The 288,358-nt window shown below is 38.4% G+C and overlaps 1 protein-coding gene across 2 annotated transcripts; it reads left to right on the plus strand.

The window, feature by feature from the left end:
- Positions 1-108,158: 108,158 nt before the first annotated feature.
- On the plus strand, positions 108,159-221,889 carry snap25a (synaptosome associated protein 25a). 2 transcript variants are annotated; one of them, XM_028796921.2, is made up of 8 exons: positions 108,159-108,340; positions 169,983-170,115; positions 175,345-175,386; positions 192,402-192,450; positions 207,411-207,528; positions 210,797-210,922; positions 218,975-219,119; positions 220,510-221,889. In XM_028796921.2, the coding sequence occupies exons 2-8, from the start codon at positions 170,044-170,046 to the stop codon at positions 220,576-220,578; spliced, it is 621 nt and encodes a 206-aa protein (XP_028652754.1). In that variant the 5' UTR covers positions 108,159-108,340; positions 169,983-170,043; the 3' UTR covers positions 220,579-221,889. The 2 variants fall into 2 exon arrangements, with proteins under 2 accessions (XP_028652754.1, XP_028652753.1); XM_028796920.2 differs by lacking the exon at positions 207,411-207,528 and adding an exon at positions 207,734-207,851 and having other exon boundaries at positions 108,173-108,340.
- Positions 221,890-288,358: the final 66,469 nt, after the last annotated feature.

The raw sequence follows: 288,358 nt of genomic DNA on the forward strand, positions 1-288,358 counted from the left end.
TATGGCTAACGTAAGTCATGTTGCTTACTGATTTTACCAATAATTTCACTTTCATTGTGATTGGTTATTGAAAGGACACGTGGATGTGATCCTTATGCTTTCCAGCTGATACACAAATGCATGGGTTTACACAGGTAAATAAAATTAAACTGATTAAGAAGTAATAAATAAAGTAATTCTGTCACAATTTGGGTGAAGTAATTAGTAATTGGTAACAGATTGTTTTCTTTGAGTAATCCAACTCTGATGGGTTGCTTGATTAAAAAATGTTAGACTTGTTTGCATATTATCCTCACTTAGATATGCTGACTCACAGCTCCATTTGAGACCAGTCATTTGACCATACGCTGGTCACAAAGTGTACAGATCATTGCAGTCAAGGCTCTTTGGGTCTGGTGTGGACGTACTTTAATGGTCAGTATGGAGCAGCACAATCCAAGTCTCGGTGACCACATGCCTTGTCAATGTAAGAGAAGATGGTGCTGGCCAAATGCATAATAGTTAGCCACATGGAGCAGTGCCCATCAAAACAAACCATGAAAAGCCCTCTATGAGTCACTAAACATGTGAGGCCCTCTGAAATAAAATAACAACAAAAGATTTATTACTATTTACAAGAGTTTTCTTCTTGATGGAAGCAAAAATGTAAACCATCTACATGGATTGGAAACAAGAAAGACATACCAGCTGCGTGAAGCGCGACTTCAAACAAAATACTGCATGGTGTAGCCAATCAGTGCCTGTTGTAGAAAACTTTCCTCTGTTTTCAAAGAAGTCAGTCAGGGAGACCAGATGAAAATGCAGAACAATTCTTTATTTGTACACAAATATGCACAAATGTCTCAGTCCACAGAGTGAGTAATCAATAAAACAATTCATCTCCTTTTATGCTTTTCTGTTACGGTACCTCATCTAATACATCACATCATCTCACTCTTAATATGCATAATATTTAGAGCTTTATCCAAACAATGAGGGTCACCATTATTTTCTGACTCCTTTTGACTCTCCCATTAATCTGAATATTACTTTGTAAATAGGGGTGACCTGTGGACTCTTTGATTGATTTTAGCACTGCTTCATAGGAGGTGGGTTTGGGCTTTCCCATTAATTTATCTCTACTTTCTAAAGGGGTGTTTGTTACTCACCTACTTCTTTTTACCTTTAGCAACTGTCTTGGTGGCTCCTCTAAGATGAGGCAAAAGCCTCACATGCCTAAGCTTAAAACAACATTTAGTTAACCCTTTAGTTACATTCAATCCTTATCCTTACGTTTAATAATTTATTGTTCTAACTTAATTTAAGTATATGCTTGTCTTAAATTGTAAAATTATAGAATGTATTAATTAAACATTGATTAAAATTCTATATGCCCTGAAGATTGGAACTCTGTGAGCACAATGATTTTTTCTTTAAACTTATTGCTAGATTGTGGCCGTTTATTGGTTGCAGCTTCAGCACAGGAAGGCAGACAGCCGAGAGATTGCTACGTCTTCAGCTCCTCCAGCTCTTCTCTCGCTGCTTCTGTTTAGCGTGTATCATTCTATGGCTGGCAGTGCTGCCACAAGTATGTGATAAACCAAAGCCATGCAGCCGTTTCGATTATTACCCATTTCTTTTTCTATGGCCCTTTGGCTGTATAAATGAATGGTCTAAACTATAATGAAATAAAAACATTTGGTACAGTTAGTTCAGAAGGAATGATTGACCATGAGCTAGCAAATCATAACATTTACAAAGTCATTGAAAAGTAACTACAAAAGTAATGAAACTGAAATAGAAATTTTGTCAAGTCTGAAAATCACCTCAGCCTCTTCACTGTTTGAAGATATGGCAAGTTCTCATCCATAAAAAACTATATAATGATAACCATTCCCTTTAAAACCAAACTTTTCACGATCTGTTAATTATTATTATTAATCTATTATTATCAAGATAACATAATAGCACTTATACAGGAAAAAAATACAACTGTGAACCTTAAATGAGCATTTGATTTGTCTGACCTCAGTATCCATGGCATGACCCTCAACTTCAGCAGAATTTTAGTGCTTTAGAATGACAAGATCATTTATTTTTATATAGCACTTTTCAGTAAGGGCTAGCTCAAAGCATTGTAACAAGTTCACAGGTAAAATACTGTTACAAATGTCACAAGCAAAATACACACACGTAAAAGTACAGATTGGTTTAAACATAGACAAAGCAACTTCTGTCTGATTAAAACAAAAATGGTCCTACGCTAAATGTCCACTGATGATTTTACTGAGATGTGGATAGTTGATAATGGAGGAGTAGAAACCAAAACCTGCAGTTGGCAGCCTCCATGGAAATCATACACCTGTGGAGGGTCCAGGGTTTGTTATAACACAATATGAAAGACAGAGCCAGACACAGTCGCACTACTGGGGATTTGGGCCAAATGGTCATCCGCCATCTTTTGGGTATTCAGCAGTACACATTTGTGCAGGCCAAACTAAAGAGAAGACACAATTCTTTCAACCTTGAATTCTATGACTCCCAGCATCTCTGGTGTTTTTCCATGGGCAAGAAATCATCTTAGAGTAGAGCCACAGCAGGGTACCGAGGAGAGAAACAGAATAGAGGAGGGTTAGTAACAGTTCATAATTATTGTAATTCTGTTTTTGTACAAATGTCTAACAAACGGAGATGCAATAGGAATTGCTGACTAACAGCTGTAATCAGAGTATGCTAAAGTGTCCTCAGGCTGGATTTAAAAGCCGTCACAGAAGGGACAGGCAGATCATTCCACAGCTTTGGGGAACTGTAGCTAAAGGTCGATTGCCCAACGTTGTTTTATTAACCTTTGGAATCTTCAGCAGACCACCATCTTTAGATTTTAATTGGGGCCCAACCGATACTATGTTGGGCCGATCTTTACATATCTCTACATATCTATCACTGTTAGTTAAACCTGCATTGATATTGTGTTGATACTCTTCCAAGCAAAGTACATCTATTTATTTATTTATTTTTAGATGAAAACACCTTAGTTTGAAAAGCCACTCACTCCTCTTTATTGATATGCACAATGACAGAAACTAATTGAGGATTAACAATATACAGTACATGCTAAACAATTTCATATGCTTCAGAATGCTGTACTTCACCCCAATTCATCATCCCCAGGACTGACAATAAGGCATATTCTTTAAAGAATATACATAAAACCATTAATGTACTTACTGTTATACTTAAAATTCACACTTTTCCTATTAGAAGGCTGCATTCCATGTTTTTCTGGGTGTCCCCTTTGTCTTCACCCATTTTGTACCTAACATTTTCTTTGTTTCAAAGGTCAGACTTGTACACAGTAAGAAGCAGCTGAACTTTTGCTTTCAAATGATTATATATTTGTCTCTGTATACTGCAGCGACTGCTTGATAGAGCACATAAAGTTGGCAAATGAGCATTCACCACATTTCCAGCATCTGTTTTTTTATCAGAGTGACGTGCAGTTTGTTATGCTCAGTGTGTTATCTTTCAAGATAGAAGAGGTTTGACTTTCTTAGGCATATAAGGCCTGCTTCCATAAATGGCAGTCAATAAATGCACTTTTAACTCGCTGTGTTTCTTATGGATTCTTCTCCCTGTAACTGAGATCTTTTGCTCTTGGTAGAGCTTGCACATGTTACTCTGGATCATCAGCAAATCACACTTGTTGTGCAAATAAGAAGCTTTCCCACAATACCTTGTGGGCTGTGAATTTATTTGGATTTATCAAATGAAAAGTCATTTCTTTGTGTGTGTCAAATAACTCTTCATATGTTACACATCCTTGAAAACCAGATATGTTTACTATTACACAGATCTGTAATAAAAAATGACATGTAATATTTTTTTAAGTTAAAGTTTGTGTATTAAGTGGTCCTTACCCACCGTATATAGTGTGAGAAAAGCTGTCAATTCAGTTGTGTGACTTCCCTGACTGTATGTGTCGCAAGTATAACAACATTTATACAAGCAGACAACTGCAGAAGTAAAAAAAGGAAACCTTAAACTACTGAATTACATTTTTAGTGAATCAGTTAATTATTACAAAAATAAAATAAAAAAACTTCCAAACAGCTTTGTTTTCACAATAAGTACAGCTTTAAATGTCAATAACATTTTCCAGTATTATGGCTTATGATTGGTGCCCTAACGTTGTTTATGTTATCAAAATTCTTTCAGATGCTCCTACTTGTGCAATGATCACTCTTCTTGCTATCAGGCCTCCTGCCTTAGCTTACTCTCCTCCCTGCTCTAATTGCATAAATAAAGAACGGAATGAAAAATAAATTGTTACCAAAACATGTCAACACGAATAAAAAACCTTCCCAATAAATTCTTCTTAAACAATACTACAAAATAACTCAAAATACACATATAAAACATTTTAACGTGACACAGCTACTCTTTCTTTCAGCCATCATAATATGTGTATTTAAAAGCCAAAAAAAGTAGAAATAATAAGCCATATAAGCACTGCTGCTTGTAAAGGACATCACTGGTTAAAAAAAAAAACAATTTCCAGCATTAAACAATACATTATACATGCAGATATACAAAATGCAGGAAAATATAATTCATATGAATTTCATTAATGCACGCGTCTCTCAGGGTATATACACTATATATTGTATAGGCGCACTAATTCATTTATTGATTCATTAATATAAGAAATTTGTTGTGAATGAAATTTATTTTTCATTTTTAAGTCAACATTATAAGTATCAATTTAACGATTCAATACTTGTGCACATGGCATTTAAGAGAGAGTGACAAATATCATGATTGGTGGATGAGTTTAAATACTTGGGATCAACAGTACAAAGTAATGGGGATTGTGGAAGAGAGGTGAAAAAGAGAGTGCAGGCAGGGTGGAGAAGAGTGTCAGGAGTAATTTGTGACAGACGGGTATCAACAAGAGTGAAAGGGAAGGTCTACAAGACGGTAGTGAGACCAGCTATGTTATATGGGCTGGAGACGGTGGCACTGACCAGAAAGCAGGAGACAGAGCTGGAGGTGGCAGAGTTAAAGATGCTAAGATTTGCATTGGGTGTGACGAGGATGAATAGGATTAGAAATGAGTACATTAGAGGGTCACCTCAGGTTGGACAGTTGGGAGACAAAGTCAGAGAGGCGAGATTGTGTTGGTTTGGACATGTGCAGAGGAGAGATGCTGGGTATATTGGGAGAAGGATGCTAAGGATAGAGCTGCCAGGGAAGAGAAATAATACCCAATTCTTACACACGCCAACAATGTTGGTACAATACAGTATGTGTTGTTAATTGATTATCTTTACTGCCCATATATCAAAATTATTATTGGATAAGAAATCCACACTGGTTGAGGCCAAATCTTAATGCATGCTCTGGTGTATCTATAGTGAGAAGCTCAGATAGTTAAGTAGGGCCTAGGCCAAGTCAGGCTTTGTATGGTATATAAAAAGGATTATTTTAAAATCAGCTCTAAGTTTAAATGGTGTTGCAGTCAAAGTTTGTATTTAATTTTTTGTGACAAATCCAGGCTGGATTTTAACAATATGTACATCTATTCTTGGGTTTCTGACTCAAGGATTTTAATTCTAATGGTAGTTTTTTGCTAACATACATCTGGGAAAAGTTTATAAATTGTACTCTCTTCCCACAGTACCATTTTGTTTTCCATACAAGCATTGCTATTTTGCCAAAGTTGCGTTGGCGCTTGCTATGGCAGAGCATCCACAAACCCTTGGCAGAGTATGGCATGTGGTGTCATTGGCACAACCATTTAAAGACCAGTACTTGCAGTTTCCTAAGTATCCAAGTACTGGATATCCACACTGTTAGTGTGTTGTTTTTTTTGCTTGAATGGGCAGAATGAAGCGGTCGCTCCAGTTGAGCGATCAAAGAGCTGGAGTGACCAGAAGAAGGACGGCTGGCCGCGTAAGGCCGAGAAGGCAGCGGGAGTCGTGAGGCTTGGGTGGTGAATTCCCTGACATGGGGGTCCTGGTCGCCATGGAAGCCAAGTCTCAGTCTGGAGAGTGCACAACCGAAGCCAGGGTTCGGGAGGCCTCCAGACCAGAAGGAAGAAGGAAGGACAGCTGCAGGCAGAGTGGCTCCCCTGTTGCGAAGCCTGGATAGGGAGAAGCAGGGTGTCACCAGTTAAAGAATGCACCGGGCTTGTTTTTAAAGAGACTGCGTCCAGCATTGTTTTAACCTCATTGTATTTAATGAAGACTTTTTTCTATTGGATTTTAACCTCCACTTCACTTCTGTTTTTACTAGGGGGCTCCGCCCCCTGCTCGCTTCGCTCGCCAACCCCTGGTGTTGGGAAATTACAAAGAGCGTGATGTATGAATGAGATATAGTATAGTGTGAAGGTGTAGATGACGCATATAGGAAGCAAACAATAAAGTGTTTGGTACAGTGTAAAGGTTTATTGGAAAATTTATTTGTACACAACATTAGTAGAAAAGATGGTGTCTTGTCCTTGAATGAGTATTCCTTGGCATGGAGCATTTATGACCTTAACTTTAACGTTAGATGAACGTTGAACTCGTGAAAAGGCCACATAAAGTTGCCCATGTCCAAAAACGGGCTCAGAGAGGTAGATGCTAACCTTGTCCATGGTTTGTCCTTGTGATTTGTTGATGGTCATGGCAAAGGCAGGTCTAATGGGGAACTGTCGCCGTTTAAGTGTAAAAGGTAATTCCAGGTTAGAACTTGTAAGGTCAATTCTAGGAATTAGCGTGCCTCTTCAGGAAGTAATGAAATGACCTGGTTATTAATGTGATCAACATTAATATTTTTTGGACATAATATAGTCCGTTGTGTTAAAAGGGGTATTTGGTGTAATGAGATTCCCGTTCCAAATATCTCCGTAAGTAAGTCGTTGCAGATAAAGGGTTGAGGAATTGTAATAATATCTGGGTGAAGTACATCTGTATTGGTGAGTGTACCATCTCCCAGTTGTAATAAGCAATTGTTATATTCGGGATCTGGACATCGCATGTTTTGTACTAAGTGTATCTTTTGAAAGCAATGCCAATTGTCCGGGTAACATTTTTTTGAAGCGCGTTGTAGGTGCCGACGTGAATTTTTTTTTTTTTGATGCGGGTGCGTGTTTGTGGTCCCGTTACTCGAGCCGTCTAGTTTTGTACCCGTGATCGTGAATTGATGACTTGTTTGATCTTTATCGTTAGGAATATGGATAAGTAATAAGGAGGATCGCACTCACTGTTAATATGCGGACTGTTCGTTTCTTCGTATTATCACCAATCAGGTCTTGCGTCTGTATATGTATTGTAGTTCGGTCTCGTGTTGTTTATATGACGTCGTCGCGTATTTTAAGGTGGACTGAACAATAGCTGAGCGCATTGCATGTGGAGCAATAGTTAAGCACTGTCTAAAATCTCCTCCTAATAACAGTACCTTTCCTCCAAAGGGAATATTATTATTTATCAACGTTTGTAGAAGTTTATGAATGGTGTTGGGTAAGTGACTGGATGCCATTGTAAATTCATCTATAATTAATAGTGTGGCAAGACGGATGTCACGTGCATTGTTACTGTTCATTTTCATAGTGGATACCGATGTTTCTGTGATTGGGACCGGTATTTTGAATAAGGAGTGACATGTGTTTTTGGAGCCGAGACATTTTTTCTTCCGTGGTTTCAGAAGCGCGTTGTAGGTGCCGACGTGATTTGTGCATATTTGCGTTCTTGATTTGTTTCTGGGTGCACTGTTCCAATGCGATGTAATATTTGTCCACATACGCGAAAGCAGTATGGGCCATTGCCTTTTGGTGGCCTGATATTTCCTCCGGTATATGCAAAAGCAAATGAACTATTGTAGGATCTAATGCAGTTCGTAAAGTTTTTACTTTCAGGTACGTCGTTAGTTAGAAGCTTCTGTATATATTCAGGATATGAATGTAAAGGAGGCAGTCTAATTTGACCCTTTTGACAACAACGTGTAAATTCATTACTTGTATTGCCAGTTGTTTCTTCAGGGAAGTTAAGTGAATGACAATGATTGCAAATGACATTCATTAATCCCAATGAATTTTCATGAATAGTGGACTTATTATTGAACGCGTTGTTAGCTAACTGGCGCAATCGTTTAGCAGGTGTCTGCCGTTGATGTCCTTGACATGTGTGTTTTGCTTGTGCCGTTTGAGAGGCGCGTCGTTGTATGTGCAGGATTTGGTACGTGCTATTCTGGAGCTGTAATCGATTTGCCTGTGCTGTGTGAGAAGCCCGTTGCAGTTTACGGCGTTCATTGTTTGTATTGAGCCTTGCCCGTTTTTGTATGTCGGTTAATCGAGCTTTCTCTTTTTGGAGCGTTGCCTGCTTGTTTTCCGGCATTTCAGATGCGCGTTGTAGACGTCTGCGTTTATTTATTTTGTCCCTTCGCTGCCGTTTTTGTATCTGTGAGACTCGAGGTGTTTCGTTTTGAACCCTTGCTTATTTGAGCTTTGCGTTTTTGGAGCTGAGACATTTTTTCTTGGCGCGTAGCCTGACTTTTTTTTATCTGTTAGTGGAGGGGGTGTTTGTGTGTGGTGGGTCTGAATCCTCTTTTTTGTGTGCGTACCGTTTCATGTGCTATGTGGCGCTTGCGTCTGACTCCTTTCTTTTTGGTTTTCTAGGGGCGCGTCACCTCATTTCTTATTTCAGTTACTGGAGGGGGGCTTTGTGTGTCGTGGGTCTCAATCCTCTTCTTTGTGTGTGTTCCGTTCGGCGCCTCATTTCTTATTTTACGTTGCTTTCCATCTGCTTTCCGTTGCTTGGAGGGAGAGGGGGGGGGGTTTTGTGGGGGCGCCTGCGCAGTACATCTTTTGCGTCCACGGCCCATGGCCGGATGTCCCTGCGTCCATCCGGTTTACCATTCTCGTTTAATAATATGGATGGGATTATTTATTGAAGGATTCTGAAAGCACTGCACTTTATTTAATTTGGACTTTGTTTTTGATTGTTGTTTTGTTGATTTTAATAAAAGCACTTGGCACTCTTTGCACCATCGCCTTGCTCCATTGTAGTGCCTCACTGTCGTGCTCATCGGTAACTTTACCGATGATGACGGGTTTAAGGGCTCCCGGAAACGAGATGGGAGCATGCAGTGAACCTGCATCGTCACAGACGTTACCTCACAACTATAATCTCCTCTCCACCCAGTTCCTTCTCACTTCCTTCATGCCAGAACTTGACTCATGCAAGGTTAGTTTGCTTGGTTGTTTATGGTTAGTTTTTGTATAAATTAAGGATTTTTCAAATGTTCATTTTTTTCCCTGTGCTTAAAACTCATTAAAAAAAAGTGTTTACAGCGAGCGGTTCGTAAGGCTGTAGTGTGAACTCTTGCAATGTTAGTTTTCTCTGTTCAAGGTTTTCTCAGTGTTATTCAATGTGTTTACATTTAGTTTACTTTTACACAGTGCATTCTATGGTATAATTAACTGTTTTTGTGCTTAAAAATCTCAAAAAATATATATATTTACATACAGTTCGTACGGTCCGGAATGGATTAATTGTATTTACATACAATCCTATGGGGGAAATTACTTCGGGTCACGACCAAATCGGGTTACGACTAGAGTTCTGGAATGAATTACGGTCGTGACCCGAGGTTCCACTGTATATAAAATCCAAAGCCTAAAAGTGCAATAATTTTGTGCAACGATTTTATGTGACCTCTGTTATCACACTTTATATCGGGCTTATTTTAAAACCTACATATATATGTTTGTTATCATTCTTTTCAGAATTTATCGAACTTTAATGTGATGTTGTTAGATTTTCAGATTTTTATTTCGTTTTTAAATTATAAACTAAAAGGTATCAAGAACTCATGTCCTGCGAGACAAGACTGTGCCAAAAGATTTAACCACGCTTGGGGCTGGAAATAAAAGACAAAGAGTAGGACAGCTGCTCTACAGGCTTTTAAATGTTCGAAGCGCAGTGTGAGATGCAGATCATGCGGCACGACAGCAGCAGCAGCAGCAAGCCATGGGCTGATCGTACAAACTGGAGGTAAAAAACCTATTTGTTTCCCATTGTATCACCGTTTAAGAAGAGATTTCGGGGGAGCGACCGCATCTCCTTGGAGTATGTTCAGCCCCCCTTTTCACAATGTGAGCAGCAGAACGGCTGCAACTGAGGGTTGGGTGCTAAAGGTGCCAGGGGCTTGCCCTCCTAGTTAACTAATACAACTGAAGGCTATGTAAAGAACGGTCCACACACTGTGTAAATAATACATTGCAGTAGACAATTCTACTAGAAGAAAATGCATAAACTAATTTCTCTGTATCTTCCATATTTTGAAACCGTAATTTTGTAATGTTTTAAGTTGGAAAACACAGATTTTAGCTAGTACTGCAATATATTTTTTAAAATACAGAGTATATAAGATAATCCCCCAAAAGCATTATCTTACCAAAGATGAATTTAAGAATACCAAGTTTTTTTAATGGGTTTAATGATTTCTTCATTAGAAAGATGGTTAAAGCCATTCATTTATTCACTGTTGAACATGCTGAATGCAAGTCAGGGATGCTGGGACCCCATCCTGTTCAACAGCGTCTGGGCCGTGGGAAGAAGCGGCACATACAAACGTTCATCGACAGCAGGACAGTCGCCAGTTTGCCTGACATGCATGTCTTTCAGATGTGGAAGGAAAACTTGAGTACCCAGAGAAAAATTCAAACAGGCGCAGGGAGAACATGCAAAAAGTACACTGGCAGTACCTGATCCAGAATTTGAACTCTAGACCAGGGGTAGGCAACGTCGGTCCTGGAGTGCCACAGTATGTGCAGGTTTTTGTTCCAACCTAGTTCCTTAACGAGAACTCAATTATTGCTGATGAAGCACATATTGCTTAAGTGACATTTTAATGCTTCATTTTAGTGGTCTCGCTTGTTAAGGTTCTCCAACCTTAATTGCTTATTTCAATCTTAAACTGCTGCATTCAGTGTTTTAATTGCTCCTTATTAGCAATAAGATGTAAAACAGGGGTAGGCAATGTCGGTCCTCGTGAGCCGCAGTGGCTACAGGTTTTCATTCCAACCCAATTGCTTAATTAGAAACCAATCATTGCCAATCTCAGACGTTATTTAATTTTATGGCTTGTTAGTCTGTGCAATGTAAGGCTCTTATATCGTAGATTTTTTTCCTTTCCAAGGATATCATCCAAATGATATGAAGCCTAAAACAGATCATTTTCAGTCTGTCACATTTTTCTATTAAGTGTTTTATTAAATCAAACAGTGCATGATGAACACACACAGATGTAATTGGAAAAAAGCTAGCTGGAGAACTGCTGGCTGCTTTGTCTTTTACATCTTATTGCTAATAAGGAGCAATTAAAACACTGAATGCAGCAGTTTAAGATTGAAATAAGCAATTAAGGTTGGAGAACCTTAACAAGCGAGACCACTAAAATGAAGTATTAAAATGTCACTTAAGCAATATGTGCGTCATCAGCAATAATTGAGTTCTCGTTAAGGTACTGGGTTGGAACAAAAACCTGCACATACTGTGGCACTCCAGGACCGACGTTGCCTACCCCTGCTCTAGACTATAAAAAAAAGATTTTTTTACTTACTCTTCACAAGCCACTAATGTGTCACAGACTTCATATTTTGATGATTTGAAATGCAAATATATATTGCAGGGGTCCCCAGCTCCGGTCCTGGGGGGCCCCAGTGGCTGCAGGTTTTCATTCTAACTCTTTTCTTAATTAGTGACCTGGTTTTGCTCCTAATTAACTTCTTTTGAATTAATTTTAGTTGATTTGCTTTTTAAGATTTGTTCCCCTGTATTTCTTCATTTCTTTCCTTAAATGGCACGCAAACAGAATTGAAATTAAGAAAAGGGTTAGAATGAAAACCTGCAGCCACTGGGGCCCTCCAGGACTGGAGTTGGGGACCCCTGATATATTGTATACTAAGGGTGGTCTCCTTGATATATTAGTAATGCCAAATCTCAAATTCTCACATACCTTGCTTTTTAAATTTCTGAGTCTTTGGAAATATTGACTGGTATGGACCTCAATGACTCCTTTGGTTTCCAAACATCCTTATTTTTCTACAATTTACTGTACTTGTTTGTTTTTCTCAATAAATTGAACTAGTTGCCTATCAGCTATTTATGAATGTTAGTTGATATCATGACAAAGACAATCCCACCTTCCTTCAACCAGTTATTTGTCACTTTAGGGTTAAGGTTAGGAACACGCGATGACACAGCACATTGCCGCACCCACCACATAACAAACCACCTCAAGATCCAACATTAGGACCTGAGTGCAGCCATGCAACGGGTGACACCTCAGCACCACACTAGTTCAGATGGAATGGATTTTTATGGTGGCTGGAGTGTCAATCCTGCCACAAACCCCCAGGTTTTCCCCAGCAGGTTGGAGGGCTTACTTGCAGGGCTGGATGCAGATTAACGTCATACCCAGGATGGAGCAATTGCAGGTTAACGGCCTTGCTCAACTTTGAACCTTGAAAAATTAAATACCTATTGTCAAGTGCCTTTTAAGCATTTCATTTAGAACATTCCCAGTAGAATCCTCATTTCCGTGGAAATTGCAAAATACAAAATAATGTACTTAATAGTTTCATTACCAAATTTAAAGAGTTTGCTGCTCTTGTTCTGCATGATTACTTGTTCAGACAGATAAGGCCCTGAAGCAAAACACTGCAGTAGGGAGAATGCTGTGCTGCGTGTGCCAGAACCAGTGCTGCAATGAATTGATTCTGCCACACAGCAATGATTTGTAGGAGACGGTACCGTGGAGTATAGTTTCATTGCACCAGGGCTCTGAATCTCTTTCCTCCTTAAAATGGATAATGCAGTAATGTGTGCCCCGGTACTCATCATTCAGTTTAGAGAATTGTAATTCACTGCTGATAAATTCCAATCAAAAATGAGATAAATACAGCCCGAGACATCTTAATTATGCACAGGCTTCATATAAGCAGCTGGGGTTCTGGCCCTGCAACAAGCTTTAGATGTCATGCCAAATTCCCTTTTCATGGCATTATCTCTTCTGTTTTGACATTCAGATTGATAATTGTATTTATAACTGACATATTATCAGATTGAAATAGCAACAAAGTAGGCATAATGTCCTTCTAATGTTATGTGTCTACTGTAATACCTGCTGTAACTTACTGTTTTTTATACATGTGTGTATAAAAAAAAGTATTCAGGCCTCTTCACTTCTTTCAAATTTTACTGTATCGCAGCCAATAAGATTAATTTTTTCCCTCATCAAGCAACACTCGTCACCCCAGAATGACAAAGAATTTTAGAAATTCTCACAAATTTATTAAAAATAAAAAACTAAAATATCACATTGACACAAATATTAAGCCCTTTTACCCAGAGTTCAGTTGATGCACCTTTGCCAGCCATTACAACCTGGGGTCTCCTTGGGTTTGATACAACAAGCTTTGCGCACTGAGATTTGGAGATTTTCTGCCATTCATCTCTACAGTTCCCCTCAAGCTCTGTCAGGTTGGATAGAGACTGTCGGTGGACAATTATTTTTGGGTCTCTCCAGAGATATTTGATTGGGAAGTCTGGGTTCTGGCTTGGGAACTTAAGGGGTTGTCCCCAAGTCACTCGAATGTTGTGTTTGCTTTGTGCTTAGGGTTGTGTTCCTGTTGGGAGCTGAACCTTTAGCCCAGTCTAAGGTCCAGTGTTCTCTGCAGCACATTTTCATTAAAGGTATCTTTGTACTTTGCTCGGTTCAGCTTTCTCTCAACCCTGCCTATGCTCCCAGGACCTGCCATTAAAACACAACCCTACAGTCTGATGCTGTCACCATCATGCTTCACTGTTGGAAGGTACATCACAGGTGATGAGCAGTGCCTGGTTTCCTCCAGGTATGATGCTAATCATGATTTCATTGGTCCAGAGAATCTTGTTTCTCACAGTCTTGGAGTTTGCAAAAAAGCACCTAAAGGACTCTAAGTTGGCTTCCATGTGTCTTTTACTGAGGAGAAACATTTGTCTGGGCACTGCATCATAAAGTCAAGATTGTTGGAGTTGTCCTTCTGGAGCTCAGCTAAAATGACCATCGGGTTCTTAGTTACCCCTCCTGTCAGGGCCACTCTCCCTCCATTGCTCACTTTGGCTGGGTGACTGGTCTAGGAAAAGTCGTGGTTGTTCTAACCTTCTTCCATGTAAGAATTCTGAAACTAACTACACTCTTGGGAACCTTCAATGCTGCAAAATGTTTTGTAGCCTTTCCTCAAATCTGTGCCTCGACACAATCATATCTGTAAGTTCTGCAGGCAATTCCTCCAACTTCATAGCTTGGTTTTTGTTCTGATGCACAATGTCAACTGTGGGACATTCTATAGACAGGCATGTGGATTTCCTAATCATGTGCATTTAATTGAATTGAGCAAGGTGAGCTACAAACAAGGTGCAAGAGCAACAGAATGGAATGCACCTGAGCCACAAGTATATATATTGTCACACACATGAGCATAGGGGACAGCTTAAGGGCTCTGGTGATTGTAATTCCCTGCCACCCCGGTGGTTGGCACCGTCTGCTAATGTCTTTTCAATTCCTACCTCTGCAGATCAGAAGATTGATAGCCATACCATCACTGATATCACTTCTGGTGTCCATCTACCTAGACCTGTCTGTTCTTGCTGGAAGTACCTACGTCTGAAAGATCCATCATCTTGAATTAGTTCAATTGAGAATTTGTGTCAAAGAAGATACCTCCACAGTCATTGTGTGTGATTTTCTTTGTTTTTTCAAACTTCAATTATATGGTGTCACCAGGGTGGTGCCCCAACTTGTGGTCTGTCTGATCTTTTACAATAGGTGTACAATATTTATGCATACACCTTGCTTCTTTGTAATAATTGCTGTTGATCTATATTTGTTCACTTCCTTCTGAAAAATTCTGATAGCAGAATATTTTAATTCTTTTTTACACTTATATATCTTCTTATATAATACACTACCGTGGCTGTTCGTTTGTCTGTCCAGGATTTTAAATCACCTGTAGCTCGCAAACCGTTTGAACTATTGACCTGAAATTTGGTACACATATACTACGTGATGTCTACTATCTGTTTTAGGGGTGATGATTGACCTCCAAGGTTATTCCTTCTCTTTTATTTTATTTTATATTATAGAATCAATTCTCAGCAGCTGCCAGCAGGGCGGCTGTGCAAAGCATGGATACGGGCGCCGTTCTCACCCCTACCACCTTCACCATCACTTCCCCTACCTCTTCATATCTTAAATCATTCTTGAGGCAGATTGAAGACTTAAGTGCCAGCTTAACTGAAAAATTAAGGAAAACATATTAAGTAATTGCAACACAAACATTGACTTAATCAGTTTTAATGTGAAAAAATGACGATGAAAGAAGACAAGAAGTGGGCTGCTAGGGTTGAGAAAAGAAGAGCTGCTCAACCTCTGAGCAAACGAATGCTAAACGTACAGAGAAAGAGTATAAAAACTATGAATGCTCCAGTTAAGTCTATTCACTGCACGTTATCGTGCAGTGCGCCGTTACTGGTTTGGTTTTTAATGCGGTGGCACAGTGGGTGGTGCTGCAGGCTCAAGGATCATGTTGCCTGTGTTTGAGTGCTGTGCTCAGTCATTGTCCATATCGGTTCTGCGTCTTCTCCCCATATCTGTGTGGGTTGTCTGTGGGTACACCAGTTTTCTGCCTACATGCCCAAAGATTAGCTTAATTGTTGATCAAACATTTGCCTCTCTGTGAGTGTGAACATGAGTGTGTGTGTGAGGAGGCCTTGACTGCCACCCAGTGCTCCTTCAGTCCCCCATTACCCTGAGCAGGATTAAGCGGACATGAGAGTATAATTTTGTATTTTATTGTTTAATGATAACTGCAGCTTAGGGGTTAACTATTTCAGGAAGCTGGTGACAGTTTAATCATTCTGGTTACAGTTTAATCATAGTTAAATACTTTTTTAAAACTTTCTTTTACTTTATTTGAATTTTGACAGCTGTTGATGGCCACTTATAATTGAAGCCATTTTTATTTGTGTTTCATGCTAGTGAAATATTCAGAGTATTCGGCCAAGTAGACTCATATGCTACAAATTTCATAATGTATTCCGAGAGTATTATATTGGTGACACAGTGATTGAACTGTCTTAAATTGATGATGACTTTTAAGCTGTCAGTCATTACTGGTACAGTTGGTCAATAAGAAGAGACAAGGTGGAATTCAAGCAGGAATTTGTTGGAGGGACTGTTACCGAAAGATTCCATTGTTTCTCTTTAGTGTTCTGATAAAGCTACTATTAACTATTTTGTAAAAATAAAAAGTATGATATTTCAAAATTAGACCCTTTCTGTTTGCCTAGCACAAACTAATTAATCAAAAGCAGTTCTTTGGCTGCACAATAGGTCAGTTCACAGACACGGATAGACAGATTGACACTTCGATGGGTGTTGTCCGTTATTGTTTTCTCAAAGATACTTGCTAGAATATAAAGACGATGCCACATCTTCTGAATAATACTTTTTAAAAAAGGTCACTCAGCCCCACCTGGGCTGCAGTATCTATCAGCTGTATACGAGTTGTAAGCTTTAAGTGGTGCTGCTTCATCTTGTGCACAGCATCGCCCTATTTTGCTCGTGAATCACAAGACAAGCAAGGGCCGAGACTCTCTTGCGTTTCCATGGAAACCTGCAGGTGAGAGGAGGATTCAGAATTGTGGTAGACTTTATTACAGCAACCCTCTCATGAAAGCAAGTTGCTACAGCAGGCTTTTTGGGGTTTTCATCTGTGTGTTCCTCTTTTGTGAAAGAGGTGTAACATTGGAAAGTATATTGCAGTCTTTTTCCGAGACTCTTAATGCTTCATGAAGATGGACTAAAGCACTTGAGGCATTTAACATTAATGTTTAATGTTGCAGATTCTGCATACTAGGTGGAAAAAAATCTGACACATTCCTCTAACGAGAAAATTAGAATGACTCCCGGAGTGCTGAATTATCACTAACATCTTATAACAAAACAGAGATTGCATTAAAAAAAGAATAGTTTAAAATATGTAAGCAATTTTAAAATGCCATTAATCACTCCCTAGCTGCAGCACATGAGCAATACATGGAAGGTTTTAATTAAAATTGTCCAATAATATCTGAAGTCTTGCACTTTTCTAGATCACACTGCTCTTCTCTCCCAGTTTTTTTTTTTTTTACCACATTTACATTACAGCGTTTCTCCATCAGTTTCTCCCTACTCCTTTCTCAGCCATTTTCCTCCTCTCACTTACTTAAAGCTTGGCCAATCAATAAGACAGAAAATCCACATAAAGAAAACAGCTTAAATATCAAAGTATCGACTCAACTACTTTAAGTTAATTTGGAGCTGTTTAACAGACAATAATGTTCATTGTTAACTTTGGTTTGGTTAATTAGCATTTCTGCTAGACTGTCTTTACACAGTCGTCTCAAAGTGGGATACACGAGAGACTTGCTCCCCAAACTCTAGATATATGTTGTAATCAATGATGATTTTGCTCTTAATAGCCACTGTGGCTGGTCCCCCACTTGAGAAGAGACCTGCCTATTACACTCTCGATCCCTGCTGTAGGCAGGATATACAAACAGACTACCAGGCAAAGCTAAAGACAACCTCTGAGAACTGAGCACTACCTGCTTGGGTAGTGCAATCACTGCACCGTTAGAGCACTGTAATATGTTGTTGTTCGCTGTCTAGTAGTTAAGAAAACATTGTTACTATATCAGATCATCAAATATTTTTTTTCTGTAATAATTTTCATATTGTTCATGAACAGTGACATTTTTGGTAAAGAAATTATGGTGGGGCAATACTGACCTGAGAGAGAGAAGACATGTAGAGGGCTTTAATTATTGAGAGGGAGAAAAGATAATAATATTACATTTTATTTATGTAGCACCTTTCCCATGCTCAAGGTGCTTCATGTTCAAACACTTAAACTGCAGCACCTATGAGACCCACCCTGCCCATTGTCCTATGTAAGTGGCTTCTGAGAAGGATCCTAGCTTGGATTGGCTTAGCTCTGGGAGCACAGATGGTGTTGGTGCTGAGACCCTAAGTGAATGGTGTGAGGTGAAGCTGGTGACATGAATGTTGGAGAAAACATTGTTAGCGAAAAATGAAAAGAGCTGTGAAAGATCAGCCATGTTAAGGATTGAGGGAGAGACCAAAGCACTTTACAATGTATTAGGCTACCAGAATTAATTGCCTGAAGTGATGATAAAATGTTAGCCAAATAGTGCCATAAGAAGTAACACAAAATGAAGACTTTCAACATGTTGTACACTGCGACCATCAAAGGACAGCATTAAAAGATGTCTTAACATTAACATCAAATACCGAAAGCAGAAACACAAATGAGTAAATTTCCAGTTTTTGCTCAATAACAAGTGATAAATCATGTTGTAGTTAAGTAAATGACATGATTCGTGATAACGATAACATCTACTCCAAAATAAAGAGATGTACCCTTGAAGTTGCCTCTCAAAATTCAATCTATGGATCATTTAGTAGGACTCATAGTCTTCAAGCCCCAAGGTAAAAATGCTCAGGCTGCACTTGAACACACATTAGCAAAAGTGTAGTAAAACACTGCAGGGTTGAAGGACCTGTCTTTAGTAACCAAGAAACAGCACTGCTAGGCATTAAGAAAATTTGACATATCTCTATTATAATATGCAGGAAGTCCGAGGAGCATTAGGACAGGGTGCAATTTAAGAAGGAGAAAGTCTTTTTAGTTAAAGCAAATGGAAATTAATGATTGGAGTGTTTAAAATTGTGAATGAAATCAGTGTGGTCAGTGCTTGAAGAGGACCAGCACCTCTTCAGTAATTTTTATGTGATTGGTTGTCATTGTATCACGACGACACTACAGAGTATCACTGTATTATCACCTTTTCTACTTTTCTTCTTTCTGGAATCTCCACAGGACATGAGGCACACTTCCATCAATTGTCATTGTTTTGTGATGATCAGCGTTTTACCGTACCAGCACCTTTCTTAATGTACCAGTGAGTATTGACACGTCTTCAGAAATTCCCCAGGAATTTGGTTCCACTTCAAGCATTATGATTACGCTGGACCGCGGCTGTTGTTTAAGAAACTTGCTAACTGTAAATTACTCCCAAACATTAGAACATTTTTCTTCACAAATAGAACCATAGACACATGGGATGAGTTATCAAATAAACAGCAGGACTTTGAGGACCATCAAATCTCAACTTGATGCTATTTTGGAGAAATTAGGTGAACAGGATCAGTGGACTGTTATCTGCCGTCCTAATCATGGGGCACACTAATACATGTACACACACACACACCCTCTTGCAAATGGACAAAACAGATGAAAAGATAACAAAGTACCAAAGTATCATGTAATAGTGTAAGAACATTCAGTCACAATATGAAGCACTTTCAAGAGCTGATCAGTTGTACTGTGATGCTGTTTTAAGCCCAACAAACTAGGTCTTAATCCTGCTCAGTCCCTGTCAGATCTCCTCTTGAATATGTGGGTTTCTTTCCCAGTACTCCAGCCTGCCTCGAAACACATTTATACTAACTCTAAACTAGTCCAGTGTGCCCCATGACACATACTTGCACCCTGTTCTGGTTAGTTTCTTGCATGCATCTGATGATGTCTGGATTGAAGGTGCCCGTTGTGACCCTGAATGAGCATGCAGAATCACATAATGTGGGGATAACTGCATTCATGTCTAGACATTTAAAAAAATAATGGCCCAACAGATCCTGATAAGTAAATGGTTATTATTTATGATATCATTTAATATGACAAAGCTCTAAAGCAGGGCCTGACAGGCGTGATGCTCATGTGTCACTTCTATGCTAAGGTTCAATTTCAGGATACCATGGGCCACTACAGGACACCAGGAACAAAAAGACTCAGTAAAGGCTGACAACAACAAATAGCCATAATTATAAAAAGAGCAATAGTGACCGCCTCAGTGGCAGCTCTTTCAGGAGTACGCTATGCTCTGCAGGCTGAAACCAATGGGGCATCTCTTATAATGGCAGCTGGCTCATTCCAGAGCTTGTGAGCTACAGTATATTGCTAAAGTAGTTTGTTTTTCTCCTGGGAATTTAAAGCAGGCTTTCATCTTGAAACTGCAGTTTAATCTCTGGAGTAAGACAAATATTAATAAGCTCTGTAATGTAAAGAAGCGTTAAATCATTTAGAACTTTATATGTCACAAAGATGATTGGCTGTAAATTTAGCTGGAACCCAATGCAGAATATGAGAATGAATGAACGACAGGGAAAGTAAAAACACATAAAAATAGTTGCAAATAAAAATAAAACTTTCATGATTATATGCAAAACCAAAGAGTTGAAAAAAATTAAATCTTACCATATATATAGAAAATGTCTATTTATTTCCACTCCTGACATTACATAATTAGAGCACCAAATTATTTAAAATTTCTTTACAGGGGGCAGTAATTATATAGCAGACAATTCCAACTGATATGAGTCACCGTGCAGTGTCACTACATATTAATCTTTGCTTTTTGAGAAATGGCTTCCTGGCATTGCACACAAATTAAAAAAAAAAACAGTATTAATGCCAAGTTAAGAAAAAAAAAGTCACAACTGCAGGCAAAAAAAAATCCTCTGACAGTAAAGTAAATGATGCCAGTGCTTGTTTCTGTTTAGCTGAGAGATTCTTAAGAAGAGTCGAGATTGGAAAGGAAATGTACTGATTCAGTTCAACTTGCTCCCTTGAGACACAAATTACAAATTCAGTTTTCCTTGTTATTTTCTATATATGCTGCTTTTTTTCTTGCTGTCAAGACATTTCATTTTTTCCTCTATCGATATGCATAATTATCTACAAAAGACAAATACAGAGGATTGATATATGGTGTAACTTTATTTTAAGGCGTTTCTGTTAAAACCCATAAACCCGTTACTTGTATTAGATAAAGGCACAGAAAACCTTTGACCTTACCTTACTGCCTCTTATTTAGTGTTGCAAACATTTGTGAAAACTGAGTAAACTGATGTTAGCATTTCTTCAAAGATCCACAGGCCTTGTGATGCAGCTAAAATCCCAAAGACATGTTTTTATAAACATGAGGTTATCCAAATTAATTCAATGATCATCTATCCATGTTTTATGCAGAAGAATTTCTTTATAGTTATGACAAATCAGTGCCCCTTTCAGCCCCCATATCCCGAAACACAACTGGACAAGGGTCCAAAATAAATGGGTTTATTTGAGAAAAACTAATAGTATTCACAAGATGGGTGGCCAATAGCAGAACAATATACAGGTTAAGATAAGAGAAAACAACAACACCCTGCCCCTCGGCCCCTAAACTGGCACTCGTCATTGTCCTCCACTCACCTCGAGTCTTGATTATTTAACTCTCACCTCTTCTTTCTCCTCCACATGTGTCAAACCAAGAACGTTCTTCTGCCTCAAAGCTCTTTTTATGGGTTTTGAAGGCTGGAGTACTACCAGGAGGAATGGCAGACACAGAGGAGGCAGAAAAAACAATTCCAGAAGACCTGAAGAAGCTACAGGACTGAGCAAACACTTGGACAATGGAGTTTAATGAAGAAAAGTGCTACATGTGGATAAAAGGAATGTCAGTTACCTTGTATAAATACAAGATGGGAGACACTGTCATATAGGAAGCAACTTCTGAAAAGGATTTAGGGGTTTATGTTGACAGCACCTAAAGCTAAGCAATGTGCAGAAATTATTGAAAAGGCAAATAAAATGTTAGGTTATATCATGAAAACTGTGGAATATAAACCAAGGGATGCTGTGCTCAGACTATAATATGCACGAGTGAGACCTCATCTGTTCTGAATTGAGTGTCTCAAAGCACAAGACTTGCAAAGCACAGAGTCCCAAAAATGCCCACTAGAGGGGAAAAACATCAAATCCAGCTATTAACAAGGGCAAACACAGAATTCTTAAAAAATATAAGGTTTATTCTGCACAAAAAATGTTACATTATGAAGCTCTCAAAAGCACAAAAAGTAGAAAGGAGCTACCAGCAAGGCAATCCAAGGTGAACAAAACCCCAATACAGATATAAGGCAAGGTCATAAGGTCTTAAATCACAGGCTGTTGTTTATCCCACCTGTTACTTTCCTGAAGCTGTTACCCATAATCCTTGTTGTGGAGCATCCAGTAAATTTAGTCTTGATACAAACCTTAAATTAATTTATAACCAAAAAATAAGGTGTATAATTAGACCAAGGGATAAAACCAGACCCTCCACCAGGGGCATCTGTAATAGAAATTTACTTAAAATTAAAACAAAAAATATATCACCAGTTCAGAAGGAAGCATGCAGTTTTAAATGCTGCTTATTGAACATTCACTGTTTTGGCACTAAAGTTGTTTTGGTAAATGATATTATATTAAGTACAAAATCTGCTCTGTATCTTCTCACTGAAACCTGGCTTAGTAAATGTGACACTGTCCCCCTAGCTGAGGCGTCACCAGATGGATACTCGTTCCTTCATAAGTCTAGAGATTCTGGTCGAGGAGGAGGCCTTGGAATAATTCATTGTAACAAAATGCAAATCACTTCTAAAAATTTAGGCAACTTTACATCCTTTGAGGCATTCATTTTAAATATTAAAACCGATTCCAACACAATTATAGTGCTAGTCTACAGACAGCCAGGGCCATATTCATTGTTCATGACTGAATTTAGCAACCTTTTATCTAATTTGGCTATAAATTATGATCACGTAGTACTGATGGGGGATTTTAATGTACACATTGATGTGGAAACTGACACTTTTAGCAAATGTTTTACTTATTTGTTAAATTCAGTAGGATTTTGTCAGATTGTCAAAGGTCCAACTCATAATCATAACCACACATTAGATTTAATTATAATTTACAAAGTTGAAATTCAAAATTTAAATATTACTCCATTAAATGAAGTTATTTCCGATCACTATTTAATTACATTTGATTTAGTCCTGCCCTTGCCAACACACTCCCAGATTAAAACAAAGACAGTGCGACATCTAGATTGTAATTCTGCTTCAAAATTTATAGATACTTTGAGTAAGTCGAGTGTAATTGTGGAAAACCATTAAGATCAGTTAACATCAAATGTAAACGTGGAAAACAATTTAGATCAGCTAACATCATATTATAATGTGACCTTGAGAGATGCTCTGGACACAGTGGCTCCCCTTAAAACAAAAGTGATCAAAGCACATAGAAACTCTCCCTGGTTTAATGAAAACATTTGAGCTCTTAAATCAGAGTGTCGAAAACTGGAGCGCAGATGGAGAATAACAAAGCTACATGTCTTTCAAATTGCATGGACAGAGAGAGTTAATAAATATAAAAAAAGCCCTCTTTAAAGCTCGCTCAGAATACTATTCTACATTAATAGATAGCAATAATAAAAATCATCGGGTACTGTTTAGAACAGTGGCTAAATTAACAAATGGAAATTCAGATCAACAGTGCAAAATACCAACAGATATTAGCAGTACAGACTTTATGAACTTCTTCAATGAGAAAATTAAAATTATAAGATTCCAGATCTCTGCATCACAGTACAAACCAAATACTAGCTTAGCAGACCCTGCTTCACATTGCATTCAGCACTTTAGTAATTTTAATCCTGTAACTGAGCAGGAAGTCTTAACTTTAATTTCGAAAATGAAGCCCACTACTTGTTCCCTAGATCCAGTGCCAACAAAACTAGTAAAAAGTGCAATGGATGTTCTTGCAGCGCCTATTCTAAACATTATCAGTAGTTCATTGTTGCATGGCACAGTACCTGATGCACTAAAAGTGTCAGTCATTAAACCATTACTTAAAAAGTCAGACCTAGACCCACACATACTAAATAATTATAGGCCTATTTCAAATCTACCGTTTCTCTCTAAAATACTAGAAAAAGTAGTCGCCAGTCAACTTCAGACACACCTTATGCATTACAATTTATTTGAGAAATTCCAGTCTGGTTTTTGCACTGGTCATAGTACAGAAACGGCACTAACACGGGTTGTAAACAACATTCTGATATCCTCCGATGAAGGAAACTCCACTATAATTATGTTGTTGGACTTAAGTGCAGCATTTGACACCATTGACCATTCTATTTTACTGCACAGGCTAGAAAATGATGTTGGGCTTACAGGCACTGTGCTCACCTGGTTTAGTTCTTATTTATCAAATCGATTCCAATATGTACAGAAATGTGCTGACAGTACTCCATCATTATACACAGAAGTTCAATATGGTGTCCCGCAGGGCTCAGTACTGGGACCTTTACTGTTTTCACTTTACATGCTTCCAATAGGATCTATCATTAGGAAACATAATGTTAATTTTCACTCGTATGCCGATGACACCCAGTTATACCTTTCATTCAAATCAAATGCAGTTTCTCCGATGTTGTCTTTAATTAGTTGTGTTAGCGAATTAAAGGAGTGGATGAATGAGAACTACTTGTCTTTAAATACAGATAAAACAGAGATGTTAATTGTTGGAGGGAATGACGCTGATCATAACAATATTTTGTCATCATTTAACTCAGTTGGAATCACCATTAATGTTTCTGAATCAGCCCGCAATCTAGGAGTTATCTTTGACTCTAGAATGTCATTTAAAGCGCATATTACAAAGTTGTCCAAAACATGTTTCTTCCATCTTAAAAATGTTAGGAAATTAAGGCACTTTCTAAATAAACAGGATTCTGAGAAACTAATTCATGCATTTATCTCTAGTAGGATTGACTACTGCAATGCAGTGTTCACTGGATGTTCAAACTGTTCTTTATATAGCCTCCAGTTAATCCAAAATGCAGCTGCAAGAATTATTACAAGAACAAGAAAATACAAACGCATAACTCCAGTTCTTAAATCCTTACACTGGCTCCTGGTTAAGTTTAGACAGATTTCAAAATCCTCCTTTTAACAAATAAAGCATTAAATGGCCAAGGTCCGGCTTACTTGTCTGAACTTATCATGTCTTACAAACCAGAGCACACATTAAGATCTCAAGATGCCGGTCTGCTTATGGTTCCAAGGATTAATAAAATAACAATGGGAGGTCGAGCTTTTAGTTACAGGGCCCCTAAACTGTGGAATGGTCTGCCTGCTACATTAAGAGATGCCCCTTCAGTCTCTACTTTTAAATCCCGGCTGAAGACTCACTACCTCAGTTTAGCATATCCTGTCTAGCGCTGCTGATTAACTGTACAGACTGCATCTCTGTTGTTAGTCATTAGCACTAAAACATAAGTAACATGATAGTTAGAATTGGATACTAACCCTCACCTATTCCGTTTCTCTTCTCGGTACTCAAATGTGGCACTTGGTGCCACGGCCCACCTGCCAAGTTGTTTTGCCTGCCTAAGGTAAAGTCATCCCTGATGGAGGATCGCAGGAATCGTGGTGTAGAGGGGTCCTTTTATTGGATTGCCTGGCCCAGCACTGTTTCAGCCGTGGAATGGCCAAATGGGGGAGGCAGCTTGATGGATGAGGTCTCCAGGAGTCTAAAAATATCCAAATCTTATTATGTGATATCATCTACTGTTAAATTCTGCTCCGTACTTCTAAAATTTTTATTTTTTATTTTACTTCTAAAAAATGTTTTATTTTATACTGTGTTGAGGATTTGTTCTGTTCTGTGTATTGTATTGTATTATATTGACCCCCTTCTTTTGACACCCACTGCACGCCCAACCTACCTAGAAAGAGGTCTCTCTTTGAACTGCCTTTCCCAAGGTTTCTTCCATTTTTCCCTACAAGGTTTTTTTTTTTGAGAGTTTTTCCTTGTCTTCTTAGAGAGTCAAGGTTGGGGGGCTGTCAAGAGGCAGGGCCTGCTAAAGCCCATTGCAGTACTTCCTGCGTGATTTTGGGCTATACAAAAATAAACTGTATTGTATTGTATTATATTGTCATAAAAACTGAGGAGAAGGTCATAAATTCCATAAAATAAAACACCATAGCACAAGCACAGAGAAATCAAAGTCACTCGCCAACTCCCTAGTGTGTTCAAATGAACTGCCGGGAGGCCCTCTGGTTTTAAAGGCTGGAGGACAGTTCCTGGCTGTTCCTGTGGCAGGTAGCCACACATGTTGAGTGACCACTCACAAAACACATAGAAAATAACACAGGCACAAAAAATACAACAGATAATGAACAAAAGTAACATTAACATAAATAAATCGCTCAACAAAAAGCAAATGGAGATAAAACATGGATTTCCTGTGGCTGAAATAGAAGATGTTGTGTGTAGTTCTAGTCACCACAAAAAAAAAGACGTAGCAGCACTTGAAGCTGTGCAGAGGAGAGCAACCAAGTGCATCTCTGGACTTAAGGGCATGTCATATTGTGAAAGACTCAGAGAATTAAATCTTTTTAGTCTTGAGTAGGGAAGACTGCATGGGGATCTAATGCAGGTATTTAAAAACCTCAAAGGCATTGATAAAGTAGATCCAGCAATGTTCTTTCAGCTGAAAAGTGAATCACATGGAAATTATGGCAGTGCATTTAAAACTGAAGCCAGGAAATACTTCTTTAAGCAAAAAATTGTGGGACTCTGCAACAAACTACAGAGATATGGAATTGAAGCAGAACCTTTGATAGCCTTTAATTAAACTGTACAGCAATATGAGGCAGAAAAGAAGAGATAAATGACAAATAAAGATTCATAAAAGGAGACTGTAGTAAGCTGTATTCTGAGAATTTTAGGTAAGGTAAATGTGTTTCGAGGTATGGTAGTTGTACTGACTAATCATAGCTGCAGACAGTGGTGTGTTGCATGTTCATTAGCACATGCAAGTAAGTATTTCACTGTACTCTGCTCATGAGACAATGCTATCCTCATTAACCTATAAACTTGTTATAGGAAGCATCAGTTTAAAAAAACAGCTACAGAATAACAGATTTTTATATTAATTTCTGTTTTTTGATTTTTTTTTTATATGGTTTGTATTATAGCACCACTAGCCTGCACATAACGAACAAAAGAGAAACTAAGAGGCACTAGTCAATAGATTCTTTAGGAGAGCAGGGTGAAAATGGTGTCAGAGTGCAAGGTGAATCCCAAAATGTCTAATACAAAAGGAAACAGACCTTTGTCATCTGATGTTCTGTCCATGCCTTGTAGCGAAGAAATGACTCATAATGTGCTACGAATAAGATTGGGTGTGTGTCAGCCAGCTCAGAGAGACCGAAGCCTCTGTTTGCCTCACTTGTGTACGAGATGCTACTGCTGAAGAAGAGTGGAGCGTGCCTGTATGTGATAGAAAACACATGGATTGGCATCATTCAAGGTTATGACTGGCACAGGCAATAAAGTGGATAACAATAAGGACTGCTAATGTACATTTTCTTATTTGGCTTATTTACTGGCTAGCATGAGTAATGTGTGACCCTGACCACATGGCTAGTTCAAGAATGAGGCTTCAGGCAGATTCACCAGAGGTCTTTTTTTAACCGTCTGCCTTCTCACTTTACAATATATTCTCTGGTTAGACAATATTTTACCATTTTAAAGAGTTCATTCATATTATAGATAATATTTAGACATGAGTGCAGTGTGTAGAGTTATTGTGTAAATCTTACTGTTGTTAATAAGAACAGGCTTCTGTAGCACTGCTGATCCATAGGATTTTTCTATCTATCTATCTATCTATCTATCTATCTATCTATCTATCTATCTATCTATCTATCTATCTATCTATCTATCTATCTATCTATCTATCTATCTATCTATCTATCTATCTATCTATCTATCTATCTGTGTAACCAAGAAAGAAAACATTTCAGTAATGAGTGGCACAATAGGAGCAGCCCAAGTGATTTCTTGTTACAAAGTTAAAATTTTGTCTAGGTTTGCTTCTCCTCCTCTTTAATTGATATGTGATAAGGGAGCACCTAAAAAGGGCCTCAGAATACCAAGTGTTTTATAGCCTCTTCTGCTATATTTTCAAGAAAGGACCAGACATGCATTGTACCAGACACACTCCAGAAGGGAAGTGGTTCTTCTCTAGTAGCCTATCCAGCACAGGAAGTTCAGAATCATGAATCTTTAGGTAGCAACAAAAAGGAAGGGTGGTTCATTCCTAGATATAATACATAATTCTAGATGTTATACTTCAAATCTCCGCATATATAGAGAAGCGCGAGCAGGTAAAAGGAAGAAAAAGAAGTAGAAGAGAAAAGGAAAGAAACGGAGGTTGCAGGAGGAGGCAGGAAGCAGTGGAAAGAGAAAGTCGGTGCAGGAGAGTGAGCAAGCGAGTGCAGGCTCGTGCAGCAGCTGTACAGGTAGCTTGGGTGTTAGGCCGACACCCGAGGAGTAGCAGCAGTGGTCGCTCCCGCAGCGTTGATTTTGAAGGGCGGGAGTGACCGGAAGATGGATGACTCTCCGCATAAGGCCGCAGACAGCAGCGGGAGTTAAGACTTGGGGTGTGTATTCCCCAGCGTGGGCGCCCTGGTCGCTGAGGAACCCAAGTCGCTGTCTGGAATAGCCTACCGGAGCCAGGGGTCGGTGAGGCGATCCAAACAGCTGAAGCAGGCAGAGAGAAGGTCAGCTGCATGTAGGGCAACTCTCCGGTAGAACAGCCCAGATGGGTGTAGCAGGGGAGCCGCCAGGCTAAACGGACGACATCGGGCTTTTCATTTTAACATATTGCTTCCTGTGCTATTTTACCTTGTGGTTTTTTAGAAGAGTTTTTTTTATTGGTTTTAACCTCCACGTTTCACGTTTCATTTTATTGGATTATTTATTTATTTGAAGAAGACTTTGAATGAACTGCACAGCACTTTATTATAAACACTGTTTTGATTTGTCTTTTAATAAAAGCACTTTGCACTTATACATCATCCCCTTGCTCAATGTTTATTGCCTCACTGTCTAGCTCCTCGGTGACATTACCGACAGTGTTGGGTTCAAGGGCTCCCTAACAGCCGATGGGAGCATGGAGCAGAACCCGCATCGTTACAATCACATCTTGATACTCTCTCTGTAGGCTGAGGCTATCTTAAGTTGAAGATGCCATGAACTCATCATAAAGTGGTGAGAATTTTATAAAAGATCTCTATCTATCTATCTATCTATCTATCTATCTATCTATCTATCTATCTATCTATCTATCTATCTATCTATCTATCTATCTATTTCTACTGTTGTATTGATCTTAGTTGCAATATGATAAAATATTACTGGATATCAAATGTTTTTAATATTAATTAAACCAAAAAAAAGTGTAATTGTTTGGTATAAAAGAAAATAGGAGGTGAAAGTTTCATCCCTGCGATTCCTGGCCAAAGCTGATTCAATGACTGCTGGATTGCATTTGTGAGAAGCAAACAAAAGGAAGAAAAAGATTTAATTTGTTTTCTTGTAGGTGAGGCGTCCTTTCTTAAAACTGCTTATTTTCTTCAACTTCATATAACAATAGGTAACTGAATTTTTAAGGTTCTGCTGAAGTTTTTACAGACCTGGCTTATTCTCAGCATAAAAATTTTGGTGTCGCTTTCTGCTTTCAGTGTAATTTATCTTACACTGTGCAAATAATGCACATGCACCATCTTTAATTGCTTATTGAAGCGAAAACCTTAGTTGCTCACATATAGCTTATTTAAAACTTTTCTTATAATGCCTGTCTATACAGCTCTGGAAATGCAAAAACAAATCACTCTTATTTCATTGATATGGCTGACTTCTGGGGTTTCATTCCTTTAGTTTTTCTTGATTGTCTAGACACACTTTACTAATAATCTTAATATTTGCCTGGGAACATGCCTGCTGCATGTTACATTTGCATTTACATTTATTCAATTAGCAGACATTTTTATCCAAATCATCTACAAAAGAGATCAACATTGTCGAGTAAACATCAGTCTGGAAGACTGTTTTGCAAAAAACGTTACAGGACAAGCGTACGGAACTGGTCATCACAAGTAATAGGCTAAAAACCAAACAGAACCCAAAACTGGCTGAACTCTCCTTAGTTATAAGAGTAGGGATGGGAATCGAAAACCGGTTCTTGTTGAGAACCGGTTCCCACTGTTTCAATTCCTTGGAATTGTTTGCCATTTTTGCAAACGATTCCCCTATCGATTCCAGTCGCCTCGAATGACGTCACCACGTTGCGTAGCGTCATTTACCCAGCTGGAAACATGGTGCCTAAGTGGCACAAACGGTCAAAAGTTTGGTTATACTTTACGAGAAAGGATGACAACAGGGCAACTTGCAATACTTGCAAAGTAGATATTTCATCAAAGGGAGGAAACACTACGAATATGCAAAAGCATTTGCACACAAAACACGCGATAACCTTAAATGAATGTCGTATTTTTGATCCGCTCTGGACTAGTGAATCTCAACCCAGCAGCAGCGGTAACGTTTGCACGTCCTCTCCCGTTAATACGGCAGGTAACTAATCAACTAACATTGCATATTATGTTAGCGCGATTTGCCTTATTGCAAAACCTGCTATTACTGTGCATTGCATTTAGATGACCATGACGAGAGAGACAGACAGAGTCTGGCTGTCTCAGATGCTGGCAGTTCTCGCTGCAGTCTACCGGTAGCTTCTCCTTTCACAGAGGCGGGGAAAAGTAAAATGACACAGGCCAGGATAGACGAATGTCACCGAGCAGTGACTAAGTTTGTGGTAAAAGGCTTGCACCCATTTGCCACAGTAGATGCCCCCGTTTTTCGGTAAGTGAATGTGTTTAATTGTAGGCTAAGTCAGGGAATGTCAAAGTTGCATGTTCTCCTCTTACCAGATGTTTCATCTGTTTCCATTTATATATCTTTTAGAGAAATGACAAAGACTCTGAACCCTAAGTACAAAGCCCCAAACAGAGACAGTTTAACCAACCACTTGATCCCTGGTATGGTTTGCCTGCCTAAGGAAAAGTCATCCCAGATGGAGGATCGCAGGAATCGTGGGAAAGTGGGGTCCTTTCATCAGATTGGCTGGCCCAGCACTGTTTCAGCTGTGGAATGGCCAAATGGGGGAGGCAGCTTGAAGGATGAGGTCTCCAGGACTCTATACAAATACAAATCTTATTATGGGATATATCATCTACTGTTAAATTCTGCTCTGTACTTCTAAAATTTATATTTTTTATTTCTTACTATATTGAGAAATTGTTCTGTTCTGTGTACTGCATTGTATTGTATTGACCCCCTTCTTTTGACACCCACTGCACGCCCAACCTACCTGGAAAGGGGTCTCTCTTTGAACTGCCTTTCCCAAGGTTTCTTCCATTTTTTCCCTAAAAGGTTTTTTTTGGGAGTTTTTCCTTGTCTTCATAGAGAGTCAAGGCTGGGGGGCTGTCAAGAGGCAGGGCCTGTTAAAGCCCATTGCGGCACTTCCTGTGTGATTTTGGGCTATACAAAAATAAACTGTATTGTATTGTATTTTATTGTATGCGGTCGAAAAGGCAAATCTGATTTCTGAGCTGAAACGTGTTGAAGGCAGCCGTCACTGTAGATGGATGGACAAGTTTTAGTCAAGATCATTACCTCACAGTAACGCTGCATTATGTCAGGAATGGCCAGGCTCAAGAAAAAGTCCTCAAAACCAAACCAGTGTACCAGGCACAGACAAGGACAGCTGTAGCAGAGGAGATTGATGAGATCTTGGAGGAGTATGGTATCAAAGACAAGGTTGTGGCAGCCACTGTTGATATTGCGGCCAACATGGATGTAGCTGTCAAAATAGTTGATGGTTGCAGAATTGCACTGTGCACAGTTCCATTGGACTTGAGTTGATTGTATTTGTTGCTGGCTGATGTAGTTTTATTTCTGAGTGCTCAGCTCATATATACTTTTAAAAAGGAGAGTGTAAATGTTACTGGACATTCTTGTGTAATTGCCACAGAATAATTTATGTTATACTTTGTTATTGCTACAGAAGAATATTTATTTTATTATTATTTTACATTTACAATTTTTTTTCTGGGGACCCCGTGGCACCCCATCGAGGAGCCGTAGGCTGTGGATCTCTTAAGATCTCACTGTTGGGTTTGTAAGGTCATGCTACTCCTAAATTTCTATCTTGTTCAAAGATAAGATATAAAACAAAGTTCTAAGCTAATCGACCTGTGTGTTCTCCTTTTTTAAAAATAAGAATCGATAGGAGAATCGATAAAGAATCGAATTGTTAAACAGAATCGAAAATGGAATCGGAATCGTGAAAATCTTATCAATTCCCATCCCTATATAAGAGCCTAATTAGACAAAGATTCACATAACAAGAGAGTTTTAAAATGCTTCCTAAACACATTGAGAGACTCAGTCATTCAGATGGTGGTAGACATCTCATTCCACCAGCTAGGAGCTATACATGAAAAGAGTCTGGACTAAGATTTGACACCACACAGAGGTGGAATCACCAGACACCATTTACTAACAGACTCACGTGAGTGAGAAGAAGCATAGGACCTCACAAGTGCCTCCATATATGTAGGTGCTGACCAAGTTACTGAAGGCAAATATCAAGGATTTGAACTTAATGTGTGCTGCTACAGGGAGGTAGTGTAACAAGCGGCATGTGCCCATCTCAGCTGATTGAATTCAAGATGTGGAACTGCATTTTGAATTACCTACAGCAGCTTGGTGGGACATTCAGATACTCCTGGCTGTAGAGAGTTACAGTAGTCAGTGTGCATCAAGATAGATGTCTGGACCAGACATTGTTCTGCATCCTCTGTCTGATATCGTCTCATCTTACAGATGTTATACAAAGTAAATGTGCATGAACAAAACAATGTTACAATGTCATTGATCACATCCCCAAGGTCATGTTATTGATATGAGTAAGCTGGACATAGATGGAGTGATGAATAGGCAGTTTGCCTGGGATAACAAGGAGGTCCATCTTTGCCAAACTGAGCTGGCTGGTGTTACTTCATCCAGGTTCAGATATCAGCAAGACATACCAAGATTCTTCTGGTGTAAGTGACAGGTTCAGCTGTGTATCACCAGCATAGCAATGATATAAAAATCCATGGGAATGGATATTACGGCCTAGTGAGGTGGTGTACAGGGAGAAGAGGACTTGGGGCAACAACTCCTTGCTTGCCTGATGCACCCTTGACATCTATCTTCTCCAGGACATATAGCAAGATCCACCTGAGAGGCCGGATTGAAACCATCTAACAGCAGTTCCAGTGATATCTAGGTTCAAGAGGGTGGCAAGAAGTATCTGATGGTTAACTGTGTCAAAGATTTAGTAGAAATCAAGTAGAATAAGGACAGATGACATTTTGGTAGCAGTCAACAGAGCCATGTTAGATCACGAAATCACCTAGATGACCTTACTACATTCATTTTTTATCTTGTTTGCTCATCCAGACTTTCCGAGGCATTGGCACATATGAATGATGTTAGTGAAAGTTTTGGCAGATGCTGTTATCCAATGTGACTTACAACATCTGAAATACATTTGGTTACATTTCTTTTGTTTTTCCAGTTTGAGCACAGGCAGGTGAAGTGATTTGCTAATGGTCGCACAGTGGTGTCAGCAGTGGGATCTGAACCCACAACCTCAGGGTTTGAGGTCAGACACCACTTTCTGATCTACCAATACATGTTGTCATGTGTCTATTGTGATTTGTGTTTAGTTGGTGATCTCCGGCAGAAAATTACAATAATCTTCAAAAATCAGGTTCACTTATATTGTGCAGTTAATCCTGTGTTATTTTTCATGGGTATTTAAAGTTAAAACTGTATGTTTCGAAATGTTGTGCTTTGCTCCTGAGCAGCACAGTACAAAGCTAACTATATCTCAATGTGGTCCTTTAATTTTTTACGTTTGCTGTGCTGTTGTGTTGTAGGAGATAAAATGTGGTTCCAAAGCTTAATGTAATAGTGTCTGTCTTCTGGCAGTGTTATAGATTAACCAATCCACAAGTTTGCTGAGACACAAGCCTTCATTCACTCTTGCATTTTACAACTGTTCTTCTGATGTTAAGTGTTTTATTGGTCTACACTTTCTCCAGGGTTAATGGATTTCTTGATTACCACAATGCTATTTCATGTCATTTCAAAGCCCTCCTCCAGATATTTATTTCAAGGCCACTTTCTCCACTTTCGCAGTATTGTAATCTGAATTTGCCCCGTTGGTGCATACTGTAAATGGTGCTATATTAAATAAAACGAGTTAAAAATGTTAACAAAGATTGTATTTGGATACTCGAATAGCTGGAGCTTTTTTAAACTTTCTTTTGTTTTCACAGTTTATTTATTACATATTTTTGTAGCAGTGAGTCTTATTCAAAAATAACAGTGATAACTGAATGTAATTGCATGCATTGGCAGTGTACATAAAACATGTTTTTAAACTATATTACAATACTATGTGGCTAACATTGCTTTTGTAGATAAAATATAACGCAAGTTTTTCATGTGCTACTGTCTGGAGTTGGATGTGGAGACTCTGTGGCTAACTGCACTTCAGATTTCTTTAGTAGAACAGTTTTTAAAGGAACATTGGCTGCATCAAGACATGACAGACAGCAGATTATTATGCTGATAAATTACAGTGTCAATGAAATATTGGATCATAATAATCTTTAAATAATGCTGCCGTGAAGATGTTTTTAGTGTAACAAAATACTGAGTGCACATTTAGTCATGTTAGTGTAAAATATTACTGAGCCAGCTTTCACACATTTCTACAAAAGTTAAGTTGCTTCCCTGTTTTACTTTTGCGGACACAGACATCACGCGGTCCATGCAGAGTGCCACCCAGCTTCAGATACAAGCACAGGATGGGATGAAAGCCGAAGGCTGACTGTTAGTACATAATGAGATCTACTGCTGCATTCAGGTCCATTAGGAGACCGGCCTTACCTTGTACATTGATGAATGAATAAACAATGTCATTCCTACTGTATTGAATAATAAAGAATATCATTATTCGCACATTGAATAAATACATACATATCTAATGTCATAACTTCCTCATATGGTAACAGTTGGCCATTCAGCCTTCACCTACATCTGACCCAGCACCACCCCATGTACAGCAGTGAGGTTCACTTACTTCAGCATGCATTCACCATTTTGCCAACGGGAACACATGTTGAAAAACTAAAAGAAAAAAATATTAAAAATATAAAAATTGATGTAACTATTGAGGTAAAATTGAAACAGTAAACTAATTCATAGTTGAAGTCACACAAAATGTTTCTTTGTTTTAAAAAAGACATGTTTGCAAATTCACTTATGCTTCTCAATGGAGATTTTGAAATTTCAAAAATGTGAACCGCGTACTGCATTCAAGTTATTTCAACAACAACAAAAAAAAAATGAAGTCTTGAAATTTCCTGGAAGAATAAGTGCCAAACATCAACAAAACTTGTCAACAAGACGGACAGGCAAACAGACAGACATGACTATTGTGGTTGGTGCTTTCACATTATATGGGAGCTCTCTGACTGATGAATATGGCAACATGTATTTCTCTCACCTATTTTCCTCAGATGCTTAACTTTCATCTAAGGCCTTCATTGCCTTTTGTTTCAGTCACTGCATTTTTTCCAATGAAATTATTGTATTGACCCCTCCTCTGTTTTATCTGTAGTGTTACTTGGATGTTATCTGTTACATCACCAAATGTCAGGATTTTACCAAGTCTCTTGGCTCTTCTGACCCGTGATCTTCAGGCATTATTGTTCCTTTCACACCTCCCACGAAGTCTCATTCACTCTCCTTCCGACTCTGGCCATTCATGCAGAAAACTCTGCTTCTTTTATGTTGGATCAGGGAGTATTTCTGGTGCCAAAACATTGCACACTGGAAGTCTGCCCTGAAGGTATTCATATGAAAGTACCAACATTGGGAGGCTGCCATCATGTGCACGCAGGTAGGCTTAACTCCCATGAGCAGCCACCTTCTGTCCTTCCAAGCAGGCCTCCCGTCCTGGCCAAGAATTGTCACCTATCCTGCTTGGGACGCTGGACCATTCTTGTAATGGTCTGGTGTCCATTACCACCAGGACACCAGTCCACCCAACACAGCAGTCACAATAAATATTGGAAATGAATTCTGTACACTGTGATTCAGGTACTAAAATGTTTCAAACCAAGCACTCGGTGAGATGCTGTCTGCACAGATTCCTATTGTTAACAGCAGGACACGTTTCTGCCAGAGTAACAATTCCAGAGTCTTGACTGAGGTGACTAATTTGCTGATTAAATGTATTCTCTATACAACAGGTGGGCGATGCAGCAATGGAAGGCCCTTGAACACACTCCGTTTGATGGATGACAGTCTTAAATACAAAGAGACTCTTATGAGTCACTGTTTGCCAGTGGTTTTAAAAGACACGCACCAATATTCAGTTGTACTCAGGAAATAAAGTCAGCTTGTTGTTGACTGCCTTTTTTTTTCTAATAAAATTAGAAAGACTTCTTTGGCCTCTAAATCTTATTATCTTTTTAAAGATTGCTGAAACAGGCGTAGGTGCAGCAGGAATGGCTTTTATTCTCACACTAACCTGGCTAAACTCACGGTGGGGCATAGTATTTCAAAGGTGTCTTTACGGAGCACAAGAAAATGAAAATCAATTTCAAATATATTGCAGGTATATAATACCATCACATAACAGTTCTTGAAATTTAAAGTCATTCTGTCATTGATCGTGAGGCATTTCATGTAAGATATGAATAGTGCAGCTAGCATTTATCCAGTCCACCTGCTTAATCCAACATGAGGGTCACAGATGGCTAAAGCTTACCGATTCGGTATTTGGCTCAAGGCAGGAATGAATACTGCATGCAATGCCATGTTGAAAATAGGCAAGCCAAATTAATGGTACAGCACTTCCAAGACCAAGAGAAATGCAAGCCAGAAACAAGGGCACAAAGCTGAAAAAGGTACAAAACTAAAGTAGACTATGAATGCCTAATATAAATGCCAAAATGCAAGTTTAAAAGTCTTAACAAACAAAAATGTTGTTTAAAGTTCAAAGTTTTAGACACCAGAACTAGCATGCTGTTATGTTAAAAACTCCACATGCAATGACATTGTGTGATGCAACTTCCAGTAGTCATATGATGGCAGTAGCATTGCTCCTTAAAAAATACCCAAAATGGGGCACAAAAAAAGAAAAAATTAATGGTAGAAATTATAATAAAATTACAGTAATCCCTCCTCCATCGCGGGGGTTGCGTTCCAGACCCCCCCGCGAAAGGTGAAAATCAGCGAAGTAGAAACCATATGTTTATATGGTTATTTTTAGATTGTCATGCTTGGGTCACAGATTTGCGCAGAAACACAGGAGGTTGTAGAGAGGACAGGAACGTTATTCAAACACTGCAAACAAACATTTGTCTCTTTTTCAAAAGTTTAAACTGTGCTCCATGACAAGACAGAGATGACAGTTCTGTCTCACAATTAAAAGAATGCAAACATATCTTCCTCTTCAAAGGAGTGCGCGTCAGGAGCAGATAATGTCAGAGAGATAGAGAAAAGCAAACAAATCAATAGGGCTGTTTGGCTTTTAAGTATGTGAAGCACCGCCGGTACAAAGCTGTTGAAGGCGGCAGCTCACACCCCCTCCGTCAGGAGCAGGGAGAGAGAGAGAGAGAGAGAGAGAGAGAAACAAACAATCAAAAATCAATACGTGCCCTTCGTGCTGTTAAGTATGCGAAGCACCCTGCAGCATGTCGCTTCACTAAGCAGCTGCACAGAAGGGAGCAAAGTGAAGATAATCTTTCAGCATTTTTAGACGAGCGTCCGTATCGTCTAGGTGTGCGAACAGCCCCCCTGCTCAATCCCCCTACGTCAGGATCAGAGAATGTCAGCGCAAGAGAGAGAGAGAGAAAAGTAAGTTGGGTAGCTTCTCAGCCATCTGCCAATAGCGTCCCTTGTATGAAATCAACTGGGCAAACCAACTGAGGAAGCATGTACCAGAAATTAAAAGACCCATTGTCCGCAGAAATCCGCGAACCAGCAAAAAATCTGCGATATATATTTAAATATGCTTACATATAAAATCCGCGATAGAGTGAAGCCGCGAAAGGCGAAGTGCGATATAGCGAGGGATTACTGTAATCCTACCTGGTCCAAATCACTAACAGCATGGGGTGTGTGATGGACAGCTGGCAGCTCAACCCGGCCGGGACGCCCAAAGATTGGAAAGACGGGGGAAGGCAGCTAATTTGGGACACTGCCTCCCCCAGGATGCTAAATGGCGGTTTCCCTGCAGTTTAGCGGTGCCCCGGATTCCTGCAGGGCTCCATGGGATCTGGAGTTTGGCTTCACAGCCCTGCTGGGTACCGTGGGTGCCACCAGTAGACGCTGCAGGGAGACCTGGGGGATTTTTGCTTTCCGTATAGCCTGAAAGTGCTCCCAAGTCACGGGGATGGAAGCCCTGATGTACTTCTGGGCTGAAGAAAACTCAAGCCCTCCATCTGACCTGGAAGTGCTGACAAGTCACATGGGAGGAAGAACGGAAGCACTTCCGTGTCAAGGATTATATAAAGACTGTTGGGAACCCAGCAAGTGAGCCGGAGTTGGGAGGTAGATGACCGAGCTTTCTGGGAGGTGTGGAGGAGAGGATTGAGTGTGGGTATTGTACTTATTATTATAATTATTAGAATTACTCGCCTGTGTATGGTGGTTGGGGTGCTTAGAGGCACTATTACAGAAAAGGAAAGAATTAAAACCTTTTTGTGCTTTTACCTGGTGTCCTGGACATTTGTCTATCGGGTTAGAGGAGCGACAGTGCCCCCTAGTGTCACAGGTGTCATAGGTCACAATCATTGCTCTCACAGGATAAAACGTTGCCTGTTGATGTCTTGATATTTTGGTCATGAACACCTGAACATCTCTGACCAGGAACAAACACTCATCTCCTTATCAACTTTGACTTTGGGTTTACTGTTCCATCTCAGACATAACAATAGTAAAATCTTATTTATGGAAATAACAAAACAAAAATTAAAAATACATTTAAAGGCGTAAAGATATCACAGGACTTTTGTACATATAAATAGTGATAATTAAGAAATGATATTTTCAACCATGATTACATTTATTCACTCAGCAGGTATTATATCAGAAGCGACTTACAAAAGAGATCATCATAATCAAGTAAACATCAGTCTGGGGACTATTTGCTGGTTCAAGTTCCATTACTGCCAGAAGGGACCCTACTCTGCTGGGCCCTAGAGCAAGACCCTTAAACTGAAAATTGTTCCTGGGGTGCCATACAATGGCTAACCCTGTGCTCTGACAAGCATACCCCCAACCCCCAAATGTCATGTGAAAGGACAATTTTTCCTCTGGGAATAATAAGGTATATGAAATCAAAATAAAAAAAAATTGGGAAGCAGTGGTACAGGACAATGGAACAAAATTGATCATCACAAGTGAAGAGTACAAAACAAAATGCAAGCTAGAAACACTTCCATAGGTATAAGAACCTATCAAAGCTGTGATTAAACAGTTATAATTTATCAGCTTCTCAGTGCTTACCTTCTGATGTTCCATAAGTATATTCATCCTGCATCATATCATGTAAACTGAAATAGGTTGACCAAAAGCTGTCACTATAATTTTAGAAACCCTAGTGACTCTTGGTAGTGGTGTATTGCCTGATATTAATGATGCAGTGCATGATGAGGTACAAGAGTCATATCTCTTTTGTTATGCAATAGTTTGACTTGGATAGACACTTATGGATTACTCACATGGTGGATCCTTCCCAGTGATTATGAGGTGGAGCACAAGATAAGATGGCTACCCTTCTGCATAATACCTGGAACAGTGCATAGTTTAGTGAGTCCAGGCACAGTGAGCATAGCGTCAAGAGTCACTATTTTTGCTGAGGAAATTGTAAACAGTGGAGAAAAGTGGTGGCCACGGTTAACAAGGATTATCTTGGTGGTAAACAGCATAGGTGTGAAATGAAGGGAAGGCCTCTCCAAGAGTTCAGCAAGTGGTGACAGAGTGTGTAGTTAAGCCTAACGTGATGGCTATATTTTCCATTTTTGTACATTAAAATGTCTGTGTCAGTCTCCTTCCCCCTTGCGTGTTTTGCATGTGTAACACATTTGACCTACTATACTGCTTTCTTAGACAGAACTTTATTTGTCCCCTAGGAGGAAATTTGGCTTTTTACAGAAGGTCTTTGAATAAATAAACACCTCAATAAATACACACACACACACACACTATGGTCTGAACACATCCCAGAATGATTAAAAAGAAAGGAAGCAGTGAGGCATTATGTAGACATATCACAGTGGGTATAAAGGAGCCCCAGTAGTGTTTCTTGACACACTTCTGCTGAATACTCCATTGGCTGAAAATACTGAGTGCTAGTGTATCAGAGAGAAGATGTGCAGCATTGTTCATAATGGCACTCAGTTTTGATTTATTTCTCTCCTTTCCTACAAACCTCGGGAGTCCAGAGTGTGTCCCATAACTGGGCCTATCCTTTTAATTAGCCTGTTGATTCAGAGGGCCTCTCTTGAAGTGATGTTACAGTGTAGAAAAATTGCACACAGCTCGGACATTCAAGAAATCTGAACTCCTGTGTCCTGAGAGGCTGCCATTGCGTTGTAAAGGGTTTGCATATCTGACACAGTTCTTCTCTCACCATCTTTGGTAAAAGTCATTTCAAATGAGCATGTGGGAGCTCTTAACATGCCCCGTGGCTTGTCTCAGCTTAGAATGAATCCCTGGCCCCCATGGTTACAGCCAAATTTCAGACTGGAAATTTAATATAAACCTCCTAACTGGCTGAGCCAAATAAGAACTACTGTAACATTGGAGCAGTGCAGCCACCTTATGTAAAGAGGCTCACAGATTAAGCACTGGTACATTTACTCTGCCTAACCTCACTGTCCTCTTGTTGTATTATGTGAGGGTTAGGGCTGCCTTTGTGACATAAACGATTCAAGCAATGAACACTTAAACTCTCTCCCTGCTTAAATTCACAATTAAATTCACTGATATATGTACAGGGATGGCAGTGTCATGGCCCTAAACCTGGACAATAACACTTTGAACTTTGTTTTATTATACAGTGTTCCAGAACTTAGTTTATTCAATAAATGACAAAAGTAAAAAGAAAATCTATTATTTTTCTGTTGCTTTTTGTCTAATTTTAGAGTTTGATTGATAACTAGAAAATATTATATATATATATATATATATATATAAGTGCAATAACAGATTAATTCAGAAGAAGCAGATGCTTTTCCATGGCACTATAGTATTAACAGATAACAACAGGTTCAAAATTCTGCTGCCAGTCACATTTCTCCTCAACTGCTTCGACTACACAGGGCTCTTTTCTGCTAAAAGAAACATTTCCAAAAATCTGCTCCTAACTTCTGCAACTCTTTATCTGTTCCTGCGCCACTACATATAAACCCTGACATTGTTTGTGATCTTCTGAAGCAGATTAATGCAATCTCAAAAACATTTGTTTACAACCGTCATTCATCTTTCAATTCATAGGCAGATTCAGTTGATTATTATTCTTATATGAAACAAGGACTGCACCAAAAGCCTCAATAGTTCCATGTTGTTAGGACCAGGAGTCCTAAAGCACACTTCCAAAAATTCCCACTAGAGGGAGATCAAAAACCCTGGCTAGATACAAAAAGGACCGTGTAAGATCTTTATAACACAAAAAAAATATTACCACAATAGTACATCAAACTTTGTAGAGAACACAAGACAAAAAGTAGGGGCAATCCAAATAGAGCAAGTCCCAGTACACAATCCAAAGGCAAAACCAAAAATGGAGCAAAATGGTCAGCAACCTATGCTAAATCACAAAGCACAGCAGAACACAAGAAAACTCATCAACTCCCTAGTGCATTTGAAATGAACCACCAAGGAACTCTGAGAACACTCTGGATTTATAGGGCTGAGGGCAGTTCCTAGCAGGTAGCCCTCCTCTTGGGAGACCACTCAAAAACACTCGGAACATAAGACAGGCCTAAATACACATCATAAACAAAATAAATAGTAACAAATGCAAGTCATCAAAAGTGTACAACAAAGACACTAAACAAGTATTTCGACCTGGACAGGGAAGGGACCGTGGCTGAGATATAACACATGTAAATATAATGTACCATGATACTGTAGTACTGTTTATACCTTGTTACATTATGTTTTTTCTATTATATTCTTGTTTCCTTTGTAAAGTGATGTGGTCATACATACAGTGGATCATTCGGAAAATTATCAGAACCCTTCAGTTTCTACACACTATATTGTGTTGTAGATGTAATTTTAAATGGATTTATTTTCCATTTTTGCCCATTTTACTGTACTAATGTGTCTTGTAGTTTTAAATGCTTTGATCATGTCAGCTCTCTACCTCCATTTGTTTCAGCTTCTTCAATCTCTTCTCATAGCTCTTGTCTAGTTGCTCTTCTTTGGACTTTCTCTAGCGCTGCTATGTCTTTTTTAATAATATGGAGACCAAAACTGCACACAGTACTCCAGGTGAAGGCTCACTAGTTAATTATATAACTTATAACCTCCACACATCGAGATATTCAGTATAACCTGACATTGTATTACCCTTCTTGATCGCGATTGTACGCTTGTGAAACACTCCAGCTGTCGAGCCAAGAGCTCTGAAATAGAAAAGAATTTTATACTTATTCTTGGTAGAACAGAATTTTTCCTGTTCTTCTGTTTTCACTATTGGGACAGCAGCTAAACGGCGACCGGTTTATGTAAGGGTAAAGCAGCCTTAAAAAAACAATGAGTGTTGCTTTGTCTGTTGCTCAGCTATAAGGATCTGAAGCAGCTTCAGATGGTGATCAGAAAAGCATTTTTTGTATCATAAAGGCTGTTTATTTAAAGTGAGTGAATGTTGTTTTATTAATTTTAATTTATAAGGCACATACAGGCCATGTCAGCTAACTGCAAATGCATAAGTGGCCTAACGATGCAAAGAAGGAAACAAATCACACTTACAAATGCAAAAATGCAAACTTTATCTCAATTGGTTATTATACTCTTTGTGACTTTAGCAGAAGAAAATTGAAAACAGGAAAAACAAATTCCCCCAGGTATGGCACCTTATCTAATCATGGAGAGTTAATTATGTGCTTTTGTGTCAGTTGTTGGGAAATTAGACATAGACTCCATTCAATAAATAAATCATTAGGCTCGCAGCTAATTCAGTGGACACTGTCGGGTATCAAGGGCTACTTGACTCTGGCCCTGCAACTAAGAAAGGTTCAGAATTAAAAAAAAGTTGAATAATCAATTGATTTTTTAATATGGGGAAGATTATGAAGTCAATAATTTCTGAATCTCATAATCTACGAAGTACACAGTTCAGTTTTTTAGAAATTAAAACTGCAGAAACATTTTGTTTTCTGCAAAAGTATTGTAGTTTAAAAATAATTCTCATTAAAAAGTCTATTTACTGTACATTGTATTTGTAGACAGGGCTTTGTTAGGGTTTCATTATGGAAGATGACATAACCCTCTCAACCCCACTTTGTTGGTTTTCTATTTTAGCAGAATCCAGCTCAGGACAGTCTTTGATAGACTGATTGAGGTGTACCTGTTTATAACAGCTAAATAAGTTAACGCTACTTGCCAAAATATACTACTGTCTGCTACGTGAACTCTGCTAATTATTTGAAATCCTGTTCTAATACTGGGCAGGGCTTCCTTTTGCTCTCAAAACAGCATGGATTCCATATTCCTTTGAGATCCTGTTCCATGCTGACATGACTGTATCAAGCAGTTTCTGCACATTCACGCTGCCAATCTTCTATTCAACCACATCTGAAATAAAGTTCTTTTGAATTTAGATCCAGTGACTGGGACGGCCACAGAAAAACAATGAACTCACTGTCATGTTCGTGAAACTACTTTGAGATGACTTTTGCTTTGTGACATGGTGCATTATCATGATGGATGTATCTGTTAGAAGATGGGTAAATCGTGGTCATGAAGGGATGCGATTGGTCAGCAATAATACTCAATACCAATCAATAATTGCTTGAATGCCATGGCCTATTTAACAGGCCCTCCAGTGTGCCAAGAAATTATTCCCCACATTAGACCACCACCAGCTGCTTTGGCTGTAGACACAAGGCAGTTTGGGTGTATGGATACATGCTTTTGGTGCCTACTGCTGTCCATACTATCTGTCTGCTTCTGAAGAAATCAAGATTTATCAGACCAGGCTCTGTTTGTCCAGTCTTCAATGGTCTAGTTTTGGTGAGTCTGTGTCGTCGCAGCCTCAGCTTTCTGTTCTTGGCTGTCTGGAGTACAACCTGACATGGTCTTCTGTTGTTGTAGCCCATCAACCTCAAGGTATGACATGTTGTGCATTCTGAGATGCTTTTCTGATCACCACTGTTGTACAAAGTAGTTATCTCAGTTACCGTAGCCTTTCTGTTAGCTTGAACAAGGCTGGCCATTCTCCTCTGACTTCTCTCATCAACAATTTGTTTCTGTCTGCAGAACTGCCACTCACTGGATGTCTTTTTTAGCTTTTCTGAAGTAAACTCTAGAGACTTCTGCGCATTAAAATCTCAAGAGATCAGCAGTAGTAGAAATACTCAAACAGGCCCATCTGACATCAACAATTATGCCATAGCTGCAATCATTGATATTAAATTTTTTCCTCACTCTGGTGTTTGTCGTGAAAATTAACTGAAATTCCTGACCTGCATCTTCTGGATTTTGTGAATTGTATTGCTGCCACATGATAGGCTGATTGGACAGTTTCATGGACATGCAGGTGTAGAGGTGTTCCTAATAATTTTCTCAGTGAATGTACACACTCAGGGCCAGCTTAGAACCACCATTCATCCTGACCTCCACGTCTTTGAGATGTGGGAGGAAACCAGAGGTTCTCTGCAAAAACTGAAATAGATTGCTTGATTGATTTATTTAAGACACTAAAATAACTAAGTTATAGTTTTGAGCTCAGATATCTAAAATGTATTCAGGACAGATGCTCTTCACAGAAACAAGAATCGCTCACAAAGACAGCCGTGGATGGACAGGCCAGTTTTAATATTGAAAATGTTTGACTGAGCTAGCCATCTTCTTCTTTCTTGGCACAAAATGAATTATGAGAGAAAGACGATTTCAGTGTGCAGCAGTATCTTGCATAGCATTTTACTTACTCCATTTTCAGGCTTCCTGCTGCTCTCTGTCTGTCTTTTCTCTGTCAAATGTGTTACTGTTTTTTAGGATCAGCTTATAGAATCATTTTTATAACTTTCAACACATCCTTAAAAGTTTCTGAAAAGAATTCCATACACATGTTAGTCCTTAACTTGTCTTCCAAAACCCTTTGTTCACATTAGATTTGTGACTGTTGGCTTGTATGAGAAATTCAATTTTGTTTTACGCCCAAAGCTGTGGGGATAAACTTCACTTCTCATGACCATGTACTGGAAGACGTGGGCTCACAACACATGTGACAGGATAGATGAAGTTAACAGAAGGACATTTTTATCCTGTTAAAGTAATCATCAGTTTAACATTCTCCATTTACATTGTCTGCATACATATGTACTAGGAAAAGTACAAAACCATATGATTAATCCTAGCTTGAAAGGACTGAAGTACAAGGACATACTCATAAATATTAAACTTGTGCAGTGTTCAGATCAGAGGATTAGGGAGGATTTAATCAAAACTTTGATACTCTCAGAGAATTTAACTCAGGTTAAGCATATAGGCCTTAGATCAAAAAACACAGAAAATAAAATCAAGTCACACCAATTAAATTGGAGGGAAAGCAGGGTCTCAAAGCACAAAACGTTACGTGAATGATCAACAATGCAATATACTAAGGGCCACGTGCCTTTAGCTCTGCAACAAAGATGGAGCATGAGGGGTGAATATTTTTTGCATAAGAGCAATTTAAATAGATATAGGAAGAGTTAATTAGATAGACAAACATAGCAAACCCTCATGCCATATCATAAGTGAAGAATAAAATGAACCTTTAGCCTTGGAAATCAAGTTAACCTTCTTTGAATGTTGACAGAATAACCTTGCTAGTCAACTGGGATGTATCTGTGCATAACATCTAAAGAATTTAACAAAACTTACCCAAAGATACTGCTGTCAGCTACATGAACTTTGTGGAGGCCAGAAATGATTCTAGTTGTAATCTGAGTGGAGTGCTTACTTGGGGAGAGTATTTAAATTAATTCAGAGCTGTTATAATAAGTGCATAATGTCAGTATAATTTGCTTCAAATTAAGTCATTTACTGTGATGCAGTGGTTAGCACTGCTGTTGTGTGTTTGACATCCAGTTGTTGCCTGGGTACATTATTGTCACATGTGCAGAGTATGATGAAATTCATGCTTGTGCTAATCTGGCGCCATGATTAGTGAGTATTACAACCTTACCTTAAAAACTTCTGTCTCCCTTGCCTTAAAAAGCTCAGAACATATTTGGCCATAACAGATAATCAGAGTAAAAATGAAAGGGTAGGCTAATCACTGGAGCTCTGCCATCCCCTTTCATCTTCTTCAGCAGGCCCATCTCTAGACTGTGGAACTTTCTATACTTCCTTATTTGAAGTAGGTCCCTGTAGATATAGGAAGGTGTGGTGTCAAAAGATTTTCATTGGGGATAGCTTTTCTGATTTACAGAGTTTCCATTTGTTGCATAATAGGATTTCAGACATAGTAAAATGGGGTAGGCCTTGAAAATGCGTCACAAAGCAGGCCAGGTCCTTTACTAGCCTCTCTTAATGTAGCCTTCGCCCTAGTTAGCCAGTTCCAAACTATTACCTGCAGGCTTCAGTGTAAATAGGCCCAAATATAGAGAGCTGGTTTTAAAAGTTTTAAATGTAAAGTAAGTCCTAAAAATATATCAAAAGTGTCTTACAAGGAAGAGAAAAGTATAAAGGTTTGTAGATACATTCTGCACAAGGAATTTTAATAAAATAAGGATTTATTAAAAAGAAATAGAAAAAGGCACATAAAGAGAAAACATGATTTGTCTAAAGGTTTATCCAAAGGAACCAAATCTCAACAACCTCCAATAGTAAATCCAAGAAACAAGGGCAAGAATAAATCCAATAAATCAGAAAAACCAAATGAAAAGCAATACTTACGATAACACTCCTACAAAATCAATGATCCTCTGCCAGAACCTACTCTCTGATTTCAGCATAAAGCCAGAAGGAGGACTCAGTGGCAGAGACGCCAGGGTGGACCTGCCCCCTGGGGCTCCACTCACAAAGTACAAGGAACACACAAACATTGAAAGAAAGAGGTCATAAATATTACATAATTAGCAAATGTAACATAAATTACATGAAAATATAAAATTAATAATTCAAAATTAACTAAAAGGAAAAATGCAGCAGAAAATACACATGAATCTTGGCTGTTACATACCACCATTAAGTGAATATATATTTGTTCTGCGGCTGTTCAAGCATGGGGTCATTTTCTTGTGCTTTGCATTATTCATAATTTTCACTACCACTGAAAATCAATGAGTGATATAAACATAAAGCCCATTATGGTTTTTTATAGTGCCTTATAGTCTGATTTTGAATGGGATGCAGTGTTTTCAGAAAGATTAATTTTACATTACGGGTTTAGCTAAAGGTTTATGAGTCAGAGTGATATTTTAGCTTTATTGGAATTTGTTCATTTATTAATTTTTTTTATTTTAAACATAGTTTATTACATAATCAGGCATGTTAATTGGATGACAGAGTTTGCACATTCCCATTGTTTGTTGGATTAAAAGTGTTTGAGAATATTATGTAGCCATCTGTTAACAGCAAACATTTATAAACATCCTTCAGTGGCTATGATGTTTAAGCATATTCCTATCGTTTAATTAGAATTAAGACATTATCTTCAGTAGTGCCTTCTGCATTGTATGCCCAGCAGGTCAAGTCACAGTTTTTCGTGAAGCAGAGTGTCCAGGGAAACGCTGTTCTGTCTTCTACACTGTTTATGTGTGAAGACTAATCAACAATCTTCATTAGCACTAATCTACACTGTTATCTCAGTCTAATATTTGTTTTCACATAACACAATGCAGTACTATCATTGGTTATTGTTTGATGTGATCTTAAACAGCATGCAGTCAAGTTTCTAGCTGCTCAGTTTTATTTCTCGTTCCAAGTAAGAAGGACCATCTATTCAGATTTGAAAATCACTTTTATCCTATTGTGCATTAATTATTCATTTAGAAGTACTGGTTGCAATCAATACATAATAAACCAAAAAAAGAGTAAATATCTGTTTGTTTCTAAGAGTGTTATGGATGAACTGAGTTGAAATTCACAGCAGTGAAGGCCCATTTTAATTGCTCTCATTTTGCTAATGAGCCATGTCATTTTTCATTTCTGTACTACAAACTCGCACTGCAAAATGAGATTAAAATATAATACAGACGCTAACAGAATCTGATACTAATCAAGGAGCTGAGAGCAAGGCTTGGCAAAGAATCTATTTATTGTTGTGTGGGTGAGCCACATTCTGCTGCAGCAGTGCTTGTTGAGATTCATTGCCATGCAGAATATCGTGATTGGCAAATAAGAGCAAATGCGGCGCTGCAGACCGTGGCAGATGCTCTGTGCAGTGTTATGTGCTGGAGATGAAGTGTTTCTCCTGGAATTAATATACAATTAAATAAATCAGTTGAGCAAGAACAATTAGGAAATGACTATAAAAGCAATTAAAGAAATGTAAGATGGGCCTATAAACAATCATACAGGCAGAGCTATACTTCATTATTTAATGGATGGACGGCATTCAAAGTGCTGTTTCTTAAATTGACTTTGAAGATGGCTTAGCTTGTTTCTGATGGTATGACTGAACTTTTCTGAACAATCAGCCCCCATATGTAGCACTCTGTAAATCATAACCAATGCTCCCCCAACTGTTGGAACAGAACATACCATAGTTCATAAATTCTGTGATTTTGGATGATGGAGATTTAATGCATTCAGGTGGACCCTTACCTCTTTACTCAGCAAGAAACTTTGAGGACTTGTGTTTGTTTTCTTTTTAGGTGTCATTTTTTGAATTCTAAATAGTCATTACAATTGCCCTCACAAACAGCTGTTATGAAAGGTTTTCATTGGTTACTTTGAGAAGGTGCTGGGGTCACAGCTCCAGAGTCCTAGGGTCAAATCAAGGACCCAGTAGACTAGTTAGCTTCTTTAGTGTTTAAGTGTGTTTGTGATTGCATCCAGCAGGGGGCGCTAACTCCCTTGTTGGAATAAGTTCTTTTGTACTTGTGGCGTATTACATAACCCAAAACTATACAGATATAATATAAAAAGGCGATACCCCTCCCTTAGTGATATGGCAGTAAGAAATCACATAGGAGAAATAACTTAGCTTTCTTTAATGACGGTTTACGCGGCATAACAGACAAGGAAGTCATGACAAGAACCCAGTTCGGGAGTGGGGACCCAATGTATAGAGTCATTTTCATCGTTGCGTTGGAAGGATTTTCAGGATCGGATGACATTATCTCTCATCCGTCCGTCAGCTTCAAAGGTGTGCTGGGCAATGTTCCAAGGCTTTATACTCTTTCTTCACGTGCAGGCCCCCACTTAGGTGAATCATGCAATTCCAAACAAGGCAAAGAGGATACAGTTTCATGCTGAGTTTGACACACAGAAATAGTGCACGTTGCCCATTTCGCAGTTGTCCTTAACTTGTCTTGTCTTAAAATGCTTGCCTAGCAGTTGTAAATGCTGGGCCCCTGTACTAAATCTGGCTTTGTGTTAGCTGTACATGTGAGTAGAAATTAAAGAAAAGCAGATTCAAAATATTTGCACAGAGCACAGTGACATATTAAACTTATATTCTGATTACAGTGATGGGCTGTCATCCTACTTGGATTTCTTCCATTAATACACTCATAGCTGATTGGAAAGGCGCTGGACCAACATCAACATTGAACCTGTGGATTAGAAAATTAATAAATTGTTTTGAAAGCCACAGTGTCTTTATTGTTTGAAGATCATATTGTCTCATAATAAAAGGAAATAAGCCAAATAGGCTTCTGTGTTTGCCATATTGTAACATAAAATTAAAGTTCAAGATTACTGTCATGGTTTCTTAAGCTGCAGGATGTTGTTAAACAAGTCCATTCATTAATCTCAAGCAGAACTGACCTCTACACTGTTTATAGTGAGGCTGTTTATAACATTGACTGGCTAAGCTGCAGTTAATTTAAAACACACAAGCAAGGATTGTAACTAGGATTCAAAAATATGAACACATACCTCGAGAACTTAAGTAACTTCATTGGCTTCCAATTAAGCATACAGTTGATTTCAAAAGATGTGAATTTCTTCACTTTCTCTTTACCTTACCTAAATTATTAAAGTCTATGCTATGTGAAGACATTGGCCTCCTTAATGCACTTAATAAGTTTAATGAAACATTTGTAGGAGGCAGGAGATTTAGAATAGGCCACCCAAACTCAGGCATAGTCTCCCTGCCAATATTAAGGAGGTCCCATCTATCTCAGGCTGAAGGCTCATTAGTTTACGAAAGCAAGCTTACTTGTTTCAGGTTTGAATTACTGCATGTCTTCTAGTTTCCGCTTCCACTTGGTGTCCATTCTGCCTCTTGATCTGCCTTGAAGACCAGCTTTTAAAAGTCTCTGTCCGAATTAAATTGTTGGCCTCCAGAATGATCCTTTCAGTAGGTGGCTGGCCAAGGAGAGTTAGAATTAGGACTTAAACAAAAACTTGTATAAATGTATATTTTTTGTATTTATTACCTGATGTTTCTCTGTTTACTGTATGTTGCAACATTTAGTTTTACGTTGATGATTCACCAAGTTTTTTAATCCTGATCTGGGGTTACAATAAGGTCACCATCCTTCTTGCATGTCGTAAAAAGTGACTTGAGGCAGTTGGTGTCAGGAAGAGCATTCAGCCGTGAAAATGTCTGCTCTAATACACCCTTTGAAAGGGCAACCGGCCAGTCTTGGTAAACAGAGACAATGGGCATACAATCATCAGAGGGACCGAGTTGCATTTCATTTTCATTTTAGATTTCTAATTACTGTGCAGCCTGTTGGGCTCATAATTGAACTGTGCTTAATAAGAATGAATTGAAAAACTGAAATTAAAATATGCACACAGTACAATGAGATCCATATTTAAAAGATCTGCCTCACACTGGTAACAGCAGTATAATAGCAACAGGAGACAAAGAACATAAACACAGTCTTAGTGAAAACAGCTCAAAACATCAGCTTCTTTATACCTTTAGACATTATAATGCATACATAGGAACACACAACAGGTACTCTCGTGTTGTCATGATTTTCTATTTACTGTTAATTATTCGTGGTTAAGGCACATAAGAGTGTTCAAGAATTTTTATGAGACGGAGAAAAGACCAGAAGATGATAAACACAGCTTGAACAAAGACAGGAGGTTAAAACTACAAGATCAAAAAACCAAGCAGCCAGGAACAAAAAGAGCAAAATGAGAATCGCGAGTCAGACTCAAAAAGAGAGCGTAAACCAAAACCTAATGCGGTGTCCTACTTAGAAAGAAAACTAACTGCACTATAGATTTTCAAGACATTGTTTATCCACCAAATGAGAGCACATACTAGACCACCGTCATATTTATAGCGTCATTACTTCTAATGTTATTTCAATGACAACTGAGGTCACTGAGCACATACAAAACGTATCACACAAACAACAACAAGCTAAAAATAAAATTGTCAAAATGAATCAAAACTAATATTTGTTATGTAGTAACATACAGTATTATGTATTTTATTGTCATTGTTGTTTTATATATATATATATATATATATATATGTACAGCAGAAACACGAAACGCAGTTTATAGCATTCCATGCAGTTCTTGCTCAGTGGTATACATAGGACAAACTTCAAAAAGAATCGCAACACGAATACATGAACATCGCAACGCCGTCAGAAGAAAGGACTCACGATCACTGATCTACACGCATACTAAATCAACAGGACATACATTTAACTGGGACAATGTACAAGTAAAATTTAAGGCCAGTACCAAAAGTGCCAGAGAGCTGGCCGAATCTTGGCTATCAAATGAGAATGCCATCAACAGACATTTGGACATAAATCCAGCATATGCAAACTTAAGAAGAACATGTTCATAATAAATAAAATAAAATCTTTACAACCAATAACCCCCCCCCCCTCACATAATTTTTGCTATATATTGCCTTTGATTCTTGTAAGTCTAAGCATGATCCTCTGATGAAGGCCACTGATAGGGGCTGAAAGCTCAGGAATAAAAACTACTTTATGATACATGATTCATTTTCTACCTTTTGTGGCTCTCCAGCTGCAAATATGCCAACCGTATCACAGATCTTCTCTTCCATATTATATATATATATATATATATATATATTCATTGCATTCGTAGTCTGTGTCACAATCTGATTGTATGGGTGGTTACCTACCAGGTAATGCTTGTGGTTGGTCAGCAAGTCAGCTAACATCCGCCACGGTGCCCTCATTTCAGTTGCGAGAAGCAGATCATAGAATGGTTGAAATAGTTTACTGTCAAATAATGTAAAGAGTACCCTGGTAGGTAACCACCCATACAATCAGATTGTGACACAGACTACGAATGCAATGAATGTAATTATCCCGATCTACATGCTGTCAAATGAATGAACCACACGCCGTGGTGCAACGTTAGAGGCTTCGCCTCTGGCGCTGACATCCGAAGTTCAATTACCCGAGAGGGGGGTGCAGTGAGTGTGTACGCCTGATGAGCCCAGAATTAGGGCGAAATACGTGTCGCGTACTCTTTGCATTATTTGACAGTAAACTATTTCTATATATAAACGTAAAAGTAAAATTTAAGGCCAGTACAAAAAGCGCCAGAGAGTTGGCCGAGTCTTGGCTATCAGATGAAAACGCCATCAACAGACACTTGGACATAAACCCAGCATATGCCAACTTAAGAAGGACATATGCACATTAATTAAACTATACAACCCCCCCCCCCCCCTTGATCATACTGACTTAGTCACCTCCACCCACCCCCCCCCCCATATACTGAATGTGTTGCTATATATTGCCTTTGATTCTTGTAAGTCTAAGCATTATCCTCTGATGAAGACCCCTGATAGGGGTTGAAAGCTCAGGAATAAAACTATTTTATGATACGTGATTCGTTTTTTCTCCCTTTGTGGATCTCCAACTGCAAATATATATATATAAATATATATATATGGAAGAGAAGGTCTGTGATACGGTTTGCATATTTGCAGCTGGAGATCCACGAAGGGAGAAAAAACGAATCACGTATCATAAAATAGTTTTTTATTCCTGAGCTTTCAACCCCTATCAGGGGTCTTCATCAGAGGATAATGCTTAGACTTACAAGAATCAAAGGCAATATATAGCAACACATTCAGTGGGGTGGGTGGGTGGAGGTGACTAAGTCAGTATGATCAAGGGGGGGGTTGTATAGTTTAATTATTGTGTACATGTCCTTCTTAAGTTGGCATATGCTGGATTTATGTCCAAGGGGGTATTTTTCGTACGTGGATTACTCGCTTAGCCGGATGTAATTGTTGACGATTTGGCCTGATCCTGGATCTGTCGGTTTTTTGAAACTCTTGCTGGAAGTGTTGTCATAGCAACACATCCAAATCCACAAACCTGCTCAGAGCAGGTTTGTTCTACATGAACAAGGATTAGTTTACACACGTGATCAGTGACGGTGCGTGGAAGTCATCCAGTCAGGGCTTCGCCGTTCATGAATGAGCGACCAATTGATATTGGTGCGCAAATTATACGAAGAGAATTTCATATAAAGAGGGTTTTGCGCGATCGGCAAGATCCTTTATTGCCCCCGGAGGAAATTCTGTACGAAAGATACCGCTTTAGCCGAGGGGGAATATTGTACCTCAAAGATTTATTAGCTCCGTATATTCGAAGTCAAACTCGGCGAAGTCGGGCTCTCACAACCACACAGACAGTAGGCATTGCTTTGAGGTTTCTTGCAAGCGGCACTTTTTTATATACTGTAGGCGATGTGGAACATCAATCGAAAAGTACAGTTTATTAGGCAATTTGTAAAGTCTGTTTGGCTCTGAAACATTTCCTTCAGGTTTTCATTGTGTTTCCTAGACACCTGCATGTGCAGACAATAAAAGAGGTGTTTCATGCCATTGCAGGTAGGTAATACACAGGCTAAAACACCCACAGTTCCATAAAGAATCCCGCAATCAGCCTAACATTCTCATTACCAGGATTTCCAAATGTGATTGGGGCACATGGAACTGATCAGAGTGGAGTTTGATCAAACATTATTTGGAAAATGTACCTCTCCTCCTGATGAATAATCAGACACAGTGTCTTCATCAAATATTTGACCTTCGTTAATATCTCGTTGGTCAGACACAGGTTCAAGGGATATGACATTCCCTGCAACTGACCCAACAAAAAAGAGGGCTATATGGAACATACCTATAGCACACATGGAGGACAAATATGCAATGACCATCCTTTACCTGAAATGAAGTGACCACTGCTTCCTGCCACTGGTTCTGAGGAGGAGCTTCCCCCTGGAATGCCCTCAGAAACAGGGCGATGGGCATTTTGCTGGAGAGCCAACTCTTCTGCAGGGGTTAGGTCTGGACCGCGTGGACCTCCACCTGTTTTTTGCTTGTCTGAATCCTTATTAGCTTTAACATTAATGTTTTTATATTATATATGATTCTTTATGTCAACAATACTTTAAATAGTTATATACCAATATTTACCAGTTTGAAGTATATTCTTGTACTTCACTTTAACCTGTTCCCATGTTCTCCTTGTTCTCACGTTTGATCTGGAATTATGACATATTAAATAATAATTAATCTGACACATAGGAAATGAAACGCTGCATTCAGTAAGTACAATGCACACTACTTAGCATTTAATTTTTTCGGCCACTTTTTGCCAGCCGTCTTTTCTGGTCTGGGCTGCTTTTGCAGTGTTACCCCTTGTGCATATTAAATCTTGAAATTCTTTGTGTCCTTCAAATAAAAGGACTTGCGCCGCGTGTGTGAAAAAAAATGCGCTCGTTCTTTCGTCATTTTGTTGCAGCCTATCAAAGACTTGCTGATCATGTTTTCTAGACTCAATATATATGGGCTTTTCACTCAGCGCGGGCGCGCGCATTCATCTCGTATGATTAGATCCAGCTACACTAATCTAATACACGGCTGCGTTCGAAAAACCGACTTATCTGGATGAGTTTCACTGGCATTATCTCATCCAAGATGAGGCATCTGATCTCGGATGATTTAAGCGACGTACGAAAAATACCCCCCAAGTGTCTGTTGATGGCGTTTTCATCTGATAGCCAAGACTCGGCCAACTCTCTGGCACTTTTAGTACTGGCCTTAAATTTTACTTTTACGTTGTCCCAGTTGAATGTGTGTCCTGTCGATTTAGTATGTGCATATATCAAAGGAATATACCAAAGGAATCAGCATACAATCGACTTATATCAGAACCCCCACCCCACCTGGCATTCACTCCCTTATCACCATAATGTGTCAGAAGGCACTGCACGCACCCTGACCAAGTGGGGCATCAGAATAGCACATAAACCCACGAACAATCTGCGCACGGTCCTGTTTAATGCTAAAAACAAGAAATCGACAGCCGAAACACGAAACGCAGTTTATAGTATTCCATGCAATTCTTGCTCAGCGGTACACATAGGACAAACGTCAAAAAGAATCTCAACACGTGTACAGGAACATCGCAACGCCGTCAGAAGAAAGGACACACTATCTTTGATATATGCACATACTAAATCGACAGGACACACATTCAACTGGGACAACGTAAAAGTAAAATTTAAGGCCAGTACTAAAAGTGCCAGAGAGTTGGCCGAGTCTTAGCTATCAGATGAAAACGCCATCAACAGACACTTGGACATAAATCCAGCATATGCCAACTTAAGAAGGACATGTACACAATAATTAAACTATACAACCCCCCCCACCCCCTTGATCATACTGACTTAGTCACCTCCACCCGAAACTGAATGTGTTGCTATATATTGCCTTTGATTCTTGTAAGTCTAAGCATTATCCTCTGATGAAGACCCCTGATAGGGGTTGAAAGCTCAGGAATAAAAAAACTATTTTATGATACATGATTCGTTTTTTCTCCCTTCGTGGATCTCCAGGTGCAAATATATATATATATATATATATATATATATATATATATATATATATATATATATATATATATATATATATATACAGTACATATATAGTTTTCTTTTTATATATTTTCTGTTATGTTTATGTTGTCTCTTTAAATTTACTTATGTTCCATGCTCCTTGTGTGAAGTGCCTGAAGAGGCGGAGCCACCCTGATGTCACTCCTTCTGAGCTCACCCTCAGGCTATTTAAACTGGCTGAGAAGGCTTTGGAGTGGTAATCATTCATTGTGGGGCTTTCTGTGAGTATTGATGTGTTTTTGTTGTTGATTTCCTGTTTTCTTGCTTTGTTTTTGCTTTGTATTTATGTTTATGATTACTGGACTGTAATGTGGAATGCTTCTTTAGGCTTGTGCCTTTTCTTGCTCATTTGAGGTTTATGCCTTATTTTTTATTTATTTTTTTTAATTAACCTTTGAATATAAAGATTCTTTGTTAACCACTTTGTGCACAAGGTGATGGTTGGCAGTTATCCTCCTGTTTGTGGGACTTTTGCTTTATTTTTGGGACTTTTACAGTTGTTTTGCCAGCTCCCCAATTTTGGGTCTGCCGCAGGTAGCTTTAAGAGACTGGCTAAGGTGAGCCTCTTCTGGACAGAGCAGGAAGCATTCTTGCCTGTTTTCTAGCCTGTTTCCTAGCTTCTTCTTGAGAAACCAAAATACAAAAATGTGTTATAAATATCAAATTGGTGAGCTCCTATAATTGTATTATAGGATTATTATATGGGATGAAGGTGGCCACTAGAAATGTGCTTTTTTATGGAAAAGGACACCCTGGAAATGAAATCTCCACTGGTACTTGGGTGGATAGAAGGAAAAAGAATGAAATCATCTATTCCTGCAGATGGCAACAAAGGGTTCCCAAACAGGTCAGGTCTGACCCTGCTGTCCACTAAGGACAGTTCAGGAGGGGTCTTTGGGCCCCTTCATTTTTAACAGAAAAGACAGTGTTTTCAGAGGCCTGCAGAGGACACTATGGCTTGATGCCCTTTGGGCTTTCTTTCAACTTTTCTCAAGAAGCAACTCAAAATTTGGATTAAAGGGTCCTCCTCAGCAGATCCCAATTTGGGCTAAAATAGAGAGAGAATGGAAGGTAAAAGGGGGTCTTTGCTTAGTTTTCTGAGGTGTACAAATGAATCGGTAAATCAGAAAATTGTGTGTTAATAGACTTGGACTGGGCAACAGGATTAATTTTTGTTTAATTTTGAATTTGTGTTTAGCCCCGTTTGTTAATTTTTCCTTAGAATTCTTAGTCAATTAATATAATACCTTTCAATAATCAGTCTTAGATTTTGCTCTAGATTTGGATAGTTCTCAAATATATTTTTAAAATGAAGTAATAATCATGGTATAGTCCTTGCCTCATCTGTGGCTCACTTATCAGGTTTGCTTGCATTGGCACACTTAAAGTTCTGTGCTGTATTCACATACTCACAGAGCAGTGCACTTATTTAAATTCACACATAAAGCAATGTGTTAATCATTTCTAAACATAATGTTTAATTATGTGGTGCTAAATTAAATTTTTATTTCTGTGAGTCAGCGGCTGTTTTGAATAGCTGGTTAATCTAAAAGCTTTGAATAATAATAAAATATAATAAAAATGTAATAATTCAAATGACCTTAATGATTAGGTGACGGGAGATTACGTCTCAGATGATGAAGTGACGGCTGCCTAGAGATTGCACTCACACTATATCTTAATGCAATTCTGTTTTATTGCATTTTTAGGACATGTAAAGATACACTTACAAATAAATTGAAATCTACCTTTCCCTTGTCAGGCAATCCATTAGATTTATTTGAGCAAAAAAATTGAGATTTTTTTGTATTGTGTCCAAAACAATTATTTATGAACGCATTGAAATTACTTCATTTTTTTCAGTGCCTCCTCACTCATTGGTACAAAAAAAAACTTCCACATGTGATACACTGTTTTACTCATCTTGATGTCTAGTTATGCAAGATGCTGGGCTTTTTAGGATTGTCCCCTATTTTTGTCCATCTAGACCTGAAAGTCCCAAATTTTTAGTCCATTTTTGGACCATATTTTCTGCAGAAAATTATACTGTTATGATAGAAAGTAAACCAATAGGTGTCTTGGAAAAAAACTTTCCTCTATCTTCAAAGAAGGCAGTTATGAAACTTAGATGAGAATGCAGAAAATGTCTTTATTTGCACAGAGTTATACTCAAATGTCTTGGTCCACAGAGTGAGCAATGATTAAACAATTAATTAACAATGCCTCATCTAATATATCACGTCATCTAACTCTTAATATGAAGAACTTTATTACCTCTTCCAATCAACTAACACCACCAGTAATTTTTGACTCATGTTGATTCTCACTTTATTTTGAACACCGCTTTGCTAGGAGAGTGTCCTATTGAACTTAGCACTGCTTCATAGGAGAGGTGTATGGGCTTTCCCATCAGTTTATCCTTGCTTTCTGGAGGGGTGTTCATTACTCATTAATCTTATTCTAAACCTGGAAAATTACACTGGTAGCTACTCTAAGACAAGGCAGAGACCTGCACTTTGAACGTGAAGTAACATTTAGTTAACTCTTGACTTACATTCTGTTCTTTTCCTTATGTTAATTCATTCATATATAAATATATATATATACTAGCAAAATACCCGCGCTTCGCAGCGGAGAAGTAGTGTGTTAAAGAGGTTATGAAAAAAAAAAAGGAAACATTTTAAAAATAACGTAACATGATTGTCAATGTAATTGTGTTGTTATTGTTATGAGTGTTGCTGTCTTTTATATATATAATATACACACACACACACACACATAAACATATATATACATATACATATATATATACATATCTACATATACACATATCTACATATACATACGTATATACACATATACACATCCACATAAACATATATATACATATACAAATTAACATATCTACATATATATATATATATAGACATATATACATACATACATTCACATATATATATATATATACTGTATATATATATATATATATATATATACTGTATATATATATATATATATATATATATATATATATATATATATATATATATATATATACTGTATATATACATATGTACTTATTGGCTCCTGTATTTAGGATATAGCAGGTTGGATAATGGACGGATGGACATCTGTATGCATAGCCGTATTTGCCTGTTTTCGTTTTTTTTTCTTTGTTCAGTAATATTTCAGTAAACCCGGAGCTTGTCAGTTCAAATCCTGGTACTGACACCACTGTGTGACCCTGAGGAAGTCACTTCACCTGCCTGTGCTGCAAAAAACAAAAGTAATGTAACAAATTGTACCTCAGATGTTGTAAGTTGGTGGAATAAAGGCATAAGTAAAAAAGATAAATATGTATTATACACATAGGAACTATTCATTTATTTTCAGGGGGTTTCTGATTTTTAGATAGTGCAAACTGTTTCTTCTTCATTGACGTTTTCTCTTGGAGAGCTTTTTTCATTTCATTGAAAATGAAAGCAGCAGCTGCCAAAATATGTAGCTTTCTTATTAATTTTTCAACATTGTGTAAAATAAATGTATAAAGTAACATAAAAGGTTTAAATACTGGTTATCCTTTTACAGTAAAATATTACTAAAGAGATACAAAAAAAAGTAAAATGGATATGTTCTTTTTCTTTAAGGAGATTAAATATTACTGAAGAAAGAAAAAAAAAAATTAAACAGTCAAATGGGGCTATGCATACGAACTTAAAAGGTTTAAATAAAACAGAAATATATATTTTATTTTTACTTGCTTAGCTTGTGGAGGGTGTATCCTGTAGCAAAGCCCTAACTTTTTTCGTGAAAGCCCGTTTCAGTCAATAAGTCTTAAAAAAAACGTGTAAAGATATTGACAATAAGCTACGCAAACCCAGGAAGACATGGAATCGTTTAAATCAAGTATCATTACATCTTCCTTTCGTAAAGAGAAGTAAGGCTGTACTTATAAGCTTACATATTTATATATAGACATATATATATATAGACATATATATATATATATATCCGAAGCCGTGCAAGCACACTCTTGAGAATGCAACGTATAGTTGTACAGAAGAAAAGCAATCTTGCCTCAAATGAATGGCAACCTTTTGTAGGTCTATGAACTTAATTTAAACTTTAGGTTTACACGGTGCTTTCTTTCCAAAGTACCTGCACTCATGAATATGTCTGTATGTGTCAGTCGGTCAAATCCACGCGCTTCGCACCAGCGAAGTACCGCTTTTAAATTTTTATTAAGAAGAAAATGAAACGTTTTTAAATTGAGGGAAAATATAGAAATAACAGTTTGTTAAGGATCTGTTTTTTTGTGAAGCTGCCTTTACTCGAGTGATCACTTCGACCTGACTTGGTGGCCAAGTATAAGCGTTACCTGGAAGGTAACCACCCATACAATCAGATTGTGAATCAGACTACGAATGCCGTGAATGTAATTGCACACTCACTGCACTTGCTTACGGTAATCGAACCTGGGACGTCAGCGCTAGAGGGGCTTAGCAGCAGTGAAGTATTGCTTTTAAATTTTAATTAAGAACAAAAGAAAACCGCAGAGGTTCGATTCCCGAAAGGGAGTGAAGAGAGTGTCCAGTTACCTCCCAGGTAACGCTTATGGCTGGACAGCAAGTGACGTAACATCAGCCACGGTGCCTTCAGTTGTGAGAAGCAGATCATAGAATGATTGAAAATAGTTTTGCATTTACCTTTTTAGTGAAAGGCGAGCTTTTAAGCCTGAGAAATCACCCCGTAAATGCACACGTTTAATTGCACATGTGTTAATATGTATGGTTACACAATATTAAAAGACAGTGAAGAACGTGATTTACCTTTGTTCCCGCGTTTGATAAAAGGCGAGCTTTTAAGCCTGAGAAATCACCCCGTAAATGCACACGTTTAATTGCACGTGTTAATATGTATGCTTACACAGTATTAAAAGACACTCAAAAATTAACGTCATTTACCATCAGCCACGGTGCCTTCAGTTGTGAGAAGCAGATCATAGAATGATTGAAAATAGTTTTGCATTTACCTTTTTAGTAAAAGGCGAGCTTTTAAGCCTGAGAAATCACCCCGTAAATGCACATGTTTAATTGCACGTGTTAATATGTATGCTTACACAGTATTAAAAGACACTCAAAAATTAACGTCATTTACCATCAGCCACGGTGCCTTCAGTTGTGAGAAGCAGATCATAGAATGATTGAAAATAGTTTTGCATTTACCTTTTTAGTAAAAGGCGAGCTTTTAAGCCTGAGAAATCACCCCGTAAATGCACACGTTTATTTGCACATGTGTTAATATGTATGCTTACACAGTATTAAAAGACAGTCAAAAATTAACGTCATTTACCTTCGTTCCCGCGTTTGACTCGAGCTGTAAATCTCTTCCTTGTTTTTAGTTCACGTGATTACGTAGGAGGCGTGATGACGCAACACGTGACTCCGCCTCCTCCATTAGAGTATATGGACAAAAAATATGTTCCAGTTATGACCATTACGCGTAGAATTTCGAAATGAAACCTGCCTAACTTTTGTAAGTAAGCTGTAAGGAAGGAGCCTGCCAAATTTCAGCCTTCCACCTACACGGGAAGTTCGAGAATTAGTGATGAGTGAGTCAGTCAGTCAGTCAGTCAGTGAGTCAGTGAGTCAGTGAGGGCTTTGCCTTTTATTAATATGTATAGATATATATATATATATATATATATATATATATATATATATATACTGTATACATATATATATATATATAGTGAGAGAGAGAAAGACATACTGTATATATATTGTATATATACTTGCAGTAATGTATATAATAATATTTTACAATTTAACTAAAAATTCCATATATTTGGCAAAAATGATCAGACCAACCCCAGGAGTTCACATCCTAATGAGATACAAGAGTTCAAAGTTACTCCTTTTCACAAACTTTGAAAAATGGGGATTGGTAATACAGGCATGTGGGCTGATATTTTATGCTATTTTGAGGATGCTGATCATGATATGCGATAATTTACTTTTGGTCCTAGCACTCTGTAAGCCAGTCTAATCTATTTCAATGTCAGTGACTATGAATGTGATGTTATTTTTGATCCTTTACTAGGGGCCTTGCCCACTATGGACCTCTATCAGAGCGTGAAAATGACAAATACCTATTATAGTAGAATACATTCAGACTTTCAACATTTAAATTGAAGCACACGGTTTCATATTTCAAATATTCGTGTTTATTACGTACTTCTATCTTATGAAGGACAACGTATACTAATTCAGACCTTTTTGAATTTTGGAAGCTTGTTTGTTGTATTTTTTAATCCAAGTTCACATTTATTGTCATATATACATAGTACATAGTGTTCATAGTAAAATAAATTATTGCTTTTATTGATTGAAAACTATGCTAATACTGGGTAAGGCCTCCTTTTGCTTTCATAAAACACTCATTTTTTTGTGGCATGGAATCCACAAGATGTTGGAGACATTCCTTTGAGATTCTGCTCCATGCTGACATGATTGCATGTAATTTCTGGAGATTCATTAGCTACTCATTCATGCAGCAATACACCTGTTGTACCACATCCCAAAGATGCTCTATTGGATTCAGTTCCAGGGATGAAAAAGGTCACTTAAGAACACTACACTCATTGACATGTCCATGAAATCAGTTTCAAATTGTCATGCTGGGAGTAGCCATTATTAGATGGGTAAATTGTTGGCCACGAATGGGTGCATATGAACAGAAACAGAACTCAAATTGGCTGTGACATTCAAGCAATGATTGATTCATTGATATGAATTGGCCCAAAGTGTGCCAAGAAAACATTGACATTGACCTGAACATTGTTTGGTGAACACAACCAGCTGTAGCTTCCTTTTGTGTCACTCATTTCTTGCCTTCTTGGACCAGAAGCACTCCTTTTCCCTTTATGTAAAGACATAAGGTAGGATGCCTCTGTTTCATTGTTAAAATGTTTTCTCCAGGTCCCTGAGCTTGCAGCTAACACCATAGAACCTAATCTATACAACATTCAGCTATTAATGAAAAGCATGTAATGCTTCAGAAATCTCTGCTGCCCGTGAGACTTTTTCTCTGCCGCAGACTTAATATTTTCCTAACAAAAGTGCGTAATTAAGGAACAGCAGAGCCTAGAATACGGACTACTCCGATCAGCTTCCCAGGACCATACATGGCTATCTGTCAGTCACTTGCTATTTTCTGTTTAGTCACTTATACAACCCACAGCTCCTAGCACTTCCAGTTTGACCAAAAGCATCCTGCTTGGCCTTCCAGTTAAAGAGAATCAGAGTAATTTGTGCTTGCTTTTTACAAAAATAACATGAGGGATATGTGCACAAATGACTATATTTACACCTTGTCTGTTTTATAATCTTAGAGTTCTTTTCTAAACATTGACAGAACAAGTCTACTTAAAGTGCTAAAACGTATTTGTCACAGTGCTCATCTAGAATAATTGTATTGGGACACCAAATGGAAATTTAATATGGTGATAATAAATATTTAAACAGTTCAAATATGTTTTGTCCTTTGTGTGCTGATACACTTTTTGCCCGCTGAGCTTGCATTGCATGCATTTTAGCTGAGCTGTAAATTTCTCTTTTATAAAAGTAACTGGCACAAGACTCAGTCTTCTGACATCGAGCATAATGTCATGTGAAGGCATAAAACATCCAAGAATCAGATCATCAATTAAATTTAATGTGCAAAGAATGTGAATTATTTATATTGTGTCCTTATGATATACAGTACTGTATAAAATACAGAGGATATTAAAACTAAACTAAAATGTTATATATACAGGACCTTTTAACCTAAAATTATATTTTTGTGTAATGCAGATGTGGAGAGAAAGTGCAAATTTTGCATAGACAATGACAGGACCAGGACTCAACTCAAGAGCCATTGCCATTTGTGGCAGAAGCAACAGGCATATAATGTACCACTGCATTGTATCAAATTCATTTGAGTAAACAAGTATACAGAGTGGAAAGTGTCAACTGTAAAAAACCACAACATTCAAATCCACTAATCAAACTCAGGGTTCAAGGGACTTGGACTCTATTCTAGCAGCACCGGACACAAGGAAGGAAACATCTCTGGGCAGAGCACCAGAGTGCCCACTCACACTCACACATGCAGCACTAATACAATATAACATTCTCAAATGTGTTTAACCCAATGGAGTGACTTGGGGTGGGGGAAAAGCCTTTCCTGGCCACGCTGGATGCTAGGATGGAGTAGGCGTGGATGACATACACCCACATTAACATGGAGGGCTTACAATCAGCAACTGAACTAAGAGGGAACTGTACAAGGGTGTCAAAGGAAAACTCAAGGAAGTTTTCAGAGGACAAATTAAAAAGAATACCTTTGACTGGAAGATACATATTCTAATGGTGCCTACATTATTTCAATGGAAACATTTATATTGCTTAATTAAGCAGAATATTTCATAAAGTTACAGGAAAAAAATGAAAGCTTGAAGTCATTTTATACCATATGCCACATTATTAATGCATTACCGTTTCTATTTATTATATTATGTATCCAAATGCCTAACAAAATTAAAAAATATGTATTTTACACTGTCCTTTTCAAATATCCATATGGTTGCTACTTATATTTACAAACAATTTATATATCAAACACACTCTACTGTATTTAATTGCTGCACCAATGATTCAAACATTTATGCCTCCTGTTAATCTAAAAAAGTCTGTACACAACACCCACATGTAAAATATTCCATTTTATTAAATCATATGCATTTTTGTACTTTTTAGGTTCTTAAAGTGCCTCATTTATTTAGCATTTGTTCTGCAAATTCACAGCATTTTATACCAAAATGTTATACAAAAACTAAACTACTTAACAATGTATAACTTTTCCTATTTTACAACTTGTTGATACAATAATATTTTTTGATAAATTAAAATTGTAAGCACACATAAAGACTACCAAAATATATTTATGTAAAATAAGCCATGTAATTACAATAGCTGTAACAAATTATGCTTTACGATGATATGGATAATAATTTTTAGTTCATGTAGTTTATGGAATTTCTTAATCTGCCTATGAACTTAATTATTTATGTTTTTGAAAATGTGATTGAGCAACACAAATATTTTCATTAGGACATTAGCACAAATTTGACAAGATCACACTAAACCTGTCACCTAAATCACCTAATTTCTTCATTATAACATCAATTTGAAATTTGAGGGTCATAAAGTCCCACTGAACACCGCACTACATGGTCACTTATCCCATGTGTTAGTTTAGTTCAAATGTCGCATATGGAGCCTTTGAACAATAAGTACTTGTCCTGTGGTACCAGATGTGCATTTTTTTTAAATAACATGCCTATATTTTCATTATTTTTTGTTCGAACAAACAAGATGAACTGAAAAACAGAACACTTGCAAGGCAAGTTACATCAAAGCATCTTCTCTTGCTGATTTGTACCAGTAATCAGTCACTTAAAAACATCTCTGTAAACAAGGCAGAAGCCCAGAAAATTGCTGTAATGCCTCAGCTGTATTGATTACTTTATATTCTGCGAACAGATGGACTCCATGGGACTAGGAATTGCCAAATTGGTTTACAGCTTGAGAAAGGAAGGAGTGTGGAGGTACTAAAAAGATCAAGTTTGAGCGAGGACATCCATCATATTAACAGTCAGCCAATCAAGCGTATATAATACCATATGTCCCCAAAGCTTCACGTGGAATTTTAAAATAAATATGACTTGTCTGAGGAACCAAAACAAGAGAAGACAAAGCGACAACCAAAGAGAAGTAGGTTAAGGCAATGTCAGAAAAGGAGACCAAGAAATGTCATGATCGTCAGAGAAAGCGTCTCAGAATTGACTGCTAGATCAAAAGCCACCCCAGGATTTCTAATCCATCACCTTCTTTGTAAGCTTTTCTAAAGATTATATATAGCCAGACTTTGCTATCTATATTTTCTTTTATACTTTCTTCTACCTGCGGTGGGTTGGCACCCTGCCCAGAATTGGTTCCTGCCTTGTGCCCTGTGTTGGCTGGGATTGGCTCCAGCAGACCCCCGTGACCCTGTGTTCGGATTCAGCGGGTTGGAACATGGATGATGGATGGACTTTCTTCTACTGCTATTATTATTTTTTAATAAATTCCACATTGCTTTTAAATTAGTATACTTTATCTTTATATCTAGAGTGATTGAAGTAATAAAGTAAATATTAAGAGCACCCGGAGCAGTTGAAAGATTGCTGTATGCTCTGAAGACATTATTGGCTGATAAATGGCCTATAGCTAAGGATGTTGAGCCTTAGTATGCCCAAATATATTCTTGGAGACCAAAGTAATATGTAGGTCTGAGATAGATCTAAGACATTATATGTTGTTCATGCCAATGATAAGTTAAGTCTCTTAAAGTGCTAGGGAGTGATGGGCTGTGCATGTGTTATTCATATGGCACTTAATGTGGTTATGGTCTGTGTGTATATGTATGTTAATCTTAAGGTCTGAGAATAGACCAATCTGGTAACAAACTTGGGTAGTTTGAGGATAATAGTATGATAATACTTAATGACAAAGACAGGCCTTGTGCTGTTAGTAGATAGCAAATGTGAATTTCAGAAGAGATATGTGTTTTAAGAACTTTGCACCAGTGATCAACCAAGAGGATAACCTTATGTGCACGTTAGAAGCCAATGACAAATCCTGTGTTCCTTTCTTTTAAAACATCAATAACACAGGCTGAAGCAATGGCTTTGCTTCATAGGACAACTGTGCTGGACTAGAAGGATGGAAAACTTGTCTGTATTCGAGTTTGCATGGGTTGCCATTAGTTTAACCTTGCTAAGGAACAGCAAGTACACAAGCAAGAGAGATGTACCAATACCATACATTCACCTTGCTAATGACAATAGCTGACTGATCATCAGCTGACCCAGAAGGCATGCACCTGAGGACTCAGTGTGTGTACATCCCTTGAAGAGTAACTACAGTAACCTCCCGCAACCAGAAGGTGTGACTAAAGGAAAAGAAGGAGATAAGCTCTTAAACAAAGTATAGTTTGCCTAAAACCATAAGTATTACTTTGAATCTGAGAGCAATTAATTGTTCTTCAATGGATGGGACTAATCCAGTTAATGTATTGGCATTGGTGTCACTGTAAAGTAATAACCTTGTGAAGGATAGGTTCTGACTATTATGAGTGTCTCATCCTAAATCAAGTAAGAAAGTGCCGAGCAGCATCTCACACGCACTCATTCACACACAGGGAGGGAGAGAGAGATGTCTGTGTGGTGTTGGTGGTAAGTCAGTGCAGAGACTAGCTTCTGTGAACAAACAGACGCCACATCGCAACCATGAGAAGCTTATGGCCAAAGAACTTATCCATCTTGAACAAATGGATTGAAAGATCAGAATTCATAAGCTATATAGATATTTCTAAAAGAGAGAAAAAGTTAAACTTAGCATTCATAATTTTCTGTTTATATATACTTTCATATATCCCTCTTATTATCCGTATGTTGTAAATAAATTGTATTATTTTGTTAATTTCAACAAGTGTGTCAGGGTTATTTGTGAAAGTAAGTATTTGGCCAGTTCAAACTCCAGCAGAGAGATTGAAAGTGTTAATGTAGACTTTTACAGATTTAAGAACCTTGTTCATCAACTGTATAGATCTCTTTGTATTTCTGGAGTCCCGGCCTGAAGGTAAAAGAGTCTCCTCACTCAACCTACATTTAACTGGACATCTCCTGAGGGGCATCTTGTTGATCGTTTTAATTAATTACCAGCATTGCCGAAGGTAAAATTGATAATTAACCGAGTGATCATACACCACACACTACAATAGAACCATAGTAACCAGACACACAAATTTCTGGAATCCATGAAAATCAAGAATAGAAGATGGCAGCATGCATACAAATGTATAAGGTGTCCGCACCCAAAGGAAAAATAATACACCAAATCACAGTGAAATTAACATCACTGTCAAAACAGTCAAATCTCAAACAAAACATAACAGCAAAACATTACCTGCACAGTCCTGGCCAATGCACGCAGGGGGGCATGCACAATAGCATCTAAGAACCTTCCCACAATGGATTTTCATAAATTAACTATAAGATCTATCATTTGTTGAATATTCTGTTTATTTGAAATGCCAGCTACTTCATCTTGTTGCTCTGCTGCCACACAACATGAAGACCTCTGATACAATAAAGTGTTTTTCTGATTGCCAGCAAAGACAAAACAGAAAATGAAGATTAAACTTCAAAAACAAACTTCCCTTTAATATCAGCAAAACAAACTATGTGATTGTGGATCTTAAAAAGTGTGGAGAGAGTCTAGCTCCCAACGCTAATAAGATTGATATTGAAATAGTTAGTTGCTCAAGCCTTGAGATATCCATATCTCCAAAGATTTCCATAGATCCTTGGTGAACATTTTTTTAGTCAAGAAGACTCAACAGCCTCTTCAGTTTTTGAGAAAGCTGAGCAATGTGCCAAGGAAAGTCAATTTACCTCCCTAGGTTCTCCCTAATGTCTACAGATACACAGAAGAGAGCAAACTGAATAGCTGTAGTACACTCAACTATGGTAACTGCTGCATGGTACAGCAGAACACTGATGGTTAAAAAGACCAGGGTAATTACTGGGGCCACATTGCCATCCATATCAAGGTATTTATAACATAAGATGCTTAAAGAAAACCCCTTCCATTATCTCAAGCCCCATACATTCCAATAAAAAATGGCTTTCCTTTGAACATCCAGCAAGCAAAACTTGTACCAATGAAGTATCATGAGACTTGCCAAGAGTTTTTTAATTGTTGTCTCACATACAGTCGTCTACTTGTTCTTTCACCAAAACTCAACTGTTTAAGCTCCTGCTCACCAGTCTGTTTGGACTGCCCATCTACTACTACTGTCCGTTCTGCAGCTCAGTTACTTGTGTTATTTAATTGTTACTTGGTCTGCTACATATTATAAGCTTATATGCAAATACCTTCAGAAATGTGGCTTTTTGACCGTTACTCTTATTATTTATTACCATTGCTTTGTTTAGCAATACATCTCCGCTTCACTTTGGTCATGTTTACACGAGCACTCTGATGTGACCCCATTCTGATTTTTCCATACATCTCTCACAGATCACATTTTTGTGTAAACTGATTTTCTTGCCACCAGATACAGGCTGCTTTTGTATGTGGTACTGAATTCCAGTTCAATTTCCATCGCCCATGTCAGAAGCCAATCAGATTTTTGCTCAAGGAAGTCATTTTTGTGCATCGTCTGTTGAGGAAATCACAGCTCTTCTCTGCTGACTGTTTCTAAAACACAAATGACTGAAGAGTATTAACAGATTAAAAAAATGTGGGATCCATGTTTACCTCTTACCTGTGTCACAGTGTCACAACGCATGCTAAACACATACATCCCACGTAAGATGAATGTGTATATAAACGCCCTGACCACATTTAGACCATTTAGTGTAAGCATCACAGATGGCAGATGAGATTTTCTCACCAAATCTTATTTGGTCATCAAAGTCTGGTAGTACAAACACAACCAAACTTCTTTAGTAACCTGCATTCTATTTTCATGGCATTACTGATGTTTCTCTCACCAGAAGCACTAACAACAAATATTTTTTCTTGCATTGTAAGTTATAATTTCAATGCACTGGATCAAAGTAAATTGAACTAAAGTGGGTTAAAGATTAAGTGGTCATCATTTGTAATACTGTGACTGCACACAGATGGATGTAAAAAATGGCTGAATGGTGAGTAATAACTGTGATGTTGCATATTAATTATAGCCTGAATCACTACACATATATAATGAATATTTTTTTCCCCTTTCAGGAGATATGAGTAGATGTAATGGCTGAAGACTGTACTTGCAAGTACACAAAAACTGAAAGAAATAAAATGATTGTGAATACCCATCAAGCAAAATTCAAGTTCAGATTAGGAATCACAACTAATTGAATTAACATACTAGGTTTAGGCATACACTGTATGTTAAAATGTTACTTTTAAACCCAAAACAAGATTCACTTCTAATCTGACACTTATGCAATCATTATTAACTGAGAACTGAAAAATGTTTAATTGTAAAAATGCATATACCTTAATGAATTTTAAATTTGTGGTATTCTGGGGCCTTAATGAGAAGCATAACAGCTAACCGTGATTGTCCCCGAATGTACTTCCAATAATGCAGGGCTGCAGTTACAGATAACTCACAGTGGGATGGAAATGTTGTGAAATTTGATTAGTATTTCTGCCTTCATCATTTTTTTCTGTTGGCAGAGACATGCTTATCTGTAAGCTAACAAAGCACTTAACAGTAATCTATATATATAATTCTCTAAGCCGCCACCAGAGTGGGCAAGACACCCATGAAAGCATGCAGGAAGGAGCCACGCCCATACCCATGAAAGTACGCAGGAAGGAGCCACGGCCACCAACTCTAAGACCATTGGATACGACGAAAACTCGCAGAGCCACGCCCACCAACTCGGACGTGACACCTCAGAAAACACGTTGTCATTTCTGTTTGTCTGTGCTACAGTCCACATGCAGCTCTAAGCCACGTTGACTTTTCGGTTACGACGCACGACCGCGTGCAACATCGCAAACTGTTTTACACGCTACATACAGCAATTCGCATCCGCGACAAACATGCGTCTTCTTAGATGGTCCTGCAGGAACACGGAAAACGTTTCCCCGCCCACCAACACTCTTTATTCCCCGGGCCGCATCCACCGCATCCGTGACAAACACGCGTCTTCTTAGATGGTCCTGCAGGAACATGGAAAACATTTCCCCACCCACCAAAGCAGGACCATGTAAGAAGAGGCATGTTTGTCGCGGATGTGAATTGCTGAATGCAGCGTCTAAAAACAGTTTGCGAGGGGTATCCCATGGGATCCTTAAAACAATCCTTTAAAACTGAGGTTAAAACACAATGAAGGAAGCAGTCTTTAAAAACCAATAAGCCCTGTGCCTCTTTTTCATTAGCGTGTCACCTGCTTCACCGATGCAGGCCCTGCAACAGTCGAGACGCTGTCTCAGCAGCTGACCTTCTCTGTGCCTGACTCCACTATAGGCTGCAACAAAATTATGAAAGTACGGGCGCATCTGTTTCACATAAGCTGTGTGTGTGGGTGGGTTGGTGTTAGTTAGTTAATTAGTTACTTGAAGGATTTCAAGATTTAATATGCACAAGCGGTAACACTGCAAAAGCAACCCAAACCAGAAAAGACGGCTGGCAAAAAGTGGCCGACAAATTAAACGCGTGTGCATTGTACATACTGAAAGCAGCGTTACGGATTTTCCAAATGTTCATTTTTTTCCCTCTGCTTAAAAAACATTTAAAAAGCGGCGTGATTATGCGGCATATACTACACCGCGGGTTGGTATGCAGCGTGTAAAACAGTTTGTTTGTCGCGGATAATTTGCCTTTTACTATTAGATAGATAGATATTACACAAAGACAATTTCCTGTTAACACTTCGTTACATTGATATAGCGGTGTTCTCAGTATTTAAAGCGCTATCCACACTGGGAGGAACCGGGAAGCAAAACCACAATCTTCCTCAGTCTCCTTACTGCAAAGCAGCAGCACTACTACAGCGCCACAAGGCAGTTAAAGAATACACCGGCCTCGATTTTGTTTTCACTTCTGTTTACAGAGATCGGGTCGTAGATAGCATTGTTGCAATGTTACTTTTCTTGGTGGCTTATTACATTACGGATGTTTCACATGTTCATTTTTTTTCCCTGTGCTTAAAAGACATTAAAAAAGTTTGACTCCGGAACATCTCAGTACGCAAGCTATATTAAGCGTCAACAACGAAGAGTCGCTACACTTTAATCTACAAGTACTGACACTTATCCCTACCGATGAAGTAACTTTCACCAGCATGGCCTTTTTGGTCACAGACGATCCCGCTTTCAGTCACGGACAATTATATGTTGCTCTCTCCAGAGGTCTATCTTTTCATTCACTCACAATGGTATCCACAAACCCACCCCATTTGGACAATTGTGTCGTTCAGGAAGTGTTCACTCATCAATACATAATTATGCGGTGTATGCTACCCCGCGGGTTGGCTAGTTAGAATTATTTTCTGGTAATTGCAAAGGCTGGTCACTTACACACAGTACCACAGTTTAGTAGCATTTTACACGCAGGATGTCCCAATTCCTATTTTTTAAGTTACTAGTTTCAAAGCAAATTGTGCTCATATTTCTGATATATTTTTAATGATTATGATTTATTATTGTTTGTATGTTTTTCTAAGATTTGCTGCCAATTTTAAAGGTTGCAGCCATATTCTTAGGGCTACAGTGACAAAGACATTTAAGATGGCAGCTTGGGGTTTCCAGTGTGCAAGTGTATGGATAAAAATTTAAAGAATGATCAGTTTTGACTAGAGATTTCTAGAGCAAGGTTCTCAGACAGGTATGTTGATCTCTTTTTTGTTTTGACAAAGATCTTCTTTTTGTCTTCCTGATGTTTTTCACCCATGCCTTTTCACTGATTATTTCTTTTGCATTTATACCCACATGATTGTTTTTTCTGGTGTATTTTTCAGTTCAGTGTCTTTTTTGAAAAAGTATGGTTTGTCTTTAGTGAATCCAGTATGTGTTTTTTTGTAGAAAGGTGAATTAGTTTAAACATTTGAACGTTTCTACAAACATGTGATAAGTAAAAACCAATGTCTGTCACCTGCTTGGTTTTACATATTTTAGTGTTTATGTAATCTTAAACTGGATGACACCGTTCAGATTTGCATGCACACATCTAGTATGCTGTCTTATGGGTTTCAATTAATTTGCAGCTAAATGCATGAATTAAATTGAATTTCAAAAGATTTTAATAAAACTTCTGTAAAATATTTAAGAGCTGGCTTTATGTAAAGTCTGCCCTTACACACATCTATCAGCCTTTATGTGTGAATTTTTCACTTGTTAGAAGATTATTCCCACGGGCACACAGCCCATTTGTTCTACAGTTTACGTTTCAATTAAATTTCCTTTAACCAGTCAAACATTGATCTTGTTCATAAAGGTCAGTCGCTCTGCACAATAATTTGCAGGATTGTGGCTTATGGGTGTTTCAGTGTGATCATACGAGACCTTTTATCTAACAAAGTGGTTTCTATCACATGTTCTACAACTATAATACAAGAGGAATGTGTCACTCTGCCACTGAAATGCCTCTTATGCTTTCAAAGAGATTATTTTAAAACTTGGACAAGCTATACAGTATATCAGGTGCACATGAGCTGATACATGAAGTCAATCTAGATTTAGTCTTATATTATTTTGTCTACAGCTATCAATAAATCCATTAATGCTATCATGACCTAAGGACCAAGACATACATCAAGGCTAAAAAATTAATCAAAATCTTGTTGGAGGTTTGAACCACTGCCATGACACTTTATCAGGAGCACAAATTGTTCCACGGTTTAGAGTCAACATATAATTTGCTACATAATTTGAACTGTAATAAAACAAGGTGACGTTTTGCACAGAAATGGATGTCATTTTACAAGGAAATGAGATGCCTTTACACACTGAAAAGAATTAGTGCATTCTAACTCTGACTTTTGATTTTTTTTCCCTGGTATTCTGATTTCCTTTCATATCCCTTAGTCTTGCAGAGACTGGCATCCTAGCCACCATTACTCGCTGCCTTGCACCCAGAGGTACCAGGACAAGTGTTCTGTAAGACAGGCTCTGCAAATGGAATACTGAGTGGATGATTATTTAGACAAAAATGTAATAACTGCTGCTGGACATCCACACCTTATATTAATGCTTAACAAGTTTGTTTGTTGACAGAGAAGGAAGCCTTAAGCACCTGGCATGCTAATGTTATGGGTTTTTAACTAACATTCTTTATCTTATGTCTTTTCCACATATTCTTTATTTTTGTTACTTTTACATGTAGTTTTGTATACAAGACTGGCTCTACCATATAGGCAAATTAGACAGTCTTCTAGGGCGGCAAAGTTTTTGGGGGGGCGACATTTAATCAACTGTGGATCTACCATCAGGGTGTTGTGGGTGAGCACCCATTGGCCTGTGACAGTGTACCCCATGCTCAATGAAATGGTTGAGTGTCTGTGCGCTAGAATCTCCCAAAGGGACTCCCCCATCCTGATTCTTAGATATGACATCCATATTTGACTTGCACGAAACCTGAAAATGGATTACCTGCTCCAAACTGCAATTGCCTTCAACACTCTGTGGTTTGGACGTGACATCTTCACTTTTGTCCAGGGCAGCAAAAACAGTTAGAGCCGTCCCTGGGCATATGCATCAACCACACTCTCAATGAAGGAATACAATTTTATTTTTAAAGTGGAATAATTAAAAATAATGAAATGGGTTACATCAGTGAGAATAGATAACCCCTAAACCATGCTACAAATTTATAGCATTCTTTTCTTAAATATTTAAGCTCTCATTCTTAACCACATTATGTTAAAAGAAAAATGCCTACAACTTTTTATACAAAAGCAAAATTCAAAACAGATGCTATAGAAATGTTTATCACTTCAGCCGCTAACAGTCCTTACTAGGTTAAGTTAGGTTTAGGAAGACTTTATTATCCCAGAGGGAAATCTGTTTGCAAAAGGAGTGCAACAAAACCTAAGACAGTGTTACAAGATACAAGATAAATAAGCAAAGACATAATAAGTGACAACCAGTACTATTATAAGTACACACACCCAAGGTTAGTGTAAAGAAGAATACTTGCCTTAAACAGTACACAAAATAATAATTCAGAATTCAGCAACATCTCTACAAGTAACAGGTTAGATGTATTCCATTTTTTAGGTTTTTTCCTTTTTTCTCCTCCCTACAAGTTGTTTTTAGGGAAATTTGTCTTGTCTTCTGAGGAAGTCAAGGCTGGTGGGGGGCTTGTCAAAAAAGAGGACCTGTTAAAGTCAATTGAAGCATTCCCTGTGTCGTTTTGAGCTATCTTCTTCTACTACTTCTCTTGGCTGCTCCCACTAGGGGTTGCCACAGGAGAACATCTTTTTCCATATCTTCCTGTCCATCCTCGTCACACCCAGTACAAATCTTAACATCTTTAACTCTGCTACCTCCAGCTCTGTCTCCTGCTTTCTGGTCAGTGCCACCATCTCCAACCCATATAACATAGCTGGTCTCACTACCGTCCTGTAGATTTTCCCATTCACTGTTGCTGATACCCGTCTGTCACAAATCACTCCTGACACTCTTCTCCACCCATTCCACCCTGCCTGCACTCTCTTTTTCACCTCTTTTCCACAGTCCCCCTTACTCTGTACTGTTGATCCCAAGTATTTAAACTCATCCACCTCTGCCATCTCTACTCCCTGCATCCTCACTTTTCTACTGACCTCCCTCTCATTCACACACATGTATTCTGTCTTGTTCCTACTTCATTCCTCTCCTCACTAGAGCATATCTCCACCTTTCCAGGGTCTCCTCAACCTGCTCCTTACTCTTGCTACAGATCACAATGTTATCAGCAAACAGCATAGTCCATGGGGACTCCTGTCTAATCTCATCTGTCAACCTGTCCATCACCATTGTAAATAAGAAAGGGCTCAGCAGGCCCGGCCTTAGGCATAGGCGAAGTAGGTGACCACCTAGGGCCCCGGATCAACGGCGGCCAAGCCCTCAGCCCGCCCCTCCCCTCGCATGTTTAAATCACGTGGGCCAGCGGGGGCGTGTCCGCGTGGGCGGCTGTCTATAAAAGCGGAGCGGTTTGAGTCAAGATCTCTATGGGTCGAACGTTCACAGGATTCGCAGGGTGATGACCTCGTAACATTACAAGAAAACGTCTCCTTGGTCTAATTTTCACGCATTTCGCAGAGCTTCCAGGGGGGCTCTGCCCCCCTCAGGGGGCCCCTGGACCCCCCTTTCGCCTATGGCCCCATAATACCTAAGACCGGGCCTGGGCTCAGAGCCGATCCCTAATGTAATCCCACCTCCAACTTGAATGCATCTGTCACTCCTACCGCAGACCTCACCACGGTCACATTTCCCTCGTACATATCCTGTACAACTCTTACGTACTTCTCTGCCACTCCCGACTTCCTCATACAATACCACAACTCCTCTCGAGACACCCTGTCATGTGCCTTCTCCAGGTCGGTAAAGATGCAATGCAGCTCCTTCTGGCCTTCTCTAAACTTCTCCATCAACATCCTCGGAGCAAACATTGCATCTGTTGTGCTCTTTCTTGGCATGAAACCATACTGCTGCTCACTAATCATCACCTCACTTCTTAACATAGCTTCCACTACTCTTTCCCATAACTTTGCTATGTGATAAATTAATTGTTGTTGTTGTAACAGAATTCAAAATGCTTCTAGTTTTAGGAATAAATACAATTCAGTGGAAGAGGTCTGCTGCAAATCAATAATTTAACTGCTAATTTTAATAATGTTGTTAAGATAGTTTTATATTCTTAATGCTGATCTCACAAAGCCAATATAATAAAGCAAAAACAAGAACTGATTCAATAAAAGATTTATAAAAAAAAGTGTCAGAATGATTCTGTCCAGTTTAAAACAACTGAGTTTCCTAAGAAACAATAGTACTTTCTGCCCCTTCTTACAAATTTGTTCTGTGTTGAGATCAACCAGTTATCAATGATTGTCACCAGGCATTTCAAGTGCTTCACCATCTCCATTGTTGAAGTGGGCGAGACTTTTGGCACTAGTTTCTTTAGTGGAGGGGTACATTCAATAGGGCGGTATAAGAATATATATGCTATGAACAAGCAGTGCATTGTTGTTTAGCGTAGACCAGTTTAAAAAAAATAAAAAAGAAATAAACACTGAAGGGAGAGGGGACGCAAAGAAGCCACTGTTTATGAAAATGCTAACATCAAATCTAAGCAAACTGCGAGTCATTGAAATAACACGTTATTGACTGTTGGAAGCAAGTTCATTTGAGACTGAAAAGTGGCAAAGTGTCGTAACAAGAACCTTTACCACATTTGATAACGGTATAGGGGATTGGGCAGCTTACAGGAAAGAGCAGAATTGTACTGGGAAGCTAATGGAGTAGCAGACGAAAAGAGAGTTTCTGCATTACTGAGCATGATAAAGCTTGTTAACTCCTATCAAAGGAGACTGTCGACATTTTACGAGAGTATTTAACCTTAGGGCGGCACGGTGGCGCAGTGGGTAGCGCTGCTGCCTCGCAGTTGGGAGATCTGGGGACCTGGGTTCGCTTCCCAGGTCCTCCCTGTGTGGAGTTTGCATGTTCTCCCCGTGTCTGTGTGGGTTTCCTCCGGGCGCTCCGGTTTCCTCCCACAGTCCAAAGACATGCAGGTTAGGTGGATTGGCGATTCTAAATTGGCCCTAGTGTGTGCTTGGTGTTTGAGTGTGTCCTGCGGTGGGTTGGCACCCTGCCCAGGATTGGTTCCTGCCTTGTGCCCTGTGTTGGCTGGGATTGGCTCCAGCAGACCCCCGTGACCCTGTGTTCGGATTCAGCGGGTTGGAAAATGGATGGATGGATGGATTTAAACCTTAGTCTGCTAGTAATTGCTGAAATGTTTTGGTTCCACAAACAAAATCAATCTAAAAGTGAGAGCATTACAGAATACATAGCGGAAGTTGTGCACGCTTTCCGTGGAGGCATTAAGACACAACCTTGCATGAAAAGCATAGATGAGAGAATTTTAACAGAGAAAGATTTAACATTGGAACATGCTTTAAATATTGCAGTATCAGTGGAAACTGCTACAAAAGATGCAGTTGAACTGTGACTTGGAGCAACAGAAAGTGCAATTAACAAAATGTTCATTAGGTAGAAATATTACCATTGTGGCAAGCCTGTTGACGATGCATACAATTGTCGTTTTTAGGCAGACATTCTCAAGCTCAGTCCAGGGGACCCCAGTGGCCACCTGTTTTTGTTCCAAACCAGCTGATGGGTTTAGTTGGACTATGAGCATAATTAAGCAAACTGTTATTTCAGTATTTTAAGCTCAGTGTATAAATTAAAATAAATTTGCCAAATGTTTATTAGAGTGTATCAAACACTTATGTATGCTATATGGGGATAATTTACTGCTTTTGTTTTTTTAACTTGATTTTTAAGATTTCCATCATCACCGTTCTGCTTTTCCAGGTATTTTAATCCATCATTTTCTAATGAGTGTGTTAGTGGGTCTGACACTGAAGTTGTTGTAGCCTTTTAGCATTTAGTGTTGTTTGCCAGGGCGTCTACTCTGCTTGTTGTTAATTGTAATTATTAGGATAAAATTAAGGAGTAAACTACAATGGAAAAAATTTAACAAAAATGAGTTAAGCACTTAAAGCAAAAAAATTTCGAAATGACTTATAAATGTAAAAATCGCACTACTGTGCTTGTCTGAATGTAGAACAATCAAAGAGATGACAAAATATCAGCTAATTAAATGAGATCAATTTAAGGTAAAATGTCTCACAGTTTGTGAAACTGATTAGAACAAAAACCACTTGGAGCCCTCAGGACTGACTTTGAGAACCACAGGTTTAAAGATAAGGAATGCAGATGGAGTCATCGCATTAAGAGAGAAAAAGAGGATACTTAGCAAAGACAGCGTTCGTACAGAGAAGCGTAAAGTAACTAATGTGCATCAGATAGTGGAAAACGCATACAATTCCGTTGACGTTAGTTCAGACACTGCTGGCCTCAGCTTGCCTGGAGCTGTATAGCATTAGTGGAGCAGACCACTCAGTAATTTGGATATCTCCAGAAGTTGAGGGTGTTAAATTGAAAATTAAATTAGACACTGGATCTGCTTTGTCCATTATCTCTGTAGCTGAATACTAATGATTGTTTTCACAAAAATCACTTCAAAAGACTTCAGTAATTATAAAGATATCGGTCGAGAAGATGTCTCCAAGGAGCAAAATAACTGTAAATGTGAAATAGAAAAATAAGCAGCACTTGTTAGACTTGTATGTTCTGGAGACTGGGGGTCCAGCCTTATTTGGATGTGAATGGCTCAAGAACATACAGCGAGACTGGCACACTTTAAAAGCACTACAGATGTTGTCATTTAGTACTGATAAGGACACAAATAAAAAAGCAGATACAAGATTATCGGCATCAGAAATGGCATCCTGGGACAACAGTCCATAGGACTGGACACCTTACATATGCTATGTAGTAGGCACTGGAGAACCTACCTGGAGGCGGCATGCAGACCAGATAGTGTACAGAAAAGAGTAGACCTAAATCTTGCATAGCATAGTCACCATTAGGTTTCATCTTCCAAATGCAATCAATATGTCCACCCTGTCGATGCTTTTCATTTATGTATATGGTGAAAGAATGATGAGGTTTACTGCTATATGAGCAGTAGAAAACTAACATATCAAGAGATTCTAGTGAAACTTCCATGCATGCATTATTTGATCCCCTAGCTTAATAACAAATTGTCCTTTCAGGCTTCGTGGCATGATGAGCCCCTGTGCCCAAATCTATGCATATGATGAAAGTTTTATTTAAAGTAGTCAAATTCTGTTTTATGTAAACAGGCAATCAAAGGAGCTATCCCCCCAAAAACATTTTACAGCTAGGGTGTACATTAAAAAAAAATACTACACAAAAATCAAATACACAGTAGCCCAAACCTTCCATCCATCCATCCATTTTCCAACCCGCTGAATCCGAACACAGGGTCACGGGGGTCTGCTGGAGCCAATGCCAGCCAACACAGGGCGCAAGGCAGGAAGCAATCCCAGGCAGGGTGACAGCCCACAGCAGTACACACACAAACACACCCACACACCAAGCACACACTAGGGCCAATTTAGAATCACCAATCCACCTAACCTGCATGTCTTTGGACTGTGGGAGGAAACCGGAGCGCCCGGAGAAAACCCACGCAGACACGGGGAGAACATGCAAACTCCACGCAGGGAGAACCTGGGAAGCGAACCCAGGTCCCCAGGTCTCCCAACTGCGAGGCAGCAGCGCTACCCACTGCGCCACCGTGCCGCCCTAGCCCAAACCAGTTGGTTTAAAATCTACAGCATCAATTAATATTTCATAACATAAAAAGTATTTAATCTTTATACAATGCTTATAAATATACATACATTTTTACAAATCACTGTAATCCTATTAAGCAATTTTAATAAGTATCTGGAAAAGTTTTGCCCTCCCAGTGACCCACCAAAATAAAGTGTCATGAAAAAATGGAATCAACTCTGACCTTCCCTTTCTAAACTAATTTAAGCAGAAGAGTTACTAGTACTAAGGCAGAATGGCATTGTACAGCTGAAAGTTTATTTTTCTTGCATTCAGTTATTTTAATGCACATGTTTTTCCTCCTCCAGTCAAGCTATCGCATATCGAAAAGCAGTATAAATTTTGAAATGTTTTTAGCTGTGATCATGAGATACGTTGATTGACCTCACATTAAAAGCATATAATAATAAAGTTAAAAAAGAACGTTAAAAGATGTAAAAACAACTTTACAACCAGGAGCATCCAGTAAACCATTAATGACTATGACAGGTAGCACAATCAACAGAAGCTTAATAAAATCAAACAGAGATTTAAGGGTGTCAAAGCATCTCGTGCATGTGGCCTTTGGTTCCATGACTTGGCTTACAGTGAATTTTGGTGAAAAACATTTTAATGACAGAGACAAAATCTTTTCAAGACAACAATCAATTTGCTTATTGTGCAAACAGAAGTGTGGAAGATGCTCTGCTTGTTATCTTACATCAAATCTATACCTTTCTTGATCAGTCTGGTTCATATGTCAGAGCAATATTTTTGGATTTTTCTTCAGCATTCAATACTATACAGCCTCATATACTGATTGGGAAATTAAACAGTATGAATGTAAACCCATTTATCACACTATGGATTCAGAACTTTCTTTTAAATCGTTCACAGACAGTTAAAGTTCAGGACACTTTTTCAAAAGCTCTTCATTCAAACACAGGAAGTCCACAGGGGTGTGTCTTATCACCATTACTGTTTACTCTGTACACAAGTGACCTGAGACAGAACAATGACCACTGCTCCATTATTAAGTATGCGGATGACACCATGATCATAGGATGCATATCTGGGGAGGATGAAAGCCATTATCTAAATCAAGTGGACTGTATGGTAAACTGGTGCAATAAAAACTCTCTCACTCTGAATGTAAAAAAGACCAAAGAAATGATATTTGATTTTAAGAGACAGAAATCTGTATGTTCATTTATTGTAGTTCTGGGAGAGGAGGTAGAAATAGTGAATGAATATACAGTAATCCCTCCTCCATCGCGGGGGTTGCGTTCCAGAGCCACCCGCGAAATAAGAAAATCCGCGAAGTAGAAGCCATATGTTTATATGGTTATTTTTATATTGTCATGCTTGGGTCACAGATTTGCGCAGAAACACAGGAGGTTGTAGAGAGACAGGAACGTTATTCAAACACTGCAAACAAACATTTGTCTCTTTTCCAAAAGTTTAAACTGTGCTCCATGACAAGACAGAGATGACAGTTCAGTCTCACAATTAAAAGAATGCAAACATATCTTCCTCTTCAAAGGAGCAAACAAATCAATAGTGCTGTTTGGCTTTTAAGTATGCGAAGTACCGCGGCACAAAGCTGTTGAAGGCGGCAGCTCACACCCCCTCAGTCAGGAGCAGAGATAGAGAGAGACAGATAAAAAAATCAATACGTGCCCTTCGTGCTTTTAAGTATGCGAAGCACCGTTCAGCATGTCGTTTCAGGAAGCAGCTGCAGCTGCACAAAAGATAGCAACGTGAAGATAATCTTTCAGCATTTTTAGACGAGCGTCCGTATCGTCTAGGTGTGCGAACAGCCCCCCCTGCTCACACCCCCTACGTCAGCGCAAGAGAGAGAGAGAGAGAAAGTAAGTTGGGTAGCTTCTCAGCCATCTGCCAATAGCGTCCCTTGTATGAAATCAACTGGGCAAACCAACGGAGGAAGCATGTACCAGAAATTAAAAAACCCATTGTCCGCAGAAACCCGCGAAGCAGCGAAAAATCCGCAATATATATTTAAATATGCTTACATATAAAATCCGCGATGGAGTGAAGCCGCGAAAGGCGAAGCGCGATATAGCGAGGGATTACTGTAAATACTTAGGAGCTTACCTAGATAACAATCTTAACTGGAATACAAATACAAAAAAATTATTTTCTAAATGCAACCAGCGGTTATTTCTCCTCCATAAACTCAAACTATTTAAAGTAGACAAGGACCTCATGTTGTCCTTCTATCGTAGTATGATCCAGTCTGTCATCACTTTCATTTTCATTGCCTGGTTTAATAGTCTGACAAACCAAAACTCAAAAAAGCTCCAGCAGATTACGAAGTATGCAGCTAAAGTTATTGGGGCTGATGTAGATGATTTGACTAGTGTGTGTCAGAGGGCAATGTTAAAGAAACTGGAAATCATCTCAACTGATGACAGACATCCATTACATGGAGAACTAAACTTCAGTAAATCAGGAAGGATAGTTGCTTTGAAAACCCACACAAATCGCTCCAGAAACTCCTTTCTTCCTAGTGCCATACGACTTTTCAATAAGAAATATCGGAGATAATGTTTAAGGTTTTGATATATATCCTGTTATCCATCCATCCATTTTCCAACCCGCTGAATCCGAACACAGGGTCACGGGGGTCTGCTGGAGCCAATCCCAGCCAACACAGGGCACAAGGCAGGAACCAATCCCGGGCAGGGTGCCAACCCACCGCAGTATCCTGTTACTTTTTTTTTTTTTTTTGGTATAAATATGTTTTATCTAACTGCCTTACCTTAACCTTTCTTATTTCTATTTGTCTGTTTTATTTCATTCTGTCTGTTACCTGTTATTAGATGCAACTGAGAAGGCAAATTTCATGTTTTCCTGTGTAAACATGACTAAATAAAGAAACCTAACCTAACCTAACCTAATTTTCCCAGAGTGACCTGTGCAAACATGCATATTTACTTCAGATCTGTTAGAAACCGTCAGTCAGCTCAGCAGCTTCAGCTCATGCAATCAGCTATGGAAAAAGCCCTACAGGACTGTTTATTATTGGAAAGGGCCACTGGGAGAATGTCTATTCACAACAAAAATATAAGAAGCCAAAATAAGCAATAAAATAAAAAAGATCATAAATTGTTCTTGATTTAAAAAATGCAATAATTCATATAGTTTTGAACAATCCTTATTAGAGCCTTTAACATATTATTATGAAATATTAACACAGATTATGATCCAAACCACTTTTTTACTGTGATAATTGGCCATTCACAGTGGAGGGTGGCACACGGGTGTTTCCATGATCAAGTAGTGTTTATTTTGCTCAGGTCCTCTTCCACATTCAGTAAGGTTGGCCATCAATTATTAACTCCTCCATTGTGAGTGGTTTAAGTTGTGTTTGTCATTGTGCCCCACGATTGACTAAGGTTCTGTCTGAGGACTTGTGCAAGTACTGCTGGGATGTGTGTCGGCTATACCCTATTATCGGGGAAGTAGAAAGATAAATGGAGTGATCTTCAGTAGATAGATAGATAGATAGATAGATAGATAGATAGATAGATAGATAGATAGATAGATAGATAGATAGATAGATAGATAGATAGATAGATAGATAGATAGATAGATAGATAGATTTAGTAGTGGGTTTAGTGAAAACTTGTATCTGCAAATTTTAAGTTTATTTTTACTGCAAAGCACAAATTAAATGTAACCCCCCACCTTGCACATAAATTGGGAGAATGGAGCCGAGTGTCACATGATTGTCTGTTTAGAGAAGGCTGGGCTGCTGACAAACAGCAATGGGGCACATTGCGTTTTTTTACAGTTATTTTTGTACTGATCTGGAGGAGAGAAGGTGGTAGATGCTCCTGCTTGATGGTTTGGTAATCAATGTGATTAAATGATTCAGATGTCAGCTGGCAACTCAGTTCATTGATTGAATCATTAAGTCAACGACTTGCACGCCATCATCTTCAATGTGGTGCAGATTACACAGCATTCTCTACTGAAATCTGAAGTATATTTTCAATCAATGCTGTGTAGCTCAGAGCATAAGAGCATCACTGGTCAGATAGATTCTAAAGTCAGCCAATTTAACAAAGACATAATCAAATTAAATGATCCCAATCCAGCCAGTTATTATTTGCATTACAAGCGTTACTCTACAATTAAGCTAACAGCTAGGCAGAAAAACAGATCTGTAATCTTACTCTTTTCCAGTGATTTCACCGACCAGTACAGAATGAACAGTAGATGGGGTACAGCAGCTTGCTTACACACTGACCGCATTGTCCTTCATTAATTTCATTTATTCATAAAATGTGTTGTAATGCCAGAAGCGCTGTCATTTCACTATTGACTTTTCTCTTGCATCTAGTTGCTATGCAGAGTTGCAGTGTTGGCAATTAAACGCTATGCCTCCAACACTCCCCCACCAACCCAGAATGTTTCAGTAGGTTTGCTAATCCATACCAACTTTATTTCTCTGCTCAACAAATTTGGCAAAGTGGATTTTATAAACTCACATGCAATTGATTTTGTGTTGTTTCAAAGTGATAAATCGTAATGTGCTTTCCTACAGAGGCCTATTCCTCTCAAAAAAAACTCAAAAGACTCGAACAAAAAATTCTTTATTCCTTTATTTTATTTATCTTGCACATTTGCAGCATTCAATCAAATGACAAGAACTGAAAAGGCATTGTAGATATATAATCTGCTTTTAATGAGGTTAAAGTTTAGTGCCAATGTTATAACATAGGCAGAGTGGTCTGCCTCACAGTGCCAGCAGCACAGCTTTGATTGCGAGGTTGGTTGGCTTCTGCATACAGTTTACATGTTCTCTCTGTGTACTCGTCGATTGATTAGCATTACTGAATGTGCTTAACTGTGGAAGATAACCTGTTTTAAAATTGACTGCTGGAAATCTTCTTCTATAATACACTACTGTGGCAGTCCGTTTGTCTGTCCAGGATTTTAAATCATCTGTAGCTTGCAAACCGTTTGACCTATTGACCTGAAATTTGGTACACAGATACTATGTGACATCTACTATCTGCATTTGGGGTGATGATTGACCTCCAAGGTTATTCCTCTTTTTATTTTTATTTTATATTATTGTAGAATCAACTCTGGGCAGCAGCCAGCAGGGCGGCCGTGTGGCACATGTGTACGGGCGCCGTTCTCATCCCTACCAACTTCGCCGTCACTTCCCCTACCTCTTCATATCTTAAATCAGTCTTGAGGCAGATTGAAGACTTAAGTGCCAGCTTAAGTGAAAAATTAAGGAAAACGTACTAAGTAATTGCAACACAAACACTGACTTAATCGGTTTTAACGCAAAAAGATGACGACGAAAGAAGAGAAGAAGTGGGCCGCTAGGGTGGAGAAAAGAAGAGCTGCTCAGGAAGCAGCAAGTGCATCAACCTCTGAGCAAACGAATGCTAAACAGAGAAAGAGTATAAAACTATAAGTCAAGTGTATTCACTGCACGTTATCGTGCAGTGTGCCGTTACTGGTATTTCAATAATATTTGTCATCCAAAGACCAAAACATGTTCAGTTCTTCATGTGCTGTGAAGCAAATAACATCCATTCCATTCTGGGAATACAGCTACAATCTGTATTATATCTTCCATCCATCCATCCATCCATCCATTGTCTCCCGCTTATCCGAGGTCGGGTCGCGGGGGCAGCAGCTTGAGCAGAGATGCCCAGACTTCCCTCTCCCCGGCCACTTCTTCTAGCTCTTCCGGGAGAATCCCCAAGGCGTTCCCAGGCCAGTCGAGAGACATAGTCCCTCCCAACGTGTCCTGGGTCTTCCCTGGGGCCTCCTCCCGGTTGGACGTGCCCGGAACACCTCACCAGGGAGGCGTCCAGGAGGCATCCTGATCAGATGCCCGAGCCACCTCATCTGACTCCTCTCGATGCGGAGGAGCAGCGGCTCTACTCTGAGCCCCTCCCGGATGACTGAAGCTTCTCACCCTATCTTTAAGGGGAAAGCCCAGACACCCTGCGGAGGAAACTCATTTCAGCCGCTTGTATTCGCGATCTCGTTCTTTCGGTCACTACCCATGTATTATATCTTAAGGCTTTTAAACATAATTTCACTACAAACACTTTGTTTTATGTTTCATGTTTTTTGATAAACATGACATACTTTGGATGACATACTTTGCATTTACTTTAACAAATGAGATCCATATTTAATTAAACATTTTATTAGTAGTTTGTTCTGCAGATTGTTGTAATGCATTGAAAGTTTATGAATTGGTTTTGCAAACCCACTTACCTTATCAGGTTGGCACAAGACAGGACATCCACTCACTCAGTGAGTCGACAATAAGTGTAAACTGTAAACTGTGTGGCTTTGAAATATTAGTTAGTGGGGAGAGAGTACTCTGTTAAAGCCAACATAAACATGGAGAGAACAAACAAAATTTAAAACAAATAATGACGGGACTTAGATTTGAACCCAGGAGTCTGGAAGTGTGAGGCAACACCTCTAACCGGTATCAGTTACATTGTAATTGTCAATCTTCTGAATGTATTTTTTTCTTTTAGCTATACTTACACATACAGCATGTGACAATACATTTAAACTTGAACTTAAATACATACTTAGTACAACATCAGTGTTTAATTCTCATGTAAAATATAATATTATATGTGTGACTGGGTGCAGGAATGACAGGTATGGATACAGTGAAGCCATTTTGGGGGATTAACTGTGTTATACCTTTTATTGTCCATGGACAACAAAATCAAAACAAAAATAACACTTGAAATGTAACTACAGAAGTAGGAGTTGCAGTTGCTCTGGCGTAGCTCTGTCCAGTAATGATGCCTCCTTCTGGGATTCCCAGGATTTTATGGTGGCTGGACAAGAGGGGACGAAGTTACGGCATCAGCACCAGCGTCCCCACTCACCTCGGCAGGTGATTACATACCTCGACTGAGCCTGCGAGGAGGTCCACCAATGCACATGTGTGACATATGTTAAATCGGTTCTTTTTTGTGATCAATTTTTTATTGATTCAAGGAATTTTACATACACATAAAGGTAAACTGAAAAAGAGAAAAAACTGTTAACCCCTAACAGCGCCCAGTACCCCTCCCATTAAGCAACCCCCACAGCAGAGTAAAAAAAAACAAAACACACAGATGAAGAGGAGGAAAATAATTAGGTAACAAAAGCATCAAGCGAACCTAAGTGTGCCCTAACTGGCCTCAAATCATAAAGTTTTCATTGTTGAAACTGGTGTAGACCAATTCTCAGAAGATTCTAAGGATGAAAAGGAGGTAGTGAGTTCTGGAAGAATTATATTAAAAAGGCAGATTGCCTATTATCAAAAGAAAGAAGCTTGGGAGATCTCCAATGATATTTGTTCTTTTTATTGCAGATGCTGACTATGTCATCTATATGTCCAGTTTCCAAATCTTGGAAGTGTATTTTTTCAGAAAATTTCTATGCTCAGTATTTCTTTCAAATAGCATTGAAGTCACTACATGAACTATGTTAGTACAATAATCCAGAAGAATTATACTTAGTGCATTATTACAAGCATGTTTGCATCAAACACTAGACAGTACATTGAACGCTTCTATAGCAACATTGCACAGTATTCATTCAATTAGCAGTATTCTATTAAGATTAAAGCAGACATGTCAGCATATGGTGTTTATGGTTTTGGAGAAGGCAGACTACTAGACAAGTATGTGAGGCATTATACAGGATATGTATGAGGGAGTGACGACTTGGGTTAAAAACAGTGTTGGGGTAACAGACAAGATGCTAGTCAGAGTATGTCGACACAAGGTATCTTCTTTAAGTCCTCTTTGACCTGGTTATGGATGTGTGTATAAGCTTTTTGCTGATAACATTGTTTTGTGTAGAACCAGAAAAGAGGAGGTGGAAAGGAAGTTGGAAGAAAAGAGAAGGGCTTTGGCAGATGGATAAATAAAATAAAGACATATATATATATATATATATAATATATTATATATATATATATATATATATATATATATATATCTACTCTCTATATATAAAATCTTAAGCCTAAAAGTGCAACATTTTATGTCATGTTTTTATGTCATGTTTTTTGTCACACTTTAAATCAGCTTATTTTAAAACCAATATATATATGTTTGGTATCATTCTTTTCAGAATTTATCACACTTTAATGTGATGTTGCTACATTTTCAGATTCTTATTCCATTTTTAAATTGTAAACTAAAATATCAAGTACGCATGTTCCGCGAGACGAGACTTTGTACCAAAAGATTTAACCACGCCTGGGGCTGCAAATAAAAGACAAAGAGTAGGACAGCTGCTGTACGGGCTTTTTAAATGTTTGAAGTGCTGCGCGAGATGCAAGCCAGCAGCTGATCGAGCAAAGAGGAGGCAAAAAAAAAAAACTTTTGTTTCCCATTGTATCTCCTTGGGGTGCGTTCAGCCCCCCTCTTCACAACATGAGCAGCAGAGACACAAAGTAGCTGGTGCATAGGGAGTTGGTGAGTGAAGCGAGCAGGGGGTAAGGCCCCTAGTATGTATATGTATATAATATACATATATTGTGAAAGTAAAAGACTCGACACACTTAAACAGGTTTGGGGGCAGCCACCTGTATAATTTCCCTGGCTGCAAAAGGGCTTGATGTGCATTGGTTGGAGTCCGAAACTGAACTGACTTAGTTAAGCCAAAGATGGCGGCTTTTAAAGGTCTTTGCAGGAAGTGACATCATTTAGGTCAGAACTGGAAGTGAAATCTTTCTTAATGCCAGAACCGGAAGTGACGTCTTTCTTGGTACCGGAACTGGAAGTGATGTCGGCAAGGCTTAATCAGGCAGAATTTCCCGTATTTGGTCTGCAGAAATAACAGAAAAAGGTTTGTTGCACCCCGCCACCCCCTGGCCTGCCATGGAATTACCTTCATTAGGTCCATTCAGCTTCCTCCTAAGTGCACGTTGGTGACACTATATATATAAAAAATCCAACATCTGTCTGTCTGTATGTCCACTTTTCACGAGAGAACTACTTAATGGATTTAGATTGGGTTTTTTCTATAATTTGCTTGAACATTTCGGTTGATTTTGCGACTTCTCTCATTGCGCAAAGAATCATAGTTCGCTTGCAGGAGCGATATATTCGTGCTAATCCGAGACAGAGGTTGCGGGCCGAGGTGAGGGGGGAAGCATGACATCAGGAGTGGAGGGGAGCCAGACGGGGCCCTCCTCACTGTCCTGATTCACTACTATGCGGGTGGAGCCACGGGTGATGGCTAGTATATATACTGTATATATACAGTGGAACCTCGGGTCACGAATGTCTTGGAACCACGTACAATCGGGTTACGACCAAAAAGTTTGCCAACTTTTGCATCTGTTCACGACCACAACACTTGGGTGATGAACAAGCCAGTTTCCCTTCCGGTTCGTACGCACACGATGATTTCCGCACGTGTTCAGTCTCTCCCTGTGCAGGTGAGCGAGGCGAGAGAGAGAGAGCGAGCGCTAGTGAGCGAGCGAGCGAGAGAGAGGAGAGAAGATGAGAGAGAGTGTGAGCGAGCAAGCGAGAGAGAGAGAGAGCACAAGGGAGAGAGCCCAAGCAAAAGAAGTAAATATTACAGAAGAAGTAAGTAAACGTTAAGTTTACTATTTGCACTGTGCATTGTATGGTATCATTAACTATTTTTTGTGCTTAAAAATCTTTAAAAAAAAATATTATTTACATACAGCTTGTACAGTCCGAGATTGGATTAATTGTATTTACATACAATCCTATGGGGGAAATTACTTTGGGTCACGACCAAATCAGGTTGTGACCAGAGTTTTGGAACGAATTACGGTCATGACCCGAGGTTCCACTGTGTATATATATATATATATAATATATATATATATATATATACTATATATATATATATTATATATATATTTTTTATATTTTTTTTATATATATTGTGATGGATGGCCGGCTACATATTCCGGTCCGATCACCCCCCAGGCCACCAGAGGGGAGCTACTCCCAACAGCACTGGACGTGCCCCGAATTCCAGCAGGGCCATCATTGGACTTTGTAGCTTTTTTATGCACAGCCCTGCTCCTGCTTGATACCTTGGGGACCACTGAGGAGTCACTGTAGGAGGCTCATGGACTCTTATGTGCCCTATAACCTTGGAAGTACGACCTGGTCACGGGAACAGGAGAGAAATGACGTACTTCCAGGTTGAAGAAAGGGACTTTTACCCTGACCCAGACTGTAATAAGGACTTGTGGACTGTTGGAGGCAGGAACACCTCCGGGTCAGGGGGCTATAAAAGGACTCTGGGAAAGCCCAGACACTGAGCTGAGCTGCGAGAGGGTAGGGTGGTGAAGTGTCTGGGGAGAGAGGAGATTGGTATTGTGATTATTGTATTGAGAATAGTGGTGATTGTAATGAGTAGGTGTGGAGTGGAGGGTGCTTAGTGCACATATTTATAATAAAATAAATAATAATTGTACTTTTTACCTGGTGTTTGGCGTGGTACCTGAGGGTTGAAGAGGTCGATAAACGCCTCAACTGCTACTATATATATATATATATATATATATATAACAGTATTAAGACAGAGTATATAAGGTTTAATGATGATCAGGATTCAGAAGTCAGCCTGCAGAGAGAGCTACTAAAAGGAGTGGATAAAATTTAAATATCTAGCATCAGTGGTACCCCAGAATGGAAACCTAGATGCAGAAATCACCTATAGAGTGTAGTGCAGATGGAACAATTGGATGAAGGTATCAGGAGCATTGTGTAATTGTAGAATTAAGGTGAAGGTTAAAGGTAAGATTTTAAGACAGTGGGAGGACCAGAAATAATGCAAGGCACTGAGTTCAGGGCAGTAAAGGGAGTGCAGGAGAAGAGGTTGGATGTGACAGCAATATTTACTTATTTAGCACATTTTCATGCAAAGAATGTAGGCTCAAACTGCTTTATAATATGTTAAAAGAGAAAGTTACAAGGAAAGAAAAACAAATATGATTAGGCACGAATATCAATGAATAAGTAACGAAGAAAAAACAAACAAATCTATACGATCTTATAAAACAGATATGTAACTAGTAGAAGAGTAGCATCCTTATATACAGTGTCATGATGTAAATCAGCTAAGGATGAGTCTTGGTGATAAGGACAGAAAGAAAAAAAACGAGAAAAAAACTCAAGGTTAGGCTGGAGAAGAGAAAAACAAAAATCTGCTAGGAGATCCTGAGGCGATTACTGTAAGTATTGTAATTCTAGTTTGTTTTTCTGAGAGGATTCATGCAGTGGGCGTCGTCATGGACAGCTGGGGCACCCCGCCTTCATTCCAGCATCACTGGTCGCTGCACAGTGGCTTTAGTCAGGTGGTGGTGGTGCAAAACGCCCACCATGGAAGATATGGAAAAGAAAGCAGAAAAATGTAGAGATTAGTAGAGATTGCAGACTCCTGAAGACAATATGAGAATCTATTGCTATATAGTTCTGTTCGGGAGTACTAAAATGTAGCTACAAATGAAGGCAAATTATTTCTATTGATAAAGTATTTCTAAATTTTAGTGTGCATAAGCAGCAAAAGACTGCCTCAACTACTTCTCTTTAGCTTGGATTTTGGAATTAAAAGTAGTCTCCACCATCAGAAAATGTAAGGTTACAACATGGACAGGCATTCAAAATATAAGAAGGGCAAGATTATTTAAGGGCTTTATACATCCTTTGAAAATCAATTCTAATTGACACCAATGTAACAACAATAAAGACTGATGAGATGTGCTCAGATTTTCTCTTTCTGGGTTGAGATGGATGTGTGGAGTTACAAAAAATGGACAAAATAAGAAAAGAAGACCAATCAGAGATACAACAAAAGTGGGAGAGATGTCTGTGAAAGTACAGGAAAGGAGAATTAAATAGATTTGTAATGAGGAGAGACAATGATATGTGGACAAAAGAGTGATGGTAAATGGAAGTATAAAGGGAGAGGAAAAAGATATTGTGGCCAAATTTCCATTTACTTAACCAGCTCTCTCACTTCACAGAGAGTAACATAAATTCTTAATTTAATTCAGGGTCCCAGCAGGGCCAAAGCCTATCCAGTAAGCATTGGGCACAAGACAGGAAAGAGCTCTCAACAAGGTACCAGTCCATCACAGGCCCCACTCACAACCAGACCCACACTTGAGTCAGTTAGAAACACAACCTACACATTGCTGGAAAAGTGGGAGGAAAACTAGAACACCTGAAGAAACCATGTTGAGCAGTCATTCCTAACCCCCACAGTCCTCCTTAGATATTTTGCTTCACAAACTATGTGCTCCTCAGCGATATTTGGGATCAGGACACTTGAGCAATTGTCAAGTGATAGCAGGGCATATCTTTTTCTTTACATTCAACTGTGCCAATGCTGCATATTGTCAAAGCATGTAATTAACAGCACTGCCATCCTTATTTTAGTAGTAGAAGTAGTAGTTGTGTCATGTGTACAGAATACTGCAAGTCTTATCAATGCCTATCCAACAGCCCACAACAAATTTGAACATGATAAATATGTATTGTGTGTGTGAAATGTGGGGCAGCCTGGTAACACCAGTTAGGAGAATCGGGGCTCATGTCCCAGGTATCTCCCTGCATGGAGTTTGCATGTTGCTGTGTCCCACAGTCCCAAACATATTCAGGTGAACTGATGTTGCTAAACTGGGCCCATGTGAATTGAGTGAGTTTGTGCTCAGCCTGCAACGGGCTGCCCTGGTATTGCTCCTGGCTTGTGCCCAATGCTTGCTGGGAATTTAGGTGATTGAACAGACAGATTTAAAAGTGAACGGTTGTTAGATTTAACTTTGTTGGTTCATTGCATATTGTTTTTCTTTTTATGCACTATTTCTTTCTATTCATTTGTTAATGTTTTTGGTAGCATCATTGTGTTGTCATTTTGCATGTGTTTTTGCATTCTTTTCATCATTTTGTGTTATTTTCTTTATGACTGTCACAATTTGAAGCTATGGAGTGCAACACACTGAGGGCACATGATATGTGCACTTTACCATATGTGTGATGTCATTGTTATAAAAGAGGGCTGTGCACATCAGCAGCATCCAGACTTTTATCTTTTAAAGCAAGGACCTTGCGAGGAGTCCAGCACTCAATCAATCAATAAAAACAAGCATGACCACCCTGTTGAACTCACCTGCCTGAAATCAGATTTTTACTGATTACACCTTAAACTGTGTTGTCTGGACCAAACAAACAAGTGTAAATTCTGACTCCTCGATCATTTGAACGTCACATTCACTTATAACATTTGCCCAAGATGTCAAAGACAAAGCCTTGAGTAATCATTTATTCTTCAGGGTATCAGTGGGGCAAGAAATAAATGTATAAGCAGAGCAGGGAATATGGAAATGATTACATAAACATTATTGTGTAATTCACACAAGCTCTTATGTAATGTAGAGACAAAGACAAAATGCCACAGGAATCTGTGCGGATATTCCATAAAAGAGGTGACCCCATGCACGCTATTTATCAGCGCCCATTTTAAAAGTAGTGCGCTCTACACCCGAGTCAGGTTACTACAAAATGATGCTCTGACAGACTAGAGATTACAAAATCATGCATTTTAAATCCAGAAGGCAAGTTGTTTTCCATTTTTTCAACAGGGGAAAAAGTAAATATAGCTTTCCTCCAAGAAAATTCCAAAGTCCATTTTACAAAAGCTGTTGCTGTCAATAGCCAGTTTATCATAATATAATATTATCTATTTATTTATTGAGCTTCTGTAAAAAAGCTAAATTACCTCCTGGGCACAAGTAAAGTTCTATCTATCTATCTAACTATCCTATCTATCTATCTATCTATCTATCTATCTATCTATCTATTATCTATCTATCTATCTATCTATCTATCTATCTATCTATCTATCTATCTATCTATCTATCTATCTATCTAGATATGGCCGGCCATTTCATCCCAGCCAATACCCCCAGGCCCGCTAGATGGAGCACTTCCCTGTAGCATGGAAGTGCCCGAAGACCAGCAGGGAATTATGGACAATGCGAGTTTTTATTCCCAACCCTGCTGGACACCGTGTGGGCCCCCCAGAGGATGCCTGCAGGGAGGACCTCAAGGACTCTTACACGCCCTATAACCCGGAAGTGTGTCATGATCAGATGAGAAGAAGAAACAACGTACTTTCCGGGTTTGAGGAAAAGGACTTTTACCCTGACCCGGAAGTCCTAAGGACTTGTGGATTGTTGGACAGGAACACCTCCGGGTCAGGGAGTATAAAGGGACTCTGGGAAACACCAGACGAGTGAGCTGAGCTGGGGAGGATGGGTGGCGAAGTGTCTGGGAGAGGAGGGAGGGTTTATTGTATTGATTATTGATTTATTTATGAGTATTGTGAAGAGAAGGGTGCTTGGTGCACATTATTATTATAAAACTAGTCATTTAGCCCGTTATAATAACGGGCGCTAGAACAGTAGTGCATAAACATTAGTAGGAACAGTCTATATTAAATGGCAAGGGACTTTGACCTCATTCTTTTTGTTGGTCGTATTTTTCTTTCTTTCAGCCTTTCTTTTGTTGATGTTTACTTGCTGAGCTGACTGTTCTTCGTGGGCTGCCGCCGTGTATTATGTGTCTTTAATTTTCTGTGACAGTGATACTGTCTTGTACGCCTTTATTCGCTGCGCCCAATTGAGGTCGCCCTTTTGAGGCTCGTCTTTTTGTGCGCGCCCTTATTGGAGGATACCGTCTTGTACGTCCGCTGGCTTGTACGTCCGTAATATACCTTTAATTTTCTCTGGCGGTAATACAGGCGTGCGCGTCGGTAATATGCCTTAATCTCCTCTGACAGTAATACTGGCTTGTATGTGGCTGTAATATGCGTCACTGTATGTGTTGTACCTTTTAATTTCCTCTCGCAGTAATACTAGGTTTGTATTTCCATAAAACGCCTCTAACTTTCTCTCTGACAGTAATATCGCACCTTAGCCCCGTGCATGCGTACTTCATCAGAAGACACCACATACGGACACCTGGAGCGCACATAGGGGATTTTATATACAGTATATAGAATAAATATAATTGGATTTTTATCTGGTGTCTGACGCTCTGATCTGAGGGTTCAAGGGGACGACAGTGCCTCTATCATTCACACTATCTATCTATCTATTGAGACTTCATGGTGTCATGAACATTTCAAAATAGCCATTGGTTTAAGTTTTTTTTTTTTAAGTAATTTATTCTGACTTTTTATGTGGACGTCGTAGCTCTCAGCAGACTCTTTGCTATTTATTAAGCCTGGTGCTACAAAAAACAGGCTCATGATAATCTGACTCTTTCATTTCTTCACTATTCTTCAAAGTAAAAAGTCCACATTATTGAAGAGATATTGAAACATCTAGTACTCATCAGCATCCCAACATGTAACAATATCATATTCAGCTCATGATAGCTATGGATAATTAAGACTCTTAAATACTTTTGGCTAAAGGACATTGTCTCAAATAATACTGTATATCTGCAGTGCAGTTCATCCACTGTAACTGATTTCCTGTATAAAAATAAAACTGTTACTATTTTTAGGCATAAGACTGTTTCAATGTTTTTACGACACAGAACACAATGATTTTTGATTGTATGTTTACCCACTGACCACGCAGCAGTATAATTTTCTCGTATAGCATAACCTATTGATAAACAAGATTGCTAATTGTTCTGAATAATTACTCATTACGAGTTTTATTGCTCCACATAGCAGTCAAGCAAATTCCCTAGCGAGTAAAGTACGATGTAAACATCAGAGATGCTAGTTAAACAAACCTGTTGCTATCTATTTCACATGTTCAGTATGTAAATTAAATGCAAGAGCTTTTCCACAGTTCTTTCTCATTAAACAAAGCCAGAATGAAATCCTGATAATATTAAGGGACTATAGGGAACACGTCTGTCTCACCCAAGAATTCTCATTCTAGACCTGTAATTGAAAGTCACAACAATCCTAGCTTTTTTAATTAAATAAAAAAACCCATCACAACCACTAAAAAAACATTTACAAGGTATAGTTCCTGCTAACATTAGTTTCGATGACTTTTTAGGATTTCAGTATCAAAGTGTATAAAATATTGATTGCAGGAGATGGTAATGGGACTCAGCACATTGCCCCCTGAGAAAACCAATTTAGTATCTTTCAATTAATTATTGAACTGGAATGTTTTGCACTAATCTCCAAGACAAAACCTACAACATGTCCCTTAGATCTTCTTTCAACAAAACTGTGAAAACAAAAAGCTCCCATGTGGTGCTTACTCGGCCCATGCTTAATACAAACAAATACCTCTTTATAAATAAAACATTGTCCCTTCTCCTTTGAAACCACTGATGGTGGGACCTAGTTCAGTTCAATTTTATTTTTTGTGTGTTTATACATACTACAGTAACAGTGAATTATTTAACCATACAACTTTAATTTACATAAATAAAACAATTGCATTGAGAACACAGTAAAACAGAAGAAATTGCATGTTGAAATGTTTTATAAATAAATTTGTTAATATAAAGGTCAAAAACTTAAGAAATCAAGTATTTGTCAAGTTTTCAATAATTTAACTTTGATAGCAAATGTCATTTTTTACACATACTAAATGTTTCCATCCATACATTGTGCAAATCTGTTTAATACAAAAAAAGAGACATACCTGTGCACGTCAAAATAAATTTACCAAAAGTGCCACTTCAGACCGATGCCATAGGGGACCCATTTTTGTTTCTCAAAAGGAACTATCCACATGATGGATCCAGAAAGGACTTCCATTTAGATCCATAACAGGTAACAAAATGACTAGATGATTACAGATTTGTGAAATACAAGTGAGTTAAAAGGACTCTAGCTGTATGCAATAACACATGCTCAGGTTTTCTTTATCTGTGAGAATCCTGTTAGGGCAACTCTAATGTAAATCTAATATTTCACATTTTGTCTACATATTAACCTTTTTAAAAAACAATTTCATATGTAAAGAGCACTTCACAGAAAAACATTACTCTTTGTCAAGCAATGGTTCTATGAGAAGCCACACAACCAGAGGTTTTATTACCAGTTTCATCACAAAAACACACTCACGCACACAGCCACACCTACACAACATGGGAAGATGTAGATTCTCCAGCATGTCTAACTGTGTGTTTTTACAGTTAGGTGAAATCACATGTAGCCCAGTTATTATTAATATACAGTAAAGTCATTCAGTCATTTTCTAACCGGTTAGTTCTGAACAAGGTTGAGGTGAGTGCTGGAACCTGCCCCATCTAGCATAGAGCATAAGGCAGGAAGAAAACCTGAAAAAGAGCAGCAGTCCATTGCAGGGAGAACACACACAACCCTGCCACGACAGACACACACCAAGGCCAATTTAGGATCTCCAGTTTACCTAACCTGCATATCTTTGGACTGTGGGAGGAAACTGGAGCAATCTGGAGAACTTGCAGACTCCATTGCAGACAGTGCTACCACTGCACCACCGTACAGCCCATTATTATTATTATTATTATTATTATTATTAATACTACTTGCTCACCAACCCCCCGGCCTGTGCTATGCGCCAGCCACTTCACATCTCTGCTGCTCACGTATGTGGATTTCACTTTCATCAATCAACAAATCTTCCCGCGGATACGCCTCTTCATTGGAATAAACACTACTTTTCCCTGATGGCAACACGCATTAGACGATCTACAAGTCTCCGACTTAAAATTTAGTAATAATTTCCATTTGGTTACACAAATGCGATCTTTACTATCATTTTTTGAGACTTTTGAATTTTAACACTTACATTATCTCTAACCTGCTCTGCATGTGTATTGTGCCAAGGTTTTTGAACCTCTTTATGACATTCGACTTCGTCTTCTACTCTTTGTCATTTAGTTTGGGCCCCAGGCGTGGTTAAATCTCTTGGCACAAAGTCTCGTCTCGCAGGACTTGAAAGTATCTATTTGAAAAAGTCACGTCTCTTCCCAGGCTAAAAAGTCTGGTCTTGTCCCTGGATTTTTGTATATAATAGAGAGATTATTTCCATGCTGGCAAGCAACATGTACTTATCTATTAAACCTAGTGATGCTTATCTGACTACCTCCTTAATTAATTGCCTCCATAACATTAAACAGTAAATTATTGATAACTGCACATCCTCTGATGAAAATGAAGCTGGTAGAAATTCTCCACATTGTCATGCAGTTATTTAACTATAGATGCAGATGACTTTAGGTTTTGTGGTGTTAATTAGTTTTTTAAATAGGATATTTTTAAATTCACATTAACTCACTCTCAGAGACGTTTTTTTTTCCAGATTAATCATTTGTAATTCCTCCCATTTTTAAATCTCTTCTTTGTCTTTCAGTTAACTTGAGAAGTAACATCAACCCCTTTTATAGGTGTGTTCACACATAATACATAAAGCACCTATTGTGGTAGCCATGTTTGTCTGTCTGTCCGCATGAAACAATTCGGCACACCTGTGGTATACTTACTCTTTAAGGAAATTTGTCGAAACAGTTCAATTTTAATTGAGATATCTCAAACAAAGTGCATTGTACTAAGTTTTGAAATTTCAAACTCTTCCATTGAAAAGCATTGGTGAATTTGAAAACTTGTCTATCTTAAAATGTATAAAACGCTGTGAGCGACTTCAACTACAAATTAGTTTACTGTATCAATTTTGCCTAGAGAGCAGAACTTGTATGTTTTGTATATTTTCCTCTTTTACTTTTCTGACAGCTGCTTGGATACCCTGTGCAAATGAGTAAAAACGCCAGGCAGATTGTGCGTGTTCAAAGAGCTCACATAGCAGCAGGCTTCTCCTGCTGCTTTAGGTACGTTAACTGTAGAAGTACAAAAAGGCAGTAAGTGATCTTGAAATAAATGTAAGAGGAAAACAATTATGTAAGCATGTATAAGACTGAACTGATTAAATTATCTGCAGATAATATAGATATAGAACCGATGTTATCAACTTGCAGCTAAACGATGCTTGAACTAATTAATTACACAGGAAAGGTGATAAATACATAGCATGGGTTTAGAAAGGAAACTGCATTTAATCTGCAAGCAGATGACTGGAGCTGCTGGGCATGCAACAAGGACTGGGGAGGATTACAGTTAGTACAGTTTGTCAATTATTTACCAGTGTAATATATAAAGAAGGAGCATGTCTCTCTAGTTTATTCATATAAGAAAAGCCGCTTTTGACTGGCAATAAAATCTAAAATAATTGCCACCTTTCATATCTAAATCGTCTCATTTTCAAGTTCTTACTTATTTATATAATTTTAGTAAATTGCTGGGGTTTAATATTAATATCTATATGTAGAACTTATTCCACTTGATTTCCCAATTTTCTATGGTAATATTAATAATGATTTTATGCTAGTATTAGTATATTTTCAAAAATGTTATTTTTAAGAAAATTGAGCAACAGTTAATTCCAGACCCTCCACCAATAACACACATCAGTCAATGCCATTTTACATCACTTGAAATGAAGTCAGCTGTCTATAAAAATTACTGAGGCACCACAAGCCTATTTTAGGCTACATTTGCAACTGCATGACATTATAAAGTTCTGTTAAAAAGCATGAATTTAATGTACAATTAGTCTACTAACAAATGAAATTGCATTCAGTTATCACAATTATTTGTTGAATGTGACTCATTGTAAAAAAAATATTTTTTAAAAATGTGATATGCTCCAACTTTCATATTAGTTAATGTAGTCTTCAAAAACAACTAAAGGATATACCATAAGTACATTTTCTAACTTGTTTTATTAAATATCATGCTTTACCTGTATTTCAAGTTGGCAGAGGAATGTTGATTACTGTATAAACTGAAGTGCTTGATCTGTAATTGCCAAATTCAAGTTCTTTTAAAATTTACAAGGATAACCAAAATTGATGTAAGTGGCACAGCCTTAGGTTATAAACGACCAACTCTTACAAATGATCAGCCAGCAAATGAACCTAATGCCTCCTTGATGTCTGCCATAATCATGTCTGACTTAACCTACACCAGCTAGGGCAGTCTAGTTTACCATCATAGTTAGTAAGTACCATGTTAATGGAGTTAACCTTTTCTCTTTTTCCTCTTGTTTGTCACTTCAGTCTTTAGTCAGACTTGATATGGAACATGTCTTCATAGCAGATAGGGACTGCGACATTTCGTTTTTTTCTGGAACTGTTCTATCCCTTCACATATCTCCATTCAATTGTCAGGCACTTTTGTCTGTGTACTATTAGATTATTCAATGAATGGACAGATAGCCAGCTGTCTTAGCTCCTTCAGACATTGTATTTGTTCAGACACAGTGGCTGTTCACAAATTTAGTATAATGAAGTGGTACAAACAGAAGTTTTGCTATTGTGCAAACCGCCTACTTGCTGTACTGTATATACACTATAAACCTACAAGGGGGAAAATGTGTACATGAGGGGTGCCTGTTCTGTGCATTTCCCTCTGTCATCTATATGTATTGTCCTCTACTTCTGAGTTCACTATGTGGTGATGGTCTCTGTGATACCCCTAATCTTAGGCAGTGTGCACATAATGCTATTCTGTGAGAGCTGACTGGCTAACTGCTGCTTACTGTACGTCCAAGACCTTTGCTCCAGGCATTCTGGTTGATATAAGCTTTGAAAGTGTGGTGCTGCAGCATTTGTCCTCTCCTTGCATGAATTTCATTATGTCTAATGACCAGTGGCTGATTCATACTTGGAAGGCTGAACATTGGTGCCAGCTCATCAACAGATGTGCCGAGGATTTGAAATGTGAATGAGGGAGTTGGGATTTTCTTAAGAGCTAGGATGAGGATTTCATGTTGCCCTTTTCCATAGAAGAATTTTCAACCTGGCTGTAAGCTTCCGCATGTTTTTAAGGTTATTTTGGTCTTTTTTTTTGTCTGGAGTTTTGTTTCATTGTAATGTATTTTGCTTTGATATATATATACAGTATATATATATATACTCGCTTTGCTTGCCCACCAGCCATTTATATGCATATTTTCCAGTCTTTTCATTGCATTTACAGAGTTAGCCCTCCATTATGAAGACACTCTGCCATTTTTTGATTGTCGTAGCCCATGCAGCAGTGCATAATGTAAGGGCTGCCATCTTTGGGGTGAAAGACTCCCTCCTGACCTTTAATACTTTTCAAAAAAGACTTGCATTCTCTAAAGAAAGTCTGAAAATTTTAGATTTACAACTTTCTTAGTTTCTTTTTTTATCTTTATTTATACTAATTTTCATTTGTTTAGAAATTACATAAAAATTATGATGTGTTGCAAGACTGTGAACATATACAGTTAAACATCTTAACACAACATCCCTGTCCCCACCAATCTGGAGAGCAAGTCATCAGAAATTTTAAAATAAAGTATTTTTGCAAAGCATAACAATTAGAAGTTTAAGTTTGCCCTATCAAGAATGCTTACCCTATCATTTTGATGCCAATCTGTTTAACTTCTCAAATTGAAGGTTTAGTGATTTCAGCTCTCTACTGCTTGATCTTTTGACAGCAAATATTGTTTATTTATGCATAAGTGTGTTTGCTAGTCATGACAGATAACGCAGGTTTCCTGTATACCACTTACGTTTGTTTCACATTCACTGACAAACTTTTCATTCACATGCGAGATGTTGGGGGGCTGCTCTCTTTTGTGACAGTGTTTGAAAAGCCATAACTGCTGAAAATGTGATTCAGTTTGCATATGCCAGTAGTAAGTGTAAGAAGTGGAAATTCTATGAAGTTTTAAATGTCTTTCTAGAATACTGTGTCTCATCATGGGCCCATTGGTATTTGAGGGGTGGGAATGAGATACAGTAAGTACAGCTCTTTCTGACAATATGTTTAATTTACTTATGTAATCCACATCTAAATGTAACTTCAGGCGCTCTATCTTCTTGATTCTAAAATTCAGCTATGGTCTGAGGGCATGATCACCTTTCCTTGCACAATCCTACATTAATGGTTTATTTTATTTTGGTGAGCAGTGTTTCATTCTCTGCTGCTATTCAGATTTTTTCAACTTTGCATAATCTGCAATCAGGCTGTGGTGCAAGGTTACTTCCCTTCATGCAAACAGAGGCTGATATCTTGGTATGACTGCAACAACCAGGATTTTGGCAAGAAGCAGACACACAAGGTATGCCTGCACCTAGAAAATTTCTTAGTGAATGGTAACTTTGAAATCCTACCTCAAGAGATTAAAGATTATCTTCTATGGCTTAGGCGGTGTGGCTACAAGTACTCTGAGAATTATCAACATGAGAGATTAAATGTTATTTTCCAAAACAATATGACATCTGTAAATCCAAAAGTGAAAAAATGTGGATGTGAATAAGATACATAAGTTCTTTATTAATTTGAGCATAGTTGAATTAAATGTCTGTGACCAATTTATGTGCATAGCTGTGTTCTGTTTCTTTGAGTGACCATCACTGATATAACGAAGTTGGTGCACTATATGTTAATTATCATCAAGAAAACTCAGAACCTTTAATTCTTCAGATGTCTAAGGAAAGGCTGTATATCCACAGAACATATATATTTAACACACACTGCCTTAGAAAAGACAAGCAGTATTATCAAAGAATTCAATGCTCCTGGCCAGCCAGTTTTCCCCATTCCTCCTCCCCACTCTCAGTACAGTACCAGTAGCACTGTCACAGAAGATTCATTATGAATACTGTATACTGATACACTGATTCTACATAAGTTACATTCTCTGTGTGATGTTGTATTTGTTGTTTTTGGTTGTATTGTATTATTGTCACAAGTACAAGGAAGACATTCAAGTAACAATTTCATTGTACTGTGTACACATAACAATAGATTTAAACTTTGGAGATAGACTGTAATGAATTGTTGTTATTACTTATTACTTGATGATGCTTTCATCCAACGGGACTTACAACATTTGAGATACAATTTGTTACATTTTTTTTTAACTGGTGCACAAGCAGATGAAGTGACATTCTCATGGTCACACAGTGTCACTAGCGGAATCTGAACCCATCACCAAAGGGTTTGAAGTCCAAAGCCTTAACCACTATGCCACACTGCCTGAAGTCACATTCTCTTCAGTAGGCCAAAATAAGACAGCGGTCAATCTGGTTCACTTTGAGTGGGGTCTGATATCACTTTTATTCATGAATCCAGTTTTTAACTCCATTTCCATTAAAGACACTCCCATGGCCTATCCCTCCAGCACTGGGTATAAGGTACGATATCAGCCCTGGAGAAAATCCTGAAATCACAGTACTCACCTGAAAATCCACATTTACAATGAGCCAGTTTAGAATCACCAAGTATTCTAACTTAACATGTCTTCAGGAAGCATAAGGAGACAAGGAAAAATCTTCACAAAAACACAAGAAGAATATGCAAATAGCACACAGAAAATAACTTTCCTTGAAGTCAAACCCAAACTCACCATTCTTGCTGTTCTTCATGGAACTTATATTAGCCAAAGATTATATTTGTGTTGGGCACCTGCTTCAAGCCTTTCTTGCTTTTGAATGTTCTTGTGCTTCAAATATCTCTACGTCTTGGTGTAATCCAAAGAGGTAGTCTGTTGTATTATTATCATTTTACTTTTTCAGGAAAGCAGACAGATTGGAAGGCAATGTGATGTTTGAACTTCTACTTCTTCTGTTTCTTTGGTAGATTGTTGGAGTAGTTTTTCTTGTGAAATCTCTTTAATGACATTCATCCCATCCTCAAGAAGCAATTTTTTTTTACTAATACTGTCATTTTCACTTGAACATCATGCTTTTTCCTCTCACATGTAACCCATAAATAACCCAGCACTAGACAATTACCTTCAGGTACTGAGGAATTATGAACAGAACTATTTAAAGGAACATACTTTCTATAATAGTGCAGTATATGAGTTCAGGGGTGCAATTCCTGACTGAATATGTGCACTATTGCTCTCCGCATCTTTGTGGATTTTCCTTAAGGTACTGAGATTTTCCTCCAACTTTTTTGGTTTGGTTAACTGGCAAATCTAAATTGCCCAGTGTGAGTGAGTATGGATGTGGATGTGAATGTTCAGGGTTTGTTCTGCTCCCAATGGTACTGGAAGACACACAACTGCCAGAGCCACACTAGCCCACAGAAGCAAACCTTTTTAAAAAGAGCATGAAAAAATTGAGAAGTTTGGCAGTGTTTTCTTTTTTGTTGTCTTTTTCGTTATTAGCATTGCTGATAATAAATGGGGATCTCAGAGAGACCCCAACACTTTGTCTTGTTGCATCCTGTTTATCCACACAATATATACAGTGGTGTGAAAAACTATTTGCCCCCTTCCTGATTTCTTATTCTTTTGCATGTTTGTCACACAAAATGTTTCTGATCATCAAACACATTTAACCATTAGTCAAATATAACACAAGTAAACACAAAATGCAGTTTTTAAATGATGGTTTTTATATTTAGGGAGAAAAAAAATCCAAACCTACATGGCCCTGTGTGAAAAAGTAATTGCCCCCTTGTTAAAAAAATAACCTAACTGTGGTGTATCACACCTGAGTTCAATTTCCGTAGCCACCCCCAGGCCTGATTACTGCCACACCTGTTTCAATCAAGAAATCACTTAAATAGGAGCTGCCTGACACAGAGAAGTAGACCAAAAGCACCTCAAAAGCTAGACATCATGCCAAGATCCAAAGAAATTCAGGAACAAATGAGAACAGAAGTAATTGAGATCTATCAGTCTGGTAAAGGTTATAAAGCCATTTCTAAAGCTTTGGGACTCCAGCGAACCACAGTGAGAGCCATTATCCACAAATGGCAAAAACATGGAACAGTGGTGAATCTTCCCAGGAGTGGCCGGCCGACCAAAATACCCCAAGAGTGCAGAGACGACTCATCCGAGAGGTCACAAAAGACCCCAGGACAACGTCTAAAGAACTGCAGGCCTCACTTGCCTCAATTAAGGTCAGTGTTCACGACTCCACCATAAGAAAGAGACTGGGCAAAAACGGCCTGCATGGCAGATTTCCAAGACACAAACCACTGTTAAGCAAAAAGAACATTAGGGATCGTCTCAATTTTGCTAAGAAACATCTCAATGATTGCCAAGACTTTTGGGAAAATACCTTGTGGACTGATGAGTCAAAAGTTGAACTTTTTGGAAGGCAAATGTCCCGTTACATCTGGCGTAAAAGGAACACAGCATTTCAGAAAAAGAACATCGTACCAACAGTAAAATATGGTGGTGGTAGTGTCATGGTCTGGGGTTGTTTTGCTGCTTCAGGACCTGGAAGGCTTGCTGTGATAGATGGAACCATGAATTCTACTGTCTACCCAAAAAATCCTGAAGGAGAATGTCCGGCCATCTGTTCATCAACTCAAGCTGAAGCGATCTTGGGTGCTGCAACAGGACAATGACCCAAAACACACCAGCAAATCCACCTCTGAATGGCTGAAGAAAAACAAAATGAAGACTTTGGAGTGGCCTAGTCAAAGTCCTGACCTGAATCCAATTGAGATGCTATGGCATGACCTTAAAAAGGCGGTTCATGCTAGAAAACCCTCAAATAAAGCTGAATTACAACAATTTTGCAAAGATGAGTGGGCCAAAATTCCTCCAGAGCGCTGTAAAAGACTCATTGCAAGTTATCGCAAACGCTTGATTGCAGTTATTGCTGCTAAGGGTGGCCCAACCAGTTATTAGGTTCAGGGGGCAATTACTTTTTCACACAGGGCCATGTAGGTTTGGATTTTTTTTTCTCCCTAAATAATAAAAACCACCATTTACAAACTGCATTTTGTGTTTACTTGTGTTATATTTGACTAATGGTTAAATGTGTTTGATGATCAGAAACATTTTGTGTGACAAACATGCAAAAGAATAAGAAATCAGGAAGGGGGCAAATAGTTTTTCACACCACTGTAAGGTTGGGCAAACATAGATTTACAGTTGTTTGTATAGAAAAAGACATTCAGCTTATGATTGCTACACTCAAGCACACTTTACTAATAATAATAAGAAGAAGACAAATAATACAAATAATACAATAATTAATACTGTAACTAAATAATAATGGGGCAGCACGGTAGTGCAGTGGGTAGCGCTGCTGCCTCGCAGTTAGGAGACCCGGGTTCGCTTCCTGGGTCCTCCCTGTGTGGAGTTTGCATGTTCTCCCCGTGTCTGCGTGGGTTTCCTCCGGGCGCTCCGGTTTCCTCCCACAGTCCAAAGACATGCAGGTTAGGTGGATGGGCGATTCTAAATTGGCCCTAGTGTGTGCTTGGTGTGTGGGGTGAGTTTGTGTGTGTCCTGCGGTGGGTTGGCACCCTGCCCAGGATTGTTTCCTGCCTTGTGCCCTGTGTTGGCTGGGATTGGCTCCAGCAGACCCCCGTGACCCTGTGTTCGGATTCAGCGGGTTGGGAAATGGATGGATGGATGGATGGATAAATAATAATACAACAATAAACTCTGCACTGTAAACCTACTTTTGCCCACACCTGTATATACGTATAAGACTGAACCTCAGTTTCTTCCAGGTGCATCAACTAGTCACCACAGACAAAAGGGATGGTTGCTATAAATCTAAATATCAAAACATATTTTACCCAGAAAAACAACAGATTAATAACATATGGTCATGTAAAGCCATAAAGAATACTCAAGGATACATAGACCAAGGATGCTACTGGAGATTGTGGCCCTTAGGAATCACTTATCTAATTGATTAATGGCTTTAACCATGTGTCCCATACTGTGTAAAATTAGACCCCACATTGAGAAGATGAAATTTTATATTTGTTCATCCCATCTCTGTGCATTACACTTGTGTTTGCAAAGTTATGGACTGATATCAAAGGCCAACTGTTATCACATATATTATGAGAATTTTCAATGCTTAACTTGCCACTCTATAGAGACCTCAGATAAAAATAAAATGTATCTTTTCTATTGCTAATCTTGATATTCATAAGCATATTTTACTAAACATCTGCCACTGCCTACGAGGACATTCATATGTAATCATGTTACCAAAATATTACATTAATGGGTTTGTAAGTTGATGCTTCAGTTATTGTAATTGAAGTCTGGTAACTCCTTATATAATGAAATTACAGCAAGCGTGAGAATTCATATTTCCAATAATCTGACTACTTTCATTTTCGGATAGAATTTACTTTTGAATTAGTTTCATGGAAAAACACAGTGTCAACACACACAACTTGGATGAACAATTTGTTTCTTAAAAATTGTCCTGCTTTTAAGATTATTATCCTTGAATGATTTATGGGTTTATACAATAAAGAAATCTGGAAGCTACTCTGTTCTGTTTATCTTCACTCTTAACCCATTTTAGTAATTCATATTGGTGAGAAGACATTTATGTCAGAATGTTGGATAGCACTGGCTGATGTTGATTTTATAGCTGCGTTTATCTGGTTAATTCCAGTAGAATGGAAGACAGGCAGCCACGTAGTTTTTCCATATAAGGATCAGGTGGCGTGTTGGGATACCCCTTTAGACCACCCCTTTGACGAAAACAAATCACTGCTGCATTATTGCTAAATTTGCAAGCATTATTTGTTTATGAGAAACAGGAACACAAACGTGTGCACAATTCCAAAAATGTGTGCACGTCTGCGTCTTTTGATTTAAAATCTATTAATTTACGTTTCCTACAAAGATATATCATCCTTGTTGTTGTATTTATCGTATCAGTCCCTTCGGAGGAAGGGCTGCAAAGGATTGCAGTCTAGAGCACAGCCCGATGATGACTCAAACTCTCTTTGCCGCTCCCCCCTTGATAAATTCCTATTAAAAGGTGCTGACGTCAAAAAGGGCGGCCATCTTTGATGAGGGCAGAGCTCTGTATTCCATTGAAGAAGAACCGAGGAGGTCAGAATCAGCTGCGCGCACCACCTTTGCAGCAAGCTGGTCCTGAGAAAATTCGCTTTGCTATTTAAACTCATAGAGTTTTTCGAAAGAGTGTTGATTGCCTTTCACCATACAGAGGCACAGGTAAGACAACTCTGTTTTGTGTATGCCTATGTATTTATGGAGAAAGAAAATTGCTGTGAATTCAGCACGCACAGAATGCGGAGCTAATCTGCACAGGGTAGGAGTAAAGTCAGTAGTCAGCTGCTTTACAACATTTTGCGTCGTTTCTGCAGAACATTTAAAGATTCTTGTCTTGCTTTATAAAGTTATTTTTTACATTTTCGTTTAAAAACCAATGTACGCCAGGTAAAAATAAGCAGTATTTGCGTATATGTGTGGTTATGTCCGCCTGTGAGGAGACTGCATTTTTCTTGGTGGGCGTTTTTCTCCGTTTCAGGACCTTGGAGAGCGTTTGCATTCTGGCGATTGCTTGGCAAGAGCTGACGGAAACCATACAGTAGCACTTGAAGAGTACCAACATGAGAGCATGGCTGGGATTTGAATCGTACGTTTTGACACAGCGTCGGGGTACATGCGTTTGCTTTTTTTGCGCAGGGTTTGCTAGCCTCCTAAGGGAATGATGCAGTTGCTGACAGAAGGCTATTAATCTTACCTTCCGCCGCCCCCACAGCGAGTGCACACAGAAATGCCTGAAACGCTGCCCAGGATCATTTCCAGATCTCAGCGGTTGATCAATAAATATGCCCTTGTTGTTAATTATCCTAGGGAGCAGCAGGATAGAAAAGGGAAGATGCTGACTACGTGCCCGAATTTCAAAATAAATAAATAAATAACTCCCATGAGTGAGGGGGTTGGGGGAGGGGTGTGCGCTCAGTACTGCGACACAGTGCGACTGCTTGCATGGTGGAACGAGCGAACGCGACTTTTCTTTGCAGGGAGCGCTTTCCTATGCACGAGCATGACCATCTTGACGCACTTGGGTCTGAAAGGGGCCCACGCAGGAGTACCCCTCACGCCCGTCCCCCTCCTCCTCCCCATCATACCACAGCTCGACCAACCCACGCGTCAGTAACTACCATTGCTCTGTTTGCGGCACAAAGTGGGAATGATTTTGCTGCATAACTGAAAGAAAACGACCACCATTTACCGTCTCTCGGAGCTGCCGTCACGTGACGTGCTGCGACATACAAAAGCAACCGTGATTGTGCACTTCTGTAAACGACGGTCCCTTTGATAACACTCACACACACGCCGTCTCTGTCCAATTAGCGATGTTTGGGACATCTTTTTTGTCACTTAAATTGAGAGGCGCCAGCCCACGCTGTCGTGTTTCGCATACTGCTGTTATTACCGGTATGGAAGGGGCCAACTTTTAGCGCGTATCCGTTCGTTTGAAATGCCGTACTCAAAAACGAGAGCCTTCTTCTACCTCTGCCCCCCTCATCTCCCTCGTCCTCAACACCCCCCCCCCCCCCCCCACTAGGTTTATTCCAATGACGCAAAAAACTGAAACCCAACGGTGTGTTTTTAACCGGGGCTCATTTCGAAATATTCTAATTTGCAAACTAACCTTAGAGCCCGAAAAGCTCATTGACGTCTCTTGTTAAACCTGCAGCGACACTCGCCATCAATGAACCGTAAGCTATTTCAAAGCGACATAACTTAAAAATCTTCGTTTCAAACGCCTACTGATCAGTATACAGCATTCATCAATTTGTATTTCTCAGATTACCCACGATGGACTGTGAAAGGACGTGGCATGTCATTTATTTCGTGTGAATGATGAATACAGATGATGTCCAGTCCTGGAGTGGTGCCTGCCCGATATATATTTCAGCTCTGCAGAAACATGTACAGAAAAAGAGGTTTAGAAATTGACTGGATTGGATAGTTCAGCATTGTCAACTCCATACTGACATCTGGTATTTGATGGCATGGGAAAAGAACCCATTCATCCATTATCCAACCCACTATATCCTAACTACAGGGTCACGGTAGCCAATCCCAGCCAACACAGGGCGCAAGGCAGGAAACAAACCCCGGGCAGGGTGCCAGGGACAATTTAGAATCGCCAATACACCTGGACTGTGGGAAGAAACCCACGCAGACACGGGGAGAACATGCAAGCTCCAAGCAGGGAGGACCCGGGAAGCAAACCCAGGTCTCCTAACTGTGAGACAGCAGTGCTACCACTGCGCCACCGTGCTGCCCTCGGGAAAAGAACAAACACCTTAAATTCTTTTTTTATAACTATCAGGTATTTTTGACATCTGTTATTGAAAATAGTACAGCCCATGTTGTGTGCAGGTACTGGGATCAGATATAACACATAAAACATTAATTTGATTTTCGCAGATTTGTTTATTCTGTTGCTTTTCAGTAGCACCAAGTATCATGCTTTCGTTACATAGCCAAGTCCTCTTTTCTGTCTGGATCCTGAAAGGTCACATTTAGCTTCATTCTGGGGCATTTAACTGGGTTAAATGGGTAGAAAATGGCTGGCTATTTACCATGGTAGGTGTTATTGTAATTTTCAATTTGTTTGTGCATGCATTTGAGTCATCCACTAAAATAAATGCTTATTTTAGGTCTGGGGATTTTACAAAACACAAGTATTTTTTTTTTCCAGAAAACAGCATTAAGTAAAGATGTTTCCTTCCAATAAACACACTGATGATCATTGTGATTCTTATATATATTAACAGCAATATTCTCACATTGGAAAATAAAGAGTGTTGCAAGGTAATCTCAAACCAAGTTTATTTATTTTATGATTAATTAGTTGCCTCCCTTGCTAAGAGAAAATATCTCTTTTCGAAATAAAGCTGATCAGTTCTTTGACATGTAAAGACATCTATAATCTCAAAGAACAGTTGCCTCGTCATAAAAACAGCAAGCAGTTGAAGTTGCTCACTGCAGCAGTGATACAGAAGTGAGTTGTTGCTCCTAGCTGCGCAGTAAAACAACACGCTTCCTCCCACACAGGTGTAAATCTGAATTGTCTTTTTGATAGCTTTTGCTGAGGAGGCTGCTTGAACATTGTACTTTAAAGTTGCGGTTAACCATCTCATGAGTGTTGGCTATTTGATTTTGGGGCCCACTCTAGATATAATAGGCATGGCTGTGTTTGTTTGCCAAGGTTTCTTTTAACATACTTTGGTGGGGAATTAAAAAAGAGTTAATGGTGCATGTGTTGCGGACAGTAAAAAAGTCTATCCTCTGCATTCAGCCCAGAGAGTTTCATCCTTGTTTCTCTTTCTGTAGGCTCTAGTCCTTTAGTGCTTGACTCATTTCCACCGGGGTACACTGGCGATTAATGCAGTTTCCTTGAACCAAAAAATACTGCAGTGTGTTTGTGAAGTAGTTGCCAGGACACAAATATCTGATTAAAAAATGCATTCTGATTGCATAGCAAGTTTTATAAAAATGACTTCTCTAGCAGCATTGCTGTTATTTAAAGTGCACTTGCTGCAGCGTTGCTTGGTGGAAATTAGCCAAGTGGTATTGCGGAGGACGTATGGAGTTACTTTGATCTACATTTTATGGACAGTTAACAGCTTACATTTTTAATGAATCCTGAAGCAAAGTGGAGCATGGGGCTTGCTAAGGCAGTTGCTGAGCTCATCAGAGATGCAAATTCTATTGATTCATGTTAAATGTTGACAACAATGCACCATCCATCATTGCCATCATTCTTACTAATCCATGTTATGGCAAAACACAGGCTTAGTTTTATGCTCAGGAGACAAAATGGATACAGTAGGATAATACTGGACTATCACCATCTTATAGCAATAAAAACCAAGTGATTACATTTATGTATATTTAAGTGTGGGTGGCACAGTGACGCAGTGGGTAGCACTGCTACCTTCTGGACCCAGCGCCCTGGACTTGAATCCTGGACCCTGTCATTCTCACTGTAATGTCTGCATATTCTTTCTGAGTTTTCCTCCGTCTTTCCTGCCCCACGCTCTTAGACATACTGGTTAGGTTATTTTGAGTGGGGATGTGGGTGGGCCGTTCAGTGGACTGATGTCCGGTCCTTAGCTGTTTGGTGCCTTGCACCCAGTGCTGGCAGCATAGGCTATGGCCACCTGTGGGTCTGCATTGGATTCAGTTGCTTTGGAAATGTGATGTTAGGCTATTTATTAGTGAGGCGAAATGCTGATATTGTAGGGTTTGATTCAGTTTAATCTACGTAATATTATTCTTTTTGAACAGTCTTCAAGTAATGTTTATTTATTGAATGGAAAGGTGCCATACTTTTTAATTGTCAAAAATATACATTTTCCTGTGCTTCATTAGTCTAACTTATTTAGTAGCCTTATTTAATGATTATAAATGACCATACATTTAATTTCCATTTAATAAACAGGAATATTTGGTAGATTAGATTAAAGAAAAGTAAGCACAGACCGGAAAATCAATGTGCTTAAAGAAATTTTTTATCTCAGCACTCACTGCTGTCGTAGCACTCGGTAAAATCCCACAGTTTCTGAAGTAGGCATTCCCAGTGCCATTCTGCCAGTTTTTCACACATTTGCTGCTATGTGATACTTACTTTGCGTTTTCAAGTGTTCACTCACTGCGGAATAATCCGCTCCCATTTTCTGCGTGTACAGTAGTATTCCCTGAAAACCTCACCATTCAGCCTTTGAGCTGCCCTGCTTAGCCAGGCTTAACTTTTCAGCTGGACGAAATGAGGCAGCGGGTCAGAAACAAGTGTCATGTATGCAGAGTGTAAGATCATGCTATGGTACACAAGAAGGAAGTGCAGTCAAAAGTCAGCTGCAATCCTCTTGTTTATGGAAGGAGTCACATTCTGTTTTGTAGCAGTTAGGGGGTGCTATTGACACAGTCATCTAATGTCTTTAATGGCTGCTTTGGATTTGCACTTGTTTTCCTTTGCTCATTAGACTGTGGCTTGTCCTACGCACATTTATGTTATCTTCCAATGATTTTGTAGGGGTTTCTTTATTTCCTCCCAGCTGTTTAAGCTATGCTTGTGAACGGTTCTTTGCTAAATGTAACTGTTTGATGCTTATCAGTCTTTTACAGCTTTATGGTGTAATAAATTATAATGTGTTAAGTATGCTCGCTTCTTCTATGTTTTCTTCCTCATTTGAAGCATACCAAATTGAAAACTATACAAAGAATCCAAAGACCCAGAGGTAGAATTTTAATAAACCATATTTTTTAAACGATCCTCTATATGCTCTTGTACATTACTTCAAGATTATTTTGGCTAAGAAGTCACTGTTGCTCCATTTTCAGTTTACCCTTAGTAAATGAAAAACATACTTCTTTTTGATTCAGGTTGTAAATGTTTGTGCGGTTCAATAGTTTAGATTGTTTTTGGCTTCTTCTTTGTGGATTGTTGACCTGATCTGTTCATTCAGAGTCATTGCCACAAATATAAAATGGAAAAATGTGATGGCAGATGTGGAGAATTATTGAAGTTAAGCACGCTGATTTTCTGTGTTAATTATACTGCATTCTGGCATACGCCTTTAGAAATGTTTAGTCCTTGGGGGCATTGAATGTGCAAATACTTTGATTCCTTGAGGCTTCAGGCTAAGTGTTCCATGTATAGTTTTACTATATTTGAAAAAATGTGGTTTTATTTTTAACTAATCACAATGTTTTTTCTTAAATGCAGTAATACAGGTTCTAAAGTGTGAATGCATTTTGCCATGATTAGAATGTCTTGAGCTACATTGGAGCTGATGATGGCAAATACACATTTTGTTCTTTTCAAAGAGAAAAAATATTTGAAGATATAAAAGAGTTATTACAGTGGTTTAGATAATCTAAACACACAACAACTTTAAGGTTGTTCATTCCTGGAGGAGCACAGTGGTGCAGTCGCTATCCCTACTATTTTTCAGATGTGGGTTCAGTTCCTGATCATATGTGAGGTTTGCATTTTGTTCCCATGGACATGTGGGTTTTCCTCAGGTATTTTGATCTTTTTCATGTCATGTTAGCTTCATTGGTGGGTGCAGTTTAGCTTAGTAGGATTGAATAAGGGCCTGTGCATTAGTATACTCTGTGAGACACTGTCATCCAATCTGGGGTTGGTTCCTGCTTTCTACCCAATGCCATCCTTTAATGGAAGAAGCTAGTTCAAATAAATTATAGAATGCTCCAAACTTGATTTTTTTTTTACAATCTGCATCAAGAAAATAATAATAATACGTTTTATTTATGTAGCGCCTTTCATATACTCAAGGACACTATACAATTCAATAAACACATTAACAAGACAATAGAAATTCCATACAAGAAAATGAGTAATACTCATTGAAGAGATGTGTTTTTAACAGGAGTTTGAAATGAAAAATAGATTCCTCCTCACGAAGGCTGAGAGGAAGAGCATTCCAAATTTTATGGGCCATCACACTGAAAGCTCGATCACCCATAGTTACTAACCTGCATTTAGGTACAATGAGTAAGTTAGCGTCCGATGATCTTAATGCACAGGCAGGAGTGTAAGGAAGCAGACGGATAATGAGGGGCTAAACCATGAAGGGCTTTAAAGGTGAAAAGAATAATTTTATATTTGATTCTGCAAATCTTAAAGGACAGGAGTGATGTGAGCAGATTTTTTAGTGTGTGTAAGTAGACGAGCAGCAGAATAAAATAAATCCATAAGTGTAGTTTGTCCCACACTTCATATACTTCCCATTAAAAAAAGTGTTTTCAGATTTCTGTCTTGAATTAACTTCAGAATGCAGCTTGCTATTTAGTGGTAAGAATTTTGTAGATGATGCTTTCTGCAGTTTTTACCTGCACTCTGCCCTCTCAAAGACATTTATTTTCCACAGTCTGTAAGAGTAAGAATAACATTATTAGCTGATAGAAAGCGAGAGCTGCTTTGGGAAAGTGAACAAAGGGAATTATACATGTTATATCAGATCAATGTCATTATCAAGCAAGTTGCCATACATTACAGTGCGATATAATATAAAGGATCGGCAGAAAAGATGATACCCATTGTGTACCATTCTGATTGAAGCTTTCTTATTCATCGTTGGGATGACTGCATTGTATTTGTGTCAAGAGGGTGGCTTCGTTAGATAATTTTCTAGCATGTCGGCCTGGCCGTAATTCAGCATTTCATGCAGACACCTGTTGCTGGCCTTGGCAGGTGCTCATAAAACACGGGGTGCAAATGAACTGCTCAAATGACACGTGTGACAAGTAATATTGCTATGTTTGAAATTCTGCTGTTAACAATGAATTCATCTGCAAAAGATGTAAAATCCACAAATCTTCAATAAGTTAAAGGTGACATCAAAATGTAGTTTATTTAAAATGACAATTTATTTTATACTGGAAGAGTCTATTTTCTGTCAAGTGTGTCAAGTGATTCTATAGTTGAATTAATGCTTTGACATGTTAAGGACCTGCTTATTATATTTGCACATTAAGCCAGATATATTTGTGCATTCCATATCATATGGTGCTCATAAAATACGGGTGCAGGGGTAGTAACAGTGATGCATTGCTTAGAGCTTTTTTCTCACAGCCCCAGTGTTTGTTTCTTCATGCTGCTCATGGTGACACTAAATTGGATCAGTATGGGTAGGTGTGTGAGCATAGTGGATTACACCTCATCACGGGCTGGTTCCTGCTATCCACCCAGTACTACCAGAATAGGCTCTGGTCTCCCATGACCTTTGGTGGGTTCAGAAAATGGATGAGAGGAGGGAAAAATGTCATAATCACTTGCATGTTTATTAAAATGGTATATTTTCAACTTTTGTCTGACTCAGAAATGCATCATTGTAGATGACATACTTAAATAGAAGTTATCTGGCTTTTATAAGTTAAGTGGGTCCCTACAGCGAATGATCAGCTTTCAGGTAAACTTAGCTAAAGCTCACATGGAAGACCCCAAAATTGCTTAACTCCATTTGGGCATGGACTCTATGAGGTGTCAAAAGTGTGCTAAAGCAATGTGATTGAGATGCCGTTGTATCCTAAAACATAACTGAAGTGAAAGTTGATAGCTAAATATGACTCATATCACACATTCTCACTTGGGTTGTGATCCAGTGTCTAAAAAGCCATTGCCCAGTTCCATTACCCTACTGTACACTAAATCAGCACATTACAAGTGTGTATGGACATGAATGGTATCATTCACGGGGTATCCACTTTACACCCCACATTGGACAGAATAGGTTCTGGCTAATGGCAAGTCTACAGCTGGAAAAACAGGCCAAAGAAAATGGATAGATGGTTCTCAGAAATAGATGTAAACAATCCCTGCATTGTGCTGTTATCCTGCTTGAAGTAATAAATAGTAGTTGAGCAGACAATAGCTGTCAAGAGGTGCACCTGGTTAGCAACAATATGATAGTATGTGAATAACAAAATTATATGCAAACAAGTCATAATCCCTTTTGGTACCACTTTTGCCTTGTGAAAGTTTGTTCTTCTCACACATCATCAAGAATGCTGTTGGCTGTATATGGTTTAATAGTTCATCCATTGTTTGTAAACCTTAAGCACTTCTGCATCTGAAAACCCAAGCAGGATGGCATCTGGAAGCCTTTTCACATTGAAAGATACAGAAAATTGTTCTGTCTGTTCATTCCCTGAAAACAAATGAATTTAAATAATTCCACATTTAGTGACAAGCATGAGTTGTACTGCAGATCTTACTTAAATAAAGAAACTCTGTTTTCTAGCAGTTAGCTGTGGGGTATTTGCTGCTTTGTAGGCTTGGATGACACTGAGGCAAGCCATGAGCCTGTCCTTTATTCATATGTATGTTATATTGATCTTCAAATCCGGGGTAATCAGTGTAGAAATAGAGCAACCAGAAACCAAGTTGTAATGTGCATAATGAAAGTTGTGACATCAGAAGGACAAGAAGCGTAGGTGAAGGGTCAAGTTAGGAGCTTGTGGGATTGAATTGCAAAGTAAACTTAGAGATATCACATAGATGGGGGAAACAGGGGCCCAATAAGGATAAGAAAGAATGAGAGCACAACAAAAAGTTTAATTATGAGGGACTTTCAAAAAGTTTCTGCACTTTTTTTAACTCTGTTTATTAAGAATTTTAAAAACAAATTGCATCACTTTTCTACAGTCACCTTCCTTTGCGATGCACTTTTTCCAGAGTCGTACCAACTTTTTAATGCTATCAGCAAAAAATGTTTTTGGTTGAGGTCAAAGCCACTGATGCACAGCTGTTTTCACATAAGGGTTCTTTCTTCATTCCTCGTGGTCGTGGGTGTAGCTGTACGTCCAGCACACTCTGCATCCATCACGCTAGTACGGCCATTTTCGAACATTTCAATCCACTCAGAGATGACTCTACAAGTGAGAACTTTATCCCCATGCTGAGCACACATGCGGAGATAAATTTGTGGTCCTGGCACACTTTCTGCCCACAAAAAGCATATGACAGAATGCTGTTCCTCTTTGGTGCAGTTTATAAGTTTTGCAGCCATCTTCACCACAGGATGACAACTCTGATACTAAAACTGCAAGGGCAGCCAACTTGCCAGACAGAACTAGTCACGTGACACTCTCAGACACGACCAATTGCTACTCCTCCTGCCATCACCATTTCCAACGAAAATATACAAGTGCGGAGACTTTTTGAACGACCCTCGTACGATTGACTGCAGAGCTTTGGCATATAGTCGACAAGGCTAAAATATAATGTCAGAGAAATAATAAAAGTAAGTTACTTTTAATTATTTTAAGTTCTGTTGTGTATTGTCTCACAGAAAACACTTAACCATACAAACACGCTCTTCCATTTGCAGCTGTTTGGCCAAAACTCATAATTGCAATGCTGCCTTATTTTCAAAGTCAGCAGCAAATAAAGATGGAGCATATGTTCTCCCTTTGGCATACCCTGGATGAGGCCAGCATTCTGTGGACCTTAAGGTATTGCCGGAAGAGTGTTGCATCTATGTTTTAGTGCCAACAGCTCAGCCTATTAATTATAATCCTGCAGCTGCTAACTCCAGGAGATACACCGTGAAGGCGTGTCCAGACATTGGAGTGGCTTCCCCATGGCCTTCTGCTTTTCATTCTCCCAAAATTGACTCAGTCCCTAGAAGCTAATTTGTGGAAAGTTCGAAAGCCCCAAAGCATAGCCGCCTCTGATGTAATGGCTAATTTTTGTCTTCACCTTTTCAGTCATCTACGGGGTCACACTTTCTATTGTATAAAATATTCCCGATCGTGCTCCATGAGGACATTTCATCAGTGCGTTTGAGCATCTGGTCTTCCAAATTGAGCACTGATGTGTCCTTTATTTGATTTTGTTGCTTACTATGCTAATTGTGCATAGCTTAACAGGTCTTTGACCAGTGCTACTAGTAGTCATTTCAGTTCTTCCCAGTCACTCTTTGTCTTGGATCATATCAGTGCCATATACTGTACACAACTCACATTTGTCAAACAGTTGAGCCTTACTCACTAGATATAATACAATACTTGATCAGGTGACAAAAGCTCCATAACATCTGTGGAGCAGATAAAAAAAAATCAAACAGATCTAGAACAGTTCCAGTTTGTTACCTTATGCTCAGCTAAAGTTTTGTCTGTCATAACTGTAATTCATTAATCTGCACTGACCCCTATCTTTTATTCAATCTTTAGTGGACCATCGCCGCTTCTTCATTAAGTTCTTTCTTCACCTTTGTCATTATAGTAGTAGTCTGCATACGTTTTGGTCTTTGGCTTTCAAATACTACTTTATGGATTGGCACCAATTATGGATGCCTTCCACTACACCTCCTATTTTTTATTGTCAAAGGTCCCCATTTGCTAGCACAGACTTTGGATTCAGTTTAGACCTTGGGATCCCTGAGGCTGTTGGTTTTCTTACCAGCTAATTTCTTTTTTTAATTTGGCTTCTGCTTCAGAGGAATGAAACTTTCTGAAATTCACTGAAGGATGTTGGCAGTGCAGATCAGTAAGCTGTTTGGGTATCCATCTTGCGCAAACTTTATGGTACCCCAAGTCATCATGCACTATGGCAAATGGAGATCTGTAGCTGATATCCAAATGTGCAGCAACTGCAGACAACATAATCCTTTAGATTTCTCTAGTGAAAGCATTCAACATGTCAGTGTGGTCTTGTGTGAATGATGTTGATGGTTTCTACCCATTCATAAACTTTTCATTGAGTTATGCTGTTTTCAATTCTGTACTGAGCCAACATCCTTTGGTGAATTTCAGCAAGTTTCACTCCCTCTGCCCAAAGAAATCTCAGTATGGCGTGTTGTTCTATAATGCAATCCCACAGCACAGGGTCCATGTTCATTTAACATTGGCTTCAACTAAACTGTGCTGTGCATGTTTGAACTACCCGTAAGCCACTGTGAATATGTTGTATTGTGTCAGCTTCTATCTGTTGTGGTTACCACATAATCTTTAAATTTCCTTTACTTTTTGATTTACCCCTGTGTAAATTATCAATACACAAATGCCAAGTATATAGGGGGATGAGGCATTCCAGAGACAGTCCCCAGTATGTCATCCCCAATTTGGGCATGCCAGTGTATTCTTGAAAATGATTTAATATTTCTGTATTTTATACATGACTAAATTATAAATGATGCAGCCTATGCAGGGACTGTAGTGTGCATGCTGTTGCACGCAGCACCTTATAGATTAGGACTGCAAGAGAGCACAAGGGATCCCCAAACCACAGACGCAGTAATAGTAATCTTCACAAAATATGGTGTGGTGTTCTGCTGCTGTAGCCCACCTGCTTCAAGGTTCAACGTGTTGTGCATTCAGAGGTGTTCTTCTGGATATGTCAGTAACATCTTGACAATGTCTGCATACCTAAATGCATCATGTTTCTGCCATGTGATTGGCTGATTAGATATTTACGTTAACAACAGCTGAACCTAATAAAGTGGCCTGTGTGTATGTATATTAAATAATCATTAGATTTAGATAAGGTGTTTGACATTTTGGGCGGCACGGTGGCGCAGTGGGTAGCGCTGCTGCCTCGCAGTTGGGAGATCTGGGGACCTGGGTTCGATTCCCGGGTCCTCCCTGCGTGGAGTTTGCTTGTTCTCCCCGTGTCTGCTTGGGTTTCCTCCGGGCGCTCCGGTTTCCTCCCACATTCCAAAGACATGCAGGTTAGGTGGATTGACGATTCTAAATTGGCCCTAGTGTGTGCGTGCTGTGTGGGTGTGTTTGTGTGTGTCCTGCGGTGGGTTGGCACCCTGCCCAGGATTGTTTCCTGCCCTGTGTTGGCTGGGATTGGCTCCAGCAGACCCCCGTGACCCTGTGTTCACATTCAGCGGGTTGGAAAATGGATGGATGTTTGACATTTTTATACTTTATTGTTTGTTTACATGCCATATTTTAAAAATAGTAAGTACTGACATATTTAGTTTATTGTACGGTAAGAAAAAAATAAAGAGCTTAGAAAGTGTTTTATATGTCACATAATCCTTTCTACCTGAAATGCTAGTAAGAGCCTGACTTAGTTTAGGTTTACTGTCATGTGTACATTGTATAATGAAATCCTTACTTGCTGAGTAGTGTCAATAATGAAATACCAAATTACAAACAAAAAAGAAATAATGAATACAATAACATACTTAGAATGCAATACATATACAGTATGCAGAAAGGAAAACGTATGTGCCACAGTGAGTGTCTCTTGAGTAACTCCATGGCCTGTGAAGAAAAACTGCTTTTGAATATACTGGTGTGATTGCTGATGTCCCAGTGCCATTTGCCAGAATGTGGTTAATTGTGGTTAAATATTTTATTATTCTAGAATATCTGAACTCCCTTGAACATGGCATATACTGTAAATTTTAGGTTACTTTTATTTGACTAGACTGAATGATGTCATGTTTGTGCTGAATTCCCCTCTTTAAGATACACTCTGGCTCTCCTAAGTGACAGTTGTGAATACCAGGAAAAATATTTGGTAGCCCTAATGGAGTATGTCCATCTGTCCACAGATGTTATGAGGCTGCTTAGCCCCGTATCAAACACAGTAAGAATAAAATTAAGGAACTTTTACGTAACCTGAGTCAAATTTATGGCTTTCAGAGAAGGTATTAAACAAGTAGTACAGTCTGTAATCCATTTTTAAGGACTGAATCAAATAGATATTTTTTCATTTTCATTGTCGACACCCTACACATTGCAGTCCCTCAAGCTATGTAGGTCCTTCAGACTTTGCACAAGCTATTAAAGTCAAGCTTGTCGTACTGGGCTTTCAATTCCATTATGAAATGGTAGAAGCTTTGCTCTCCTGTAAGCGACATGGGCATTCTGAGGAGCATTATGGTAAAAATGAATTGAACTGAGTTACGAATTTGGCTTGAAGTGTTCCCTCCAGGTTTGGTTCCTAGTTTCTACCTTGTGCTGGTTTTCAGTATGGCCTCGTGCCATGCTGACTCATTTTCCTTGTTAAATGCATATGCTTCTGTTAACTTTGCTCTTTTTTTTCAGTTTGTTTTTTCTAAATGTGTGCTGGCAGTGCCTAAGTGATTACATTTAAATTCATTATAGATTGTTGTTTTCTGAATTTGTTAGAAGTTTGTCTAATCTGTAACTGTAATGGATATTTAAGTCACCCAGCATTAACTTTGTTAACTTCACACCATTCCACAGCCATCTAAAACAAAAAGGCTGCATAATTAACAAAGAATGACAGAAACCTATAGAAATACAGTAATAATTCACCCTAGAGTTCCAAATACCACTTCTTGCCACAGATTCTAGCTGGTAGTAATTAACTGCAGAGCTCCAAGTACCATTTCTTGCCATTACTGTTCCATTTGCTGGAGGGTTATTCATTACCACTTAATACTGGGCCAACTGCCCTCTATCTAGCACCCTAGGGAAATGTTACTTATGCCCTCCTTCTTCATTCTTTATAATCGAAAGGGTATTGACCCCTCCAGCCCACCGTAAGTGATAGTTCAACGCTGGTAACATGGTTAGCTAATCTCTTTCTTGTAATGTACTCTTCACTGAGGCATCTTTGAGCCCATCTCCAGGAAACTGCCTGCAACTCTGGTCCTGATATTGGCCTTGCTTTACAATGGTGGTAATGCAAACTACCTTTGTTCACAAAAATGTAATCTAAAAATATACTCAACCATTTTAATAATATGCACTAAAAAGGGGTGACTACATCCTGAATTTATTAAAAAAGGGTGTTGAAACCACATAAAAACTATTGCGTTTTATCAACTTCCTCACAAACAGCTTTATGTTTATCATGTATTGTCCTCAAACTCAAACTACAATTATATTGTTCTTCACCATATATAGAGGACATTTACCAGCTTACTTTTAAAAAATCTGTAACTTAAACACCAAGCCGCCCTCTCCATTCACATTGTTCTTTTCTTTAGACTCGCTTACATTATGCCTGTTTTTGTGACTTTTGTTGTCCTCCTGATATGTTTTCACTGTTGCTGTGCAGGTGTGTATTGTTATCTGAATTAATGCTATTTATTGTACTTGGGGCGTCATAGGAAAAAAATATTTATAATATATTCAGGCAATGTCTCCAAAAACTTTATGGAAATTTTAATTATTGTATATTGTTTGATTAATTTCTTTATTAGATTTGAAATGTGTCATAAATATTTCCTGCAAGTTTAAAATAAATAAAATATAACTTTCCTGCTTATTTGTCGATTAATGAATGCCTTATGTTATTATTATCACTAGTATTATTAAAGTCACCCATTCCTGGTGTTTGAAAAATCATCAGGTACGTTGAACTTTTTTTTTGTTTCCAAAGGGACCAAAAATCATTTTTGTGAATCAGAAATGTGAAGTCACCCTTTTAAAACTTGATGCCCAGTTTGGTTACATTTTAATCTATGTGCCACAGCCATAGTGCCTGTCTTCCTTGGATTCGCATTGATAAATAACATAATAATAATTATTAAATAACACTTTCCTGATTTGATGAAAACATTCAAAACTCTGGCACAGTAGTTAGAAGTGTTGCATTCTGAGTTAAAGTCTCACCTGAGCCATTATCAATGTGAAGTTTCCACGTTCAGTGACAAGCAGGTTGACATACCGTGTGCTCAGGGATGGACTGGCCTTCCTGCCACAGACTCCTTTCTGCTTTCTGCCTTTGCCTGTCCTGTAATGAAAAAAGCAGGTTTGAAAATGGGTGGATAAAACGCTCATAAAAAATGTAAGTTTACTTTGTTTGGTTTGAGCAGAAATAATGGTGCCTTCAGGAAGGATGCCTTCAGGTGGATTTATGTACACCATTTGTAGTGCATTCATCACCTCTGAGCTTGTCAGTTTAAACAGAAGCACATGCATTACAAAAGGACTGGAGTGGATTTTGAACAGAAGACTATGTTTTGTTTCTGCCAGATCAGAAGATTCCTTATCAAAAACGTAACCGCCAGCTGTCATTTCAATTGGTTAGCAATTCAAATTGCCATTCATTGGGCCATACAGTTTTTCTCTGCTTGGGTGTTTGCGTAGATCGGCAGTGCTGCACTGCCCAGACTGGTATCACTTACTGTCCCACTTGTCAGTGGATTGTGTTATTTTGTTCTTCAATATTTGACACTTTTTTTAAAAAAAGTTCATAGTTACTTTAACTTTATAAAACATCTTGTGTCGGCAAATGTGTTGTGGCTCCAGGACTTGCCAATGATATTAGGTTCATTCCTGGCTTCATTTTATACATGAAACCCCTCCCTGGCCTGGGGTCTCATTTATGAAATTTACATGGATCTGAGTATGAAAATATGTATACGGCAAAAGGCAGGAAAATGCATACATCAAAAAAAATTGGAGTTATTAAACCTGGCGTTCATATATTTCTGTGCAATTTACCTTTATAAATTACAATCATCTTGTGAATGTGTGTATGTGGACACACCCGATTGACACCCAGAAACAACTATATATGGACTGTGCTAATCAGCCTCAGGCATATGCACTTACAATGCTGCAGAACTTTATGGGTTTGAAGAACAGCCTCCCTCCTGATACATCGAGACCCCACCACCTACAGAGATCATGAGAAGCTTTATAGCATGTCTCCTCTGAATTCCGGAGGTCAGGGAAAGGCGTAAGAATCTGATTGGGTAGCCATTATCACCTGGCGCATGTAATGACATGATTGCTGTTACAGTGAATAGTACGCGCCATATGAACAACTGAGGGTGCAGCCAGTTACCTTTACCAACAAGCCAGCCACCATATATGGTAACATCACATCTGCTCAGGCTACCTTTCCTCAAAATAAATTAATTATGGGCTGACCCAGGCCATTGCACCACAACATTTGTCGGTCTCATCATGGCATCATTGATGACTTGTGCGTAATGTAATGTACCTGCTTACGGATACCAAAAGCACCTCCATCTTCACTAGATACCCTTATTGTAAAATGAGTGCCAAAAATTGCTCTGAGTACGTTAGGACAACATGACACTGCTGCAAATTGTCCTTTTATGTTGGCAAAGTCATGTTATGTATTATGCATGTACACCCACACCGTACAAAAAAACTGGATATAGCACCTCGGCGGCTGGTTAATAGCTCCCAGCACTGCAGACATGATGGAGTGAAGCTTTGCTAAGAGATTCCTGACCCGGTGGTTAGTTCCCTAAGAAGTGATAACAGGTAGCTGATATAAATTGATGAAAAGCAAAAATGTTCTTGGCCCTTGGTCAATGGTCTTCTTAAAAGGGAACTAAAATAGAGTCTGTACATCATAATTATCACTTTTGAGGTGTTTTATTTTCATCACATCAATGCACATTCTACTAATGGCTTGGTGATATGAATTATTATACAGTATGTGTGAGCCATTTTTTAGTTGTATTTCCCTACTTTATCAAGGGTGCCATCATTTCCCGGTTTCTCTGAAATGTTATATACAGATGGATCAGAGAACCATAAATATACATACGTTCTCCTGTCAAGTTTTCTTTTATAACTCTTAACATTTGCATGGAAAGCTGTGTATGCACATTACGAACCTGTTTGTGCATGCACAAGTTTATAAATCTGACCACTGGTCACCGTTTAAGTCTTCTGTTTGTGATGTTTCTTCTGCATGCTTTAGTTTCCTTACAAATGTCAATGTTAGGATAATTGGTAGATTTAGGTTAGCATGGTACAAGTGTGGTAGGCCTGTGTGCCACTTTGTAATTCTTCTTCCTTTGCACCTCTGCAGTATCTGTCTTTGTTCATATACTGTAATAAAGAAGTGGGCTCTGGAAATTAACATTATAGCCTAATGTGTAACTCACCAGTTTGTGATGTCTAACAATATTTAAGTAACTGATGCAACTCCCCCTAACCAGAACAGTTAGCTGAAGTTGAAGCACACTCCCTTCATTATCTGTGTTGACAGGAAAATCAGTTTGGATTGAAACAGAAGAGATTAGCCAATCAATCTTTGCTTTATATGTCACTATTCATAGCATACACCTTCGTAAGGTGTTTTCCAGCATAAACAAGAATGCATTTTAAAATAAGCAGTAAATGTAATGTTTACATATTATAATTGCTGGCTAAAGTGTACATAAATGATAAACAATAGAATAATTGTTGTAGAATTGTATAGTACAGTACAGTACAACAGATGATCAGCCTTTGATGGCTGAATAGTAGAATTACAGTACAATTCCTACAGTAAGATTACAGTTACAGTTAACTTGACAAATGCTACACAGAAGAGGTGAGTCTTTAAGTGAAATTTAATAGTGTCCATTAATGGAGCTTGCTGAACAGACTGAAGATGGCAGTTTCAAAGAGTAGAAGTCACAAAGATGAATGAATGCCCATAAAGCTGAGAGGCCAGTGTCAGATGACATCTAACAGGTTTGTTAGATACATTTATATCTGTACTGTTGTTTTCACATTGTGTAGGAAAGTATCACTGTCCACACTAAAACAACAGAAAACGCATATGACATAGACGTTCATCTACATTGGACATGCTCACATTGCGAAGGGTTGGTAACGCTGCGGGTCATGGCATTTATCATAAAACTGTACTGATTGGTAAGTTATTTGCCTTTTGTGCATGTACATATGCAGAATTCAATCTGTAACAAATGCAACTTGGGTGCATACAGGTAAACAGCACAACATGCACCATGGAAAGCAACATTTCCCTGCCCTATGTTGGAATGTGTTTTTTTTTTTTTGTAAACAGTGACCCATCAGGGAATGAGCCATTGTAATGAGCAGAATCCAATCATTGAAAGGCTACATACAGTAATAAGGACAAACCAGAGTGCAATTAGAATGCGTTTGGAGTCTGCATTTTCAGACATTTGCATTTTCTCCTGTACATTTTGCAGCCCCCAGCCGACATATTCAGAGGTATACAGCTCTGGAGAGCACTTGCAAAAGTCTCCATTTTCAGAAGTTGAAATTGCTGAGGTAGTGTGGGTAAAAAGTAAGAATGGAGACGGTCTGTATTTTAAGCAAAAATGTAGTAGTGTAGACGGGAGCTAAGACAGATAATGCAGGATGTTCAAAAAGACCACTTTGTATGTCAGATAGAGAGTTTGTGATTCATAATCCATACAGGTAAAGATGTGTAGTTGTGCCAGATTGAGGGTGTGTGAGAACTCTGATAGAACATTTAGAACTTGAGATAACAGAAGGCACATGTGGGTGGAGACTTCAAAGTTAATTCACAATAATCATTGTATATTTATGTTGAAATGCCAAGTATTTTACTTTATGAAGCAATTGCAAAATGTTTATAATGAGATTTGAGAAAAGGTGGTTTAAAAGATGGAGCGCTGGGGAGAAGGGAGCTTTAAAAATCTGTTGAAGCAAAATCACAGAGAAGAGGCAAGAGAAACAGAAACTGCTGCACTGCTGGTTCTTTAGACCAGTGCTTTGCAACCTTTTCTCACCTACGACACACCAAAGATCTTCGTAGAATTTCCGCGGCACGTCAAAAGCTAAAATATATAGCAGTGGCGTAGCTGGGGGGGGGGGGGGGGGGGGGGGGGGGGCGGTCCGCTCCGAGCGCCAGCTATTTAGGGGCGTCCAAACTACGGTAGCTTCCTTTTTTTTTTGTTCCTTGAGGAGGAGCAAAAAAAAAATTCTTTCAGCTTTGGGGCATCAAATTTTTCACCGCCCCGGGCAACATAGTCTCCAGCTACGCCACTGATATATAGATATTAATTTAATACACAAATTTTACAATAAATTTTCATTTTTTATTATAAGTATACATTTATTATAAGTATACATACATAAAAACTATACTATATTTACTTTTATGCAATCTTAATATAATTATTATAACATAATGACTGATTAATGTGATACCTGCGTTTGTTTCAATGAACACAAAAGTTTTATATTCGGCTCAATATTTGACAGCGCAACCCGAAGTTCTTGGTCAAGATCTTTTAAGCATGACCGCTTATCATTTTTAATTAACACAAGAGTTGTCTTTTTGGCGTAATTGGGATGGTTTGAATTTAGATGGCGATTTAGTTTACTGGGTGCCATTGCCTCGTTTGATAGCTGATCGCCGCAAATGATGCATTGTGGCTTTGGAGCCGTTTCGTCACCACACCACGAGAATCCATATCGAATGTAGTCTTCGTTGTACTTCCTTTTCACAATCTTTGTTTTTTTTTTTGCAACACTTGTGCTGGGTTCTTCATCATCTGTACGTGTTGACGAATCTTTTCCACGTGAAAATGTATCCATATTTAAAGGGGTATAAAACTAAATATGAATCACACGAAGAACGTTAAGCATACACAATTCAGCAACACAACTAATAGTAATGAATGATAACTAATGTCGCAAGACGAGTGAATGCGACGTAGCACGACTAATACGTCGGCTTGAATTGAATCTAGGTGAGGGCACAGAGCGCTCTGCCTATCAAAGCATACTACGGAGTTGTCTGGCGACTACATAGGGCCTACGTCGTAGGCGACTGGTGCCAGGCGATGGGATTTATTATTTCAGAGAAATGACACATAAAATTATTAAACCTTTAAAAGGCTATTTACGCGAATATTTCATTGCACGTATTCTTGTTATTGTGTTTCTAAGGAGGACCGTTGAAATATTATTTAGTTAGAAAATTGTCTTATTTGACCGCATCACACCTGTATCAGCTCAAGGCACACCAATGTGCCGTGGCACACCGGTTGCGGAGCACTGCTTTAGACATTGTGCTTCAGGGATAATGACCACTAACTAGCTTCTTGTAAATAAAAGTTTCTTATTGTTTCTGCAGTGGTAGTTTGTTTTGTCTAATTAATTTTCCAGACAGTTTCAGTGCCAAAATATGAGATATCCAATTAGCTAAGCAAAAAAAAAAAAAAAAAAACATTGCCAGATACTGCCAAGAATGCTTCTTAAGATGAGTTAAGCATTTCTTATTGGCTTGCTTCTTTTAGTGTTTTTATAGACTGTTTGCTTTGGGGAGTGTAGGGGCAATGGACAGCAAGGGTCTCCCTTTGCTAACGGTCATACTGGTAAAGGTTTAAAATGTCCTGTAAATGGTGTCAAATTCAGTGAAGATACTGAGGTGGTGTATAGTTTATGCCTTTGGATAGGCTGCTATCCTGTCTTCTATGACTCCTTGTCATTATTTTGTTCTTCTACAATGGGCACACAAATGGTTTGTTCTATCTGCAGGATGAGTTTTTGCAGTTTATTCAGTATTAATAATTGTTTTGAAAATTTACTGTTAAATGATGACTCTAAATTAGCCCATTATGTTTGTGAGCGTGGGCATAAGTGTGCCGCATGATGAACTGGCATCCAAAATAAAGTTAATTGCTACCTCGTTCCGGATGCAGACATGATAAGCTCCAGTTTTGTGACCCTGAATTGGACTACAGTGATCCCTCGCTATATCGTGCTTCGCCTTTCGCGGCTTCACTCTATCGCGGATTTTATATGTAAGCATATTTAAATATATATCGCAGATTTTTTGCTGGTTCGCGGATTTCTGAGGACAATGGGTCTTTTAATTTCTGGTACATGCTTCCTCAGTTGGTTTGCCCAGTTGATTTCATACAAGGGACGCTATTGGCAGATGGCTGAGAAGCTACCCAACTTACTTTTCTTCTCTCTCTTGCGCTGACTTTCTCTGATCCTGACGTAGGGGGAGTGAGCAGGGGGGCTGTTCGCACACCTAGACGATACGGATGCTCGTCTAAAAATGCTGAAAGATTATCTTCACGTTGCTACCTTCTGTGTGCAGCTGCTTCCTGAAGCGACATGCTGCACGGTGCTTCACATACTTAAAAGCTCAAAGGGCACGTATTGATTTTTGACTTTGTTTTTCTCTGTCTCTCTCTCTCTCTCTCTCCCTGCTCCTGACGGAGGGGGTGTGAGCTGCCGCCTTCAACAGCTTTGTACCAGCGGTGCTTCGCATACTTAAAAGCCAAACAGCCCTATTGATTTGTTTGCTTTCCTCTCTGTTTCTGACAGTTTGTACTCCTGACGCGCACTCCTTTGAAGAGGAAGATATGTTTGCATTCTTTTAATTGTGAGACAGAACTGCCATCTCTGTCTTGTCATGGAGCACAGTTTAAACTTTTGAAAAAGAGACAAATGTTTGTTTGCAGTGTTTGAATAACGTTCCTGTCTCTCTACAACCTCCTGTGTTTCTGCGCAAATCTGTGACCCAAGCATGACAATATAAAAATAACCATATAAACATATGGTTTCTACTTCACGGATTTTCTTATTTCGCGGGTGGCTCTGGAACGCAACCCCCGTGATGGAGGAGGGATTACTGTAATTTACAATAATAATAAAACATAATATTATATGCTGTATTTAAAAAAATGAGCATTTTGATTATAATAGTGTTTTATCCTGGTAGAGTAATATTTTACTGTACTTTCCCCTTTTGTATTATTAATATGTAGCCTTTGTCAGAATGCCTCAAACCTGACAGACTTACCACTGTTTATAAGGTATTTTACCATATAACTTCTCCCCACCTTCCCTTCTACATTTATAACCTTAGGCAATTAGGTGTAGTAAAAGATAAGCAGTTAAGTTACACTTTAAATAATGTATTATTGATAATATTTATGAATAAAGTATCTATCTATCTATCTATCTATCTATCTATCTATCTATCTATCTATCTATCTATCTATCTATCTATCTATCTATCTATCTATTCATAAATAATAACAATATGCAAAGTACATTTGAATATTGGCAGCTACAGTATACAACCTGATAAAATGGTGATGTGTAGTTCAGCTTTCTTCAGAACAGGCCGCATGTCTGTCTCAATATGGCTGCCGAGCTGTGCTCATCATTGTGTTGTCCTTTTCAGTTCATGGTGTGAGATGGTCTTTCATTAGTTTGGTGAGAGAGAGAGGGTGAGGTAAAGCAAGCAAATTTATAGATTTTTCTGTCCAACCCCTAGAGCCAATAGGGTGTCATGGTACTTAAAGGCTTTTGATACAAGCCAGTTCTAAACAGCCATACTTCAGACCAATGTGGGGGCAGAATACCTTCACATCTGTTCTGTAAACCATATGTTAAGGTAAAACTTGGCAGTTAGGCAGCCTGGCTTTCCTGTGGGGGTTGACTGAGAGATTCCAGCAGAGGAATATTGGCCGAACTTGTTTGAGGCACTTCCCCCAACCCTGTCGTAAAATTACAAAGAGACTCATTCCTAAACTTCTTTAACAGGTTTGACCACCCTAACCCACTCTCACCTCGGAGTATTGCACCCTCCACACATCCTTCTGCTGATACCAGCATAGGAAAGACATCCCCACCCATAATTACAACAGCGCAAGTGAGCAGAGAGCTGAGGAGACTTCGTGCCAGCAAAGCAGCGGGTCCAGATGGAGTATCACCACGACTGCTGAAGGTCTGTGCATCGGAGCTGGGGGGTCCTATACAGCGCATCTTCAACCTGAGCCTGGAACAGGGGAGAGTCCCGAGGCTTTGGAAAACATCTTGTATCACCCCAGTCCCAAAGGTATCACGTCCTAGTGAGCTGAATGACTTTCGGCCTGTTGCTCTGACATCACATGTGATGAAGACCATGGAGAGGCTGCTGCTTCACCACCTTAGGCCACAGGTTCAACACGCCCTTGACCCTCTGCAGTTTGCATATCAGGAGAAGGTGGGAGCAGAGGATGCCATCATCTATATGCTACACCGATCCCTCTCTCACTTGGACAGAGGCAGTGGTGCTGTAAGAATTATGTTTCTAGACTTCTCTAGCGCCTTCAACACAATCCAACCTCTGCTCCTTAGGGACAAGCTGACAGAGATGGGATTAGATTCATACCTAGTGGCATGGATCGTGGACTATCTTAAAGACAGACCTCAGTATGTGCGTCTTGGGAACTGCACGTCTGACATTGTGGTCAGCAACACAGGAGCTCCACAGGGGACTGTACTTTCTCCGGTCCTGTTCAGCCTATATACATCGGACTTCCAATACAACTCGGAGTCCTGCCATGTGCAAAAGTTCGCTGATGACACTGCTATCGTGGGCTGCATCAGGAATGGGCTGGAGGAGGAGTATAGGGACCTAATCAATGACTTTGTTAAATGGTGCGACTCAAACCACCTACACCTGAACACCAGCAAAACCAAAGAGCTGGTGGTGGATTTTAGGAGGCCCAGACCCCTCATAGACCCATTGATCATCAAAGGTGACTGTGTGCAGATGGTGCAGACCTATAAATATCTGGGAGTGCAGCTGGATGATAAATTAGACTGGACTGCCAATACTGATGCGCTGTGCAAGAAAGGACAGAGCCGGTTATACTACCTTAGAAGGCTGGCGTCCTTCAACATCTGCAATAAGATGCTGCAGATGTTCTATCAAACAGTTGTGGCGAGAGCCCTCTTCTACGCAGTGGTGTGCTGGGGAGGCAGCATTAAGAGGAAAGACGCCTCACGTCTGGACAAACTGGTGAGGAAGGCAAGCTCTATTGTTGGCATGGAGCTGGACAGTTAAACATCTGTGGCAGAGCGAAGGGCGCTCAGCAGGCTCCTATCAATTATGGAGAATCCACTGCATCCACTTAATAGTATCATCTCCAGACAGAAGAGCAGCTTCAGCGACAGACTGCTGTCACTGTCCTGCTCCACTGACAGATTGAGGAGATCGTTCCTCCCCCAAACTATGCAACTGTTTAATTCCATCCGGGGGGGTAAACGTTAACATTTAACATTATACAAAGTTATTGTCTGTTTTTCACCTGCATTATTATCATTCTTTAATATTATTTATTGTATCAGTATGCTGCTGCTGAAGAATGTAAATTTCCCATTGGGATTAATAAAGTACCTATCTATCTATCTATCTATCTATCTATCTATCTATCTATCTATCTATCTATCTATCTATCTATCTATCTATCTATCTATCTATCTATCTATCTATCTAAAAGGGGGGAAGGGGTTCTTAACCATCAAACCATTGCTGTTATTATCAATAATGTAACACTAATATTACATTGCTTTGTCTAAGTTACAAATAAAGACATACAAAATATTTACCAACTTGTATGGAACATTTCACATCACAACAAATAGTATAATATGAAATAATCTGGTGTTAAAGAATATAAAAGAATGATCAAATTGCCGAATTTACCTTTTCTCACATGAACAACCTGAAGTGCATTTTTGGCTCATGATGACTAAAAACATGCCTCATAGGTTTTCTAGATTATATGGTGATGGATCATTTATCTGACCCGCTGGTACTGTCACAAACCAAAAGATGCCTGATTGGAATGATGTCTTATGACCAAAGATGCTAGTGTGTTTGTAATATTCTATCTTGTAATGTAAGTATTTCCCAACTTATCTAACACTGGAGCATGGAGCATTATCCTGCTAAAAAACCCCCAGACAAATATACTGCAATTGTGGAAGATTTGCGTGATCAACCATAATGTTTGGCCCTTCAGATATTGCTCTACGTGTATCAAACATTTAAAGTTTGTAACAAAAGCACAATCCACACTATTTGAACACCAATGCCATCCTGTATTATTACTGTCTAACAGATGCAGTAAATATTAGTCTAAGCAATATTTTTCTAGTCTTTTTCTGTTTTACTGTACCTTAGTGCAATAAAAACTACACTTTTAGGCAAACTCATTTCTGTAATCAGTTGTCATAAGAATCTGCAGCAAGATATGTTGACTAATGCATTCTGATAGGCCTCCTCCAGAATACGACTGTTGCACCGAATGTAACCACCTGTTATTCTGCAGACATTATGTCCACTTCACAGACATTTTTCTTCCATAATTGTTTTCTGAATACAGGATCACTGTTGGAAGGACATTTTTGTATTGTTTTTCATTTTTGATACATACAAGCTGTTTCTTACTTTGTTCAAAACAGACCAATAATAATTTATTGAAGTGAGCAGTCATAATAAATGTGTAAACTGGATGAAAAAAAATACAAACACAGGAAAATTTTTAAGGAAAATTTCACAGCCTGACAAGTCACTTTAAAGCATCTGTAAATACATCTCAATTCCAAATGCACAGCTTCAGAAGATGCAGAAAATGGTCTATTTAAATATTAATTTATTACATGTAAAACACCAGCAAATTATTCAGCATCATTAATAAAATGGCCACACACTGATAGATAGATAGATAGATAGATAGATAGATAGATAGATAGATAGATAGATAGATAGATAGATAGATAGATAGATAACACTTTGTTTGTTCCAAGGGGGTGGAATGAATATTTTGTACAGAAGCTCAATAAAAATATTACCACAAGCAGCAACAATCCCCTTCAAAGACACCAGATTTACTAAAAAGAAAGAAAAACTCCTGACTGGGCTAAAGATAAGTGAGGCATTACAAAGTCATATAAAGCAGCCCCTGTAGTGTTACTTAACACACTTCTGCTGAACAATTTGTTGGCTGATTAATGATGGTGTATGGCATACTTGAATAGATAGTTTCCTTTAAACACATAAATACATTTTCAGCAGCGTGGTACAATTTTAATTTACCCATTCATTTGCCATTTTCTATCATACATTCACTTTTTCCAAAAACAGAGTCTGAGAAATCTGGAACCTTGACAAGGGTGTGAGGCAGGAGACATAGCAGTATGGGACACCAGTTCCAGCGTGCACACTTACCTTAAGGCACACAGTCAGTGTCACAAGAGGTAATTCATCTAATAGCATGCTGTTGGAAGGTGGAATGAAAAATCCTCAGAGAGAACAAAATGTAAACGCTCACACCAATAATTAAACAGTACAATGGTGTTTAACTATAGTTACAAAATTAAAATATATGTACAGTAGTTATTTTTTGTGTGTGTTTTTTATTTCCTTTTCTGACAACTATAGATGTGTTTTGAGTGTTCTGTAGGGACGCTAAGCCTGATGTTATTTGACTCTTATTCGATGCAAGCTCTTGCAGTATTGCAGTGAGTTCCTTTGGGAAAGTAACAGCAATTGAATTTATAATTAAATCAGTTCCAATAAATTTGTGCATGCCACTTCAGACATTGACTTTGAATGTCGATGTACCATATAATCATGTGTATAAAATTGCTTTATAAAATAGGCCCTCTGTGTTTGATGTTGTGTGCATTTGGAAATATTCCCCGATTACAAGTTGTCTGTCTACTGATAGTCTCTGCTGTGGGATGTACAGATGCCTTCATTGGAAGAATTTCATATTTGTCAGATTGTCAAACACTTGAAAATGTCTAGTTTTGTTTTCCTTCTTTTTGAACTCTAAATTTGGCTCCTCTTTGAGATTTAACTTTCTAAGAAGTAAAAGGATAGTTTGAAAGATCAAGACCATTGTTAGAAAGCAAGCAGCAGAAGAAATCTTGTCACTGATTAACTGTAATAATAACCCAGTGAAAAAAAACAGATGAGAAAATGTCACAAAGAGTTTGGGTTCCAAGTGAGAAAATCATGTTAAATTTTGAAAGACTGAAGGTACACTTAGACACTGCTGGTGTTGTCATATTGAACACCACTCCAGGCCATAACATCAAAGATTCTAATGAGTGTGCCTTTTAAATTAGAGTGAGGTGGGAGCGGCAGAGGGCTGAGAGGTAGGCAGAGACACCTACACAACTTCTTGTAATTTATTTTGCCAGAAGGCAGAGTGTTGGCAGGCTAGTTATAAGACTATAAGCTGAGCGTGTATCTATAAACAAAGTTAATAGCATGAGCATCTAAACCAAAACGTAATTCAAAAATTATAGTAAAAAATTATCCTTTCTAAAAGTTAAAAAAATACAGAGAAATGACTTAGAAATGCACATGAGTTTTAATGAAGTTTGTCCACATTTCTGGATGCAGCATAACATGTGGCACCACTTTATAAATCATCATTTGAGTGACATCACAGTACATGACTTCTGGAACCACAGCTGTGATAATGGAGCAGTGCATCATGGCAACACAATCGCAAAACAGCCGTGCCTGAGGAAAACAAAATGGTGATGTGCAAACAACAAAATATGTTAATAAAAATCAAACGTCTAGAAGATTTTAGGAGAATGACATAGCGAAGATAACCACAAAGTCCAAAACCCCCAAAATTCTATATCTGAAGTAGTACCACCATTAAAATAAATTAACAAAGTCTCATAAGTCGTAACATAATTCACATTGGATGATAAATTGAAATGTGTACTGACAGGAAAAATCCTTCATGCCTGATTCTTCCTCTTGACCTTCACTTTGTGGATTGAATCAAAAGGATTCTATCTATCTATCTATCTATCTATCTATCTATCTATCTATCTATCTATCTATCTATCTATCTATCTATCTATCTATCTATCTATCTATCTATCTATCTATCTATCTATCTATCTATCTATCTACAGGACTCCAGCAAGTATGTGAAAAATGTATTTAACAAAGTCATCTCAGAAACATACCATGCAGGATATTGGTTCTGCATTGTAATCACAGATAAGCTAACAAGTATTTGTTTGGACAATACTTTTATAGACAAGAGCATCTTTAGCATATAGCTGATAGCATGCAAATTATAGGCAATAACATTTACATAAAAAGTTAAGATAGGATGGTCTAAATATGAATAATTGAATATATTCATGGTGCTTAGACTCAAGGTGTGAGACTGCTTCCTAGAGATGTTTAGAATTCTTTAAACTATATAGACAAAAGTCAGTATAAAGCTTCTTTGGTGAGGAAAAGAGTGAGCATCAGTTACATGGACACTTGGCGAATTAAGCAATTCCCAGAACAAGATTAGATTTTTTTTGCCTTAATTTAATATAAACTGTGGAATTGTGGCATAGTAAAGCTTAGTAAAACAGGGGCTGAAAAGATCAGCTTTCACAATCGGCTAATTTACTGATCACCAATCGAGAATTTATTTTGTGAAAATCAGACAATTTAGATTGGCGGCTGTTAAATCGGAGCTTCCCTATTTGCAGAACACCTACTGTGTCATCTTCAGTTGACAATTTACTGACAAAATTTGATCTTGGCCCATTGCTCACAAGCAGATATTTTTTGCTTCAGTGCATGTATGATAATCCAAGCAGCTGAAGCTATAGATAGGACTGTTACTCCATTACAAGTAACACACGTGCCTCAATGGTTATCAAATCACAATAGCACCAACTAATTGTCCTTGGACATAAACAAGTGCGGTTTAACTTTTTTATCTTGTGTAGAGGAATCAGAACGTTGGTAAGAATGAATGGAAGGCTGGGCATGTTAAGCACCAGAATGTTAGTTCCCTCATCCTGCTCGTAGGCGGCAGCTGCACTTCACCTCTAGGACAATCCTAACACCCTCTGTGGAGTCTGGGAAATGTAATTGCTTCTCTGCTCACATGTTGTGTTGTGTAAGGTTAATTATAAACTAGAAGTACATCCTGTCCAGGCAAGGCACTGAAGTGCTTCTGAGTAATGGCTTTAAAGGGCCCACCTAAACTGAAGCTGGGAGTGGGGAAGAGCTCTTATAGAAAGGAGGAAAAGGAGGATAGAGAAAAAAGAAGTAGCAGAGATATGAGATAGAACGTAGAATACTATTAAGGACAGGCGAAAGGCAGGTGTCAGTGGGGACACTCTTGTCAAGTCAAGACCACATGGGGCATAGTGTATAATTTTTTCATTACTTTACATAATGTCCTTTGGTTTATACATTAATTCTCTCAATCATCTCATTTTTGATGCTGGGTTCTTGCCTAATTGTTGTTCTAGGTTAGGGAATCATTGAAAAATCCTTTAATAGATCACATGGGTTTCATTGTTAATGCTAGTGAACACTGGAGCCTGCATGAGTGTGATTTATAATTAACTAAACTTGAGCCCATTACTCAAAACACTTGGTGCACTGGTCACTGCAAGTTACAAGGGCTCACATACTTATCCAATACCTAATTAATCTAAAGTGCATTTCCCACTGTTCCACATAAAGAAGATGAGTTGATTTAAACAAGTACAAAAGAAACTTCCAGTGACTAACTATTTATCAAGTGAAATCAAGATGGGGCCATCCTTAATGTTGCTCCCTGAATTATTACAATTTGACAAAGAACAAAGTTTAGAAGTAAAGTTCAGTAAATAAGAAAGTCAAACATGATCCTTATTAATAGTTTGCATATGCTGTCACCATACATTCAAAGTTTATGTTGAGCATTTTACATGAACTTTTATACATAACTAAATCCTATACAGAAATAAAATGTGACAGAATGTCAGCCTTGCTCATTTGTAGAGCTCTGTCTTTTGACTATGGTAACAGAAGCTTTTTATTTTTTACTGTTCAGTTCAAGGTTTTATAGCTCTTGTGGATTTTTCCATATCAAGTGCAAATTTCCCTATTAAAGAAAAGACCTGTCTTACAGCACTCACCTCACGCCATGGCTACTCCCAGGTTTTCAAATAGGTTCTTGTACTGTATGTAGTGAACTAATAATGTGTTATTCTGCTCTATTTGTTTTGTATCAAAATTAATAAGGCCACATGTTTTTTGTAATAGAGTGTGGTACCAGTAAGCAATAAAATTACCAAATTATGACAAAGTAAGGTTTCAACCTTTTACCATTATTTTCAAAGAATGAGCAATCAGGATTGAGGAAGGATGTAAAGATTAAATATATCTGAGTGATGAATTTAGATGAGGGAAACAGAGCACTAACACTGGCAGAATAAAGACAACGATTAAAAATAAGATTTAACAATAGCATCATTTTAACAACACTGACACATTCATACATTAGGACTCAGCCTTCAAAACTTTGTTATCTGTTTGTTCCTATTCTGTATTAAATCTAGACTGTGTTTGCTATGATTTCATGTTGTATATAGCTTGATGGTTTCACTGCTGAAATGTTTGATAATATCCTTTGATAATAATAAAAATAAAATAGAGCCAAATCTAGCCTTCAGAAAGCAAAAAAGATATTTACATTCCGAAACATTACTGGATTTCACAGTATTGTAAAGCCCTAACTTTTTTAGGTTGTTTAGTTAGTTCTTCTTTGGTATGACTTTCTCTGGGCTAAAATAAGTTGCTCAAAATTTCGCAAACATGTTAATAAGACCTCTGGAGAAGATTGATGAATATATGGATTAACCAATCATGTCACTGAAGTAATCTTTTATGAAACAAAAAAGTAATTCAGTGAAAACACACCTTTGCATGTACATTTATTAATTGTATGAGTTGGACTTAATGGTCTTTGTTTGCTCATAACCTTTCTTATGTTCTTACAGTTATATGAATGAAAATGTCTGTTAATGCTGCATAAGAGGTACATGATATGAAAAGTGTTTAGTTGTACTGCATAAACATTTCACCACTGTACTGGCATTTCATCCAAAAATATATTAATGCTGACAAGATGGTGCTTTAAAAAACTTTTTCTTGTCAAAGAGAGAGGTTGGGAACATGCGCTGATAGCGCATTGCCGCAACCACCATACAACAAACCATGTGGATTGGGACTCTTGTCCAGCGCGTGACACCTCAGCACCACACTGGAACAGTGTGAAGTTTTTTTTACAGTGGTTGGAGTCCCAAACCCCCAAGTATTCCATGTAAATTAAAGGACCTGCTTGCAGAGCCAGATGCAGATTAACGCCATACCCAGGATGGAGCAATTACAGGTTAAGGGCCATGCAAATGGGTCCAACGGATTAGAGTGACTTCTGGTATTTACAGTGTTCGAATCAGCAGCCTTCCGATTGCCGCCTCAGATTCCTAGCCTCAGAGCCACCACTCCGACTTGTCAAAGAAAATTCTCAAATGACGCCTTTGAGTCCATTAAGCAGAATCCAGTCTCTTTAGTAGACTTTAGTGGCAGTAAAAATATTCTAAAATTATTCATTATTAAAATTAACTTAATCTGGGAACACTGCAGGAAAATGCGAGTTTTTGTCCACCTATCCATTCTTTTTTGCAGAGTTTTTTGAACATTCTGTATGTAAGATTAAAACTTAAAAATGGCAAAATGCTCACAATGTTTCAACCATATGCGAATGATGAAAAACTAAATGAGGTCTTTCAAATCCACATTAAAAATCTTTAAATTGACCTAAACAGTTTTACATAATCAGTTAACTTCAACAAGTTGATAGACAGTAAATAATTTTAATGTACGCCACCATATGCAATTATTCTTCTTTACAGCCACTTGCACATACAGAACTCCTCATTATATCAATTTAATATCACATTTGTTTTTTGCTGCTCCACTGGGAATGCAAAGCAATAATTTTGTATCCTGGTGCGTAAGGCAGGTCACAGTTGGTAAGTATCCACTGGTGTCCCCACTATATTTTTATTACTTTTCATAGTATAATTTTCTTATTTTCACTCAAGTTTGCATTTTGCTTTCTTTATATATATATATATATATATATATTTTTAGTATTTTCATTTAAATAGTCTTACTACAATTGGATCTGTTTGCCTACCTTCTTTTTTCTTTTTTGCATAGTGGGTAAGTGTCAGCTCTATGTGACTGCATCATATAACCAAGGTGTATATCATATGGATGTCTGACTCCCAGGCTTGGGTTTAACTCTCTGACTAGTTCAGGGCTTTAGTCTGCTTTATGCATTTTATATATTTAATTCCAGGTGCTCCAACATTAGTAAGATGTCCAAATAGAGATGGCTGGCCACTTTAAATTATACCTGAAGTGAGTGTGAACAAGCCCTGTGATGGATGGTCGGCTGTTTAACATTGTTTTTAGGTGTTGTTGGCGAGTGCTCTGATTTCCTGTGACCCCAGAAAGGATGAAGTAGGCTTACAAATAAAGCATTGAATGTATTTACAGTATATAGAGTGCTGATTAGCAGTTATTAAAGGATTGGTTCAGTATTTTTCAAGACAAAGTTAGCTTTTCACATTCATGATATATATTAATTTGTCATGGCATACTTGTTCTTAAGTGAAGCATTTTTAATACATTTTAAAATGCCATTTTGTTTTTGCAGTTTAAAATGGGGCATAGGTGCAAAAGAGAAAACAAAAGCCTTAAAACATCTATTTTCAAGTCAAGAATATTCTCAAATAATTTCCCCCCATCTTGAGATTTGCATATATTGTAAAAAATATATGTATGTAATTTTTAAAATTAAACAAATATTTAAGATATAAGACATTTTTAAAGAAGCTTAGCTGTGCTCTTCATTTCCTTGCCTGTCTCCCTCCACAGCACCTTTTCGTGTGTGGTTTTGCATAGCACTTTTTGTAAGTTCCACAGGTGCCAGTTTAATTTTGCTCAAGTAAAGGAATTAAAAACAATAAAAATGTATGCATTCTTGACCTCCTCCAAATATTTCTCCTGAGTTTTGTTATAATGAAATTGAATGAGAAATTAAACTCATCTATTTCATTCATTGTGCATGCTTCTCTAAAAGGTGCCTGCTCTTTTTAACTAAACACACGTGCACTCGTTGCTGTTGTGGACTTTGAGTCCCAAGCATTAAAGAGTTCAAAGAGCATGTACAGTATTCCCTCGCTACTTCGCGGTTCACTTTTCGCGGATTCACGACTTTGCGGGTTTTTAAATACAAGTGATTGCCCGCCTATCGCGGAAGTTATGTTCCAGACCCATCAGCAACATGAGAAAATCCGCGATATAGAAAGACCATATAAATAAACATTTTTATAGTTTAAGCCTTAAAATACCCATCCCACATGCTTCAAACACATGTAAACTTATAAAATACACTTTGTTAACACATATGATATGTGGATGTCGGGCTAAGGATATGAGTAACATCTCACTATTATAAAACATTTTAACTTCATGCAAGACAAGACAGTGAGACAGGAAAATAGGTGATGTACAGGCTTTTAAATTATTGACACGCAGAGCGACAAGCAGCACAAAGCCAGCACAAAGTCCACTTCTCCTTAGTGTTCATTCAGCTCCCCACCCCCTTGACAATGCGAAGTGGCAGGAGCGTGCGCCTCCGGGGAGGGGAGGGGGAGTTTGAGCGAACGGTGCGTTCAGCCCTCACACATCCCCATTCCTCCTCCTCCTTCTGAACGCGCAGAGTGACAAGCAGGCATTTTGGCAGAAGCAGCACAAAGTCCATTTCTGCTCTGCTGAGAGTTCAGCTGCCCCCCTTCACAAAGCGAGTGCAGACACATTGACGTCTGATTGCTGCGTGCAGTGTGCAGTGTTGATCTGCGGTGTTTAAGAATGCAGAAAGTGTTTAAGAGCATAGGAAGTGTTTATAAGAGTGTGGGAAAGGTTAACAAGAGAGTGAGAAAGGTTTATAAGAGTGTGGGAAGGGTTTATAAAGCCTTAAAATATGTATAAATAATAAAATAAATATAGGTCGCTACTTCGCGGATTTTCACCTATCGCGGGGGGCTCTGGAACGTAACCCCCGCGATAGATGAGGGATTACTGTAGTCTTAAACACTTCCAATAATACCCATCAAACCCTGTCCACTAATAAGGGCAAACACCGAAAATCTATAAAGTGAAAGATTTATTCTGTACAAAAAGTATTCCCAACACCATGAAGTTCTGTGGAACTGCCTGTGTCAAGAAGGCAATGGAAGGTGAACAGTCCCAATAAGGAATCCAAAAGGTCAAAAAACCGGGCAGAAGGTCAAAAAAATCCAGAAAAGCACAAGGCATAAATAATTTACAAAAGCATAAGAACTCACCACGCCAGAATGCATTCACAATGAACCACCAGGAACTGTGGGAAACACACCAGATTTATAGGGTGGAGGGCAAATTCTGGTGGTGATTGGCAGGTAGACCGACCTTTTGTGGGACCTCCCACAAAGCGCATGAAACATAACACAGGCAGCTTACATACATAAACAAATCAAGAACAAAGAATAATACACATAATACACAAAAAAGCAACATCAATCAAAGAATCAGAAATGAACAAAAGGGGCACAGAACGTTAATTTGATCCCCAGCCAGGTGTAAACGTAAAGAGTCAAGAGACATTGTACCTGTGACTGATGCCTTAATAACAAGTTTTAAGTTTTACAAAATGACATAATTAATATATACACATTATAATATGTGAAAATATGAGCATTATTGCCATGTGCTGATAAGTAGCTTTGAAGTGTGCTCTGCAAATTTTAAAACTTTTAAAATGAAAATATTTTTCACAATATTTTAAGGCAGTATATAATTAAAGCAGTGGATGTGTATGTAGTTCTGACATGTTTTGTAATCAGGGCCGGATTTATATGAAAAGAGGCCCTAGGCTATTCACTTATGAGGCCCTTTCACCTTCCATTTTTAAGTTTGTAAATTACATGAGAGATAATAAAATACATCATTACTGTGATATATATCAATATGTTAAATGAAACATGTTGTGATTGGTACTAGCCTGTGTGGAAAATTAACGCGTTGATCTTAACCAATACATTTTTATGTTTGTTTATTAGTCATATGCGTAGAATTTCTCCTTATTTTCGGTTCAGTGTTTTAGTGTTCACTGTTTTTAGAATAGTGTAATTTTAATTTTGCTAACAATTTGAATGTAGGCCCCTCTTGATCTTGAGGCCCTAGGCTGAAGCCTAGTTAGCCTATAGGAAAATCCGGCCCTGTTTGTAATGTTGCGCTTTTTCGATTGGTGTTATTATAAGCTGGATATCCATCATGAGAACTTTTGTTGCAGCATCCAGATAGCCTCTCTTTGCAAAGGCACTCTCAGGCATATCTGCTGTGAACTGAAAACGCAGGTTTCATTTGTATTGTAATCGTGTATCACAGTATCCCTCCTCCCGTCCCAATAACTGAATGTCCCCTGCTACATTTTTTCTGGTGCTGACTCTGACTTCAAGGAATCAAGATTAGCATGTGAGGCATGTAGCAAACTGTAAACACTTGATTATCCATCCATCCATCCATTATCCAACCCACTATATCCTAACTACAGGGTCATGGGGGTCTGCTGGAGCCAATCCCAGCCAACACAGGGCGCAAAGCAGGAAACAAACCCTGGGCAGGGTGCCAGCCCACCGCAGACACTTGATTATTTTATTTTTATTTTATTTTCATATGCTGGATACAAGCATTTTCAGAGTATTTTAGTAGAATGGGCCCGTGGTGCTAAACAGCTTTGGACACGCGCATGGTTTCATGCTCTTTTTATTTCCACACTTGCCTTAAAACTACACCCATGATGGTCACTGTGATCAGACGAGTTAACTGGAAGGTTAGCTTTACCTCAGGAATATACTGGCAAGAATCGATTGTGCAATTTAATACTTCCTGTTTCCTTTTGTTATTATAAATATATCCCAGAAAAGTGGAAGGCATATTTGCTGAAATTTACATTTATGCTGCTTCAAAGTGAATGTTTTTAGTAAGTTATAAGGCTTATGTTTTCACATTTGCACTGATGTCCCGTAAGCCCCAATTTAAACCACAACAGCAGCCCCTTTATTTTTAAAAAATGTATAAAAAATATTTACTTAAAAATTAGGGTTGAGTGCAATTTCCCATGTCAAATTAATGTTTAGTATAATTGTGAAAAAGTTCATTCAACTTAAAAAAATAGTAATAAATAGAAGATATTGCCAGGTGTTGTGCACTAATAAGCAGTAATAGATTTCACAGATCAACCACAAATTGTAGTCCATTGGTTCCAGTGCTTTGTTAAAATATTTATGTGCAGAGCACCACTCGTGGAGCCATTTGTGCATGGGTAGAAAGAGAAAGTCTATTTTTGAACAGGCTGTAAATTTGCTTTGCAATCACTTAATCTCAAAGAGGTCCTTTTGAAAAGTTATCTAAATATGAACTCGGTTTAAAAGGTTCTCTCTGACTAAACAGTATTGGATTGTTAGCACACATGTCGTCTCCGTGTCTCAGAAAGAAAGCCTCTCACTACTGCATATAAAAGGCTCTGTTGACATGAAGGCAGGTGCTGGTAGTCAGCCTCTGATCCCACTGCGAGTGAATCTTGTTTCCAGGACCTACGTAAAGAGGCTGTTTAAAAGATTGGTTCCAAATATATCAAAAGGTAGAGCTAAAATAAGCCAGGATAAATCCAGTTTCTAATCTTTACCAAAGCTTTTTAGTGATGCTGCTTCAAAGGTTTTAAATAAATCAGATGACAGGATTGTTCTCAGTAGACAAAGTGAGAGACTAAGGATGTGATAATGTGGGAAGCACAACAGAAGAGTTAAAACTGCAGCAACCTTAAATCAAGAGGATGGGCTGCAATGGGGTAAGAAACAGACAAAAAGGACACGATCGGGCCAAGCAGTGTCGGGTTTTCTTTGCTGATGGGTATTCATTTTATCGGAAGGATTAACACAACAGCACTCTAGTGAAAGCAAGTGAAGTGTGTTGTATGTCATCTCAAAGCTAGGTAGGTTGTTTGAATTGGAAGCAGATGTCTCTGGCATAATGGCCGTTGTTTCATTAGTTTAATGACATATTGATCTATAGTACTTACAAGGCGGCTTGGGCAATACATTGTTTCTCTTTATGCAGTAATGTCAATTTTGTTTTAAAGTACAATATAAGTTTAATCAATTCATTATTTAGTGGAATACCACATAAGCATTTTGCACAGAATGAAATCCATAAATTAAGAAATGTGGTCTTGGTTTTGTGTCCTGCTTCAGTAGCAGTTGCCAGAAATAATCAAAATTGAAAGTTTAATTATTAAATCAGTTTGCTTATCCTTCATATAGCAATTTTCATAGCCAGCATCAAAAGGTTAATCATCCTAGTCAAACAATTAATTAATGTCAGTTCTGTAAGAGCAGATATACAACAGAAATCCTAGTGAAGTCAGCAACAGTGAAGGGTAAAGCAGAGAGAGAACAAGTGAGAAACATAAGGTGCAAATGAAAGGGTTGACTGGTAGAAATGGTTCTTATGCAGGAACTGGAACTTTACAGCCCAAGAAACTCCAAGGAAACTTGCTATGTGAGAGGTGGACAAGATGATAGGCATTGCTTCAAGTTAAAATAAATAATAAAAAAATTAAAGTAAAAAATTGGAAAACAGGAGAGTAATTACTCTTTATTTTAACTGGAATGTGTTTTAACTGATATAATAATAACATAACACCCATGGCAGAAAAGATTGGCACAGTTCCCTTTGAACGTATAGTGAGTAACTCAGGTTAAGAGAATGTGTGGATAGAATAAAATCTAGGTAATAAGTGTAATTTCAGAATGCTCAAATTCCATGCACCAATCTGTTCTCAGATATGATTAAAACGTTTGCAGTGTTGTGAGTTGCTGGAATCTAACTTGGAAGCATTGGGTGCAAACTAAGAACCATCCCTGGACTGAGTGTCAGTATAATCAATTATATGAAGCAAAATACTACTACATCTGCTGCTACTACTACTACTACTACTAATAATAATAATAGAAATATTAATAGTAATAATTTAACATATTATGATAAATCAATCAGTAGGAGGTGCTCTTAAGTCACCCTAAAACCCAAAACATGAAAGTACTGAATACAACACAAAAAGACAAAACGGCCAACCCATGCCCAGTGAGCCTTCGTAAACTGGTAATTTTGCCTGCCACACTTAACCCACCATGTATTGAAGCATACAGTTCTTCTTCCAACAGCCACTACATGTTCTCACCACCTCTGACCTCTCTTCCTCTTGCCAGTTAAGCTCTTGTCAACATTTGTTCCTTTCACTCCAAACTGCACTAAAACTTTAAAAAGCTTTTATGCCTCCTCGAGGGATCACTTATTGCCTGACATCCTAGGCCACTTCAGAGGTCCCCAGGTGTCAATACCCTCCTGAATTCTAATCCATCCTTAAAAGAGCCAGGAAACCCTAGAGAGGTCTGACCAATATAATATATACAAGGGGGGGACCTGCGTACCCCAAAGCAACTCCTTGCTTCCAACTAGATGGCTAGGAGATTGATACTTTACTTTATCACATTGTAAGTGCCCAAGAGGAAGGACAGACATCCTGGCCAGGATGGAGGATAATTTCTTGCCTGAATGTGAGGCCATAGTGGAAGGGCAGATGAGCATGCCAGCTGGATAAGGAAACATCTTGCCTGGCTGGAGTCATATAAAGGATGGACCAGTAGAAGTTCCATCCCCGATATGACAGGTGGCAGTGCTCCTCTCATGGTATGCCAATGTAGGGGTACATTGGAACTGTCGCTGTCCTTGGGTGCCGTTAGAGGGCGTTGCCGGTGGAGGACCGCCCTAGTTTGCATATGACCCGGAAGTGCTTCCAAGAGGACACACTGTGGCACCGGAAGTACTCCTAGATCCATTGCTTTACATTGGGGAGTCAGACTTGGGAGGCAGCAGTCGACACTCAACTGGAGGCGAAAAGAGGAAGAAAATTTGTTTGTGTTGAAGTATTTGTGTGTTGTTTGTGTTTAAATGTGTTGATGGAAAATAAAAACCATTTTGTGCTGGTTAACATTGTATCTGAGGTTTTGGGTTCAGTGGCACCGCCCCTTGTGGTCACAACATATTGTCTTCTTCTGGCCTTCCATTATAGGTGTGTAGCCATAATATCTACTTATGGGACTACTTCCATTAGTAAGGACTGTAAGATTTGCACAAAATGGTTCTGTCATAACAATGGCATGGACATTAGAGCTGCCATTACCAGTGAACCTCCTGCTGTGGCTCTTGATGTCCCACCTCCTGTCCTGTATGACCTGAAATAGGCAGTAACCTCAGAAATAAATCTACAACATCAAATCATAAATTCTTTTTTAAATAGCACCTTTTACATAAAATAGTTACAACACCATTTATGACGATGCCATCTTTTGTTGCATGATTACTGCATGTTGAGGCTTCAATTTTACAGTTAATTTTAAAATACTTTTTTAAATTTAAGTTTTATTTTGAAAAAAACTGACAGCACACATAGATCAATACACACCAAATATATTTACTGCATGTAAAGGCCCAAATGATTTTAATACTTGCATATAATGAAAAGGCAAAAAATGTGAAACCCTAGATTGCAATGACAGGAGCATTTTATCTGCTCTGTATCTCCTATGAATTATTTGAGACTGTCCAATCTGATTTACTGCATTACAACACTAGACTGTTACATCATTATATCAGGCTCTCCCACCATCCGAAGACATGCTGTCAGGTTCACTGCCTCATCTAAACTGCAGCCATCCATTTCCTAGAACTGCTTAATCTGATCCAGAGTTGCATGGAGGTGGAGATTTGGCAGCAGTGGCAGGGGCTCACCCTGGACATGGCACTAGTCCATCACACAGAATACTAAGACACACACATGAGGCCAGTTTAGACAGTGGTGAAGATTTATGCCCAGTCTCCTGGATCCATGAGACAACAGCACTTACAAAGTTCATTCATCAAATGTACTGTATATAAAAATGTTTAAAATCAATACAGTTAGTCATCTCTTAAGGGAATGAGCTGTGCAGTGTCCCTCACATTGCCAAACTGAAACGGTTTAACAAATCACGCAAGACAGTGCTTTGCAGTAGTGATAATATTGCACCACAGCTCGGCAGCCTTTCAAAGTGAGCTCAGCTTGCAATTAGCAGTAGGTGAAAGGCACGAGGTAATAAAACATGAAAGTACCTTCTCAAAGAAATGGAGAAGCCTTTCCATTAAAGCTTTTAGTTGGACTGAAAGTGTTCCTTTTGCGCTTTCCAACAACTACTAATCAGACATGCTGTACATCTAAACGTGTGCTCAGAACTGCCCATGACTCTGGGGCAAAGCGATTGACAATGTTGTGTGAAAGACACCATCCAGGAGCCTTACCCGGACAGGACACCAACAGCTTGGAAGGACTGGGGAGATAGTGTGTGCAGGGCATTGTCTCCCCCCCTGGGTTGCGGTAGCATCCCAGATTCCCACATGGCATCATGGGAACTGGAGTTCTTTGGCTCAGCCTTGTTGGGTCCTGTGGGTGCTGGCAGGGGGCGCAGAGAGATCTATCAAGCCCTATTTTGTCAGGCTCCAACCTAACCCAGAAGTGCTCCCTGGCCATGATTATGGGACGCCAGGAGTTTCACATAAAAGATGCCGCCTGCCTCAACTCGGGGAGCCAGAGTCGGAAGGAAAGACGAAAAGGCTTGCATGAGGAAGTGGAGGAGAAGGAGGCAGAAACCAACAGAGAGAAGCATGGCAAAGTGCTACTGTGCCTTAGCTTTGTAATAGTGCGTATGGTGTGGTGTGCCATTCCCATTACAGTTTCTCATGAATAAAAGCCTTTGTAAATAGTGAACTTGTGTCAAAGCCTTTGAGTCAGGTGTTTGGGGAGCTGCATTGCCCCCTGGTGACCACAATTGCTATTCTGAGTATTATTTCATAAGGAATTATTTTTGTAAGAAAGGTTTTACATATTGTCTCTTGGGTGATGTCAGTGCCAATTTGAGAACCATTTCCTTGTCAGCCATGTTGTTTATATTGCTTCTTGTCCACATTTTTCAACAGCAATGTGCATGTGACACCACAATTGTGAAAGCTACTTCAGATGGTGACATAATCCAAGCATTGAAAAGAACTAGATGTGTTTTTGAACTCTATGTAATCGACTTAGACCTCAGCGACCTGTTTACATTTCCAGCACATCGTCTATTGGAATGTATTTGTAATGTAGTAAAAAAATGTGTTGCATTTTTCATTCCAACAGATGGCACATCACAAACATTTATAGTAATACAATGCAATACAATAAAACTACTACAAATTTTTCTGATGTGCCATCTTTGTGAATGACAAATGTGATGCATGTGTTCATGTTATATGCCATTTGGTAGGGTATTCTTAAAAGCAGTGCTAATGGTTGTGATGCATCTTCTGCTGGAAAGAAAAATGCAGTGTATTTTATTACTACAAATGTTTGTGTTGCTCCATCTGTTGGAATGGCAGAGACATAGCAGCCAGATGGACACACATACACACAGGCACTTATCCTTTTATTTAGGTGGATAAAGAAAAAATGACTCATGCTTAATGTGTGTAGGGAAAGATCAGTTGTTTATGGACTTTTACTTTGTTTTCTTGACTTATGAAGTGTGTTATAGTGTTTCATTGTTTTTGTTTATTGTAGTCTTTTTAAACCCCTGCAAAATTTCTTGGCTGTTCTTTTGCAAACTCCCTCTGGCTTCTTTATTTCCCAGTTGAGTTTTTTAAGATTATAGCTACAGTATTTAGATTCCATCTGCTTTTCACAGTATCAAGACTGGAAAAGAATAAACTGCTAGTACTGAGGCTTATGCTCCTGCCCGAGTAGCAGATGGAATACCACTTGGGGGCAGTAGTAAGCCAATTCAAAGTGGGTGTCATTGAAGAAGTTACTTCAAGGAAACATACAGCAATAATACAATGGAGGAGGAAATGTAATTTAGTGGAAGTCTACTAGACCCTTACAGGGCAGCAATGGGGTCCTCTATATAGTTTTGGACCACTGCTCTGTATTAAAGAAGACAAGATGCCTTCAATTTGTCTGCCTCTTTAATGTCAATCCAGGGCTTCCAGTGCACATACCTGACTTTAGAAGTAATTCTAGATGTTGCCTAGAAGTAGCCACAGCATGGAGTATAAGACCTCCTTACACTGGCAGGAGAGTTAGTGTTAGGGCATGACTGACAGGAGGAAGAGCGAGAGACTGAGACAAAATAGTGGGAGTGCTGTGCTGCTACAGAAATGCCTAAATTTGCAACCACACCAGGTGTAGAAAAGAGCTTACATGTACAGCTAAAACTGCTAAGCAAAAGATATTTATTGTTTTACTTTTGTTTACTTTATATAATTAATTCTCTAATAAATCATTTATGTTAGTCAGTTTGGGCCCTTTCTTGGTATTACTTTGCATTCAGGACTGACTTGAGAACACTCCCTACCAATTACTCATGAAATTAAAAGGAAGCCCTGACTGCATGTCAGTAGATCATGCATCCACGAACAAAAAATACATAAACACTAAGTAATGACATAGTGGTGTAGTGATTATTGGTTACTGTTGCTGTGTCAAGTTTTGGGAATGCTGTATTTGAATTCCACACCCATGCATTGCGTGGATTTTCCTTCCAGGACTCTGGTTTTCCTCCAAGTCTCAGAGAATGTACTGTTTTTCATAAAATTGACCCAGTGAAACTGTGCTTGTGGCTGTGGTTGTGAGTGGATCCCTGCCCAGGATTGCTTTCTGCCTACCATCTGATGATCTCAAAATAGGCTCCATCCTTCAGTGAGCCGGAATTGGATTAAGCATGTTTAACAATGTTATGTGTGCAGTGTAGCACCTAGACAGAGGATATCAATTAAATTTGTACCACAAACTATCAATATGAAGGTTTAAACTTACATAATGACTCAAAATCTATTTTACAATTCCTATGACTTTGAGATACTCCACTGACTCTGAAACTATAGTGTAACAAGGAGGCAGAGTTATATAATTGGTGTGCACGAACTGGAAAAGACGTCAAATTTTGTAAGCATCCTAGACTTCAGAATGGCCAACAAGGTCACATTACTAGAGAGAAAGTGACAAATACCGGTGTATTGATTAGAAAGCTCAGCGGATTACAATGGAGCAGAGCCATTAAGTGCTCTATATGGTAGCAAAACAATCTTGAAATCAATTCTCAAATTCTATGGCAACCAATGAAAGAGGGCAGGCATTAGAGGAGCGCAAGTGTTAGTCTTTGTAAGGATGTCAGCAGCTGCACTCTGAAGATACTAGAGCGTACAAAGAGTTAAGCTAGGGTGGGCCACTGAGCAGAATGCAGTAAAATCAAAAGTGTGTGGTAGCCACAAATATGAATGAACTGAGTGGGACATTTCAAAACATTATATCCAAGGAGGTGCCACATTTCTCATCTTAATATTGTATGAAAAATTATGATTTTTTTCTTCTCACTAACATAACAAATCTTAGTTTGAGCAGCTTCCACAACTTAATAGTTATTAAATGAGCACTCTGCTCCCCACTTTGCTAAAGAGTTTCTTTTAACAATGGTTTTTAAAACAGCACAGGTGGTGCTTTTCACCTACCCCAAAAATAAATATAGCTGTGTTAGATGTTGACTTCTGGGAAGTTAGCAATGTGCTTTGTGGCAAATGTAGACACTGAACTGGTTCATTGGATGGCATCAATAAATTAAGTGCAATTGACATCTACTTTAAGGTATAGGAAAAATGATCAGCCTTCCTGTACATTTCCAGAGCTACAGTGTAATACTTTAATGTGGTCCCATTTTGTTATGCAAATTTGGGTTTAATTTATTTGTATTGTAAGAGAGGACCCCATTCTAGTAATAAAGAGCATCCCAAAGTCCCATTATGGGTAAGTACTTGCCAGGGGGGCAGTATGCTATATTGGGTTAAAGCCAAAGCCAGATTAAGACCCCCCCACAGGCCCCTGAGTGATTTATAGTGTGTAGGTAGTTCCTGGATGACAAAGGCATTGATACTATTGAGTGGCCCACACGTCCCCTGGCTCTACTCGTGTAACGGCGTGTCTCCTGGCATCTCCTCCATGCTCCTGAGAGCTTCTTGTGACGGCACATATAGATGTGCCATTCTCGAGGAGCTGGAATTCCTGTATAGCTTAAATCGGCTGCAGGTACCGACTTGTGCTACCAGAAGTGACAAGAACACTAGCAAAATGCAAAACTAGAGGAGAATCAATCAGGAAGGATAAGGAGAGAGCAATTGTCTGTAGCCACCTCCTGCAAAACCATTCCCTTTTTGGGGGTTGTCTTGCTCACCAGTGCACCTGTTGTCACTTTCATTTGCACCAGTGCAGGTGATGTTGATTTATAATCACTTATGCTTCCTAACTGGACAGATTGATATCCCTGAAGCTTAATCAACTTGTTGTTTGACTGTGATGATTAAGTGTTCCCTTAATTTTTTTGAGCTGTATTCTGTATATGGCAATATAAGAGACAGAAAAAGAAAAATTTTTGCGGCACCTGAAGGCTTATCTTATATAATCAAATAAAACGTGGATTTATAAATGTGTTGAAAAAGCAAATAAATGTCATGTAGTTGGGAGACTCTGGAACAGACTGCCTCAAGATGGCGGAGCTTCCAGAAATATGGACTCCTGGCAGGTCCAGAGACAGGTCCAGGCAGGCAGACACTGGGATTGACATCAGAGATGGTAAGGTCATCAGTCTTCTGGTCTGCAGAGAGAGGAAATGCAAAGGTATCAGTTAACAGTGCCCTCTGGTGTTCCAGGAGGAAATTACTAATATGTGAGCCTTTTGGTAGGTTAGGAGCATGTGCTGATACAGCGCGTTGCCGCTCCCACCACATGACAAACTAGGTGAAGATCCCAGATTAGGACCTGAGAGCAGCCATGCAATGGGTGACACCTTAGCACCACACATAATTCAGATCGAATGGAACAATGTAAGGCTATATATATATATATATATATATATATATATATATATATGTACTGTATACTGTATATATATATATATATATATATATATATATATATATATATATATATATATTTTTTTTTTTTATACAGTATGTATTCACACACAGACACACTAAATAAACTTAATTAAGATGGTATGGGAGTGCAGCGGTTAGTGTACTTCTCAACATTCTGTGTCCTGTGTTTCCCATGACTGTTTGGTTAACTGGCAACATTAAACTGGCCTGTGATACAAGAGTAAATGTATGCGTCAGTGTAAGTGAGTGTTCTTTGATTAGAACTAGTATAATGTTTGTCTTGGTGCTTCCAAGTCGATGCTGCCAGGTCCTCTGCAAACAAGTGATGATGGTGGAGTAGGAATGCTAAAAATTGAACTGGGAGATAGATAGATAGATAGATAGATAGATAGATAGATAGATAGATAGATAGATAGATAGATAGATAGATAGATAGATAGATAGATAGATAGATAGATAGATAGATAGATAGATAGATACTTTATTAATCCCGATGGGAAATTCACAACTAATATATAATTAAAAATTAAAGATAATGTATTAATGAATACATTATAAGAAGAGCTTAGCCAGCACTACAGCAAGTAGCACAGCATGTATATCCCAGTTTAATTCTCAGATAACTTTCTTGATTTGTATTTTTTCTTTGTGTTTACTTAAATGTCCTCTAGCAATTTTACTTTTCTCCCACAAGCAACATGTATTCTACTAATTTGATCTAAGATTATGCAATTATTATAAACAATGGCCAGTATTATTTTGGGACTGTATTTTGCTACATGTTTTTGTCTATTTCTTTTAGTTATATAAAAAAAAGATATATTATATTATCAGATTATTCTTCTGATTGAGGCCAAATGACATTTTGGTACTGGGATTTGCTTTGGATCTCTCACCTAGGAAAGAGTGGTGTAGAAATTGGACAGATATATACTGTAAAATCATATTGCGTAGACACAGAATTGCTAGATATAGATGGTACAAAGAACAATCCATGTAACTCGTAGTGTAAGCTCTAACTCTGGCATTTATTTAAATATTTAAAGTATAATAAGTTTAATACCATTTGGGCCAGTGAGAGCAAAGAGCTTCACTTATGTGTTTCTCTGAGTGTATCTGCAGAAATTCACATAGTTTCGGTGCCAAGTATCGACATTGTTGCAGATCTGACTGTCAACTCCATAAAACAAACCCTAGAAACACCTGAGTATGTCTAATTTACTGAATTAAGCAGAATTGATATTAGATAGTTTTATTTTTTTTCTTTTTCAGTATAATTTCATTTAGAAAAATGAAATGGTACAATTTCAAAGAATGTAGAGGACATGTCCCCACAGAAGAGATGGCTCGGTTTCAATGTAATCTTCATAAAGAAGAATACAATGGCTAATCCAGAGAGATGTATGTTATTTTTTTGTAAATAATTTTGTAACACATCATAAGCAAACATGCCTGACAAATGAAATCCTTAAATTTTTAACCTTCTTTTTCCAATAATCTTTCAATCTATATATATAGAAGCCAAATACCGGTGACTCCCTCATCACGAAATCTCCCGAACCATGAGGACTTGGGACTTGAAATTTGAAATGTAGGTTACCCTTGGCCAATAAGTGCTTGCTAAGAAACGGTTTTAAAAATTTCGTGGTCCAAGCGCATTCAGTCTGTATGTCTGTCCACTTTTCATGAGAGAATTACTTAACAGATTTAGATCTGGTTGTTTTCTATAATTTGCTTGAACTTTCTGGTTGATTTTGTGATCTACTCTCCTCGCGTTAAGTACCATAGTTCGCTTGCATTACCGATGTATTTATGCAAATCCAACAGAGTGGCTGTTGGCCGAAAGCTGGGGGGTGTGGCCTTCCTCCTTCACTCGCCAGCCTCTGTTCGAGTTAGTCTACGTCTTGCCACATGTTGGAGTGCACCTTGCCCCTGCCAAGCTAGAGATACCTGTTTGTTCAACAGACATTATCATCTACAGATTGTTAAGGGGTAATGTTTGACGTTTTTGAGAGAGAGATCAGAGCTCCATGTGTTTTAGAGGGTAGCTGTTGATTGCCAGAGATATTACGGCCATGTGTTTTTGTCCCCACACGGGGAACACTTTCCCATCAGAGCAGAACACGATCAGATACAGTGCCAACGTCTATTGATTTTTAAAGTTTGTCCTGTTTTATTGTTATGTGGGCGAAGCCACGGGGTACAGCTAGTCATAATATAGTTGATACTCAGCCTGTAGCACGGTGATTGTTGTTCCTGCTTTAATGTTTCAGGATTATGAGTTTGTAGTCTGGTAACTGTCTGCATGGAGTTTCCATGTTCTTCCTATTCCTCTTTTGTCTGGGTACTCCTGTCTTCTTACCCCATCCATCCATGTTCAGTTAATGTTACAGACTCTGAACTGACCCAGTGTGAGTGAGTGTGGATGTAAGCTCCTGATCTGTTGGTCCCTGCCTTGTACCCGATACTACTGGGATAAACTTCAGCCCTTGATGGCTTATATTAAGTAAATTTGGGAAATGGATGGATGCTTTTAATTTTTGTCATGTTCTGTAACAAGAGTTCTGAAATCCTTAGACCAAAGATGTTAGCTGAATATGACTGGTAGATTTGAAAACAAATACAGTGTTCTTTCATAGTTTCTATATCTGATCTCATTATGGGCACGTACTATTGGTTCAAATCTCTTCATTAACAGTGATAAACAGTTTCAGCCATCTATCCAACCACTTTCAAATTTATCTAGTTCAGGTGAATCATCTTGTACATGTTATAATTAAAACATTTCATGCATTTTCATGCAATATTGCATTTTTGGAAGCTCAGACAGTGAGTTCATGTTGTCAGAATCCATAATGTATGTAGTATGTGTGTAGCACATAGGGATGAAAAGCAGTTATAAGTATGTGAAATTTAAACTGTAAGACAGGGGTGCCTAATACGTTGATTGCGATCGTCCGGTAAATCGGAAAGGTAGTGTAAATAGATCGCGTTGCATTCAAAAAAAATTTTTTTTAGATGTTAGTATATATATATATATATATATATATATATATATACTGTGTATATATATATATATATATATATATATATATATATATATATATATATATACTGTGTATATATATATATATATATATATATATATATATATATATATATATATATATATATATATATATATATATAGCATTTTTAATGTAGGTAAATCATTTTAACCTGGTCATTTTAAAAGTAGCTCGCAAGCCGAAAAAGTGTGGACACCCCTGCTTCAAGACATATTCTCTCACTTCAGACTACAGTATGTCATTTAAAAGGACTTGCAGCACAGACATAATATAATCTCTGTGGCATTTGCAGAATTTGAGTTAGCTATCAGATACAGAAATATTGAAATCAGTCGGTTTCCAATAATGTGTGTAAATGAGAAAGTGATATTGATTGCTGTGCTGTGAACCTCTATAAATAAAGTTGATCCAGCACTGCAATAGGATAAAGCATCTCCCTAGTCAATGAGCGAATCCTGTCTTATGAAACAGAAGATCGATTGCCCTTGGGCATTAGTCCTTTTTGGTTGTTTATTTAACTCTTTATAAGATATGTGCAAAAACACAGTCAGGAACATATAGTCTGTAGCAGTAGAATGTGATCCTGTTGATAACTTGCCTCTTCAGAACTAATTGGATTTTGTGGTTTGCCATCATGCTACTGAAAGGGGAAAATGTTTTTAAAGGGCAAAGGTCAGCTAGAGATGGAAGCTACAAAATCAATAAGAGGATGGAGTATGGTTAACTACCATTCCATTGGCAGTCCTCTGCTGCAGGATTGGAAGGTGTTCAGGGGTCACTGCTTTCTGAATGATGATTACACCATCTTGGGACTACTACAGCTTTCTGTTCTTTTACTGTCCTTGTGGACATCTACAGCTACACTGACCCTGTCAGTTGTCAACTGTGATTGTGCTGGACTGGTGGTTTTCATCTTCCATTGGGACTGCTCTGCTCTAAATTGTGTTTTTTTTTACTGCTGCCAACTAAATTTGTGCTTTATTTGTAATGAGTGGAAGCTTTTATATGTATAGTGATAATCTGCATAAAGATATCTGCAAAATAAATGATAAAAATTAAACAATCATAATAATAATGTATTAGTTTTAACTAATACAGTAAAAGTGTACTGTATTGTATAAAGTTGATGTTGTCAACAGCTATTGTTCAGATTCAGTAAATGGACAGGTAGTTTTTTATAACAACTCATTGAACACATTTTAATTTCTTTAACTGTTTGTATAACTATAACTCCCAGGTTTAAACCTGAACTAATTAACCCTCCATTTGTCTACATGTGCCTACTCCACGGGGTTCATTTTCCTCCATGAGTACCAATTTGTGCTTGCAGGCCAATTAGTAACATCAAACTGGCCCATTGTGATAATTTGAAGCTGTATGGGGGGGGGGGTGATGGATTATTTTCATAAAGTAGTTCAGTCCATTGATGCAACCTTGACCTAGATCTGGTAAAGAGATTTACTGAATTTTGGATAGCTGTAGAAGTTAATATTGCCAATAAGCTGCTGATCTAGCTCCTTTGTTGGCTTCTTTTTTTTTGATTTCCTAAAAATAGTGCCCAGGAGCATTAATAAAAAATGTACTCCAGAAAAAAAAGTGGGCCTGACTGTAAAACACCATTTTGGCAATATGGTGCAGCTTGTCGGTTTGTCTTTAAACAAACACAGTAATTTTTAAACACAGATGGTGTTAGCTGTATGTCCTCTGCATCCATTTAGTTATACCTAAGCTTGTCTCAAGTGTCTTAAGCTTAAAGAAACAATCCATCCAAAAACAATATTTTTATACAAGGGATGTTCAATAATTTATATACCTGAGAATCATTTATTTGTGCTAAACATCTAACATGTCACTGGAGATCGGGACATTTCTTGATATGCCACACATGTAGTCTAAGGTCATTTCATAGCAAACACTCAAAAGGAGTGAGTCTACAATGATGGTGACAGATTAGGAACATCACTCTATCATTAAATTCCTTACAAATGAAGGAAAGAAGCTAAAGGAAATCCATAAAAGAGGTTGAATACTGTGCATGGTGATGATGTATTTCATACTACAAAGTAAGATTATAGGCCAAGCAATTTAAACAAGGCCAGGAGTCAACTGAAGGTGACCCACACAGAGGACATGTTTCAAAAAGCAGAGGCCACGATTATGGAAGACTGTTGTGTTAAGGTTGATGTTATAGCCCATGATCTAGGCATTTCAACTAGCGTAGTTTCCACAATCATGTATACTCATTTAATGATGTCAAAGGTCAGTTCCCGGTGAGTTCCAGGAATGCTGACATTGGATCAGAAACATGTCGCCAGGAATTCAGTCTTGAGAACTTGGACCTTCTTAGAGAAAATCCTACTGACTTTTTCTTATGGATTGTTAATGGGGATGAAATGTGGATTCATCACCATGAACCTGAACCCAAACAAGTGCCCATGCAATGGAAGGGGTCCCTGTCCTCCAAGAATTTGTTTCTGCAGCAGTTGGCCAGAAAAGTCATGGCAACAGTTTTCTGGGATACAAAGGATGTTCTGTGGTTGGACTTCATGCCACCCAAGTCAACTATCACTGGAGAAACCTACACTTTCATGATGAAGTCATTAGATAAAGCTATCAAACAGAAACATCATAGAAAACTGTCAGCTGATGTGTTGCTGCTTCATAACAATGCATCATCCCATAAATCCCAAAAATCAATGGCTGAAATCAGGGAATGTGGCTTAATACTGCTTAACCATCCACTGTACAGTCCAGCAGTCCAGACCTGGCCTCCAGTGATTATTTTTACTTTTGAAACCTGAAGAAATTCTTAAGTGGACAGTGCTTTCCCAAGGATAACGACTTCAAGGGGGCAGTAACGGGTTGGCTAGAGAACCAAGATGAAGCCTTCAATTCTGAAAAGATTAAATCACTGGAGGCAAAGCGGCCCAAATGTATTAAAGTCAAGGGAATTACACTGAAAAGTAATGATGTGAGTTTAATCATCAGATTTTTTTTTCAAAGTCACATAGATAAATTACTAAGCACCCCATGTACTGTAGATCGAAGTAGTGACTGAGAAAAAAATGTAATATCATGTTTTCATACAGAATGGAGAGAAAAGGTTTATGACATAACAGAACTCAATGGTGGCAAGTGCTGTACAACAGCAAATGATGTGAGAAATGAGAAAAGGGCTCACATTACTCGCGTTGCATAGTCCTTGTGTCAGTTATCTAGTCATATGCTCAAAGCATGTAAAACATATGCTTTTGTACTAAGATATTGTTAAATAGTAATTAGCACACATCCTAAACAGTAACCTGAAGCCTCATGGGAGTTATTTTTTCAACTGAAGACAGGACTCTTGACCAACAAATAATGTGGAGAGGCAGACCTTCAATTCAAAAAGTGATTCTCATGAATATAATTTTGGGCTGGTGTATTCCTTTAATGAGCTTGGCTAGGTAGGACTCAGTTATACCCCATTTCATGTGTTCACTTGACTCCCAAGGCCAGGTGATCTTTTAAAAAATATCATTACCCCTTAGGCATAGTGTTTACTTAAAGTTTACTTAAAGAGCAAAACACCTAAACTATTCCTTTGATACTTGGACATCAGCAAGGCCTGGAACAGTCAAAGATCATCCCCCTCATACCCCTCATTTTGTTCAGAAGTCAACAGGAGCAACAGCTTACTTCATGTCAAGTGTCGAGAAGTCTCTGCTGATGTTGCTTTTTAGTGGTAAGTATACACAAAAGGACTACTGTCTCTTAGTCATCCCTTTATGACCACTCAGGTCCCTGGAAAGTTTTCCTCTCACTTTATCAACTTTGATTAAACTGTGGAGCTTCTTGGGTCATCCTTGGGCTCAAGGTATGCATTCCAATAGTCTTCTTTAGGCTTCACCCTAAGGGGATACAGAATTTTTTCTTCAGTATCTGAAGCTGCTGTCTTAGCCCGTCATCTCATGACAAAGAGTTTATGCTGAAAAATATCCATGTAAAGTCCAACAATAAACTTACTGAGTTATGTTTATTACAAGGCAATGCTAATATTAACATTCTGAAGCATCAAAAGGAACCTTTGAAAGTTCAAATGTGCATTATTGTGGATTTTAATGAAATCGTGTGGTTTATGCCATTGAAGTAGGATTTAAGCGCTGTAGTAGATGTTTTAGGGCTCTTAATCATCCTTTTCACCCTTATGTGGATTATTGCTCCCTGTCTGAAAGATAAGCCTTGTCCTCAGAGAACAGTGATTTACATCATGTTACAAGAAGTCAGTCAAGCAAAGATGCAGAGCCAGGAATGCGGCTTTAAAAGCACTTCCAGTAATATAAGCCAGGGAGGAATCGAGAGTGAGAGTACATTCTAGTGGACTTATTTTGGCACTAAGACATGTGCGTATTGCTGAGAAAACAAATTTGAAATATTTAAAGCATTGACTTAAGGACAAAAAAAAATTACGAGCACTTGTTTGAATGGAAGCCAAAGGGAAAGAAGCAAGTCATAAAATATTGTTATCTGACAAGATGATGAGCTTTGCCCAGAATGTCGATGTCACAACATGCTGTTGGTGTGTGGGGAGTGAAAGCCCAAGGCTTTGTCTGACCTTCAGGTTGAATTAAAAAAAAATACAGGGGGATTGAAGAAAGAAGATCACGGTCATTTTACTTATAAACAGTGGCCAATATTATTTTGGGACTGTATTTTTACTACAGTTTTTTGTCTATTTCTTTTAGTTACATAAAAAAGATTTTTGTTCATTTATTCTTGGTATTTAAAATCTTGTGCAGATTGGTATAGATACTTTAGATATATATCTCAATCAGGCGCTATAAAGGAACACCTTATGAGAAGTTAAAAATATTGAAACATTAATAATAATAATAATTCAAAGCACCGGAAGACAAGTCCTGGCCTAGTCAATGTCATTGGGTTTGAACATTCTCCATTCATCTGCATGAGCTTCTCTTGGGGTCAAAAAATAATTATTGTCATTAATTATTATTCAAAATCACAATGTAACATTCTCAAATTCACTTTATTCTTTTGACGATCATGGGTGGCAGGAGCCTAAATATGAGCCAACCAGTCCAGATCAGAGCTAATTTAGATTCACCATTTCCCCAATCCACACATCTTTTGAGATGTAAGACATAAATAAATTGAAACTGAAATTCAGCAACACTTACCACTGCTGAAATATGATAAATGAAATGAATGATTATTTAATATTAATAATAATTTCCTTGAAATAACCAAATTTAGTCCTTTTATGATTAATGCTTACTCTGCCTGTATGCTAATGAATAAAATAAAACATCCATTATGTTCAAGGTTGCACTAAAGCTTTTCTAATGCATATCCAGTATCCTGTTACAAAGATTCAATTCTTCTTGATTAATAATTCAGTATACTTTGAAATTTAGGGACATTCATAATGTGTCATCAGTTGCACAAGTTGTTCTTTTTTCCTCCTTTAGCATGGGATTATGCAGATCTCTGAGGTTAAAAAACAATGTGTAACATGGGGAAGAGAGGGGACTCCAAATGATCTATTAGAACTTTGGTTTAAACAACTGAAGGTGACATTCTTGATACTATTACACTGAACTTCAAAATAAATCTACTGAACAAAAGCAGAGGAAGACTGTGATTTGAACTACGCAGTTCTTGGAGGCAGAGGTCAAATTCCAGCCTCTCCTATATCTGTGGTTTTTGGTTGTTTTCACCCATTGCTTTTATTAGTTTTCCTCCCACACCCCATAGATGTCCTGGTTAAGCTGACTGACAGCCCTTAATTGGTCCCATGCGAGGCAGAGGATACATCAGTGTGCCTGTCTCTTGGTTACCTTGAATTGGATTAACCGTTGTCAGGAAATGGATAGATGGGTGGAAGAAGTGTAACCTTCAAATTAGTTGGTGTGTTTTTGTGTGTTTCACTCTAATCCAACAATTCTGTTACTTATTTTTAGACTTAATTTTCTTTGGGGATCTTTATCTTAACCTGGAGAATAAATCTTGCATGCCCAAGGGATCCATACAGTCTGTTCTGCTGAGAGAGTTATTCCTGGAAAGTCAAGACAAAGTACTCAAAAATAAATCCCCGCATAGTTCTTGCAAAGGTGATGGTAGAGGAATATTGAGACATACATTCAGAACCAGACCAGCACATTATTCATACCGCAGTGGTGTTTAGATATCCTAGTTAGTCCATTTAGTTTGAACACTGCATATGAAGCAGTGTATGGCAACACCATTCAGAAAGTAAAGAGTATGAAGAATCCATGAAAGATAACCATGAATGGAAATGTACAGACAGATGCATGAGAATACAGTAATCCCTCCTCCATCGCGGGGGTTGCGTTCCAGAGCCACCCGCGAAATAAGAAAATCCGTGAAGTAGAAACCATATGTTTATATGGTTATTTTTATATTGTCATGCTTGGGTCACAGATTTGCGCAGAAACACAGGAGGTTGTAGAGAGACAGGAATGTTATTCAAACACTGCAAACAAACATTTGTCTCTTTTTCAAAAGTTTAAACTGTGCTCCATGACAAGACAGAGATGACAGTTCTGTCTCACAATTAAAAGAATGCAAACATATCTTCCTCTTCAAAGGAGTGCGTGTCAGGAGCACAGAATGTCACATAGATAGAGAAAACAATCTCTAGCAAACAAATCAATAGGGCTGTTTGGCTTTTAAGTATGCGAAGCACCGCGGCACAAAGCTGTTGAAGGCGGCAGCTCACACCCCCTCCATCAGGAGCAGGGGGAGAGAGAGAGAGAGAGACAGAGTTTGTTTTTCAGTCAAAAATCAATACGTGCCCTTTGAGCTTTTAAGTATGCGAAGCAACGTGCAGCATGTCGTTTCAGGAAGCAGCTGCACAAAAGATAGCAACGTGAAGATAATCTTTCAGCATTTTTAGACGAGCGTCCGTATCGTCTAGGTGTGCGAACAGCCCCCCTGCTCAATCCCCATACGTCAGGATCAGAGAAAGTCAGCGCAAGAGAGACAGAGAAAAGTAAGCAATCTAGCTTCTCAGCCATCTGCCAATAGCGTCCCTTGTATGAAATCAACTGGGCAAACCAACTGAGGAAGCATGTACCATAAATTAAAAGACCCATTGTCCGCAGAAATCCGCGAACCAGCAAAAAATCCGCGATATATATTTAAATATGCTTACATATAAAATCCGCGAAGCACGATATAGCGAGGGATCACTGTAGTCAGGCTCACTTCTGCACATTTTTTGCTCTATAACTGGGCTTTTCTCTTCCTCTGACACTCTGAGGTCCTAGAATTTGCACAATTGGATGTTAAAATACCTTCAGATTGCATAGAGGAAAACTCTGTTGCTTTTAAGTTAGTACCTAAGATCTATTCAGAGTCAGTCCAGTGTGTGTGGTTCTCAGAATGGTGCCACTAACGTACTCTGTAATCTTACCAGTGTTCAAGTGGGAAATCAATGAAGATACTTGAAAAGGTGTGTTTGTAAGCACCCAGCCTGGTTTAAATCAATTTCTGTGCTAATTATAAATTTTCAGAACAAATACCATTCTTTGAAAACAACCTTGCTTGTAAATTTATTAAATTTACATAGACTATTCATTTAATAATGGCCATATGTTCTAGGCCATTGGGCAAATAGAGGCATGAAGCTGTCAGCTGATCACCACTTGTTGAAGAGTTGGGTCACATGGGCAGGGCATCAACGAGACATATGTGGCTGTCCCAAATCCATAGGAAGAGTGTCTTGAGAACACCTTTCAGGAGCCTGAGTTGGGAGCTGTAGAAGTTAGAGACTGCTTCTTCAAGCTCCACATGTCTCTTAAACAAAAACATGTGGACAATTAAAATGGATCTCCACTATAAAAAAAAAAAAAACTCAGTCTGAATCCTCAGCAATTCTAGCTTCACAAATATCTAAAGTTTCCAAAGTCATTGATGTTAGAAGATACTACTAACAAATTAAAAATAAGTTTTTACCCTTTGGGTCCTGCTTCTCCTTTGGGGAATGTTTGCAATTTTCAGCTTCAGTTTTTGTTTTGTGATTTTTTTCGGTATTGGAGTATCTGTTTGCATAGTGAGCAAATAAGTGCCTTCTAGCAGAATCAAGATTAAATACAGAAAGCACTCAAAATACAATTTAGGATATTAAGATCCTAACATATTATAATTGTGTGTCTAAAAGGATTTTCATTAATCCCACTTCAGAAAATTAAAATGATACCAGTTGCATACTGCATGCAAATAAACCTTCTACTTTATTTTTATCATTAATTAAAGTATGTAACAATTCAGACATTCACTACATGTGTGGCATACCAAGAAATGTCCTGATCTCCAGTGGCATGTTCAGATGTAGGTGAAACTCAAACCAGCCAAATAACACATATATAAAGCTATTATATAGCTCCAAAGATATTCTTACCAAGTAATAACATGTACACATAAGATATTTTATCAGACTAAACAATGGTTCAGATAACAGTACAAAAAACCCAATTAGAAAATCAAACAGTCAATTTAAGATGGTTTACACAGCATAATAAGACTACAGTGTTCTTCTTTCGGCTGCTCCCGTTAGGATCATCTTTCTTCCATATCTTCCTGTCCTCTGCATCTTGTTCTGTTACACTCATCACCTGCGTGTCCTCTTTCACCACATCCAGTAACCTTCTCTTAGGCCTTCCTCTTTTTCTCTTGCCTGGCAGCTCTATCCTTAGCATTCTTCTCCCAATATAACCAGCATCTCTCCTCTGCATATGTCCAAACCAATGCAATCTTGCCTCTCTGACTTTGTCTCCCAACTGGCCAACTATAGTTGACCATCTAATGTGCTCAAATATATATATATATATATATATATATATATATATATATATATATATATATATATATATATATATATATATATAGTATATAAATGAGTTTGTACATTTAACATTAATGTTTAATTAAGTATACCTAGCAAACCTTATCTCAAAGTATTGTCAAACAGATCAGATACAGTTAGAATATAAAAAACAGAAATATAAATAGCAAAAGTGAAATCAATTTTGTAGTTCAGGGCAAAATTGGGTGGAAGTTTTCACACCCAACATTACAAGCTGCTCAAGAGTGCAGTGCTGTCTTTACTACATTCTACTAGGTGGGCCTGTTCAGAGCTTTTAATGAAAGGGTGGCAATTAAACAGTCAGAGAGAACGAAGACAGAAGACATCAATATTGCTGCTACTTCTTTGTCTTTGTCTTGTCTTTGCGCAATGTCCTGTCTTGTTTGTGTTTTAATTTTAATATAAATTTTAATTCTATTTTTAAATTATTATTTGCATGTCATGTTGTTACACAGCGGCACGGTGGCGCAGTGGGTAGCGCTGCTGCCTCGCAGTTGGGAGATCTGGGGACCTGGGTTCGATTCCCGGGTCCTCCCTGCGTGGAGTTTGCATGTTCTCCCCGTGTCTGCGTGGGTTTCCTCCGGGGGCTCCGGTTTCCTCCCACAGTCCAAAGACATGCGGGTTAGGTGGATTGGCGATTCTAAATTGGCCCTAGTGTGTGCTTGGTGTGTGGGTGTGTTTGTGTGTGTCCTGTGGTGGGTTGGCACCCTGCCCAGGATTGTTTCCTGCCTTGTGCCCTGTGTTGGCTGGGATTGGCTCCAGCAGACCCCCGTGACCCTGTGTTCGGATTCAGCGGGTTGGAAAATGGATGGATGGATGGATGTTGTTACACTGTGGACCCTTGGCTTCGCAATTTCATCTATCTGTATACTTGTATATGGTTGAGATGACAATAAAGTTCACTTTGACTTGACTTGACAGATATACACTTATAGGAGTCCATATAATGTAAGTGACTGGAAGAAAAATGAAGTGTAACTGAGTTTAAAGTGTACTTTGTGATAATACCTTTGTAGCCAAATATCTCATTTGTTACTCTGTTCAGTATCTGGTATCTTTTACTCTTTTAATTTTAATTTCTTAAAATCTAAGGTGCCACTCAGTATTTGACTCTAACATTAGGTGCTATGTGACATTAGCAAAGCGTTTGTTAGTGCAGTAAGTAATTTAAAGACAGACTGCAGGTAGCCTCTGATCTACAGTGTCATTGATCCCTTGTAAATATTATAGGAGTTTATAAATTGTTTGTTAAGGTCTTGTTACATAATAATAATAGAGGCACATAGCTCCTATTCTGAATTGTTGCCTGCAGAAGAGTTTGTAGATTTCCATAATGAACTAAAAAAGAAATCTGCTTTGCTCAAAACAATCTTTCATATATTCACATGCTGTCTGGAGGAAAACAAAGTTTTTGTTTGATACTCCTGACATTTCAATACATAGTTAACATGTCGTTGGAAAGGTTGCTGGTAAACTTTTTTGCTCGTCAAAGAGAAGAATGTAGACTTCCACCTTATGGACATTCAATGATCATAACATTTTTTGAAATGTGACTGTTCCTACATTTACCTTATTTGATTTTTTTCTTTTCCTGAAAAAGGTTATATCAGCATTATACTACTCAAACAGAACTTGTTATCTCACCTACAGCACAACCCTTCAGCTACACTTTCTCTTTCTTTTTTGCTAAACAATTTTTTAAATTATTTTTAAAGACAAGAGAGAATAGGGGTTCAACCAGATAAGAAAAGTTCAATATCAAAAGGAGAATAAAAAACCCCATCCCACCAGCACTCCTGGCCCCAGCCCATTTGGAGATGGCAGTAAAAGCAAGTGCTAGCTGAATGCCCTGCATGTTCCAATTACAACAAACTAAGTGATTTTTAATTAGTGCAATTCCTTTTTCTAAAGATGACATAGTGGAGGGAGAAGAGAAATTAATACAAGCTTCTGAAAGTTCTATAAAAAATAAGTTGTAAAAAAAGTTGCTCCAGGAATTTACCAGATATTGGACTTGCTTTTTCTAGCAAGATGACAGGAGGATCTTAGCAGCTAAAGAACTCACTGAAATCGGTTTCTTATTAGACGATGAAAATGAGTATGATGAAAAATCAAGGAATATAAAAAAAGCTGTGGAGAATGAGGAACAAAGACATCCAAAACGAGCGAAAGAGAGGTGGAAATGTAGTTCCACAAAGATGCAGCTGGGGGGCAAGACCAAAACAAATAAAAGCTGCAAATTCTCAAAGGCAGAGTCTATTCTACAAGGATGGCAAACAAAGCCTGCACTTCTATCATGTGACTCTTACATCATAAAGAATGAATAATAACAAATGCAGATAGAAGGGGCCAGGAGCCAACAGCTGACACGAGAGGGCTGAGAGCAAAAACCTTAGCCCTCACTTGTATACTGCATGACTGAATTTACAGGTAGGAAATTAAAATGAAATATGCAGTGTATACAGATTTAAAAAGTGCAATCTGAGAAAGATAGAAAGAAGGGTTTTCTATTTAATTAAATCACTTACAAGTCTGTTTGTCACAGATGAAATGCTTTTGAGTTTGTTACCCTTCCATATCCCAGCATTGTTTACATTTGGGTACACTATTTAGTCACTTTAAACTGTAGCCATATGTGTAATTGTAGGTGTGTGCTTGAGTGTTCCTTGCAGTGGACTGACATCTCATCTAGGATTTGCACCCAATGTAGTTAGATTGGCTCCAGCCTGCTATAGGATTACATAGAATTATTCATAAGTCTCATCCTAAGTTTTTGCTTGAATTTGCAGCAAGTGATATGCAAAGATTATGAGAACCAATCTAGTTTATAACTGATCTAAATGATAACATGACTGTGTTGTTAGTCGTCATCTTATTATATGGATCATTACCATTATTACAGGCATATAGTTAATGATCTTTCTTCACAGGGATGTAGTACTAGGGTGTTGTACCGTGTTAGCCATTATGAATGTAGAGAAAAGTCAAGCAAAATGACACCTTTTATTGGCTAACTAAAAAGATTACAATATGCAAGCTTTCGAGGCAACTCAGGCCCCTTCTTCAGGCAAGATGTAACAGATGTAACAGATGTTACATCTTGCCTGAAGAAGGGGCCTAAGTTACCTCGAAAGCTTGCATATTGTAATCTTTTTAGTTAGCCAATAAAAGGTGTCATTTTGCTTGACTTTTCTCTACATTCACAGGGATGTTAATTCATTTACCAATCATTTGCACATATGCTAGGGAGATGATTTCTTTTTCCACCTTGGTAAGCAGATTGTTATTTCACATACCTAAAATAATTGTCTGTAGTGAAAATATTTATATAATTGTAATATTGTAGGTCATTTCTTCTTCACAGTAAATCCACAGCACTATTCACAATGCGTGCTTAATTTTGACAAGAAAGCTGACTGCTAGAGAGAAAAAACATTTTAGAAAAAATCAAAAGCACAGGTTACAGAAAATTAATGTGTCCAAGGTAAAGGTGCTGGGCAAGAAACACAGGGTTGCCATTTAAAATCTGCTTTCTGGCTGCCAAACTGAGCTTGAGGTTTGATTTACTGTATGTCAGGGTGTGCCTATGGAGAAATATTTAATAAAAGAATAAGTGTCTGTGTGTCAGTCTGTGTGTGCGTTCAGTTGCTATGTCTCTGTCATTCCAAAATATGGCACATCACAATTATTAACACTGCTTCTATGAATCCCATAGCAAATAACATACTATATAACAGACAGATGCATTGCATGGTGCATTGTAAACGTTGATGCTAAGGTATTTGTTGATTACTTTAATTTCAATATGTCTTAGACAGGTAGCACAGCTATTGAAATAAATACATAAATAAATGAAGTACACTGAAAGGTGACAATAAATAAATAATAACATGAAATGTGAGAATAATCAAATGTGTCACGAAATACATTTGTGTTGCTTATTTCTTAAATTATTTATTTAGTTATTGATTAATTTATTTTTTTCTGTGACACTGCGTACAACATGAAATAAGCCCTGAAATGAAAACTCTCACTTTCAATCATCAAAGTTGAGAAAGTACGTTGTAGCAAGTACTGTGGTCAATCGTAGAGTGGATGTGTGCACTTTGCTGGACTTGGGAACGTGTAGCTCATGCATGGGCTCAAAGTTGCCTAGAACTACTGTGTGAAATGGCTACTTTAATTAATTCAAGAAACTCTAAATTCATCATTATGAGTTTATGTTGGAAGTGTCTGCTGTAAATGTGGCACTTAATGGCCGAAGGTTTCTGTTCCCCTCTACCGATGATTTACCCAATCAAAAAGCAGTACTCTCTAGGACGTACCCTCTCAGCTTTACTGAGTAATTGTGACATTTTTCATTTCAGAGCTTACTTCTTGTTGCATGTGTGTCACTGAAATAAATAAAGAAATAATTAAATAAATTCATAATGAAATAAGCAGAAAAAAATTAATTTAATAACATATTAGTTTATTTATTCTTACATGCCATGTTGTTATTATTTATTTACTGTCACATTTCACAGTACTTTTATTTATTGCAAATTTATTTACATAAGTTTTTCCACAATATTCTTTCATATGTGACCACTAGCGTAATTCTTAGTGAATCAGAATGCAATATAAGTATAACATGCTGAGAATATTTATGCAATATACAGTAAATGTGTTAACTTCATCTTAAATATTAAGGTTATCTTGTACATATAAAGCCTAGAATTTGCCACAGATTATACAGTAGCTCATTCACAGTCTTTATTCTGGGAATGAACTGAGTTTTTGTCTGGCCAGCTGCTGACAGCAAGATGTGACTTTTCCTTGTCAAGTCCTGTACTTTCATTCAGCTGGCTGCAATTGGAAGTGTTGTCTTCTGGTTTCTTCCTGAGGAGACTGATGTTTTCCATTCTTTTTTTTTAGTGCCTACTAGAGATCCTGCCACTAATTTCTAACTGTAAAGTATCCACACAAATCTTCCACCATGGCAGAAGATGCGGACATGCGCAATGAGCTTGAGGATATGCAGCGGCGTGCTGACCAGCTGGCTGATGAGGTAAGTGGGAAGACTAGAAATAGATTTTTCCTCACTTTAAACATAATAGAATAATTATTTCAAGCAAAGCCTCTGTGCTTTGTTGATCACACAATGTAATGTTGATCTGTGTTTTGTATTTCACAAATCACATGGGAGACAGATGTTGAAAATTTGGTAACAAAGAGCTCTGCCTTTAGGGCATTGCAGTAGAATACGTATAATTTTTTCTAACAAGGAAAGTTCATTTTGTGCACTTTGATTTCGTTGCTTCAAAAGCAACTCCTGCAGATATTGTGTTGGTGGTCACTCCATACTTCATTGAAGTTTGATGGTACTTTCAAATTCTGTGAAAAGATACTCAGTGAGGATCGACATCCCAAGTGCTAATGCTGCCCTAAATTCTTACGTCTTTTACATACTAAGCCAAAGCTCACATCAAACTATGGAGATTAATTTGTTTTGTAACCAAGGTCAACACTTTGTCACAATCACTTGAAAATGTTTAATAGAATGTCTTTTAAAGTTATTTATTGTGTTTATTATGGCTATAGATATTTAAATACCTGTATGCAAGGACTGTTTAAGTTTGACAAAGCTCAGGAGTACAATACCTTATAGAAATGTACTTAAAAATGGATAAATGATCCAAAATACCCATATAGGAAGTTACAGAATTAGAGTACAGTAGGTGTACGCTGAATGCCACTGGCAAAATAAAATCATGCAGGCAAATATTCTAAATTTGGTTAGTTGGTTATGTAATATTCAGTACCATACAATGCAGTATGTTGGTGCTGTAGGGCAATTCACAACAAAGACAATGAGTGTGTGATATTAGCCCAGCACATGTTTTCCAAAAACTAAATATGAGTGTTCACAATGCACTTTGGTTTTAGTCTTCTTGGCATCATCGGGCCGTACTCCTTCTTCTGTTCATTTCTGTCCCATCGTCATTGAAACCTTAAGAACTTATTTCAGGTCTTAGTTCACTGAAGTCCCATGGCATAAATAAAATAGAGTTTAGAAGTTGCAGAGAAAAACAATGAAATTCTTACGTGCATGTGCTAATGAACAGCACTTCGCCTCCCTCTGGTGACGCAATCAGTCAGTAGAGTTACCTGACCTGGACACTTCTACCTTTCTTTTCTGAAAAATGTCAGAGCAGATTTGTCATTAACAGACAAACAGAATAAGAACATTTATACTGAAACTGCATTGTGTTAAATTCATATTTATCACTTCTTTTCAAAAACAAATTCTGTTCATTAATTTAATTTCAAACTATAAATGTTTATTTTACGTGATCTGTAATAATTGGTTCTCCATATGACTTGCTTCCTTTCTTGTGCCCCGTTCAGCCAAAATATGCTCCATCCCCTCCATGACTCTGAATTTGATCAATCAAATGTTACAAAACATTTTGAGCAACAGTGTTACAAAATTTCACTTAAAGTTACGATTTAGAAACCCTCCTAGTTCACTGATATGAAGTTTAGAACATAGCTACAGCTCTACCAGATCCTTCTCCCCTTAAATCAATTCTTGTCATAAATATACTTCCCTTTTGGTTATTAAGACAAACTCACAGGCAAACTAAGGTTGGGTGTACACTATGCAATTTTAGCCCAAGTTGCAAGAATCTAATTGGTCTTTCAGAATTGAACAATCTTCAGAATCCATCCATCCATTATCCAACCCGCTATATCCTAACTACAGGGTCACGGGGGTCTGCTGGAGCCAATCCCATCCAGCACAGGGCACAAAGCAGGAAACAAACCCCAGGCAGGGTGCCAGCCCACGGCAGAATCTTCAGAATATTCAATGAAAAACATTGCAATGTTACTGCTTGTAAGAATGTTCTAATCTGATCCAAGCAGCTTATGGGTTTTTAAAATGTCAAAAAATGTAGCCACTGTTGGCTGGAGTCTGTCAGGTAAGAGAGGTCATGCAAGCTAATTCTACATTTCTATTCCCAGTGACCAATCAGGAAGTGATTCTGTGTTTATGCTTTTCCAAGCAAGACTGGAAAACATTTGTGGATACTTAGGAAGGAAGACCAATTGTGTTGTGGCCAGAAAACCATCCACTGTATATTTCTTCATGAAATATGATTATTGTGTCTTCCGAAATAATAAGAAACACTGCCTAGCAGTTACAATTTTCTGATAGCATTGTATGTTTGTACCTTTAACATGTTAGGCATAAGTAAGTCGTTAAGATACAGGTTCACCATGTAAACACTGGTAGCAAGATTAGCTACTGTTAGTCTACTGTAAAATCAGAGTTATAGCTAAATATCACATCATTCTCCTCAGTGTTAAATTGCGTTTCTACCGTGAGCCTTGCCAAGTAGTCTTTATATGAAATTTTATAGCAGATTGTCCGAAAGGCCTCCAATCTTTCATGAGCATATAAAACTATATAGAATATGCCTGCCATCAGTAAAAGTGGTACTTAATTGTGCGCAGTCACCTAACACCTATAACATGTGAGAAAACTGTATAGTGTAGGCTAGCCCTAAACTAAGTCCCTATTTAGTGCCCTGCAGCCAGTGGCAGACTCCAACCCAAACTGTAGTGTGAAGGTATACCTAGCTGGTTGCAGACTGCAGGGTGTTTCAGGATATGGCAGGAGACATGCCATAAGAGGCCGTTTTGCCCAGTGCACAGACAATGTTATCTACAGAAGAGTCTTTGCAACACAGATACCATCTTTGAAGGATAGTAGGTCATATAGGTGACAGTTTCATGGAAGTAGTAGACCATGGGGAACAGCCATGTCCCCTTGTTCAACAGATGGTAGAAGGGTGGCTCTTTAACCTATGCAGGCCTCCCTGCTCCTTGTTCTGATAGACAGAACTCCGCAAAGCAACCTGAACCTTTACATCTAAAGTAGGATTCACAAAGGTAGGCATGGCTAACCCCAGGGTATATTCGACCCCAGAGTTTTTCATGAAATGGGTTTTTAAAGCTCGTTGTCGTCAGATATCCTTTGAATTAGTGTCATACAAACAGTAGCTCACCTGTTTGAAGGAAAAGGCCAGAGGTGATCAACAGGAGAAATAAGAAGTGTTTAAATGAGTGTTTTAAGCTACCAATGGGGTAGTCAGGGATAAATCCTTTGAAGGTAGGCCAAATGGGTTTAACAGGATTATTAGTCTTTTCATTATTATGCTGTGTTTTATTTACTCCATATTTTGAATCCTTCTTTCTATACTTCATTGTGCATTATAATCACATACTTTTCTTTTCACTTTTGTTTTTTTTTGGGTTAGGGACAGCTCAAGAGTACCTACAATGGACCACAAGAGTTAATATTGTGCACTCACGTTTGTTTTTGGGTTTTGCTGTTTGAGGCCAATTTTAATTAAGAGTAGATAATTAAGATTAAGCATATTATTAAAACTGCTAAGTAACTTTCAGGCAATAACGCTGATTGTAGGGATGGAACGGAGCAGTAGAATATTCACTGATTGAGATGGAGACAATTTAGGAAAAGTGTCTGATATTCTCAGCTGGGTAATAAATGACTAAGTGTGTCAGGGCTATCAGTTTATGATTAACTGTGAATCCAAGGACATAGAAAGCAGATTTAAGGAATATAACCCCTGTAAAGGTGAATGAAATTGATATCTTAGGCTATGCCAACATAGATTCAAAACAAAAGGTAATCTTCAAATAGTGCTTTATTGGTCACAGCTTGCCACTGATATCTCTAAAGAAGTTACTGCACTGCACTGTTGTTTGGAGAAGGGGGTTCTCACACGAAGAAAAAACATAGAAATGCCCAGTCTACACCATTCACGTTATTCAAACTAACATCTCAAGGACTTCATGTTTTATTATACATTACATTGGCCCATCATTTTTCAATTCAGTTCAGTTTATTTTTGTATAATGCTGTTCACTCAATGCTGGCACAGAGTGTGGTGTAAAGTTCTCAGGTAAGAATCAAGTATAAACTTTAGAAATCACTAAATACAGAGATAATACACATAAAGGCACAGATTTGTTAAAACACAACAGACAACACAGTAGAAACTGATTAACATACACGGAAACCAACAACATCTGTCCATGAATTAATTGATGAAGAGTGGCCATTTCTTTGTAGGTATTTTATTAGTGATTTTTAATAGACATAAAAGTAAATATCCAATCTAACCTTCTAGTTTTCCTTGTAATAGTGTTTTACATTCAGGCCTGGTTACACTGCAGTATTGCCACCATCATTTCAAGACAGAGAACCCCTGAGATATCTGAACTCCAGTCAATTGTGTGTCCAGTTTACTGTACAGTGGAGAGTATGGGGCCGGGGTTTAATACCCGGGGAAGGGCTGAACAATGAGAGCTAACAACAAATTCAGGAACAATTTGTGTATGTCCAACATTTTTTTTATTATTTGTTGAAACATATGCACTGCATAAATATGACATCAAGACTTTACATTTCAAAATTGTTTAAATATTATAGTCATTCTGTTACATTACACACTGGCCTGGCTCTCCTTTTCTCAGTGCTGAATGGGAGTTTCAGCTTTAGCTCTCATTAGCATCTCTTTCTTGGTATTGTTTTAGGTTTCCTGAAATGAAGAAAGAAGTTATTTCAGTTTTCCCAATAAAAAGGCATTGCAGTAGATTAAAATGAACCTGAGAGGGGGATACACTGATTCCACACCATCCCATGGGGCTACAGGCTGGCATCCCAATGAATTTTGTGTGTTGGGCAAATATATTGAATCAATACTGTCATTTTTTTCATCATCCCTACAATTATAAAGGACTGCCAAGTTTTCAAAATTTCTAGTGAGCAAAATACGTTACTGCTTGGAAAATAGTGCCATAAATTTAAAGATCATTGTAACTTACAGTAAAAGACATAGGCAAGATTCTGGAGTAGAGGAATTTAGGGTGCAAATGAACTGCGTGACATTTAATCAATCTGCGTTCAAACTGCTATAATTTGTATTTTGTTATAATAATGTCTTTTTTTGTATTTGTTAACTGCTTTAGGATTATTTACCCCACAAAACAAACACTGTTCATATTAAAATATGTTTCGATTTTGCTAATATATTAAAAATACCAAAATCAACAAGTGGTGGTGGTATTGCATTTATGACTGCTTATGTTTGTGGTGAGTACAAGATAATTAAAGTTGTGCCTAGAGATATGAATGAAATTATAAAAGTATTTTTATTCTAGAAATATAACTTTGTTTTCTCTTCTTTCTTTCTGTTTATTTCAGTCATTAGAGAGCACCCGGCGTATGCTGCAGCTGGTTGAGGAGGTAAGACAAACAAACACAAGTTGAGTTGTAATCTGAGCAAGGATGACTGTTTGCTGGAGGCTTTATTTTGTGTTCAGTTTGATTAATTTTATTCTGGGTGCAGCACAATAATGTTGCTTTAATTTCCTGAAGATAAAAGGCACAAGCAAGGTCATTAAATAAGATTTACAGCAATATTAGTTATAGTTAGATCAGTGCAGTTTATTAAATACTTAGTGGTAGAGCTGTGAAAACGTCAATAAAGGATATATCTGTTTACTGAATGTTATGTGATTAAAAGGCTAGATTATTGCTTATTGAACTGGGCAAAATCTTTATTTTGTAATGTTATTTTATTGACTCTCCTGCAAATTATATTTTGTCTTTTTCCTTTTGATATTAAGTTGTTCCCACATCCTTAGTTTTATTCACAAGCAGTTAAAGAACAGTACATCATAAAGTTAATACAAAGACAACATCCTGATAGACATGCAGTATAAGACATCTGGGCAGTAGTGACAGCTTTTCCATATATTTTTTCTATTCTACACCCAGTGTTTTTGGTGAATTATGGTTTGGTTTGATTGCTGCTCGCTTTAAATATCAGAATCTAATTACAGAGCATTTTTGCTTTAATCGGGTCTTGTTTTTGTTCAAAGCAAAAAGTATTATCTAGTTTAATTGAAGCTGTTATTGGAAATGATTGTTTAATGCAAGAAAAAATATAGTCATTTTCTGAGTAAATATAACATTAATTGAAATTAAAACATTCTGGGCTGTAAAATTTGGGACAGATCTGAAGAACTTGCCGTGCTAATACACAGTAAAACCGCTAGTGTTAAATTAATTCTTATAGCATTAAAATGAATGCTTAAAAATGTATAAATACATTTCAAGTGTTAATCTAATATTAGCAATTTTACTGTGTGACAGCTCCTATATATGGGGCAGTGAGGAGAGTTACTGCTGGATGAAATGTAAATGCACAAGACCATATTTAATTACAAACTGATAGAGCATTTTAAAATATTACAGTACATTTTATATAGTTAACATAGTATAAAACTTGAATACTAATTAAATGCACCTATTTCTAGAGTCTCATAATGCTGTACCCTTTAAACAACAACAATTATAAACATCAGAGTAAATAAACACTTGGGTCTCATAATGCATCTTTTTAAGTGTTTACTTTTAGAATATATATTAAAAAAATACTAAATACTTCTGTTCATTTTATAAACCTAGTTTGGTGAGGTGGGTACACAGCACTGGAACTTGCCTGGCAATGTGAAAAAATGATCAAAGGATAAAGTACATCGATTTACTGATAAAAGTAGATATGGTTACAAAATATCAGTAGGCTGTGGTAGGAAGCACAAAGAAGAAATGAAAGTTTTCAGCCTAAGTGCCACTGTGTTCCCAGTCATTTTAATTATAATAATAGTGCTATTTACAGGATACATGAGGATACATTACAAAAACCAGATAAAATACAAAAGTCCTAACATTACACAACTCAATAACTAATACAGTAATAAAAATATAATGAAAACAAATAATATAAACCAGCCACAAAAATTAAATGATTAAACACCAGGAATTATTAAATGATTAAACACCAGGAACAACCAAAAGTGCAACATAACAATATCTCAAAGGTGATGTTAGTCAGCTAAATTTGCATTGCATCTTTGTGGACCTGGAGAAAGCATATGACAAGGTGCCTCGAGAAAAGTTGTGGTACTATATGAGGAAGTCGGGAGTGGCAGAGAAGTATGTAAGAATGGTACAGAATATGTACGAGGGAAGTGTGACCATGGTGAGGAGTGAGTGATGGATGCATTCAAGTTGGAGGTGGGATTACATCAGGGATCGGCTCTGAGCCCTTTCTTATTGCAATGGTGATGGACAGGTTGACAGATGAGATTAGACAGGAGTGCCCGAGGACTATGATGTTTGCTGATGACATTGTGATCTGTAGCGATAGTAGGGAGCAGATTGAGGTGACCTTGGAGAGGTGGATATATGCTCTAGAGAGGAGAGGAATGAAGGTCAGTAGGAGCAAGACAGAATATATGTGTGTGAGTGAGAGGGAGGTCAGTGGAATGGTGAGGATGCAAGGAGTAGAGTTGGCGAAGGTGGATGAGTTTAAATACTTGGGATCAACAATACAGAGTAACGGGGATTGTGGAAGAGAGGTGAAAAACAGAGTGCAGGCAGGGTGGAGAAGAGTGTCAGGAGTAATTTGTGACAGACGGTTATCAGCTCAGTGAAAGGGAAGGTCTGCAGGACGCTAGTGAGACCAGCTATGTTACTGTATATGGGTTGGAGACGGTGGCACTGACCAGAAAGCAGGAGACAGAGCTGGAGGTAGCAGAGTTAAAGATGCTAAGATTTGCATTGGGTGTGACGAGGATGGATAGGATTAGAAATGAGTACATTAGAGGGTCGGCTCAAGTTGGACAATTGGGAGACAAAGTCAGAGAGGCGAGATTGCGTTGGTTTGGACATGTGCAGAGGAGAAATGCTGGGTATATTGGGAGAAGGATGTTAAAGATAGAGCAGCCAGGCAAGAGGAAAAGAGGAACGCCTAAGAGGAGGTTTATGGATGCGGTGAAAGAGGACATGCAGGTGGTGGGTGTGACAGAACAAGATGTAGAGGACAGGAAGATATGGAAGAAGATGATTCGTTGTGGCAACCCCTAACGGGAGCAGAGGAAAGAAGAAGGAGATGTTAGTCAGCTAAATACCCTCATTCAGACATTTTAGGTAATAAGTAAAAGGTTAACATCATTTGTAACCTTCAGTGGTATCAAAGGCAAGCAAACCAGAAATATGAGATCTTGGTGAATTTGCTGCAAGGCTAGTTGCTGAATTTTGTTCAACTTAAAGTCAAATTAGGCATTAAGGCATTAGAGTGTAGGGTTAGACTGTGATGAGTGCTAAAAATCAAAACTAAGTTTTTTTTAAAAATAGTCCTGGTGTTAGGGTTAATTGTACTTGACATTGACTGGATATTTGAATGTAGAGATTAAGTGGTTTATAGAATTTATGAATTTATGGAAATTGTTCCATTTGCAGTGATCAAATTATCCATTTTGCAAATGGAATTAGCTTTCTGAGATAAATAACTTGGTGTTTAAAGGCAACATGCAAGTATCAATTCAGGTGAACACAGGGCAGGATGAAAGACTGAACACAAAGTTTTGAGTACTAACTGGAGTTTTTATACATAGCCATGTCATGCTTATATCAAGAATGAGCTGCTTCCCAATAAAATAACCGGACAGCAGTGTTACCCTGGTCAGAAACAAATTATTAAGGAAAGCAGCTGATACAACTTATACACAATAAAAGACAGGGCCACAGTCAGTCACTTACTGCTGACTCCAACAGATGATTTACAGCAATTATGGAACACTTTGGAGTCAAAATGAGCCAACATCACTATGCCTCACTTTGAAGATCTTGTTCGGAATTACCATCACCCCCAGAGTTTAAGACACCCCTACAGATTTTTCCTTGGTGCTGAGTCTGCTGTGGAGTATAAATGCTGTCCTCGTGTCTTCATAGTTTTTCTTCCAGATACTGCAATTTTCCTCCCACATCCTCAGTGACATATTGGTTAGGTTAAATGACAATGTAGGTGTAGGTATGCGTGAACAGTGCAGTGGATGGGTACCTTGTCCAGGGTTGGTTCTTTCCTTGTGCCCGCTGCTGGATAGCTGCATGGCCCCTGTGGCCTTGATTAAGGGGTTTAACAATAATATGTCATGTTATATCAAAAAGACGTGGATTTAGGTCTTATCCAGGCTCAGGTAGCTAAACTGAAATCATCAGTTTTATTTAAAGTGCTGAATACAGATATAAATTAACAAGTAAGGGAAAGTATACACAGCAAGTCTTCTTCGTGTAAAGTCTCAATGTAACTTCTTGTCCTGCTGTGCCTAACGTACTGTTTTTGTAAAGGCAGAATTGCAGAAAATAAGTGGCCATGCTTTTTGCCAGTAGTTCATGAATCAGTGTTCACAAATCTTCCGCTTTGCAGACATCTCACACCATTGTCAAACTCTGTAGCCAAAACTACTCAGATCACACAAAGGTCATCAAAATATTCTGTTTTATTTTATTTTATTTTATAAGGCATGTAGTATTTCAATACATTCCATTTGTTATTCCAACAGGTGGAGCATCACAAACATTTGTAGTAATAAAAGTAATTGCTACAAGTTTCTGTGATGTGCCATCTGTTGTAATGACAAGTGCAATGCATTTTATTACTACAAATGTTTGTGATGCGCCACCTGTTGGAATGATAGAGACATAGCAACCAGATGGACACAAAGACACTACTCCTTTTATTAAGGTGGATTGTATTATACTTTTGATGCAAGGCATTTCCTATCATGATGTTTTGTTCCCTGTAATTTATCTTGCATTGCTTTGTATTATATTTTTATACTTCATGATGGAAGAATCCCCCTGTCATTCATTATAAAGGTTTTTTTTGGGATCAGTTACCTATAAGGTTCCTGGTTTACCTTGTTTTGCTTTAATTCTTGCAATAATAGGGATTAAATGAATGGATACCTTTTAAAGAGGCACAAAACAGCATGAAAATAGCCTGTGATTGTCAGGCTCTAAAATATCCTACTAATCCAGTTCAATTATAAAAGACATAAATGACTTTTCATACTTATAATCTAAAAATAAAGCTATAAAAAATAACAGTTTCAATTAACCCATAAAATCCAGTTGCCAGACCATTGGGGTTGATTCATCATTTTTTTTCTTTCAGGACAGTGAGTTATGCCTCATGGTAGCTGACATAACTCAGCATATCTTATATAGCAGTTCATTCAAGTCTAAATGTATTGCCCTGTGTATACTGTACAGTAAAATTCTTATTTGTCTTTCTCCCCCCAGGCTAGTGACAGTAGTACAGTACCAACAACAGTCAAAGTGTACAACTCCAAACATTAAATGCAAAATCAGATGATAAATACAAGAAGCACTCATGCAGTTGTCATTATGAGTAGCCTTAAGATCTGTGGATAAAAACTGCCCTTGAATCTTGAGGTACAACTGCTAATGATCTGTTATTTTTGTCAGATCAGTGGAGGGAGAAAACTGCCTGTGTTGACTGGCCGAGGTTCTTAACAGTACAGTTTGCCTTTCTAAGACGTTGTGCATTATATACTACATTTCCTATATTGAAGGATACTGTGTAACATGGCAGACCTTTTCTGTAGTACTTTACAGTCCTGAGGTGAACAGGTGCTGGACCAGCATTTTGTGTTGCCAGTTGAGGACGGACACCAGTGTGCAGTTGTAGAAGTTGGTGAGCATAGTTGGAGATACGTGGGCTTTTCTGAGACCCATAAAGAAGTAAAGGCAGTGGTGAGCTTTCTTGATGAGCCAAAATATATTTTGCCTAATTATATTGTCAATGATGGTGACACCCAAAAAATGTAAAGCTGCTGAAATTCTCCACATCATTCTCCCCAAAGAAGATAGGAGTGTGTCCTGCCTCCCCTTTTTTGAAGAGAATGTCTAGCTTTATGGCTTAAATAAATTAAAACTTAAGTATAAATGCATATTATTTTTAAAAGCTAAATATATCATAAGCTGTAAGCTCAAGGAAAAGATAAAACTAAATATGAGTTTTGGCAGTCAAGATAAAAATTGGCCTAAAGGGATTTAATTGATGTAGAAAATCCTAAATAACACAGATGATGTCAGAACTAGCTGCTGTTTAAAATCTGAACCGTGAATAAAAGTAAATGACACAGCAGTGAAAAAAGAACTTTAACTATTGAGTGCATTCACTACCTACAGAAGCATCAGTTGTCCAACATCAAAATAAAGAGGCTGCTCAGATACTCTTGACATAAGCAGCTCCATCTCCATTTTATTTGTTTTTATTTACATCAGTGTGGGCAGATAAAATTCTTATAAAATTCTTCCCTGATGAAAACATTTTACTTGTGTGTCTTTCAATAATGTGCTACAGGTGAGGTTCCAGAATTAGAGTAACCTAAAAATAAAACAAAAAAAAAAAATTAAATCAGCCACCACAGAAAGGGCTGTGTAGCCAACAATAAGGGGCTTATATTGGTTAGTTAATCTTAGCAATATGCCATTTGCATTAATAAGCCCAGAACACTGCTCACATTTACAAATGCAGTATATTGAACAACACAGAAAAAATTAATTGCTGAACACAAAAATACTTGGTAACACATACTCCATGTTGGATGCATAAATATATGTGTGCATGTAATTTTTTAGTTATCTAGGTTTTTGATGTACCAATATATTGATAATTAATTTAAAGCTATTACTGTTCCAAGTAAAATAAAAAAATCTCTAGTCTACAGAGACTCTGTCTGCCTCCGGCCAGCCGGTCATCCTGCCCTCCCCTGGTCATGCCAACAATGAAGCTGACAAATGTCGATGACTCTGTCAGAAATGGGGATTATCACTCTAGGCACTCATGATGCACAAAGGCATGTTCTTGTGCATCTGAAATAATTTAAAAGGACTGACTATTTATTGTGCTGTTCATTAGTAACATAACATAATATTCTCAAACTCATCCATCCATCCATTTTCCAACCCGCTGAATCCGAACACAGGGTCACGGGGGTCTGCTGGAGCCAATCCCAGCCAACACAGGGCACAAGGCATGAATCAATCCCGGGCAGGGTGCCAACCCACCGCAGGACACACACAAACACCAAGCACACACTAGGGCCAATTTAGAATCACCAATCCACCTAACCTGCATGTCTTTGGACTGTGGGAGGAAACCGGAGTGCCCGGAGGAAACCCACGCAGACACGGGGAGAACATGCAAACTCCACGCAGGGAGGACCCGGGAAGCGAACCCAGGTCCCCAGGTCTCCTAACTGCAAGGCAGTAGCGCTACCCACTGCGCCACCGTGCCGCCCTCCTCAAACTCACTTAAATCCAATTCAGGGTCACAGGGAGCCAGAACAACATTGGGTGCAAGGCAGGAAACAACACTGGACAAAGTGTTAGTCCATCAAAGAATCCATTTATATTAGTAATTGTATTTAATCGCAATATTAGCATCCATCACATTGAATGAGAAAGCTGTATTGCTTCTCCTTGCTTAAATATGCACAGTATGTATACATATTTCTGCTTAAAATTCTGTTTATTTCAAGAACAAGATACACTACTTGTCAAAAGTTTTAGAGCACCTATTTTTTCAGTTTTTCAGATATCTCAAAAAAACTTTCTGTGCATTTTAAGATAACTCAAATACATCTTCAGATATCTTAAAATACCGTTCTGCACATTTCAAGATATCTCAAATACATCTTAAGATAGATAGGAAGTTCTATTGAAAGAATAAGAAATTTTACAGGAAGTGATTTTGAGATATCTGAAAATGTATTTAAGATATGTTCAAACGTGCAGAAAGTTATTTTAAGATATCTGTAAATGAAGATACTGTATCTCGATCTACACTTGAGATATCTTGAAATTCATTTCAGATATCTCAAAATGTACAGTGTTTCATTTTAAGATATCTTGACCTCTATTTGAGATATCATAAATTGCGTTTTGGATATCTTGAAATACATGAATTTTCAGATATCTGTATTTCAATTTGAGATATGTAAAATGCATTTCCAGATATCGTAGTTGCATTTTGAGATATCTCTAATTGTTAATTTGGCTTTCCATAAACTGGCACTAGAAACAATCATTAAGTTTGCAGTTAGGCTTGACTTGCATCGAAAAGAACTTTAATACCACATTAATTTAAAACACTCACTATATACATTGATCAAGGTATAGTTGGCATCACTTCATTACAAAAGTGTTAGGGTGGAAGTGTTATCTTTAGGTGTCAAGGCCTGTTTGTGTTTCATGGCTGGAAAGCTGTGGTGAATGGGAACTGTATATACTGTACTTCATCTTGTAGATATAATAATGTAATGTAGTTCATAGACTGAAATATCCAAACTGATTTTATGAACATTAGGGTTCAAGTGCAGAAAAGAAAGGACCAATAGCAGAGATTAGTTTCACCCAAATTAAAGTTTACTGTCTATCACCCTATCACAATATTTAGATTACATGACTGTTGGTCACAACAGCATGCCCTGTCTGCTCCGACTCAATAAGATTATGAAAATCAAGTCAGCGAATGCAAATCACTGGAAAAATCTGGAAATGTAAGAGGGTTTTATTTTGACATCCCCAGAGGACTAGATTAACAATCTCAATTCTCACGTTTGACATCCCTTCAAACTAAAGTCATGTAATATGATGCTAGTTTTATCGAAAGCGTTTTAAAAATTAAAGGGGATAAAATAATAGACTCCTTTGCTAGTTTCCTTTTAAAACTAGAATATAATGACATGGAATGTTCTTCCTGTTAACCTGTACCTTGTCTCTTTTATTGTACATGTACTGGATAGATGTGTTTGTGTCTATTTTGTTTTATTATTACAAATATTGATTTACCTGTTTTTCAAATGCAGCTCTCTAACCAGTAATTACCAATTACCATAATGATGTGGCACTGGCCGACTTCTAGCTTCTAAACATGTCTCATATACTGTATTGGTTTATATACACTTTATAATCAATAACTTAACTGGTCCTGATGATATGGTTGTTTCAAGTCTTTTTTAATTATAACATACAGTATATCAGTCATTAATGTATAATGTTACATATAATGTGCTAGTTGCTTTATACATCATGAATTTTCCCTAATTCTAGCATTATGTCACCATCACTGCTGAAAACTTCAGATAAGTTTGTTTACGATTTCTTTATATGTATGTTATAATTTTCCCAAGCTCTCCACATAAGCTCTTCTGTTAGCATTGTTATTACCTATTGTAAAGATCTAATATTTTTTTCTTTACTAATTGCTTATCTGTTCAGAAACCTATGAGTTCTCCTAATGTTTAATAAGAAATTATTTTGCTTTTTTTTAAATATTCTTTTAAATGTAGTCCTTTGACATTCAGGAGTTCCTATAATTTCTTGCTTGAAGGAATAGTCCACCAAAAATAATATTTTTTTTGATATGTTACTTACATCATGTACTTTGTAATGATGGCTGAGGAAAATACTTTAACTTCATGTTTTCATACAGAATGCTGATACAACTTAACTCAATGGTGATCAACGTTGGAGAACAGCAAAGAACATCAAAAAACCCATGAAAAATTCTACATGTCACGTCATCCAGTTGTATGCTCCCAACGTCCCAAGCACATGCATTTTTACTAAAGTATTGCGAATTAAAATGGAACAATGTCATGTTTTAGCCAGGATGTATTCCCTGGCTTATATTTATTTTTCTTTCACAAGTCTTCTTTGATCATTGTTATGTATTCCTTTTAACATATTTATTGTAAGAATATATTCTTTTGTTTTCAGTGTTCTGTTTTGTTATAATTTTGAATGTATGAACTTAAGTGTGTTCTCCCATGTTTCTTGTGTTTTGTAAGTGGCACCCCCACGGGGCGGGACTACCCTTGTATCACTGCTCAGTGACCGCCCCCAGCCTGATGAGCGAGACCGATAACAGTTCACGGAGTGAGCTTTTAGAGTGTTTTCCGAGTATTTCCATTTCCAAGATAGCATATTGATTCACCTTAAGTGTGCATTTCAGCCAGCTCATGTTTGCACTTTTGAGCATTTTCTTACATTTATATAATTTTATCAATAATTCCTGATTTTTTGTACAGGGTGTTGGGAGACTTGTCTCTATATAAGTCAGAGTTTTACAGTTCTATCTCTTGTGGGACATTTTTTTAGATATTTGAGACTCTCTTATTTCTAAATTTTAAAAGTCCATTTCACATTTTGGGGCCTGGGCAGGCCCAAAGCCGCCCATTTGCCTAAGGTCAGGCTTATGTGGATGAGACCTATATTGGTGCAGTCTAGTAAGGTTTCTGGCCAGTTTTTGTGGATCTTTTCACGGTGCTGGAATCACAATAAATGCACTCAGAAGCAAAAGAGCATTTGAATCGAAGACCCGACTAACATTGGCTAACATTATGTTTCACGTGCCTGCGATTGTGCAAAATGTACAGCTAAAGATTAAATGTTAAAAAGAATTATCAAGATGAGAAAACAGTATGCTCCGGATTTGTGCATATCGTAGCTGCTTCAACAAGCAGAAGGTCAGTTAAACTGTGCAGTTTCATGGCCTGCTGTTAAATAATGATGGGGTACTCCAGTTGTAGATATGAATATAAAAGCAACGACATCACATCGTTGTTTGTGTCTGAGTGTGTCGTGTTTTTCTGAAGTGACTTATTTAACAATATTTTTGTAAAATACATGTGTTTGGGACATTTTGAGCATAGGACTTGTGACACAAGTAACCTGAGATTTTTTTCATGAACATTTTAATATTGTTTGCTTTTATCCAACATTGGTCACCATAGATAACTATTGCATCAGAAATTTTGTTATTTCTATTCAGCATGAAACTTGAGGTTAAAAATTTTCCTTCAAATCCTATAAAGTACATGGTGTTAGTGATGTATAAAAAGTATCATTTTTGTTTAATATGTACATGTATGTATCTGATGAAAATTAAATTCAATGAAATTTTACTTTTAGTTTTTAACAACTTGCCCTGCTAAAATACTTAGAAACATCTTATACTTTGATTCCTTATATTATGATACATTAATCCTACCAGCTCAAAAACCACTACAGTATATTCTTGATTCTTTTTGCTTATTACAGAACATCAGTTTAAAACAAACTGTTCATCTCACGGGTTCTTTGACATATGTAGATAGATTAAGAATATACTTCTCCGAACGGCTGATCTTCTCTTCCATTATTCATTGGGCTGTCCTAGTTTTGAGTAACTGAAATAGTAAGAAAAGAGCTCTTACTTTAAAGGCAACTTTCTGATATTATAAGGTTGTTCATTAACACTATTATTGACATTGGGAAGTTCCTCCATCCTCACAGATTTCTTTTCGAGCAAAACTGAAAGAATTATTCATCTCTTATTTGAAGCAGCTTTCTTTTTGCTCTTTCTCTTTTAAAATAAATTATATCCACAGTTAATGTGGAAAATATGCAGGCCCCTTCACTTTCTGCACAAGTTACTGTGTTGTAGATTTAATTTTAAATGGATACATTTCTTATTTTTGCCACTCAATAACCCAGGACAAAATGAAAACATGTTTTCAGAAAACTTTGCACATTTATTAACAGACAAAAACAGAATGATCTCATTCATATATGTATTCAAACCCTTAATTCAGTACTTTGTTGAAGCCCCTATAGTGGCAATTACAGATTTGCATCTAAATTGGATGAGTCTCTACAGGCTTTACACACCTGGATTTGGGAAGTTTATGCCGTTCCTCCTGGCAGATCCTCTCAAGCTCTGTTAGATTGGATGGGAAGCTTTTGTAAGCTATCATCTTCATGTCTCTCCACATGTGTACAATGTCTTATAAGGCTGGGCTTTTCTCAAGGACAGTCAGAAACCTGTCTCAAAGCCACACTAGTGTTGTTTTAGCTGTAGGATACAGGTCATTGTTTTTCTGAAAGGTGAACCATTGCCCTTACTGTGAAATGCACTCTAGAGCAAATTTTCTTCAAGCACCCCTCTGTATTTGACTGCATTCATCCTTACCTCAATTCCGACCAGTTTCACTGTCCCTGCCACTGAGAAGCACCCCCACCCCCACTGTAGGGGATGGTATTAGGCAGATGACGAGCAGTGCCTGGTCTTCACCAGACATAGTGCTTGGAGGTCGGCCCAAAGAGTTTTTGTCCCATCTGAGCAGAGAATCTTTTTTTCTCATGCTATCAGAGTCCATTAAGCTATTGTATGCCTGTATTCAAGAGTGGCTTCCATTTTCCACTCTGCAACAAATGCCTGATTGATGGAGTGCTGCAGATTTGGATGTCTTTCCAACAGGCTCTCCCATTTACATAGAGAACTTCTGAAGATCTTTTAGGGTGACCCTTGGGTTCTTGGTCACCTGCCTGACCAAGGCCCTTCTTACCTATTTACTCAGTTAGACCAGACGGCCATTTCTAATGATACTCCTGGATAAAATTCTTTTCTGTTCTTTGACTTTGATTTACGTATTTTGGCTTAGGATGTGTGAAATACAGTATGACAGTAATTGACTGTCTTGCTGCATTTCTCGATCTACGATTTTGTCTCTTGTCCTGGCCTTTGTCTATTTAATTCTTGACCTTCCAATTATGACCTTGGCTTGTTATTATTATATTACAATCTATCTTCTGATTCTATCTTGCTTTGAATTGATTCTACCCTGTGCTGTCAGTACAGCTCTCAAATATAATTCACCCTGTGTGGAGATAAATCTACCCGATATTTGATTCTCAAATTGCCTAAAACCAATTGTGTTTGTAAATCAAAATTTGCAAAGCATAATGTTAAACACATTTAGTATCAAGGGAGTGTTCTTTGAAAACTGACAACTTAAAAAACATTTTGATCTATTTCTTCCTCTTTTTTAAATTGGATTAGGATTTGTATTTCTTATCACTGGAATGGCCCCCCATTTGTGACTTGATTATTGAATACTTCTTATCTATTGGAATGGCTTCAATCATGCAGGTTACAATTATTTGTACTGGTATAGATTAGTATGATAATACATTAAAACAGTACAGGTATTAATATTATTATTATAAAAAATAAAACATTTAGTTAATTTAAAACCTGATAAATACACCTAACTAAATTTACCGTAAATATCCACCTCTTTTGACTGTCACAGGGTGGTGGGGAGTGGTGTCTATCCCATCAATATCAGGTTTATGACAGGATGACAATCCATTGCAGACCAAACTCATTCATAACAGGTTGATGCAGAGTCCTGGCACGCATGTACTGTACAATCATTACTCTTTATCTTTACTCAGCCTTCAGCAGACTCCAGTTCCTTTAAGCTTTAAGTGAATATATGCAAGTATACTAATGGATGAGACTATACTTGAAGGACAAGTAGAGAACCCAGTCAGAAGTGTTTAGATTTTGGTGAATGTAAAGAAGGGCATGCATGTTATGGATTGATTCCTTAGCAGTGAAGAAAACCGAGCAATTAAAATTTGTTCCACACGATTTTACTTCATGTTCTCTTAGTTTATTCATGTGCCCCTTCACATAACTCAAAAGAGATAACCTTAACCACTCTTAAAAGGACAGCTTACTTTAAAAAGCATGGCTATGTGGTTTCTTTCATGTATTGATTAAAATAAATTGTTATATTTATTGCCATTCGTTTTTATTTTTGTTGGCTGCTGACATCCACACCCTGTTTTTTTTAAAAGCACTAAATTGTTTGTTTTTAGAAAACAGGTGAGATACCAAAAAAAATAAAAACCTGAAGAAAGCTACTGAGGGGCCTGTCTGTTGAAGCCCATCCCTCTCCTTTTAAAAGAGTTTAATTTACTGTAATCAATTTATTCCTCAAGTATAGTCTCTTTTTTTGTAAAACTACCAAATATTCTTAAATTGTTTGAAGGTAGCTATTTGAAAGTCAAACATTTACCAGACATTGGTCACAATAGAAAGACTAGGTGACAAACCAAAATACTTGGAGAAAGCCATAGAGACACAGGGAGTATGCATAACCTCCACACAGACTGTGTAGCCCTGGGAACAGAATAACCTCAGGCCCTGAAGCTACAGGACAGCAGCAGCACTACCCAACAAGCCACTGTGCCACCTCTGGAATGACAGAAGTGATAAAATAATCCGTGCAATATTATTATAATTTAATGTTTATTCCCTCACAAAACAGCATGGTTCTTATTCAAGTAGCATTTGTAGATAGATTGAAAGAAATTAATGGTCCCCCATAAAGCAGAATATTTTTTGTTATTATTGTTAGCTCTTTACTGCTATTGTTATATTGAAGTTAACTCACTGGACCTGGCAATCATCCCTCCTTTCTACTACAGTGGTTGCCAGCTTGCAGTGGTTTCCACCAGAGCAGCACCATAATTAAAGATCTATTGTCCTTCTCTGCTTTCAGTTAAATCCTTAATGAGCTCTGGAGTACATTTATTCCCACAGCAAATGTCAAGTCATCTCTAAATATGGCCTGCTATGCCTACGCTCCATTGATGGTCAGCCTAGTTCATGCTCTACCAGTTAGACAAGTCTATGGCATCTTGTGCTCAGACCTTCACACTTTGACCATGCTACTTACATGGTCATTCATTCAACCTCTGTACCTCATACACTTTAAAGTGTTACAATAGAGGATTGTACCAGTTCCCTAAACAATTTAAACTGATGCTCATAAAAGTATTTTTTCAGGCACCATTTACAGTAATTTGTAAGGAAAGTTACAACTTCTAGAACGCAACTCATAGACCAAGCCTGACATCTTTTACAAGGTTGGGAGGACCCATCTTTGTGTCTCCTACATATTCCTCCTATAACAACTACATAGCCAGCATCCCCTTGTAGTCCTCCATTTTCAACCATTGGTGGTGTCACATTCTGAATGAGTATATACTGTCATGTGAAAAAATAAATATACACCATGAATATCGTTCATGTTTTCAAAATATTTGAACATGCAAACAGTACCTACAGATAAAGGTGACATACTTGAATAGAAACTAAAGGAAAATATTCCTTTTCAGTCATTGATTCAACAAATATATCAATAGATGTAATGGTCTACTGGGGGAAAATTAAGTATTTTCCTGGCTTTAGAAGCTGGTATTGCCCTCTTTGAGCAGAAATTAGTTCTTGTAGGTGTTTCACATAACTGCCCACCAGTCAAACTTTTGACCATTCAACCATGCAAAATTCCTTCATTCCCAAGATGTTTTGGGGTTTTCTTGCATGTATTGCCCATTTCAAACACACCCACAACATTTCAATGGGGTTCAAATCTGGGCTTTGACAAAGCCAGTTCATAACCCTCCATATGTTCTTTTTGAGACATTATTTAGTGGATTGACCTGTGTGCTTTAGATCATTATCATTTTGAAAAGTCTGGTTACTTTTTCAACTTCAACTTTCAGAAAGTTGGCTCATCTTCTGCTCTAGCACACTCTGATATAAAGCAGAATTCATAGCTGACGTAATGATTGTAAATTGCCCAGGCACTTTGGCTGCACAGCAATTCCAAATCAAAACCTTTCCACCTTGATGCTTCACAGCTGGTATAAGTTTCTTCTCATGACGTGCTGTCTCCAGTTCCCAGAAGGCCTGGTCTTTGCCTAGATGTTCAATGGCAAACTGTTGTGCCGCTGTATTGTTCTTTTATGAGAGCAAAGGCTTTTTCCTGGCACATCTCACATACAGGTCATATTATGTTCAATCACATTCTGAGTTGTAGATGCGTGTACCTTGACACAAACTTTTGCAAGAGTTACCTGCAGATCCTGCAATGACATTTTAGTGTTCTTGGAGACTTCTTTTAATATCAATCAGTCACCTCTTGAGCTGAATTTGCTGTACTGGCCAGTCCTGGACAAATTATCAGTCAAATGAAATCTACGCCACTTGTGGATGGTATTCCTTACAATGGAATGCTTGATTTTAAATGATTTGGCAATCTTTTTAAATCCCATGTGAGACTCCTAGGCATCCACAACCTTCTTTGTGAGGGCCTTAGAGAGCTCTTTTGATCTTGGCATGATGACACCACTGATCAATGGCAAAGAGAACACCAGAACCTCAATACAGTATCTGTGGTTTAAATAGGACAGGGTCTATCTGCATACTCCCTAAGGAGGTTCTAATCATTGGCAATTAATTTGGACACCTGATTGTGATTTTATGGATTTTAAGTAGTAATAAAGGTATGAGTGCACTTATTCAACCTGACAAATCTGCATTTCTTTTAATTTAGATTATGAAAATGAATACACCATGTCAATTTTATGTGTCATTTGTTCACCTTTGCTTGTAGAAACAGTTTAAATGAAGATGTAATGTTTGTTAAAATATATTGGCAAGTTAACAATTACCATGGGGTGTACTTACTTTTTCAAATTACTGTCTATCTTTGAACCCAAGAAGATTCTGCTGTGTCTCTTTTGTTACAATGTAAAATATGATAAAGTTGGTTTGAAAATGTACGGCTGAATGGATAGTGCACATTAAATCTCATTTAACATTTGTGACTTACATTTTTGAGAATAATCTGTGCAATCAAATTTATAGAAAAATAATGTAAAGGGCAGTGAGTCCTATACGCACAACCTCTTTCACAGTGGGAAAAAGTACTTGTCATTTTGACCCATTTTCATTGCTGTACATCAGTGACTCAGCTCTCCTCCAAGATAAATTGTTCCAAACTCACCCTGCTTTACTGTGAATGAGTCATATATGAAATATTAGGAGCATGGCCCAGAAACTATATTCCTTTTAAGCCTTTTTAAAAATCATTTTGCTTAATTTTAATATAGTTACTCCTCTCTTACTAAAAAGCCTTGCTCCCCATAGATAAGCCTCTATAACAAGCAAAATAAGACATCCACAATCATTGTTAAATTTTCAACTATTTTTACTGTTTATGGTCTGCCTATCAAAATATTTTACAGAATATTCATTGTTTGCTAGTAGACGAGGGATTAATAATTTCAATTATGATGAAGTTTGTCCAGTAAAAAACACATGATGTTTATTAGTGTGCATATAATGGCATGATATTTTAAACAGTTAAATGAGCTCAAAAATAAATAAATTGAATAACTATTTAATTCATTGTCTTTTACATATGACCAGGCAGCATATTGCACCTCCGCTTGTCCTTTGATGTCACTTTGTGCTTCTTTTTCAGAATACTTTCTGGCTGTGTCTTGAAATGCTTAACACTCATTGCAATTACAATTCTTACTGTCTTCTTAATTTTCTTTTTCAGATTCTAGGATGTTGCTTTTCTTACTGCTTTTTTCCTTTACTCACCTTTCTTTCACTGCTGTCTCTGCCAACATCCTCTCACTTTCTCTGTCTCTTTTTTTCTGTCTTGCTACCATTTGTTGGGGAGTAGAGTAAAGATGCTGGCATCAGGACTTTGGTTATGTTGGATGAGCAAGGAGGTAAGTATATGTTTTTTTTGAGGGGGGCAATACAAAATAACTTCAGTATAAGTACTAAAGGGCATAGTGTTGGACTGAGGGAGTAATTTACTTCCACAGTCAATCAAAAGAATCTTTAAAGCCCCCTAAAGGCTCTTTTCAATGAAGACAAATGAAAAATCAGTTTACTGTCTGTAAATGACCAAAACTGCAGATGTTCCGAATGCACCCTTGAATATTTGAAAGACTGTCACAGTGAGCAAATAAGTTAGGCCACTTAATGAAAAAATGGTCAGGACAGAGATTTCAAAACGAATATTTATGTATGTTTCATATGTTACTCCATTTTCAATCTACATTTTTCTATGTTTTATATTTAGTATTGTAGATCAGCTTTGTAAAAAAATACAGGGGGCACATACTGTATTATACAACCCATACTCTGTAATGTGTATTGCATTAGAACAACCTCCTTGAAATGGTAAGAATGTCAGTTTAAAGTAATGTGTTGTGCAGTCAAATTCAGAAACAAGGAAAGTGATAAATATTTTATGGCTCTTTTCCAGAAAGGTAGTAGTGTTGCATACCTTACTTGAAGCAGGAATTGGCATATACAGTGGTGTGAAAAACTATTTGCCCCCTTCCTGATTTCTTATTCTTTTGCATGTTTGTCACACAAAATGTTTCTGATCATCAAACACATTTAACCATTAGTCAAATATAACACAAGTAAACACAAAATGCAGTTTTTAAATGATGGTGTTTATTATTTAGGGAGAAAAAAAATCCAAACCTACATGGCCCTGTGTGAAAAAGTAATTGCCCCCTTGTTAAAAAATAACCTAACTGTGATGTATCACACCTGAGTTCAATTTCCGTAGCCACTCCCAGGCCTGATTACTGCCACACCTGTTTCAATCAAGAAATCACTTAAATAGGAGCTGCCTGACACAGAGAAGTAGACCAAAAGCACCTCAAAAGCTAGACATCATGCCAAGATCCAAAGAAATTCAGGAACAAATGAGAACAGAAGTAATTGAGATCTATCAGTCTGGTAAAGGTTATAAAGCCATTTCTAAAGCTTTGGGACTCCAGCGAACCACAGTGAGAGCCATTATCCACAAATGGCAAAAACATGGAACAGTGGTGAACCTTCCCAGGAGTGGCCGGCCGACCAAAATTACCCCAAGAGCGCAGAGACGACTCATCGGAGAGGTCACAAAAGACCCCAGGACAACGTCTAAAGAACTGCAGGCCTCACTTGCCTCAATTAAGGTCAGTGTTCACGACTCCACCATAAGAAAGAGACTGGGCAAAAACGGCCTGCATGGCAGATTTCCAAGACGCAAACCACTGTTAAGCAAAAAGAACATTAGGGCTCGTCTCAATTTTGCTAAGAAACATCTCAATGATTGCCAAGACTTTTGGGAAAATACCTTGTGGACTGATGAGTCAAAAGTTGAACTTTTTGGAAGGCAAATGTCCCGTTACATCTGGCGTAAAAGGAACACAGCATTTCAGAAAAAGAACATCATACCACCAGTAAAATATGGTGGTGGTAGTGTGATGGTCTGGGGTTGTTTTGCTGCTTCAGGACCTGGAAGGCTTGCTGTGATAGATGGAACCATGAATTCTACTGTCTACCAAAAATTTCTGAAGGAGAATGTCCGGCCATCTGTTCATCAACTCAAGCTGAAGCGATCTTGGGTGCTGCAACAGGACAATGACCCAAAACACACCAGCAAATCCACCTCTGAATGGCTGAAGAAAAACAAAATGAAGACTTTGGAGTGGCCTAGTCAAAGTCCTGACCTGAATCCAATTGAGATGCTATGGCATGACCTTAAAAAGGCGGTTCATGCTAGAAAACCCTCAAATAAAGCTGAATTACAACAATTTTGCAAAGATGAGTGGGCCAAAATTCCTCCAGAACGCTGTAAAAGACTCATTGCAAGTTATCACAAACGCTTGATTGCAGTTATTGCTGCTAAGGGTGGCCCAACCAGTTATTAGGTTCAGGGGGCAATTACTTTTTCACACAGGGCCATGTAGGTTTGGATTTTTTTTTCTCCCTAAATAATAAAAACCATCATTTAAAAACTGCATTTTGTGTTTACTTGTGTTATATTTGACTAATGGTTAAATGTGTTTGATGATCAGAAACATTTTGTGTGACAAACATGCAAAAGAATAAGAAATCAGGAAGGGGGCAAATAGTTTTTCACACCACTGTATACATTACTAGCTGTCCCCCACAGCTCCCCCAGTGTAGCTTTGAAACAGGACAAACATTAAAAATCAATAAACAAACAGGTATCGCTAGCTAAGCGGAGGCAAGATACGCTCCAAAACGTGGCGAGAGGTAGACTGACTCAAACGGAGTCTGGCACATGAGGGAAGAGGGCCCTGTCCAGCTCCCCACTCCTGACATCACACTTCCCCCTCCCCTAGGCCCACAGCCTTTGTCTCAGATCAGCGTAAATAAATCGCTCCTGCAAGCGAACTATGAGAGAAGTTGCAAAATCAACTGGAATGTTCAAGCAAATTAAAGAAAAAAACCTGATTTAAATCTGTAGTTCTCTCGTGAAAAGCGGAAAGACATACAGACAGACAAGACATATGTTGGATTTTATATATATATGCATATAGAGAAGTGATCAAAAAGTTTTCAGTTTAACCTATTAATAGAAACACCAGTAAAATTAAATAACATTTTAGTATTTAGTATAATTCCCATGATCACTAATACGCTTTGGTTTTTCTATGCCTCTCCTATAAAATATTTTGTCTTGACTGAGCAAGCACCTTTCTATAGCTGACATGATGTCGTCATCGCTTTTCATGAAGATTGGATTTGGCTGAACTCTAACTAATCCCCATAGTGCCTGCTGTCCCACACTCCATCGGTCTTTGATTGTCCAGTCCGATTTATTCTGTGGTTGCAACATTTTCTTCTGTTGTGTTTGACAAATACCAACCAGACCTTGGGTCATCTTAAAAAGACGTCCCACCACAACAAAATGCTGTAGTCCATCTCTTATCTGTGGCGTATAAAGGAGTCTCATACTAGTACACACTGACGGACCAAGAATGAATCTCCAATGACATAGGCCTCTCCAGATACTCCAAAGGCGTTCGTAATTCAGTGCTTTTATGGATTTAAGCATTCATGTGGACTTTGTTTTGAAATAAAAAAAAACATTCACTCAAATCCAAAGCTAGAAACTTGTAATTTAGTTATTTTAACATATAGGAGCTGATCTTTGGCCTTTGAATTCAGAGCCATAGAAGATCCCTTTTAGATTCATTTTCAAAACTTCTTAATTATATATATTTAGTAATGAAAGTCAGGGATGGAATGGCATTCAATCCAGAATGGACAGAGTTTCTTTTCTAGCCAGTGGACCATCGATAGACAGTATGTGTGGATGATTATCCTGACCTGAATGGGGTTGGTGTAGCCTTTCTTGGTTAGGAAACCAAAATAAAGAAACGTCCTTGGGAGATTCCCTCCCAGGATCACATTTTCCCCTAGTATGCTTTCTCAATATCACAATGTAAGCAGATCATTCGCTCATTAGATTGCTGACAGAAACTAAATTATACTTAAATAATTTGTTTAGTGAACATGATATGTTTCATTGGAAGCTTTTGCCACTAGTAGAGTTTAATTCTGCCAATCTATATTGTTGTTCTTTGAACTCCTGTAAAAGTTAGTTAATTGACTTTTCATGAAGATTACAATAATATTAAAACACTTACTTTCCATACAGCCTGTTAAATATTATTGTTTTCTTTCTGGCTGTTTGTTAGGTTGTAATTATTCTTAATGTTTTTACCTACTGACATTTTTGAAAAAAAGAATCAGAGTGGAATCTTTTTAAATAAAACCGATATTGTGAAGGATTCACATTCCACTTTGGCTTGTCTCATACTTTAAGTTTTAAAGCTGTATGGATTTTAAGAGTAAAGTTGCATTTCCTTGGACATCGTTATTCCCAATGACTTTTGGCAATATTAGTAACTGTAATAGTTTCTCATTCAGTGAAAGATCAGCTGATTTGAGCCAAAGCTGCCAACATAATTTTAAAAACTTACAATGGCAGTCTGCATCTGCAAGTAGACGTGTTTGAGGCAGATATTCTGAAATTATACTTCATGTGTTCTGAAGTGCATTTGATCAATAAAGAACTCATTTTTAAATTGTAAAAATAAGGCCATATTATAATTGTAATTAAGGCCAGTGAGTTTTTAAAATAACCATTGCTGTGCTGTAACTCATTTAAAAAATGACTTTTTTAACTCATGAAAACATTACAGTAATGTTATATTGAGGCTGTACAAGGTTCCAAACTTAGTATGAATTTTCAAAATTCAAACAAGGAGCAAAACTAGAAATACTAAAAAACCAAAAAAATCTAAACACTGTAGAACTTAAGAGATTAAAATGCTATTGAATAAAATGAGAGCTTAAAAAAAACTGCCTCAGGTAATCAAAGCAATAGAGAAAATCTAACTGAATATAGTAAGGACTAATAAAACTAATTACAGCTTCAGTTGTTCCAGTTTTATCATTTTGTTATTTGCAAATATATGCATGCTGAAATTATACGGTATGGGGATGTAAGGATGTTGCTTGACTAGAGGACTACAGCATTTCTGATTATTACATCATTTAAATTGTTAGTTTAAAAAAACTGTGTTGTATCAATTATACATATCAGGTTTGGTAAAAAGATAAATCAAGTTAATAGGTGTAATAGCAAAATCACATAAAACAGAATGTAAAGGAAAAAGCAAAAAATATATATTCATTATCATACCCCAAGACTGCAGCTTTCCAACTCATTTAAATGACAAAAACAATATGAAAGTATATTTTGGAGAGTGGTGAACAATAGCCAATTCTCCTCATATAAAGATGGTGTCAAGCCAGTTGACTGAAGTAACTTTACAGTTTGTATTTTTTGTGCATTGGATTTTCTCTACTTCTGTTGCCCTCTTATTCTCTTCAGGCAACTTCAGAATGCCACTTACTGTAGATTGCACCACAATAACAAAAGGTGCCCAAACAAATCCTGCCATAGTGAACATGTGTACTTGGAAATTACATGAATTATACCTTCCAGTGTGAGGGAATTCTGGTATTGAGCTGCTTTTGGTGCTATTCAGACCTCAGATACCCTCTGATATTGTCACATGTGCAGTAGATTGAGATGCCTAATTTCAATGGACATAAATTATTTAAAGTCTTCCAACATATGGATACATCACATCTGGAACAAGAAGAAAAACAGCTGGCCTGTTATGGCAGCATGAAAGATGCATACAGGCTCCTACTGTATAAGGGGAAAACTCCTGAATGTTTGAAGCAGTTATTCAAGAAACGGTACATCTTAATGCCACCTCTACATCCAATTACAAATGGCATATGAGACCAACAGACTTTTTAACATACACGACCAGGATGTATGTGAGACTCTGTGGGCTGTACTTAAAAACACAGTCTGAGATGTGGTCGCCGGAGAGTAGCCTTGGAAAAGCTATGGTGTGGTCACCGGTTGCATCACTTTATATGAGAAAACGATTGCTTATACAAATATAATGTAATGTAAAAACTGTCAAAGCTTCTCAAATACAATACATCATAAAAAAATGGAACTTAATTGAGTAAGATGGGTATAAGGCACACTCACCTGGTTTAACCTGAACAAACAGATGTACCAAGCTTACTGAGTATGAGAAAATGAAGACACTGTTCCAGATTCATCTGGATACACTCTACCTAGATAAGCAGTTATTTGTCTCAGTGATTTTCTGAATGATAAAACTATACACCACTCTAATGCAGAGGAATGTCTTGTTTTTGTGCAGAGCTTGAACAGTTTGCACAGCAGATCTGATCAGGATAATCTGACATCAAAATTAATAATGAGGTCTCTCACTATAGACAGTTTGAAAGTTAGTGGCCTACAGGCCTACAGCCAATCGTCAGGTGTATTGTGGCAGCTCTTTATTCACTCTTCAACCATCAGGGCCTAAGAGGCACAGCCCATCCTGTAATAACATGTAGTCCTTTAGAGAACTATGAAGATCTTTGAAAGGCCAGCTCTCTTTCACTAACAAAACCTTTTTTGCATTCTGACCAACGTAGATTCCACAGATATGTCAAGCCTGCATTTATATTGAGAATAAGATCATTTCATGAGAATTTCTAAAGTGTCTTTAACACAGTATGATCTTGTGTGATGGGTAGCAAACTACACAGAATGGACACGAGTCCACTTCTTATTCTCTGAAGTTTACAGATTATACAGCTTCATTGGAATCATGTCTATTAGAGCACACAGTTTGATCATCTCATCTGTTCTATTCACACTGCACATAGGTGATAGCGTAGGTGTGGCCTTTAGTTGCCTTTAATAAAATACTCTAAAGATTCAGTCATTGTGGACTAATTTACTGTACAGTACCTCAGAAGAGCAAATCCAAGATATGGTGGGCAAATCAAGCTAGAGGTATATACTGAACCTACAAATGTGTTGTCTTGAACTTCAGTGCTTTAGGCCCTGCGATGATTTCCACTGTGACTGAGTACTCATCTCTCTCTTTCTGGGGGTAAATGGGGAAATTATAGTTTAGTGAGTATACTGTAAATATCTAAGTAAAACTACTCATTGTAAGCTTACCGGGAAGTTATTTTCTTACTGCCAACAGCACATTTCTTTATAAGGAAGTTTACAAAACTCAATTTTTTTAGTATTTGAAGTTATCTATCTATTCTAGCATACAGCATTCTGTTATGATTTGAAGCCTTGAGGACTTAATTTTAATTCTCTGATTAAATTCACAGGATCAACAGCAAAGACATTGGAATAGATCTAGAAATACTAAGCAGTATTCACAATAAGAGAAGGGAAAAAACATCACACTGTTAATTTTCACTGTATGATTGATGTAGCCTCTAATCATCAGGGCATGGGTATACTGTAAATCTGTAGTTTTGGAACAAAAATGGCCATATTTATTTTTGTGCCCACTTTTGATAGAATCGTGAAATTCAGTTAGATGATATCCAGGTATGTTGATTTTACAGTTTATAATTTTGTTTTGTGTGGCTGATTGTTGACAATGTCAGGTCTGTTCTAGAAATAAATGTAATAATATCTGCACAGGAATACCTATCACACAAAACCTTACTTGACTTGGCATTGAGGTGAATTGTGCGGCTGCAGTGACTTGTCTAGTTACACAGGTTTTCTTGTCAACAACTGATGAAAGAGGTTTGAAATTTGGCCCCAACACTTTATGGACGCACCCGTTCAGTCACCGAAGTTTCATTCTAAGTCAAATAAAGCTTCCATTACAAGGTTTGTTCATGATCACATGACATATTTTAGCAAATCTCCCAAAACACATACTTTCCAAAAACTATTTTTGGTAACATAGTAGCATAAAAAATTATAGGACATCATCAGAAACTTTTATAACAAATTAAAGAAAGCCAAGGTTAACGGTTTGCTAAAGAAATTATTACAGCTTATTTGCTTTGGTCATTTTTTTTAATCCTTATTAAATAAAGTGAATATTTTCTGGCTCCAAAATAGCTTTCCGTATTTTTATATTCATACATAAGAACATACAAAGAACATAAAAAATTTATTAAAAGGCATATTTGTTTATCTAGCAGCTAAGATGCCCCAATATCTCTCATCTCATCTCAGTCTTCTTTAAGGTTTCTTTCTTTAACTACATCTCTCAATTGTTTGTTCCAGATTCCCACAAACCTACCTAGATTTCCAACTAAAAGATAGGAAGACATTTTTCCTTCGTTACCAGTTCATAATAGAAAAATGTGTTTTGTTTTTTGTTTTTTCCAAACAGTATAATTAGTTGTTGGCCATGTGTAAAAGTGAAAAATGTTGCACGTATTGAATTAGCTGCTGGTAAAATTGAGTTGAAATACTGTACGTGTTTTAATACATTTTTATCAATGCATCACAGCACAGTACAGGATACATCAAAAAGCTTGCTGTGCATACAAATTTGTATTGCACATGCCAGAAAAGTGCTACAGTATATTCATAATACTATTCAAATAATATTCTTAATACATTTACTACCAATTAAAATGTTTGTAAAAGCTAATCTGCTGTGCCTCATTTGACTTTATAAAAGCAAGTACTAAAATTAACTAGAAGCTGTAGTTACAGTTATTTCCATTCATCTATTCATTCTTCCAGTTTTCTGTCAGTTCTGGGTGATTAAGTTCCCACTTTGAGATGTTCTTGTTATCTTCAAGCAATATGAGACATTGGTGTTTAATAAATATTTTACTGAAATGCAGTGATAAAACATAAGAGATAAGGCAGGCAGTTTTGTCTACATGCACTGACTATTTATCTTTCTGTATGTTTTCCTAAACCGAAGCTAAAAATGACACTTACAAATTCTTTGTCCCTCTGAGACTGATTTCACCAATATAATTTTCATTGACTAATATGATGTCCATTTATGTCCATTTATTTGCTTATTTTTCTTCAATGCTGTTCAAAATTATGTTTCATTCCTTCTTTCCATCTATATATGAGGACTGTAGGACTTGAGTGTTTTTTTTTGTTGTTGTTGCTTTTTGCCCATTATGCTAGATTAATGACATTTTCTCAAAGTAGTAAATGATATCCCAATAATCACGTATGTCAGCATGTAAAATTTTGAATGTTGGGTTCATTTGATGTTATGAAATAAGCTATGAACAACAAGCTGATCTTTCTACAAAACTTATGTGAAGATTAGAAAGTCAGAACAGTAAGCACCTGTCCGATGAAACAAGAAAACGAAAATTTGTCAGTCTGCAAAGTTATATTTACTAGCAGTAATCAGGGCCTAGACAAGATCATTGCAGCCCATTTATCCAGTTACAGCTTGTTGGGTCCTTTTCAGTTAAATTTTCTAAAAGTTGCTAAGATGCTACTTTAAATAATAATGCTAGGCAGATGGTTCCATATATTTATTATTTTTTAAATGAAAAACATGTTGTTATTATGTATACATATGATGGGCTCATAAATAATTCCCAGTTATGCTTCCATGCCCTCTGTGAGTACATGGATAGAGTTTTATCTGTACACGTTAGAATTTCAGGTTGTCTGTTGTCTACAAAGGTTAAACTTTTCTCTTTCTCCCTGATAATTAGCTTCCTGTTGTCCTGAAATATGTACACATAGCAGGCACATTGTCAATTGTGTATCAGTCTAGTGGCATTCAGAATATCCATCCGTCCATCCATTATCCAACCCACTATATCCTAACTACAAGGTCACGGGGGTCTGCTGGAGCGCAACACAGGGCGCAAGGCAGGAAACAAACCCCAGGCAGGGTGCCAGCCCACCGCAACATTCAGAATATCTCACAATCAAATGTTATCCATGTTTTTTTTTCATGTTTCTGTATAGAAATCAACAATCGCAGCAAAATCTTTAAGTCAACATCTCCTTAATTTTTCTATATATCTTAATATCGGTGACGCAATGCATAAATCCCTTTTATACTAGTTTAGTATATCATGTTCAAAGGCTATCAAAATATGTAAAATAAAGATGAATAACCAGGAATCCTATTCCTGTAACTAGTTAAAGCTAAATTGGAGATACACTGAAAATAACACTCTGCATCACTAATTCTTGCAGCTTAATAATAAGATATACTTAAGGTAACTTAATAAAAGCTTTCTGAAAGTCTAAATAAGGCAAAATTATTACGCACTAAAAGCACCCTTCCATATCTGTAAATCTGTAATGTCCATCTTTTAAGGCACTAGTACTTGCTACTCCCTTTTCTGGGTTGTCAGTATTGGGAACCAGCAAGCACTTCTGAGATATTCATTTCTGGTACAGTGTGCCTCATCTTTCATATCTTCTGATGATATGGATATAGGATTTCTGCTTGGTCTATTACTTTAAATTCCAATTTCCTTTTTTAATGTTATACCACAGCTCATAAAATATTCTATCCATACTTTACAATCCTAAAATACTTTAGAAGAATTTTTTTGCTAGTATCTGCCAGAACACTCTTGATTATCATCATGTACTTATGTCCATGCACCCATCTGTGATCATTTTATTTTTTGCATCCAAATCTCCACGCAAATACTTTTTATGCAGGATGTGTTTTAATAATTCTCTCTTCACAGTTGTTTTATCTGTTGTATCAATCAATACTATAATCATGTTTCAATTGGAAAAATGTGAAGAATAATGAATAGCTGATGAAATATCTGGTCTTCTACCACAAATTGATTTCCTTCTGCATGAACTCCTTTGAGCTCCTTTGTGAGAGAATATAGCCTGGCAATGGAATTATTTTGTTGAAATATCCTTTGATTCTCCCGTACTGGTTTCTCCACAATTCTTATTTCCGACACTGAACATTCCAATGAAAATATCTAATGCTGCTTCACTTGAAGAGACCTTGAAGTATAACAATGGCATAGTGAACGGTGTTAAGTCTTCCATGGAAATTACTTTGATGCCATTACAAAAGATAGTTATGAATGTTTGGTAACCTAGAAAATGGTCAAACCAGTCTGTGTTTTGATTAGTGCAGTATGTATAGTGTGGAAGGTTTATTCACAACTCAAGCCTTTTCTACTTGGTGACATGGTTCTTCACATTAATGAGATCAGGCAGCATTATATATGGTGACTATTTGAATTATTATTTGCATTGTATGCATTTTCCCTAATCACGAAACTCATTAGAAAGGAAAATGAGTAAAGAATAAACAGAAAAAAAAAACAGATAACCATGCCACACTGGTGCTTTCTTTGATAAGGTTAACTACAAAAATATCTAGGTCTCCTAGCTGCTTATATGCCCTTTCACTCTTTATTATTCACTTTGCTTCAAATTAACATAAAAATAAAATTACCCAGTGTGTCTTATTTTGAAACAGACTGGAAACTTCCAGTCATAAGTGTCTACTATAGACAAGGACCTCTTGTTGGATATAGTGCCAGGTCACAAACTTACTGAACTTACTTGCATAGAGAGCTTCAATTATATACAGTCAGCTACTGTTTAATTTCATTATCTAGCAACGTGAGCCAGAAGTTATATCCTGAGATATGACTTGAGGTGCCTTTTTGTAATATCTTATAATCTACTTTGTTTAGTCTCAGTCAGCTCCTGCAATAGAATTTATGTTTCTTTTGTCCATCTTGCACACTATGCATTTCTAAAAACAAATTCATATTATTATTGTAGTTTTATTTTCAATTGATTTTCATTGAAAATTTCATACTTTAGAGTTACACTTGCTTCTGTATTTTCCAAAAATTTAAGTTGAATTTTGTCAAATTTTTAATTACTCTTTTTCCATTTTCCATTTGCTTGACATAAAGTACGTAGTGGCTGAAAGTAAAACGAGTCAATGTAAACGTTTCCAAGTTTAATGAATCAAATGAAAGGAATATGAAGGAATAGATGTTCAAATACTTTAGCAACCATTTTCAGTTTAGTCAGTATCAGTTTTTTTTTCTCTGGGCCTCAATAGGAATGTGTTTTGAATGAGACATGATATGCCAATTGAATTCCTATTGATGTGATAGCCAAATTTTGTATGATTTATATATTGAACGACTAATCTCCAAAGCTCTGGGATTCCATGGGATTACTGTAAATATTGTCATTATTTACAAAAGTGTCAGTCTTGTCAAAAATCCAAACAAGAATTATATAAAAAGGGAATTGTGGGTATTTATGGGATTTGTGGCCATTGATTAGTATGTACTCTGTACATGATGTGTTAGAAGTTTATTGGTGCTCATCATCTGGTTTGCAACCTGAATGATCCTATGGACCTCATCAAAATAAGTGAAAAGATGAAGATTTCAGACTATATGAACTCATAATATGTGGAAAAAATTAAGATAAGTCAAAGGTTGAACATTTCAGACTAAATAAGGCCCCATACTCACTTGAAAAATACAAACACAGTATTTTAAAAGAACTCTTAAGACATGGATGACTCGCCACCAAGAAAGAAAACATGAATTCTACTTTGCATTATATTGTCAACCCATCCATCTGTCAGTTGTACCTAACGCACCAAAAATCATGTTAATTATGATGGGATCTGAAATGAACAGTTTATGTCTTTAATGTTCAAATTTATTACAGTTCAAGGTGTTTTAACCACTAGTCCTATAGAGTTGATTACGTTTTCCATAAAAAGAAACACTAGACCTTGGATGACCATATATATAAGATGAAATCACCATCGGAATCTGGTGTTTTTTGGGATGAAGATCCAAAAACTTCTGAAGTTTCGTGTTTGTGCAGATTACGAAAATACCTGGAAGGGTGAACACTCAACAGCAAAGTCATATTACTGAAGTCTGACAGAGTTTTTCAAGAATTCCTTACATTAAGAATGAGTTCTTCCATTAAGTGTCTAAACCAGTTGTATTCATTACAGAGCTGCAGATAACCACGACCGTTCTTGGTAAGCACTAATCCATGGTCATTCATACAAGCTAATCTAGATTCAAGCAAATGGTATTTCTTTGGAGCAAATGTGAGTACTTGGAGATAAATCCAAATAAGCAGGAACTGGGAAAAAAGTCAAATCTAGGTCTCTGGAGTATGAATATGGCCTGTAATGGATTGGCAGCCCATGCACAGTGTATTTCTGTTTTGTTCCTGATGCTGCCAGGAAAGGATCTGGCTGCTCCTTACCCTATAAAGGAAAGAAGAAATTGGATGGATGGATATTTGTAGTACTAGGGTGCTGTACCGTGTTAGCCATTATGAATGTAGAGAAAAGCCAAGCTAAATGACACCTTTTATTGGCTAACTAGAAAGATTACAATATGCAAGCTTTCGAGGCAACTCAGGCCCCTTCTTCAGGCAAGATGTAATTGATTACATCTTGCCTGAAGAAGGGGCCTGAGTTGCCTCGAAAGCTTGCATATTGTAATCTTTCTAGTTAGCCAATAAAAGGTGTCATTTTGCTTGGATTTTCTCTACATGGATGGATATTGAAAGAGATGAGTTCTGTTAGTACACCTCTGTCCATACTGATCATCTAAGCATTTCAGTGGGGCCTTATAAAGACAGAAGGAACATCACGTACTGAAAAAAATGTTAATGCAGTCTGATTGCTATTTCTAAGAACTTGTAAAGAAACAAGCAATGAAACAAAAATATAGAGCTGTAAAGAAGGTGAATCAAGATTTCTCTGATAATGTGGGAGATGAACATAAAAACACAAGGAAGCAAAGCCAGCCATAGGTCATTCACCAAGTACGCTGTGCACAATGCTGAGCACACCAGTGCCCAGTTTAAAAGCTGAGGTACAGCCAAATTATGACAATAAGGAAAATGTGGGCATCCAAAATGTTGCTGTAAAAATCTTGCAAGAGTAAATGACTAATGGTCTGACTTTCATAATCTATAATATTAGGCCACGCTTTAAATGCTTGATACTGCTGCAGTTAAAAGAGTCCATTTCAGTGCTTAACCTGTCCAGCTGCCCTCTGCTTCCATTTATTTACCCCTAAACTGTACATTCTTAGGTTTCTTTTATTTCTCCACGAAAAAGTGAATTTGGCTGACAGACTGATAAAAAATGTAAAAGAATTTACAATAAAGCCCCAAAGCTGGGTCTGCTTTCCAGTAAAAGTCAATGATGTTTTGTAAGTGCTGGTTTGATGGATTTGCACACATTTAGGGAAGTGAAAATGGACAATATTTTACAGGTCAAATAAAAAGTGGCATATTTAAATGTTGGGATATACATGAGTAAAGGCTGACTTTACATTTAAGACATGAGTTGATGTTTCCATGAGCTTTATAAATTTGTGAGTAAAAATGCTTTGACTGGTACTGGCCCCCTGAGAAATTAATCAAAAAACAGTTTTATTGTCTGCATTTTTTTCCTTTGGCAGCTTAGGAGAAGCAGAATGTAATGAGATGTTCTTGTTTTTTCAACTGAAATGAACTGTTCTTTTTTTTATAGCCCGATAATTAATCACTTATATTCTTTTGTATATTGAAGCAGAGAGCTACTACACTCCAAAGACTTAACAATTGCATCAAGATCAATAGACACCTACATCCTAGCCTTCAGACCTGAGTTGTTAGGCCCATCATTACCACCTAGATTTCACAAGTAGGTCCCTGAAATCACTCAGTTACATTTATTCCATGTGCAGATTGTCATCCATCTGTCACTTGCACACATTCTCTAATTCCCAGCAGTACAATGAGGATATTACAGGAGAAGGCATCTGTCTTTGAAAAAAAGGCAGCCAAGCAGCGTGTCGTGACGTGAACTGTTTTGCCTATACAAGCTGGACACTTGGGCAGGGTACTTGAATATTTCTTTTGGTACTTTCACCATTAGATGATTACCATTAATGAGTGGACTACCTCAGTCCCTATCACTTAATGGTACCCTCAACAAACAGCCCAGTCACTTAAAGATTGTGAGAAAGTCTATGCTATACCTCTCTTGGCTAAATTTTAAAAGATGGGAGCTCCTTCCCCAAAAGTACCCGGTCTGAAGCCAGTGCTACCCTAAAACGGCTCTGCATGACAAAATGGGGAGTCAAAACGCTGATTTAAAATTGAAACCCATGTCCGTATGTTCTATAAAACTGTTTCAATTGGACAGAAAATGGCAATTCAGTCCCCGTGCAATATTATATTAGTAGAATAATGATACCAATTTGTTATTGCATGCCTGTTAGTTATATCAATGTTAGAACTATCATCATACTCAGATCAAAGTACAGTAAGTATATCAGCTTTCAGGTCTGTTGTTTAGCATTTGGTCCTGCATACATTGTCATACCAATGCATCGACCCAATATAATGCATTGTGGTAGCTCTGTTGTAGTTCAGTGGTCATTATTCATGTTCTGTTGAAGAACAATAAAATTCATTCCACTACTGTCATCCCTTTGTCCTGACCAGAACAACTTGATCGTGTCGAAGATGGCATGAACCATATCAACCAAGACATGAAGGAGGCCGAGAAAAATTTAAAAGATTTAGGCAAATGCTGTGGCCTTTTCATATGTCCTTGTAACAAGTAGGTACTGGGTGCCGGCTCTGCTATGTGGTGGTGTCCAATCTGTTTTTTTTTTTTATTTATTTAATTTTTTTTTATTATTCTTTTTTTTTTTTTTTTTTTTTTTTTTGTCGCAGTGAATGTCTGAAGTTTTTTGTCTCTCTTCTTTGTCCTTTCTTTCTCATCCGCTTCATTCTGTGGGGATAAAATACTTGTGTTTAATCAGAACAACTGGAACGGATCGAGGAGGGAATGGACCAAATCAATAAGGACATGAAAGAAGCAGAAAAGAATTTGACGGATCTAGGAAAATTCTGTGGTCTTTGTGTCTGTCCATGTAACAAGTAGGTGCTGCCTGCCTGCCTGCCTGCCTGCCAAAATGACCAATAATAAAAGAAAACTTCTCTCTCTCTCTCTCTCTTTCTACATACATGCACTTTATTAGACAATCTCAGTTCATCCATGCTAGGGAACTCGGCAGGATGAGCATGTGGCATGCAGAAGCCTCAGTGCAAATTTATTTCAGTTGCTCATTTCCTAGTGTGTAGAATACCCAGTGAAGTACACTTCTTCAAAATCAGGCATGCTGCAGTGATTCACATAATATCAGTGTCACCATATATAAACATAAAGACACACACACGCACGTTTATATGCGGATATACACACATACAGTATACAGTATATGTGTATATGCAGTATATATAAAAGCATACACACATGCAATATGTGTGTTTTGTATAATGAAAAATAGTGTTTCAACATTTTCATGTCCTGAAGTAACTGATGTAAGAAATCGACACTCCAAAACTCTGCCATTGGTAGTAATCTGCCTTTCTTTAATTGTCAACAGTTACCAATAATATTTATGTTTCACTTTGGTTCCTCATTAACTTTGGAAGAACATTTTGTCCTTCCTGTGAAAATGTTGGCACACTAGCCAGATTCAACTGAAAAATACATGTTCATAAGAGAGAGATTCAGTCGTGCACAGAGCATGGCACCAATCCACTCAATCCACTCAGACCGGACATGAAGTTACCATCTGTTGTGGCATCTAATGAGACACCCAACCAATCAAAACACATCTAAGAGCTGAAGACAAATAATGAAAATGAGTGTGATGCATGGCTACTGTAGCAAGAATGGCCGGATAATTCAGTTGCTGCTGAGACTGATATGCATGTCAGTAGTGATTTAAGCAACAGCGGTTGGCTGATTTTCTTGTTATGAAAGTCTTTCAATACAGTGCAAAATCTCATCAGCTTAAGTTTGGCTGAAATCCTGCTGTATATACTCAGGCTTGCTCTAAACCGTACGAGCCAAAGAGAATGGCAAGTAGTTGTTTTACTTTATTTCTTTGCTATTTTGTTACTTGAGTAAAGATTTTTTTTTTATTATCTGCACAAATTTTATTAACAACCATAAAAGTGATCCGTTGAGCATGACTGAGTCACACGTTTTGGAGAATGCGTTGCATGCAGACTGCTAACAAAATATATCTTTTTTCTTTTATTTAACTGGAGATTTTTATTGTTCAGATGAAATGTTGCTTCTACCTCTTGTGACAAATGTATTAAACCACAGGTGTCATATGTCAAAATCAGTGGTTTAATACGTTTCAGAGTCACCATCGAATATACTGTAGGTTAGGCAGATCAGATATCATCAAACAGCAAAAGTGCCCTGTGGCTTAGATGCTATCTGTGCGTCTTTTATGTACATCTTTAGAGAGATGAATATTTTTTTTTAATTACTGGCAGGCCCCAGTGGAATGAGTTCAGGTGCTACAAGAATGAGAGCCAATTTTAAAGCAAGAGGTACTACAGACATATCATAACCCATAACATGTGAATTGTACCCATAAAATCAGGATTTTGCTATGGCCTAAATTATTTCTGTTGCAGTGTCATCTTTTTGAAAACAAATTTATTTTAAAAGTTAATATCTGATATTCTGAACAATCAAATTATTGAGCAAATACTAGCAGGCCACAACAGCATGTGAATTGCTATGTATCCTTGTTAAAGTAACAGTTTAACTTTTTCCCCAGACTACAAGAATATAGTTAACAGTGGTGAGTACCAGCAAAAAGGTCCCACTCACCCAGTTCTGTAAGGTGGACTTTGCTTAGTGCTGTATGCAATTCTGACTTTAATTCAGAAATCTAGTTATCGAAAATCACTGGCTATAGAAGACAAGACAAAAGTCACCCGTTGTTTTCTGAAGATAACGCAATACACTTCCAAAGGTGGACAGAAAAGGAGCCTTTCCAAATCACAACTTATGGCGAATCAAGAAGCAAAATTATTAGCTGTCTTGAAATAGGTCACTGGGAGCATGCCTAGATTTTCTTTTTCACTATGGCACAGACAAAACTGAAACAAAATACTTTACAATAATACTGATTTTTGGATAGGAGAACCATTTTTGGCCTGTTAGGCCCTCAGGTTCTCTGCAATCATTTTGAGTTACTGCTGAAGCTAAATTTAAGGGGGGGCCATAACTTCAAACTAGGAAAATATTTGTTTTTCTGAAGCACAGCAGCAGTTTACTGAGTACATTTGGTTCTGTCTCGTGCTTACAGGCTGAGAATGACTTAAGTCCCTTTCTGATGTTAGATTGGTTGTTTCGTTGCTCCTGCACTCATCCCACTATTAGTTTTGTCTTAACTGACAAAGGTATGTACATCATCTCTAGATGTACGGTCATCAATTTTAAGTACCGATACATTATTTTGACGCACTAGAACTTTGTCCAAATTGTGAAGTGGACCTGAAAAATACTAATGTTCCTACCTTTACTAGGAGAATATTGACTGGCTTGATTTAGCATTTTTCTTGTCAGCCTAATTGTTTAAAAAAAAAAAACAACATATTTCATGGAAGACAAGCCTATCGTTAACTGGATCCTACAATTACAGAATATATTTGTGATGTGATGTACACACTGTACTTGGCAGTTCTGTTTTCATGTATCCTATCTGTTTGTCTCCCAAACATGTTCTCTGTGTTATATGTTTCAGTCTAAAACAAGAAAATATTACAATGTTGTTTATTTTTTAGTTTAAATTCTGTGTATAATAAACAATGCAAGCTATGTGCACAGTGTAAATTTAATATCTTCCATATTTACAGGGTTCCTATAACAGTTTAAACAACATCTCTAGTCAACGGTTTAATAAAGAAAAATCTCATCTGCCTAATTCAGTTATGAACTTTCAGACCTCAGATTGACATAATGTATACATGTGTGTCAGTCTGGATTCTAATAACCTCTCTGTATGCAGACTCAAGTCTAGTGATGCCTACAAGAAAGCCTGGGGAAACAACCAAGATGGTGTAGTAGCCAGCCAGCCTGCCCGTGTTGTGGACGAACGTGAACAGATGGCTATTAGCGGTGGCTTCATTCGCAGGTAATTTGTTGCGTGGCAGAAACAGTGCACCATAGTTCTACTGTATATGTGGCACCTATTAAAATGATAAATATACTCTGCTCACCTGTATCCAGACCAAAAACTAGTTGGCTCACTCTTCAGTGTGGTCATAGAATTATTTTTGTGGTATCATTTGACTAAAGCCTTCTTTAAGATTTGTTTTATCATGCATTTTGTCTGTTGGTTGTATGTATTTTTTAAAAGAGATTACATGTACACTTATCATTAAAATGTGTATCCAGTGTCCACATCCGCTGTCGCCTTCCTCATGCAAAATTAAGATCAGCTTCTGCTTACAAGTTTTATGCATGCTGATAGGATACACTAATATGCATTAACACTTGTGTCACGTCCAGTTGCTGTCAGTTTCAGAGCCTTTCACAATTCAACAACAAGCACATTTCCACCTGGTTTTTAATAGGGCCAAGTGCTATCTGTTTGTAAACAGATTGTTAATGCCAATTGTAAGGGATGCCAGTGTTAAGTCACTGAGGAACATTTGGTTTTCTGCCATAGCTTTCATAAGTGTGCAAACTAGGTAAAGATAATATTTGTGCTGTCCTGTTTTTGGTATAGAGATTTGAGGACCCTGATTCAGCTTCATCAAACAAGAGGCTCTTTTCTTACTATTGCTTGCTTGGTATCACACTTTAGCTTCTTGCCTCAGAGACTTCTTCTCCATCATTCTTGCTGTTCAGGTTATCAGAATAGTCATCACTGAAAACTTTTTCAACTCATGATCTCTGCTGGTCAGTTCCCCACCGTGTGTCTCCATTGCACTCCTTATCAGCCATGTGTTCAAAGCAGTTTGCTGTTTAGCTCCCCAGTGACTGGTTCTTGATCTAAGTATATTTTCACTTTCAGCAGCTTTCTACCATAATCTGCTAGCATCTGCAGCTCTTCCTTTAGAACATGAACAGTGAAGTTTGCACATAGCTTACCTGGCTTTCTTCCAGTGTTTCTCCTGCCAGTTCCCCTTATTCGCAGCTGTCATCCCAATAAACACTCTAGTGCATTGACAATTGCAAAAAAACTACAAATTTTGTACTTATCCTTCATGTCTAAGGCTATGTCCACATAACTACTTTTTCATTTAAAAATGGCATTTTTAAATTAAAACAATCTCTGTTCATACTAGCATTTTCACAATATTTACAATAGTAATTCACTTCACACTTAAACAACCCCAAATGCATATGACATAGACATTCGCTTACACTGGGCATGTGCACATCATTGAAGAGGTGGTAACCCTGCTGGCCATAGGATTTATCATAAAACTGTAGCAACTGGAACATTATTTGCCTTTGTTGAAGCAGATTGGCGCAGCCACCCTTAGCCCCAGTGAAGGCACTCGGAGACTCAGGACAGACAGCAGAATCAGGCTGTATTGTATGGCGTACATACAGACTCAACTCAGATGGAACAATGAGCCCCCAGCAATGGGCACCTTTTACTCTTATTACAATTCTTATCATTTCAGCCATTATTCTTCATCACCTGACTTTGAGCATTCCATTGCTCTAGTCCTTCCTCTAATTAATTCCACCAATAATTCTTAATTCAGGGGGTGTCAAACCCCGCTCTGTCCATCTTACCTGTTTGATAAGGGCTATTCTCTCCCCCTTCAATCTCAGTGCTTGCTACCATGATTTACAACCAAAGAGTTCACATTCCCTTCTCTAAGCGAGGGGCCCATTCTTCGGCTCTCTAGCAAGTCTGACCTTTGGCTTATGAACAATTGATGGTGTTTTCTGGCTCAAAATAATAAAGAATATGTACACATGAATCGTTTTTTATCCTAACACTCACATGTTTAATGCTTAGTATAAAACAATGCTTACTTTCCCATGTGCTTATATAATGCTTTTCTTGTACGTGTTTTACCAATTATAAGAATACAGTTTTCTATAACTTTTGTGCATGTATGCAACATTCAAACTGCACAAAATGCAATTCAAATGAATACAGGTAAGCAACTCATCAAGCACTATGGAAAGTAACCATTTTATAACTATCTATATTGAAATATTGTTTTTGGACTTTTTATTGCACCATGAAGGGTCCAGTGAGGAGGATCCAATCAAGCAAGGACCACTAAATAAGCACAAATGCTGAAGTTGCATTTTCAGAAACATACAGCTCAGGAGAACATTTTCAAAAGTCTCTGTTTTCAGGGATTGAACAAAACCAGGGCTGTGTGGATGAGTGGTGAAAACTGAGACTAACGTCTGTGGTTTTTAAATGAAAACATAGTGTGGATGGGGCCTAAGATAGTCTATGACTCCATACTTTATGGTAACTCATTCTTCTTACATATCACTCTTTTCCTCTCCGGCACCAATTGTGATGCTGAGTTTTCACATAGCCCCACAGCTATATAGTAATCCTTACAGTGATAAATTTTCCTAAACATGTTCAGTGTATTTGTGCAATAAAAGGAAACATCTTTCTCATTTGTTTCCTTAAAAACAGGATTTTCTTAACCCTTATTTTTACAGTTTTCAAGCTGTATCCACCTACTTAAGTCAGCCCCAGGCTTTGCACTAACCCCCTGCTTCCATGTATTTTGTTCACTCAAAACGTGTCAGTTGTTTAGCTCACGTTTGAGAAGAAACAGTTTAGCCGATCTCACAGCACAGCACAAGTGTGTGTGGGTGGTGAGGAGGAGATGTTTTTGGGAGATGTGAGTGAGCCAGAGGAGTAAGTCACTTGAATTCACAGAACGCAGGCAAGTGGGTGTGCAAGTGCTTAGTACTTGTAACATTTGTGACATGCCATGTCGGTGCTATAAAGGAGAAAAAGAATAAACTGAACCTAGTGGGTAGTTTTCATCATCTCTGGGATAAGTGATTTCCCAATTAATGACATAGTGTGGTTGAATCTTGTTAAAACATGTACATTTATAAAATAAATGAAATACTAAATCAAATGTTTTGCATCCAGTGGACAAAAACAAAATGGCACATATAATACACAATGGATATTTGTTCTTTACAGAATGCGTTTTCACTAAAAGTTTACTGTGTGTAACTAGAAATAATCTTAGGACTGCACAAGTCCTAACAGACTGCTCTATAATTTTGCAGTCAAGTATGTTAATATAAATTATACCCTGAACTACTTCTACGCATTGACTAGATTTAAAATTAGGATTAACATGTGTTTACATTTACCTTCTAGAGACCATCAAATTTACCCACCCTGCAATTTCATTTCTACTTTTTCTTCTTAAGGGCTGAGGGGCACTGGAGTCTGTTTAGACAATGAGAGGTTCAAGGCAATGCCAGAAAGGGATCCAGGCCACAGTTTCACAGGAAACTTTAAAACATGAAACATACCTCAGGGAGAGGAAGATGTATTACATCTTTTGTACATGCAACACTGTTTGTCAAATTAAAAAACTAGTATTCCTGTAATCTTTAAATTAAACAACCTCTTTGAAGAGATTAGAACATTAGAACACTCTAGACGAGAACAGGCCATTCAGCCCAACAAAGCTCTCCAGTCCTATCCACTTATTCCTTCCAAAAAAACATCAAGTCGAGTTTTGAAAGTCCCTGAAGTCTTACTGTCTACCACACTACTTGGTAGTTTATTCCAAGTGTCTATCGTTTTTTGTGTAAAGAAAGACTTCCTAATGTTTGTGCGAAATTTACCCTTAACAAGTTTCCAACTGTGTCCCCATGAACTCATTTAAAAATAAGGTTTAGGTTTAGGTTTAGGTTTCTTTATTTAGTCATGTTTACACAAGAAAACATGAAATTTGCCTTCTCAGTTGCATCTAATAACAGGTAACAGACAGAATGAAATAAAACAGACAAATAGAAATAAGAAAGGTTAAGGTAAGGCAGTTAGATAAAACATATTTACACCAAAAAAAAAAAAAAAAGGTAATAGGATATATCAATTTACCAGTCGATCTATGTTCCTACCCTCACCTATGGTCATGAACTATGGGTAGTGACCGAAAGAATGAGATCGTGAATACAAGCGGCTGAAATGAGTTTCCTCCGCAGGGTGTCTGGGCTTTCCCTTAAAGATAAGGTGAGAAGCTCAGTCATCCGGGAGGGGCTCAGAGTACAGCCGCTGCTCCTCCGCATCGAGAGGAGTCAGATGAGGTGGCTCGGGCATCTGATCAGGATGCCTCCTGGACGCCTCCCTAGTGAGGTGTTCCGGGCACGTCTAACCGGGAGGAGGCCCCGGGGAAGACCCAGGACACGTTGGAGGGACTATGTCTCTCGACTGGCCTGGGAACGCCTTGGGATTCTCCCGGAAGAGCTAGAAGAAGTGGCTGGGGAGAGGGAAGTCTGGGCATCTCTGCTCAAGCTGCTGCCCCCGCAACCCGACCTCGGATAAGCGGGAGACAATGGATGGATGGATGGATGGATGGATATATATCAAAACCTTAAACATTATCTCCGATATTTCTTATTGAAAAGTCGAATGGCACTAGGAAGAAAGGAGTTTCTGGAGCGATTTGTGTGGGTTTTCAAAGCAACTATCCTTCCTGATTTACTGAAGTTTAGTTCTACATGTAATGGATGTCTGTCATCAGTTGAGATGATTTCCAGTTTCTTTAGCATTGCCCTCTGACACACATTAGTCAAATCATCTACATCAGCCCCAATAACTTTAGCTGCATACTTCGTAATCTGCTGGAGCTTTTTTGAGTTTTGGTTTGTCAGACTATTAATCAAGGCAATGAAACTGAAAGTGATGACAGACTGGATCATACTGCGATAGAAGGACAACATGAGGTCCTTGTCTACTTTTAATAGTTTGAGTTTATGGAGGAGAAATAAGCGCTGGTTGCATTTAGAAAATAATTTTTTTGTATTTGTATTCCAGTTAAGATGGTTATCTAGGTAAGTTCCTAAGTATTTATATTCATTCGCTATTTCTACCTCCTCTCCCAGAACTACAATAGGTGAACATACAGATTTCTGTCTCTTAAAATCAAATATCATTTCTTTGGTCTTTTTTACATTCAGAGTGAGAGAATTTTTATTGCACCAGTTTACCATACAGTCCACTTGATTTAGATAGTGGCTTTCATCCTCCCCAGATATGCATCCTATGATCATGGTGTCATCCACATACTTAATAATGAAGCAGTGGTCATTGTTCTGTCTCAGGTCACTTGTGTACAGAGTAAACAGTAATGGTGATAAGACACACCCCTGTGGACTTCCTGTGTTTGAATGAATGGCTATTGAAAAAGTGTCCTGTACTTTAACTGTCTGTGAACGATTTAAAAGAAAGTTCTGAATCCATAGTGTGATAAATGGGTTTACATTCATACTGTTTAATTTCCCAATCAGTATATGAGGCTGTATAGTATTGAACGCTGAAGAAAAATCCAAAAATAGTGCTCTGACATATGAACCAGGCTGATCAAGAAAGGTATAGATTTGATGTAAAATAACAAGCAGAGCATCTTCCACACTTCTGTTTGCACAATAAGCAAATTGATTGTTGTCTTGAAAAGACTTTGTCTCTGTCATTAAAATGTTTTTCACCAAGTGTTCAAAGCATTTCATTGGAATAGATGTAAGTGCCACTGATCTATAGTCATTTAAACAGCTTGGCCTAGAAACCTTAGATACAGGGGTAAATAACAGTCTCGATCTACTATACTAATTCCCTTCATAATTTTAAACACTTCAATCATGTCACCTCTTAATCTTCTTTTGCTTAAACTGTAAAGGCTCAGCTCTTTTAATCTTTCCTCATAATTCAACCCCTGTAGCCCTGGAATCAGCCTAGTCGCTCTTCTCTGGACCGTTTCTAGCGCTGCTATGTCCTTTTTGTAGCCTGGAGACCAAAACTGCACACAGTACTCCAGACAAGGCCTCACCAGTGCATTATAAAGGTTGAGCATAACCTCCTTGGACTTGTACACCACACATCGTGCTATATAACCTAACATTCTGTTAGCCTTCTTAATGGCTCCTGAACACTGTCGGGAAGTCGATAGCTTAGTGTCAACTATGACTCCTAAATCCTTCTTATAAGGTGTACTCTTGATTTTCCGACCGCCCATTGTGTATTCAAATCCGACCTCCCATTGTGTATTGTGGCCTTTTTCAAATAAACATGTTCTGTAAGTGAATTTTCTTATAATTCCATGTAACTAGAGTAACACTCAAAATGGGTGAAAGACCTGCAGGTGAAATTTTGTCCTTTTAACTTTAGACACACTCCAACAATGAAATTCCTGTGGCACTACATCTTCAGATTTTAATTCATTGCCCCTCATAAAATATTTTGAAATTCTTGTTGTGCCTTGAATTATTTTTTTAAAACTATCCTCGAACAAAAGCTCCTTTAATGTGAAAAAAACAAGGGGTTTCCCACTGGAAATAATGAAAGCTGGAAAATTGAATGTTTTAAAAATTTCTAATTTCTGTATAAAGGAATGAAACCTGCCTTTCTAGATCTATCTACTACTGCCAACATGGTTGTATAATCTTGTGATGGTGGAAAATTTCTTTTAAAGTAAACAGGCTTTAGTTTATCTAAGGGTAGCTCAGAATACGTTACAGTTATAGTAAACCAAGCGTACATATATTTTAATCATTTATAGGGTTTAACATATACATTTTATATTTTTACATATAGGACACAACAAAGCCTCAAAATTAGTTCTTTTAATTTTTAGTAATATAATCCCTAAAAGTAATGTATGAATCCAACATAGTACATTCTTATGAACACAAGATGTACAAATATCAAACACACTGGTACAGTACATTCTCAGGGTAACTCATTGTTTTAGCAACAAATTCTGTTTTCTCAATATTTACAAGCACTGAAGTTATAGAAATTAATTCTCAGGTATAAATTCTGGTGCCTTTAAAGGTGATACTACGAGTTTTTCTGGCTGAGGTATATAGTGTGTACAGGATTTGTATTGTATCCTGCAGAGACAGAGCACCTGGTTTAATGTTTTTATTTCCTTGTGTATATGAAATAACAACATTACACTGGCTAAAGAACAATCTCCATCTAGTCTGGCTTGAGTTCAGTTCTTTTGCAATTTTCAAAGGGGAAAGATTTTCATGATCTTTCAAAAGTTGCTCCTCCAAAGCAAGAATATATTTTTCTGTAGCTAACTTTGTTAGATACAACTTTTATTTCATTTATCAACAAAATAATTTTATTCTGTAGAACAAAGTTAACTAGAGGAAAATACACATGGATGAAGGTTCTCCGAGTCCAGAAATTACCCTAGTAATACATTGTAGTTCCAATACCAGTTTTGGACACATCTAGTGTTAATTCAAATATAAAGAACTGTGAGGATATGTTAACATAGAAACAGAGGTAAGTCTATCCATTCATCAGTTTTCATACCAGCTTATTCTAAATCAGCATTGGTGTACACCCGATCCTATACAGGAAGCAGCAAGCACAGCCCTGGATGAGGTGCAGGACTGCAGAAGAGCACATTTACATGCACATCCACATTCGCAGATAGATAGATAGATAGATAGATAGATAGATAGATAGATAGATAGATAGATAGATAGATAGATAGATAGATAGATAGATAGATAGCACTACATTTGTCTACAACGGGAAATTTGTCTTTTTACAGAATCTCAATAAACAAATAGATATAATAATAACAAATACGTTACCTCCCCTCTAACAATAAATAATAAATAAATAAAAATTAATAATAAATAAAGTCACCAATTAATTTAATCTGCTTATCTTGGTGGCTTATTTTTCTCCAACATTCATCAGTAAAGCTCTTTAACAGACAAAGAGACTGAACGTAATTAATTGTGAATATTGCACAAAGATGTGGAAAACTGATCAGAGAAAGAATGCCTTTTATTGATCCATATGAAGAGTAACATTGTTTTGATACACGATTCCTCCTATTTTATAATATTGTGAAAGGATTCTTTGAATCCTTTTTTATTCACTCACACTGTAAGGCATACTTGTTTGTGAAAATGAGGTACTGGCATCTGTTGATATTTTCTAATCTTTTTTGATTGTTACTTTATTTTTCAGGGTAACAAATGATGCTCGGGAAAATGAAATGGATGAGAACCTAGAACAGGTCGGTGGCATCATCGGAAATCTACGCCACATGGCTTTGGATATGGGCAATGAGATTGATACACAGAACCGCCAGATTGACAGGATCATGGAGAAGGTAATTGGCACAAACGGCCAGGAAAAACATTTTTTTTCCGTGTTATACTTTGCTTGTGTGTATTTGCTGAGTTTTGAGAAGTTAGACCTTTGAACTTTTGAACTAGGAAAAAAGTTTTTAATAAATCTACAGAACTGTAATTGAATCAGGGCTTTGGATAGCACTTCAAAAAGTTCTCTAATAGCCAACAGAGCTATGCAGTCCGATTGGAAGCTTAAATGATGGAAGAATGGAAAAAAGAGGACAGTATGGTGTCTCACAAAGAATTAACTGATAGAAGCAAATGATGGAAACAGTATTGTTATGGCCAAGATCATATTTTGCAAAAAAAGTAATGAATAGTAGGACATCAAATCTGAAATAGATAATAAGAACTCAAGACTGGCATGTTCCGTGGGGAGATAACGGTGCAATAATTGTGTAAAACAGGATTAACAAAACAGTGGAACAGTAGAACATTTGGATTCCACTTTGTCAGACACTAGAGAACATTCTTTATGTTTGAGGCAAGTCTCACTTTAGCTAATAATGTGATAAACTATTTCTACCTCATACATTGTAATTATAGACTATGTTGTCAAGAAGTAAATGATTATATTTTGGTCATGGCTGAATTGAAAGTCCTTAAAAGAAAAACATGGGATTAGCTATAATTTTCAAAAACTAAGAAAAAAAATGATAGCAAACAAAAGATAATCCCTGCTATAGAAGTGGAGAGATGAATTTCTCAAAAGAAAGAAGATTCGTCTCTTGGCAGCTATTGTGATGTGTATCATTATAGGCAAATAAATGGTCATCATTATATTGATAATGAAGTAATCCTTTTGCAATTAGAATGGAAATTTACAACCACAATCTGAGGTATTTTTCCTCCTGGAAAAAGAGAGTCTTGTTCATTTCAGAAAAAGGAGAGTCCAAGTGGAGGAGCTGAGATATCTCAGAGTCTTGCTCACAAGTTGCCAAATGTGAGATTGGCTATGAATCCTCTGTCAAGGCAGCAGTTTTGTAGACATTGCACCAGACCATGGTGGTGACGGGGGAGCTAAGTCAGGTGAAGCTTTAGTTTTACCAGTCAATCTACAGTGCCATCCTCACCTATGGTCACAAGCTCAGGGGAGGGATGTAAAGTACGAGATCACAGATAAAACCAGCCAAAATGATATTCCTGTGTGGGGTTCTTAAACTTTTTCTTCATTGAAAAGTGTGGAGCTGAGCAATATGGAACTGCTGTTTCTTCAGTCTAAGAGCAGTCAGTTGAGGTGATGTGAGCGTGTAGTAAGGATGTCCTCAGGCCACTTCTCATCAGAATAAGAGATGTGAAGTACTCTTTATTGTTTTTAGGTTTCCTTGTAAGTACTTAAATGGTCTTTGTTTCGTTTTTTTCTTTTAGGCTGAATCCAACAAAACCAGAATCGATGAAGCCAACCAACGTGCTACAAAAATGCTTGGCAGTGGCTAAACACATCCAAAAAAGTGCTTTTAACTCCTGCACTGTTTGCCAAACAGTGTAAACTTGCTTTTATCATGGTATTTACCTACTAGGTTTGCACACATGCACATATCAAACCCCATTGTAAATGTTGTTCTGTGTAGTTTGTCCAGCTTTCTAAAGATAGTACTTGTAATGATTTCTTTTCTAGGTATCTTTCTTTCCAAAGTTTGTTATTTAGTGCTGATTTGATGGCTATAGCTCACTAGTGAAGTTTTTGTTCTCCTCATATATTTATACATGTATATGATATAAAGTATGCATATACACATACACAAACCTCTGTCTTTGCTAGATGACAATAATGTAGGAATGCTACAAACTCTTTTCCTTTTCAGTATTCAGTATTGTCCTAGTAAAACTGTGTCATTCCACAGTGCTACTGCCGTGTTCCTTTCTTTGATGTTGTAATAGTTAAAACAATTTTTCAAAAGCACTTACGGTTGCTGTCCTTCAGTTATCCCTCATCAGCCATTATGAGTTCATGTTTAGACAATGTGCAGCTAGACTATGTAACTGTAATAGGCATTGCACTAAAAGTGATGTGATTTGTGCATTATGCATGATGATTAATAGATTTTAGAATCTTCTAAATAAAATCAGTCAAAAAAGATCTTTACATGGCAGTAGCAAATTGACAAAAGCATGCTCAGTATTGGGACACAGCTGAAAGTACAGTACAATGTTCCTGCAAGTCAGCAGTTGTGCCACTGTTTCTGTGACTCTATTGTAACAAACTGTGACCATTGTTGTAAAAAATGACTAAAAAATGAATAAATCACACAGTATGGTTTTAGCGCAGACACACACACACACACACACATCCACAATTTTTTTTTTTTTGACAAATATGCAGTTAGTTGAAAATATTCAATAAAATTTTGAAAGATGTGGGAATGGTTGTATATTGTAATATAAGGTTTGGATGCTGCTTAGGACTTAAAAATAATGACTGCAATACAAAAAGGCGCATATTTCTGAAACACATAACTTTTTTAAAGAAACTATATCTTGTTAGCTGCTCTCCCCTTGTGGTTTGTTATCAATAAAGAACTTCTTTGTTGCTTCTGTACCTAGAGCTATGCACACCAAATCGCTAAAATGTCAAGTAGTTGAGAATAAATAAAATCCTTTACTGAATGATGCATAGATAAAACTGTGACAAATAAAATGTCCTTACAGCATGTAATATGAAATTCTCCTCCTGTCTCCTGTCGGTTTGTGAAGTGGTTGACATTTTGTAGCTAGTTAATGAAAAAAAGATTAAAAATTGTAAACATTCCTCTTTTCTGGCTCCTTGTTAACCTTTACCCTTGATACCATTATTTGGATAACAAAGCTGTGCATTTACGTCCAAAATAAGATGTATTCTACGTTCATCACATATCACCCTGATGCTACTGAGAAGATAACGCTGCATTTTCCTTTGAAAGGTAATATTTTCTGGATTCTGCTAAAACATTAATTGTTCTGTCTGAATAATACAAATTTGAGGGTCAACTGCAGTCAAGGGCTACAGGTGTTGCTGTTCATATTCTGGTTACAATGTAGAAAGACGGGCTTCCTTGTACTATTAGGTCAGGCCTTCATTTAGCAATGGATTAAGTGAAGAGCATTTTGAATTTCACTGAATTGTGAACTGTGTTAACAAGGCACAGCATAAAACTATTAGGTTATCCATTTCAAATAGTTGCAAAAATGAACAGCCTTAAACGTCTACACTTCTGAAAAGCCATTTGTTCACAGATTGGACCTAATCTTTTACTTTACCTTATCTTTATCATTAAAATGATTTCCAGAGAAGACCAAAGAATTAGTGAGGGAGTATGATAGCAGATAGAGGAGGATCTGTTTAGGGTTCTGGGATTCGTCACAAGGCTGGGCACAATTCCATAGTTTTATTAGCCTAAGAGTATTGGTGTGCTCTTCTGCTGTGGTGGTCTGAAGGCATAATCTCAGACACTTGCCAATACAAGTCCATATTTATCTCGACCTTTACTGCACTCGTGTCATTGTGTAGGAGGGCTTCACTTTGATCTCTGGTGGGGTCCAAGCCACAGTGAATACTTACCTTGTTCACAGCGATGTCAGGAGTGGTAAAAGTCTAGTCATTTAGCACTATGGCATACTGGTGGTGCTATACTGGTTGGGCATGTTATTACGCAGTATGTAAAAAAAACAAGAGGCTTTGCTATGAAACCAAATGTAAAGGGAACTGCAGTATATTACAGAACTGACAATAACATAAACATATACAATTCAATTGTAAGCAATGTTTTTCTGGACCTTCCTAAACAGCAGCACACACTTCCTACCTTCCAGACTTTCCTACCGAAATTACTACATTGGCCTCCCTTCGGGTGAGGTCTTGGCTTCACTCCACTCCCAGCTTAGACTTCCACGACTGAGGGTGAGGACAGTCTTTTAAACATGGCACTTCTAGTTTGACTCCTGTATCTGTGTGAAGACTTCTGGGAAATTCTTAGCCCCACGGAAATACTAAGGCCAGGCACCTTTTTTGCCACCTATCAGCAAACAGATATTTCTGCCAACCTACTTGTCTTTCTGGACTACAAAGCTCAGGAACCCAGGAAGTTGAACTACTGCAGCAATTTATTGCTGCTGCCACCTAACTGGGTTGGAGACTGGAACAATATTAAAGTCAGTCCCCTGCCAGCCATCCATTATATGAGCATTTTAACCAGGTAGTGTTCTCACTGGCCTCCCAACTGGGATATGCAATACTCTGCATTTCACTTTCCACCCTGTTGTCCTTTACAGTGAATAGCAATGATTCCAGGCAGCAGTTTCTTCAGCTTGACCAAACAGATTACATGTACAGTATATACAGACATATATATTGACATGTACAGTATATACAGACATATATATTGACATGTCTGTGCTCAAGGGGGATAGTAGTTTCAGTAGAGAGAAGAGTTTTAAAAAGAATAGTGAATTTAAGAAATAAGTCTACAAGTGTTTAATATAACTATGGATTACCATTGGATTGATCCTCTTCTTTATATTTGGACTGCTTGTATTTCCAGACTTTTTATCACTGTGAACTTTATCATGTTTCATATTAAATTTTTTTTTTGTTTGTACCTTTCTAATGAATTGTAACTTTATAATTGCAGTATAACATGTTATATAATGTAATAAGACTAAAAACATTTCTTTTTGCTTCAGTAATTGCATATTATTTAATACTTTTGTGTGATATTGAACTGCTGTATTGGGTTAGTATTAAAGCTCTGATCTTTAGGAATTCAATATTTTCTTTGTAACAGATGGTTATATACTGTATTGTAACACATAACATTGTCATTATAGTCCTACAAATAACACTTACTGTTCCCTGCACACGTTTATCTTCCAGTCCTATTCAGCTGTGTACTAGTGAACTGGGGGTTCAGGGCCTGACAGTGGATGAGTAACTGAAAAAGCTAAGCATTAATCATATTTCCATTAGATTAGTACAAATTGCACTGGTTTGAGAAGTAGGATGATTTTCAGCAAAAATGACCGCTGTAGGTGGTGTTTAACATTCATGTCAGTTACAGTGCACCTGCACCACAGATTACGATGGGTCTAGTTTAAAGATGTCCCACTGCAACTCAACCATGGAAATCATTTATGGGTCCAGCCCACTGCAGGATTGTAAGCACAAGGACCTGAGTAAGAGACCAGAGCTGATTTAGGATAGGATCAAGCTACAAAAAGTACTGTGAGCAAACCTAATCTTAAACATGTTATATTCAGAGGACCAATAAAATATGTCACATAAAATCTTAAATGTGAATTGCCGCACTACCTAAGCAGCTATGTGGGGTTTGCTGACACATAAATTAAATGATAACAGTTTGTTTGCACAAGGCACATTAGGAATGTGCAAAGGTAATATGTGCTTGAAACTGTCACTTATCATTTCATAGAGTCAGTTTCCTTATTATGCCTTTGCAGAGACGCATATTATTATAAGTGTGCTTTCCATGTGTTTTTTGTGTGTTGATGTCCATTTTTAGCATGCATTAAAGCACAAGGGTTATGTGTTTACATGAACTAATTTCACATACATCTGCTTGTCGTTTGTGTTTAAATAAAGTTATCCAGTGGAAAAAAAATCACAGCAGTCATTTCCTGTCCGGTGCAGTCATTTTGTTGACCTATATGGCGTGTATTTCAGTGTTCTGGAAAGATTACAGGTCTAAAATTGTATTGAGACAAAGACGATATTAGGAGCAGTCCTTCATGGCGTTTGGAGTGTGCATGTGGCAAGCATTCATCTGTAGGACACAGGAAAGGGTAGTTCCTAGAGGAGGTCTGAAGCAGGCTTCATGTGTCCACTAATTTGTACAATGGAACCATTTCATACATCTGTGTATAGTAAACATGCAGTATGTCACCTTTTTAAATAATACACTGAGTGTCTTCACAGTCATGTGAAAATGAGTCATAGAAAAACATTGATTTTACTGGCGTCTTGTAGATAGTGCTACGTGGCTGCATTTGAACCTGCAACCTCTCAAAATCCTGTCAAAAGTGTGAAAAAAAGCATACAGAAGAAAATCAGATTCATGTAAGATGAGTCAGAATTTTCTGCATCCATACAATGGTGAACAGAGAGAAGGACTGATAAGAGATATCTGGAGTTTGTGGCACAATTACAGCTTCTCTCTTCTTTTTCCTTCCTCCTTCATTTTTTTAACCATGAAGGTGTGTTTCTGTATGCAGAAACTCACAGTACACTGCTACATACTGAAGAGTTCTATATAATGATCAGTTAAACCCTTCTATAAATTAAATTCACCTGAACGCCTCAGTCTTCATTCCATGTTATCAAATCTGGCAATTTGTGAATTAATGTGCTCCTTAAAGGTTCTTTTTTTCTTAGATATCTAACATGAATTTGACTCATAAGAAAAAAAGGAGTTGCTAGTCTTAAACGTACAAGGTGCATAACCAGCACTCAGGAGTTAGATAGTAAAGGGACAATATGTGAAGTGAAGGAAGGCTTAAAATTAAATTGTAGAAGTAGTGAAACTGTGTTTCCAACCATTCTGGCCTGTTTCAATCACTGATTAAATACTTTTGGAACTCTGAATGTTTTTTAAGAGGACAAATTATTTCAAAAATACAGTGAAAACCAAGAAGGCATCTGAATTAATCAGCGAAATTACCAGAAAAAATCTAGAATACGCCAGGTCTCCAAATGAGGCACTCTATAGGAAAAGACAGGTTTTGCAATCACAACTGAACCTCTTGACTACTAAAGAAATGGAACAGCTTATCTTTAAATCGCGACATCATTAATAAGAACACGGAGAAAAGGACAATAAGTTCTTAGCCCAACAAATCCATAGGCAGGAAGTCTGTAATGCAATAACAGCAATTAACAACACAAACAGAGATAAAATTATTGACCATAAAAATATAACTGACACATTTAGAGAGTACTATAACTCCTTATATTGTACTCAGTTTAAAGAAGATAAGACACAATCTAAAGAGTTTCTTGATTCATTGGAGATAGCACAGTTAGATACTCTTAGTGCTGCAGAACTGGATAAACCTCTTGACACTTTCAGGATTACTAGATGCTATTAACTCACTTCAAAGTGGGAAAGCAGCCTGCCCTGATGGCTACCCAGTGGAATTTTATATAAAAAATTCTAAAATAAGTTAGCTCCACTATTATTAGCAATGTTTATTGAAGCTAAAGACAAAAAAATTCTACCTCAAACTTTTTGCCAAGCATTAATTACCAATTTTCCTAAGAAGAGCAAGGACCTACTACAATGTTCATCATGAAGACCAATTTCTCTTCTGAATAATGATGTTAAGATACTCTCCAAAGTTCAAGCCAGAAGGATAGAGAAAGTGCTTCCTTCTGTAATATCACAAGACCAAACAGGATTTATTAAAGGCAGACTCTTAACTTATAACCTTTGATGTTTGTTTAATATAATATATTCACCCATTATATCTAACACCTCAGAGATCTTATTATCTTTAGATGCAGAAAAAGCATTTTATATGGTTGAATGGGACTACCTGTTAACCACATTGCACAAATTTGGGTTCAGCCCAAACATATGTGCATTTATCAAACTATTTTATACTAGTCCAGAAGTCTCAGTTCATATTAACAGCTGAATACTTTCTAAACACATCAGGGATAAAGGGGATTTTCAGAGAAGGAGTTGAACAGAAAATATCACTATATGCAGATGATATGTTACTGTATATCGGACCCACAAAATTTTGTGCCAGCAGTCCTAAAAGCATTAGCAGATTTTCCAAAGATATCTGGACTGAAAATCAATTTGAATAAAAGTGAATCTTCCAGTGAATTCTCTAGCACATAATATCGGACTGGATACCTCCCCATTTATCTTAGCACATCAGTTTAAATATCATGGGGTAAATATTACAAATAAATATAAAGCTCTTTTTCAATAAAATGTTGCTGTCTGCACGGCAAAAAATTAAACAATTAAACGTGAATAGATGGTTTACCCTCCACCTTTCGTTAGTAGGAAGAATCAACATTGTTAAGATGACCACCCTTCCCAAGTTGCCCTTCCTATTTCAAAGCATCCTCATATACATTAACAAATCATTTTTTAAGAAATTAGACTCAATCATAATTTCATTTATTTGGAATTCGAAACATCCATGCATCCAAAGGGCGACTCTAAAATGACCTAAAGCAGAAGCGGGCATGCCACTACCCAACTTTCAGTTTTATTAATGGGAGGCAAATATGCAAGCTAAAAAGACATGGGCCCTCATGCATAATGCCGTGCATAGAATTCACACTAAAACATGACATATGGACAAAAGAGGAAATGTGCGTACACACAAAAAAATTCAGATGCTCAAAACTGTATAAGCCAACTTCCACACACTTCAGCTCCATAAATACCAATCAGTGCCAAAAGTAATGCACATGCATGCACCTGCTGTCCCACCCCCAACTCCTTGCATATTTTAATATACAAATCAATATAAATATCTCTTTCCATTTGACATATGGTTAAAAGACAATGGCAAAAGCATGTGAAAAAATGAATTTCAACAAATGCAAAGTGCCAGTAAGTAAAAATGTTCTATTTGTTGGCTTAAGCAGTGGTATAAACAACAAAAGGATGTTGATCGAGTGATACAGAGTGGTGGAGAAACTTGACAGTTCAAGTTTAGAAAGTCGCACAATGCCCAAACTAAAAGAGAAGTGGTCAAATATCAAAGTCGCTGGGAAAAGGCAAGTCGTAGCCCGCCATCTGAGTGTCATATTAGCATATTTGGGTACTGAGAAAAAAAATAGGGACACATTGAAAAAAAAGGTTGAAATGTCCACTTTAATCTCGTAGTTTATTTTGTCAATAAAAAAGAATGTTGTAAACTTAATCTTAAAATCAATGTTTAATTTACTAGAGTTTCTCAGATCCCATCATTATATGATATTATAGTTCTCTGAACAATTTAAGTACTAAGATGTATACTTCATATCATTTTCATGATGAAATTAATTAAAGCCTGTATTAAACATGGGGGCACAGTGGCGCAGTGAAAGCAATGAGCTGACGCCCCGTCCAGAGATTGTTTCTGCCTTCCGCAAGATGATTGCTGAGACGTATGCAACCTTTGATTAAATAATTTATTGCAGCAGTACTGTCTCTTTCAAACTTACCAACCCCAATCCCTGTCCTTCCTTTTCTTTCTCCATGTACTCAATGGGTAATCGATGTTATATACTATTTGAAATGGAAAAAATCTAATTTTCACTTAGAGAATCTGTTCCAATCTTTTTTTAAAATATGAAAGGATTTATTGAATAACATTTTAGAACAAGCTTCCATTTTGGGGAAAAGGGTACCCTTCTTTTCTTGCTCTTTACATAGAGTAGCATTTAATGCTGTCTCATCTCTGTTTCTCTTCTGTATTCTGACTCAAATGCTATTTAAATCATTCAGATGATTTGTACCACGAGATACAAAAGTGGATTTGGTTGAAATCAAGCAAACATTCAATAAAATAAATAAAACAGATACCCAAACACACATACATTTAATATCCAGTTGAACTATCTTTTTTTTTTGTATTTGAAGAAAATAATACTGCATACAATCAAGACAAACTTGTACAACAAATTAAATCACAGTGCGCTCACGAACACAGCTGAACTTCTTCGATGTGTATTTTTTGAAGACTCGTGTAAAGTTTAACCTACTACTCCAATGTGAATGAAACTTCTTATGTTCCATAAAACAGAAATTCTTGGCTCATCTTTTTAGTTTCGCCATTGGACTAGGCTTTAGAAATGGCTGTTTGCATTGTGTGAATTTAATTTAGCTAATAAAATGGATTTGTTGATATCATTCAATAAGGATTCAGTTAGTTGAAGGAGTTAATTATTTTTCATGTTTATGGGGATTTGTTTAATGATCTTAGTCTATAAAAACTGTAAACTTTAAATTTTCCAGGTGTACACATACATTTCAGTTTTGAACATTCTACTTTGTGGTATCATTAAACTGTTGACTATTCATTTTTGCACTCTATATTAGTTTGGAGTTTGTATAAAGTCTATTCCAGGGAAAAGTTATTTAATAACACTCTGCATTGGTTAGATATCCATAGATTGAGGTTCTCAGAATAACAATGAATCCTGAAGTTCTGTCAGTATCTGTTTCACATTTATTGCAAAAGGCAGGCAAGTTAATTGAATCATGATCCAAAATCGATTCACACTCATGGAAATGATTATGATAATAATAAGATGAAATGTATGACTAAGACAGTTCTTGAGCCTTTTTCACAAAAAAAAATCCTATCAAGAATTATTATAAAATTTTGGCAGAGACTTCATTTCACCATTTAACTGAATTTTAATACCACCCATTAAAGCTGTTTGTTTTGCTAACTCAGCCAGATAAAAGGTTACTAAACACATCACATTTATAGTAATGAAGTGTATGCTCCAACAGATCTGTAAGATTAATTATATAATGTAATATAATTATATTAGTAATAATATATTTGTGGTTTATTCAATATTGACAGCCAATTATATTAGCTTAAAGGATGGAAGATTAACTATAAAATGAGATTTTCAAAGTAAGTAAGTTAAAGTAATCCTAAATTAATATACAAACAATCCATGCTGTGTTTCAAATAATCCTGGCAAAGTGAGGCCTTGCATACTACCAGCAGGTTCCAGTCTGTCTGAACAAAACGTAGACAAAAAATAGTCCGGCATCTGAAACACTTCATTTGGGAGGTGAACTAAAATCTATCCCTTTTGTTTAATGGAGGCAGTTCTCATTGCAGTTTCCTTGAAACACTTACGTTATAAGGAGATAAAGATTCACCTACTGTATAATTAATATTTTGAATTTACAGTTATGTATGATGAAGCACACAAATAAAGCAGTGTGCTTTGCTTTGTCCTAACACTTGTCCTTCAAGCCAGCGTATTTTGGCCAATATATCCTTTATTTGGGTTCACACAGCACTGGTGACTAAGTCGCAGCTCTCATCGTAACTGCCATCCTCAGAACCACTGCTGCCACTGCCAGCCTTCAGACTGCAGCCTTTCTGTCCCTAGCAGTGAGCCTCACTGCTGTCAGGATCCTTCATGTTGACTGCACAGCCGGCTTCTTCCAACAAAAATCAAGTCTGTCGCTCTTTCTCTGCAATCATGTCTTCCTTTAGCCTTTCCTGTCTGCCTCTCTACTGTTTCTTCTTTCCATCTTTGCTTACCACAGCAACACCTGTATAATGACCAGTATAATGAAAATAATCTTTTTGATTTTGCAAGGCACTTCATCTTATCTAGCCTTGGAGAAATCTTGTTTCCAAGGTGTACCCTCATGTGGCACGACGGAGCATTGTATTGTACACCTTCGTGTCTTTGATTTTCTGCCTTTCTTTGGCTAGTTAATGCCACTGTGGTTGTAAATCCTCCACGAGCATTTCGTTTCCCCCCACTCACCAGCCACACAGCAAAGAAATGTTTTTCTGCTCTGTCCACCATAATGTACCTGCGAGTTCTCTACAGTGAGTTCATTCAGCTCACCCTCTCTGTGTGTCTGGGGAATGGGGTTATCCACACTTTCTGAAGATAAAATGTCTTTCACTTTAAAATTAAGAATCACAGCTCTGTTCCTTCTTCCAGTGCAACAAGCAGTGCACCTTTAAAATAATAAACGGTTCTTCAGAGCAGTGCCATAGGGGAACCATCCAAATGAAGCTTCCAGAAAAATAAAACTTTATTTAGTCCCTTAACAGGCAAATATAATGACCAGATACATAGTGACATTTGTATTAATAAAGGCCCTCAAGTGGATATATGCCATGACCCCAGCACCAACCATTACATTCCAGTATAACTACAGGAGTTTTCCCCCAGTTTGAGGAAAGAGACAGTCCTGTATATCACAAAATAGAACAGAATTCCTATAATCAACCAATAAAGTAATATACTTGTGATTTAGCTTTGTATGCATGAGATGACCTGTTGGGTAGTTTAGGAGTCATCCCAAATCCCCAAATAAGCAAAAAGGTGGCCAAAGTGCTATAAAAATGGTGTTATGGTCATCAGATAGCAACAAAATGAGTGGATAACACCACCTCTGCCCCCAGATCATAACTAACCTTTGGCTTTGCACCGCTCTCCATCTGCCTAAAGCAAATGCATACCTATTAAACACAGCAAGCCCCCGTTATTACCCTTTTTAGCTACTCACACTCCTTTTTTGACCCTTTATCTCCCGCTAGTCACACCAGTGTCCTACACACCACCCAACTCCAAGTTCAACTGCCTTATCACTAAAGAAGGGGTTTTCAGGCCCAGCCATAAAATACGTCCACTACAATCATGAAAACATTAGCAGGATAAGATTTTGGACCCCCAGGGTTATTCTCCTTGCAGAACCATCTGTGAAATTCTGATTGCCAGCTCTATTTTATAAGATGTGACAATCCACAGATCACCTTCCTCATTTTTATGGGTACCGGGGGTCATGTATCCCGCCAGCTACTGTGCGACAGGACCCCTGCCCTTTCAGTATTCTGTTATGTCTGAAGTACATTGCTTGGGGTCTCCTTCTTGTGGTCGGCATCTTTACATGGCCTAGAGTAGAGCTTTAGTACTTTTGTCTTTATTGTCTCTCGCCCAATGCATGTTGGGATAAACTCCAGCTACCACCTGACCCTGCCCTGAACAAGTGGGTTGGAAAGATGAATGTTTTAACTGTGTTACTTAAATAATTACATTGAATACATTTTATTGATGCATTTGAGAATTCATTTTTTTTTAAAATGGTGGATTTATGTTCATTTTTCAACTAACCAATTAAGTAAAGTCAATCACAGACTATCAATAATTACATCATTAAAGAAACTCACCGTAATATGAACACCAATCACAAAAAAACATTTTTAGTACATTTAAATACATTTTTTAAATATGATAAATTACAACACATTGGTCACAAACCCACAAAATGAACAATTCATTCAAGCCCTACAGCTTCCAATATTGAGCCCAAAGGCTTCCCATTGTGTTCTGTGGATATACTGGGGGTCCTCGGGTTACAACACAGTTCTGTTCCTACAACAGTGATGTAACCCGAATTTTGATGCAAGTCAAAACACACCCTAGCCTAAGTCACTTACCTATCCTAACACATTTGCAAAATCATAATCTAGAACATAAAAGCACAACTAAGCCACAGAAAAAGGAAACAGACATAAATATACTGTACACTGTACTGTACTAACAGAAAAATGAGTGTATTAAAAAATTCCTTACCTTTATCCCTTCTGATCTCTTTACAATGTCTAATTTCACTTCCATCGTGATGGCTTTCCTCTTCTTCGAAGCACTACCATCGGAAGACTCTGACTCTCATTTAGCAGCCATGATAAGGGCCATAAAGTCGCCAAACAAAGCCACACAAACAGAACACTTCCTCCGCACGCAAGGAAACTAGTTCACCAACTCCCTCACTCATACGCTGCGTAACTGCGTATTCTTCCACTGTGCACAGCCAAGCTAGTTCACTCACGTAGTCTGTAAGTACGATGCTAATGGCGTAAGGCAAAACACTCATGTCTCAATTTTTTTAAGTTTTTATTTGAGTCAGCGATGTAAACTCAAAACGTTGTATGTTGAGACGTTGTAACCCGAGGACTCCCTGTAATTGTGTAGAGGGACCTGAATCAGAAGCAGTGTCCAGCTTTGTGGTTTGTTATTAATGTATTGTAATTTATTCATAACATTTTAAAAAATCATTTAAATATACTCAGCTTTTTTATGATTGGATATCAATTATGAACTCCAAATCAACCATTTTAAACAGTCCGTATTGCCATTCTGTGTTTTAATTTGCACATAAGATCTTTGGTTTAGAACCGGTGTTGCTATAATTTTTACCATCGTGTTGGTGACACCCATTTTGTGTCGACATTCCTTCCATGAGTTGCTTGTTGCTAGCAGTGACATTTGTTTTGTTGCTGAGCATCTGCTTGATGGTGGCATAGTGTGATGTGGTAATTGAGAGCACTAATTGTTATGCTGTTGTGGTGACCAAGAGTGTCCAAGTTTTCAGATTAAAGCCAGTCATCAGTAGCTGTTTAGGGAAATGCTTATATGTTTTGTGATACATATTGGGCATGACCCATGACCAAGTGCTTTGTTTTTTTTGGTTTTGACCCCGACCCGTTTCTGACTGTTCGCTGCACTGGTGCCTTCATTTCCTGAATCGCAGGATGAGGTATCCTTGGCTCACCACATTTTATGACCAACAAGCACATCGTTCTATGAAAGTATGTTGCTGCTGGCTTCTTTTATTTTATTTCATGGGTTGCACATGCAAGGATGCAACCACCAAATTCAGCTCAATCAATCAAGGAAGTAAGGAATTAATAGCAGACATCCTAACCAATAATATTTGCTTGTTTTTTTTAGATTGAGAGAGGAGTCTTTTTTTTTGCATAAAATAGAGACAGTTAGCTTCTGTAGCCCTTCACATCAACTGATGCATGCGCATCAACCACGCTGCAATAAGAAAGCATTTCTGGAACCAAAAGGTGACATGAACACAGAGTGACATGATCAATACACAGGTTTACAAAAAGTATTTTGTTTGCCACTGGGAACTTCTGACCAGCTATTTATTAAGTTTTTGACACTGATTTCATATGTGAAATCGAAATTAAGCTAGCACGTCAGGTTTTTGAGATACACATCATTGACGTTTTGACACGTTTGAATATCAATATATCAAGACAATATCTGGAGTTTGAACTCTGTCCCACCAAAATTGTTTTGATGTGTTTATTCTGAAAATAAACCAGAAGACGATCCCAGCATGTTCTCCACAAGCTCAGCATAATTCTCTGCTCTGAGACTGCCAAGAAAATTCTGGATGACCTGCACGAATGAGGATGCTGATTCAGTGGGCTTCAGTTCCCTTTTGAACTCGTCGTCAAGCATCAGTTCATGTATTTCAGGACCAACAAAAACACCTTCCTTAGTTTTGGCTTCACTTTTTTCGAGACCAAACTTACAGTATTTCTTAAATGCTGAAACACATCGACATTTCTGTCCATTGCCTTGACAAATTTTTCAAAGTAATGGCTAATCTAATGAACAAAATGTCCTGAAATGCAATGTTATGTTAAGGAAACAGTAAAACAGATTACCTACTGCAGCGTCAAGTCTGAGTTGTGTCATTATGCTTTAGAGTCATAAAAGACTTGGTAATCAGTAACAAATATTTTTTTCTCTAATTAAAAATGAATAATTTTTAAATAAAATTAATAATGACAAACCCTGCAGTGGGCTGGCGCCCTGCCCGGGGTTTGTTTCCTGCCTTGCACCCTGTGTTGGCTGGGATTGGCTCCAGCAGACCCCCATGACCCTGTAGTTAGGATATAGCGGGTTGGATAATGGATGGATGGATAATAATGACAAGGTAAACAACTCAGAGCTGTTAATAGTGTGTGGCATCCCTAGTAGAATTACCGGCATTTATCAAAATGGTTATCCATCTTTACTGTCCAGTCACCCTAGTTGTCCAAGACCTGGAACATCATAACTAAAAAATGGGACGTGCTGGATGAAAACAGTTTTCAGATTTGCAGTTAGCAAGTGTAATTTGTTAAAGAACAGGTGAAAGAATCCCAGCAGCAAAATGCTTGTTGACCAGTGAATCAATGTCAATAAATAAAATAACAATTCAAATGAACTTTCAAAGAAATACGAAATGGAAAGTAGACAAAAGCAAACAAATTTAAATGCATTCTGCAGACACGCTGTGGTGACCCCTAAAGGGAGCAGCAGAAAGAAGAAGAAGTTTACACACCTCCATAAACAAGGGCCATGGCGCCACCTTGTGGTGCTCATCTCATTACACTGACTGAGTCAGGCAAGCACCCAGTGAATGGCAGCTCAACAGCTTGAAGTAAACTTGACCCTGACTGGCTCCTTCTCCACAGGCGATAAAGACGATCCCTTAAGCACACAATGTGACAGCCTTTTTATACTAAAGAGGTGAGAAATTTCACTTTTGTGTGTTTTTATAGTCTTTTGTGTATTATAATCAGAGTGCAAGCCAAATCAATTGATGTTAGATGTTTGGCCTAGGCTGTATTTAATTTAAAATTTAATTTGCTGACTGTTTAAGTACTGCTCAAATAAACACAAAATAACAGACTCACCTTACGGTGAGTAACAGTACAAGCTCAAGAGATGCCTGACATTAATAACTCTCTACATTTTTGTTAAATTGCATGATCATTCTATGATTTATTTATTTTATAATACTCCATAATTTATTGCAGATTTTTGGAATTCAGCATTATTTAGTTTTTATTACTTGATTTAATATAGTTACTGATTTTTTTGTGTGTTTAATTATGTTTTCAAGCGACATATTTTCCCTATGATGATCCTTTCAACTTTCTGTACCTTTTGTACTGCTCATTGTGAAATTATTCCCCTAACACACCTTAATAAAAGGATGAATGTGTGTGTGTGTGTGTGTGTCTGGTTGCTATGTCTCTGTCATTCCAATAGATGGCGCATCACAAACATTAGCGCTGCCTTTACAAGTCCCATACCAAATACCATGTAACAGAGACATACGCATTGATTAACAGTGAGCTCTACGTTGATTACTTAGATTTCTTCGACGGCTAGCACCGCTAGTATTTATTAAAGGAGTACTGATGAATTGCTTCAGGTATAACAGAATTTACTATAACTTTTGGGGTGGTTAACACTGCTGTTGCTGGTCTTGTTTCCTGCCTGTCTGTCTGTATGGAGTCAACCCCTCACATTCTTCCCATGTATTTGTGGCCTTTCCCTGAGTGTCCTGGCATGAGATTAATTAGAAGAATGGCTGGCCTGCAGTGTTGCTACTATACCTTTTAGGAAAAACGTAGACCATGTAACCAAATAAACACAGATAAACATAGACATGTTTAATAAGGTATACAAGGAATTTTCTAATTAAATACAACAGCAGAACATGTCTGCCAAATAAATCTTAAGTGTCAAAAAAATAAGCAGGAAATGTCAAATTCAAGCTTGGCAGCAGAACATTAAACAGGACTCGTCCTCACTCAAATCAACAACTTTAAATTTTCCTGTTTGTACTTTTTCAGTTTCTCACAACATCATTTATGGCACTGTCCTTCTTTAACGTCCTTGATGGCAGATTTTGGTGGTTTGATATTTAATGACCTCGACATGACTGACATTAAGGCATGTGCGCTATGCAGGATGTGACATCAAGGCACCAGTCACAATCAGCAAGTTAATTTGGTTATGCACAGACGAGTAATTACATTTTAGAGATGCGCAGAGTTGATACATTTTTGTTAAGATGTACAAAACAATACATTTTTGTACACGAAAAACTGTAGTTCAAGAATTGTGCTAAAAGAAATACCTGATTGTGATGACAAAAATATATAGACTCTGGAGACAGAAACATAGAAATATAGACAGGACAGAAAAACATGGATATAGGTGGAAAGATATAGGGATGGTGACACTGCTGGCCTGGTATAAGCTCTTCAATGGACTGGTCCATAATAATCCATTGTTACGGTGACAGTTTCATCAATCTTTTAAACATATGTGACTATATGGGTAAGTCCTTTGTTGGCATTTTATGTTAGAAAGCCTTACACTGGCAACACACGACAAGACTTTGATTTAGACAGCAGGTCACCCTTAAAAACTGAAGGTACTGGTGGACGATGCTTCTACTCCATGCTCCCTTCTTGCTTTTGGGAGCCCTTGAACCCGACACTGTTGGTAATGTCACCGATGAGCTTGGCAATGAGGCACAACAAATGGAGCCAGGGGATGGTGTAAAAGTGTCATGTGCTTTTATTAAAACAACAACAAAGCAGTATCCAAATAAATAAAGTGCAGTGCCTCAAAAAGTCATTAAATAAATAATCCATAAAAACGAGTAAAGGTTTTAAAAACCAATAGAAAAAACATAAAAATAAAAAAAAAATAGGTTTAAATAACAGCTGGAAGCGGCCTTTTTAGAAACAAAGCCTGGTGCCTTTTTACCTGGCGGCTCCCCTGCTTCCCTCATCAGGCTTCTCAACAGGAGAGTCGCCCTTCCTGCAGCTGACCTTCTCACCACTCAACTGATCTGGAGGCTTCCCGATCCCTGGCTTCGGTCTAGCACTCTCCAGATTGAGACTTAGCTTCCCTAACGACCAGGACGCTCACGCCAGGGAATCCATCACACAAGCCTCCTGACTCCCGCTGTCTTCCATGGCGAGCCATCCGCTAGAGCAGGGGTAGGCAACGTCGGTCCTGGAGTGCCACAGTATGTGCAGGTTTTTGTTCCAACCCATTTCCTTAACGAGAACTCAATTATTGCTGATGACGCACATATTGCTTAAGTGACATTTTAATGCTTCATTTTAGTGGTCTCGCTTGTTAAGGTTCTCCAACCTTAATTGCTTATTTCAATCTTAAACTGCTGCATTCAGTGTTTTAATTGCTCCTTATTAGCAATAAGATGTAAAACAGGGGTAGGCAATGTCGGTCCTGGTGAGCCGCAGTGGCTACAGGTTTTCATTCAACCCAATTGCTTAATTAGAAACCAATCATTGCCAATCTCAGACGTTATTTAATTTTATGGCTTGTTAGTCTGTGCAATGTAAGGCTTTTATATCGTAGATTTTTTTCCTTTCCAAGGATATCATCCAAATGATTTGAAGCCTAAAACAGATCATTTTCAGTCTGTCACATTTTTCTATTAAGTGTTTTATTAAATCAAACCGTGCATGATGAACACACACAGATGTAATTGGAAAAAAGCTAGCTGGAGAACTGCTGGCTGCTTTGTCTTTTACATCTTATTGCTAATAAGGAGCAATTAAAACACTGAATGCAGCAGTTTAAGATTGAAATAAGCAATTAAGGTTGGAGAACCTTAACAAGCAAGACCACTAAAATGAAGCATTAAAATGTCACTTAAGCAATATGTGCTTCATCAGCAATAATTGAGTTCTCGTTAAGGAACTGGGTTGGAACAAAAACCTGCACATACTGTGGCACTCCAGGACCGACGTTGCCTACCCCTGCGCTAGAGCGACCGCTTCCTTCTGCCCCCACCAAGTGTCAGCCAAACACTCTTCTCAGGGCTCACCTTCCAGCTGCCTATGAGTGCTCTCTCTCTCTCTCCTCACGCACCGGCTTTCTCCTCCAGCTTCCTGCCTTCTTCCTCACTCCCGCAACCTCCATTTCTTTCTTTCTCCCTTGCTAGCCACCTCGCGGTTCTATTTATGATGGGGACGTGGTTCAGCTGTGGCAATCAGCAGCTCCCAAGAACAATTACGGATGCGGATGACTCCTCACCTGTGCACTTAAGTGAGAATCGCCTGCATCACGAATTCCCTGAGAACCACTTGGCCACACACCACCACGCCTCCTCGCTAAGCTGCGAGTGCGGTGATTATTTATTTAAAACTGGCCTTTTTGACGTGAGCTGTGGACCCGCTACACCACAGCTGGATCCTGAAGCCTTGAGGATGTCAGATTACAGGACTGGGTGTCACAGGTCGGTGGATTAAACGACTCCCTCAAGATTTTTCAGCACAGTTTCAAATTTTCAGGCTATTGTGAGGTTGTTGCATTTTGTCAGATAATTAAAGTACTGCCTGCCATCACCGGTGACTGTTAGAATGTCAATTAGTGGACAGACATTGCTGACTTTCAAAGTACTTTGTGTACTCATTCTGTAATTAGTAAAGTCTGTAATTGCATTTTACCTGAGAACTTGTCACACCACTCTGCACCTGCACTCAATGAAGAGCGCTATACAAGAATAAACTGATCTGAATTTAATTTCAGGGACTTGATTTACAAATGTGGCCCACGTTTTGCCTTTTTACATTCTGCCACATTATGACAGACACGAGACATCAGCCACATAAGCCTTTCTTCTGTTTCCCATTTTCCTTCTTTCCATTGTAACAAAAAGCAGATGCAAAAGTCATAAAAAGGTTTAGGGCAGCCACCCTTATAATATTCCCTGGGTGCAAAAGGGTAAATTGCTAGCACTGATGTACTCAGAACAGAGTCCGAAACAGAACTGATCAACTATTTGTTAAATGGCAGTTTTAAAGGCCAAAACAGGATGTGATGTCAATAGGAAAAGGATCTTCCTCCATAGGCTCGGACCCTGAAGTGACATCATAAAATGGGCCAGAACTGGAAGGGTCCTCCTCCATGGGTTTGGGACCGGAAGTGACGTCATCAGAAGGGCCGGACCCAGAAATGACGTCATCAGGGCCCGGCAAAATTTCCTGTGAACAGTCTGCAGGAAAGTGAGAAAAAAGGTCGGAGCACTCCACCACCTCCTGGTCTGGCATGGAATTACTCTCATTTAGATCCTTAGCTGCCTCCCATGCACACGTGTGTGACACCATGCATTTTCATTTTACGTATGCATTGATTACCCAGTGCCACACTCACGGGAGCCCAGCTCTACAATTTAAATCAAAATCAGACCAGTCTGATGGCTCGTCACAGACCATTATGACAGGAGTGTTCCAAGACTGTCCACTAAGATAATATAAATGCAGGCCAAGACTGAATATTGCTGGAAAAGTCACATAATGTGGGGAAGCCTGAAGTAATAAGGTCTGGAATACTGTGTCCATGTGTCTTGGGTATTTATGGAGGCCAACCACGGTGTGCTATCCCCCAGGCCCCCAAACGTAGGTAAAGATGGCTGCTTTGGGAATATCTAGCAGTTCATGAGAAGATGTTGCAATGTGTTGCTCTCCTCTTCAGTTGATATCCGACATGACTTCTTCTTCTTTCAGCTGCTCCCTTTAGGGGTTGCCACAGCGGATCATCTTCTTCCATATCTTCCTGTCTTCTGCATCCTGTTCTGTACACCCATCACCTGCATGTCCTCTCTCACCACATCCATAAACCTCCTCTTAGGCCTTCCTCATTTCCTCTTCCCTGGCAGCTCTATCCTTAACATCCTTCTCCCAATATACTCAGCATCTCTCCTCTGCACATGTCCAAACCAACGCAATCTCGCCTCTCTGACTTTGTCTCCCATCCGTCCAACTTGAGCTGACCCTCTAATGTACTCAATTCTAATCCTATCCATCCTCGTCACACCCAATGCAAATCTTAGCATCTTTAACTCTGCTACCTCCACCTCTGTCTCCACTCTTTTAGAAAGTCCTTTAAAAGTTACAGTGGGAAGTGGAAGAATGAGTGCAGTCGACTCTCAGTATTCAAGTGGTTAACTTTAACATTATTTAAACATTACAGCTTCTGACAGCCTTCAGCATTGTCCCTGAAACATCAGAAAGAGGCTTCTGTGCTCCATGGCAGGCATTGGTATCTGTTATGTAACAAGGGTGGGGGTTCATGCTGGCAATTTCTCTGCAAGCGGCACAAAATTCACGAGGCTCCGCAAAGGTTGTCCTCATTCCTCCTGCAGAATCATTTTCTGGAGCCTGAGTTTGATGACTCATATATAAACACTCCTCTGCTTTGGGTTTTTTTTTGTTTGAAATGATTGAGATATTCCCCATCTACTGTAACATGTTTTTATCTTTTGAGCATTTATAAAGCAATGAGCTTTATCATTCTGCTTCATGCATGAGAGCCGCAGTTACAATAAAAAGGTACTCTATGCTTACCTCTTAGAAGTCTGTCATGCTTCAGAACAGAATCGAATCAATTTAGGTTTGGCTTTTTATAGAAAAACTCTCTGATATTGACCACTTTTCATTTTCATTCCTTTCATTAATGGTCTACTGTATGAAAAACTTCAAGATATTGTAATAACATCTACTTGTTTTATGTAGTGCCTTCACAAAGACCATACATTATCCCTTTGCAGTCCCTTTTTACAATTTGCATTTGTTTTTATAGCTGTTTACATTTTTATCATTAGTCTAAAAAGTCACTGTTATCTTTACAGTTTCAATGTTGCTTATGATCGTCATGCCCATTGCCGTTTATATTCAGTTTTGTGCCCTGCCTGTATAAGATGGTAGGGCACAGCTTATTGTGTCCCAGCTTTCAGGTTAATTTCTGAAAAATTGTTGTTTCAGTTGTGTTAATTAGGGGCAAGTTTACAGTTTGGGGGACTTTGACTCTGATGTCTGGTTTAGTGTTCGGGCTTTGAGAGTTTAAGGACTGCGACTTTCACCAGACTCCTTTTGTGCCGTCAATCTCCTGCTGAATTCCTTTTGCTGTTTATTACACCTGAATGCCTCCTCCTCCTTCTAAGGTGTTCACATCAGAAGTTTACTAAACTACAGCCATCCATGGTGTAACTCTTAAACCTGCTCACTGAAATGCTTACTTATTTCATCCATTTTCTTCTTAAGCTGCTGTGTCATTTCAGGGTTGTAGTCAGCTGAAGTCAACCCCACTACAATGAGAGCAAGGAAGGAACCAAACCCTAGGCAGGGTGCAGAGTGTCGCAGGAAACCAACCTCAGATGTACGCACACGGGCCAGCCTGGTTTAGAAGTCACTAAATAACCCAATATGGTGGTCAGAGAGTGTGGAAGTAAACACAAATATTGGGGGGAACCAGCTGAGAATTAAAGCAGGCTTCATACTCTGTAAAGTGACAACTGAAAAAGACACTGGAGCATGGGAAATGTTATCTCAAAAATGAAAATGAAAGAAATGAAGTAATCTTAATATGTTACATTCATGAGTAGAAGGCAACAGAACAATAAAAATCAGTGTAATAAACCTGCATATGTACAATCTCCCTTGGTTCGTTTGGGTTATTGTACCCCAAATATACACTCGTTAGGTTAACTGGTGACTCACAAGTACAATGTGACAGAGTGGACCCCCAAATGGATTGGCCTGCCACCATAAACAGTATATTCTTGGACAAAGAGACAGAAAACAGTAGCAACACTAAGAATATGGAACAAACATACACTCAATGGGCAATTTATACCGTACTGATGGTGTTTTGCTCTCAAAACAGCCCCAATTTTTCATGGCATGGATTCCACAAAATGGTGGAAACATTCCTTTGAGATTCTGGTCCATGTTGAGATGATTTCATCATGTCATTTCTGCATACAGTATTTGTCAGCTCTGCCTTTGTGTTGCCAATCTCTCATTTTACCACATGCCAAAGATCCAGTGACTATAAAATCCAAGGAAGAACACTGAACTTATTGTCATGTTCATGAGATTGGTTTGAGATGACTTTTGCTCTGTGACATGCTGCATTATCATGCTGAAAGTAGCCACTGGAAAAAGGTAAATTGTGGCCATGAAGGGATGCTCATGGCTCAGCAATAATTCTCACTAGGACGTGGCATTTAGTTGATGATTTATAGGTACTAGCAGGCCTAAAGTTGGCCAAGAAAACATCCCCCACACCATTAGACCACCAGCAGCAGCCTGGACTGTTGACCTAAGGCAGGTTGGGTGCATGGATTCCTGCTGTTGGCACACAGTTCAGTCCATATTATCTGTATGCCTCAGCAGAAATCGGCATTCATCACACCAGTTTGCATTTTTCCAGTCTTCAACTGTCCAGTTTTGCTAAGCCTGTGCCAACTGCAACCTCAGCTTTCTGTTCTTGGCTGACAGGAGTGGAACCTGACATAGTCCTCTGCTGTTGTATCCCATCTGTCTCAAGTTTTAAAGTGTTGTGTATTGTGAGATGCATTTGTGTCCACCACAGTTGTGCTGAGTTACTGAAGTCTTTCTGTCACCTCAAATCAGTCTGGCCGTTCTCCTCCAACTTCTCTCATCAATAGTACATTTCCGTCTGCAGAACAACTGTTAACTGGATGTTTTTTTTTTTTTGTTTTTTATTTCACCATTCTGTGTAAACTCTAGGGATGGTTGTGTGTGAAAATCCCATGAAATCAGCAGTTAACAGAATTACTCAAACCTGGCCGCCTGGCACCAACAATCACGCCATGGTTGAAATCGCTGAGATTACATGTTTGATGTGAACATTAACTGAAGCTTCTGACCCGTATCTGCAGGATTTTAGCCACTGTGCTGCTGCCCTCTGATTGGCTGCTTTGATAATTCCATGGATATGCAGGTGTACAGGTACTCCTAATAATTTGCTCCACCACTTTCAAAATGTACAACTTTCACTAAAATACAAAAGGTGCCAGGACAAATGTACATTTTTCATTGCATCTTTAAGGTAGTGGTATATTTTTTAAACTTCCCCTTGCTCTTTCTACTGCCTCTATGGCGAACCTCACCGCATTTATTGTTACCACTGTTTGAATCGGTTCTGGAACTTGATGGCAGCACAAGATAAGCTGTGTAGGTTCTGCAGGGCTTTGTTGAGGGAAAGTAGAGAGTGGCACCATCCTGCTGCTGGGCACTGCAAGTGCTGCACACAATTCAAGTGCAAAAAAAGTTTCATCAACCGTAACTTTGCTTTTAATAATAGTAAATCATCAAGAAAAGTACAGGACTCTTGAAATATGTTGCTCTTACTTTTCATGGCTTTATGTTATGTTGGAAAATATTTTATAAAGTGCAAACTATTACCATCTGCTGACTAAAAATTGTCAGTATTAATTTCTTAAAAAAGCAAATGATGTGGTCAGCTCCTAATGCCACTGATAAAATCTGCACCCACCCAGCAGGTTCCTCAGCCTGCACAGACCCATTGAGCTTATGAGGGGCCGCCACTTTGTGCTGGCAGAGTAACACAGCAGGGCTTTGGAACTCTGAAGAGCCTCGGAGAAAGTCAACTGGATTAACGTTAGACTCGCTTGCTGGGGGTTTCTGGGCCACAGCTGTCTGTCCTCCAGAGATAAGTTGCGACATATTAGACAACTGAGCGTGACAGCCAGCTGATAAGGCCGAGGTGTCTGGGTTTTATTTCTATCATTTTTTGCTTGTTGAATGATGTGTTTTCTAGTATACATTATTACTTTACAAAAAATACAAAAAATACAAATACAAAAAAGATGGCGCCGACTGTTGAGGCACGCCGTCAGCCACTCTGGCTTTTGTGTTTCTTGTTACGCCTGCTTTTTTCTCGGCTTACTTACTCCTGTGATGCTCTTCCTGACTCGATCATTCGTTATGATCGCTTCACCCTTTTGGCTCTTCGAACGAGTGCGGGGGTTTCTCGACATTTGACTCCGGAGTTCAGTCAAACCTTTGGCCGACTGTTTGAGGAAGTCCCGGCCTTCCTCGTCACTGTCCACGGCTTGGCCGGTCGCCGATGGAAACGCCGCCGCCGTGGGAAGCGGCTCCTAGCCTCCCGGATCCTCTCTAGGAACAACTCTCCTGGCTCCCAACATGAGTCAATGCTCCCGAAATGCCTCTTGCCCTCGGATGCTCCGGTACACTTCCCTGCCTCGCTCCGTCACCGCCGCCGGGGAGTGAACTTTAACAACCTACGCCGCATCACGACAATGTCAGCCTCCACGGCTGGTGCGTCTTTGTTAACGTCGTCCCAGCCGGTTCGTTTTTCACATCCCCGGCTGGATTTATTTTGTGGAATGAATTCTAAGCTGCGTAAAGTGGATTTTAATGTTCTGCGTCCTGTACAGAGATTTACTTCACAGTCATTGGTTAAATTTGAACTATTTAACTCTCAATCTATCAGCAATAAATCCATACTGATTGAAGAACACATCAGGGAAAAAGGACTTGACTTCATGTGTCTGACAGAAACCTGGCACCAGTCAGAGGTTTACTCTGCCTTAAATGAAGCCTGTCCACTTGGCTACAGTTACTTGGAGGCAGCTCGCAGCACTTGGCGTGGTGGTGGAATAGCTGTTATCCACCGTCAGGACCTGGGGTTGTCCCCTATCTCGATACCTGCAATATCTTCCTGTGAGTGCCTTGCATTTAAATGTAAGCCCCCGTTTCCCCTGACTGTTCTCCTTATCTATCGACCTCCAAAACCCAATTCTGCCTTTATTCCGGAAATTACTGATCTTCTCACAACACTCTGTGCTACTTCTGCCAACATCATAATCTTAGGAGATATAAATATTCATGTTGACAATCCCACAGGTTATCTCACTGCTGATTTCCTTGAGCTGCTAGATTCTCTCAACCTACAACAACATGTTGATGTTCCCACACATTCTAGGGGTCACACTCTTGACTTGGTCATTTCAAACTGTGCCCCAATCAGGAATCTACAGGTATTTGATCTTGGTATTTCAGACCACAAAGTTGTGTCATTGGAGCTGCCCTTTTTCTCCTCCCGTATCAAACCAAAACGACAGATCTACTTCAGAAATCTGAAGAATATCAATGTGGATGCCTTGGCCTTGGACCTTACATTTCTCTCCTCTGACTTTATCAGCTCCCTCTCTGTTGCTGACCTTGTGGATTTTTACAACCAGTCCCTGAGCAGTCTCCTGGACTTCCACGCCCCTTTAACATCTAGGTCCGTCTCATTCTCGTGCTCAGCACCTTGGTATACCTGCGAGCTGCGAAAAATGAAGGCGGCTGGGCGTGTCCTTGAGCGGCGGCTAAAGGCCTCTGGGCTGACTGTCCATAAACAGGCTTACAGAGAACACATGAGAGCGTATGCAGAAGCTCTGAAGGTTGCACGGTCCAAGTTTTATTCCACCATCATCAGAAATGGCTCCAGCAACCCTAAAAAACTTTTTTCAACCATAAATCATCTTGTCAAACCTCCTTTACCTGCCCATTCTGAGACCACTGATGACAGATGCAACATGTATATCAACTTTTTTAAACAAAAAGTTGATAATATCTGTTTACACCTCTCTACCAAGGATATCTTGCCCTTCCCAACTGTTGACTCATTGTCTGAGACCGTCCATCCTCTTTGCTCTTTCTCTGTTGCCACACGGGAAGAGGTGGAGGATGTCATCAGGAAAATGAAACCGTCTACTAGTTCCCTGGACCCTTTCCCCTCACCCTTGCTGAGGGCCAACATTTCTGCCATCTCTCCACTTATCACCAGGATAATAAATCAGTCCCTCCTGGCTGGCCATATTCCTTCTGCACTAAAAACTGCTGTCATCAGACCTCTACTGAAAAAATCCACCTTGGATCCTGAAGTTCTCTCCAATTATAGGCCCATCTCCAATCTTCCATTTCTCTCCAAAGTCCTGGAAAAAATAGTTGCAGCACAACTTCACGATCATCTCAAACTGAACAATCTGTTTGAAAAGTTTCAGTCTGGTTTTCGCCCTGGCCATAGCACTGAAACAGCCCTGGTCAGGGTCACCAATGATCTTCTGATGACGGCAGATACTGGTTCACCTTCACTACTTATCCTCCTTGACCTGACAGCTGCTTTTGACACAATAGACCATAACATCCTTCTTCACCGCCTGCAATACACTATTGGACTCTCAGGAATTGTTCTAAATTGGTTTACATCATACCTGACTGGCAGAACTGAGCATGTTGCCCTTGGCAGCGCAAAGTCCCACACCCACAACGTCGCCTGTGGTGTTCCACAGGGCTCTGTGCTGGGCCCTATCCTTTTTACTATCTACATGCTCCCCCTTGGAACTGTCATTGGCAGACATGGTTTATCGTTCCATTGCTATGCCGATGACACTCAGCTTTACCTCAGGACTACTCCCACCTCCTCTACTGCTCCTCTGCCAACATCTACATTGTCTACCTGCCTGGAGGAGATAGAGGCTTGGATGAGGCTCAATTTTCTTCAGTTGAACAGATCCAAAACAGAAGCCATCTTAGTTGGTACATCACATCATCTTCGCTCTTCTACCATCACCAGTATTACTTTTTCTGGCCAAAATATTCCTCTTTCCACATCTGTTACTAATTTGGGTGTTAGAATGGACTCCCAACTTACTTTTGACACCCACATCAAATATCTCTGTAAGTCATCTTTTTACCATCTCAAGAACATCGCCAAACTCCGCCCATTACTCTCCCTGGCAGATGCAGAGAAGCTCGTCCATGCCTTTGTCTCTTCCAGGCTGGATTACTGTAATGCACTCCTCATTGGGATTCCTGGCAAGAGTATCCAGAGACTCCAGTATATTCAGAACAGCGCTGCCAGGATCCTGATGAGGGTGCGAAAGTATGATCACATCACCCCAATCCTGAAAACCCTTCACTGGCTCCCTGTTTCATTCAGAATAGAGTACAAGGTCTCCCTTCTTACCCATCAGTGCATTTATGGACATGCCCCTCTTTATCTACAGGAACTCCTTACCCCCCATAACTCCTTACGTTCCCTCCGCTCTGTACTCACTAACACTCTTCAAGTCCCCAGAACTAAGCTCAGCAGCATGGGTGACAGGGCGTTTTCATCGGTGGCGCCGAGGCTGTGGAATGCCCTCCCTGATTACCTGAGAGCCCCACAGTCGACTGAGGCCTTTAAGCGAAACCTAAAAACTCATCTTTTTAGAAAGTCATTTTGTTAAAGTATTTTATAGACTCTTCTGTTCTTTTTTTTTTTTTTTTTTTTTTTTTATTTTATTATTCTATTTTTACTCTGTAGCACTTTGGGATTGCTAAAATATAAAGTGCAATATAAATAAAATTTATTATTATTATTATTATTATTATTACTTTGAATTTTACACTTTGGCTTTGTGAAGGGTGCTATTTTCAATAGAGATTGATTTATTGATTGATTAATTAATGTTTAGACTGTATAAAAAATGTTTTTGAATGACTGAAGACATTTCATTTGAAGCACTTTGCTTTATTTACCATGTTTAGCTAATCAAAGTTCCACTAAGATGTCTCTGTTGCTGGCCAGCTACTGAAATGTCTAAACAGATGGCACAGTACCACCTAAAGTCCAGGTTTTTATTTCAACACAATCAATCTGCGGAAACCTGCATTTCAGCTCCTGCTGAGTTTTTGCTCAGTACTCGACATGGACTTGCATTTTCACAGCTGCACAGTCCCAGCACCATAATCGCGTGTTCATCTGTATGTGGTAGGTACCAGCCAGTGGCAGATAAGGATGCTGACTCTCTGCTGCCGAATGCCACTGGTGGGATTTGAATATTAAATCTGTGGAAGAACCACAGCACTCTGTGGCCAGTCATCTTCCCACTGCTGCTCACGTGTGTTGTAACTTATCTGCACCTTCCATCTTTATCTGGGGACAAAACATTTGAAAAGAAAATGAATGAATTTAGGATTTGTATTAAGGCCTCATTAGGTGATATTTCACTGCTTTCCACACCACTGTTACCTCAAGAAATTGACCATAAATATGCAGAACTTTCTATGTTGTATTTAGTTACTAAACTGTTTCATCACCTAAAAACTGAGTTTATTGGAAATTTGCCCGATGCTATGAAAGGTGACAGTAAGGTATGTGACTTTATATACTGTACATTGGAATGTAAATATATACAGATGCCCCCGAAATTCGCGGGGGTTACGTTCCTAGAGCACCCGTGAATTATGAAAAACCATAAATTTTGGATGTGGTCAAATAAATGCCTATTTTTATAGTTTAAACCCTAAATATGTCCCCAAAACACTTTAATTTCATTTCAAACTCAGCTTGATACAATACTATAAAAAAAAGAATGTAAAGGTAAACCCGTATACTGTACAGTACTGTACTGCAATGTCTCCTGCAGTGCTAGAATGTAAAATACCAATGTTACCGGTATATGTACTGTAATTCATGCAAGCGCGTTTTCTTTGGTATGTGCTGTTGTTTTCTTTAGTATAAGTAGGGTAAATACGTAATAATTTAATATAATAAAAATGCAGTAAAATGTACAGGTACTCACCAATAATGAATGATATTGATTGAAGATGATGATGAATTAGCTGTGCAGTACGATGAAGGTATGTAATGAAGATAATGACTGCACAGCAAAGCAGAGGATTTACAGCTCCTCGGGTGGCTACTGCAGCATAACTTTTTAGTTCCAGGAGCAAATCCAGTAGTTCAACCTTCTCCCGGAGTATCTTAAACTTTTTCTGGTACTTAAGTTCATTGCCAGAAGCCTTAGAAGGTGCAGGGCATTTGGGCGGCATCTTAGGGCTGCTTTAAGAAGAACAAAACAAAAAACGCGAGATCGGGAAACACTCGAGATAGCTACACGCGGTAAACTGTTATGATGTGGGAATGCTGGGCTGCATCTGTGTCACAGAGCAGCAGCCAATCAGCAGCAAGGAGAAATGAATAACGCTCTCGGATTGACTACTTTCACCATCACAAGCCACCTTTTCCTCTGCGGCTGCTTTGTGTTCTCTCTACAGTACAGTTTTGCCACAAAAAAAAGCCATAAAAAATTTTGCGGAGGATATTTGCTTTGTTTCCGCTAACAATTATTAGTTAGGTTCTAAGGAAAAATCTGCAAACAATTGAGGTCGCAAACTCTGAACCGCGACTTTGCAGGGGTCTACTGTATATTTTTAGCAAAAATTCCGTAAATTATGTTGTCATGTTGAGAATGAATTAAATGGATGTGAACATTTCTTTGTGTAAAGTCATCTATCGTATTAAGGGCAGCATCACGCTACTTGAGATTTCATTGAGTAATACTGATTGTGATTTTATGCTAGTATTGGACATGTCGATTTATGGTTATTTTACTTTTGGTAATTTTACTTTATTCTTGATAGGTTGGCATTTAGTTGGTAACTGACTGGTGTGGTGTTGTTACTATAGTTGAGAAAGAGGGGATTGCATTTACTTCACAAATTTCTTGTTTGGCTGGGTATTGCGGTTTTATTTTTGAGACCCCTTTTTATTAAAAAAAAATATCTATCTATCTATTATAAAAAGAAATCCTGTCCTGGAAAGCAAAAAGCAAGTCTACGATACGTGATCTTCTCGTAAGACACTTTAAAGACCCGCGAGACCAAAGACATGCCCTACTTACAATCTATCAAATAGGACAATAGGCAGCAAAACATTCATTCTTGTGAAGGATTTGAGCACACACAGATCCAGGGCTCTCAGCGCATATAAAGCGTATAAGGTACGTTATAAATTAAATGTCAACATCTAAGCGAAGAAGAAAGCAGCGTGGAGAAACGAGACTCAAATGCGTTGGACAGAAAAAAGAGCAAAAAATTGAGGTGCAAATTCAGAAAATAAGGAAAGTAATTATCAGCCTGGAACAAGTGGAACTGAAAAAAAAGCACGTCCAATCCAGCTCAGAATTAAAAGACAATGAGTAAAAGAAAGTAGAACTTCATAAAGATGTTTACAAACGTTGGCGCTAAACACATGCAGAGCAGGTTAGAGACTATGAAACCAGGGAAATTAGAAAGGCTCAAAAAAAAAAAAAAAAAAAAACGTCGCTATACACATGTGGAGAAAGTTAAAGGATATGAAAGTAGGAAAATTAGAAAATATAAAAAAAGAAAGTAAAGATCGCAGTAGCGCAAACAAACAAACTGCCTCATTTAACTATGCACCAGTCTAACTTTGGTTTTGCACAATAATTACTATACTATTACACCTTAACACTTAATTCTACTTTATTCACATAATTGTAATTATTTATTATGTTGTACTATTCTTTTTGTAAATTTAACTGATATTCTTCTAACTTTGCACAGTCTTTGATAAGCGGATCAGGATGCATTTCACTGTGTGTTGTCCTGTATAACTATGCATGTGACAAATAAAGAATCTTGAGAATTTCAAAAACAGAGTTTACCGCACATGCATTTATTGGTTAGTTTGTTAATATATATATATATTTATCTGTCTGCTTATTTAAAAAGCTACATTTACCCCAGGAGTCAAAAACGTTCTGTCTAGCCCTTGTACAAAAACCTAGACAAAAGCTGGGGTATCACCTTGGTAACCCCATGTACTTTTGGAACTGTGAGAGGAAAATAGCACAACTTTACAGAGAGGAGTCCAATGCAGAACTCTACTTACTTTTTCACTTTGTAAAAAAAAATTATTAACTGCTGGTGATGTAGATCGTTTTGTCTATGCTGAAATTCCAAACAGAGAAACCTATCCTGACCTCATTAAAAAGATTCAGCATATTGGGACTCGCAAGATTACAAATATTGTTTTTACAGAATTTCTGAAATAAAAGTGAAACTAATGAAATAGCAACAATTCAAAGAAAAAAAAATCTTAAAAGTGTGTATCCGGAAAACCAAACACGGGGGTTGGCGAGCGAAGCGAGCAGGGGGCGAAGCCCCCTAGTATATATAATATAATCTTTTTAAATAAAAGAAACCTTACATTACATAATTATTCAATTTTTCACTGACACTGCCATTTACAAGTAAAGCTCCAGACCTGATCTCAATCAATTTTCTCTTAAGATTCCGACAGGGATTTTAAGGTGCAATAGGTCACTTCTTCAAAAATGTTGAACAACAGTAAGTCACAGACACTCCGCCACTAACACACATCAAGCGATGCCACTTTTACGTCACTTGAATTAGAATCTGCTGTCTCTAATGCTTTTGAGCCACCACAAGCCCACTTGGACTACGTTTTTAACTATGTGACATTGTAAAGTACTGTTAAAAAGCATGAATTTTATGTAGTGTACTAAAGCAGATTATTTTTTATGTGATATATACACTACTGGTGAAAAGTTTTAGAACACCTCAGTTTTTCAGTTTTTATAGAAATGCGTGCAGTTTATTTTCTTAATACAGTATATCATGAAATCAAGGCATAGAACAAATAAACAATGGCAAATGAAAAAAATAAGTGGAGGAATAATTAAGTGTGCAAAATGTTATTCATATTTTTGATTCATAAAAGTAACCAACTTTTCCTGATACAGTATATCAGTCAAACACACATGTGGCATTCTTTCCATAAGAGAACTCAAATATTGGTCGGAAAGATCTTCCCAACACTGTTGCAGAAGATCCCACAAATGTGTTGCACTTGCAGGTTGCTTTCCTTTCACCCTTCTGTTCAGTTCATCCCAAACTAACTCAATGGGGTTCAAGTCTGGAGACTGTGCTGGCCATTCCATGTTTTGAAATGTACCTTCTTATTCTTTTCTTTTAATGTGGTTCTGACAAAGCCTGGAGGTATGTTTTGATTCATTGCCTTGCTGTAGGATGAACCTCTGACCTACTAGACACAGACTAGAAAATGTGGTGCTGCAAAACGCTGTGGTAACCCTTTTGATTTAGGATGCCAGTCAGTCTGTCCAAGTCACCAACTCTGCCTCCAGACCACCCTCGCTCTTCCTTCTCCATGTTTGACAATGGGTGTTACACACATCCTTCCTCCAACTCAATGATGTACAAACACCCTACGTGATGAACCGAAGATTTCAAATTTTGATTCATCGGTCCATAAGACTTTCTCCCAGTCTGCAGTAGTACCCAGCCAGTATTTCAAGACCCTAATTTGTCCTTTAAGGAATGGCTTTCTTACTGCCATTCACCCTGTCAAACCTGCAGCACAAAGTCTCCTGTTCACAATAAAAACAGGCTTACTTTTTTGACGACTGTTAAGCTGTGCTTGAAGCTGTTATGCTATGAGGCGCCTATCATACAAGCTGGTGATCCTTAGAAACTTGTCTTCTGATTGTGTTGTGACTTCGAGTCTGCCAGATCTGCTCCTATCAAAGTTTCTTCCAGTTTCCAGGTGCCATTAGATTGTGTAGGACATCATTGTACTCACTGACACTTTGATATTTTTTTTTGCAATTTTTCTAAATGATAGGCTTACACTTCTAAGAGTAATAATGCTCTTTATCATTTCATTTGTTAATTGTCATTTTGTTGCCATTATCACTGGAATTTATAACTTTCTAAATTGTAATATTGTCCAATTAGTACTTCAGAGGGTGTAGTAACACAGTTTCTTTCAACTCTGTTTTATGACAGACAGAGGGATTTTAAGTAATCAACAGAATTTGGGACACCTGTGCAAATGGTTTGCTTCAACTTGCAAGGCTTAATTTAATTTAATTGCTTCAAAACATCTGTAGGTTGTAACCAATTAGTTGTTCCCTGAAGAAGGCTCATTTGTAATATTCTGAAATTCCCTTTTTTCAGTTTTTGCTAATCTAAACTTTAAACTTAATCCTCTGGTAGTTGACTGCTTACCTTTTCACCATTTTAGACTATTCATTGCATTTCAGCTGATTAAATTTGAAGCTAAACCTTGAAAAGTCAAGATGTTCTAAAACTTTTCAGTGGTATATAATATATATACACAGGTGGAATCCAATTGTAAAGAAATTCATGGGACCATAAAAATATAATACGTTATAACGAGTATAAGGAAAATATGTATACTATTGTAATCAGGGTCGCCGGCAATTCTCCAACAGCGGCGGCACAAGGACAGCTTCTTAGCTGCTCTATTGCATCTTACCACATATCATGCTCATCACATGATGTTTAGAACATTTAACACTCAACTTGGACTCACCTTTCTGTCTCTCGTGCAACTAATTTTTTGTTGTTCACGTTTCAATGCTGGATCTATGTCTTCTATTTTTTTTTTGATTCTTCAAAATTGTTGGCAGCATTCATGGTGTGACTCAGAATGTTTTTGCCACGTCATTTTTCTTCATTCCAGGATCAACTTTTTCCAGGATTGCTAATTTTCCTTTCAAGATAAACTGAGTCTGTTTCTCACTTTTTTTATTCATCACTAAGAAAACTTTGCAAAGTAGCTGTACTCTATCACTACAGTATCTGACACTCTTTTTTCAATTATGGATAACATTCCATACAATCAAGTCAAATGTAACAAAGCAAAATTCAACCAACACCCAAGAGAAAGAGAGGAGTGCCAGCAACCAAAGGTAATCTTTAAAATCAGCAAGAAAGGAAGACTTTCCTTTTCCCTGAAATGAAAGCTTATTCAAAAATGTTATTGATTAGATCCTGCCATATTTTTAAAAAGTTTTGAACAGATCCTCTAACTGAGAATTTGATTTTTTTCCAATTTACAGATAGTTTAAAACACAGGTGTCAAACTCCAGGCCTGGAGGGCCGCAGTGGCTGCAGGTTTTCATTCTAAACTTTTTCATAACATGTGACCAGTTTTCACTGCTAATTAACTTCTTTTCTTTAGCCCTGTTTTAAGGATTCAGTCCCCTGAATTGATTCTCTTCTTCATTAAATGACAGCCAAACAGAAATTAGACGTGAAACGAGCCAACAGATGACCAATTAAACTGAGGATTCAAACTCCAACCAATTTCACTCCAACCAGTTTCTTAATGAGATGCTGATTCTTGTTGTTAATTGAACCTGTCATTTAATTCCATGGCTTGTTGCTGCTCTCATTCTGCCACAGCAGACATTTCCAAAACTGTTGATTTTCTGTTTTACTAAGACCTTCACCCTTCTTTATTTTCAGCTATTGTGTGATGGGCACAGGGGAGCTGGTCATGTGGCTGCTTGTTTTGTGTCTCATTATTGTTTGGCTGCTAATTAAGGACAAAGAAACAACTAAGGGGTCTGAGTCACGTCAATTAAAACAAAGGCATAAGAAGTTAATTAGCAGCAAAAACTGATGACTAATTAAGGAGATGGTTAGAAGGAAAACCTGTATCCACTGCGGCCCTCCAGGACCGGAGTTCGACACCCCTGGTTTAAAACATCAGTTACCCAATGACTAGAAAGTGGGGGGTTGGATTCTTCCAGTTGAGCAAGTTAAGTCTATTTGCCACTAGTGAAGTAAAGGCAATTACAGTTAGTTTGTCCTTCTCCACTTTAAGCCCTTCTGGATGTACACCAAACACAGCTGTTAGTGGATTAGGAGGGATTGTGACTTCAAGGCTGTCTGAAAAGCATTTAAAGATTTTGGTCCAAAATGATGTTAATTGGGTGCAGGCCCAAAACATATGACCCAATAAGGCTGTAACTTGATTGCAACGTTCGCAGGTTGGATCTTGCCCTGAAAACATTTTGGACAATTATAAAAACAAGATAAATGCACTTAGTAAAAGATTTTAAGCAGAATAATTGAATGTTTTGCGCATGTGGAGCTAGAGTGTATTCTGTGCATGGCTGCCCTCCACACCTTTTCTGAAATATTGAATGAGAGAACCTTTCCCCAATGTACCCTGGGATCTTTGAAAGGAAGGGACTTTAAAATGTTTTTATAAATTGTAGAGATGCTATCTGAGTCTTCAAGACTGATCAGTATTTCTTCTGGAATAGAACTAGGTGGGACGTGAGGAAAATTGGGCAGGTTCTTTTTAGCAAACTTTCTAGCTTGAAAGCACAGGAAGAATTGTGTTGATGAGAAGTTACATTTGAAGTGTAATTGTTCATCGGATGCAAAGATATTATCTATCTACAAGTCTCTGAGTGTTTTAATCCTGAACATTTTCTAAACATTAAATACTTTATATGTTTGAGAGGGTGGAGAAAGGTGGTTGGCATGTAGAGGTGCAACAGATAAAAGCTTCTCTGTCTTAAAGTGCTTCCTACATTGGTTCCATATTCTGTGAGAATGAAGGGCAATTGGATTATTAGTGTAATGATGATAATTTGTATTTACTGGGGCACAGAGCAGAGAATATAAAGAAGTATTTCAAGGTTTTATTTCTATTGCAGACCAGGCTTGGGCATATTCATCAATTTGTGTTAATGTCCAAGTCTTTATAGCTTGTGTATTTGCTGCCAAGTAATAAAATTGAAAGTTAGATAGTGCCATGCCCCCTTCTGCTTTAGGTCGTTGTAGAGTCATCCATTGGATGCATGGAGTTTCAAATTCCAAATTAATTAGAGGTTATGATTTAATCTAATTTCGTAAAAAATGATTTGTTAATGTATATGGGGATGCCTTGAAATAGGAAAAGAAGCTTGGGAAGGATGTTCATCTTAACAATGTTAAATCACCTTACTAATGTGAGATGGAGGGTAGACCATCTATTCACGTCTTGTTTATCCATGCAGACAGCAAACTTTTGTTGAAAAAGAGCTTCATATTTACTTCTGATATTTACCCCTAGAGATTTTAAATGATCTGCTAAGATAAATGGAATTGTGTCCAGTCTAATATTGTGTGCTAGAGAATTCACTGGAAAAAGCACACTTTTATTTAAATTGATTTTGAATCCAGATATTTTTTGAAAATCTGCTAATGCTTTAAGAACTGCTGGCACTGAATTTTGTGGTCAGATATATACAGTACCATATCATCTGCATATAATCATATTTCCTGTTCAAGTCCTTCTCTAAAAAATACCCTATCTCTGATGCATTTTGGAAGTATACAGCCAGAATGGCTCAATGGCACTTGCAAAGAGCAATGGTGATAGGGGGCATCCTTGTCGAGTCATGCATTCTAGTCTGAAATAATGTTGTTAATATAAACTGAGGCTTCTGGACTTGTATAAAGTAATTTGTTCAATGCACATATGCTTGGGCTGAACGCAAATTTGTTCAATGTATTGAGAAGGTATCCCCATTCAACCATATCAAATTATTTTTCTGTATCTACTGTAAAGATAATAAGACCTCTGGATCTTATATTTAATAGGTAAATACTGTATGTTATATTAAACAAACATTGAAGGTTAGAAGTTAAGTGTCTACCTTTAATAAATCCATTTTGGTCTTGTGGTATTACACAAGGAAGCATTTTCTTAATTCATCTGGCTAGAACTTTGGAGAGTATCTTAATATCATCCTTTAGAAGTGAGATTGGTCTGTATGATACACACTGTAGTAGGTGTTTTATTTTCTTAGGAAAGATGGTAGTTAATGCTTCTCAAAGTTTGAGGTAGAATTTTGTTGTTTTTAGCTTCTATAAATATTGCTAATAATAGTGGAGATAACATATTTGAAAATTTTTTATGTAGTTGCTGGTTGATTTTCCACTTTGAAATGAGTTTATAGCATCTACTAATTCTGAAAGTGTCAGAGGTTTATCCAGTTACAGTGCACTAAGAGTATCTAGCTGTGGTATCTGTAATGAATAAAAAAAAAACTCATTAGATTGTGTCATATATTCTTTAAACTGATTAGAATCTAAGGATTTATAGTACTTTCTAAATGTGTAAGTGATATTTTTATGGTCAATAATTTTATCTCCGTCTGTGTTGGTAATTTCCATTATTGCATTGCGGACTTCCTGCTTGTGGATTTGTTGGGCTAAGATTTATTGGCCTTCTATCCATATTCATAATAACGATGATGCAATTTAAAGTTGAGCTGTTCTGTTTCTTTGGTAGTCAAGAGGTTAAATTATGATTGCAAAAAATGTATTTTCCTATAAAGTGCTTCATTTGGAGACCTGGCATATTCTAGGTCTATTCTGGTAATTTCGCTGATTAACTCATACACCTTCTTGGTTTCCAATTTATTTTTTTGAGAAAAATATGATCAGTCCTCTTAAAAATGCCTTCAGTTTCATAGAGTATACCTGTTGAGACCTCTGACAATGTATTTGTCTCAAGAAAATTTGCTTGGATATGAATTCTGTACAGTTTGTCATCAGCTAATTACAGGGGGTTAAGACGCCAGCTACGGGATGAGTGTGTAGGGCACAGTAATTTAAGCTCCATGATCAGATGGGCATGATCAAAGATAACTATACTGTCATACTTAACATGATGTGATGTTGGATGAAAAAATTATTGTCAATGAGGAAATAATCGATTTTTGAGTAGCAATGATGTACAGGTGAGAAGAAGGAATATGCTCTTATGTTAGGATTTAAAAACCTCCATGGTTCTGATAAGTTATGATTCATTACAAACTGTGTAATTATCTTTGCAGAAGTAGATGTTATCACCACTGTAGCCAAGGATCTGTCCTGGTCTGGATTTAAAACACAATTAAAGTCTCTGGCCATTATAATTTTGTGAGTGTTCACATTAGGCATGTATGCAAGTACATTTTGGAAGAATCTCTATTATCCACGTTAGGTGCATAGATATTAATCAAAATCACTTAAGTATTAAATAAATTGCCTGTCACCATGACATATCACCCTTCAGAATCAGATATTACATCTGACACTACAAATGGAATAATTATGTTTATTAAGATTCCCACAACCCATTTTCTTTGTATAGCTGGAGTGAAAAATTTGTCCAGTCCACTCTCTATTCAACCAAAACTGGTTAATAATTCTTAATAAGTGAGTGTCCCGTAAAAATACTATCTTGGCATTTAGACCTGTTAAGTGAGAGAGTACTTTCTTTCTCTTTAATTCATGACTGAGCCCCTTGACATTCCAGCTAACAGATTTCACTATTTGGTCATAGAGACAATGCTTCTTAACTTTCGTTGACATTTTGTAGTCTTAGGTTAAGGTAGTACATTGTTACATATGATAGCTTTGATATAGATTTCATATTATTGCCAGGTGTTTTGACTATGGAGCCTATTGTTATGTTGGCACTTATGGTTATTGGTGTAGGAGGGATAAATAAGAAATAGCATTGCTCTCTTTCCCATCTGGCCAAACCCCCCATTTTGCCTCTGCATGTGAGGCAAACCACACTTCATGAAGTCTCAATCCTCTGACATGCCAAGAGACAGAGCACATTAAGATCGAAACAAATCCTCTAGCAGTGGTGCAGAGAAAGTTAAAACTGAGAAATCTTGTGAAAGTACAGGCCAAATACAATAAATCTAGGATATGATCTTAAACAGTCCCAATATAATAAACCAAGGGTATGATGTAAAAAAAAAAAAAAAAAAAGCTGCTTACTTTGGCATAGCCAAAGTGTACATATAATTGATGGAACAAATGTCAATATAAAAATTAAAGTTTAACAAAATGTCAGTAGATGGTTACTTTGTGGTAGTTAAAATGTACATATAATTAATGAAAGATACACTAATATAATAACTGAAGCTTTAAAAAAATGTCAAATTACAAATGGTCCAGGCTGCAAGCTTCAAATAGAATCTTCTTTGCCTTGCCAGAACACAGAGTGACTCATGATGGTGTTTCAAAGAATGTTCATCTGATGAAATGAAAATGTAAAACTGATGTTCAATAACCACTTTCAGTTTGGCAGGGTATAAAAGGCTGTATCTGATTTCAAGTCTACACAGATGCTGTTTACTGCTGTAGAATGCAGCGCATTTAGCTGCTGTTGTAGGGGAGAAATCTGGGAAAATACAAGTACAGTTATTTTCAAATATAATCTCATTTTTCAAACTTAAGTAGAGACAGCGCTTCCAAAACCAAAACCAAAATACAGCTAATAAAGCACACAGCAATTCTATGTATCTGTCGTCTTATCTGTTTCTCTGTCACTCCTCCAAGCAAGCTTTGTCCACCTCCTCCTGACTACGGCTTTCGGAGCTGAGGCAGTTCTCTTCTTTCATGTTTGCTTCCGGTGTCCCAAAGCTGTTTGGGAAGCACTTCTTGGTGAGGTGGGAGCCCGACAAAAAGGGATCCCCGCAGCATCCCTTTTTGCAATAGAATGCAACAGGGCTGAGTCAAAGAAATCCATTTCCTATTGTGCCCTGTAGGAATCTGTGGCGCTGCCACAACCCAGGGGGCTGCCATCTACTGTTCTTGGGAGACAATGGCCTGTGCACACTATCTCCACTAGTCCTTCAGGGTCTATATATACAGTGGGTACGGAAAGTATTCAGACCCCCTTCAATTTTTCACTCTTTGTTATATTGCAGCCATTTGCTAAAATCATTTAAATTAATTTTTTTTCCTCATTAATGTACACACAGCACCCCATATTGACAGACAAAAAAAAGAATTTTTGAAATTGTTGCAGATTTATTAAAAAAGAAAAACTGAAATATCACATGGTCCTAAGTATTCAGACCCTTTGCTCAGTATTTAGTAGAAGCACCCTTTTGAGCTAATACAGCCATGAGTCTTCTTGGGAAAGATGCAACAAGTTTTTCACACCTGGATTTGGGGATCCTCTGCCATTCCTCCTTGCAGATCCTCTCCAGTTCTGTCAGGTTGGATGGTAAACGTTGGTGGACAGCCATTTTTAGGTCTCTCCAGAGATGCTCAATTGGGTTTAAGTCAGGGCTCTGGCTGGGCCATTCAAGAACAGTCACAGAGTTGTTGTGAAGCCACTCCTTCGTTATTTTAGCTGTGTGCTTAAGGTCATTGTCTTGTTGGAAGGTAAACCTTCGGCCCAGTCTGAGGTCCTTAGCACTCTGGAGAAGGTTTTTGTCCTGGATATCCCTGTACTTGGCCGCATTCATCTTTCTCTTGATTGCAACCAGTCGTCCTGTCCCTGCAGCTGAAAAACACCCTCACAGCATGATGCTGCCACCGCCATGCTTCACTGTGGGGACTGTATTGGACAAGTGATGAGCAGTGCCTGGTTGTCTCCACACATACCACTTAGAATTAAGGCCAAAAAGTTCTATCTTGGTCTCATCAGACCAGAGAATCTCTCAGGTGTCTTTTAGCAAACTCCATGCGGGCTGTCATGTGTCTTGCACTGAGGAGAGGCTTCCGACAGGCCACTCTGCCATTAAGCCCTGACTGGTGGAGGGCTGCAGTGATGGTTGACTTTCTACAACTTTCTCCCATCTCCTGACTGCATCTCTGGAGCTCAGCCAAAGTGATCTTTGGGTTCTTCTTTACCTCTCTCACCAAGGCTCTTCTCCCCCAGTAGCTCAACTTGGCCGGACGGCCAGCTCTAGGAAGGGTACTGGTCGTCCCAAACGTCTTCCATTTAAGGATTATGGAGGCCACTGTGCTCTTGGGAACCTTAAGTGCAGCAGAAATTTTTTTGTAACCTTGGCCAGATCTGTGCCTTGCCACAATTCTGTCTCTGAGCTCTTCAGGCAGTTCCTTTGACCTCATGATTCTCATTTGCTCTGACATGCATTGTGAGCTGTAAGGTCTTATATAGACAGGTGTGTGGCTTTCCTAATCAAGTCCAATCAGTATAATCAAACACAGATGGACTCAAATGAAGGTGATCTCAAGGATGATCAGAAGAAATGGAAAGCACCTGAGTTAAATATATGAGTGTCACAGCAAAGGGTCTGAATACTTAGGACCATGTGATATTTCAGTTTTTCTTTTTTAATAAATCTGCAACAATTTCAAAAATTCTTTTTTTTGTCTGTCAATATGGGGTGCTGTGTGTACATTAATGAGGAAAAAAATTAATTTAAATGATTTTAGCAAATGGCTGCAATATAACAAAGAGTGAAAAATTGAAGGGGGGTCTGAATACTTTCCGTACCCTCTGTATATTCTTAGGTATGAATTACAGTCTGACTATCTGGGTGTTTACCTACCAGGTAAACGTGTGTTGTTGGTCGGCCAATCAAAAAACATCCGCCATGTCCTCTCAGTTGTGAGAAGCAGGTAACAGATATGTCATGCAGTTTCTGCCAAATAATACAAAGAGTACACAACACATGTTTAGCCCTTATCAGGACTCACCAGGTGTACGCAATTTTGCATTCCCTCATTGGGATCAAACCTCAGATATCAGCGCCTGAGATGAAGCCTCTGACATTGCGCCATGGCAGCTGGTTTGCATATTTAACAGGGTGAAGATCGGAGTATTACATTCTTAGATATGAATCACAATCTGATTATTCGGATGGTTACCTGCGATTCAGGTCTATATAAAAATATAATATATATTATATTTTACTATATATTATAGTATGAATGGAAGAGAAGGTCTGTGATACGGTTTGCATATTTGCAGTTGGAGATCCACAAAGGGAGAAAAAACGAATCACGTATCATAAAATAGTTTTATTCCTGAGCTTTCAACCCCTATCAGGGGTCTTCATCAGAGGATAATGCTTAGACTTACAAGAATCAAAGGCAATATATAGCAACACATTCAGTATTGGGTGGGGGGGGGGGGGGGGGGGTGGGTGGCGGTGACTAAGTCAGTATGATCAATTGTATTGTTTAATTAAAGTGCATATGTCCTTCTTAAGTTGGCATATGCTGGGTTTATGTCCAAGTGTCTGTTGATGCCATTTTTATCTGATAGCCAAGACATGAAAACGCCATCAACAGACACTTGGACATAAACCCAGCATATGCCAACTTAAGAAGGACATATGCACTTTAATTAAACGATACACCCCCCCCCCCCCCCCCCCCCCCCGATCATACTGACTTAGTCACCCCCCCACCCACCCCCCCAATACTGAATGTGTTGCTATATATTGCCTTTGATTCTTGTAAGTCTAAGCATTATCCTCTGATGAAGACCCCTGATAGGGGTTGAAAGCTCAGGAATAAAACTATTTTATGATACGTGATTCGTTTTTTCTCCCTTTGTGGATCTCCAACTGCAAATATTATAGTATATACAGGAGTGGAGTGGGCAAAAATACGTTTACAGTTGCATGTGAAACAGATAGATAGATAGATAGATAGATAGATAGATAGATAGATAGATAGATAGATAGATAGATAGATAGATAGATAGATAGATAGATAGATAGATAGATAGATACTTTATTAATCCCAATGGGAAATTCACATTCTTCAGCAGCAGCATACTGATACAATAAATAATATTAAATTAAAGAATGATAATAATACAGGTGAAAAAAACAGACAATAACTTTGTATAATGTTGAATGTTAACGTTTACCCCCCCTGGTGGAATTAAAGAGTCGCATAGTTTGGGGGAGGAACGATCTCCTCAATCTGTCTGTGGAGCAGGACAGTGACAGCAGTCTGTCGCTGAAGCTGCTCTTCTGTCTGGAGATGATCCTGTTTAGTGGATGCAGTGTTAAATAAACACAGAGTTTATTCTTATATTATTATTTATTACTGCATTACAGGTAGTCCCCAAGTTACGGACATCCGATATACGACTTACAAACGGGTCCACAGCTGCTCCTTCATCTGTGTGGGAGACGCGACGCAGGCTCCTCAGTAACTGCCACTCCGTCATCTTCGGCCTGGGGATGCTGCAAGCAGTGGCTGGAGGCGGGAGGGGGATGGTTTTGCTGCTCACACAGTGTAAAGTCCCTCAGGCGGCTCCAGTTGATGAATGGGGGGGTGGGGGCCACACCCCATTCATTCTCAGTGGGCGGCTGAGTGCGTGGCAAGCGGTGACCCGGGGCCGCAGCTATCGCTCTTGTGCAGGACGGAGGCTTTATGAGGCAGAGGGGGGCATTTCACTGCCCACCCACCACATAGCCTTGCAGTGTCCCTTGAACAGCTGCCCCATTCATTCTCGGTAGGGCTGGTGTTGCTGCAAGCAGTGTCCCGGTTGTGACTGAATGGAGGCCATTGAGGGTGAATGGAGCGGCGGGGAGCAGCATTGTAGTGTGTCTTGGGTGGCTGTCTGTTGAATAGGGGCAGCGGTGGGCGATTCACTACCCACCTTTGGCTGCACCCTGTTCGTTCTTGGTGGACGGGCACTGAAGGCAGCATACTGTATGCAAGTGGAGGTGACTGTGTGGTGGGCGGGTGGTGAATTGCCCCTCGCCGCCCCCATTCATTCTCAATAGCACGCCTGCTTGTACTGTTACACACATAGCAGGAAGTTGTGTCTCGTTCAGTACGCCAGACATGCTGATGAGGGGTGCCTGCCTGCTGTGATAGCGTGAACAGTGCTGTGCAGAAGAGCTCATCTTCAATTCCACCTGGGGGGGGGGGGTAAACATTAACATTATACAAAGATATTGTCTGTTTTTTACCTGCATTATTATCAATCTTTAATTTAATATTGTTTTTTTGTATCAGTAAGGTGCTGCTGGAGTATGTGAATTTCCCCTTGGGATTAATAAAGTATCTATCTATCTATCTATCTATCTATCTATCTATCTATCTATCTATCTATCTACAGTTGTGTGAAAAACTATTTGCCCCCTTCCTGATTTCTTATTCTTTTGCATGTTTGTCACACAAAATGTTTCTGATCATCAAACACATTTAACCATTAGTCAAATATAACACAAGTAAACACAAAATGCAGTTTGTAAATGGTGGTTTTTATTATTTAGGGAGAAAAAAAAAATCCAAACCTACATGGCCCTGTGTGAAAAAGTAATTGCCCCCTGAACCTAATAACTGGTTGGGCCACCCTTAGCAGCAATAACTGCAATCAAGCGTTTGTGATAACTTGCAATGAGTCTTTTACAGCGCTCTGGAGGAATTTTGGCCCACTCATCTTTGCAAAATTGTTGTAATTCAGCTTTATTTGAGGGTTTTCTAGCATGAACCGCCTTTTTAAGGTCATGCCATAGCATCTCAATTGGATTCAGGTCAGGACTTTGACTAGGCCACTCCAAAGTCTTCATTTTGTTTTTCTTCAGCCATTCAGAGGTGGATTTGCTGGTGTGTTTTGGGTCATTGTCCTGTTGCAGCACCCAAGATCGCTTCAGCTTGAGTTGACGAACAGATGGCCGGACATTCTCCTTCAGGATTTTTTGGTAGACAGTAGAATTCATGGTTCCATCTATCACAGCAAGCCTTCCAGGTCCTGAAGCAGCAAAACAACCCCAGACCATCACACTACCACCACCATATTTTACTGTTGGTATGATGTTCTTTTTCTGAAATGCTGTGTTCCTTTTACGCCAGATGTAACGGGACATTTGCCTTCCAAAAAGTTCAACTTTTGTCTCATCAGTCCACAAGGTATTTTCCCAAAAGTCTTGGCAATCATTGAGATGTTTCTTAGCAAAATTGAGACGAGCCCTAATGTTCTTTTTGCTTAACTGGTTTGCGTCTTGGACATCTGCCATGCAGGCCGTTTTTGCCCAGTCTCTTTCTTATGGTGGAGTCGTGAACACTGACCTTAATTGAGGCAAGTGAGGCCTGCAGTTCTTTAGACGTTGTCCTGGGGTCTTTTGTGACCTCTCGGATGAGTCGTCTCTGCGCTCTTGGGGTAATTTTGGTCGGCCGGCCACTCCTGGGAAGGTTCACCACTGTTCCATGTTTTTGCCATTTGTGGATAATGGCTCTCACTGTGGTTCGCTGGAGTCCCAAAGCTTTAGAAATGGCTTTATAACCTTTACCAGACTGTTAGATCTCAATTACTTCTGTTCTCATTTGTTCCTGAATTTCTTTGGATCTTGGCATGATGTCTAGCTTTTGAGGTGCTTTTGGTCTACTTCTCTGTGTCAGGCAGCTCCTATTTAAGTGATTTCTTGATTGAAACAGGTGTGGCAGTAATCAGGCCTGGGGGTGGCTACGGAAATTGAACTCAGGTGTGATACACCACAGTTAGGTTATTTTTTAACAAGGGGGCAATTACTTTTTAACACAGGGCCATGTAGGTTTGGATTTTTTTTCTCCCTAAATAATAAACACCATCATTTAAAAACTGCATTTTGTGTTTACTTGTGTTATATTTGACTAATGGTTAAATGTGTTTGATGATCAGAAACATTTTGTGTGACAAACATGCAAAAGAATAAGAAATCAGGAAGGGGGCAAATAGTTTTTCACACAAATCTGATGCAAATCAACCAGCACTTGCATCAGATTTGTGTTTCAGAGACATTGTTAAAGGGTGAAGACATAAGGTTAAGATAGATAGATAGATAGATAGATAGATAGATAGATAGATAGATAGATAGATAGATAGATAGATAGATAGATAGATAGATAGATAGATAGATAGATAGATAGATAGATAGATAGATAGATAGATAGATAGATAGATAGATAGATAGATAGATAGATAGATACTTTATTAATCCCAAGGGGAAATTCACATACTCCAGCAGCAGCATACTGATAAAGAACAATATTAAATTAAAGAGTGATAACAATGCAGGTATACAGACAGACAATAACTTTGTATAATTTTAACGTTTACCCCCCCGGGTGGAATTGAAGAGTCGCATAGTGTGGGGGAGGAATGATCTCTTCAGTCTGTCAGTGGAGTAGGACGGTGACAGCAGTCTGTCGCTGAAGCTGCTCCTCTGTCTGGAGATGATCCTGTTCAGTGGATGCAGTGGATTCTCCATTATTGATAGGAGCCTACTCAGCACCCGTTGCTCTGCCATGGATGTCAAACTGTCCAGCTCCGTGCCTACAATAGAGCCTGCCTTCCTCACCAGTTTGTCCAGGCGTATGTAGATCTAAAAGCCATTTAAATTACTAATCTCAGTAATGTACTGATTATGGATTTATTTTCACCGCTTGTTTCACACCCCACTAGATCTAAATCAGTGCGAATGACCAATGTTGCACATGTTGGGTGACTGAGCATTAAACTGAACAAAAAGCAGGTGTGAGACTCAATGTCAATGTCAATGTCAAAAAATGTTAAAGCACCTTTCATGTCTTTAAAGTGTGCCCTCACTACACAAGATGTGCCCAAATTAGACAGCAAACTCAATGCACTCCTTTGGTTTGGTACATGTAGAAGAAAAAATGGAACATCAGTTGTTGGGTAAGTTGTGAGGCAGGCTACTCTTATTACGCATGGGCAGGGCACTGGATTGTAAACCCACTGCTGACTGTTTGTGTGACCCTTAGAGAGTTGGTCACTTGACCTCTCAACAATAATCTGCAGGAAATAGAAAACACTGTACTGTACTCGTGTGTTTGTGATTTGTAAGTTCCTTTTCATCAACAGATAAATAAACTAAAGTTACATAATGTAAGCTTGGTCTAACCAATTTAAATTATTGTAGTATTTCCTGATTCATCCTATAGTCAGTAAATCCACTGGTCATTCTGAACACTGCTCATGTTTGCTAAAAATAATCACTCAACAATAATTCTACACAGCAGTGATTCCTGCTTTAGAAGGGATCTTGAGGGGATTAACTCATTTTTAATATAATTCATAGCACCAGAAAGATTAGAGGAAAAAATGTCAACCGCAATATCAGGATTGGACAGCTCCTGATGAGCTCACAGGGAGCACTCGCTTGGTATGGCTGCCTCTGAAAGGCACATCTACAGAATGTAAATGGGTATGTTAACCCCAAGAAATGACCGTCTTGTTTTATTGTACTTGAAGATACAAATGAGCTGGTGTACTCCAAAGAAAGCCTACTGAGACACAAGACAGCAGCGCTTAGGAGATAAAAAAGCAAGATGTGTCAAGGTCAGAAATAGCTCTGAAATCCTGCCATGCTGTGTGTTTAATGCAGCTCAAATTAAAGCACCTTCTGTTTGCTGCTCTCTCTCTGTTGTCTTATGCCTGGCAGGATTTAAAGAAAAAAGAAATAGATGGGTTTAGATTTTTGATTCATTTAATTTGATCTTAAGTATGTGTATCGTGTTGTATTTAAGGCAGAGTAATGGATGTTAAGTCAATGGGATTCCCTTTAATCCTTGTAGAGTTGCCTAAAGTGGCTGCAGTAATTCTTCACTAATTGCTGGTTAACTGGCTTGTCATCTGAGATGTGATCAACTGTCAAGGAGTCCTCTCATTGTTCAAAATGCACAATGTGCTATAAGGTGTCCTAAACAGAAGGTATATATTGTAAGAAAGCTGGCATCACTCATTTTGTTTTGCTTTGGCACGCAAGTCCTTTGCTTAATTAGCAACTGCCAGACCCTCTTTCATTGACATTTAACTTCGGCTCAAGAGTTAGTTCTCCCTCTCTCGGAATGCAGTTTCTGGGTCTCATCTGATAAGACTTGATCATTCACAGGCCAAATGACATCCAGAGATTTACCCATGATGCATATTTAAACGCTTCATCAGTGAACAAAGGGCCATAACTCAGAGATTTACAATGTTGACGGACAAAACTTTGCACCAGTTGTCAACCAAAATGTTCAGCTTATTATGTGCACCCAAAAAACCAATGGCAAAACAATCACTCTTTCCTTTATAACCCATTGCAAGCACTAGATCTGCATTCTCTGTATGCTCTGTGGTCTTGGCCTAACCGCAATTCTGCTCCATAGCAAGACCCCTGCTGTCTATGGTATGGCTACAAACAAGCCTCGAGCAATCCCTTTTACTCAAAAGTGCAAACTGGTGCGGGACTGTAAGAGTGGAAAAATATATGTAACGGACTAGGACGAGGGTTCCACAAGTCCAAACAATGCTAAAACAAAGTAAGATTCATGAGAAAGAGGGACCTAAGTAAAGCTAAGAATACATCTTGCTAAAGATGGGAGTCGATTGATCACTGCCTACCCAGCAGATGTAAATTGTATGCTAGCAAACGAGGACCATGGTGTGTGAAATCTCAGAAGAAACTGCAGTACTGCCCACAACCACAGGGTTTAACCATATTGAAGAAGAGGAAGAGATTCTGAGTAAAGAAAGAAAAAGCAGCTGAATATCATCCCACATAAGTCAACAGGAACCAAACATCTACTTTGATTTGGAGAACTACTGACTGTAACATAGTAATTATGATAAAGCCAGCTAATGTATTCTGGTTATTGGTATAACTGTAATTGAAAAGTGAGGGATACATTTTTAACTGTTATAAGTAGCTATTCTTAAATTCAGTAGTATCACACATTAAGGAACTGTGTGTTGGGGGGGGGGGGGGTAAACAAGTGCAGATTAGCTGTGAGCAAAATGGAACTTAATTAGAATCTTGACTCATCAGCTTATCAACAGAACTTATCAGTCATGACCACATTAATTGAAAGATCAGAATTCATAAGTTACCTTCCTTTTCTATAGGAGAGAAAAAGATCAAGCTAAACTAGCGTAGATTTATGTTCTGTGTTGTTGGTTATTTTCCTTTGTCTATATAGACTTGTTTATATCAATGCTCTATTATATTTTTGTTGTATTGTTTGGTTTATTGCAGTAAGAATATTTGAGTTATTTCTTGAAAAATATTTGTTTCACTACTTTCACACAAAATGAGAAAGTGAAAGTTATTTAATATGTACTTTCACCAAATTATACAGATTTTTTCATAGTTCTGATGTCCTGACTGAAACGAAACGGCTATCCCACAGCATGGAATACAGAAAGGGGATTTACGCACAGAAATTGAAGATGATAGCGAGATGGAGATGTGCGAGAATGAGCTTCAATGTGGAATTTGCTTGCAGTGCCTCTCAGCCATTTCAAAGTGTTTATGAGTCAAAGGTGTAATGATCCAAGATGTAAATCCAGCTTTGACCAAAATGGAACCCCTTTACTGCGATTGTTACTGCCACAGAGAGAGCAGGACCAAGACGACAGGAGGAAGAATTAGACTGAATTTGAAGGTAGCAGTGAGTTGTGTGGGCAGCCATCACCTGTTCAGTACAGTTGTCTCAAACTCATTTCATCTTCATGGAAGGATGCCAGAGCTTCAGGTTTTCTCTGCAACTAATTTTATGCTTAGAATTCTTGTTGATGATCAGTGTTACTGCATTCAATTGGAGGGCTTTGAATCGCACTCACTGTGACATATCAGACATTTCTAATATTGCTCATTTTCTTTTTAACAGAACCTCATCCAAATGTATTTTGATCATGAAGCAGCTCAGTAATTCTTGTTAATTGACAGCTAGTTAAGCTAGTTTGGAGTCTTACAAAAAGAGTGAATTCAAACTTAATGGCAACAAACGATGTTCCAAGTCAAAAGCAATATCTGACTAATTGTGTGTAGGAGAAGGGAAAATGGCAGCCACGGCATTTCAGACAGAACTGCATTTCAAACCGCAATTTAATGTAAAGTCTCATGTTAGGGAACTGATTCTATAGAAAGTATTCCCCTCTTGAAATATTTCACAGTGTAGTGTTATGCAACATTGGATAACTACAGATTTAACTTGGCTTTTTTGACAATGATTTACAGAAAAAATACCATTTAATGTCAAAGTAAAATGAAATCTCTTCAAAGTAGTCAAAATAACTGAGCACATAAGTATTCACACCTTCAAGTCAATATTTATCAGATGCACTTTTGGCAGCCATGACCACCGTCTGTCTGTGTCGACAGGACTCTGACAGCTTTACACATCTGGACACTTTATTTTTTTCCAAATGTTCTTTGCAAAACTAGTCAAGCTCTATCAGGTTGAATGGTGATTGGAAGTGAGCAGCCTTTTTCAAGTCCAGCCACAAATTCTCAATTGAATTGAAATCTGGACTCTTAATTTGGTCATTCCAGGAGGTTAACATGGTTATGTTGAAGCCATTCCTGTGTAGCTTTGGCTTTATGCTCGGGGGTTGTTGTCTTGTTGTAAAGCAAATTTTCTCCCAAGGTGTAGGTGACTTGCAGAATGCATCAGGTGTCCCTCCAGGATTTCTCTGTATTGTGCTGCATTCATTTTACCCTCAACCATCACAAGCCTTCCACGGTCAGTTGCAGAGAAGTATCCCCACAACATGATGCTTCCACCACCATGTCTCACAATGGGGTTGGTGTGCAGTTCATAATGTGCTATTCAACATTTAGCCTTTTGGCCAAAAACTGAATCTTGGTACCATCAACCCATAGAACTTTATTCCATCTGACTTCAGAGTCTCCCATGTCCTTTGTGGCAAGCTCTAGCCAAGATGTCACATGCTTTTTTTTAGAGTGGCTTTCTGTTTGACACCATTCCATAATGCTACTTGCTCTCTGCACAGTCTCTCCAGTTTCAGCGACTGTAGTTTGCAACTCCCTCATAGTTATCACAGGTCTCTTGCAGGTCTCCCTAACTGATCTTCTTCTTGAACAATCACTCAGTTTTTGCGGACGGCCTGCTCTAAGCTTATATACAGCTGTGCCATACTCATTCTATTCCTTATTGATTGATTTTAGGCTGAGTGGTGGCTCTGAGGCTAAGGAACTGCACTGGCAATCGGAAGGTTGCCGGTTCGAATCCCGTAAATGCCAAAAAGGGACTCTGCTCTGTTGGGCCCTTGAGCAAGGCCCTTAACCTGCAATTGCTGAGCGCTTTGAGTAGTGAGAAAAGCGCTACATAAATGCAAAAAATTATTATTAACTGAATGCCAAGGGATTTGCAGTGACTTGGAGATTTTCTTGTCTCCATTCCCAACTTGTGCTTTTCAATCATTTTTTTCTTGGAGTTGCTTGGAGTGTTTCTTTAGCTTCAATTTGTAGGTTCGGCCACCATACTGACTGACCACAAGCTGGACTTCCAGATAAGGTGCATTTAAATTGCCATAGATTAAAACCCTGGAAATGTGACCTCCATTGAACTAAATATGGGGCTTCTTAATCCAACTGGCTGCACCAGATGATTAAATAGATAGAACGAATGAACGAACGAACGAATGAATGTTATTTCTCCCTGGGGGCAAATTGTTTTTATACAGAAGCTTTTTTAAATACATACATACATATACTGTATAGGCAAATAAATAAATAAACACACACACACTTTGGTTTCAACAAAGAAGAAAATTAAAAAGAAAGAAAACTTCAGATTTGGCATTGACAGTCACGGTCCCAGTAAGGCACCATGCAGGCGTATTGCTGTTGGTATAAAAGAGTCCCCAAAACGTTTCTTGACACACTTCTGAATGATTTGTTGGCTGACAGTCCTCAGTGTTCATGTGTCAGAGAGAGGGTGTGCAGTATTGTTCATAATGGCACTCAGTTTTGTTTTCAGTTTCTTCTTTGCTATTACCTCCAGGGGTCCAGGTTGCATCCTATAACTGAACTTGCCCTTTTAATAAGCTTTTTTAATTTGGTGGGCCACTTTTGGAGTGATGTTACCAGCTCAGCACACCACTGCACATACAATTGCACTGGTCGTCCCAGAGTTATTGAAGATGTGAAGGATGTCACTTCCCACATTAAAGGAATGCTGTCATATTTAGGCATGTCATAGTAATTGGGGAGAATACTTATGTGATCAGTTATTTTGTGTTTTATATTTATAATTAAGTTAGATCACTTTGCAGAGAGGGCGGCACGGCCTTGCAGTAAGGAGACCTGGGTTTGCTTCCCAGGTCCTCCCTGCGTGGAATTTGCTTGTTCTCCCCATGTCTGCGTGGGTTTCCTCCCACAATCCAAAGACATGCAGGTTAGGTGCATTGGCGATTCTAAATTGTCCCTAGTGTGTGCTTGATGGGTGTGCCCTGCGGTGGGCTGGTGCTCTGCCCAGGATTTGTTCCTGTCGTGCGCCCTATGCTGGCTGGGATTGGCTCCAGCAGACCCCTGTAACCCTGTGTTTGGAGATAGATAGATAGATAGATAGATAGATAGATAGATAGATAGATAGATAGATAGATAGATAGATAGATAGATACTTTATTAATCCCAAGGGGAAATTCACATATATAGCGGGTTGTATGATAATAATAATAATAATAATAATAATGCATTTTATTTATAGGGGCACTTTACATTAGCAGTAAATCTCAAAGTGCAACATAAAAAGATTAAACTAAGGCAAGGCAAGATAAAAACAGACATAAAACAACAATAATTATAGCATTCTTGTTAATAAGCTTTCCTAAATGACGACTGATGATGATGACGGATGATGACTGACTGACTGACTTTGCAGAGATCTGTTTTCACTCTGACATTAAACAGTCATTTTCTATTAATCAATGTTAAAAAACTCAAACTAATTCCACTGTGATATAATGTTGTTCAACAACATAATTATGAAAACCTCCAAGGAGGTGTATACTTTTTATGGGATCAAACTGAATTATTTAATTGCATTTGTTTTCCTTTGTGAATTTCTACTGTTTTATTTACCAAAAGCTCTTATTTTTATTTTGCTTGTGTGGCCTGCTCTGATGCACTGGACCCTTGGCTGCTCCTTTAAATGGCATCATAACCAAAATGACAGTTATATTATATATGGAAGCAGTTTAGATGCACCTTTCTAAAATATAATAATATCTGCTAATAAAAGTTTGTATATCTGTGTGTTGGCTGTATCATACAAGGTTGAAACTATCTACCTTCTAAAAAGTAGGAACTGTGGGAGCTGGCCTGCACACAGACAGGCGGACTCCTGAAGGTTCAACAACCAACAGGTGAGGGGATGCTGGCGCACGCATGTTGTTGCCGCTCCTCCCTGTAAACAACACTTTTCGCAAAATTCGCTTAATTCTACACTTTCTTACGTTTGTTTTATTTCTCTTATTGTACGTATAGTTCGTGGATACAGCTGACTCGAATTGTATGGATTTGGCTTATATTTACAGATTTTATGGACTCTACTTTGACTGGGAACAGCTGAGTCTGTGGATCACGGGACGAGAACCTTCAAGCATTTCTTTGTGCCTGGCAATCTAGGACCTCGGGATGATCTGTCTCCGTGATTATTTTAAATTCACTTTGCTGATCTGCTCCCGTTTCATCTTACAGTACTCTACGACTGGGAACTGATCTGATGTTCATATTAACCTGGCTTGGCTCCGGGGCGATCACGCCTGAAATTACCAAGCGTTACTGTTTGTGGCTGTGTATTGGAACCTCCAACTCCTGCTACGCTTTCTGCTGATTGTTATGGCTGCTCACCTACGCTACCACACCCGCCTGTCCTTCCGGTCCCACTGTGCTGTGCTGCTTCTCCACTGCTATTCAGATAAGTATTACTCCGCATCATGCTAAAATACTCTCATGACAAACTCCTTCTTATTAAACAGTTTGTCCAGAGCAAATGGTCTGACTGCAACATCCTAAAGGACGCCGGTATTTTGCAGCGCCCGAAATATATACATCGCGGGTCAGGTCGCCGCCACCGCCGGGCTGCGAATGAAAAGACCACCGGCAGCATTTGCTCAGGAATACGCCGTCCTTCTCATGACCCTGGAAATAGAATTGTCGGTGTGCCAAATTTACATTATGTGGAAATAAACCCTGATTGCGGCTCTGTGCAGAAAGAAGCCTCATTATGTAATATTGCACTGTTTAACTCGAGGTCTCTTAATGGCAAAGCATTGGTGTTGTCAGAACTCATCACTGACACCAAACTTGATATTCTGTGTCTAACGGAGACTTGGCAAAAACCAAACGAATTTGCGTCTCTCACAGAGGCGACTCCAATTGGTTTCACTTTCCACTCAGAGCCTCGCAGCTCAAGACAAGGCGGCGGGCTGGCAGTAATTATCAGAGAAGACTTAAACGTTAAAAGAATCCCAATTGACTGTCCATTGTCTTTTGAGTGCCTGGCTCTTAAACTAATAACGGAATCAGGTCCTGTCTCACTCATTGTTCTTTATCGTCCCCCAAAATACAATGCATCCTTCTTATCCGATCTGATTGAAGTTTTGACCCACCTAAGCTCTTACTCTCAGAGAATTATCCTTCTTGGTGATTTCAACATCCATATTGACACCCCCACATCTAAACTGAGAAATGAATTCCTATCCTTACTGGACTGCTTTGACTTGACACAACATGTTGATTTTCCAACCCACTCTGGTGATCATATATTGGATCTGATCTGCACTTCTGGACTATCTGTTGCCAACATTTACAGCACTGATTTGGGACTCTCTGACCATAAAGCAGTATTTTTCACTGTCTCATTACCTCTCCCACCTCTTACCTGTAAACGACAAATTTCTTACAGAAACCTTAAAAATATCTGTCCCTCTATCCTTTCTGGATCCATTTCTGATCTTTTACTGTCTGCACCTATTCCACCAACACTAGATAGTCTTGTTGACCACTACAACACAGCCCTTCATTCAGCATTAGATAAAACAGCTCCTTTAAAACATAAGGAGATTTCCTTTAAGCGCTCAGCTCCTTGGTATAACTCAGAATTGCGATCTATGAAAGCAGCTCGCCGACGCCTTGAGAGAATGTCACGTAAGACTGGCCTCACCTTGCACATCCAGGCTTTCTCTGACCACCAAAGAGCTTACAGAGAAGCACTAACTTCTGCCAAGAACACCCATTATGGCAGAATAATAGAAAGTGGCCATGATAACCCAAGTGTTTTGTTCTCTGTAGTTAATAAACTACTCGAACCCGCATCTGGTCCAACTACCTCTTCTACTGAAGTCTGTGAGGAATTCCTCCACTTTTTCCGTAACAAAATTAAAGATCTAAATAATTCAACTAACATAAATACATCATCTGTTTATATCTCTCCCTGTTTTCCCACTCCATCCAGCTCCTTCTCTAAGTTCTCACCAGTCACTTCTGCGTTTGTTAATGACCTGCTTTGTAAGATGAGGCCGACTACTTGTGTACTGGACCCCATCCCCACCACACTACTTAAATCCTGCCTTCATTCCATAATCCCGACTGTTACAACAACAATAAACTCATCCCTTGACACTGGCTCTGTGCCGCTCACTTTTAAAATTGCTTCTGTAACCAAAATGTTAAAAAAGTCTGGCCTTGATGCTGACAATCTTAACAATTTCCGGCCTATTTCCCACTTACCTTTCCTGTCAAAAGTTCTTGAGCATGTTGTAGCTTCCCAACTCACCAATTACCTAACCTCTAATAATTTGATGGAACCCTTTCAGTCTGGTTTCAGGGCGCGGCACAGCTGTGAAACTGCTCTGCTACGGGTAACCAATGATTTGCTTATGGCAGCAGACTCTGGACAAACTAGCATATTAATTCTGTTAGACCTCAGTGCAGCATTTGACACTGTCAGACATGACATCCTACTGTCCAGAATGGAGAACATGATGGGTATCTCTGGCACTGCCCTCCAGTGGTTCAAGTCCTATCTGACTGATAGGCAAGAGTTTGTTAGTCTTGGCAACAGCAGATCCAGCTCAGCGCCAGTCACACAAGGAGTCCCTCAGGGCTCTGTCCTCGGTCCTCTGCTTTTCTGTATTTATATGCTTCCCCTTGGCCATATTATCCGTAGTTATGGATTGGGTTATCATTTTTATGCAGATGATACTCAGCTCTACTTCAATGTTAAAAGTGGAACTTCATCAGAGCTTTCTCAGCTCACAACCTGCCTTAGTGAAATTAAAACCTGGATGGAGCAGAACTCTTTAAAATTAAATTGCAATAAAACTGAACTCCTGCAAATTGGGACTAAAATGCAACTTAATAAAATGAGCTCCTTCCCAGTCCATCTTGGCAGTGATCTCATCAGACCTGCCTCTACTGTAAAAAAATCTTGGTGTCATTTTTGATTCCTCCCTCTTTTATTCCGCCCACATAAATCACATTAAGAAACTTTCTTACTTTCACCTCCATAACATATCCCGCGTTCGCTCCTTCCTCTCCTTCTCTAATGCTGAGAAACTTGTCCATGCTTTTATCACATCCCGCATCGATTATTATAATTCCCTACTGGCAGGTGCCCCTTCTAATCTTATATCACAGCTCCAGCTTATTCAAAACTCAGCTGCAAGAGTCCTTACTTGAACCAGCAGCAGCGAGCACATCACACCCATCCTGCTCCGTCTTCACTGGCTCCCTGTGTCCTACAGAATCGAATATAAAATCCTACTAATAACCTACAAAGCTTTAAATAACCTCGCGCCAAACTACATCAGTGACCTCCTCCATCACTATGTGCCTGCCCGCCCACTAAGGTCCTCTGACTCTGGTAATCTTGTTGTGCCCCTCACTAATCTACACTCCATGGGTGACAGGGCCTTCAGCTGTATAGCGCCCAGACTCTGGAATGACCTACCAAAATTAATCAGGTCAGCTGACTCCATGAATTCTTTTAAAAAACAACTCAAAACTCATCTGTTCAGGAAGGCTTTTAGCTCTACTTGACTTTATTACCTTTCTCTCAGTTTACTTCTCTGTCAAGATGCCAATGTAACCTGTATGTGTGTGCTAGACCATCAATTATGTTGTCTGTTTTTTTCTCAGAATTTACTGTCTTAATCTTCTTTATTTATTTATCTGGTTTGTACAATGCTATATACTGTATATTCTGCCGTTCTTTATTTATTCTGTAAGTGCCTTGAGCATGGGAAAGGCGCTATATAAATAAAATGTATTATTATTATTATTAACATACGTTTATTCATTCTTCTATGTACAAAGTATCACACACAACCCAGTGCCCCTGCACCAATCACCCTTCAGTCCTGACCTCTCAAAATGCCTTTACTCTTCTTGACCGCCTCCACTCCTCTCCTCCGAGCTCTGTCCTCTTCCACCCGACTCCAGCCATGGAATGGAGGGAGTCAGCCCCTTTTATATTCACCTGGACGTGCTCCAGGTGCCTTCCAATGAGCTTCTGCTGGTACTCCGTGGTGTGGCAGAAGTGCTGAGGACCAGGGCTCTCTAGGCATCAGGGTGCCCCCTGGCAGTGACCACAGGCCCCTATAGGGTTGAGCTTCAATGCTCCTTTCCCGTGGTCCCCATAGCCACCAGGGCGGTCGCCCCCTCGTAGTCCAGAGGATGCATAATCCCTCCTTCGGTCCTTCCAGGCTTCCCTGCTGGGTACTGCCCCCAGCCACTCGCCACAGAACAAATTGAAAACTTTCCCTTTCGCAGAGAGTCATTGTTCTTGGAGATTTCAACATCCATATTGACATGACTACATGTAAGCTGAGAAATGAATTCCTATCCTTACTGGTCTGTTTTGACTTGGTCGAACATGTTTATTTTCCTACTCACTCTGGTGGTCATAAATTGGACTTGATCTGTACATCTGCCTTATCTGTTGGCAATACTTATAGCAGTGATTTGGGACTCTCTGATCATAAAGCACTACTTTTCATTGTATCTTTACCTCTCCCTCCTCTTACCTGTAAGCATCAAATTTCTTTCAGAACCCTTAGAAATATCTGTCCTTCTATACTTACTTGTTCCATTTCTGGCCATTTTCTGTCTTCACCTATTCCATCAACACTAGATAGTCTTGTTGACCACTATAACTCAGCCCTTCATTCAGCATTAGATAAAACAGCTCCTTTAAAACATAAGGAGGTTTCCTTTCAACATTCAGCTCCATGGTACGATTCAGAGTTACCGTCTGTGAAAGCAGCTGGCCAATTCCTTGAGAGAATGTCACGTAAGACTGGCCTCACCATACACATCCAGGCTTTCTCTGACCATCAAATGGCTTACAGGAATGCGCTAACTGCAGCCAAGAAAACACATTATGGCAGAATAATAGAAAGTGGCCATGATAACCAAGAATTTTGTTATCTGTTGTTAATAAACTACTTCAATCTGCATCTGGCCCAGTTACCTCCTGTACCAAAGTCTGCAAAAAATTCCTTAATCTTTTCCACAATAAAATTAAACATCTAAATAATCTGACTAACATAAATCCATCATCCATTTATATCTTTCCCTGTCTTCCCACTCCATCCAGCTCTTTTTCTGAATTTTCACCAGTCACATCTGCATAATGACCTGCTTTATAAGATGAGGCCAACTTCTTGTGTACTGAACCCCATCCACACCACATTTCTTAAATCCTGCCTTCATGTCATAATCCCGACTGTTATGACAATAATCAATACATCCCTTGACGCTGGCTTTGTGCGGGCCACTTTTAGAGTCACTTCTGTAACCCCAATGTTAAAAAAGTCTGGTCTTGATGCTGACAATCTTAACAATGTTCGGCCCAACACTGTTTTTCTGTCAAAATTTCTTGAGCGTGTTGTAGCCTCCCAACTCACCAATTACTTAACTTCTAACAATTTGATGGAACCCTTTCATTCTCGTTTCAGGGCACAGCACAGCTGTGAAACTACTCTGCTTCAGGTAACCAATGATTTGCTTATGGCAGCAGACTCTGGACAAACCAGCATATTAATTTTGTTTGATCTTAGTGCAGCATTCATCACTGTCAGACATGACATTCCACTGTCCATAATGGAGAACATGCTGGGTATCTCTGGCACTGCCCTCCAGTGGCTTAATTCCCATCTGACTGACAGACAAGAGTTTTTTATTCTTGGCAACAGCAGATCCAGCTCAGTACTGATCACAAGGGGATCCTCAGGGCTCTGTTCTCAGCCCTTTGCTCTTCTGTGTCTATATGATTCCCCTTGGCCATATCATTCATAGCTACGGACTGGGATACCATTTTTATGCAGATGATTATCAACTCCATTTCAATATTAAAAGTGAAACTTCATCAGGGCTTTCTCAGCTCACAACTTGACTCAATGAAATTAAAACCTGGTTGGAGCAGAACTCTTTAAAATTAATTTGCAACAAAACTGAATTCCTGCAATTTGGCACTAAAGCTCAACTTAAGAAAATGAGCTCCTTCTCAGTCAGTCTTGATGGTGACCTCATCAGACCTTCTGCTGATGCAAAGAACCTTGGTGTCATTTTTGATTCCCTCCTTTCTTATTTCGTCCACATATACCAAATTAAGAAACATATCTTACTTTCACCTCCGTAAAATATATCTTTTTTGCTCATTCCTCTCATTTTCTAATGCTGAGAAACTTGTCCATGTTTTTAGATAGATAGATAGATAGATAGAGGGCGGTACGGTGGCGCAGTGGGTAGCGCTGCTGCCTCGCAGTTGGGAGACCTGGGGACCTGGGTTCGCTTCCCGGGTCCTCCCTGCGTGGAGTTTGCATGTTCTCCCCGTGTCTGTGTGGGTTTCCTCCGGGCGCTCCGGTTTCCTCCCACAGTCCAAAGACATGCAGGTTAGGTGGATTGGCGATTCTAAATTGGCCCTAGTGTGTGCTTGGTGTGTGGGTGTGTTTGTGTGTGTCCTGCGGTGGGTTGGCACCCTGCCCAGGATTGGTTCCTGCCTTGTGCCCTGTGTTGGCTGGGATTGGCTCCAGCAGACCCCCGTGACCCTGTGTTCAGATTCAGCGGGTTGGAAAATGGATGGATGGATAGATAAATAGATAGATAGATACTTTATTAATCCCAATGGGAAATTCACATTATCCAGCAGCAGCATACTGATACAATAAATAATATTAAATTAAAGATTGATAATAATAATAATGCAGGTGAAAAACAGACAATAACTTTGTATACAGTAATGTTAAATGTTAACGTTTATCCTGGGTGGAATTGTCAGTGGAGCAGGACAGTGACAGCAGTCTGTCGCTGAAGCTGCTCCTCTATCTGGAGATGATACTATTTAGTGGATGCAGTGGATTCTCCATAATTGATAGGAGCCTGCTCAGCGCCCTTCGCTCTGCCACAGATGTTAAACTGTCCAGCACCATGCCAACAATAGAGCCTGCCTTCCTCACCAGTTTGTCCAGACATGAGGCGTCTTTCCTCTTAATGCTGCCTCCCCAGCACACCACCGCGTAGAAGAGGGCACTTGCCACAACTGTCTGATAGAACATCTGCAGCATCTTATTGCAGATGTTGAAGAACACCAGCCTTCTAAGGAAGTATAGTCGGCTCTGTCCTTTCTTGCACAGCGCATCAGTATTGGTAGTCCAGTCTAATTTATCATCCAGCTGCACTCCCAGGTATTTATAGGTCTGCACCATCTGTACACAGTCACCTCTGATGATCACGGGGTCCATGAGGGGTCTGGGCCACCTAAAATCCACCACCAGCTCCTTGGTTTTGCTGGTGTTCAGTTGTAGGTGGTTTGAGTCAGACCATTTAACAAAGTCCTTGATTAGGTCCCTATACTCCTCCTCCAGCCCATTCCTGATGCAGCCCACGATAGCAGTGTCATCAGCGAACTTTTGCATGTGGCAGGACTCTGAGTTGTATTGGAAGTCCGATGTATATAGGCTGAACAGGACCAGAGAAAGTACAGTTCCTTGTGGCGCTCTTGTGTTGCTGACCACAATGTCAGACGTGCAGTTCCCAAGACGCACATACTGAGGTCTGTCTTTAAGATAGTCCACGATCCATGCCACCAGGTATGAATCTACTCCCATCTCTGTCAGCTTGTCCCTAAGGAGCAGAGGTTGGATTGTGTTGAAGGCGCTAGAGAAGTCTAGAAACATAATTCTTACAGCACCACTGCCTCTGTCTAAGTGGTTTATCACATCCCACATCGATTATTGTAACTCCCTACTGGCAGGTGCCGCTTCTAATCTTATGTCACAGCTCCAATTGATTCAAAATTCTGCTGCAAAAGTCCTTACATGGACCATCAACAGCAAGCACATAACACCCATCCTGCTTCGCCTCCACTGGCTCACTGTGTCTTACAGGATTGAATATAAAATTCTATGAATAACCTACGGAGCTTTACATGGCCTTGTACCAGACTACATCAGTGACCTTCTCCATCATTATGCTTCTGTTCACCCACTAAGCTCTGATTCTGGCAAACTTGTGCCCCACACTAACCTGCACTCTGTGGGTGACAGGGTCTTTAGCTGTATAGCAACCAGACTTTAGAATGACATCCCTTAATTAATTAGATCAGTTGACTCCATTCATTCTTTTAATAAACAACTTAAAACTCATCTGTTCAGGAAGACTTTCAACTTAACCTGACATTATGCCTCCTCTTTCAGTCTTCCTCTCTGTCCAGATGCTCAGTATTTTTTGTGTCTGTGTGTTATATCACAAATCATGTTATTTGCTAGGCTTTTCTTTTAGTATTGAATTTAGAATTTTACTCAGGTTTATTGTCTTTTATTCTGTTTAACGCTTTTACATATCCTGTATCTATCTGTTTTAGTGTTCTATTCAGGAAACATTTGTATCCAATGTTATATATACCTGCTGTTTCTTTATGAGACTCTGTGAAGTGCCTTGAGCACTATACAAATAAAATGAATTATTATTATTAAAACAAATCCCACCTTCTATAATTAAAGGGTTGATGTATTAGCCAATAGAAATATTTATTGATTTTCTGAAGTTATCTTTCCAGCATGTTTCATCAACACACTATATCTGTATGAAAATAAAGAATTATTTTAAATGAATCAACTTATTGCTCCACATAACGTACCACAACATTAATTAGTTTGAAATTAATTAGCTTAGTGCTCTACATACCATAATATCAATTTATAAATCAAAAATTGTTGTAATGCGGTACACAAAAATACAAAAGCAAAACAGCTGATAAGCTTCTAATGTACTGGAAATAATGAAACATCCAGTGATGGATCAACAGCTAAGCAGTGAGAGCACTGAGTGTGCGTCTGATGATGGGCCTTTAGCTAAAGGCATTAGCACCACCTTGTGGCCAGACACAGAATATATCAGACAAGATGCAAATCTGCCAGGGCTACATCCTTAGGTGTTGTTAGAGCACAAAGAGTATACAGCCCAATTCTGATATACTTTCATTGTGGAGTTTAAATAGTTTCCAAATGTTTGCATAAGTCTCACCTGTCAACTTTATTTTATTTTCATATTCCAAATTATAAGGATGACATAAAAAGGAAGTTACAGTATTATCATTGTTATTGTAGATTTAGCAGATCCCTTTATCTAAGACTGCTTCCAACATTTATAGCATAGGCAGGTTAGGTGAATTGCTGAAGATCATAACACTGTGGTATAAAGGCTAGTGCCTCATACATCATAAATGAGGAATACATACATCGTACATCATACTCCACATGGCATCTTTAATATGGAGTGCCCATTCAAAGGGTGGGATTTTTTTACCCAATAAAACAGAAATTGGAGAGAGATAAATAGTAAGAACACAATCGACAACCAAGTTATTGTCCTTCTAGACATTTATAAGCAGGTTCAATCCCTTTCTAACTGCTATCATGGCCTTCCCTCATGCCCACCTCTTTAGAGCCCCTCCAAAGCACTCCCTTCTCACCTTTAATCTGTCTCCTTCACTTCCTTGATACCTTCCTTCCACCACTGAGCTCTTTGCCACAAGTCACCTCCTGATTTAATGCACGATAGCCTTTAATGTCCTCTCAATTGACTTTCACCCAGTGATACAAGGTTAGAACTCACCTTCCTTTAACAGCTGTTGATGTACCTGAACTTTGAGCCCTCTAGGCTGTTTGACAGTTCCCTCACTATTGGCCAGAGACCATATTTTCCCAAACAACTGGCTGCAAAAACTTAGTCTTTCTGAGATAGATGTATAATATATAGATCTGGTGACAAACATGAGTGAATTTTGCTTTAAACTGGGTGGGAACAATTTACACGTCACTGAGTGTCACATTTCTAAACCAATCCAATGCCTCATAAAGGTGGTGCTCAAAGTAGGGGCAGTGAATTTGTACTGCAAAAATCAGAGGTGTTCTTGTTAACCTGGTGAGACAGACAGCAAACTTCTGATTAGGATGAACCATCTACAATCAAAAAGTCTTCTTAAAATACCATATTAGACATATAAATGTGTGTCATATGTGTACAAAGCACATTGCATGTTTTAAAAAATAGGCATAACCTGAGGCAAACATCTTTCTGTAGCATCAGATTATACATTGACATTTCACGGCATCAAAGAACGAGTGGTAAACGTTGAATGATGTGCTTTTACAGGCGCTGTGTGCGCTCTCTTTTGTTCATTTATGACAGTAGTGTAGAAGATGATGTAAGCTTGAAAGAATTGGCAGCAACATTCATGAAAATATGAACTTCAAAATATGCATCTGAAGTAAATGTTTTGTTGAACTCTGTTCAAAGGATTGCCATTAAAAAAGCTGATAACGAAGAACCAAAAAAGATGCAAATTTCAGTACTCAAAACACTTGAATCAGCAAATCTGCCTAATAACATCAGTAACATCAGGGAGAAGGCTGCACAACATCCACCTTCTGATTGCACATCTAAGTGAATAACTAAATAAATTGAACATTATTGTCTAATTGGAAATACAAACATGCCATGAAGGAATAGCCACACGTTGTATACCCATTGACCACAATGCTTTTCTAAACTCTGTTTGCTGTTGTTATCACACAGTGTGATGCAACAGTTAAAATAACAGAAAGATACAGTGCATCCGGAAAGTATTCACAGCGCATCACTTTTTCCACATTTTGTTATGTTACAGCCTTATTCCAAAATGGATTAAATTCATTTTTTCCTCAGAATTCTACACACAACACCCCATAATGACAACATGAAAAAAGCTTACTTGAGGTTTTTGCAAATTTATTAAAAATAAAAAAACTGAGAAATCCCATGTACATAAGTATTCACAGCCTTTGCTCAATACTTTGTTGATGCACCTTTGGCAGCAATTACAGCCTCAAGTCTTTTTGAATATGATGCCACAAGCTTGGCACACCTATCCTTGGCCAGTCTCGCCCATTCCTCTTTGCAGCACCTCTCAAGCTCCATCAGGTTGGATGGGAAGCGTCGGTGCACAGCCATTTTAAGATCTCTCCAGAGATGTTCAATCGGATTCAAGTCTGGGCTCTGGCTGGGCCACTCAAGGACATTCACAGAGTTGTCCTGAAGCCACTCCTTTGATATCTTGGCTGTGTGCTTAGGGTCGTTGTCCTGCTGAAAGATGAACCGTCGCCCCAGTCTGAGGTCAAGAGCGCTCTGGAGCAGGTTTTCATCCAGGATGTCTCTGTACATTGCTGCCGTCATCTTTCCCTTTATCCTGACTAGTCTCCCAGTCCCTGCCGCTGAAAAACATCCCCACAGCATGATGCTGCCACCACCGTGCTTCACTGTAGGGATGGTATTGGCCTGGTGATGAGCGGTGCCTTGTTTCCTCCAAATGTGACACCTGGCATTCACACCAAAGAGTTCAATCTTTGTCTCATCAGACCAGAGAATTTTCTTTCTCATGGTCTGAGAGTCCTTCAGGTGCCTTTTGGCAAACTCCAGGCGAGCTGCCATGTGCCTTTTACTAAGGTGTGGCTTCCGTCTGGCCGTTCTACCATACAGGCCTAATTGGTGGATTGCTGCAGAGATGGTTGTCCTTCTGGAAGGTTCTCTTCTCTCCACAGAGGACCTCTGAAGCTCTGACAGAGTGACCATCTGGTTCTTGGTCACCTCCCTGACTAAGGCCCTTCTCCCCCGATCGCTCAGTTTAGATGGCCGGCCAGCTCTAGGAAGAGTGCTGGTGGTTTCGAACTTCTTCCACTTACGGATGATGGAAGCCACTGTGCTCATTGGGACCTTCAAAGCAGCAGAAATTTTTCTGTAACCTTCCCCAGATTTGTGCCTCGAGACAATCCTGTCTCAGAGGTCTACAGACAATTCCTTTGACTTCATGCTTGGTTTGTGCTCTGACATGAACTGTCAACTGTGGGACCTTATATAGACAGGTGTGTGCCTTTCCAAATCATATACAGTGATCCCTCGCTATATCGCGCTTCGCCTTTCGCGGCTTCACTCCATCGCGGATTTTATATGTAAGCATATTTAAATATATATCGCGGATTTTTGGCTGGTTCGCGGATTTCTGCGGACAATGGGTCTTTTAATTTCTGGTACATGCTTCCTCAGTTGGTTTGCCCAGTTGATTTCATACAAGGGACGCTATTGGCAGATGGCTGAGAAGCTAGATTGCTTACTTTTCTCTCTGTCTTGCGCTGACTTTCTCTGATCCTGATGTAGGGGGATTGAGCAGGGGGGCTGTTCGCACACCTAGACGATACGGACGCTCGTCTAAAAATGCTGAAAGATTATCTTCACGTTGCTACCTTCTGTGCAGCTGCTTCCTGAAACGACATGCTGCACGGTGCTTCGCATACTTAAAAGCTCGAAGGGCACGTATTGATTTTTGTTTGTCTCTCTCTCTCTCTCTCTCTCTCTCTCTCTCTCTATCTCTCTCTCTCTCTCTCCCCCTGCTCCTGATGGAGGGGGTGTGAGCTGCCGCCTTCAACAGCTTTGTGCCGCGGTGCTTCGCATACTTAAAAGCCAAACAGCCCTATTGATTTGTTTGCTAGAGATTGTTTTCTCTATCTATGTGACATTCTATGCTCCTGACACGCACTCCTTTGAAGAGGAAGATATGTTTGCATTCTTTTAATTGTGAGACAGAACTGTCATCTCTGTCTTGTCATGGAGCACAGTTTAAACTTTTGAAAAAGAGACAAATGTTTGTTTGCAGTGTTTGAATAACGTTCCTGTCTCTCTACAACCTCCTGTGTTTCTGCGCAAATCTGTGACCCAAGCATGACAATATAAAAATAACCATATAAACATATGGTTTCTACTTCACGGATTTTCTTATTTCGCAGGTGGCTCTGGAACGCAACCCCCGCGATGGAGGAGGGATTACTGTACAATCAACTGAATTTACCACAGGTGGACTCCAATTAAGCTGCAGAAACATCTCAAGGATGATCAGGGGAAACAGGATGCACCTATGCTCAATTTTGAGCTTCATGGTAAAGGCTGTGAATACTTATGTATGTACATGTGTTTTCTCAATTTTTTTATTTTTAATAAATTTGCAAAAATCTCAAGTAAACATTTTTCACGTTGTCATTATAGGGTGTTGTGTGTAGAATTCTGAGGAAAAAAATTTATTTAATCCATTTTGGAATAAGGCTGTAACATAACAAAATGTGGAAAAAGTAATGCGCTGTGAGTACTTTCCGGATGCACTGTATCTTACAAAGAGAGGCACTTCTCAAATGTGTAGAGCCCAGTAGCTGGAGTGGTCTACCCATGTGTCTGTCTGTCTCCACTGTCTCAGTGCTCATTACAACATGCAAAAGAATTATTAAGCTTCAGTTACCTTGTACTACTGAGCTCCTGAATAGATAACAGCAATTATAGCTTTTTTTATTTTCTTGCAGCATCAAGTCTTTTGTTCAGTATCTTTTGCTCTCTCCCTGAAACCCTGGTGGTGGTTTAAAATGCATGGACTGGAGTAATTAGGAGGCATGGGTGTTTTAGGGTGTTTTAAGCCCTGTTGTAGTAGCCTCTGCAGCACAGGATTTCGCCAATATTCACTAAACAGTTTTTAATGGCTTGTCACTAGATGCATATTCTTGTTTGAGAATCATGTCTGGCCCAGTGAAACTAGCAATGAATAGTCTTCTTTCTCCCCTGGCTATCCCTCTTAAAAATCAATGTGATGTAAAGTTCCCATGCTAAGAAACGTTGGCTGCCACATTAACAGCACATTAGAGCCTCTGTGAAACAATACATTAGCGATTAATCACAAATGAGCCAAGGGTCTTAGTGGACAGAAGAGAAGTGGGCATGTACTACCACTAGTCACTGAGTGATCACTGCATTACGCTGATTGGTGTTGGCCCCGTAATACTGCTTGTCTTATTTGGTGGTTCGATGTCTAATACGAGCTTCGAACCTACTATAGGTTGGGAACGTCTGGTCACTGTTTGGAAAATCACTAGCAAGTGGTGTTACCAGTGACAATTTCCACCACCTTAACCTGAAAATTGCTCCAGATGTGCTGTACAATGGATGACCGAGCCCTCTGACCTCCAAATGTCATGCAAAAAGACAATTTCCCCTCGGGGATTAATACAGCACTACTTTGGACTTAGAAACATCAAGTCCCATGGCATTACAGCACTGTAGCTCTCCAGTTTTACATTGCAAAAGATACATCTCCGCAGCAGCCGCGCCACTGCCCATTCATCTAAAATGTCAATCTTTTCCTTTTCTTTTCAGCCTTGGTCCATGTGCTGCCCACTGTCAATGAGAAAGTCTTTTAACCTTTCCCAAATCCTCCTTTGAGTCCACCGGCACCTGTGAAGATTAATGACTCTTTTCACCTGGATCATTCTTTGTTCTCTTTTTTATCTCTGAAGTGCCCATGTTTTCAGTCATGCAGTGGTATTAATTGCATTACCACGGCTTGCAACCCCCTAGAGTTACCCTCCCTTCAATTCCGACATGATTAAGTTTGTCGTCACTGCCAGTGCATTCTTCTTTCTCTTCAAGCTCTATGTGGTGCCATTTACTGCCTACAACACTTTTGTCTACTGCCACTCATCATTCCATCAAGAACGAAATTCAGTAATTCATTATAGATTTTAGTAATATCTCTAAGAATTCCTCATAATAAGCCCCAGTATATAAAAGCTCACTCCATATTGTCAACTATGGTGGTACCATCATGCTACGAGGACATGGATATGTTACTCATTCATCTTGGGAAAGCCCAGTTCAAGCAATCATTCTGTCCCTACATGACCTCTAGGTCTGTCCTTTGGAACCTCACACCTCTGTTTCTGACAATGGAAGGGAATCAACCAGTTTTGGATCAATGATGATGGACATAAGGTTCCCAGCCTGTAAATATAGAAGCATTCTGGACTACTTGGAACACTGAGAGCCATGACTTATTTGTTAAATTTGTGAGACATTTTGTCACAACAGTGACCCAGAATAAGGTTCCATCTGCATCTTAACTGGATTGTACAGTGTTTACATATGATATTGTAGAATTCACAGATGGTAACGGTGGCCTAGGTCATCAGAACTGTAACATAATCTATATCCATGGACAAACAAGTTTTGTTTTTAACTTGTACTGCTATTTCCTGGAGTTTTTATTTTCCTCTCCTCTGTTGATAACTGGCCATCTGAAAATGTCAACTTCACATTGTCATCATTTTTATGTTAATCAATGAGATTCGTTTTTATCAGGTCTTTAATTTAATTTGTGTCTTTATACTGTTGTAGAAATAGTAGTGTAGTGTAATTTTCTTTTAGTGCATTACAGTTATAAATCATGTGTAAAGACTCATAATCTGTATTCAGTGAAGAGTTCTGTACAAAAAAATGAATTGAGTTGAAATTTGGGTGCC

The sequence above is a fragment of the Erpetoichthys calabaricus genome, chromosome 3, assembly GCF_900747795.2.
Source record: "Erpetoichthys calabaricus chromosome 3, fErpCal1.3, whole genome shotgun sequence".
Lineage (NCBI taxonomy): Eukaryota > Metazoa > Chordata > Cladistia > Polypteriformes > Polypteridae > Erpetoichthys > Erpetoichthys calabaricus.

What these genes read in the sequence shown, in the direction of transcription:
- snap25a (XM_028796921.2), top strand. Translation starts at nt 170,044, where the DNA reads ATGGCAGAAGATGCGGACATGCGCAATGAGCTTGAGGATATGCAGCGG. An exon ending in CTGACCAGCTGGCTGATGAG is followed by an intron (nt 170,116 to 175,344) that starts GTAAGTGGGAAG and finishes TGTTTATTTCAG; the next exon opens with TCATTAGAGAGCACCCGGCG. An exon ending in TTGACAGGATCATGGAGAAG is followed by an intron (nt 219,120 to 220,509) that starts GTAATTGGCACA and finishes TTTTTCTTTTAG; the next exon opens with GCTGAATCCAACAAAACCAG.